Source organism: Telopea speciosissima, chromosome 6 (genome assembly GCF_018873765.1).
Source record: "Telopea speciosissima isolate NSW1024214 ecotype Mountain lineage chromosome 6, Tspe_v1, whole genome shotgun sequence".
Lineage (NCBI taxonomy): Eukaryota > Viridiplantae > Streptophyta > Magnoliopsida > Proteales > Proteaceae > Telopea > Telopea speciosissima.
Window position 1 is genome coordinate 48,055,255 of NC_057921.1, and position 288,358 is coordinate 48,343,612.

General features: G+C 39.7%; 9 protein-coding genes, 3 long non-coding RNA genes and 3 other non-coding genes across 17 annotated transcripts; 10 read left to right on the top strand and 5 right to left on the bottom strand.

The window, feature by feature from the left end:
• Positions 1–4,816: 4,816 nt before the first annotated feature.
• Positions 4,817–5,410, bottom strand: LOC122665858 (exonuclease 3'-5' domain-containing protein 2-like). Its single transcript, XM_043861991.1, has one exon. The coding sequence runs from the start codon at positions 5,408–5,410 to the stop codon at positions 4,817–4,819; it is 594 nt and encodes a 197-aa protein (XP_043717926.1).
• Positions 5,411–13,432: 8,022 nt separating this feature from the next.
• Positions 13,433–125,801, top strand: LOC122664482 (THO complex subunit 1-like). Its single transcript, XM_043860315.1, has 21 exons — positions 13,433–13,615; positions 21,968–22,051; positions 23,302–23,376; positions 25,552–25,645; positions 44,676–44,821; positions 44,991–45,062; positions 50,946–51,018; positions 51,115–51,180; positions 51,312–51,358; positions 58,770–58,841; positions 59,006–59,131; positions 59,247–59,312; positions 73,211–73,252; positions 74,839–74,955; positions 75,075–75,157; positions 89,126–89,192; positions 97,079–97,150; positions 97,296–97,346; positions 118,378–118,437; positions 118,530–118,682; positions 125,070–125,801. The coding sequence occupies exons 1-21, from the start codon at positions 13,514–13,516 to the stop codon at positions 125,325–125,327; spliced, it is 1,926 nt and encodes a 641-aa protein (XP_043716250.1). The 5' UTR covers positions 13,433–13,513; the 3' UTR covers positions 125,328–125,801.
• A 3,740-nt stretch (positions 125,802–129,541) lies between these two features.
• Positions 129,542–139,249, top strand: LOC122664483. Its single transcript, XR_006333340.1, has 2 exons — positions 129,542–129,644; positions 138,964–139,249. It is a non-coding gene; the product is annotated as an uncharacterized LOC122664483 (long non-coding RNA).
• Positions 131,709–132,730, top strand: LOC122664484. The gene is made up of 2 exons (XR_006333341.1): positions 131,709–131,866; positions 132,530–132,730. It is a non-coding gene; the product is annotated as an uncharacterized LOC122664484 (long non-coding RNA).
• A 220-nt stretch (positions 139,250–139,469) lies between the features above and the next one.
• LOC122665859 (probable LRR receptor-like serine/threonine-protein kinase At3g47570) lies at positions 139,470–142,357 on the top strand. Its single transcript, XM_043861992.1, has 2 exons — positions 139,470–141,186; positions 141,920–142,357. Exons 1-2 carry the CDS (start codon positions 139,470–139,472, stop codon positions 142,330–142,332), a joined length of 2,130 nt encoding a protein of 709 aa, XP_043717927.1. The 3' UTR covers positions 142,333–142,357.
• A 25,444-nt stretch (positions 142,358–167,801) lies between these two features.
• LOC122666334 (40S ribosomal protein S24-1) lies at positions 167,802–170,789 on the top strand. The gene is made up of 5 exons (XM_043862534.1): positions 167,802–167,991; positions 168,112–168,153; positions 168,283–168,453; positions 170,403–170,489; positions 170,615–170,789. The coding sequence occupies exons 1-5, from the start codon at positions 167,917–167,919 to the stop codon at positions 170,654–170,656; spliced, it is 417 nt and encodes a 138-aa protein (XP_043718469.1). The 5' UTR covers positions 167,802–167,916; the 3' UTR covers positions 170,657–170,789.
• Positions 170,790–187,184: 16,395 nt separating this feature from the next.
• On the bottom strand, positions 187,185–199,965 carry LOC122663733. 2 transcript variants are annotated; one of them, XR_006333215.1, is made up of 3 exons: positions 199,778–199,934; positions 187,531–187,640; positions 187,185–187,198 (listed from the first exon to the last, which is right to left on the bottom strand). It is a non-coding gene; the product is annotated as an uncharacterized LOC122663733 (long non-coding RNA). The 2 variants fall into 2 exon arrangements; XR_006333214.1 differs by lacking the exon at positions 187,185–187,198 and having other exon boundaries at positions 187,532–187,640; positions 199,778–199,965.
• A 354-nt stretch (positions 199,966–200,319) lies between these two features.
• Positions 200,320–207,936, bottom strand: LOC122663732 (pentatricopeptide repeat-containing protein At5g66520-like). The gene is made up of 2 exons (XM_043859370.1): positions 207,622–207,936; positions 200,320–202,236 (listed from the first exon to the last, which is right to left on the bottom strand). Exons 1-2 carry the CDS (start codon positions 207,860–207,862, stop codon positions 200,570–200,572), a joined length of 1,908 nt encoding a protein of 635 aa, XP_043715305.1. The 5' UTR covers positions 207,863–207,936; the 3' UTR covers positions 200,320–200,569.
• A 4,284-nt stretch (positions 207,937–212,220) lies between these two features.
• Positions 212,221–214,284, top strand: LOC122665860. The gene is made up of 3 exons (XM_043861994.1): positions 212,221–212,877; positions 213,255–213,427; positions 214,176–214,284. Exons 1-3 carry the CDS (start codon positions 212,221–212,223, stop codon positions 214,282–214,284), a joined length of 939 nt encoding a protein of 312 aa, XP_043717929.1.
• Positions 214,285–217,525: 3,241 nt separating this feature from the next.
• Positions 217,526–217,605, top strand: LOC122666405. The gene has a single exon (XR_006333595.1). It is a non-coding gene; the product is annotated as a small nucleolar RNA Z199 (small nucleolar RNA).
• Positions 217,606–217,951: 346 nt separating this feature from the next.
• LOC122666418 lies at positions 217,952–218,039 on the top strand. Its single transcript, XR_006333608.1, has one exon. It is a non-coding gene; the product is annotated as a small nucleolar RNA U54 (small nucleolar RNA).
• Positions 218,040–218,145: 106 nt separating this feature from the next.
• Positions 218,146–218,244, top strand: LOC122666420. The gene has a single exon (XR_006333609.1). It is a non-coding gene; the product is annotated as a small nucleolar RNA R64/Z200 family (small nucleolar RNA).
• Positions 218,245–221,038: 2,794 nt separating this feature from the next.
• On the bottom strand, positions 221,039–225,161 carry LOC122664009 (chaperone protein ClpB1). The gene is made up of 7 exons (XM_043859684.1): positions 225,018–225,161; positions 223,196–224,387; positions 222,831–223,012; positions 222,097–222,719; positions 221,732–222,011; positions 221,439–221,636; positions 221,039–221,342 (listed from the first exon to the last, which is right to left on the bottom strand). The coding sequence occupies exons 2-7, from the start codon at positions 224,346–224,348 to the stop codon at positions 221,046–221,048; spliced, it is 2,733 nt and encodes a 910-aa protein (XP_043715619.1). The 5' UTR covers positions 224,349–224,387; positions 225,018–225,161; the 3' UTR covers positions 221,039–221,045.
• A 6,588-nt stretch (positions 225,162–231,749) lies between these two features.
• LOC122665344 (rhodanese-like domain-containing protein 8, chloroplastic) lies at positions 231,750–270,145 on the top strand. 2 transcript variants are annotated; one of them, XM_043861465.1, is made up of 9 exons: positions 231,750–232,117; positions 238,320–238,373; positions 246,932–247,081; positions 247,418–247,515; positions 247,546–247,580; positions 258,544–258,635; positions 262,450–262,553; positions 264,197–264,472; positions 269,694–270,145. In XM_043861465.1, the coding sequence occupies exons 1-9, from the start codon at positions 231,782–231,784 to the stop codon at positions 269,839–269,841; spliced, it is 1,293 nt and encodes a 430-aa protein (XP_043717400.1). In that variant the 5' UTR covers positions 231,750–231,781; the 3' UTR covers positions 269,842–270,145. The 2 variants fall into 2 exon arrangements, with proteins under 2 accessions (XP_043717400.1, XP_043717399.1); XM_043861464.1 differs by having other exon boundaries at positions 231,751–232,117; positions 247,418–247,580.
• A 3,460-nt stretch (positions 270,146–273,605) lies between these two features.
• Positions 273,606–274,798, bottom strand: LOC122665065 (two-component response regulator ORR3-like). The gene is made up of 5 exons (XM_043861121.1): positions 274,399–274,798; positions 274,208–274,278; positions 274,024–274,101; positions 273,834–273,904; positions 273,606–273,736 (listed from the first exon to the last, which is right to left on the bottom strand). Exons 1-5 carry the CDS (start codon positions 274,502–274,504, stop codon positions 273,634–273,636), a joined length of 429 nt encoding a protein of 142 aa, XP_043717056.1. The 5' UTR covers positions 274,505–274,798; the 3' UTR covers positions 273,606–273,633.
• Between the last annotated feature and the right edge of the window lie 13,560 nt (positions 274,799–288,358).

Sequence of the window (288,358 nt, forward strand, 5' to 3'; positions counted from 1 at the left end):
TAATGCTTGTCGAACCGCCAAGGCTTCAGCTATGCAAGCGAAGTTTTTCCCAGTACCTTTAGCAAAACCGAACACAAACCTGCCATCACAATCACGCCCACACCTCCAATGCCTGACCAACCAGGATTTCCTAAGCTTGCCCCATCGTGGCGCTACTACCAATTTCTTGAAATAAATCCTCTTGAATATTAGACCAATCATGTATGGTAATAGGATGAAATTGGGACCATATAGCTTTGCGAGAAAGGGCAAGAAATGAACAAATGATTGGGAGTAAGGTTCAGGTCCCATGGAAAATCTGAGTTTCTGGATTTCTCCTACCACACGTTTCCTCTTTCCCTTTTCACAGTAGGAATTGATTTTAGTTAGGAAGTCCAAATCAGTATCTGATTCTGCTTCTTCTCTCATTCCTTCTTTCTATAAATATTTCTGCCTGGAAGGCTCACTTCATTACCATCGGTCTCCATCTTTGTTCCTAATTCAGTTATTAGTAGAGAATAGAAGAAAGGGTGGATATATATGGAGAATATAAGTACGCCAAAGAAATCAATCAGCAACCCTAAAACGCATGATCCAGTAGCAGCAGCAGCAGCTCCAAGAAGGGATGATGGTGATGATGAAGATGCCTTGATATTGAATCTCCCTCAGGTAATTATTTTTGATATATTTTGTAGACTTCCCATAAAATCTCTCTTACGATGCTTAACCGTATGCAAGCTCTGGTCTACCTTCCGTCATGATTCTTATTTCACCGACCTCCACCTGACTACATCATCATCGATTCATCATCAACCACCCTGTCTTGTTCTTAATAACCTTTCACTCTCACCCCAATACTGTAAGAACCTGAGTCCTAGCGTACTTTTGGTGACAATCGGAGAAGATGATTGTGATGACTGGAGGAAACCCACCAGTCACATTCCATTAATAATGGGTTTTGTCGATGATGATGACCTAAAATTGACAAAAACCTTGAGATTGTAGGTTCTTGCAATGGCTTTCTCTGTTTAGCGGCAGGGGCGGTGGGTTTGAGTAGTAGTCCCATCTACCTCTGTAATCCCATTACAAGAGAGAAGCTGATGAAATTGCCCAAATCAAATCTCATTTTGCCAACCAAAACCAAAACGAGCAGCAGTTTCGGTTTTGGTTTCGACAGCTTAAGCAATAAATATAAAGTGGTTCGATTTTTCCAAATATTTTCTGCAGAATTCAGAAAGGGTATTGTTAAATATTGTGAGATAATAACAGTGGGTGAAAATTCATGAAGAAAGATAGATTTCCCAAGATCAGCAAGACGCATGAATACAACAAATTCGATGTTTTTTGATGGAACCATCTATTGGCCCATTGATGATCGTAAAATTCTTGCTTTAGACATTAAGAGTGAGAAGTTTTGGACTATTAAATGTCCTTCTCCTAGAGATCAGTTTAATAGACATTCTTTAATTCTCATGGATGGATCTCTTGCTTTAGTTGATTATAGAAATTGCAAAAACTCAAGAGAGTTTATGCACATATGGTTACTTGAAGGTAACAAGAACATTGGGTTCTCATTTAATTTAACTACTTATGATGAGTGTGGAGAGTGGGGAGACCTTCATCCCAATTATAGTCAGGGAAGAAAAGAATTTGTAGTTTTGGCTAAATTTGATCATGATGCTGATACATTCCTGCTACATGTAAGGAACCATTATCCGGCGACGACTTCAGATTCCCTTGTTCTTTACTCTCCGGCGAAGAAGCAGTATTTACCTGTTCAAGGACCTTGGAAAAATAATTGGAAAACTGATAGGTTGGTGGGACATTGGATGGTGCCGACCCTCAAATCTGTCAAGGCTCTGGTAGATAGATAGTTAACTTGACTCTTCACAGAGGATCCTAAACTTCTGGCGTTTCTTTTCCATCGTGTTATATTGACATATATTTGAGTACTTTTATTTTGAGTCTTGTTTAGATTCTAGTATGTTATTGTCAGAGATTTTGATTATGTGGGATCTGAATTCTTCTTCTTCTTGCTTTATTAGGTTAATAATTTGTCTGTTCTTATATGTTCTTATTTGTGATTTGATTATGTGTGGGATTTGAATACTTCCTCCTTTTTTATCAGATTAACTTGTTTAATTCTTTTAGAGATCATGCTTCGAGATCTCACATTTTAGCTATTTGATCCTATTGTTGGGGTACGATGTTTTGTAGTTCGTCGCTTGGATTTGTGGGTTGATTCCGAAGGACTGTTAACAGACCATAGGCCGGCCTCAAGGGTTTTACTATATATTTGTAGTGATGGTTCTTTCTCCGTAATGAAATCTGAGAGAGATGTGAGGACAAGCGATTGTAACTCTATTCTCCATTGATACTGAAGTAGATCTACATCTCACCGTAGACATAGACAATTTTGCCGAACCACGTAAATCTTTATGTTCGATTGTTGTGATTATTGTTTGCGATTTCCATTCTTTTTTGCATCATTATAGGCTTTGTTTTCTAACCCTATGTGCAATACTATTTATTACTTATGTTCTACTTGGTTAATAGTTGGTTTATACTGACATGTTGTATTTGAGTACTTTTTTTTTTTTGGTAGAGCATTTGAGTACTTTTATTTTGAGTGTATGTGGGATTTGAATTCTTCTTCTACGTCCTTTATTAGGTTAGTAATTTGTTTATTCTTATATGTTCTTGGTAGTGATCGATTTGATTGTGTGTGGTATCTGAATTCGATCTTCTTCCTTTTTTTATCAGATTAACTTGTCTAATTCTTCTAGAGATCATGCTTGTAGATCTGACATTCTAGTTATTCGATCCTATTGTTGGGGTACTATGTCTTGTATTTTGTCGCTTGGATTTGTGGGTTGATTCCAAAGTGGTATTAAGAAAGCGTAGGCCTTAAAAGGATTTGCTATATATTTATAGCGAGGGTTCTTTCCTCGTAATGAAATCTGAGAGAGGTGTAAGGACGAGCGGTTATAACCCTATTCTCCATTGATAGTGAAACAGATCTTATCTCACACACACACACATATCAACCACAACAAACATTCAGGAATAAAACCCAAATTGATAAACAAATTCTAAATACAGTTTTAGATAACCACCTATCGTTGGCTCACATTCCCTTATCAATAAACAAATGTAGACCCAAAGAACCTCCAATCTAACTTAAACCCCATGAAAGAATAAACATCACAATCAAATAAAAATAACTGAATCCACCAAAATAAGAAGTGAACCAACATTATCTAAGGCCTGATCAGGTATGATTTTTTATTTAAATTTCAGGGGGTGATTTCTATTTTGGAAATTGTTTGGTTTGAATTTTGCACCTTATTTCAATGATAAAGAAATCAAGTAGAATTAAAATTCAGAAATAGCTAAGAAGCTATTTCAGAATTTCTATTTCATTTGATTTCTCTCGTGCTCTTTGCTGATCACATGGTTAATTTGATGGACAAAGTAGTAATTTCATGTTAAAAATAAACCACCACCATTCTTCTTCTCATAATAGTCTCACCACCACTACCACTACCACCACCACTCTTCCCAATGGAATATAGAGAATTTATTCTCATAAATTGAACTACCAAATGGTTTTTTTTATTCTTGAAATATTTTATATTGTTACAACTAAAATAATTTCAATTTTATTACCAGAATCTATTTGTTGACTATTCATGAAATTAATCCGAAATTGAAATAGAAATCATACCAAATGCCTAATCAGAGCAATGAAAGAAATATCTACAAAATACATGCAAAACCAATTTTACAGCCCTATTTTTAAGAGAGCTGCAACAGAAACTGCAAGGGGAGACCCTAGCTTTGCTTTGCAAGAACAAATGAACTGATTGAAAAATAAAACTAAAGCAGTACAAATAGAAGTTTCTTTCATGACCATCAGGTGACAATTAGTTGTTAAGTGGAGCCAGAATGCAGAGGTTTACTAGACAATAGCAGTCAACACACATATAGAGAAAGAGACTTACTTACCTGATCCAAATTCAACCACCAATATCCATTGATCCAAAACCAGTCTCAGAAATACATTTAACATTTTTATCAATCAGCAACAAGATCTATTTATCTCTAATGGACCACCCTTCATCATTTCATGCAATTCAGTGGTTAAGTTGATTCCCATTTAGATGTGCAATGATGAAGAACATCAAACCTACTGGATTACATACAAATTTTAAACATCTAATATTGCATACTTTTATAGTAATTTGGATTCAACAGTTTGAGAATCAAGTAACACTTTTGTCAAGATGAATTAAATTATCACCATACTTCAATTCCATGTACTCCCATCCAGAGTGATCTATGAGTGACTTATATTTCTGATAATCTGTTTCATGAAAGTTCATCACCCCCTCAACCCCAAAAAAAAGATTATTTCTGAATGAATGGTAGTCCCACAGACAGTCAGAGTTTTAAAACACGGAATCGGGGACGGAATTGATGATTGCTGATTCCCAAAGAACCCTAGAATCGGTCCTCAGATTCAAAAACAAAGAATTTTAGGGTTTTTGGGTCTGAATCATATCAGATCGGTGAGAATCGGGATGATTAACCGATCCGATTCCCGATTCTTGAAACCGTAAACACAATAGAGAGGGAGGTTCACTTTCTATGAATAAAAGAACATGGAAATATATTATACAGAGAGTTTTAATAAGTAGACCATTCTCACACACAGACATGAGAGAAGAAGAAAATAGAAACAACCCCAAAGAAATCAAAATAAATTTCAACCCAACACAAAATTACAGAGGGAAAGTCCCAAGTCCCTAAAAAGATGGTAATGAACCACAAAAATTCACAATCCCCCAAGCAACTTGTTCCCAATCTTATAAGAAGCATAAGCATCAATTGTTGCAAACTCAATCTCTTCCATTGTAAGGTTCTCTCCATTCCAATCACTCAAAAACACAGAAGCAGGTTTCTTCATAACCTGAAGAGGTATTACATGATAAGCCAAATCAACCAAACCATAACCCACAAGCCTTCTATCATCAAACACTGAAGAAGCCAAAAACCTTAAATCAACCATGTTTCTACATTGAAGTCCATAATCCCTCTCAAGCATAGCAACATTCTCTTTAATTCCAACACCCACAAATGAAACATCAGGGAGACGAAGGAAATTAAAGAGGAAATGAGGAATTGTACCTAAATTCAGAAGCCTTATGATTAGACAAAAAGATCCAGTTGCCAATTTCAAGATTGAAACTTTATTTGTTGATTCAACTGCTGTGCATTCGATATCTAGACCCACCACATACTTTGAACCAGTGCCTTTACCGACGAATGACCATAGATCTTCTATGCCGGTCTTTAAAGCGATTTCTGTGTCTATTACTCTGGGCTTGACCTTGATGCCCTGTACCTTCATTTCATAGTGGCCAGTCATCTCTGAGAACCAAAACTGTGGGTTGTGATTGAGATTGTGGAAGAGAAGCTCAAGAGAATGGAGAAGGAAGAGGAGGAGATGTTAAAGTAGAAGAAGAAGGAACGTTTAACGATTCAAAGTTGAAACTTCAAACATCATATTTCAAAGTCGTCGTGCGCAGGGACTTTCGTTGTCTTCTAGACTCTCCAAACGAAGACGAGTAACGTGATTAAGGAACGCACGTTTTTTGTTATAAGAAACCATGAAAAGTTAACTTGGAAGGGTTCAATGGAGTTCTTATATGGATGTTGGAATCCAAACAGATACTTTGACGCCTAGTTTTCTGCAGAAATTCCCTCGAGATGTTTGTTCATTTCGTGGTTTTTTACTTGCAAAAAACGAGAGAGAGGTTTTCTTATAGGTAAGGAAACTTTAAGAAGGATCTTTAGGTGGGACTGTATTGGGGGCTCACCGATGCTCTAGACCTTCCCTTTTGGTCCCCTCATGGACCCTCCCTTGTTATTGGTCCATGACTTGAACTAGTGGGGGCCATGAAAGGAGGGTGGAGGAATGGACTTGCTCAGTTGCTCCATTATCTTTTCTTGCATAAAAATGAGGTTAAAGGTCGGCTTGAAGGCCAGAAGGATTCGGCTCCTCTCCTTAAAGGGCATCGTCCAATGAGGCATCCAACGGTTGGGTTGGCTGCATACATCCCGATTTATGCCCAGTCATTCATCAGAATGTGTGCGATATAACCCAACCACTGGATGCGTTATTGGGCACTCATTGGGCGATGCCCTCCAAGAAGAGGAGCCCAATCTGAAGGTTAGGTGCAATTACCCTCCACTGTTGCATGATACTATTTCAACATCATTCGAATGCTTCAGTCAAAAGATTTTATGGCTGAAGAAAAATACCATCCATTAGAGGGCCAGACTATCAGATTGGGTGTCCAAGGGGGTTGCCCAAATAAGGGTGAGGGACAAGGGGGTGGGGTGAGGCACAAGAAGACCTCTTTGTGTAGAAGGGGGCCTCAAACTTGAGACCAAGACCCTCAGACCTAAAAGCCGCCTTGTCGGCGCAACCAACTACACAAGGTAGTTGTCGTCAATGATCTTCAATCTTATTTCCAAAACTTTAATTTTTCGGATAAAAAGAAATTCTAAAATCGTGTTATTAGGTAGACTGGTTTTCTCTGGAGATGAGTAGCATATTAGATTTCAACATAAAAGTTTGAACTACTAGATGGAGGACCCAACCAACATATGAAGACACCCAAAGGCAAACTGACCATACATTTGGAAAGACAAACGAGACTTTGATACCATATTGAAAGGTCCAACGCGAAAGCTTAAGCTATTTGATGGAAAAGATTGAGAGACCAACTAATAGATGAAAGGGTAAATTACATCTGAGGTACCCAATGTGTTAATCATCCATAGACATGATTATTCTTGGTATATCACAAGACTCCATGGACTTGATTGTAGAGATTCGAAGGCTTAGTATTAGAAAATTGGGGTAGAAGGGATTTCGTTCGAAGGCTCCTGAAGACCATAGTCATATTACGTTTACCTTTCTATCCCTAACGTTTATTTCCAATCTTGTCCTTGAGAGTAGTTCTACAAGGTTATTTGGTGTCTTGTGAAGTTTGGTTAAATAAGGCTCTCTGTAATGCAATGTTTTTGTTTCAAAAAAACTGGTTTTGAATCAAATAACTTTTTCTATTTTTGGATTTCTAGAGTAATTTTGTACCAATAAATGTTGTATTGTAAACTTGAAAAAAATTGGTTCTTTTTTAACAAAAAAACAAAAACATGTATGGAATGCATCTTCACATAAGTATATCTTCTGGTAGTGGTGCTGGTAGTACTGGTGGCTAAGGGTGTTAAATTCGAATCAGAGCCGAAAACCGAAATTGGAATTGGACCAAATAAGCCAAACCAAACTAAATCGAATAATATACGGTTAGTTTGAGTATCGGATCTTAGAACCGATTCGGATCTAGGTTTGATTCCAGATCCAACACAACAACCAAGATCGAACCAAATTTGGATACTAGTACATTATAGTATGTTACGATATTATAATATTAATATATTATCATTCATTTTAATACATTATAATATTAATCTATTATATTATATATTACTAATGTTAGTATCAGATTTTATAATACTATTATACGATACTATACTATAATATTATAGTATTTTGATATATTAGACTATATATTGTATATTATAATATATGGACCGAGTACAAGAATCAAACTCGAACCGTGTGAGAATAGAATAGAAGAATCAAATAAGAACCAACATTGAGCAGGTTCGGTTTGAGTATCGAATATCAGAACCGATAACCAAACCAAATAACTGATTTACACCCTTAGTGGTGGCAATGGTGGAGGTGATGGCGGTTGAAGTAGCATTAGAGGTGCTAGTGGTGGTTTCATGCACTGTTTTGTCCCAACTTTCTATTTATTATTATTATTTTTTTTCATTAGTTACAAGTTTTTCTGTTTCTCAAAAGGGCCTCAAATCGTCTTTTTTTTTTTTTCCATCCGGTTTGTTAAAAAAAAAAAAAAAGAGAAAAATAAATCGGGCAACACATACAAGATCTGTTCCATTTATGTTCCAAAAAATTACAACAACACCATTTTTTTTTTAACATTGCCATACAGACCCTAACAGACCATTGTGACAAGAATACTTCCCCATAATCCAATTATCATCACAAAAAAATGATTATGGGTGTTAGTATTATCCCTTTATCTATCCGAAGGCATTTGATGTTTCTTCCGAGGTTATTTATTTAGAACACATCACCCTCTTTTAATTACTCATTGTCATATTCCCAAAAGTTCTTTAAGTTAGGGATAGAAAATGATTCTCAAAAATAATTTGAAAGTTACGTATCATTGCATCATTATCAAATGGTGTCATTGCCATGCACATATTTCGAGTACACATGTGAAAATGACAATATTTACCCTCATTGAAAAAAAAATATATGTTCAATACTAAACGAGCAAAAAAGGAAATGCTTCAATAAAAAATCTATTCTTCTAATTGGTTCTACACCTTTACTTTATAGGAAATAAATGCCTATTCAACCTCACCCAAGATTCTAAGAAGATTTTAGTGTACCCTAGTAGACAAATTCCCAACGTATACAGGTCCATGGACACCCATGGACCTCCAACCAAGATATGTATTCTAACAGGGTCAATTAGGGGTTTGTCTAACAACATTTGAAAGAATCAATTTTGGGTGTTTTTGTGTTTTATAATAAATTTGGAACAAACCACTATGCAATGTCCAATCTATTTTTGTGTTATTTTTTAGAATTAATCGGGTGAAAAAAACTCATTTATTGGTCATTGGAGAAACATATTTGATGTTGTTTATTACCAACCCCATAAATCCGAAGTCTTGAGCTTGACTCCCGTCTACCACCACCACCACAAAACAAACAATATACTTCTATTAATATGCATTCCATACGTGTTTCTATTCTTTTTTAGGGATAGAAATATTTTTTTTTTCCCAATTTTATCATACAACATTGATAGAAATATTTTTTGTACAAAAGTATTTCACACAAGGATCCTTCTATATGTCACTATGAAGAGTGAAGCAGTTCACTTCACTGTTTTTTTTATCTACCATCTTAAATCTTTCCATGAATTGAGGTGGAGGGATAGAAGTTGTAAATTCAACTCTAATGTAATATTGTATGAAACTCTATGTCTCCCTCCCTCTCCTACTCCCCCCTGCCGCACCTCCTCTCATTGACAGACGGTGAGGCTGGTGGGTTTCTAGGCATGGACAAGGTTGCAGTTGAATTTGACACGTTGATGGATGTGGAGTTCAAGGGCATTAACGATAACCACGTAGGTTTGGATCTAAATGGCATGGTTTTTTGCTTAGTGGGTGATTTGGGTGCCATTGTGGTTGATATTAAGAGCGGAGATCTTGTGAATGCTTGGTTGGATTACGATGGCTCCGCTCGTCTGTTTAATAGTTCCATCTCTCACTCTAATCTCCACCCAGTCGATTCCCCTTTTAGCCTTCCATCTCGATTTGGATTGCTTTGTCAGCGATTTCATGTTCATGGGCTTCTTTGGTTCCAGTCAAGGGAGTACAAAGATCCATAGTGTCGAATGGTGGAGCTTCTTAGTCCACCCCTTCTTCTTTGTGAATCTTTTGTCGGTGGTGCCATGGAAGGAGGGATGTGGACTCGAACAATGCCTTATCGAGGCTTCCCTTAATAGTGGAGTCCGAAATTAACTTTGTATAGAGTCCTGAATGCTCCATGTACTGTAGTTCTATACGTATTGAAGGATCTCATTGCCTATTGCAACACTTTATAGCTGATTTTTTTGGGGGGTTTTACGGTCTCTGATGCTAGAGATATCCTTTTTTAGGAAAAAAATCTTTGGCTGTTCCCACTCCTGCAACCGCCCTGGGTCGTTGCTTACAAAGCTGGTTATGGCAGGACGAGGACTTGCTGGTCTTTTTTTGTTTTGAAGAGTTTGAAACTAAAGTAGAAGGCACATGATGTTGGGTTTGGGTATCAAATCACAAGGGTTGTACTATTTTCTCTTTTCTTGATTCAAAGTAGAAGTTGGATCTCACTCCGTGGACATAGGTGGTTTTACCGAACCACGTAAATCTCTTGCATCTTCTTTGTGTATGTGCTTGTTTTCTCTTTTATATTTTTGTTGATCATACACATATCGATTTTGTCCATTTCTCACATCACAAAGAGAAAGGTGAAAATCTTGTTTTTCCAACCCCAACACATAAGATAGAGGTGTGAATTTTGTAGGGGAATTTATGCTTTAGAAGAAGGAACATTTCTTATGGTTTGTGACGATGGGTTGTGGGTATTTGCAAGGGTGGAATTGCAGCAGTTCAGGGGCTCAACTGCCCCTTGAAATAGAAGAAACAATACCTCGATGGGAAGGGAGGGTGGGGCGAGGTAAATGTGAGCAAGGGAGGGCGAAGGGCGGTAAGCAAAGGGCAGGATTATATAGGGGGAAGGGCGGGCAAGATGCAGTGGATGGGGGGGACAACGGGAAATAATGGCAAAGTAGAAGAAGAAGAAGCGGTCAACAAAAGGTAGGGAATCTCCTCCTTCCTGATCCAACGACCCTAAAATGTTGATTCTTTTTTATGCGACGGCACCACTCCCCAGGAAGAACATTTGAACCATCTGTAGGTTGTATGGGCTGGGTGAAGGGAAGCATAAGAGAGAGAGGCGAGCAAGGTCATGCGCTCTATCCATGCCCCCTGCCTATGTACTACCCTCTGTCATGAGAGGCTGGCTTAGGTTTTCGTTTGGGTTTGAGCCGCACAGATTGAATCCAAGAGTGGGACCCACTTTTCTTGGATTCCATCTTTGTAGCTTAGGCCGTACGAGAATGGTTCTTGTATGAAAACTTGAGCTCCACTCCTGTCATGAGCCCTCGTTTCATGCTTGTGAAGGTGGAGTCACATACACACACACACACCACACACACACACACACTCTCTCTCTCTCTCTCTCTCTAGCTATCTATCTATCTATTCTCTTCGAATTATATTCTACCACCAAATCTAATTGACTATCTTCGCCAAACCACCACCCCACCAGCCATGGACTCCGGTGAAGAAAAGTTGACTTTGTTTCCTATCTATCAAATTGTCAGAGAGGATAGAGAGGGGATACCAAAGCCGGAGAGGGAGAGAGAGGGGAGGGGAATGGAAGGTAAGGTAGAGAGTTGGTATAATATTATTAGGTTGTGAAATTACTATATTAGCAATGCCATCTCTAACAACTTTCGGTTTAGCTGGAACAGGAGAAGCATTGGCAATCCATTTGGTTCTTTTGAAGACAATCCAATGAAACATGGATCAGATCCTCATCGAATCTGATTGCTTGGAAGTCATCAACCTCATAAAGAACCAATCTCTCCCCACCCCCTTTGATATGGAACCCATCATTTTTTATTTTTTTTGATGAAAAGCAAAACGTATATTAAAAAATTAGATAGAAAGGAAAGTGTGTACGTTATACAGAGAGGGGGGTATGGTGGTCCGATCTGTAGTACAAAAACAAGCTAAGGTTCGAAGGGGGTTAGACCATTGAGTTGTTTTACGTACAAAAGTTACAGTAGAAAAGTTTACAGTTTCTTCTGCTAGCTGAAAGAAAAGAGGAATTAAGTTCCTGGAACTATGCAAATGTCTTGAAGAAGCAAAAAGGTCTTGTAAGTTATGATTTGTAAACCAAATTTCATTGAGATGGAGTCCAATCTTCCAAGCATATTTCCACCCCTGCAAAATTGCGGTGAGCTTAGCCTCCATTTTGTCAGTTGAGCCTGAAAATCTTGCAGATGTTAAAACACTTTGGCCATCTATCAAAAAGCAATATGCCCAGCCCGTTAATCCTACAGAGGGTTCAAAAAGGCCTGCGCAGCATAAAACAAGGTATTGTAATTCCTGGTTAGATAAAGCAGAAATTGTCAAGTCCTGTGGGGTGCATATAGATGTAGTACATAAGGAAGAGTTAGTCCTCGGAGGATAGATTTTAAGCTCTGAAAGGCATTTATAAGTGTAATTAATAACAAGGTTGGGGTCAGCTCTTGCTAGACCAAGAAAAACTTTGTTCCTTACAAACCAAATAAAATAACAAGTTATTGCAGTAACAGAGAAGATCCAAGTAGCAGTTGGTCTATCCAGGGCTTTGGAATTGAGGAGAGAAGCACAAAGGTGTGCCAATGAGGAGTTGCTAAGATGCTCAGTTCTCAATCCGAGGGGTCCACAGGCCCAGATACACTTAGCCCATTCGCAAGATAGAAAAATATGCCAGTGGGATTCATCACAATCACCACAGAAAACATATGTAGGCTCGATCAACATCCATTTGGAGAGAGTGGCCTTGTCAGGTAAACCTACATTTAAAACAGGTCAAAAGAACATTTTAAATTTCGGATGGATTTTAATTTTCCAGAAAAATCACCACCATTTGGATAAGAGGGCCTTTGTTGTAAAAGAGATTGAAGGAAGTTTGCTACAAGCTTAGTTGAGAATTTCCCTGTCAGAGTTAAAGTGCATCTCCATTGGTCCTCAGCATCAGACAAGTGGACATTAGTTATAACATGATACAAGGGCTGAAAATCAAGTAAATGAGTATCTGATCTCCATTGCAGATTGGTGATTAGATCACTTACCATTTGTGCAGGGCTGCAAGCCATAATTTCAGGCAAGCAGTGGTCAGGGAGGTTGGGGATCCAAGGGTCAAACCAGTAATGAGTGGTCCTCCCATTTCCAATTTTCCGGTAGACCACATTCTATAAGGTGGGGAGCATGGTAATGATACTATTCCAGACCCAAGAACCTTTCTTTTTAAAAGTAGAAGGGTTAAAAATAGAGATTTTGGGGAAGTATTTTGCTTTCAAAACTCTAGCCTATAGAGAGAGGGGTTCATTAATAAGTCTCCAACCTAATTTAAGAATTAGGGCTTTGTTGTGGGTAATGGACTTGCAAATTCCCAATCCCCCATGATGGATTTGCGGAACCTATCATCTTGGACATTATGAAATATCCAAATGTTTGCAAAATGTGACTTAAGCCACATTCCTAGGGAGGCTATTGTATTTTTTTTTTATGAAATATGGAAATTTTTTTTGGAATCAATTTCAAAGAATCGAATATTCAGTGATCGAACGATTCACTCCACAGTTTGATAGATCTTTTGATGCTATAGTCCACAACCTAGCACGGGGGAGCCCTGTCTTTCAGTGTAACAACAGAATGGCCAAATTCCACTCCTTGGCTCCACAATCTCTGTGTAAGTGAAGCTTTGTGTCTCACTCCTCAAAAAACTTCTTTTTACCAAAAATAAAAAAAAGAAAAAGGAATTAATATATAAACAAACCCTTCACATGTTAATTAAAATACACGAACGTAGTGACCCCAACGGTCTGCTTTAGGCCTAGCTTTTACCGCCTCTTCCCGCTGACTAGCCCGGAACAGTGACGATTCGCCCTAGTTCGAGCTTAAGCATATTTTGGGCCAACAGAAAGCCGGCAAAAGAATCTCTTCGTCTGCTGTCTCTATCGCTCTCTCTCTCTCTCTCATGGCGGAAGCTCCTCACGGACTTCGAATTCTTCTTCACCAGCATCAGAAGGAGCGAACGCCCGTTCACATTTCTAGCCACGCTGAAAGAGACCGAGTTCTTGTAAGCAACTTTCCCCCCCCTTTGTGTCTGTGTACTCTTTCGAATCTAGAAAGCGCTCGAACAGTCAAGAAAAGGAAAAAAAAATGGAAATCTGGGTTATGGGTTTAATGGGTTATGTTGTTTCTTCTATTCGTATGGAGCCTCTGTTCCTCATTAGGTTGGAATATGATTGTAAATTCCAGTTTAATAATTACTGTATCAATCTGTGCTGATACCTTTTGGTTTTTGTCACTTAATTCCCTTTTAAGTTTTTTTGGTTTTTTGCTTCTATTTGGTTTGCTTAAGCTCTGTATAGTTGAAATTGGAGAGTTTAAAATGCAGGATGGTTTGTGGAGAATTGGACGGTATATTGGCTGGGGTTGCTTAGAAGTGGTATTTTGGATAATTTAGTATTTCTAGGGGTTCATTATTGTAACTGCTGGAATTCCAGGTCTTCTGTGCTGAGAATCATGTCTCGGGTTTAATTTATTTATTGAAATCTACGGTGTTAGATGCTGGTTCTACTAATGTAACCTCTTATGAGTCAAGAGTTTGTAGAAATTATGAATATTGCCCGCCATGGAAAGATAAGAACACCCTCACTAAAAATACTAAAATCAGGATTTACTACCATAAATAACGACTCACAGCTTAATAAAAAAGATCAAAGTTATTAAGAATATTAGCATTGGATTCACTAAAAATAATACAAATTTAACAAGTCTAGTTGAAGACAAGTACAAAAATGCAATACATCCATGTATCTCAATATTTCAGTCTTTTTGGCTGGACTCCCGTGGATCAATGGATCAATTCAATAAGATTAGTAGAATCCCTGTTGTCAGAAAGAATACGCTACATCATTTTGTTTTCTGAATTGAGGGCAGGAACTGAAATTTAATACATTCTACGGATATCATAGGGTGCCACCCTCCGGCTAAGTCCGTGTTCCCTATCTCCGGCTAAGTCCGTGTTTCTCCGCCGTGTGCGTGTTCTTTCCCTGCTGAAGAGATGGATGGCAATCCAAGGCAAAGACATCCTTGTAACAACACCCAATCCCATCACTCACCGGGACCCTCTCATCAACAGACCCACACAGTCCCACATCCAATGACTCTACTACATGGCCCTGCTTTCCCTCATCCCCTACCTCCTCAAGCCTCTACAGTGCTTACATCCCCACCACATCCCCCTGAAGACTCCGATGATGATGATCTAGAGTTGGAGGAAAGCCTGGAGGATCGTTTAAACCAGAATTGGGATCTCTGCCTCGTGGATCAAATCGTGGTTGGTAGACCATATCGAAAACAAGCGGTTCATGAAGCCTTACCAAAGGCCTGGAACCCACAACAGCCTGTGACTATTACACCCCTACACGGTGACCGCTTCTTGTTCCAGTTTCAGCACCCGATAGACATGGCCAATGTCATGCAAGGAGGCCCTTGGTCTGTGGGAGGAAACCTAATCGTTATGGAGAGGTGGCGTGTAGATGAGGAGTGGTCTTTCCAGAATGTGGACTATTGGGTGCAATTTCATGGCGTCCCCCAGGAATTACTCACTCAGGAGTTTGCTATCCAGTTGGTGCAAAAAGTGGGCATACCTAGTGAAGTTTCTATATTCCAGGGATTGCAGTTTGGGGTTAGAGTGCAGTTTCTGCGTTGCCGAATATCCATCAACATCCTCAGACCTCTCCGCGGTGTTATCAATATCAAGAGAAGGGCCGGTAAGAAGATCCCAGTCAGAGTGAAGTATGAGAGACTATCTCTATTCTGTTATTTTTGCGGGAAAGTGGATCATGAATCCAAGAGGTGCTTGGCGTTGTTTGATGCGGAAAAGGAACACTATTCGATGCATGGCTGTGGTAGTGCCTCCGCTTGCCCTGAATTTCCACGGTTCCACCACTGCGCTTTGACACGTTGTTGCGAGGCAGCACCCCGGACTTTCGGCAGTTGGAAAGATGTCCCACTCTGAAGCTAAACTTGGCGACAGGAGAGTCGAGTAATACACAGCATCATGGTCCAGATGCTCAAAATAGAGCAGCATGGAGTCAACAACAATCTACCGGTGCCGGAGAAGACCAGATTACTTCTACTTGGAGTACCCCCTCGCCGGCCAGAAGAGTTATTCCAGGCAACTCAATATACCATGCCATAATTCCCGCAAAGAATCCTCCTCTACCCACGCCTCTTAGCATACCCACGTTTACTTCCATATCTCAAAACCTAATCCCTATAATCTCTCAAACCCCTAACCACCCAGACCCACTGCAGCCAACCTTAAACCCGATAACCCAAAACCTACCCAACTTAGACCTAACCACGATGCTACGCAACTCGGAAATCTCTAATGCCTTGCTATCACTCCTCCCTCACTTATCGGGCATCTCCCTGGCTCCCACAACCTTAGCCGAAAGCTCTTTGGCCAACCCTGACACCCCAATGCCACGTATCTCAACCCCGGTTTCTGTAAACCACACATGCTTGACCCCAACAGCCCATTCTCCTTGACCAATACATACCCATACGATGATGGATACCTCAGAAATCCACGTCCCTACCACCTTACCCTCACCATACTATCAACCTCAAAGCCTGGAACACTGCTCGCCAAAGGAGAAACAGAAAAGACATCGGCTGGACCTGGAGGATGATGGACACATGACTATTGCTTTGACCACTCGTGATCCTAGTTTGGGACACACACCCGTGGATGCTGGGGACCAGCTCCACAGGGAGCAATGAAGATTCTGTCGTGGAACTGCCGGGGGCTAGGGAGGACCTCGACAGTTCGATTCTTGCATCACCTCTCTCGGATGGAGAAGTTTGAAATTATTTTTTGATGGAAACCAAATGCCAACAGGAGAAGATAGGATATTTAAGGAGGAGATTGGGCTTGGCGCCCTCATTTACTGTTAATGCTTGTGGAGCTTCTGGGGGTCTAGCGCTACTTTGGAGGACTGGAATTCAGGTTGAGGTGTTACTTGCAAACCAGCATGTGATAGATACTAAGGTGGAAATGGATAATGGTGTGGGCTTCTACATGACCTCGGTCCATGGACACCCGGTCTGGGAGAATCGACAGAAAGTGTGGGACCAACTCATTACACTGGGGGAAGGAAGACAGCGCGACTGGATTATGTATGGTGACTTCAATTCGTTTCTCTCGTGGCATGAAAAGGAAGGTGGAAATATGGTTGGGCTGCGGGACATCAACCCTTTCAGGCAAATGATGGAAGAGTGTGGGCTGATTGACCTTGGGACTCATGGGCTGACCTTCACTTGGAGCATTAAGCGACAAGGTTCTGCTAATATAAGAATTAAACTGGATAGGGCACTATCCAACTATTCTTGGAGGCAGTCCTTCCCTGATGCAGCAGTCTTTGACTCTTTGTGAGACCTATGTAGAGCTCTGACCATGCTCCTTTGATCATCAATACCAATGGTGGAACTTTCACTGGCCAGAGACCCTTCAGATTTGAATCCATGTGGTTTAGACACCCGGATTGTAAACAAATGGCTATGGAGGCCTGGTCGTCACCTAGTAGAGATGATGGAGCACCAATTCTTTTTCACAAAATGGAAAACTGCAAAAAGGTCTTTAAGAGATGGAATAAAAAGGTGTTCGGTCATGTGCAGACTAAAATAAAGAACCTGTTACAGGAGCGCTTGAAGATGCCCAGACTGGAGAGATCGGTGAAGCCAACCAACAAAGGGAGGAACAGTTATCTGTGCTTCTCAATGAGGAGTTTGAGAGAGAGGAAGAGATGTGGAGGCAGAAGTCCAGAGTGGATTGGTTACAAGGTGGAGATAGAAATACGAGGTTTTTTCACCTATCTACTATCCAAAGATGCAGCCAAAACCGCATCCTCAAGATTAGAAAGGAAGATGGCGAATGGTCTCATACGGAGGAGGATATTACACCACCATGCATAAGTATTATACGGATATTTATACTACTGAAGCTATTGATGCTGCCATGATACATTGTGTCTTGGAATCCATTCAACCACGGGTATCCGAAGAGATGAACACCATGCTTTGTGCCACCCCAATTGTGGAAGAAATGAAAAAAGCATTGTTTGCAATGGCTCCCCTGAAGGCTCCTGGGCCGGATGGCCTACAACCAGCCTTCTTTCAGAAATATTGGGATTTTACTCATGAAGAATTATTTTCCTTTGTTTATGAGTTCTTTAAGAGTGGTAACTTACCTGGGTCCTGTAACACCACTTATTTATGCCTTATTCCTAAATGTGCTAACCCTGAAACTGCAGATCAATATAGGCCGATTAGTCTATGTGCTGTTGCAGTGAAGGTAGCGACCAAAATTTTGGCGAGAAGGCTTCAAGGCGTATTGGAGGAAATTATCTTGCCACTCAGTCAACATTTGTTCCAGGGAGATCAATATCTGACGACATTTTTCTGGCCCATGAGTTATTCAACTACATTAGTAAGAAGAAGAAAGGGAAGCAGAAATTCCTAGCTTTGAAGCTGGACATGCGGAAGGCATACGACCGTGTAGAGTGGGACTTCTTAGAGAAGTTGCTGGCTAAACTCGGTTTCTCTAGTCGCTGGATCAAAATGGTGATGTCATGCCTCCGTTCAGTTACCTATAAACTGATCATTAATGGAGGGATCCGTGGTACTGTCACTCCTACCAGAGGGATTCGTCAAGGAGACCCCCTGTCACCGACCCTATTCATCCTATGTTCACAGGCAGAGACGGCCGGTCTCCTCAAGGGAATAAGGGTACGTAACAGAACCGACCAAATTACACATCTTTTATTTGCTGACGACTGCCTGCTGTTCTCTGAGTTGAAGTTAGAGGAGGTGTGCAACCTGAAACATTGTTTGGACATGTATTGCCAAGCTAGTGGCCAGGCAGTGAATTTAAAGAAGTCCACCCTCTCTTTTAGCTCTAATGTCCACATTAAATTCAGAAGGTGGTTTTCTCGGGTTCTCAAAGTATCTTATTCCAAAGGCCCAAGCAAATATTTGGGTCTCCCTACATCCTTTGGAATCTCGAAAGCAACAATTTTTCAAGATATTTTGGACAAAGCCGATAAGAGATTTAGTGGTTGGAAGCACCGTATGTTATCACATGCAGGGAAAGAAGTAATGCTGAAATTGGTGGCACTCTCCCTACCAAGCTATGCGTATTCGCACTTCAAGCTACCTGCTTCTCACCACTCTTACTTGCGGAAGGCGGCAGCAAGGTTCTTTTGGGGGGATGGATCAGACAAAAGGAGGATACACTGGATCTCTTGGCTGTGTCTGTGTCAGTCGAAAGACAATGGGGGATGGGGGATTGGGTATTAGGGACCCCTCCTTGTACAATAAGGCCCTCTTAGCTAAGGTGGCTTGGAAGCTTTGGAAGGAGCCAGATTCTAGTTGGGCTCAATTCATGAAGGCAATTTATTTTCCAAACTGCAGTTTTATGGAAGCACGGCTTGGATCTACTCCCTCTTGGGCTTGGAGGAGTATAATTGAGGGACGCAAAGCACTACATTCAGGGCTGGTATGGAGAGTTGGAATGGGTGATAAAATAAATATTTGGGGTGATAATTGGCTACCCGATTTACCAGGCTATAAACTCCAACACCCGCCGCTTCAAGAATGTCCATTCCAATGGGTGAGTGAGCTTATTGATGCAGATCATAGAAACTGGAACAGAGCTCTAATCAACCAATATATCCACCCTGCTGATCGAGTTGCCATCTACAAGATCCAGCTTGCCTTATTCCCGAAAGAAGATCATCAAGTTTGGGGGGTCACAAGGGATGGTTCCTTCACGGTCAAAAGTGCCTATCACTTATTATGCAATGCTTGGTTGGAGGAAGAGGGCCTTTCATCATTGGCCAAGGGACCACCTGCATGGAGGAGTGTCCCCAAATCTGTATGGAAGACTATTTGGCGATATTCCACCCTTCCTAAGATTAGGAGCTTTATGTGGTGTGCTTGCGCTGATGGCCTAGCTTCTGGTGCAGCCCTAAATCAATGACATATCTTAGTGCATAAGCAATGCCAGTGTTGTGGGGCGCCTTCAGAGACAACCACACACATCTTGCTTGAGTGCCCTTTCGTAAGGTGTGTTTGGTTCAGCAGCAGCCTATCCTATGTAGTTCCAAGGGCTGGAGAGGTCGTGCTCTCCAAATGGTTAGAAAACTGGTCGGTGTTTGCCACCAAAGGGAAGGCCGTGGCGAAGGAGGTATCCTCACGTTGCTCTTTCATATTATGGTTCCTTTGGCGTGCTTGCAACGACAAACTGTTCGCGAGGAAAGAATGGACACCAATGGAGGTGATCAATGCGGCTCGTAGGGCCTATGAGGAGTTCCTATCTTCAGAGACTATATCTTCAGGAACTGTACCCGCACAGGAAAGGCTTCAAACTCCAGCGCTTTGGCAGCCTCCCCCTGAAGGATATATGAAATTAAATTGTGATGCTTCTTATAGCCCGGACAGTACACGCAGTGGCATTGGCTTTCTCATATGAGACCATAATGGCCGGACCAGTTTTGCGGTGTCGAACCCCGTCCCCTTCTCAGACATTATGATTGGCGAGGCCCTATCAATTCGTGAAGGACTGTTGGAAGCTATCTCAGAAGGGGCGCTGCAATTGATGGTGGAGAGCGATAGCCAGGAAATCATATCTTGCTTGCAGAACAATAGTAGGGAATCGGCTTTGGTGGTGAGGTCAATTCTGGAGGATATTCGACATTTGTTCCTATATTGATGTCTGCAATTTCCAATACATTCCAAGGGCTGCTAATTCTTTGGCAGATACCCTTGCCAGGAGGGCCCAATCTTGTACGGAGAGGATTGTTTGGCCTATTTCCGATCCTTGCTTTAATGTTCCGGTTGGAACATCGAGTTTGCTGTAATCTGTTTCTTTCTCTTCAATAAAGTATTTCTCAACCAAAAAAAAAAAATTGAGTGCAAGCTTCGATAAAGCTGGCTAGATAGCATTATTGAACACTTGATGCATGTTTTAGTATGAGAGATTAGTAAAGAAAAAAGGGGAAAAAATGAAATGACTCAAAGCTGAGGTTTAAGTAGCTGGCTTAGGTATGGAAGGGTTACAATTAAAGTTTCGGAGATGGTTTGGAGAAGACTTGAAAGTTACAATTAGTTGCAAGTTTTGAAATTTAGCAAATGGGGATGTTCAAAGGTTGGAGGTAGGATTCGGGTTGGATGAAGTGATGCAGATACACTGCCTTGGAACGAACCAAACCCAGTTGGGTATCCAGATGGAGATGAACCGGGTCCAGTAGGATATTAGGAATTTATTTTATTTAGATAGATAATATTTTATTTGGTCAATTTTAGTAAGTGGGATACGTTTGCAAGTGTTAGAGTTAGTTTGGAATCGTAGGAGATTGTTTCCTTGTTAAAATTTGTTTCCAAGTTTGATAGGTTTCCCTTGTTAGTTGGATTTTCTTCTTTTAAATAGCTGGTATTAGGATGAAAATTCAGATTGAAAAGATGAATTGAGATTGTGTTTGTGAAGAGCCTACGTGGCTGGTTTGTGCGTTCCTTCCCCCTCCCCTCTTCTTATGCGTTCTTCTCTCCCCTGCAACTCTGATTTCTTCCACTTCTCCTACCGGCCCTCCACAATTTGGTTATATCGTTGAATTTGACATGTGGCCAATCCAAACCATGCCTTATCCATCCAATGTTCGGGATATTATATCATCCTCCCATGTGGCACAAATAGGTTGGCCCAATGGAAGCCTTCCTATTTGAGTTTGTGCAAAAAATCTGTTCTCTTGATTATAGTTTGAAAATTGGAGAATTTAATGGATATAGTGTATTATTGGCAAAACCTTCTGCGACTTTTGAGATTGTGTGTTTTGAAGTCTTCCCTGATGATCGAGGCGGTGTCTCTAGCTTAAGGAAAAGATGCATTGGAGACTGTGGAAGGTTCAAAAAGTTTCTGTAGAAGAGTGACAGAGATTTGGATTAAAAAGGCATGTTGCTTGGATTCTTAAGTTCCTTTACAAAACTTTTGAGTTTCTTGGATTAAAATGTCCAGCCCCAGGAGTTTCCATTATTACTCCTCTCTAAATGACCCTGGGTTCAATGGTGTTCTTTCTTGGGTGTGATGTGACTTGGGAGCTAGATGGAGGATTTAGTAGAATTCAACTTGGATTACCTGTCTTATCACTAACGAGTAAGCATTTTATATGGTTTCTTTTCTCTTCTACGCACACAACTGATGGAGAAATCTCATAAAGTGATAAGTGGCTTTTGATGGGAATGGTCGGCATTCTTGCTCATCTCTCACGTGTTTGTTGCGTTCTGTTGTTTCTTTTTTCCGTCTTTGTTTTGTTTTTATTTGATTGAATTTACTGACTCATATTTTGTTTGATCATCTCAGGAAATATTCCGAAGTGCTATATTGCAACCTGGACCACCTGCAAGTTTTGCTCTTCAAACAGTGCAAGATGCTATAAAACCCCAGGTCTTTACAGAGTTAATTGCCTCATTTTTTCATGGAATTAATATTTCCTTCTTTTGCTTTCTTCTGCATGGCTTACAGCCAACTGCTTGAGTCTTGATCGTCAATCAAGCCATTTACATTATGAAGTTACAATTTTAAATCTGTTTTACTATCTGATGTTTAGGCTTTGTGTGTGTGTGTATTTTTTTTTTTTTTTTTTGGGGGGGGGGGGAACTTAGTGCAGTAGGCTTTTGTTTTAACACTGGTGGTTGTATTGTGGGTTCGGGTTTGTAGGGTTTTCAGGGTCAGTTTTTGTTGGTTACTAGGTTTTTTTTAAAAAAAAAAAAATATTTTCTTTGTTTCTCTTCTGTTTCCAATATAGTTATTTCTGATTGTTAATGGGCAAAAAAGAAGAAAAGAAAAAGAAAGCAGAGAATAGCAACTGAATTTAGCAACATTGAGCAATAAGGCAGTTGAGTAGAACAGCACATGAACATTGAAGTAGTATTTATGTCAGATCATACTGCTTTTGTGGCACCTTACTGATTGAAGGCAGAAATACCTTCAAGTAGTATTTGTACCTTTGTGATGGTTATGATGGTGATATGCTGCATAACAATTAAATGTATTGTGGTAGTATCAAAAAATGGTTATAAGATTTGTTCAGCTACAAGCACATGGTTGATATGAGTAATATTTGTTTATTTATATTTTTCCCAAGACTTTATGGCACCTTTCTATGTTTTTATGCTATTGTAAATTAATCGACGGGAGCGGTTTTTGTGGACGATGGTCCACACATGGACTTGGGGGGACCTACTTCTGTCATTAGGGCCTGAAATTTTGTGGACAGGTGGACTCTAAGGTCCCTTGCTACATTGGATAGACAGGTAAAGGTCTGGACTAGCCATCTGTCAAATTTCAGCACCTGTACCTACCTATAAAAAAGAAAGAGCATCCTAGTGCACGAGGCTCCCGTTGCTGCAGGGTTTGGGAAGGGCAAATGTACTCAGCCTTAACCCCGCTTCGCGGAGAGGCTGTTTTCATGCACAGGTACCTATGTATCACCAACATTATTCAAATACTGAATGATCTATTTATTGGTCAAAGTAATGCCAAAGTCATGTTGTATGATCAAATAGTGGAGTCCCTTAATTGCTAATAATGCTTTGTTCCATGACTGGTACTGTTATTTCTATCCTAACATTCTAGTTGTTGAGTTTGTTAAATTTAGTTTGACCTGATATTTTGATTGGGAATTTTCTTGACAGAGGCAAACTATATTAGTCCAAGATGAGAATCAGCTATTGGAAAATGCACTCCGAACATTACTTCAAGAATTGGTGGTATGTTACTGCCAATGGAAATTCGGCAAAATAGTGTTCTCTTTCATATTTGTTTACCATAGTAGAAGCATGGTACTAAATCTCTTTTCGTTTCAGTGTTTCGGTCTGACCGAAATTTTGACATCGAAATATGGTATTTTTCTGTGGGTGTAAAATGCCAAAAATGACCGAGATTTCCGAAATTTCGGTGAGATTTCCGAAATTTCTGTGAAATTTCCGAAATATTCGAAATATTGCATTTTTTCATATTGGACTTGCGTTTTGTTTCGGACAGGTCAAGATACTCAAAATATTCGATATCTCGACCGAAATTTCGTGAGTTTTAGTACTGTGGGTAGAAGTTGTTACCATTGAAGAAGTGAAATTGAATAGTTTGTAGAATATCATATCTTTCCTTTTTCTCCTTTCAAATGGGAGAACCTCATCTAAATCCTTGTCTTTGTAGCTTTTTGGTGGGAGTGAAATTATCGTTCCATAAATAAGCTAGCCAGCTTACTTTTCTTTTCCATCATTTTAGCAGTAAACAGTTCCAGATTGTCACTGATCTATTTGAATGTATTGTTATTGGGATCTTTAGACAAGGCAACCTATCTTTAACTTGTGGTAGTTGTCAATGATTCTAATTATTGGTTGTAAATGATCATGCCATATCTCAATAGATCAGGTTTTGGTTCACTCTGTTTTTTTTAAAAGGTTATTTATTTGACCAGCAATAGAAAAATGATATACTGTTAAATGAAAGATGCAGAAAAGATACACAATACCAAAGAAATGACCTCTCAACAAAATATTGACCAGATCAATCAAGCAACCTGAAGTACCAAAAAAGGCAGCGGAAAGGAAGGGAAAAACCCCTCAAACACTTCCCCGCTCAAGCACCATTAACAACGTACAATTCCAGCAGTCCATAATGCAGTTCAATGTTTTGAATAGATCTGGAGGCAAAAAAACTGCTAACAATCCAGGATCGATGTGGAATTGCCATAACTGATGTAGGGCCAGAATAGAAGAATGGTTGGAGAAATTATATAACTCTGAAGAACAGAGAAGAGAATTGGTAGAATAATGTGCAGTAGCACAACAGCATAACACTTTAAAATCTCAAAATTCTATTACTCAAAACATGTCCAATTGTTGGGGGAGTGTGTTTATAACCTTTTTTTTTTTTGGGTTAATATGTTTAAAACCTTTAATACTCCTAAAATGTCCCATAAAAGGACTCCTGACTTAATAGACTCAAAAACAGAATTCTTAAAAGCTATTATGTATCCTAAGCTGACTAATCTGAATATTTAACTACTAATCTCATGTACTAACTTGACCCCCACTTTATGGGATTTATAGATAAGGTTTGTTCCAGTAAAATTTGAGAAAATAAAAGGCCTAGCCAAAGCTTGTTTTCAGCTCATTCTGAATCTGTCCGTCAAAGTTAGATCATCTTTTGCAGACCTGTTACACTGGCTAATCAGAGCAATCTACCAGAATTTTTTTTGCATATCAAATTTGTTTTGATTGATTTATTCAATTTTCTCTTATTATGGTCCTTATTTCTATACTTGTGATCCTGTCACAAGCTAATCTTCCACTGGAATTCCCTGGTTCGGGATTAGCACGGCATTATATTGGTCCATATGGACAGACTAATCATAGATCCCCAAAATGGCATTACACTAATATTCCAACTCCTACCTCGGCATTAATATTAGTTCAATTTAGATAGGCCAAAAAAAAAGGAGAAAAAAAATTGTCTCCTCCACCCCAACTTTATTATGAAGAAATTTTATGTGGGGTAAAAAGGATTTTGAAATCAACTTTGTTTTATTGAAAACTTTATGTGCAAAGTTGACTGGTTCATCCTGACCTTCCTGGATCATGTATCTCAAGGCGAACCATCTGGATTTAATGGTTATTCTGTTTCCTTATCCACCTTGGTCCAAAGGATGGACTGACCTGAAGTTTTAGTTTGCTCGTATTGCGTTGAAAAGCTGCAATCCTAAGTAGGCATGATGCATGAAGAACGTTTCTCCATTGACGTGGCTAGTGATGTATTTTCTTCTCTTATATTGAAAATGTCAAGCTATTCGTGTTGGTTCTCAATCTACTTAAATCCATTATTTTGGATGGTTTGATGTGCTTGTTTATTCTTTGACCTCTTATCATCCTCTCAATGTGCAGTCTTCTGCAGTTAACTCAGGGGAACTGATAATGCAGTATGGCCATTCTATTGATGACAAGGAAAGGATTCAGGGTCAAATACCACGCCTTCTAGGTCAGTACATGTCAGCTCATACCAAATGTAAAATTTCGTATGGCATAAAGATAGTCTTATTATCTGAATACCATAAATTGACAGGATTAGGATTTAGGAACTGTGACTAAAATGCATTGAGGCAATCAGTTATAAAAATACGAAAAAGGCCTCCTAGTTCAAAAAATAAATGAATCTGACAATTTCGACCATATTATTGAAGGCGTTTTGAATATTCGAAATTGGAAAGACAAGGAAAGAAAGGTATTGGATGGATGATGCTGTCCAGTTAGATTGATTTCCCTCAGTTTTATGTGAAACTGACAAAGTACATCCTATCCTTTATGTTCAATTCATGTCCTCTTGTGGTACTTGTAGCTCGATTGCTTGGAGTATGGGATGATTATGTTCTATGGGCACATGCAAATAGTAGGCCTGTTGTTTTTCTTGGTATCTTACTCTAAAGAGAGAAGAAGAGGATAAAAAATGAGAGGAGAGAGAAGAGGCTGCGTGAGTAATGCTCCTAAGAAGATGAAATTTACACCTTGTACCCCTTCCATATTTGTCAAGGTGTCACCTAGGCATCCAGGCAGTTCTTGAACATGGTAACCTAGGTGTGGCCCAGGCACCCACCTAGGCCAAGGCGGCTGGCCACCGCCTAGGTTCACCTTGGTGCCATGACAACTATGACCCTTTCGCTACATACTGACCATAATATCTTCTCATGATTGGCTTCAAAACTGCCTCCCAAGTTGGTTTTGGTCAAAGATTTGAACTAGCTAGTCACCTGTCCATGCAAATGGTGTACAAATAAGTCTACTTTTTCAGCTTGTCTGTGTAAAGTGGTGATCAACCTTAATGTGATTAGGACAATCGTTCTGATCCTGATTGTGAGCAATTCTGATGGCTGCCTTGTTGCTGTAGAGGCTCAGACATCTACACCATGGCATTCAGTCCCCCCCCCCCCCCCCCCAAAAAAAAAAAAAAAACTCAAAGTTTTCTCTAACACTATGAGTTATTGCCGGAAACTTTGTTTTGGCACTTTGCAACATGCTGTTTTTTACTCCTCCAAATGATGAGACAACCACCAGAAAATGTAAACAGTCTAGAGATTTGACCGTCTATTACTCACAAATCTGGTCTGTCTGCATTTGTGAATATATCAACTTTCCTCTCACTATATGATGAAAGAAACGACCTTTCCAAGAGTAGACGTACATATTTGGGAATCTTGTAGATGGTTTTCAAGTGGGAGGTTCTTCTAGCATGAATTAATGGGCTAGTAAGTCCTACTGTCCAACTGCATAATCTATGTCAGGATGAGAGTTAGAGAAAAATTAGCTTGCATACTAGCGTCTGGTATCCCCCTACCTCAAAGAAAGGTTCTTCTTCATTGAGCTTGTAATTTTAATTAATAAGAGTCTCAGCTGGTTTACATCCAGGCATTTGTTTTTACTTGAATAAGTCGATACCTGAGTTGAGAAGGTAATGATGCCTTCCTTTGATTTTGCAACATCAATCAAAGGAATATCCCAAGGTCCTAGGTCTTTGATTTTAAGCTTTGCAGCTTGGTCAAGGTTCGAAAACTCGGGTCTCGGAGGCATCTCGGCCCTTCCAAAAACCGAGACGAGTTGAGATCTCGCCGAGATCTCGGCGAGTTGATGCATTTTTATTTTCCGACTCGAAACCCCATCTCGGTGGGTTTTAGACCTATTTTGGGTCTGAAAGTTGGTATTCAGCCTATTTTAGGCCATTTAAACACAATGGCATTATCAGATTTTGCAAAAACAAAGTCCAAATAGGACTTTTACATCGGACCCTAAGTTGGTAGGCGACGACGTACTAAAATACCCTACTCTACACATTAATGACATAATTTAGTAATAGAAAGCTAGCAAAACATTCAATTAATAGTAAAACAACTTAATAAGCATTAGACATGTTAAAGTGATACATCAAATTGTTTAAGTTTAACAATGTTACAACTATCATCACATAAAATGAGATTGAATCACGTATTCATTCCCCACTTGTTCCACATAGTCTTCCCATGATATATTATTGTTGCACTGTTGCATATAGTGCTCCACAGCATTCATATAATAGTTGTTATCCACATATACCAAGGCCCCTATCCTAGGGTATAGCTGTTGCCATGTGGCGTGAGACGGTTGCCATGAAGTGTGAGATCCATTGCTTCTGCTACTATCATATTGAGGCATGTATGGAACTGGGAATATGGGCCCAGTACCGGACCCAGTGCTTTGATTGTCAAATTCATGTGTTGACTGGCCAAATTGACCATAGGCACTTAAAATGACATGAATCTACCAAGGATTCAACAATTTTTTTTGAAAAAAATAGATTTGGGGAAAAATAGCTTACCTTTAAAAATTCCTTCAAATACTTGATGAATCTTGCAAAAATGGAGTTGAATCTTCAGTTTGGCAGTTGAATCACCCTTGAAAGCTTGCAATCCATCAAAAAAATCAAGTAAAAGAGAGGTTTTGGGAGAAGAAGACTAGAAGAGAGGTATTTTGAGGTTTCTGGACAGAATTTGCCGAGATATGCGAGTTCTGTCGAGTTAGGTGGATAAAATAAAGGTAGGTGGGTTAAAAACATGGGTCAAAACCGAAACTGTATCTGAGATCCGATATCTCGCCGAGATCTCGACGAGATACTGTATTTTTTTTCTCTCAACCTCTATCTCGTCTCGGGATTTTGGAAAACTGAGAAACTCGGCGGGATCTCGCGAGTTCTCGAACTATGAGCTTGGTGCTTCTTAAGCGACCTTTTCTCTATTGTGTCATTCCTTGTCTTTACAATATCAGAAACTTACCCTATAAGTGTAGTGCTCGTGCCATCACAATGTTTGACAAATAGCATAGTTGAAAACTCGTATTTCGGTCAGAGCGACAGTAGCGAAGTTACGACTGAAACAGTGCTTTTTCTGCCAAAATGTTTCGGTTGGCCACTTTGGGGGTAGTTGATCATATTAAGCTCCTATACTTCAGGGAAGCCTTATTTTAGCCTATGTAAACATATGTAAACTTTTATATTGCAAGAAAAGTCACATAAAGTGTTGGTTTGGATTTTCACCCTTGGTTGGCAATATTCGCTGATTGAACCTTTTTTTTTTGGGTGAATAAGAAATTCATTACCAAGAAGGAAAAAAGAATTATAGTGCCCTCAGAGGGGAACAACAAAACTAAAAATAAGGAAGGCCCCAAGCCTCAGCTTTGCGGCTCAGGGAAAACAAGGGAGACAGAAGAGAGACCCCAGGAGTCAACCATAAGCCTATTCCTCGGGGTGTCAGGACAAAAAGAAGGAGGAGCTGACGATAACTTCGCCATAATATCAAAAGAAATGGAATCCCAAATCTTCCGGTAAGATCTAGAGTTGGAGGTCCATTTCCTAATATTACCCTCCATCCAAATGTGGTTCATGGTAGCACAAAAAGCAAGCTTCCCAACAATATCACATAAAGAGTGGCCAGAAAAAGTCATGTCGATCCAAATCCATTCCCTGGAGAACGGAAGAATTCTTGTAGGAGAAGGCCAACATTTAAGCAAGATTCCTTTCCAGATCGCTGTTGCAGTAGGGCACTCAAAGAAGAGGTGATCCGAGTCTTCCATGTTGTTCCAGCAGAGGCAACAAGAGGGGGAGACCGGGATGTGGCAATGCCGGAGAAAGGCTTGAGTTGGGAGACAATTGTTGAAGATCCTCCAAACAGTAAAACAGTGCCTAGGGATGTGGTGCTTGAACCAAAGCAGCTTTCTCCAAGAGGCTAGAGGACCCTTGTGCCGAATGATGTCCCAGGCAGATTTGGAGGAGAAGAGCGGAGGGTTGTTTGCCATCCAGTTGACACAGTCCTGGTTGTCAAAAGGCCTCCTGGAGATGGAGGGAAGGTCATTCCAGATGGAGGCAAGATCCTGAGAGGAAGTAGGAGGGGGGGCCCAGCTGGACTGATGAAGGATGTCAGCCACCAAAGAGAGCTTGTGCAGGCCCGAAGCATAAATGGTCCGAGGAGTAATCAGAAGGAGGAGAACTCCCTTCGGGTGCCAATGATCCAGCCAAAGATAGGAAGAGAGCCCATCCCCAATCTGAGATTTGATGACATGTCTGACTAGGTGACGGGAGTCTAAAAGTTTGCGCCAAATCCAAGAAGAATCAGCCGACAGGGAGGCTGTCCAAACGGAATCTTGCCGAAGGTACCCCGAGTATATCCAGTCCACCCAGATGCTCTTTTGCTTAGAAGCAATCTTCCAGATTAACTTGCAGATACCCGCCAAGTTCACTTCTTTGATTCTTCTGATGCCCAAGCCTCCTTCATTCTTCGGCGGACAGACTGCAGCCTAGGGAAGAGGGTGAGGAAATTTGGAAGTATCATTACCCTTCCAAAGGAAGGAAGCCAGTAAAGATTCCAAGGACTTTATAGTAGCTTGAGGCAACCCATAGATTCCAGACCAGTAGATATAAGAGGATTCCAGGACTGATCTGATAAGAACCAACCTCCCTGCATAAGAAAGAAGCTTGCCTTTCCATAACTGAAGCCTTTTGTGAATGAGATCAAGCATTGGGGTGCAGGCTGACTGAACCTTATTGTATACCTTGTGTAATATTGCCTATTCTACTAATTGTTTTAGTACTAGAAGAGAGAAAAGGCAAGTAAAACAAATAAACTATGCACCATGAATGAAGAAACATAATATTGATTAATTATTTATAAAGTATTACAAAATACGTGCATAGTACTAAATCTCGTCTTGGAAGGCCATTTCGGGCAGACCGAAATTTCCAAGATACCGAAATTTTTAGCTAAATTTCGCCGAAACATTGTATTTTTTCTGAGTTTTGCTTGGTCATTTTGGGTGCAAAATGCCAAAATGATTGAAATACTGACTTGAAATGTCCGAAATTTCGATGAAACAGTGCATTTTTTAGACTGATTTCCAAAACGAGAGGACCGAAATTTCCGAAATATTGCATTTTTTCATTTTGACCTACCTTCTCGTCTCGGATCCATCGAAATATCCGAGCTGAAATTTCGGTGAGATTTTGAACTATGAATACATGTAACATAGACACCTAAGTTCCAACAATACAATTCTCTCTGCTAATACGTGAGTACTTTTAAGTTGTGGACCTAAGGAGCCGTGGACCCTGTTATTCCCAGGCTTACACTGAGAAGGGGGGGAGGGGTTGAATCAGTGTATTTTAAAAACTTCTTCCCAGGCTGTACCTAACTGTCCACTTCACAGTCTATTGTTGGCACTGCCTCACAAGCACTCCCTACACTGTCAAGGGGAACTCACAAACAACACTGCACAACCCTCACAGGCTTACACACACAAGTAAATTGAATCAGGCAATACTAGCATAGACATAATATTCCCGACACTGACAATTTCACACACACTGGTTGGCACTATTCTCACTCTAGCACACACACCAATAATCATTGGGCTCCCAACCCTAGCATTGGCACACTCAATTGGCTGCCTTCGGCACAAATTTGATTAGCTAGGGCAATTCCAAGTTTACCAGTCACCTGCATACACAGTCGTGTGACACACCTTGCCTCTCAACCACAGGCCTAAACATCAACAACTACCCCTGCGGCAACAACTTGTCTTCAACTCTCTATATGAAATGATAATTCGGATACATGGAAGCTAATAACCGGATCAACACGCCCATTTCTTATCAATTAGAACTGTACAACCCGAGCTACTGCTACACTCTATCAAAACTCAACCAACTATGCTTAACCCAAGACATGACTTGATAACTCATGAAATAAGTAATCAGATTTCATCACAAGGAATACCATGCTGACTCGTCAACATGTAGTGCTGGCTGAAACTTTCCCCTTTCTCCTTCCTTTTTTTAAAAAAATTTATTTCTACTGCCACATCACTACTTTAATAAGAACATTTATAAATTGTTAATTCAGCCACCAAAAATTGATTCAAAGTGTCTGAACCACTGAATTAGTGAGTGAACCAGAAATTTGAACCAAAACTAAATCAATCCAATTCAATTGAGCCGCATCAAACCAGAATTAATTGGGTTCCTCAATGAACCAAGGATGACCCAATTTCAACCACTAAACCAACCTGCCAGTTGTCACTTTTACTGCTCTGACAAACCTCACTGTCACTGTCTGCACTCATATGTGCACTGTGTGAGTGTGTTGATGCTGACAGTATTGACAACAATGACAACACCATTGCCAGATCTCTAACAGACCCCTATTGGACCCTCTCATGTGGCAGTAGTAGTGTTAGGCCATACTCACGATCGGGGAAGTGTCCCTATCGTGAGGGAATCTTAGTGTTGGTTTTAGTTAGTAGTTGCCATTTCTAGGTAGTTTCCTATATGTTTTGTGCTTGCTTATTCAATTGTAATTCCTTTCACAGCTCCGAGTTCTTAGCCTCCACTTGAATCGTCTTTCCGGAGAGGTCCCTTCCACTCGTACACACTCGTCAATAAATGCGGTGATGGCGTTGTGGGTCTCAATAATTTCAACAACTATTACGACCCATCACTGAAAAAGCTAGAAAAGCTCTCCTCTACAGCCATGGCATCTTCATCGTAGAAGCCCAAAGGAGACATTGACGATGCTCACCTTCTCGCAAAGCTCTTCGATTTTGTAGCCTTCACCCATGTTATGCATCTTGCACTTACTACCGAGGACGTGTCATCGACTTTATGGCATTGTCAGAACCAGCACCAGCAACAACAACCACAACAGTTGCAAGCTGCTCCTGCTTTGGATATGTATGCTAAGGATTTCCTAAGACTTGCAGCTGCCTTCGGACAACCATAGCTTTTTATTTAACCTCGAGGAGCCTCAGCTGCCTTTGGCCCACCGTTGAAGCCTTGCAACCCATTTGTTCCTTCTCCTGCTCTGGCTCCGTCTCCCTCGTTGAATCCCCAAGAAAGCAAGCCTCAGAAAAGCTCGCTATCCAAAGCAGCAATCATTGGATTTCTGTCGGGGCAGGCAATAATTGGAGGGGTTAAAAAGAACCCCATTGACACAATTGAAGGCTTTGGATTACAGGGCTGGATGCGAGAGTTCTTGCACGAGTAACTGCAGTGTTGGGGAGCCATACGATCTCAGCAGTTCCCTGTACGATCCATGTGGGAGATCTTGCTCCTCCATGAATATGCCATGCCCTGTCTTCTTTCATCATTCAGGGTTTTGTATAGAAGGTCATCGGGAGGCTTTGTCACTGGTGGTGGTTTTGTAGGTCGCCGGTGAGTAGTAGGTCGTGGTGTGCTAGCAGTTCCTCACAGGATAGTCAAAGGGTAAATGCAGTGCAAGGTTGAGTTGAACGGTAAACGCAGGGAGGCTAATTCATTCAGGGGTTTTGTATAGAAGGTTAAAAAGGTAAGTTCACCCTAAATTGAAGGGTAAACTTGTCAATTAAAATTTTAGGCCCAAGTGACGTCACCACTTAACCGTGGACTGCTAACGGAGTGGGGCAGACTTTAATAAGTTTTTCAAAGTGGGGGGCACTCCCAGTAATTTTTTACATTGAGGGGGAGTGGGTTGTATTTAGGGTGTAGTACAGGGGTGGTCTGTGTAATTTACTTAAAAAAAACGTAAGTATGGATTTTTTTGTTTTGTTTTATCTTCAAATGATCTGAAATTGAAAATAAAACATGTCAATAAACGTGTTTTATTGCTCATATGCTAAGTTAGCTTGTGATGGCACTGCAAAAAGGAATTTAATTTTTGTGGCTCATAGCAACATGTTTTTGTGTTTGTATCTCATTATTTGTTGCTTATTTATGGTGTATTCATAGTTGTCACTGGGTCTAGGTGACCCAAGGTGTGGAGGGGGCCTGGACACAAGGTGATACCAACAAGGCACCTAGGTGCCTGCCTAGGAGACCGAGGCACCTGGACGCCAAGGCATCTTGACAATTATGGGTGTATTATGCTTAAAAACATTAACTTTGCATTTATCCATATTTATCTTAAGAGTATCCAACGTCTCTTAGCGTCTGTCCGATATGTCTCTTAAAATCACTTTTCGGAATACTGCCATATACCAATACTTGATGCCTTACTTATGAATTGCAATACGAGGATGTAAATCACCTTCTTTGGAACTAATGGATGGTAGGTTGGAATGATTACGTTCATCATTAAGACCACAAGTGGGAAAACTTGGATCTTAGGAAATTTGGTCACCCTTACTCATTTCAATTTCTTGTTCAAACATTTCACTCCTATCTCTGTGTTTATATCAGGTGTATATTTTAAGTTCCATCAACTTAGGTTTGTCAATGGAGCTTTTGGGGGGGGGGGGGGGCATATAAATGGGGAAAGAAAGAATTGGGGGAAATTGGATATGAGGGATTCTTTTCTTCAATATTTGGAAGAGCAGGCCTAGAAGGGATAGGAGTGAAAAAACCCAAACACTTATAGAAGGTGACCTCCATCAATACTGGCAACATGAACAAATTGATGCAGTTGCATGTGCATGGCTGGACCAGCATGACCCGATCTGAAAGCCCAGATCAAGACGAAGTAGGTCCAAACTAGGATTTGTTCTTGTAATTTTTATTTTATTTTATTTTGGGGATTGGATACATAGGAGATTTTGTAATATAGTCCTAGGTAGGACAAGTCCCACTAGGAGCCAAGGTACTAGGATCACTTAACAAGGCTGCTGGTTTGGGGCAGCTTAGGCTAATTAGGGCAGAATTAGGGTTAGGGTTAGGGTGTTGAGCTAGGGTTTTATTTGGTAATGATGGGCAGGTTTTTAGGAGTCTATTGGTGTAGGTTTGGATTGATTTGGATGAAGTTGGAAATCTAGGGTTTCAGGTTAGAGGCCTTATGAAAATGGACTGTTTGTGAGATATAGGGTTTAGGGGTGGATTTTGGGAAAGGGGTTTATAGGGTATTAATGGGCAGGTCTAGGGGGTTGTTTTGGTATAAAGAAGTTAGGGTTTGGGAAGGTTTTAAAATTCTGCAATTTAGGGCAGAATTGGATTTAGGGTTTTAATGGAGGTTAGGGTTTGATGGATGGAGGGGAGTTTGGACTAGGTCTAATGAAGGGGAATGGCTGGACAGATTAGAAGAAGAAGGTTTGAAATCAAATCTCAGATTGAAACTTACTGGATTTGCAGAGATCTTCAATGGTAGCAACTTTGAATATGAACAATGGGGTCTCCCGATCTACAAGATGCAAGGAGATAATTAGCAGCCCTCCCGATCTTCATAATGCAAGGAGTCGATTGGAGATCCACCAATCCCTTCACCTTGATATTACTCACAAGGCAACCTTGATATTACTCACAAGGCACACTCACGATGGAGCAAAGGCAGCAACAAAGGCAGCAAGCATAAGGCTGAGTTTTTATTAATCAAAATTCGTGTTCCATGCATGGCCCCCTTAGAACCTTATATAACAGACTCAAAATTAGACTTAGACACTAAAAATGAATGACCTAACCCAATCCTTAACCTATTAGCTAACTTAAACTGACTAGGAAACTGAAATAGACTCAAAATAGAGTCCTAATGACTTAAAAACAACTTAAACTACTTAAAATAAAAGAAGATTCCCTACTAGTCAATAGGATATAAGAACCTCTTAGCCAATATGATCACTTCACTTAAATTAGACCAATTGAACCAATTGGTTGCAACCAATTTAAACCGGTTCAATTAAAGACACAAAAATAAGACTAAGTATTGGGCTAATCCCGTATGCAACCTATATACCCCTAGTTTAGGCTCATTAAAGTGGCCTATTACATAGAAAACCCTTGGGATCAAAGGCCCAACATGTATGTAACCCAACCCTAGACTTATTTCCAATGAAACAAGCCCTATTTGATGATGAATCTGCATCATTTTGTTTCCGTGTGAGTTGTTTTCTATTTCTGTTTCAGTATGTAATTAAGAGTCTTTCTTTTATATATGTAAGTAATCCAACGAAATAGACAGATTCAGTATTGAAGTTTTCATTTTGAGTTGTTGCCCATGTGGCCTGTTTACCAGAGCCGATCAGTGACCCTGGTTTTCCTCTCCTTCTCCGACCTTTTCTTGGCTTAGGTCAGTCTCTTCTTCATCTTTCCTCGGTTTACTTCTTCCACTCTTCATACATTCTCTTCGGTTCTTCTTTTCTTCCTGTTCTGTTTTAACATTACTTGCAGCCCCAAGCGTTGACATCGACCTGTACTGATTCTCTTCAGATCAGTCTGAAATTTTAAGAGATCATCCCTGTGCTAAAACTGACTCATCCTGTACAGTTTAGAGTCAATATTTGATCCCTGCTGGGAGTTCTAATCAGAATTTCAATCTGGTTCTTTGTTCCGCCAGACCCAGTTTTGCAGATTATTACGAAATCATTTGGGTCTGCTATTGGTTACTATTAAGAGGGCTGAGGGTTATAAATCTTGTCTTAAACTTTCAGGCTGAACGCTCATTTGAGTGAGTTCTTCCAGCGGTGATTTTTTTGGGTTACCGCTCATGCTGTTCTGTTTTAACGTGAGGAAGAAGAAGACAAGTCTTCTTATTCACGATTAAGACCCTTTTCTTCTTATATTACTCAAAAACCCCTGATTCATGAACTTTAATTCTGTTTTCGTCAATTTAAATACCAGAAAACCCCTTCTTTCCAAATTATTTTTACAGTTGTGTCCATTTACTTTTTTACTTATAAGATCCTGAACTGTTCCACAAATAATGAAATTGCCACTCATTCTTCTATTTGAGAATTTCATCATTTTAGTGGGCCCATAGTGACCCAACAGCAGGGTTTTGGAATCCGGGGTTGCATTACAAATACTCTACAACGAAACACTTTAGGAAGGATACGTAAGGGCTTCTTTTGAGGGAACTGAAAAACAAATGGTGATTGGAAGTTAAGAACCCAATACGGCAGCATTAGCCTAAAATGCCTTTGGGACATTCATGCCAAGAATTTGGGGGGGGGGGGGGAGCGAAAACCTCAAGTAAATGGTTATTTTTCTGCTCAGCTACACCATTTTGTTTTGTAGTGCTCCATAGACATTGGATCGGTAATATCCCATTTTTTAAAAAAAGTGACCCCATATTAGGGGTGTAAATGAATAGCCGAAATCCGTTTCTGTATCCGTATCTGTTTAGCACTATCCGAATCATTCCGAAAGCTAAACGAATGCGGATATGGATAGGCTATAGCTATCCGAAAAGCTATATTTACATGTAAACGGATAAAATATCTGATCCGTATCCGTTTAGCACTATTTGAATCCGTCCGAAAGCTAATCGGATGCGGATACGGATATTGCACTATCCGAGCCGAATCCGATCCGTTTACATCCCTACCCCATGTGTGCACTTACATCACTTACGTTTGACCCAAAGACTTAAAAAAGGCACCAAATTGGCTACATGCTTGTTTATGGATTTTACTGCATCTTTGGCTTTCTAAAGATAGACCTATCCAGGGGCCCTTTACTAGAAGACGCACTCACAGGAATGGGTGATTGATAGTGTTTGGATGCTTCGCCCATTTGATAGTGTAAAGTAGGAACAATGGTAGAGACAGGATCAAAATATAGGTTAATTAAGCACCAGGTTCAAACATTTGAAGCAATGGGAGGTGGTCCCTGACTCCCTGGACATCAGAATGAACTATCAAGTGGTCCTTTATGAGAAGATGCACTCACAGGATTGGGAGATTGGTGGTGTTTGGTTAATTCACACATTTTATACTGTAAAGTAGGAAATTAGTAGAGACAGGAATTAGTATTTCTACATTGTTGGAGGGACATGACCCAAAAGTTGGTGCCAATGTTAGATGTGTATAGCCTTGTAATAAGGGTAGTTTTGGTACTAGTCTTATTACTAGTTACCTTATTATGTAATTCTGTATTTTTTACTTTTTTACCTTTTACCTCCCTAGGGAGTTAGTTGTAATACTTTCATTTATGACATTGAAGTAATATAGATGTGTGGAGATGTCTCTCCAACACAAGTAATTACAACCGAACCTACTCTCCTCTCTTCTCTCTTGCCTCTTGTCTCCTTCTTCCTTCTCCTACTTCTCCCTCTTCTCCTTCTCACCTCCTTAACCTAAAATCTAACTTGGTATCAGAGCCTTAGGGTTTGAGAGTCGAATCCAGCTTCTTGTCCTCATTCTTTCCTTCTCTTTGAAACCCTAGGACACAAAGGGTTTCAAGGAGAAGCTTCCTATGTAAAGGATCTGCTGAAAAGACTCTGAAATAGGTTCAAAATAACCTATTCTAGTGTTTACTACTCTATTCGAGCTTTGATGTAGCTCATTTGAAGATTTGAAGTTGTTCTAGCCAGTGCTAGAGTTACCGCCAGCTCCATATTGCAGTCCCTGTATCTCCTTCTCTTGATATGGGTTTGAAGGTTGGAGTAGCTGACTAGAATCGCCCAAGGGTATTGTTCAAGAGCCATGTGCATCCCCTTGCTGTTTGGAAGCTCAATCTGAGCACAACTCCATTTTCGTGGAATCTGTTTCTTCCCAGGTAAAAAACTGAGAATGTCTGATTTTCTTTATTGTTGCATTTGGACTGCAATATGCTGCCTCCCTTGTTGAGTAATGCCTGTGCACAACTTTTGTGAAGTTTTTTGAACTTGTCTAAGGTTGATAATATCCCTTGGAGTGTATTAGGGTGAGGTATTCTCAAGGCTGTTTCTGTTCTTCTCTTGTATTTGGTCTTTTTTTTTGGGTTGAGTGTGTGCTCCCCACTTGGATTGGTACTAGTATATGGTCAGTGCCATTTTCCTTTCAAGATGATTGGTACGAGTCTTCGAGCTTGGTACGGCTGATTCCCCCCTCAACAACATGATCCTCGGTTGGTTTATGAGAACACACACCTCAGATTTCTTTTGTGAAGCTTGATGGTACTAATTACAGGTTGGTCACACTCTGTGAAGCTTTCCCTCAGGAGCAAAGGGAAGCTTGGATACATCACAGGCACTATCACAGCCCCAGCACTCGGTTCCCCTACTTATGATAAATGGGAGACTGAAAATTCTACGGTCATGACATGGCTGATCTTCTCTATGAAGCCTGAGATTGGGAGAAGGTTTATTAGAAAAGAGACTGCTAAGGCAATCTGGGATAGTGTCGCTGAAACCTTTGATAGAGTGGGTGATTCTGCCAAGGTCTATCAGCTTCACCAAAAAATTCACGCCATGAGGCAGGGTGACAGAACGATTTCTGAGTACTACAGTGCTTTCCTTAGCCTTTTGGAGGAGTATGATCACTACAGGGATCTTCATTTGTCCAACCCAGAGGATGAAGCAAAGGTGTATCAGACTCTTGAAAAAGAGCGTGTCTTCTCTCTACTTGGTGGTCTAAACTCTAACTGTGAACTAGTCAGGCTCCAGCTTTTGGGCCGATCTCCTCTTCCATCTCTTAGTGAGGTCTGTAGTTATCTCCAGAGTGAGGAGACTCGGCGTCTTACTATGGCACCAACATCAGCATCATCTCTTGAGAGGTCCGCCCTTCATTCCAGCTCTGTCCGGGATACCCGTGGAGGTGATAGAGGCCAAGGGCCCAACCGTGAGGATGCCAGTACAGTGGAGACAGTTGGCGCTAGTGGGGTTGGAAGAGACAGATTTAAGTGTGATCATTGTGGGCGAACTGGACACACCAAGGATAGGTGTTGGTCTCTTCATGGTCTCCCTCCTGGTGTCCGAGGTCGTTGTGGTCGTAGAGGGGGAGCTCGTGCCCACTCTGTGCTGACTGAGGCAGATGCTACACAGGATGATTCCACCTTTATAGATACCGTGGTTCGCCGGGTCGTGTCTCAGCTGAGTACATCCTCTACACCTACAGTGGCCAGCTCATCATCATCATCAGCCCTACAGGTTTCCACCTCTGCCTTTACTGCAGCCCAGTCTTGGGTCATTGACTCTGGTGCCACTGATCACATGACTGGTACGTCCCATTATTATGATTCCTATACTATTTGTTTGGGAAGGGATAAGGTTAGGGTTGCTGATGGCTCCCTTTCCTCCATATCTGGTAAGGGTAACATTCCTGTGACATCATCTATTTCCCTCACTTCTGTTCTTCATGTCCCTAACCTAACACTGAATCTTTTATTTGTGAGTCATTTGACTAAGTCATTAAACTGTTGTGTCACCTTTTTTCCTTCTCACTGTCTTTTTCAGGATTTGGTGACAAAGAGGATTATTGGTAGTGGACGTGAGGAGCGAGGCCTTTACCTTTTTGACCCTTTTTTGCCCACAGCTCAGTCCTATGTGTGTGGACGTACTGATAGTAGTTCTGTGGATTCTATTATGTTATGGCATCGCCGTCTTGGCCATCCATCTTTTGTTGTAATGAGGAAACAATTGCCTCACTTATTTTCTTCTATTTCTTCGTCTCATGTTTTTCAATGTGAACCATGTATGTTTGCCAAACATTGTCGTTCTTCCTATCCATATCATGGTCATAGAACTGTTGCTCCTTTCCATATTGTGCATACTGATGTTTGGGGACCTTCCCCTACTACTTCTTTATTTGGCTTTCGTTATTTTGTGTCATTTGTTGATGATTTTTCTCGTGCTACATGGACTGTTCTTCTGAAACATAAAAGTGATGTTTGTGATGCATTTCAACATTTTTATCAGATGATCCTTACTCAGTTTGAGACTCGGATCAAAATTATTCGGTCTGATAAAGGGGGAGAATACATGTTTGGTGGCCTCCAAACCTTCTTTACTGATCATGGCATTATCCATCAGCTTGCGTGTATTGACACCCCCCAACAAAATGGGGTTGCTGAACAGAAAAATCGCCATCTATTGGAGGTCACCTGTAATCTCTTGTTTGGCATGCATGTCCCCAAGACCTTCTGTTCTGCGGCTCTTCTTTCGGCCTCCTTTCTCATCAATTGCATGCCTACTAAACTTCTTGACTACAAATCTCCCTTGGACATCCTCTCTCCCAGAGTATCTGCTTTCTCTCTTCCTCCTAAAGTCTTTGGTTGTGTTTGTTATGTGCATGTTAATAAATCACATCGCACTAAACTTGATCCCAAAGCTCTCAAGTGTCTCTTTCTTGGGTACTCTTCTACTACCAAAGGTTACAAGTGCTATCACCCCTCTTCTCGCAAGTGTTTCATCTCTAAAGAGGTGACCTTCCTTGAGTCTGTCCCTTTCTTTGCCCCCTCTCTGCATCCTCTTCAGGGGGAGAATTGTGGAAGTGAACAGGCTGCTGATCTCCTTCATTCCTCCCTACCTATCTCTCCCTTTATACTTGATATTGGAAAGCACAGGGCTGTGGATGTGGATGTGAATATGAATACAGATTTGGTTGTTGACAGTGGTACTGGTAAGGAGAAGGATTACCATATTACCTACAAGAGAGGTGAAGGCTTGCATAATGAAGGAAAGAAGACCTACCAAGAGTCCTCTTTGGATCTAGATCCACATCTTGAGATTCATTCTCCTCAATCAGGTGATATTCCTTCCTCTCCATCTGATTTAGACCTTCTCATTGCTGTTAGGAAAGGGAAAAGAGCCTGTACTAATCCTATAGCCCAGTTTGTTTCCTATGATGCTCTTTCTCCTACAGGTCTTGCCTTTGTTACTGCTCTCTCAACTGCTTCTATTCCCAGGAATGTTACTGATGCTATGTCTGACCCAAAGTGGAGACAAGCCATGTCCGAGGAGATGATGGCTCTTGAAAAGAATGGTACTTGGCAATTGGTGGATCTTCCTAGGGGACGTGTCCCAGTTGGATGCGGATGGGTCTACACAATCAAGTATAAGTCAGATGGGACTGTTGAGAGATACAAAGCAAGGTTAGTAGCCAAGGGGTATAGTCAAGTTTATGGGATTGACTATCAGGAGACATTTGCTCTTGTGGCTAAGCACAACTCTATAAGAGTCCTATTATCCTTGGTTGCCAATAAAGATTGGCCACTATATCAGTTAGATGTGAAGAATGCCTTCCTTCATGGGGACTTGGAAGAGGAAGTGTACATGCAAACTCCACCAGGCTTCAAAGTGCCTTCAGCTGAAGGAAAAGTGTGTCTCCTCAAGAAGGCTCCATATGGTCTCAAACAGTCACCAAAGGCATGGTTTCAGCGTTTTCGACAGGCTATTCTGAAGAATGGATATTCCCAGAGTCAAGCTGATCACACTCTCTTTACCAAGCGGGGAGATGGTACCATTACAGTCCTTATCGTGTATGTTGATGATATTGTAGTCACTGGAGATGATTTGGCTGAGATTAAAAAATTGAAAATCTACTTGGCTCAACAGTTTGAAATCAAAGATCTAGGTCCCTTGAAGTACTTCTTAGGCATCGAAGTATTAAGGACCAAGAGAGGAATCAACATATGTCAACGGAAATTTGTTCTTGATTTGTTGACAGAGACAGGGATGTTAGGTTGCAAACCAGTAAATTCTCCTATTGAACAGAATCACAAACTAGGAGAAGATTGTGGTCCTTCTCTTGTTGATGCGGGAAAATACCAAAGACTTGTGGGGAAACTTATCTATCTTTCTATGACACGCCCAGATATCTCTTACGCAGTGGGAGTTGTGAGCCAATTCATGCATGCCCCCAAGAGTGGCCACTTGGATGCTGTGTATCGCATTCTTAGATATTTGAAGTCTTCTCCAGGGAAAGGACTGTTGTATGCAAGACACAGTCACTTGAGAGTGGAAGGTTTCACTGATGCCGATTGGGCTAGATCCATTACAGACAGGAGATCTACCTCGGGTTATTGTACCTTTGTAGGAGGTAACTTAGTCACATGGAGAAGCAAAAAACAACATGTTGTAGCCAGATCTAGTGCAGAGGCAGAATTTAGAGCTATGGCTCATGGAGTGTGTGAACTCATTTGGTTGAAGAGACTAGTTCAAGAATTGGGATTTGACACTGAAGGGCCTATGAGACTCTACTGTGACAATAAGGCTGCCATCAGTATTGCTCACAATCCTGTCCAACATGACCGAACTAAGCACATTGAGGTTGATAGACACTTCATCAAGGAGAAGATAGACTCTGGTTGTATTTGTACTCCTTTTGTGAAGACTGGTGATCAGGTGGCAGACATCTTCATCAAGGCTCTTGCTTCTCCTCAGTTTAGTACTCTCCTAAGCAAGCTGGGAATGCATGATATATATTCTCCAGCTTGAGGGGAGTGTTAGATGTGTATAGCCTTGTAATAAGGGTAGTTTTGGTACTAGTCTTATTACTAGTTACCTTATTATGTAATTCTGTATTTTCTACTTTTTTACCTTTTACCTCCCTAGGGAGTTAGTTGTAATACTTTCATTTATGACATTGAAGTAATATAGATGTGTGGAGATGTCTCTCCAACACAAGTAATTACAACCGAAACTACTCTCCTCTCTTCTCTCTTGTCTCTTGTCTCCTTCTTCCTTCTCCTACTTCTCCTACTTCTCCCTCTTCTCCTTCTCACCTCCTTAACCTAAAATCTAACTGCCAACACATAAGCTGATCTCAAGGCATGGATGTACTCAAATTACAGGCTAATGAAGCACCAGGTTCGAACACACAGAGCCCATTCATGTAACAGACACTGCCAATATCTTTTCCAAGACTTGGGGTCCTGATGGGAGCTGAGAACTTGATTAACAGTTAGAAGGCCCGGAACAAGTGTCCCACATTGCTTCTGACATTTTACAAACACTTGGATGGGTCCTTGGGAATTTTCCAACACAACCACCTTACAGTACATACTACATGACCCCACACAGAACAAACACTCCATAGCACAATAATAGCCAACAACAGGCTCAACTAAGCATTCACAATTATTTTATATTGCCAGATTAGAAGCAGGTCTTAGTTTCATCCAACACCACATTCTTCTAGGAATTGATCCAGGTTCTTAACAACAATAGCATCAGTAAAGAGCAAAAGAGAATACTCCAAAGCAGTTGACAATGCCTCCCATCGTCGACCATACACATCAGAAGTTCAGAACAAGCAGGCACCGTGACACTCATCATTTTCATACAAAACCAGAAACCGGTGATAAGATTACAATAACAAACCAGCTAGCTGGACACTGCATGTGCTTTCTTGGAGTCCCAACAATCACTTTCAAATTGTGAAGGGAATTAAAATAATTCAGACTCAAGTGGCCTTGACTCCAGCTTAGAAAATGAGAGACTCAGGAGTCCATCACATATCTGGGTATTTGGTTCTGAATTCTGATGAAAAAATCCATAAAGAATGCCACACTATGCTGATAATCCATCAGTTCTAAGAAACTTCTGTAAGTTAGGATGTATTCAAATATGCCCTTCCTTTTGCTAAAACTGATTTTGTGGCTTCCTACCCCATGCGTGAAATCATGGGAACTTGAGAAACTGCTAATTCCTTCTTATACTCTCAAACCAGTGAGTGAAAAAAGGATCTTGGTGCTCTCACAGCAAGTTGTTTTGCTTGGTCCCTTAGTGAGAAGAGGAAATGAGTAAGAGAGATGGACTGATGGAGAGAGAAGAGGCAGAGTTAGTGGCTTGACACTCCCTCCTCCATTTCAATGCGTTTCATATTAAATGGTAAAAGACAGTAATGCCCCTAAGTGAAATATACATCTTATACCATATGGACCATAATTCTCTCCCCAATACATTGGCTTCAACCTGCCTGATTTCAATCAGGGTAGGGGATTTGGTGCAAACGCACCTGTAGAGTGTCTCTACAGACGCATGTTTGTATGATTACTGTATTGTTTATAGACAGTGAATGCTGTTGTAGTACTCAGGCTATTCACACTTTGAACAAGAAGATATGTTGCCTCAAAAAGTATATGTGTGCAAACAGCCAACTGTGCCCTTGGAGCACTTTGTATCTGCAGGCACATGGGTTAGCAGTTCTTTTGTGTTTATAGACAGTGAATACTACTGGCTCAGGCTATTCAAAAAGAATCAACTCATTAATGTCGTCTCAAGAAATCTACACTTTTCTTTGTTAATGTTTCTTTCTCCTATACCTTTTCTAAAGTTTCTGAGAGATTTTTCCTATGATCACATCTTTTGTATTTTGATGTTCTTGTGTTTCTTTTCTAGACATTGTTCTGTATCTTTGTGAGAGAGGTCATGTTGAGGGTGGTACGATATTCCAACTGCTGGAAGATTTGACTGAAATGTCTACTATGAGAGACTGCAAAGAAGTTTTTGCTTATATAGAGAGTAAGCAAGACATACTGGGGAAGGTGTGTAAACTTTTTTTGTTCTACTTTATACTGCAATTTGTATCTAGTCATCTTTTTTGTGGTTAAGATTATCAACACCCTGCACAGTTTGTATCTAGTCATCTTTGTTGTGGTTAAGATTATTATCTCCGTACTTGATTACGACTAGTTTTGCATTCATTATGTGCAGCAAGAGTTGTTTGGGCGAGGGAAGCTTGTGATGTTGAGGACATGCAATCAGCTTCTTCGTCGCCTCTCAAAGGTTGGGTTCATGTACCTAAAGTATATAATTTCTTAATGGGTTCTATGATTTGTTTCAACTTTGTAAGAAAGTTGGTCTCACTAGCTGTAAGAAAATCCTGATCTCAATAAGGAAAGAATTTTCTAATGAATTGATAGATCTGTAGTTGGGAACTTGACAAATTACTCTCTATTACCATTACTAACCAAGGACAAAATGATCTTTTAATAAAAGGAGTAAGACTCAAATATAGCGAAATACAATAGGAAGACTCTAAACCAGACTTGTGTGAATGAACTAAAACTTTCTAAGGGCTACACCTTTCAGACTAGGACTTAATAGGCTTACTGAAGACTACAGAATGACATGAACCACCCCGTAGAAGATCAGGATACAGAAATTTAATAGAGACAATGATGCAGATCACAGTGAAGAGAAAGAAGGTTTGCGATTCTACTACAATACCTGCAGATCTGGTTTTAAGATCACTTAGAAGATTTGATTTAAATATCATCTAGAAGATTACAAGAGGATTGAGTGAAGATCTTCTAGGAGAATACAAAATTTGCATGGAGAATATTTTGTTGGCAACTATGGGACATAGGCTCTTATTTAGCAGCTTCTTTTATTGTAAAATATAGCTACTAGTTAGCTTAGCAATTAAGTACTTCAGTTACTTTTTGTACTGTTACTAGTTACTTTTATTTTGGTTATTCTTTCTTAACTATGGAGATTTACTATTTTTGTTAGGATCCTCTTACCATAATAGAGATTTTTTAATTTTTTTTCGTTGAGATTAGAAATAAAAAGAGAGGGGCTGTACTCTAGCCAACGATTTTCGACAAAAGAAAAGATGGTGACTTTATGTTTTTTCCTTGTGTGATGCAAAATAGGCTGTGAGATACAGTTGCAAGGGAAGAGGCTTACATGGCCGGTGTGACGCTAATCGAGGCTTAAGTGCGATGCCTAAGTCATATCTTTTTTATTGCTTTCATATGTTAAAAAAAATTATGTTATTGATTTTGCCCCTATATCATTGATCTTGTTGCAGAGGCTGGGCCTTGGTGCAACGGTAAAGGTTGCTCCATTGTGACCAAGTGGTCACAGGTTCAAGTCTGGAAACAGCCGCATTGTAAAAGCAGGGGTAAGGCTGCGTACATTATGACCCTCCCCAAACCCTGCAGTGGCGGGAGCCTTGTGCACTGGGTACGCCCTTTGTTTTTTTTTGTTTAATCATTGATCTTGTTGCAATTGATCTCCCGCTGGTTCTTTTCCTGCTTCGAGATCAACTTTGAATCATTTGGTATTAGAGCCATGGATGGGCGGCAGATGAAGTCGACGGTTGCTGAGTTCCACTTCCGAATGAAGGCTGATCATGCGGATCTGATTCCTTGAATTATCGAAACTCGAGGACGGGTTTTTCCAAGCTGGGGATAACTGATGTAGATCATACTGAAAAGAAAGAAGGTTTGCGACTATGGTAAAACACATGTGGATCTAATTTTTATATCTCCTAGAAGATTTGATTTGAAGATCATTCAGATGATTGCAAGAAGATTGCGTGAAGATCTTCTAGAAGATTACAAAAAGATTGCATGGAGAATATTCTGCTGGATATTCCAGCAGCCTTTTGGCAACCATGGGGCTCATATGTAGTGGTTTCTTTTATTGTAAATCCAAGTTACTAGGAATCTTGGAAATTAAGTACTTTTGTTATTGTTTTTATAATTACTAGTTACTTTCTATTTTGGTGACTCTTTAATGCAATCTGAAAATCTAGATTATGAATTTCAAATTCAAGCAGGTCCAATAATCAAATCTGAGATAAAGGAAGCAATTGCGTTGTTTAGGAAAGAAATCAGATCGATGGAAGGGGAGGGAATAAGCGATGAGATCGATCTTCTTGGGACTTGGGAGGAAGAAGAGAGAAGAAGATAACAAAAAGGAAGAAATTAGGTATGGGATGCCAATCCCATATGCATTGCTCGAAAGCACCAAAACTCATATTCTTTAGTCAAAATCATCTTTAATTGATGGGAGTGTATTACATAAATAAAGACCTGTTAAAATTCTTAAAATTACTCAAGAAAGGATTACTAATCACAATCACACTCAATAAAATAAATAGTCTCAAAACAGAACTCTATCTAGCTATTAAGTATTCTAATTTAACTCAAACACCTACTAATCACATGTACTAGGGCTTGTAAATTAGGCCCATTACAAAGAAACTCAAGAAAATAAAAGGCCCAATCTATAATATAACTACTCCGAAGTCAATTTCAGCCCATTGGACTGCCATAAGCATCTAATGGGCCTCCCAAGCTTGTGCGTAGGGCTCCATACAGTATTAATGTCTAATTCAACTGCATCAATTCCCCCGATATTGAGAAAAACTCATCCTCGAGTTTTGTAAAAGGTCAGAAATTGAAGAGCCCGGAAGAATGTCTCATGCTCTGCATCAATATCATGAATTAAGTATGGAAGATGAAACGTTGATGGCGTATCCTTGTCTTAATATCTATGGGGAATAACAAGCTCAATATGTAAAAACATCCATCATTGCCGTAGCCTATTGTTGATTCACCCATATTAATCATCTTGTCCCCTTTTACCGTTACTTGTGGTACTACATCAGAGCAATCTTCCTCTTGTGTTGATCCTTTCGGCTCATCCTGTGGCTGTAATCATAGTTGTCAAGGCGGCAAGGCAACCCAAGGCGATGGAGGGGTGCTTAAGCGTTTAGACGACCAAGGCGTCCAAGTTTTTTTTTTTAAATTTCCTCTCTTTTCTAACATTATTTAGTATGTTACAATATATACCTTATATCAGCAAAATCAATATTAAGCTACATCAAGTCATAAAAAATCAAAATTAAGTCACATTGAGTCATAAAAAATCAATATTAAGCCGCATCAAGTCATAAAAAATCAACATAAAACTAGAAGACAACAGAACTGAAGAAGCAAGCTATTGGAAGTTTGAAACAATCAAAACATACAGATGGTTTATACTGTTGTTGGAATTGTTCATTGTCATGGTGTACTAGTCTCACATAATTTATACTGTTCTTAGAAAATATGACCTTATCTATAATTAATTAAATTGCTCTCAATTTAGAGAAATGTTCTTGTTCTCTAAGAAGTTTAACTGGTCAAATGATTTTATTTTTACATGAGACTTTTTGTATTAGGTATAACACAATACCAGCTTTCCAACAAATCCAATATTGCTTAAATCTGATTTATATTGAAAGAATTATGTTCTGGTCGAAGCTTATTTGGTGTGCGTGAATGCTGTCAAAATCCAGTTTTTGTTCTTGAATTGGGGGATTGACTTTTTACCCTTTTGGAATTTTATTTTTTAACTATTTTTATTGGATTCAAATAGAGGATATTTGCTTATTTATGAATAATATCTTAAGTAAACGATTCATTTACTTAAATGATATTTGGCATGAATAAGGGCCAAAACATTTGATACTATTAAGGCGACAGCTGCCTAGACACCCAAAATTCACTTGGACGCCTAGGCGGCGCCTTGACAACTATGGCTGCAATGTTAGTGCCGCTTCCTTTGGCTCCGAGCATACTTTATCAACAAATCCTTTCAAAACAAACGTGTGTCGTAGATGAGAAGGCTTTAAAGGGCGTACCCAGTGCATGAGGCTTCTGCCACTGCGGGGTATAGGGAAGGTCATAATGTACGGATTGTACGCAGCCTTACCCCCGCTTCGGAGAGAGGCTGTTTCCTGATTCAAACCCGCAATTACTAGATCGCAATGGAGTAACCTTACTGTTGCGTTGGTGTCTGCTCTCTCATTGCATTGTAGACGAGAGAAGGCTTTAGAATGCACAATTGCTATTGCGATCAACCACACCTTTTTGCTCTTCTAACCATTGCTGACCAACTTTAATGATGCATTTGGAAGATTCAAATATCTCACAATAAACACCTTCATAATATTGGGAAATTGAGAATTCGGCGAAGACATCATCTTTAGGTCAATAATAATCTCGTTGGTCTATGATAACATTTCCACCATAAACCACGAGATGTAATTGTCACTCTGCCTGTCATCTATGAGTAAAAGAACAGTTTTTTCTGTTGGGCAAACAAACCCTAGTCTTGAGCATAAAGGAATCCGTGGCCAGGATTGCATTGACACCAAATAATGCAATCTGAAAATCCTGATTAGCATTCCCAATAGTCAAATCTGTGATCAGATCTGAGATAATGGAAGCAATTGTGTTGTAAGGAAAGAAATCAGATTGATGGAAGGGGAGGGAAAAGAGATGAGATCGATCTTCTTGGGAGGAAGAAGAGAGAAGAGATCAGAATAAGAGAGAGTTAGCTATGGGATACCAATCCCATATGCACTGCTCAAAAGCATCAAAACTCTTAAAAAAATTATATTTTTTATGTAAATGATCTCTAATTGATGAGGGTGTATTACATATAAAGACCTTTTAAAATTCCTAAATTGACTCAGAAAAGGACTCCTAATCACACACACACGCGATAAAGTAAATAACTCAAAACAGAACTCTATCTAGCTAATAAGTATTCTAATTTAACTCAAACACTTAACTACTAATCCCGTGTACTAACTTTATCCCCACTTTATGGGTTTATAAATCAGGCCTATTTCAATGAAACCCAAGAAAATAAAAGGCCCAACCTATTTAATAATATTTTTTGGGGTGAATAACTTAAAATATAATTACTCAAAGGCCAAAGGTCAATTCAGCCTATTGGACTACCATAAGCACCTTATAGGCTTCCCAAGCTTGCACATTGGCCTACATATGGGATTAATGTCTAATTCAACTGCATCACTCTTCCTTAGCTATGGAGAGTTACTATTATTGTAAGAGACCCTCCTACCATAATAAAGGTTTCCTACTTTGTTTTTAATTGGGATTATAAATGAAAAGAGAGGGGCTGTACTCTATTTAAAGATTTTAGACAAAAGAAAGATGATGGCTTTATGTTGTTTTTCCTTGTGAGATGCAATATGGGCTGTGAGATGCAGTTGAAAGGTGTGAGAGGCTTTGCATGGTTGGTGACTTGGTGTGATGCTAATCGAGGCTTAGGTGGGATTCCTAAGTTATATCCTTTTATTTTCTTTTTTGTGTGTAAAAAAAAAAGAGGGAAAAAAAAAATCTGTTATTGATTTTTGTTCATCCCTGTATCATGGATCCTGTTGCAATTGACTGATTCTTTCCCTTGTTTGAGATCGACTTTGCATTAGACAACTATCGCAAGAATCCTCTTTTCTGCCCATCTATTGCTCTGTTTTTACTATGCTGTTCATCTGGTTCTGCCCATGCATTTCTGGCCTAGCTTTGCTGTCTCAGATGGCTCTATTGAATGTAAATAATCTCCAGCAAGCTTCAATCATAGTGAGAGTCTCTACATCATCTATGATGTTTGCCTTTTTATGATGCTATGACTGGCTAGAGTCTTAGAGATTCACAGGCTGGTACATGCAGTAGTTTTTTGATGCTTTTTTTTCTCGTTTCTTTTTTTTTTTTTTTTTTTCCTTTTTTGCAGATAAATAAATTGCAAGATATGTAGTTGTTTGACTTTATGAAAAAATCTGTTGATAGTTCGATGATATTTTAAGACTCATGCTGAAATATATAAATACTTTACTGTGTTGTCTAAAGCTCTTAATTATCTCTAGATTTTGAAAGGATTGGTTAAAGAATAGGAAGAAAAACTTAAAAAGCTACTAAGTTGTCCTAAATAAAATTTTCCTCATACAGTCAGAGTTTTTAGTTCTTATGTATGGTAGAAATATCTTCTTGTCCTCTTGATTTCCAATATTAATGAAAGTTTCTTTGCCCTGTTTCTTTTTGGTTTTCTGTCATTGAACTGATGACAATCCTCACTTTTTAGGCGAATGATGTGGTATTCTGTGGACGAATAATTATGTTTCTGGCTCATTTTTTCCCATTGTCAGAACGTTCGGGTAGTTGATTTGAACTTTCTCACTTATCTTCTTTTTTCTTTTTGCTCTTTTTTTTTTGTGTATCTTGTTGTTGTACCTTTTTTCTGATGCATGCAGCTGTGAATATAAAGGGAGTTTTTAACACTTCAAATGAGACAAAATATGAGAAGGATGCTCCTGATGGTACTCTAATCTAATGCAATTCTTAATTAACATAGTTTTCCTTTATATTATCTTTTTGCTTCTATTTGCAATTTTTGGATGGCTACTATGTTTCCTCTGTCTAATACGAAGCTCTTCTACTGGAATTTCAGGCATTTCTGTTGATTTCAACTTTTACAAGACGTTTTGGAGTTTACAGGTCAGTAATGCTATTCCTTTGCCTTCAATAAGGGGAATCTGTAGAAGAATTATCTGTTCCTCTGTGCTTCTGTTCATTTTTTCTTGATATGGAATTGTTTCTTTTCAGTTTATTATTTTTATTCGGCATCTAGTTAATATAGTTGAGCACCCCTATGGAGAGATTTCTTATTGGGCACTGTTATCTGCTATGTGGCAGTTTAGTCAGTGCTGAAATGTTGTGAACAGGTTGTTAACATCACCATTGACTCATGTGGTAAGTTTCAGTCCAAAAGCATTAAACTATATGGCATAATCAGTAGCTCAATTTGGGCAAGACTCGAGATTTTAATAGCGGGGGAAAAGATTCAATAAATGGTGGGCCAACTGATTGAGTTGGCATTTCAAGTTGATATATGGCCAATCCACATGGTCTTCTATATATGCAATGGTAAGAATTGCTACATCAGCCCTCCCCTATTTTGACATTTGGAGATACCAAGGGAACAACATTCACAGGATGGTCGGCCATATGTTTGAGATGGGCACTTAGGTTATAAATTTGACATGTCGGTAATTTAAGGGGTTGTTTATCATTCAAATGGTTTGATTGGCCATTCCAGCTTCCACATGGCAGAACCGTGCCATTCACCTGGAGAGTTTTTCCATTTTAAGTTTAACCTCTGACCTTTTCAAGTTCATATAAGCTAATCATAAAAAAAACTGAGATTTTTTGGTAGAAGTTGTGGCTCCCCATTTCACAAAATTTGTGGCTCCCTCTAAATATAAAAAATCAGTAAATGTTCCCATTACCTGTGTTCTGGAACATGAGGTTGAACTTGAATGAAAACAATTTCAAGGGTTGCTGATTGGGCATCTTTGAGAGGTAAGAGGAGAGATCCTTTTAATTTCGTTTGCAGTTGGGATAAAGCTTAGTTGAATTGAATTTCTGTAGCTACTTTTTTGATTCCAATGAAGTGAATTGAAACATTACTTGCTGCCTCGACTCTTACTAATAAAGTCCTTTCATACTGTCAGTCTGTCATATTGGTTAGGTGGCTATTCAGACTGATGTGACATCTTTAGGAGTCAAGAGAGTTATTTCTATCTGTAGGGCTATACCTAAAAAGCTAATGACTTAGCTTCCATTGATTTTCGTGGTTCTTATTTCTGAGAGAAAAATTTTAATGCTTCCTCTGTTTCTCTCCCCATCCCTATCTTTATTTTCACACTCCGGCCCAAGTAGTAAGGGCATGGTGTGACTGGATGCCAACCGACATCAAACCAACCGCCAGGATCGCAAGTACAGTACTCCCATTCACAATTATAACAATACAGAAATCAAAATGCAGCAAAAAAGAACAATAATAATAATAACAACAATAATAAGAGAGAGTCTAAGTGATAAGCATATTATATTGATTTAAAACTTGCATTTACACTGTACAATTCTTAAAAGTAAATATAAGTTCAAAAGTGTAAGAAGACACAATATGTTTATCTATAACAAAAGTATAATATAAACACAAAAGAAACATAGCCTAGTCTGTCAGGCCACTTCACAGAAATGCGCACGCATCACACACGCATGAAACATCATGTACTTCAAACTCCTGCCCCGCACGACCATCATTGGTGTGGAAGTCCAAAGCAGCATCAAATCCAACTCCTGGTTCCTCACAACCAGCCATAGTATCTGAAAAAGTAAATATTCGCGGGGATGAGCTCCACTGAGCTCAACGAGGGAAATCATACAAATAGATGCAAATAGTCCATGATGCATGTCTTAAGTCTAAGCATGCAACGAGCAACAGATCTAGGTCTCATGAGGTTAAATGCTACTGTAACAGGTATGATATTCTCAGTTCCTGGATTACACATCGAACCCTAAGAATACCACTCTGCTACGGTGGAGACCTGCCAGTATCGGAATTATGCATCGGTCCCTAGCAAACCCCCAATGTTAACCTTACTGTTTATCCCATTCCGGAAATACTCTTTGGACCTAAAACAGTGAATGACATTTCGAAATCATCCCTTTGGACCTTCCACACGTTATCCAACACCTTACCCTTGTTGGTAAAGGTTGTAACATTGGGTTTATGATAACCTAACCATATGCATCTTCTAACATGAATGTCATATGATTCAATAATAAGTCTTAAAGCAAATTAGTTCCATCATCATCTCTCAATCTCATTCCTAAATCATAAATAATATTCTGCATATGCATCATGGAATGCAACCTGACATCATGCATACATCAAATGCAATAAGAAAAACTATAAACATATATGAACATAATAACTCTATTATGATAGATGAACAAGTGCAACAAGCATAAATAGAAAAAAATAGTAATAAGCACTCTCAAATTAAGGTCAAATCCACTCGCCTTGAATTGGAGAACTAACCAAGCTAAAAGAAGATCCAACTCATAAATAATTCCCACAAACAGAAGACTTACAGCCTAATTAAATAGTATAAATCATGAATTAGATCATGGTATAAACCCAAGCCAAAGCCCCAAACATTTAGGACACAATCAAAGGCAGCAGGGAAGGTCCGGATGGAGGTCGTCCCCTGGGACCGGTTGACCAGTTGGATGGCAGTGCCTCCATCCGGTGGCTGTTACGATGTACGGATCTGGGGTTTATTCTCATAGATCCTTCCATGCACATCCCCCGAATCATGAATTGTTAAAAAGGGATGAAAGTTATACCAATTGGGTTGAATCAACCCTAATTACATGTAGATTTTAGGACTTTTAAGGTCAAAATTCCTATTCTTTAGGTTTGGCTGAATTGAGTTATGAACTCAGCAGAAATTCAAGAGAGAAGAAGAATTGGGCAGATTAGAAAGGGTTTAACAGCCTACCTGAGATGTTTAGTGGTAGAGACCAGCAGGAATCCCAGCTGGCCAGCTTTCCCCAGACTTTCTCTCACCACTCCCTCTTCTCCAGGTCTTCCCTTTCTTTTCTTTCTTTTCTCTAGTGTAGAATTCAGAAGTTTGTTTGAGTTAGAAATGAATTCTAAAGGTAAGTATTGCTTACATTGGTAAGGCTACTAAGGTCCGTTTGGTTTGGGCCAAAATAGAATTAGTTTGGTTAATGTAATTTTCTAAACTAGTTAAAAGACAATTAACCCCATAGAATTTATAGTTAAGTCCTGGGATTGATGTCCCACGACATAAATGAGAATCCGATCGTAATAGTACACGGGTAGTTCGATCCACACGGGGATGTGGGTCCCATAAGAGAATTTAGTTTTCAGCCAATACTACACAAGTAAAATAATAGTTTTATATAATATTTATTAACGGGTTCTTACCTATGCTCCTGCCTAAGAGATTGATAGGTTTTGCATGCACACCTCTCAAGTCTCAACATACCTCGCATGCAAAACTTATGTGCTTCCATTAAGGTTCCTCAGATTCGAGAATGGCCATTTGAGTTTGCTCTTCGATATCCTCCATCGGTGAATCGAGGGATTGGTCCGAATTTACAACCGATACAAATCACAACATGGAGGCATATATGGTTGTTGAAACTGAACCTTAAAAGTATACAAGTTTAGTAAGACCGAAATTTAGAGGTGGGTCTCACACTCCCCCATCCTTAAAAGAAAATTTCGTCCTCGGAATTGACATTCCTGATATGCAGAAAAGGTGAGGATATCTTTCCCGCATCGAGTCTTCTCGCTCCCCAGATGCCTCATTAGAGGAGTGATTACTCCTTCTAACCTTAACATATGAGATGGTACGGTTTCTCAGGTTATGCTCTCTCTTATCTAGGATCTCTTCAGGTACCTCTTCATATGTCAGGTCAACAACAAGTTTAGCAGGCTGTTGAGTTAGAAGATATGTTGAGTTTGGTATGTATTGTCTCAACATGGAGACATGGAAGACATCATGAACACCTGCTAGTGATGGAGGTAGTGCTAGCTTATAAGGCACTGCTCCAACTTTGGCTAAGATCTCAAAAGGGCCAATGTATCTTGGATTTAGTTTCCCTCTCTTACCAAAACGTACAACTCCTTTGGTTGGAGATACCTTGAAAAAAGCCTTCTCTCCAACATTGAACTCTATGTGCTGTCTTCTCTTATCAGCATAGCTTTTCTGTCGATTCTGGGCAACCTTGATCTTCTCTTTGATGAGTTTAACCTTCTTACAAGTGGTTTGGATCAATTCTGGGCCCAAGTTACGCCGCTCACCAACTTCATCCCAATACAATGGGGTGCGACAAATCCTTCCATAAAGTGCTTTGAAGGATGTCACGTCAGTAGTTGCGTGATAGGCTGTTATTGTAGGCAAATTCAATTAAAGAAAGATGATCTCCGCCCCCCCCCCCCCCCCCCACACCCCCCCCCCCCCCCCCCCCCCCCCCCCCCCCCCCCCCCCCCCCCCCCCCCCCCCCCCCCCCCCCCCCCCCCCCCCCCCCCCCTCTCAAAACCCAAGTCCGTAAAATCATCAACTACCCATACCTACCCTCTCTCCTAACAAATACCTACCCTTCCCCTCCCCCCCCACGGTTACAAGGGCTCATCTTCATCGCAATACTCAAAAAGATGACATCAACCCAATCAACCTACCCCACTAGCATCTACCATAATATGCCAAGGGGGGCTCAATGGCGCGTAAAATCCCCCCTCCACCCCATCTCAACCACCCTACGGATCCCCCCCCCCCCCCCCCCCCCCCCCACCCCCCCCCCCCCCCCCCCAAACCCCCCCCCCCCCCCCCCCCCCCCCCCCCCCCCCCCCCCCCCCCCCCCCCCCTTCACCACACGGCGTGCGGGGGGCCCCCCCCCCCCCCCCCCCCCCCCCCCCCCCCCCCCCCCCCCCCCCCCCCCCCCCCCCCCCCCCCCCCCCCCCCCCCCTCCCCCCCCCCCCCCCCCCCCCCCCCCCCCCCCCCCCCCCCCCCCCCCCCCCCCCCCAAATCTATTTTTTCCTTTTTTTTTTTTTTTTATTTTTTCTTATTCAAAAGATTAAGAAAAATAAAGAAAGACCGCCAGACGTGGGTCTAACAATATTTAATTTTACCATCTGATTCTAATTTATTTGAGAACAATAGGGAAAAAAACCAACAGGGAAATCGGCCTCAAATCAACTATATATATCATAAATCCACACTCAGTTTAGTTCCTTAAATAATGAAATTAGGCTGGATGATGAGCTTAGATGACCCTCCGCCTAGGAGCTGACCAGGCTTGAAGGGAGAGGATTCTTTCCCCCACCCCCCCACAGAAATACGAATTTATAAGGTTTTAATGACACTATTGCTACTTTACAGCGCATATCTCGCGCTTAGTTCCACGTTAAATGGACCTCACGAAAAGAATTCCCCCCTATACTCGGCCCGGATTACACATCGGACCCTAAGAATACTACTCTGCTACGGTGGAGACCTGCCAGTACCGGAATTATGCATCGGTCCCTAACAAACCCCTAATGTTAACCCTACTGTTTATCCCATTCCGGAAATACTCTTCAGATCTATGCCAATAAATGGCATTTCGGAATCATCCATTCATACCTACAACGGGTTATCCAACACCTCACCCCTGTTGGTAAGAGTCGTAGCATTGGGTTTATGATAACCTAATAATATGCAACTTTTAACACGAATTTCATATAATTCAATAATAAGTAGTAAAGCAAATCTGTTCCATCATCATCTCTTAATCACATCATTCATAAACCACAAATAATATTATGCATATGCATTATGGAATGCAACCTAACATCATGCATGCATCTAATGTAATAAGAAAAACTATAAACATACATAAACATAACTCTATTATGATGGACGAACAGGTGCAGCAAACATAAATTGAAAAAAAAACAGTAATAAACACTCTCAAATTAAGATCAAATCCACCCACCTTGAGTTGAAGAACTAACCAAGCCAAAAGAAGATCCAACTCACAAGTAATCCTCACCAACAGAAGAGTTACAGCCTAATTAAATAGTATAAATCATGAATTAGATCATGGGATAAACCCAAGCCAAAGCCCCAAACATTTATGACACAATCAGAGGTAGCAGGGAAGGACCGGATGGAGGTTGCCCCTGGGTCCGGTTGACCCGTTGGATGGCAGTGCCTCCATCCGGTGGCTGTTACAGTGTACGGATTTGGGGTTTATTCTCATGGATCCTTCCATACACAACCCCCAAATCATGAATTGTTAAGAAGGGATGAAAGGTATACCAGTTGGGTTGAATCAACCCAATTGCAGGTATATTTTAGGGCTTTTAAGGTCAAAATTTCTATTTTTTAGGTTTGGCTGAATTGAGTTATGAAATCAGCAGAAATTCAAGAGAGAAGAAGAATTTGACAGATTAGAAAGGGTTTAACAGCCTACCTGAGATGTTCAGTGGCAGAGACTAGCAACAATCCCAGCCAGCCAGCTTTCCCCAGACTTTCTCTCACCAGTTCCCTCTTCTCCAGGTCTTCTCTTTCTTTTCTTTCTTTTCTCTAGAGCAGAATTCAGAGGTTTGTTTGAGTTAGAAATGAATTCTAAAGCTAAGTATTGCTTATATAGGTAAGGCTACTAGGGTTCGTTTGGTTTGGGCCAAAATAGAATTAGTTTGGTTAATGTAATTCTCTAAAGTAATTAAAAGACAATTAACCCCATAAGGACTTATAGTTAAGTTCCAAGATTGATGTCCCGTGACATAAATAAGAACCTGGTCCTGATGGTATACGAGTTGCTCGATCCACACGGGAATGTGGGTCCCACGGGAGAAAATTTAGTTTTCAGCCATTACTTCACAAGTAAAACATTAGTTTTATATAGTATTTATTCGGGTTCTTACCTATGCTCCCGCCTAAGAGATTGATAGGTTTTGCATGCACACCTCCCAACATACCTCGCATGCAAAACTTATGTGCTGGCTTCCATTAGTTTCCTTAGATTCAATAATGGCCATTTGGGTTTGCTCTTCGATATCCTCCATCGGTGAATCGAGGGATTGGTCCGGGAGGCATACATGGTTGCTGAACCTGAACTTGAACCTGAAAGTATATAAGTTTAGTGAGACCGAATTTAGATGTGGATTTCACATTTATATTTGGGATATTTTTTGAGCATGTCTTTGTATGTTATCCTTATTCATCTGAAAAGCAAAAACAGCAATTTGCTATCAAACTGAATGTTTATTTGGTTTCCCATTTCACTGGCATTACCCACTATATATTTGTAATAGTCAGGTTATCTTTGCATGTGCTTATAATTTCAGTTATGTTTCATTGCCTACTAATTTTATGGTGCATATCTTCTTGTCCGCTGAAGTGGTGGGCCCAACAGTTAGGCAACGACAACTGTGGTTTATATCCCAGCAAAAGTTTTTAATTTTGGAAGTTGCTTTTATTTGGTGTAGTGTTTTTCCCCTCTTTCCCCATCTTATACTTTTTGCTTGATTTGTTTTCAGGAACATTTCTGCAATCCTGGACCCACAACACTTGCTCCAACCAAATGGCAGAAATTTGCATCAAATTTAATGGTATATCTTTTTCTTCTTAAAACATGTTCTGGGCATTTTATTTGGCCAATGTTCTACTGATGTATTTTGTAGAGATGAAAGAGCTGTTTACTGTTTGATCTATGCCATGGTCAAATTAAATGATTCCAAAATTAAATGATTCCATTGAACTGTCATATGCCTAGGTTGTTTTAGATACCTTTGAAGCTCAACCTTTGAGTGATGATGATGGAAATACAAACAATCTCGAGGAAGAAGCGGCAACTTTCAGCATAAAATATCTTACAAGCAGTAAACTGATGGGTTTAGAGGTAAATGGAGTTAAAAGATTCATTCAATTGGGGTCTTGTAGAAAATGCATCATCTCTTTGGGTTTATTGACATTGCAGTCACTTCTTTTTGCATTATTTTTTGTGCTATCGTCAGTTGAAAGATCCAAGTTTCCGACGCCATATTCTTGTCCAGTGCCTTATATTGTTCGATTATTTCAAGGTGATGATCCTAAACTGCTATTTCCCCCTTTTTTGTGGAAACAACTCCTACATTAGTTCTATCAACTTGCTGGTGGCTGTGAACTTGTTATATAGACTAATCTCTTGGTTATTGATGTTAGAGGTGTTTTCACATATATATCATATACGGGAGCATGTGTTGTTAAATGCCACTTTTGTTGTTTCTGTCCATTCCATTATGTTTATTGTCTCATTTCCAACTTTATTGTTAACTTAAATACTGATGACCCCAAGTTGACACTGTGAGAGAGAGAAAGGAAAGCTTCTATCTTATGTTGACCGTCATGAGCTGATAAGATTGTTGCAAATCAGAACTCAACTAATCACATTTGGGGTGAAGGAAGAAAGATGAAAGAAGAAGAAGAAAGAGAGGGAGAAGAAGTTGCCGCAAGAGAGAAGGAGAGAAGCCTGCGATAGGTAAATTAGAATACACTATCGCAGGCAGACTCTCAATATATGATTAACTTTAGACAAAACAGAAGGTAAGGTTGTTAGGGATATATGAAATTACCCCTAACCCCTTACTTATTACAACCTTGCAAACTAGGTACAGAACTAATGTAACATAACATAAAACCCCAAAAAACCCAAAATATAAGACTAAAATACTCCTAATTTTCAACGAAGATCTGTCCTTCAGTATTTTTACATTTATTGGCCTGGCATTTTTGGGCTTCCTCAGTCCACTATTTCAAGCTTGGAATCCCTTGTGTGCCTTTCTTTGGAAGGGCTTGTTCGCTACCATTTCACCTAAAAGCTCAAACTGTTAGGGAAGGGCAGCGTCAATGGGACCTCCATCTCCCTCTTGCTTGATCCCTGGCATCCCCTAGGAGTCCTATACCATCTCATAGCCTCATAGGTGCCTGTTCGGTTTACTCATCTGGTATCCCCAAATCCGCACCGCTCTCCACTATCATCTCCCATGGAACCTGGTCTCCCCTCCCCCTCCATCCCTCTCATTCAGACAAGGTTATTTGGCTCCCCTCCCCTAATGGACTTTTTATTTCCATCTCTGCTTGGAATTTTGTTAGGCCCCTAGCCCCCTCAGCTCCTTGGCACAAATTAGTTTGGTTCAAAGGCCATATTCCCTGCCACAGCTTCAGTGTTTGGAGAACCCTTAAACTATGCCTCCCCACCCAATCCTTCATCGCCACATCCCTGCCCCCCCCCCCCCCTCTCCCCCCTCCCTCTTGTATTCTTTGTTGGAATGGTAGAGAGGACGTCTACCACCTTTTCTTTTCCTGCCCCTTAGCCTCCTCTATTTGGAAGAAAGCCTTAGACTCCATTTGGCCCCATAGTAGGAGACCCCTACCCTTCACTCGGGAGTGGCTTTGGTTGGATATGACTTTTTGTGGCAGTTCAGTCTGTGACACCGCAGACAAGCTCATGTTTGGGGCTATTATTTCTCACATTTGGATGGAGTGGAATCTTAGAAGATGGACATCCAACTCCCGTTCCATTGACTTGATTAGGAAAGTCATCTTCTTTGATGTCAGCTCTAGGGTTCATATGCTCCCCCATGGTCCTCTTTCTAATTTCCCTAGGAATAGGTGTGTTGTTGTATCCTGGGGTTTAAATGTGTCTCTTTTCCAGTCCTCTGGCCTGCTTTCCTAGGGCTTGAGGCTTGCAGGAAAATTCTTCCGATGCACTTCTGAGGAGTCGAACATTTGACCTCCTTGCTTTGATACCAAGTTAGATTTCAAGGAGAGTAAGAGAAACGGAGAAGGTGAGGTTAGGAAGAAGAAGAAGAAGAATATGGTAGCAAGTTGTGTGTGGGTAATTGCTTACTCTCCACTATATTGATTCACTAAGCGTAAGGAGAAATTACATCCTTACCCCACATGCTTATATATGTTAGCTAAGGAGGATGAAAGGTGAAAAGAACATTACAACATAACACATTACATCATAATACCCAAAGTATCCTTATTACATGAGATTACATTAAACTCTAACAGGGCTGTGAGTCACCTAAGTTTTTCCACCCTGTCAGTTGGGCATTAGTATGTCTCCCCAAAGAGGAGGGGGGCCTTGGCTTGAGAAGAATCAAAGATGTCAAACATGCTGGTATTCTCAAGTTTATTTGGAAGCTAGCAGCAAAGCGGAAGAATATTTGAGTAGATTGGATTTTCTCTCGGCCTCTGCGGCTCTGCGCAACAACTCTATCTGGATTCAGGGCTGCTCCTTTGGTTTCTGATGCTTCTTAGCAGCAAAGCTCAGACCTTTTGCTTATGGGATCTCATTAGGGCTCATGACTGCATAAAAGGCTGGCACAATTTGGTCTAGTTCAAGAACCACATCCCCCGCCACAACTTCACTGTCTAGAGGGTGTTTACCCGCTGCCTCCATATGCAGTCCTTCCTTATTTGCCTCAAATTCCAGTCTCCCCTCTGTGCACTGTGCTGCCTCTGAAGATGTGGAGAACCTCTTCTTTGCCTGCTCGTTCTCCTCAGCTGTTTAGATTGGTATTTTAGCTAAGTAGTGGCCTAGGAGAAGATCAATTCTTCCTTTTGATAGAGAATGGATCTAGGTTGACACGTCCTTTGCCGGGAAATCCTGTCGTGATAAGGTGGGAAAACTAGCTTTTGGTGCTACTGTCTCTCATATCCGGCTTGAGTGTAACCTGCGTAGGTGGACCTCCAAAGCTAGTCCTTCCAGCAAATCTGGAACTCCATTATGTTTGAAGTCAAAGCTATGATTTCAGGGGGCCCAGGTCGTTGTCCTGATTCTCCTACAAATATGCTTATTGTAAATTCTTGGGGTCTCTCCCTTCTATCCTACAAACCTGCGCCTCCTCCCCCCCACTATGTAAAAAGGCAGGGTTTGTTTTGTTGTATATTCTCTCTTTTCTCTTCTTTGGTAATGAATTTATTATTCACCCCCCCCCAAAAAAAATGACCCCATGAGTTGGATAAGCTTTATCTAAGTAAACTACTAACAAAATAAAATAATACCTCCCCTATATTTCAAACGATTGGGCCCCACAAATTAATAGAAGCTAATCTACTTTGAATTAAAAAATTATCCTATAGTTTGGGCCTATGATATGATAATGCTGCCAATTAATAAATACAAATCCAAGACGTTGATTTTGCGATCAAACCACGTCAAGCACAGCTGATCTTGCCCCTGCTCTCTGATATGTTTCTAAGAGTCTGGTTTTGCTTTGCTTCTCTCTCTACTCTCTCTTATAATTTTTATTTGAGTTGATATAGCAGCAGTACCTGGACAGATTTGTGTCTGGATTCAGTTCTGGGTAAAATTTTGTTGTGGCAGGTAAATAATATATATGTATTGGTAAATGAGTGTACGCAACAGTTTTTGTACAATTTGTGTTAGATATATGGGCCAGAATACCGTGGGGGTATTCTGGAACTTTTTCCCTTTGTTATTTTATTTGTTTCTTGTATGTGGTTTAGTCCCACATTGCTCATGTAAATATTTTTACTGTTTCATTATACTTATAAATAAAGATGTGCTTGGGATGAATTAATCATCCAAGCCTTGTGTTCTTATTTAGATCCTCTCTACATGGTATCAGAGCAGGTTATGAATTAGAACCTTTTTTGCCATTCTCAATCCCCCCCTCTCTCTAATTCTCGATCTCCCTTCTCTTCTCTCCTCTTCTCTTCTCTTCTCTTCTCTTCTCTTCTCTTCTCTTCCCTTTGTTTTGCTTTTCTTTTTCCCATAAGGGCAGCACTGATGAGGTGATCTGCTGATCCAGTTGCTGCCCTCCTTTTTTTACCTCATCCCATGATATCCAGATCTGATCGATAGCGTGTTTTGCCTCTTTGCTGCGAAAATTGAAGGCTTAAGCCTTCATTGGACAGATTCCATCTCTACTATAAGGGATTTGTTCACTTTTTTTGGAGCTCAGGAACTGCAGCAGATTGGTATTCCAGCATCTACATCAAGTTGAAGACCCCTCAAGTTCGATTTTTTTCACAATCTCAACAATAGTCGATCTTGGGGTTCCACCTGTCAGTTGGTTCTGATTTTTTGAGGAGTGATTCTCCCCTATTCAAGGCATTTCGGACTGCAATTTCAGCCTCATCCACTCACTGTTTGGGCTTCTTCTCCTCTTATCGATTTCAGCACTTTCAGGGTTTTTTTCAAAACCCTGAAAAAATCGATCTCAAGGATCTATTTGTCTATTGTTGCTGATTTTTGGAAACATTTATTCCTTCATTACTAGAGGGCTCTCATCCTTTTTCCAGCCCTTAACTTGAAGGATTTTCTGGGTTTCTCTTCACTACAGCCCCATTCTGCGATTTGGGGTTCTCTCCTCTCTTCATGGGTGACTCTGTGGATTCGACCATTACCATTGTTGATGACGAAGGCTATAGCTTTGACCAACTAGTATGCTATTAATGGGTTCCCCGCATTGCCTTCTTTGCAAAGTGTTTAGCCACCCCAAACAAGCCTACTCTTCTTTTTTTTTTGGATGAATAAAAATTTAATTACGAAGAAAGGGGGAGGAGGAATATACAAGACCGAGGGCCAACAAAACCGAAGCTAGCCAGAGACTAGGAAGGGCTCAAAATGGTGGAGGGGAGGCCCCAGGAGACAACAATAAGCCTGTTCCTTGGGGTATCCCTAGCACTACTCGGGGGAAGGGAGTTAGCTTTAGGTGAAACATCAAAGAAGATGGCCTTCCAAATCTTGTCAAAAGAGCGGGAGTTGGACGTCCATCTTCTAAGGTTACGCTCCATCCAGATGTGAGATATGGTAGCGCAAAATGCAAACTTGCCAACCGTGTCAGAGATCGAGTTGCCACCAAAAGTCATGTGGATCCAAACCCATTCACGAGAAAGGGGAAGAGGCCTTCTACGAGCAGGCCAACAGTGGCGGAGAACCCGGTTCCAAATGGAGGCAGCAAAGGGACAAGTGAAGAAAAGATGGTCTGTGTCTTCTTATCCATTCCAACAGAGGCAACATCTAGGAGAGACTTGAATGTGTCGGTGGGTGAGGAAGGCTTGTGTTGGGAGACAATTTGCTAGGGCACGCCAAGCAGTGAAGCTCTGCCTTGGGATGTGACCTTTGAACCAGACCACTTTTTGCCAAGGACAAGGGGTCCCTCTATGTCTAACCATCTCCCAAGCGGAGTGGGAGCTGAATGTGCCTGTGGTGCAGGGGGAGCCATAAGATGGTGTCTCCTCTGCCTCTGTGTCCAGGAGGAATAGGGGGGAGGGAGCTTCAGAGATCCGCAAGGGGGGAGGGGAGAGGAGGGGGGCGACCAAGAGCCATTGGTGATGATGGAAGCCACTGGGGTAAATCTGTCCAAGCCGGACTCATAGATGGTACGGGGGCTGACTATGGAGGCAAGGACACCTGAAGGATGCCATTTATCGAGCAAAAGATAGGTCTGCGATCCATCGTCAATCCTGCAAGAGATAGCATCCCTGGCTAAGTTCCTCACTTGAAGAATTTTACGCCAAATCCAGGAAGAGTCCAGACTAGCGCTGACAGTCCAAATGGAGTCTCTACGGAGAGGCCCCGCATACACCCAAGAAGTCCAAATACTAGATTTGTTGGTGAGGAGCTTCCAAACCAGCTTGATAGAACCGGCTATGTTGACATCTTTGATCCTTCTGAGAGCAAGACCTCCTTCAGATTTGGGGAGGCAAATGGAGGACCAGCTCTTTGGATGGAGGAACCTGGCAGAGTCCACACCTTTCCAGAGGAAAGCACACATAATGGACTCGGCAGCCTTGATAGTAGCCTTGGGAAGACGAAAAATACCTCTCCAATAGATATAGCAAGACTGGAGAACCGATCTGATAAGCTCGAGGTGACCTGCATAGGATAATGGACTCGGCAGCCTTCTTAGTCTCTTCCTCCCTCGTTTGTCACTATTGCTGCTCAAGACTTTACCACTAAACTCCCTCCATAGTCGTTGTTGCCGCTGTCCAAGACTCGATCGGCCAAGCTCCTACTACTGTCCAAGACCCGATCGCACAAGCTCCGACTGTTACTTCTTCGCCCTCATCAGTGGTTGTTGGCACCCTATCGACCCCCCAGGTCACCTCTACCTTGGAAGTAACTACTGCTGCTGCCGTGTTGACCCCCATAGTCTTTGTTGCTTCGCCGACCAATCTGGTTGTAATTGCCTCTCGCGTCTTTTCCTCTGGTAGCTCTCTCTACCCAGCACCGAAGCTCCTCCCTGGTCTTCTGTGACCCAAGTTGTGGCCGGAAGAGAACTTGCTGTCGTCGTCATCGTATCTGGGAACAACCTGCCTTTGGATCCCCGCCTGGTCGTCCCCAACAATCAATTCTTGACACACATCCTCCCGAGATGGGCACGATCTCCAATTAAGTTTCTTTGTATTATCCGCTTGGTGCTCAGTATCCTTTGGTTCTTCCTCACCATTTTGAACTATCTCCTCAGTTGGCGCTATAGTGCTTATAATCCTCTGCTGCTACCGCTGGTCTAACGTAACTTCCAAAACATTGCTCCCAGAGACAAAGTTCTTCCCTCCTTGGTTCTTTTAGTCTGAACTCTGGCCCTTCTCCTTCTGAAAACCCTCCTCTCTCCATCCTTGCTACCCCTTTCTGCCATCATACCTCCTATCCTCATCTACCTGTGATGTCCTCCCGCAATCGTCTCCCTCTCCTGCTCCCTAACCCTCCTCTGACGTGTCAGAACCTTTTACTCCCTAACCCTTCCTTCACTCAACCCCCTCTCCTTAACCCAACTTCTCCCACGTGCCTCCCCTATACCCCATTCTAACCCCTTCCCCATAGTCCGACCATCCTTAACCTACCCTAACTCCCTCCTTTGTACCCAACCCACTTTATCCACTTTACCGGACCCATCTTTTAACTGGTCTGATTGTCTTAACCCTTGCTTCCTGACCCTATTGCTTTGAACCAGACCTCTCTACCAGGCCAATCTCTCCGCCCCATCCTCTCCACTCATTCCCCCCTCCCCCTGCTCCCCTTTCTTGTGAGGCACAGACCTCGGTGCACTTCTTGGCGGCCAGTGGATCAACCTTGCCCACCCCTGGGATGATCCCCTCCCTAGATGGATTGTCTATTTTCGTCGTATGTACCAAAGCCTCTCCCTCGGTTGGTGCGCTAACCTCTCTGTCTTGTCATGTCTCACAGAGTCTTATCCTTGGTGTATGCGTGGTGATTTCAATGTTGTCCGCTCTAGTCTTGAAAAACTGTGTGGTCGCCATCTTGACACTTCTTCAATCAATGCTTTTAATGATTGTCTGGAGGACATAGGCATAAATGACTTAAGATGGTCGGCCTCTCACCTGTCACAATCGCCGTGTAAGCAATGATTAGATCACTTGCAAGATTGATTGTGCTCTCATCAATGAATCATGTCTCTCTTCTTTTCCCAATTCCCATGCTAATTTTCTCCTCCCTGGGATCTCTGACCATAGCCCATGTCTCCTCCTCATCCTACCTTATATCTCTTTTTAGCCTAAACCTTTCAAATTCTTTGACATGTGGACAAAACATTCTCAATTCCTCTTCATCATCCAATATGCTTGGAGTAAGCCCATCCACTGGCATTCCCTTCCTCTCCTTTCTTTTGCGATCAAACTTCGAAATACCAAAGGAGCCTTTAAAGACTGGAACTCTTATACTTTTGGGAATATTACTTCCCAAGTTTCTTTGTGCCGTTTCATCCTCTTTCTTGTCTAGTCCCACCTCCAATTTGACATGCTCAATAACCTTTTGGTAGAAGAAGAGAAAAAGACTCTCCATTGAGCTATCTACTCTTTCTGCCTAAGAAGAGAGCTTTCTTTGCCAAAAATCGTGCATCAAATGGCTTGAGCTTGGTGATTCAAACACGGCTTACTTCCACTATTCCTTGAAAGCCCGCACCAACTCTAACTACATTCTCATGCTCCATGTAGGAGATGTCACTTCGTCCATGACATCAAGTCGGAAGCTGCCTCCTTCTCTACCCTTTTCTCCCCCTCCCTCCTGGTCTCAATAAATTTGTCCCCTCCTCCCACCTTGCGTTGCTTCAATCTATTCCCTCTGGGGACGAAATCCTCAAAGCCGTTCTCTTCCACAAGACCAACCATGCCCCTGGTCTTGACGGTTTTAGCAAGGGCTTCTTCTCTGCTAGTTGGGACATCATCGAGGAGGGTCTTGTCAAAGCTATCCGTAGCATCTTCTTTAACCCTAGCCACATTCTTACGGTCAACCACACTTTTCTTTGTCTCATCCTAAAAAAAGACGGGGCATCCTCCTTGTCTGAATTTAGACCAAGTTCGCTTTGCAACCTTCTCTACAAATTTATCGCCAAAATCTTGGCCATTTGTCTCCAGCTGGTGGTTCCTTCCATTGTTAGCCCCAACCAATCAGCTTTCATCTCGGGAAGAAGTATTTTGGTAACATCCTTCTTTGTTCCGAAATTGTTCGGGGTTTTGACCGTAAATTTTGATCCCCAGCTGCCCTCATGAAAATGGACATCCATAAAGCTTTTGATTCCCTTCATTGGGACTTTATTACTAATGTCTTGACCCATATGAGCTTCCCATCTCCTTTCATTCGCTAGATCCATGCTTATATCTCCTTCCCTGGATTCTTTGTCGTTGTTAATGGCTCCCCGACGGGGTTCTTCTCTTTGCATGTTGGTATCCCCAAGGCTGCCCCTTGTCTCCTTTCCTCTTCTCCCTTGCCCTTTGAGGTCCTCTCCAGAAGCATTCAGTCCAAAACCAATCAATTTCTTATCTCTCCCATCCCCAAATTCAAAGCCATTAAACTTTCCTACCTTGTTTTTGCTGATGATCTCATGATCTTCTCTAAGGCTTCCCGCTCTTCCATCTCGGCCATCATGACATCCCTGCACCAATGAATGCCTCTTGGGTCTCAAAATCAATCTCATGAAATCCCATATCTATCTTCGGGTGTTTCTGAAGATGATAGGGCTACCCTCCTCCACCTTATGGAGTTCTCCCTTGGCAACCTAGGTGTCCCTTTGATCCCTGCTAGACCGACTGGCCATCACTGCAACCCCCATGCTTGACCTAATTCACAAGAGGCTTCAACTATGGATAGGAAAACTCCTTTCCTATGTTGGGAGGGTCGAGCTTATTAGATCAATTTTCTAATCCTCCTAGATTCTAATATCTTTGGAATTCTCAAGTTGCTTTGGAAAATCTCTACTAAGCATGACTCCATCTGGGTCAATTGGGTCTATTCCTACCTCTTTAAATCTGAATCAATATGGACTGCTCCCATTCTTGCCGACAGTTCTTGAGTCAGGTGCAAAATCCTACGCCTACGTCCCCTAGCCCTGAGAGCTACTATCTCCAAGATTTCTGATGGGAATTCAACCTCCCTCTGGCTCGATCATTGGCATCTCTCCAAAGTTCTCCTCTCTACTGTAGGAGCCCGCACGGTTTACTCCTCTGGTATTCCAAAATATGCCAAGGTCTCCTCCATTATTTCCCATGGTGTTTGGTCCTCCTCTCTTCCCCCCCTCTTCCGAGTATCTCCCCGGTCTGGGCCTTCCTTCCCCCCCTCAAGCCTCTACTTTCGACAAGACCCTTTGGCGCTCCCCTCCCACAATGGCGTATTCAGTTCCAAATCTGCTTGGAACTTTGTTCGTCAAATTTGTAACCACAAGAGATATAAATCCACAAATTTGTAACCTGTTAAAGCAGCAATCAAGAATAAATAATCTCCTGAATAGAGAAGCCGATCAGAATAGATAGAAACAGAGATCGAGCAACCCTTAGGGTTTTGAGAAACTAATGTAGTCCTAGGTTTGAAAAGTCAAACTAGGAGCTAATCAACCAGGATCTGTTGTGAAACACCAATCAAATAGGCCAAAAATGAGGTTTTTGGTCAAACTAGGGTTAGGGTTTGATGGTAAGGTTATGATAGGTTAACGGTGGGAAGTCTATCAGTGAAGGTTACGTTATGTGTTGTTAGGTTTAAAAGTGTAAATTTTGTTTGACAGCAAATTAGGTTTAGGTTTTCTGGTTTTTAAAAAGAGAATGAAAGGGGAATCTAGGGTTTAGGATGTGAGTCTTGGCCTAGGGTTTGGATCGAGCTCTCCTTAGGGTGTGAGAGTGATTCGGTCCAATTATGGGCAGATTCTGATGGTGGAGTTGGTCTGTGCAAGTTTTAGGGTTTGTGGAGATTGATTCAAGTAGGGAGAAGTTAGGGTGTAGTGGAAGATAGGAGCTGGGCTGTGGATCGAGTGTTCCCTAGTGGTAGGGGAATGTGTGATCAAAATTTGGGGTTTCGTGGATGGGTGGTTAAGTCTGGTTTGTTTGTTTATGTTGTAAAACTGAAAATTAAAAAGGGGAATGTTAGGGTTGGGGTGTGAGAGGATTAGAAGAAGAATTGTTGGGGATGGGGATGATTCAAACTCACTGTGATGCAGATTATCACCAAATTGGGCTTCGTTTATTAGGAATAAGTCTAGGGTTGGGTTCTATAAATGTTGGGCCTTTGATCCCATGGGTTTTCTATGTAATATGCCACTTTTATGGGCATAAAATATGGGTAATTAGGTTGCATACGGGATTAGCTTTTTTAATTCCTTAGTTTTTATTTTTATGGAATTAGTGGTCTTGTGATCACTTAAGTGATCATGTGACTTGGTTAAGTAGTCATGTGACAACTTAAGTGGTCATGTGATGTAAGTTGGGCTGGATTAGGACTCTATAAGTCTAGCCATGTTTTGAGTCTATATCCTTTAGTATTTTAGTTTTCTAGTAAGTTTAAGTTACTTAGTAGGTTAAGGATTGGTTTAAGCCTTTCCTTTTTAGTGTAGGAGTCCATTTATGAGTCTTTTATATAAGTTTGTAAAGGGGGCCAAGTATTGAATATGAATTTGATTAATAAAACTCAGCTTAATGCTTGCTACCATTGTTGCTGCTGCTGCTCCTTGTGAGTGATTGTCTTGTGGATCTATCAAGGAAGAAGGATAGGTGGATTTCCTATGACTCCTTACGCTGTGACGGCTGGGAGGATCCTCTACAGCTGGAAGGTGGTTCTATCCTTCTATCACAGTGCCGATACTGCCTCCATTGAAGACCTGCTGCAACTTCAGGTTTCTTCTCAATCCCTCCAATCCCAACCCCTATCGATTCCTTTGATTTATTTTATTTTATTTTCTCACACCTGTCCTATATTAAGTCCTATATTAATTATCAGTTATCCATCATTAAAAATCATCTCAGACCCTCCCATTAAATTTTCCCATCGATCCATCACCATTTTGCTATTAAACCTGCAACTCCATATCATTGTTTGGGCAACACTCAAACCCCTTGTCTCCCAATCAGACCATCAGCCTGCTGCCATATATGGACCATCAGTTCCTCTCATTAGGACCCCCACTCGATCTAAGTTACAGCCCCATCCAACCACCCAAGTCCTAATTCCCCTTGACCGCCATTAATCCTAAAACCCTAGAGTTTTCAAAACTAATACTTCCAGCCTTCACCTAGGCCTCATACCTTGGTTGAGTATTGTTCCCTACCAGTACAGAACTCGATCTAAATCCCCTCCTTTAAATCCCACATTAAACCCTAGTTTCTCCTATTTTTCCTGTTTCCCAAGACCCGAAACCCTAAACCTAATTTCTGAAATTTCAAATCCTCGTTCAAACCTAACCAAACCTGGCTCATTAAACTCCCTAAAGCTTGCCTAGTTTAATCATATAAATTACATTCTCATTACCCTACCCTAATCCTAGGAATTGACCTAAAATCCTAATTCTGTCCATTCGAACCAGCAACCCCTTTTTTTTTTGATTTGTTGTTTGGCCTCTAGTAGGATCCTTCACCTATTTAGAGCTACATTACACTGTTGTTGCAGAATTTCCTTGGCAGCAGCTTGTTTGATTATAGATCTTGAATAAAAATCAAAACTTGAATTGAAATTGAAAGTAGGATTTCAAAAGAACAAAGAGAGTTTGAACGAACCACCTGGGCTTCACACCGTAAGGTGTCGATTGGATCAAACACCAATCCTACTAGCCTTGATCAAACACAAAACAAAAATCTTCAATGGAGAAGAAGGGCAACAAAAAGTTTTTCATTAATATCAAAATTCGTGTTCAATGCTTGCCCCCTTATAACCTTATATAAAAGACTCAAAAATAGACTCCTACACTAAAAAGGAAAGCTCTAACCCAATCATTAACCGATTAGGTAACTTAAATTGACTAGGAAACTGAAATAGACTCAAAACATAGTCCTAATCCAGCTCAACTAAACACTTAAAAGAAAACTACTAAAATCATTTAAATTGAACCATTGGTTGAACCGGTTCAATTTATTAACAAAAACACCAAAATAAAACTGTGGAACTAAAACAACTAATCCAGTATGTAATCCTATTACCCATACTTTAGGTCCATAACAGTGACCTATTACATAGAAAACCCTTGGGATCAAAGGCCCAACATGTATATAACCTAACCCTAGACTTATTCCTATTAAAACAAGCTTACTTTGGTGATGAATCTGCATTAGAAACCCTAGGTTCTCCTAGATCGATGTTTGGATTGCTCCTGCTGATTTGGTTGATGGAGATGTACCCTGGCAGCAATGATATTGATGTGGTAATCTTCAAGAAATCGATGAGAACAATCTATTGAAAGAAATCCCAGCAGCCTTATAGAATTCTTGAGATTGATTGGACTAAACTAGGGTTTGGAATCAATATCCGATGGAAGGGGATGGGGGAATGGAATGGGCATCTCACCTATCCTATCTAAGGATTTCAACATTGCATAAGCAACTTTTCTATTCATTCAAATTCGTTACGTTGTTGGCCTCCCTTACAAAATTATATAGAAGACTCAAAAATAGTCTGACACTAAAAAGGAAAGGCTTAACCCAATCCTTAACTAATAAGGTATCTTAAATTGACTAGGAAAGTGAAATAATAAAGAAAACAGACTCAAAATAGGACTCTAATTAAACTAATGAAGTAAATCTCGTTTTCCTACTTATTACCCATATTTTAGGCTTATTAAATTCGCCAATTACAAAGTAAACACATAGAATCAAAGTGCCAATGCATACATAACCAATCCCAAGTCTTATTTCCACTAAAATAAGCCCTAAGTGACTTATCTACATCAGAACTCCATCACAGGATAAGAGCCCGTATACAGAAACTGTCTACCCAGTCAACCTATAGCCAAATCATCTGCAACAGAGTTTGCAAACCTCATCCTCCATTTGAAAGAGAATCCCCTTGCCCAGTGAGAGCCCTAATCCTCTTTATAAGATGCAAATGTTACCAAGGACCCCCAACAAGGGACTGAAGCCACTGCATAACTGAGGAATCTCCTTCCACTATCATGTCTGTCCAGCCATTAGTCAAACCAATCTCCAAACCCTGAATGACTGCCTTCAATTCCACTGTGGCAGAATCCGCTATGCCAGTGGGAACAGAGAAGGTCAACATCCCCACATCGTCATGGTTCCTAATCACACCAAATTGCTGTCTCCTAATATCCAGCATTCTGTTTGGTTATCCCGGCCTCTTTCATCAATCATCTTCCAAAAGCTGCGAAAAGCTTTAGTGTGTATTATATCAAGGTATCTACATCAATGATCTTCTAAAAGCTGCAAGAAGATGTTTGTTTTTTTAATTAGAATCTGTTTAAAGGGAGTAGTTTCAAGTTCTCTGTGATGTTAATGTCTAAGTTTTGAACTGACCAAAACGAAACTCAAATTAGATTTGAGGCTCTGCTTGGTGGATGCATTATAGTTAGAATTTCTTTTCCATATTTTATGCACACTCGTCACTTCTTTGCTAAAAAAAACTCAATTTAGATGTTTATTGTTGGTTGATGGGTTGGTTTAATACTTCAGATGCATTCAATGCTTTAATTTCGATTAAGTAGATGATGGAATTGTTTTTATCTTACTTTAGGCCCCAGGGAAGAATGATAAGGATGGACCGTCTGAAAGCATGGTCAGTGTTTATTTTATTTCAAGTTTTATGGATTTTCATGTGATTTTATATCATACTCATGTATCACTTCTAAATGCCTGTGGAAAAAATCCAATTTGCTTGCTTTTTTTGTTTTTCAACTGTTGAGTATTCTACCATGTTTGATTATCTGTGTGTTTTGTATTCTATCAGAATCCAGTTAAGTATGTTCATAGAATCTTCTATTTAAGGGATTTTGTTTGTTGATAGTCTAACATTAAACACTAGTGGCTCTCCTACTGGACATCTTGTACTTCTCACTGCTGATTTATTTGCATACCTATTTATCTATTTGATAAATGTTGCAACTGATTTAGGAAATTTGGCAAATTATTCTTCACTTTTACAATTGCCTACACTGCTGATTTATTTGCATACTTTAGCAGTAATTGATTTAAAGCTGTTGCGTCAGAAATCCTTATGGAGCAAACTCTGCCTGCAAAACAAAGATTAGGAGAGGGGCACCGGGCGTTGCCGGTGGTCTCACTCCGATTCTTAAGTTAGATCTCTGAGCAATAGTCAGAAAATGAGAATTCCGATGGGTTGGACGTGTGTTACCTCCCCTATTTAAGGTGTTGGTGAGTGGTGATTGTGCCCGGAGTGGCAAGCGGCAATCTCGGAGTGGAGTGAGACCATAACTAATGGTAATACGGGATCGTTGATGATCCATTATCTCTCACACGTCGGAGGTGGCGTAACGTGGGCGGAAGTTTGGGACCATGCCGGTTCCCGATAAACGTGTGGCTGCTTACGCAAGCGATATGGGTTATCCCCTTTGGCTTTGCCATCGTCACGCTGGGTGACAGGTTACGCGCCATAGGTAGTGGCCTGGTCGTGCACGCCGAATCCCATCGAGCCCGCAATAAGATCTACGGTCCGCGACCCCTACAGCTTGTTCTCAACGATCTCGGTCCTATATCCCAACAAAAGCTATTGTGGTTTTAATGAGCTTCCATTTCTTAGATGCGTAACTTTCTGGAAGATAGACCTGGGTGATATATTCTTACCAGGTCCTCAGGTTTAAATTGAGGTTGAAATTTTGATCATATTTTGAAAATTTTTGTAAATTTTGTATGAATTTGTTTATTTCAATTAGTCACCAAAATATTTTTTGTTTATGTCCCTTGAAAAAGTAAGTGTTTTAGAAATTTGATGGGAACCTGTTGAAATTACAATAAATTCCTGGTAAGCAGTCAGCTCTTTTTACAGAGTATGCGACACATGCTTCCTGCACTTACCATGAAATTAATGGGTTAGTTGGATTTGCAGGAGCCTCTGTTGTTGGCTCTTCTGTTGGAGGGCTGTGCACCTGTGCCTTCTCTTAGTTTTATTGAAGATTTTTGTTGGTGCAATGCGTATATTCTTCTTTACTTATTGAACTTTTAGTAAACTCTTTCTTGTAGAAAGAAATAGAAACATAATATAAAAAACATCATAAGACATAGGAAATGAACTGTATGATCTGATTGATTTGCAGGTTTGTTGATGTTTAGTATTTGTGACATTGACTGATGTGTCTGTGATCTATCTGCATAGTGTAACTGTATCTCAATTATTTATGATTTCAGAAAGAGGAAATTAAGTCTTGTGAAGAACGGGTAAGGAAGCTTCTTCAGGTGATTCCACCTAAAGGAAAGGAGTTTCTTCACTGCATTGAGCATATACTTGAAAGGGAAAAGAATTGGGTGAGGATTCTTCATTTTCTCATATCTGTTACTTCCTCCTATTTCTAATTGTTACTTGTGACATGCATTATATGGGAAATCGGACAATGGTTGCTGAATTTATTGTTGGACTGTTGTAGGTTTGGTGGAAACGTGATGGTTGCCCCCCATTTGAAAAGCAACCAGTAGAAAAGAAAACAGGTCAAGATGGAGTAAAAAGACGGTAAGCCATTCTGTTGATTTGTTGCTATCTTGAGCAAGGTTCTAAAACTCGGGTTTTGACCAGCCAGAAACCGAGATATGGTCGAAACTGATTGAAACCTGTGATATTTTCCCAGCCTAGTCGAGCTGGTGGTTTCAAGGCCTAGAAATGCATTTTTTGATCTGATTTTTTGTATATAGCCTATTTTTGACATTCTAAACACAATGCATGAACTATTTTCACAAAAATAAAAACAAACACTCAAAACTTGTGGATTTCTGAAAATCATTTAAATACTTAAGATATTATTCGTAAATAAGCAAATACCCCCCTATTTGAATCCAATAAAAGTAGTTAAAAAATTAAATTCCAAAAGAATAAAAAGTCAACCCCCCCTGTTCAAGAACAAAAATTGGATTTTTGATGATAGGTGAAAGTTTCAACTTTCTAATGTTGGGGTTTTTCTCAAATCTATAAATTCCATAAATCTTAATATGGTAGAACATTGCTAAAAACCAAAAGTGCGGTAAAATATTCATTTGTTTTGATGTCAAAAAAATTATTTTCATCAGAGTCATTTTGACAGCATTTGCGCACACGAAATTAAGTTTGACTGAAACATAACTCCTTCAATATAAATCAAATTTAAGCAATCTTGGATTTGTTGGTGATCGCCCTAGTTTTGATAAGGGTCCTATTAAATGTGAGTATTGTAGGAAGCAACGCCACACCAAAGAATTCTGCCGAAAGCTCCATGGTCGACCTATTGGTAGTAAAGGTCGTGGTCGTGGGACTCGTTCTGTTCAGGCTTCAAACTGAATCCACCAAAGGTGCCCCTATTGGTGTCTTTCTCTCTCCGAAAGATTTGATGGTCTAGCTCTGCCGTCTCCTTATACCGAACAGCTCTTCTTCATCTGCATCTGTCTCACTTCAATCCTAGCCTCCTCTGATTCTCATGTTGCGCATAAAGGTATTTCCTTGGGTGGTCACAATGCCTCTCTCGCATCCAATCATTCAATCCTTGGATAGTTGACTCAGGGGCCACTGACCATATGACTGTTCCTCTCACTCCTTTTTTAAGTATTTTATTGGTTCTGGTAAAGGTAAAGTTAGGGTTGCAGATGGTTCTGTCTCAATTTTTAGGAAGGGTTTTGTCAAGTGCTCTCATTTACTCTCCGTATCCTCCGTTTTACACGTGCCCAATTTTGCTACTAATCTTCTTTCCATTAGTGGCCTTACTAGGGATTTGAATTGTAAAGTAACCTTCTTTCCGTCCCATTGTGTTTTTCGGGACTTGGTGACGGAGAAAACAATTGGTGGTGGTAAACTGGTCAACGGCTTATACTTGTTGGATTCTGCAGATTCCTCAACTTTTGTGATAACAATCTCCTTCGGGTTCTTCTGAAGTTGCACTGGCCAAGGTTTAAAGTATCAGTATCGGGTATCGTAGCGGTCGCTTGATTTTAAGCGACGAATCGGAGATACGTATCAAAAAATACAGATAGGTATAGAAATGGTAAAGATACACGTGGAATACACTTTTGGAACAAAAAACAATATAAATAAGCAATATATAGCAAATGTCATGCATAAACACTAAAATGGAGAATAATGTATAACCAAACAAGTGCCTTAAATTGAAATTGTTATAAAAGATGAGGATTATTTGTTGTAATTGTCTATAGCCATGATGAGTATTGGAAGATTCAAAGGATGATGTTCTAACTCCTTGATTCGTTTTTGAGTCCAAAAGTGAAAAACCAAGATTAAATGCAAGACTTTACTCTTGGTTGAGAGTTTTCCTTCATTTTTCCGCCAGATTAGGAGTTGTATAGAGTCTGTGAGTGAAAATGGATTTTTTATGGAATGTATCGATGGTATCAGTACGTATTAGTATGTATCGAGCCGTATCGGCCGATACGTATCGATATGTATCGATTACATATCGATACGTATTAAACCACCCGCAGAACCCTTTACTGGACGTATCGATGGTATCGATACGTATCGGCCAATACATTTCGAAACAATTCAAGACAATCCATTTAAAAAAAAAAAAAGAGAGATGTATCGGTATGTATCGTATCTGTATCGGACCGTATTGCTTCGTTTCGGTCGATACTTTAAACCATGACACTGGCTGATTTATATAGATGGCGTCATAGATTGGGTCATCCTCCACTAGGGACTTTGGCCAAAGTTTTTCTTGATCTATTTAAAAAATGTAACCTGAACCAATTTTTTGTGATGTATGCATTTTTGCAAAACAATCTCATTCGGTTTATCCCCTTGATAATATTAATTTGGAACCTTTTTATTTAATCCATTATGATGTGTGGGGCCCTGCCCGTTGTCACACCCCGGCCCGGTTCATAAGGGCCAAGTGTGCCAGGATGTCCCTGACATCCAACCAAGATCACAATGCAGTTCTCTATTTGCAGTTTCATTCACAATATATTGAATCAAAGTGCAGCGGAAGCAATTTAATATGATGTAAGACAATAATTAAAGGAAACTAGTGATAACAGTTTATATTATAATACGAATATTTATGTACAGCTGGTTACATTGTCGGTTCACAAAAGATGTAACTTTAGCTCAAAAGGTTATATACCATAGGTACTACAAAAGTGATATAATAAAAAGGAAAGAAAGAGCCTGATCAGTCGTCGCAGGAGCACGAAGCATCGTGCTCCACCAGTACATGAGTATCAGCTCTGTGATCAACAGGAGAATCCTGAATAGCAGGAGTCCCCATAGGAACACAAGCAGTAGCGATAGAAGCCTCATCTGTAAAAATAGAGTGATCACGAGGGGTGAGCTCTCAACTGAGCCCAATAAGGGAATGCATGCAAAACATATCGCAGCAATTATGATGAATGTCCTAAGTAGCATGTCCTAACATGGATACTAAGTCACATGGGGTATAAGTACTACTGTAGTAGATGCTAACCTCGAAGAGAACCCGCCAGAAAAGCATGACACAAGGCAGCTAACCCAACAGACCCCCAATGACCAACTGGAAAGCAAGACACCAGGTAGCTCCAGACGTCGGTCACCTGAGCGAAACCATTCTACCACGTTGAGGACCCGCCAGGAAAGCATATCACCAGGCAGCTAACCCAACAGACCCCCAAAGACCAACCCTACTGTTTGTTCCCACAGCAGAATACACACGCTAACATGGGACAATAAATGGCACCCCGGCATACCCTTCGGCTGTACCACGGGTTGTCCAACACCTTACCCCCTGTTGGTAAGGGGCGTAGTACTGGGTTATGATATATCAGCCTAGCCCAGTGCAATCTATGCATGAAGGAACATGTATGGATTGCTGAGTTGTAAGAATAAGCAGTACTTCTCTTTCATAAATTGAATAGTAACAATAATATCAATGCAAATGCAAATGGCAATGCCAATGCAGCCTAGATTCACATGCAAACTAATGCAAAGAAAAACAAGCTAACAAACTACATGACTAGAGTATTGTTTATGAAACATGACATGGCACACAGAATAAATAATAATTAAGTAATAAACACACATAAAATAAGTCAAAATTCCCTTACCTGGATCTGTAGATTAGGTCTAAACTATTACCCTCCGAATAACCCAGCAACACAGACAAGATCAGCAATGAACATGCTGAAACAGTCCCTAAACAGTAGAAAATCACCAAGGTTTGGGGATCAGAAAATAGCCAGAGGTTAGTCCAAGGGATCAGGGGCATTTTGGTCATATTTGGCTGAACCGGATTCACAGGGCATCTGAACCGGTTGTCCGGTTTAACTCTGGTTATGAATCCGGTCAAGGGGCAGAATTGGAGGTTTTACTTTAAATGGGCAGATCTTAACATGCACAGTCCTAATTTCTGGTTTCAGATCATAATTAAGGTGGGTCATCTCTCCAATTTGTTAAATTTTGAATTTAATCAATAAACTAGGGATTTTGGTTATTTACTCTCAAATTAATGGGCTAGGGTTCATAATTCTGATCTCTAGAACCAGATTTAGATGCAACTAGGTGGGCTGCCATGAAATTCAGGTGTGATAGGGTAAGAATTGACCCAAACCAGACTTATGTAGGCGAAATTTCAATGGTACAAGCTTAAATCAATAAGCTTTAATGGCAGCAACATTTAGGTTGCATTATGGGAAAATTAGGGAAGAAATAGGTAAGCAGAGATGGGGGCTGCAAGAATCGAGACTTACCTAGGTATGTAGCAGCAAGGATTGGAAGTGCAGCCTTCAATTTCAGCTCCAAATCTCTCAAATGAGGGTTTCCAGCTTCAAACCAAGACCAAATTCGATGCTTCCCAAGGCTGGTTTTCCTTTCATTTCTTCCCTTCTCTATTTTCTCTCCAAATTCTCTAAAGACTGAATTTTCGATTCTTCTTATGTTTAGGTAAGAATGGTGAAGTAGAATAGTAAAGGGGTTATATATACATAACACTTAAGCACTAAGGGGTAGGACAGTAATTTGAGTAATAAATATTTCTAAAACTGATTTCTAACTTGTTAGACTAATGAATAATGAAGTTGGTTTATATTTGTAGTCGTTAAGTTATTTGATGGCTGTTTGGTCTTTTAATGCAAAATCAGTTTTAAAACTAATTTCTAAAATTGTTTTTAACCAGAATTTTTGTACATTATATTAATCTAATTATAGGATGATGTCACATGACATCATGGGTAAACTGGGTACGGGTAATTGCTGGAAATTGGATTCTCCTCTGGGGAAGTGGGTCCTACAGGGGTTAAATTGACCAGAATACCCCTATAAGTCTAATTGGTCATACAATCGGCATATAAATACACAAATAAGTTCATACTTACAATGGGTTAGTTAAGGGAAAGGTTCCGCATCCCCTCCAGGTAGCAGATAGCAGATCTGACACAGGTAGCTTAGATGCGGGACTCCACTAGGGTTCTCTGACTTTAGAAGTGCAGGTTGAGAAGGAGACTTCCCGGAATCCTTCATAGGTGTATCAGTGGATTGGTCTATTACCTCGACCGATGCAGCCCATAACATCGAAGCAAGCATCGACACGAAACTGAAACCTGAAATCACACAAGTTCCAAAAATTTAAATTTATCGCGGATTTTACACGTTGTGTTTCTATTATTGGGTACCCCGATGGATTGTTACTTTTATTGATTGCCATACTCGGGTTACTTGGATTTATTTGTTACGCCAGAGGAGTGATGTTTTACAGTGTTTTCAACTCTTTCACAAAATGGTTTAGACTCAGTTTGATGCCAAGATCAAAATTCTTTGGTCTGATAATGGACGAGAATATGTTGATTGATTGTTTGAAAATTATTTGGGTGACAATGGCATCATTCACTAGACAAGTTATGTGGACACCCCAGCTCAGAATGGCGTGGCCGAATGCAAGAATCAGCATTTATTGGAGGTTGTCCATTCCCTGATGTTTTAGATGAACGTTCCTTCCCATAGTGGAGCGAAGCTGATCTCACGGCTGCCTATCTCATTAAACGGATGCCTTCTAGGGTCTTAAACTCTAACTTTCCCTTAGAGTTGCTTATTGGTTCTCTTACTTTTGTTGTACCACCGAAGGTCTTTGGTGGTGTATGCTTTGCTAGAAACCATCATCAACATGGGAAACTTGATCCTCATGGCAGCCTCTGCATTTTTCTTGGCTACTCGGCGACTAAAAAACGGTATACATGTTATCATCGGCCCTTTCGCTGCATATTTGTCTCTATGGATGTGGCATTCCATGAGACTAAAGCTTACTTTCCCCGTACCGCACCTCTTCAGGGGGAGTCCTTGTCATAGGAAGATGTGCTTATTGTTGCTCCTCCAATTGCAGCTCCGGAAGCTCCGAAAGAAACAATTATATGTCCGGAGGAAGAAGACATGGACTTGATTCCAAGTGAGCTGGAGGAAACTTTGGTCCAGGGGGAGCCCATGGCTACCATTTTGGATGTGTTTGTTCGCAACAGAAATAGAAAACAACTAGATGAAGCCACTACCACTACCACTACCACTACCACTATGGCACTCCAATCGTTACCTCCTGATCCGAGTTCTCTTCCACAGTCTCCTATTTGTAAGTCTTCTCCTATTTATGATCCTACACTTGATTTACTGATTGCTGTCCGTAAACCGGTTAGGACTTGCACTCCATACTCTACACCCTATTTTCAATGTTGTATCCTACGAGTCCCTTTCTGCTTATTTTCGTGCTTTTGATTCATAGGAGACAACATTGGAAATAAGATGAAGAGTACAAGTCCTAACCGGTTTATGGACATCAATAGTTAAGTCAAGACTCAAGTATGGGATTATAAGTAGGAGAAGACTTACCAGATAGCGACTGTGTAGGAGAACTCGATCATGAGGAGACGATTGAAGTGGCATAGTGGTAGTAGTGGTGGTTTCGTCTGGCTGTCTTCTACTTTTGTGGCGGACAAAAACCTTCAAAGGAACAGTGGGCTTTTCTTGGGTAGCCGTGGGCTCCCCTTGGACCAAAGTAATGGCTTCCTCCTCTGGAGCTAAAATTGTTTCTTCTGGAGCTGAAATTGGAGTCGCAACAATAAGCACATCTTTATCTTCTTGTGACAAGGACTCCCCCTGAAGAGGTGCGACACTTGGGAAGTATGCTTCAGTCTCATGGAAGACCACGTCCATAGAGACAAACATCTAGTGAGAGGGAGGATGATAAGAAAAATGCAACAGCTGCCACGTGGATCATGTTTACAATGTTGATGATGGTTCTGGGCAAAGCACACACAATCGAATACTTTCGGGGGTACAACAAAATTAAGGAAACCCGTAAGCAGCTCCAAGGTGTAGTGAGAGTTCAAGAAGTGAGATGGCATCCGATTAATGAGGTATGCAGCTGTGAGGATAGCTTCGTTCTAATAAGGGGCATGGACGTTCATTTTGAGAAAAGGTGTCCACACAACTGGTTTGGTGAATTATGCCATGCTGACCCAAATAATTTTCAAAAGATCTATCCACATATTCTCGCCCATTATTTGAACGAAGAATTTTGATCTTGGCATCAAACTGAGTCTGAACCATCTGGTGATAGAGTTGGAAATGACGGAAGACTTCATTCTTCTGGTGCAATAGGTTGATCCAAGTAACCTAACTGTGGCAATCAATAAACGTAACAAACCATCGGTATTCAGTAATAGAAACACAACGGGCAAGGCCCCACACATCAAAATGGATAAAATGAAAAGGTTCCAAATTAATATTATCAGAAGGATAAACCAAATGGGTTTGTTTTGCAAAAATGCATGCATCACCAAAAAAAAAAAAAAAAACAAGGTTTGGGTTACATTTTCTTAATAAATCAGGAAAAATCTTGGCTAAAGTCCCAAGAGGAGGATGACCCAGTTGATGATGCCATCTATATAAATCGGCTAGAGCAACTTCAGAAGAGGCAAGAGGAGCTTGTGTCATCAAGGCTGAGGAGTCTCTAGAATCCAGCAAGTATAAGCCATTGACCACTTTACCACTGCCAATCGTTTTCTCCGTTACCAAATCCCGTAAAACACAATGGGACGGAAAAAAGGTTACTTTACAATTTAAATCCCTAGTAAGGCTACTAATGGAAAGAAGATTAGTAGCAAAGTTGGGTACATGTAAAACAAAGGATAAAGAGAGTAAAGGAGAACATTTGACAGAACCCTTCCTGGAAATGGAGAGGGGTACCCTTATCTGAACCAGGAAAATACTCAAAAAAGGAGTGAGATGAACCAGTCATATGGTCGGTGGCCCCTGAGTCAATTATCTAAGGATTGGATGCAAGATAGACACTGTAACCATCGACAGAAATACCTTTGTGAGCAAAATGAGAATCAGAGGTGGCTGGCATGGAAGTAGCGACAGATGCGGATGGAGAAGAGCTGTTTGGTGTAAGGAGACGGCGGAGCTGGACCATCAAATCTTTGGGAGAGAGACGTTCCACTGGGTGCACCTTCAGGGGTTTTGGTTTGATATGCTTGTAGTCCCACGGGCACGGCCACGACCACGACCACGACCTTTAACATTTGTAGTTTGTCTATGGAGCTTCCAACAGAATTCTTTGGTGTTGCGTTCCTTCCCACAATACTCACTTTTAATAGGACCCTTGTCAGAACTAGGACGACCACTTGAATGCTAATTTCCCATATGGGAAGAAGTTATAGTCCCCGAGAAAAGTGTAGACCGATCTGAAACAGCAGGTTGTAACGTCACTATACGTCGGCTATCTTCTGATTGAACCATAGCATATGTCTGCTCTAGAGTGGAAAAGGATCATGACTCGGGACATGAGCCCGCATATTTTTAGCGGAGTCGACATACCCGTGTGGCACCCTGAACAACGCATGTCCAAGGCCAGCCAAGATCATTCAAGTGCTTATAATGATCCCCTCATATGATTTCATGACAGCTGACATAACAATACTGTTCAAGGTTCACTCGACCCTCTCGGGACTCTTCACTGTGCCCCCAACCTGTCTCTACATTGAGAATCGAGGCTCACTCGACCACCCCGGGATTCTTCACTGCTCACCCATCATCATGTCCCTCGTCGTGTAGCCCAAGCTAGCACTACACCAAGCCAACCGTCATGGCTATGTTCAAGGAGTAATTCAGCCCCACTCGAACGACACAGCACATACCGAAGGCTTGCCACACCTAGGATATACTCGCCCATGCAATGCCACCATTGTCGCCCATCTTTGGCTTATAGCTAGCACCACACAGACACACCTAAGCAAGGCCAACGCTAGGCCAAGGTAAGGACTGGCACACCCGCATGCTAGACACAGGATAGGCCACTCGCTCTTGCTCACATGCCACTGATGCATAGGGTATGCTAGTGAATCTGATCAAATTTAATATTAAGACCAGTCAAGAACACATGCACATGAAACTTCTTGATGTAGATTCATCAACAAACTAGGCTTCTTTACTTAGGAATAAGTCTAGGGTTGGGTTATATACATGTTGGGCCGTTGATCCCATGGGTTTTCTATGTAATAGGCCACTTTTATGGACCTAAAATATGGGTAATTAGGTTGCATACGGGATTCCTTCCTTAGTTTTATTTTTATGTAATTAGTGGTCATGTGACTATTTAAGCTGGGCTGGATTAGGACTCTGTAAGTCCAGCCATGTTTTGAGTCTAAGTTACCTAATAGGTTAAGGATTGGGTCAGGCCTTTCTTTTTTAGTTTAGGAGTCTATTTTTGAGTCTTTTATATAAGGTTATAAGGTGGACAAGTATTGAAGATGAGTTTTGATATTAATGAAAACCTTTTGCTGCTCTTCTTCTTCATTGAAGATTTTTGTCTTGTGTTTGATCAAGGTTGGTGGGATCTGATCCGATTGACACCTTGCGGTGGGAATCCCGGCTGGTTCGTTGGTGGGATTGGTGTTTGATCCAATCGACACCTTGCGGTGTGAAGCCCGGGTGGTTCTTTTGAAGATCTCCTTTAAGTTCTAATTAAAGATTCAATTTTATTCAAGTTTCTCAATCAAACAATCCGCTGCCAAGGGAATTGTGCAACAACAGTAAGTTTGATTCATCCCAAACCTAACCTTTCTTCTTCTAATCCTATACCACCAAACCCTAACATTCCCCTTTTTTGTTTCACTTTTTCTGGTACCTAAATTCTGCCCAGACCAAACCAGCCAGCAGAATCCCTCCTCACCATAAGGAAAACTCTATCCAAGTTGCTCCCTTATCTGACCATCATAAACCCTGAAAATCCATCTTTTCCTCTTTTCAAAAACCCGGAACCCTAACCCTAACCTTGCTGCCCATTCAAGTTTACACACTTCCATTGATAGACTTCTCTACCTCAATTTGACGTAACCCGTACATCAAACCCTAACCCTAATTTCATCAAAAACCCTCTTTTTGACCTAGCCGATTCACCTGTTCATAACAAATCCTGGTTGATTGGCTCCTAATTGGTCTCCTACCAATCTAGGACTACATTACTTGTCCTCTCACTTGTGGAACTTCAAGGTATTAGTGGGACAAGAGGCAGAGAAATCTTCTTAATAATCTAACTCTTGCCACATACTGCACAACTCAGAAAAATACTGGGATAATGTCATCTCTTTCTGTTTCGGCTCATGAATTTTTTTTTCTTTTGGAGTTCATAGACAAGAGCATCATTAGCCACTTGAGAGCATAGTTGTCATGGCGTCGCCATGGCGCCATGGCGTCCTGGCGCTGGGGAAAAGGGCATATCGAGATCCGCCATGGTATATGTATAAATATCGAGCGATATGGCTTCCATGGCGTCGCCATGGATGCCATACCACGATATATGGGTATGTCGACCGATATTTGAACATTTAATGTATAAAAGTCAGGTTTATATATATATTTGTTTTAAAAACGATTTAATAACTTAGATGCTTTTTCGTTAATGTGTATTGGAGGTGTAACTTGAAAAGTTACACCTGCAATACACATTATCATAAAACTTAAAAATATTAAACATAATAACTTATACGGTTATACCTAATGGGGGGAAATAGAAATCGCAAAAGGGAAAATCGAGAGGAGAGGGATCGTGACTCCGGCAACGGTAACTTCTTCGCTTCCTGCAACTCTCGAGTCTCGGCAGCCTTCGAACAAGTTCGAAGTTCGAACTTCTCCAGTTCTCCGGCAATCTCCAGGACTCCAACTCTCCAAGTAAGTAAATTTTTATTTTTTTTTTTTAATTTGGATCTTCTTCCTCCTCCCAGGCAGACCTCGTCTTCTTCTTCTTAACTTCTTCTTCTTCAGTTCGTCTCCTCCCAGCCTCCGGTAGTGATTACAGCCAGTAGTATCGTTTTTTTATTTATTTTTTCTCTTGCCTTGCTTCCTCCTCCCAGGCAGACCTCTTCTTCTTCTTCAGTTCTTCTCCTCCTAGCCTCCGGTGGTGATTACAGCCAGTAGTATCGTTTTTATTTTTATTTTTTCTCTTGCCTTGCACAGCCACATTTACACACACAGAGACAGGGAGAGAGTCGAGGGACAGCGGGGGGGGGGGGATTTATTTCAGTTAGTAGTCCTCGACTCCTCTCGGTTTTTATTTTCTTTTTTCTTTTTTCTTCTTTGCTTGTACAGTCACAGAGACAGGGACATAGTCAAGAGAGAGGGGGGAGGGATTTATTCCAGTCGGTGCTGTAACCATAGTCCTCTCGGTTTTTTTTTTCTTTTTTCTTTTTTCTTCTTCTTGCCTTGCAACTAGCTTGCTTACAGTCGCAGACCTTGGGACTTCTTGCCTTGCATTTTTTTTTTCTTCTTCTTGCCCTGCACAGTGCACACATACACACAGTGTCACACACAGAGACAGGGAGAGAGTCGAGAGACAGAAGGGGGGAGGGATTTATTACAGCCGAACTATCTCTGTTTATTGTTTTTTTTTTTCCTTTTTCTTGCCTTGCAGTTGCAGGGTTGCACAGTCACAGAGAAGGTGTTTGGTTTTGATTTTTTCTTCTTCTTACCTTGCACACAGGCACACAGGCACAGGTCCACAGCCACAGGCCCTCACATACACAGTTACACTTACACACACAGAGACAGGGAGAGAGTCGAGAGACAAGGGGGGGAGGGATTTAATAGTTATTACAGCCAGTAGTCCATCACTATTCACTGATTTCACTCACAGTCTCAGTCACAGACTCACAGTGTCACACACACAACAGCAGCAAGCACATCTTCAACTCCATAATCTCAGTCACAGACTCACAGTACACTTTCATGTTGATTTTTGATGTTATAGGACATATATTATAGCATACTAAATGACATTAAAAATAGAGAAAATAAAAAATAAAACATGGTCGACATGCTCGCCATGGCGGGCGACATGTTGATATATCGACGTGACACCCCTCCACTGACTTGGATCGCCGTGACGCCGTGACAACTATGCTTGAGAGTAGGTATCCTTTGCAGCCTTGCAGATCTTGGCGGCCGAACCAGGAAGAGATAACCCTGTGCAATATTTGGGAGCAGGAAACTAAGATAGGACATTACTTGATAATTGTCCGAATGCCATTTATTTTGAGTAGGACCAGCTTCTTCAGGCTTCGTAGCATCGCCAACGAGAAAACCAGAAAATCTACGGGACGCTATAGAAACAAAGCAGGAACGAGATCACATCAAATAATTGTTCCATCCAATTTAATGAAACAAACAGGGAACGTAGGAAAGCCGTGATCACTCGAAGTGTCTGGAGAAGTAACATCAATGGTCCTGCCCGACATGGTGACTGGTTAGAGATCAAAAAAATTCCAACAAAAGGCTTTTCGAAAAAGTCAAAAGGCAAATCAGGCAAAACAAACAGTTTCTCCGAAGAGAAACATAGATATCAAAAAAAGGAAAAAGAGATCTTGTCAAACAGATATGAAGTAAATCAAAAAGAACCCTCGGTGGAAGAAATTACCACTGAGGGCTGGAAGAAGAAAGAGCTGCGGAAGGGAGGTGCTAGAAGGTGGCAGAGGTGAGAGTCAGAGGCGAGAGAGGCGGAAACGAGAGAGGGAGGCGGTGGTGCTTGAAAGGGAAGGAGGCGACAGAAAAGAGGGGGAGAACTTCTAGGGTATGCTCATTAGGGTTTGGATCCCCATAAGGCCATAATGATCTTCTCTCCTATACCATGACGAAATAGAGAGAAGAATTAGAGAATAATGGCTTGTGATACTATGTCCACAGTCCACTTTATTTATAATAGATTAGGAACTTTCTAGAATAGGTACAAGTACAAGAATACCCCTAAGGGATAAAATAAGACAAAAATACCCTTGTACCCCAAATGACGACTCTTATTAATGATTGAACTAACCCCAGTCTACCTTTATTAAACTGGGTTTTTCTATCCCAAAGCATAGAAGAAGCAAGGACAGACACATAACTTGCTGAAATGATGGATAGAGGAAAATAGATGGATAAGTTGGTAATCCATCTGTCTTGGATGGGTCGTCCAATTGATCTACCCTCGAACCCCCACTTGCAAGTTCTTTGACACCTTGGGTCTGCCTACTGGAACTGGTAAATAGGCCACACAAACTTCCTACATCAGTCCCCTCCACTTAGAAAGAACTTGCCCTCAAGTTCATACACTTTAAAACTGTTGGGTTGAAGTAATCACTATCTCCCTTGTACTTAACACAAACGTACTACACACTCTCTTGAGCCTTGAATGCAACCAACAGGTTGCCCCTCCACTATTTATGCTTTGGAGTAATGTTTCCTTTTCAGAAGAACTATGATGATCTTCTTGCCATCCTTATCAAGTATATATGAGTTGTCTCTTCCACAATGCTCAGTATCATAATCCTATTGCCACAACCTTCATAGCAGGTGTCCCTAGTCCATATCAACTACATTGAAGAAGGCCTCAACTCTGAAAAGGTGTCACCAATAGAAAAGACAATCTTATATTGCTTTGTCACCTGATCAATGCAACCCTTCTTGAAGCAACCCCACATTATAGGGCTCCAGAAACTTCCTACTGGGCAGCTGTAGCTTCTCCACCACGGCCTTCACCATAATAGGTTCATTGTTTTAGAGTTGGTCCTGTAATTCATCGTCCAGTTATTCAATGATGTTCATGCCTCTAGTACATGGTTGTAGACACAAGTTAGACGGATGCCTAGATTTTCCAAACCTGTAGCATTTTTTATAGCTGGATAGGCACACAATTGTTATTCCTCTGTTGATTCCACTGCAATCAGTGGGCATTTTGTGGCCATGTGGCTGATTCTTGCTGTTTGTATTTTATTAAGCTTGCAGAATAGGATTTTTTGAGACTTAGATGATTATCCATTGGAAGACCTCCAGCTAATGTGTTATCCAATATCCTTGTTTAAGTTGTGATTTATCTTTCAAATTTGGAAGTGTCCTTTCACATAAAAATGTTTTACAAGTTCTTTTTTTTTTTTTTATAAGCATTATTGTATCTTTTTATTTGTATCCAATTAGATTTTCTTCTGAACTACATACTGTTTTTCTCTGTAGGAGGCCACGGTGGAGACTGGGAAATAAAGAACTCTCCCAGTTGTGGAAGTGGGCAGATCAGAATCCTGTATACTTGATATACTCCATACACTCTTCGGTTATTTATAGGCAGGATATTTAAATTGTATGTATATGTCTGTAAATGCTCCCACCCCCCCCCAAAAAAAAAAAAAAAAAGAGATAAAAAGTGTGAATACTTGAAGCAATATTTAGGATTGTGAAGTAGATAAATAACCATTATCTGGATTTTGTGCTTACGAGAATTATGACCATTCTATCAATGGTCAGATATTCATACTTAAATGTACAATGATAAGATTAGCACCACCATTTAGAAGTGACTTCTCCTTACCATCTAACCATGGTGATGACTGTCAACTTCTTTGCCTTACTATTGTTAAATTACAAAGCTGTGAAACATAAAAGTTCAGTAAATTCAAGTAATATTGGTGGTTTTTTTTTTTTTTTTTGTTTTTTTTTGGGGAGGCGGATTGGGGTGGGTATTTTGCTATCTTGGTTGAGAGTTGAGACTAATCACCCAAGGTTAGTTTCCTGGTGTAAATAATGAGACTGAAATAACAAAATAATACCTAATCTACCCTTACTCCCCCTCAAACTGGAGAATAGATGTTAATCATTCCCAACTTGTTACCAATATAATCCACTCTTGCACTCCCCAAAGACATTGTAAATACTTCTGCAAGTTGCTCTCCTGTACGAACATGACAAGGAGAAATCAGCCCTGGTTGTAGCTTCTCTCGAACAAAATAACAGTCAACCTCAAATGTGTTTTGTTCTTTCATGAAACACAGGATTTGAAGTAATATGGACAACGACTTGATTGTCACACCACAGTCGCATCGGAGAATCATCAACAAACCCAAGCTCAACCAATAACTGTTTCACCCACATTAACTCACAAGTAGCATGTGCCATAGCCATATACTCTGATTTTGCACTGGAATGAGTAACTATTGTTTGTTTCTTGCTCTTCCATGACACCAGGTTCCCTCCAACAAATATCCAACAAATATACAATAACTTGTAGTCAACCGCCTGTCACCTGGAGATCCTGCCCAATCAGTATTTGAAAAACCCCCTATCTGCCCATGGCCATGATCACTATAAAGGAGACCATGTCCAGAAGCCTTTTTAAGATAACGTAAGATACACACAACTGCCTCTCAGTGAAACATTCGATGAGTAGATAAAAAGTGACTCACCACACTAACAAGAAAGGCAATGTCAGGCCGAGTCACTGTTAGATAATTCAATTTCCCAACTAGCCTTCGATACTTCTCAGGATCACTTGAAACATCATCATCGTCAGTTGTAAGCTTTAAATTGGGATCCATGGGAGTATCTAGAGGTTTAGTACCCAACATCCTTTTCTTTGAAAGAAGATCAATACCATATTTTCGCTGTGACAATGAAATCCCTTTCTTTGACTGAGCTACTTCCACACCTTCAACTTTCCTAGATCCTTGGTCTGAAACTTTTGCTGCAAATGTACCTTCAAGTTCTCAATACCAGAAGCATCATCTCCTATAATAACTATATCATCTACATAAATAGCAAGGAATATTTTCCCTGCATCAGAATGGTGGAAAAACATTGAATGATTACTATCACACCGTGTCAACCCAAATTCTAACACAACTCTAGTGCAAGGGACTATTTCAGGCCATACAATGACTTCTTGAGCTTACACACCAGACTCCCCCTGAGCAACAAACCCAGGAGGTTGCTACATATAAACATCCTCATGAAGATTTCCATGCAAAAAGACATTCTTAACATCGAACTAATATAAAGGCCAATGATAAGTAGCAACAATGGAAATCAACATATGAACAGAAGTAAGCTTCACCACAAGAGAAAAAGTATCCAAGTAGTCCACACTATACTTGGGCATAGCCCTTTGCCACAAGACGGACCTTCAAACGAGCCAAGGATCCATCAGGGTTCACTTTCACCACATATACCCAACGACAACCAATAGCAAATTTACTTGAGGGTAAGGGAACAAGATCCCGTAATGTAGCTCTAAATAGGAGAAGGATCCTATTAGAGGCCAGACAACAGGATCTAAATACAGCTGCTGGTTTGGCTAAGCAGTTTGGGCTATTTAGGGCAAATTTAGGGTTTAGGCTAGGGTTAGGGATGAATGTGATACATGATAATGATCAGCAGGTCTAGGAAATTATTTTGATATATAAAAAAAAGGATTTGATTAGGTTCTATAATTCTGCAGATTTAGGGTTAGGGTTTTAGAAATTAGGAAAACTACCAAAACTAGGGTTTTGAGTGGGATCTAAGGGCTGGGGCTGAGGTCGAGTTTTCTAAGCAGGGAGGGGGATGTTCGACTATAATATGAAGGTTTTCTGATGGCTGAATAGGGTTTTACAGAATTTAGGGTGTTTAGATTTATGGGGGATGGGGGGATTTTAGGGTTTGAGTGATGGGAAGGAACAGCAGCTTGGATCGAGTATAGGGGGTGTTGAGGAGGAGCTGTGGTCAAAGAATGAGAGCATTCTGATGAGGGAACAGGTCTGGACAGAATTAAGACTAACTAGGGTTTATGGGAATTCAAATTAAAAATAAAGGGATCGAATGGGGAAGGAGAAGGAATGAAAAAAAACAGAATTAAACTTCAAACTCACCATAGGAATCCACCGGCAGCAGCTTGACAATGGAAGGAACCTCCTGATCGTCTCGATGCAAGGAGTCGCAGGAATCCACCCACTCTATCCACCTTGAAATCCACAAGGATACACTCACAAAGGAGCAAGAACAGCACCAGCAGCAATCGGTCAGCAGCAGAAACAATCTTTTTTTATTCAAATTCAATGTGGGGGAGCCCTTCACGATTTAATATATTTATAATATGGCTTTAAGCCAAGTCCTTATACAAATTAAAGTCTTCTCCTTCAAAAATCGTGGAAGGGAAGGAATTAAAACTAAAACTAATAACTTAAAACCCTGAAAAGACCTAATTACCCCTATTAACTCAAATTAAAAGAATCTAACTTAAAAACAACTAATTTAAAGAAGATTCTATACTAGCCAATAGGATATGAGGACCTATTAACCAATAGGAACACTTCACTTAAATTAGACCAATTGAACCAATTGGGTGCAACCAATTCTAAACCGGTTCAATCTAAAAAGAGGAAAATAAACTATGTATGGAAAATAATAATCCTAATCTATGGCTCCCTATTCAAGCCCTAAGTTCAGGGCTTCTTCTTCTTCTTCTTCTTCTTCCTACTTGGAGCTGCATCATCCCGAGTCTGATTTTCCTCCAACGCCAATAGTTTCTCATTCATAGCAGCCCTCCAACCAGGATTAGATAATGCCTCTGCAACAAACTTAGAAATAGGATGATTTTCAATGGTATGCAAACGTGAATGGAAGGTGGAAGGCAAACCAGAATAGGACACAAAGTTAGAAATGGGGTGTCGGGTACAACTCCGAACACCTTTACGATGAGCAATAGGAATATCAAGATCAGAAGAAGGTTCCAAGGAAGAAGTACCTATGCAGGATCAGCAGGTGAAGAAGTAGATGGAGTAGAGGCAGCTGAAATGGGTGGGGCCATACTTTCTATTGGTGACGTTGGAACACAATAGGAGGTGCCGATGATGAGGCAGCCTGAACAACATAAATGGGAAGATCATCATTCAACTTAGAAACAGTAGAAGAAGATGCATCATAAGGGGTGGATTCAAAGAAGGAAACATCAGCAGTAACAAAATATTTCTGTAATTCAAAGGAGTAACAGCAGTAACCCTTCTGGATGCGGGGATAACCAAGAAAAAGACACTTAAGAGCTTTAGGATCCAACTTTGAAACACTAGGACGATGATCACGAATGAAGCAAACACTACCAAACACCCGTGGTGGTAATTCAAACAAAGGCATAGAAGGAAATAAAAAGAAAACGGGATACCACCACGTAAAATAGAGGAAGGCATGCGGTTAATAAGTTAACACTCAGTCAAAACAGCATTTACCCAAAAAGGTTTAGCCATTTCCATCTCAAACAAAAAAGATTGAGTGATTTCCATTCAATGTCTATTCTTCCTCTCGGCCACGCCATATTGTTGAGGAGTGTCAGTATAAGAGGATTGATGAATAATACCGCGTTGAACCATAAATTCAATAATGGGGGCAGAAAAATACTCCTTAGCATTATCACTACGAAGAATACGCAAAGGAGTCTGAAATTGAGTATTAATTTCATTCACAAATGCACAAAAGATGAAAAATAATTCAGAACTTCTTTTTATTAAATAAAGCAAGGTAACCTTGGAATAGTCATAAACAAAGGTAACAAAATAACGAAAAGACAACTTGGAAATGACTGGACAAGGACCCCATACATCAGTATGAACTAAAGAAAAAGGTTGGTCAGACCGTTTATTAACTCTAGGGGGAGAACTCACACAGTGAAGTTTCCCAAACTGACAGGACTCACAATTTAAACTAGAAAGAAACCGAAAACGAGAATCTAAAAGTTTCAAACTCTCTAACGAATGTTGACCCAAGCGACAATGAATCTAGTAAGGTGACGCCACATTGGAACACGCCACAGATGAAGTGTCCTCGTGTATATATAGTCCCCCCCCCGCGCGATTCACGACCTCTACCAATCATCTTCTTCGTTGTAAGATCCTGAAATACACAAGAGTCCAACAGAAAAGTTACTGAACAATTGTAGGTTTTGATGAACCTATTAACAGACGAGATTAAAAGGAAAGTCAGGTAAATTCTGAACTGAGGATAAGGGCAAAGAAGATGTGACATTAACAGTGCCAGTACCAGTAACTTTAGCTAAGGAACCATCAGCTAACGTAACACTAGACGATGATTTGTGGGAGGAGAAGAATATACCTGAGACACCAGTCATATGATCCAATGCCCCTGAATCGATGATCCAGGGATGAGAAGTGGCAGTTGAAAGAAATGCAGTGACATTACCTGTTTGAACAAAAGTTGCAGTTGGAGGCTGGGATGACCAAGAAATCTGAAACTGGGTAAAACGAGCATACTCCTCATCAGACATCTTCATGGTCTTACCCTCAGACTGTGAAGATGTAGAAATAGCAGACTCAGTAGTAGCAGCGGAATTGGCAAACTGTTGTTGAGGTGGTTTGCCATGAAGTTTCTAACAAAAGCGTTGGATATGTCTTGGATGACCACAATGGTGACAAGTCTTCACTGAACTGGAATTATTAGAAGCGGTCTAAGTACCTGAAGTAGGTGGTTTACCATAACCAGTCCCACGACCACCACCACCACTATTGCCATTACCATCATTACCAGACCCACTATTGGGCCCATGGTTGGGTGGAAAAGAAGCCAAAGCTGATGTATCCACTGATGTAGAATTCTCACGAGAGGAACTCAGGAATATGTTTTTGATAGTGTGGCTACCTTGTCACCACCAAGAATTTGAGAATGGACTGAATCAAACTCCTTCCCGAGTCCTGTAGAGAATTCAGCTCCTTATACATTCTCTTGAAATCAGCAAAATATTGGGTCAAAGGGTGACCTTTTAGATTAGACCTATAGAACTCTTGAGACAGATCATATATGCGAGAAAGATTGTTTTGTCCGGAATTCAGAACGTTAAGATACTCCCACAACTCCTTGACAGTGTCAATGTGAGTCACCAAGTCAATAATTTGGTTCTCCATAAAATTCAGCATCTGTCCCAAGATTCTTGCATCAATAGTATCCCATAATGAGTCATCATCAGGTTTAGTTTTCAACAAATGATCCTGCTGATCACGTATTCACGTCCGGTCAGAACCAACTTAACAATTTTCTTCCATTGTTGAAAGTTGGTAATCCCCTCCAATTTCTTTTTAGTAATACAATTTGATGATGAAGATAAAACTGCAGTCACCATATTCTTTGAGTGCTCAGACATTATTCACAGCCGAAAGATGCAGTAAAGTTTTGCAATAGAAGGTAAAAAATCCTGGAGAAAGTCGATTCCCAAAAGCCCTGACCAATATCGATTTTGTCAGAAAACCCTGACAACAATCGATTTGAAAAAAAAAAAGGGGTTGATTCAAACAAAATTCTGCCTCTGTAGTAGCTTCCGAAATCTGCAGCAAGCTGCAAAAATTCCAGGAAACTCAAAAAGGGGATTGCGAAAACCAACAAAAATTCGATTCTCACCCTGGGAGAAATCGATCTCAAAACCCTGACAGGGTGCTGCCGATATTTCTTCTTCAAGCTCCAGCGCAATCTTCACTCCATCCATCACCCAAAAACATAAAAAGAGACAGTTTTTAATTTAAAACATGAACTAGTCTCTAAACAGTTCCAAAACACAGCATATGGTGCTGCACCCTTTCAATCGAAAGACAACAGAAGATGCAAAGCTTCAATATACCACGAAAACTTCAATCTCAATAGAAGTCTTGAGAAAAGAGAAGAAGATGATCAAGAAGAGCTGTAACAATGCCTATGGCTTTGATACCATGTAAATAATGAGAGAAAAGGAGAAGAAGAAGAAGAAGAAGAAGAGAGAGAGAGAGAGAGAGAGAGATAAAATTACAAAAGAATACCTAATTTACCGTTACTCTCGTCTCGGTATTAGTGCCAGGCACTAATACCGGGAGCACAATATCGACTAACACCTACAATACAGTTGACCCAGAAAGTGGCCACACTGTACTCTGAAAAGGAAGAAGGGAGAAGCAATGTTGCATGGAAATGGATGTTGTCAAGAAGGCAAGCAAACCGAGTGAGGATACAGAAGGTGAATGCTTAATGAGGCTATTAAACTGCTTGATGCCTCCATCTTGATCCGGTAAACTTGATATATTTTTTTTGGTCCCTTAAGTTTGATAGAGATTTGAGGTTTTTAAAATATAGTACAAGAGGATGCAGGCCTCCACCTTAAATAATTAGAGAGAGCGAATTGGGCATTTGATGTACCACTCAACGATTGAGTGTGTGAGGAGAAAGAAATGTTCATTCAGCTCTGGAGTGAGGAACCTGGAATGCCAGTAGAGAAAAAGGAGAAGGGAAAAGAGTGGAAATTGGGGGGGGGAGGGGGTTTAGTTTTAGCTATCAATTTTTCTTATTTAGAAGTTCTTGGCTTACATTTGGGTGGTTATTGGTTAAGTTTTGTTTTGTTTTGTTTTTTTTTTCTCTGGGTTGTTTTTTGCATTTGGCATGGGATGTGACACGGTTGGAATTGGCTTTTATTGTTGAGGAAATTTTTGTATTGGGCCTTTTGGTACATGGGAACCCTTCTTCCTCTCTTTTTTTTTTTATTGCTATCTGCTTGGGGAGGGGGATGCTTTGATAGTAACAATCAAGGGAAATTGGGAAAGATCTTTCTCTTATGTCAAAGGTTATACATAACCCTGTTGAAGTCTCGCTATGCAAGGTCAGTGTAGATGTGGACTGGAGTCACTCCTAAGCGGTATTTTTTGCACAAAGTGGCTGCCCTCAGACTTGAAGCTGCATCTTCAGGCTGGCAGTCCAAGCTTTTACGACCACACCAAGCGACGGCCCCTAAGATCTATCTCCTATGTGAGACAAATTTTCAAGCATGTGCACTTCTACCATTTCAGTGGTTGAAATCAGCTTGATTTCTGTTGTACTTTCATCTTGTTAACTGTGTTCCAGTTCTTTTGTACTTGAAACCAGTTTGGTTTCTGAGTATTTATGATGTTGAAGTTTAAATGCTTCATCTCTATAACATTTGTACAGCAAAATCATTATCTCTATGGACCAGTTATTGGAAATTAAAATTTTCTTTCTGCATCTTTCCTTTATGTATTTTCTGTAGGTTATTTGCTGTGGTTCTCTCTGATGAATTTTTCCTCTTCTATATATGAAGCTGCATCACATAATGACAGATTCTTCTACAATTATTAAATATTCTTTTACAGTGCTCATGCTTTGGTGTTTTTGCAAATCCAGAATGCTTTGACTGATCCGCAACGTGTTCGTACCCCTTCTGTAATGGAGTATTGGAAACCTATGGCCGAAGATGTAAGCAGCATGTAGCCCTTCATGAAGTTCAAAATGGCATATTAGCTTTAAAACCCTCCTCCGTTTTTATTAATTTTTTTCTTTTTTCTGTGGGTCTTATATTATCAGTTATCTCAATTGGGATTCTGTTGTCTTAAAATTGCAGATGGATATATCGGCTGGAATAGAAGCGGAGTATCACCATAAAAACAATCGGGTCAAAATCTTTTCTTTCTCAATTCTAACTTGGCTGAGTGCAGTTATCAATTAATGAAAATTTTGGTCCACTATAGTATAGTTGATATTGGTTCCTCAATGATATTGCATTTTGTGGCACACAATCATGGTGAAACTCATTGATCATTTAACGACTCCTAGATTTATTTGGCTGCAGATGGATCCATCCAGGTGCTCTTAACTATTTGTTGAGATAACTATGCCTAGTCATTGTCTAGTTGTTATAGATAGTGACACTTGGTCATAACTACCTTACTTTCCTTATCAGTTATATAAATAAAGGGGCCTCTGTCATTATTGGCAAGTCAAATCATTCTCTCTTTCTCTGATTCTCAACTTGGTATGAGAGCCCAAAAACCTAAAAACATGTTTTTTTTTTTTCTTCCTTTTCCACCGCCTGTAGGGTTCTTCTAAACTGCTCGTGGGGCTCCGGCCTCCCAGGTCTAACATGGTAGACTAACAAGTACCATGTCTCACTAACCCTAATCGGTACCACTCACCATTAACCACCAACCGACGTGCCTCTCGCTGTAATCGTGATCGTCTTCGATCACCTCTGCCTTTGCCATGACCTCCGCGACCTCCCTGTCGCCGTGCCTCTCCGCTGCAACCTCCCTGGTCATCGCACCTCCCTATCGTGACCTTCTGCTTCTACATGTCTCTCTTTTGGTCCGGTTGATCCTCTTGCATCCCTTGTGATTTCATTCTTTATTCAACGACCCAATGACAGAGGAAGTCAGTAGTGGTACTTCCATAGGAAGTAGTGATGGTTGTCTGGTGGTTTGTTCTGGTACCCCTGGCCATACTCTTTCCCTCCTGTCGGGTCCTATCAAGTTCAATGGACTGAATTACATCACCTGCTCTCATGCACGTCTTCTCACTCTCCATGGCAACAATTTTTCCGGTTACATTATAAGCACTAATCCAAACCTGCTAACCATGGTTTAAAGTATCGGTATCAGTTGGTACCAATATGATACATACCGATACGTCTCCTTTTTTTTGTTTTTTAAGTGGACTGTCTCAGGCTGATACGATACATTACGACTGATACATATCGATACGTCCGGTGGTTTAATACGTATCGATATGTATCGATACATATTGGCCTATACGGCTTGATACATTTCAATACATACCGATACCCTCGATACATTCCATAAAAAAGCCCTTTTCACTCACAGACTCGATACAGCTCCTATTCTAACGGAAAAATGAAGGAAAACTCTCAACCAAGTGTCTTAAATCTTGCATTTAATCTTGGTTTTTCACACTTTTGGACTAAAAAACAAATCAAGGAGTGCTACAACATAATCCTTTGCATCATCCAATACTTTTCATGGATATAGACGATTACAACATGTAAAAAACCTCATCTTTTATAACAATTTCATTTATGCACTTGATTGGTTATACATTATTCTCCATTTTAGTGTTTATGCATGATACTTGTTATATATTGCTTATTTATATTGTTTGTTTTTTTTGTTGTTCCAAAAGTGTATTTCCATGTGTATCTTGACCATTTCTATGCATATCCATAGTGTTCGATACGTATCTCCGATACGATGTGATACGATACGTTACGTTACAATATGTCTCTTAAAATCACCCGACCGATACGATACCCGATACCAATACTTTAAACGTTGCTGCTAACCCTGCAACTGCTGGATCTTGGTTAGCAAATGATGAACCCACTATCAATCTGAGCTTTGTTTTGCTCAACTCTGCGAAAGAACTATGGGAAGCAGTCCAATAGGCCTATGGTCAAATTGGCAATTATGCTCAGATTTATGAGATCCGACGTCAAGTCCATGAAACTATTCAGAAGGAGTTGTCTCTTACTGCATATTACTTTGCCCTTCACCCAATGGGAGCAACTGGACTTCTATCGTCCAGTTCCTATGGTCTGTACTGTCGATGCTGATACTTTTCAGAAAGAACACAAAATGGAGCGTGCATATGATTTTTTTACTTGGCTGAATCCCGAGAATGACCAAATCCGGATCCAAATTCTTGGTCATGATACCTTTCCTACTCTCCTTTAGGCCTCAAATATGGTTCAATTTGAGGATCATCGACGCTCTGTTATGATGCCGTCTCATGTTCCTGCTCACTCCACCCTGTTGGCTGCTCCCTCTGCTCCGCCCACTGCCAATCCACCTATACCTGGTTCCTCTATTCGTGAACCAGTCAAGTGTGACTACTGTGGTCGTCCTCGGCACACCAGAGAAACTTGTTGGAACTTGGAAGCTCCATGGGCTCCCTAAAGGTGGGCGTGATGGGGAAGCAAGGTATTGTCCATTCCCAGGCTCATCTTTCAGAGACTTCTGACAGTTCATCTATTTCTGCTCCCTTCTCTCCGGATCAAGTAGATGCTCTCTAGCATATGTTGACACAAATTGGCACTGCCCCTTCTTCCTCAGCTCCTTCATCTCACTGAGCCCAGTCAGGTACTTTTTCTGTTTCTTCTCGTCCTGGTCCTTTGTGGCTCCTTGATTCCGAGGTTACCAACCATATGTCTAGTACCTTGGACATCTTTCGTACCTACCTTCTTGGCTCTGTTAGGGAATAGGGACAAGGTCTGTGTTGCCGATGGGTCTGTCTTCTATTTCCAGTAAAGGTTCTGTTGCCTGTACCCCCACCTCCTCTTTATCCTCTGTTCTACATGTTCCAAATTTATGTGCTAATTTACTATCCATTTATGGTCTCATAGTAGAGTTAATTGTTCGGTTAACTTTTTTTCCACTCACTGTGTGTTTCAGGACTTGGTGACAGGGACGACGATTGGATATGGTCGGGTCCGTGATGGTCTGTACTACTTGGATCCGTAGGTCCTTGGCGTGTCGTCTCCAATGTCCGCTTATGTTTCCAGCTCGGATAGTGCCCTTACTGAGTTACCGTCATTTGGGTCATCCCTCCTCTTTTAAATAGGTTGTTTCCTCCTTTAATAAAACATTGTGGACTGGATCAGCTTGTTTGTGACATTTGTGAGAACACCAAACATACTCGTACTTCATATCCTGCTACCAATACTGAGAGTGATATTCTTTTTTCTATTATACATTCTGATTTATGGGGTCTTTGTTGGACTGTTGCTAGGAATGGTTCTAAATGGTTTATCACTTTTATTGATAATTGTACTTGTCGGATTTGGATGTATCTTCTTCATTCCTAATCCAACGCTTTTTCCTGTTTCCGTTCCTTTTATGCCATGCTCGGTACTCAATTTAGTGCCACATTCATGTCTTATTGATGGTTTTCAGCAGTACCTTGATGAACATTGAATTCTGTCCCAAACTTCCTGTGTTTGTACACGAAACAAAATGGCATTCCAAAGTGCAAAAACCATCACCTTCTTGAGGTTGCCCTGCCTTAATGTTTATTCATCATGTCCCAAAGGTCTATTGGGGTGATGCTGTTCTTACAGCTGCTTATCTTATTAATCGGGTTCCTACTTCCTATCGGTGTTCTCAATTTGAAGACACCCATAAGTTATCTTCCCGACCTTCTATTGTGTCTTCTCCACCTCCTAAGGTGTTTGGCTGCGTTTGCTTTGCCCATAATTCATCTCCGCCTTGCTCCAAGCTTGACCCCCGTGCTTTTCAATGCATCTTCCTTGTTCTTGTTTACTCAGCGTCAAGGTTTAAAGTATCGGTATCGGGTATCGTATCTGTCGGGTGATTTTAAGAGACGTATCGTATCGTATCGTTTCGGAGATACATATCGAACAATACAAATACGCATAGAAATGGTCAAGATACACATGGAAATACACTTTTGGAACAAAAAACAATATAAATAAACAATATATAATAAGTGTCATGCATAAAACCTAAAATGGTGAATAATGTCTAACCAAACAAGTGCATTAAATTAAAATTGTTATAAAAGATGAAGTTTCTCACATGTTGTAATCATCTATAGCCCTGAAGAGTATTAGATGATGCAAAGGATGATGTTGTAGCACTCCTTGATTCGTTTTTTAGTTTAGAAGTGTGAAAAACCAAGATTAAATGCAAGATTTTAGACTCTTGGTTGAGAGTTTTCCTTCATTTTTTCGTTAGATTAGGAATTGTATCGAGTCTGTGAGTGAAAATGGCTTTTTTATGGAATGTATCGATGGTATCGGTACGTATCGGTATGTATCGGTGCGTATCGGTGATGTATCGGTATGTATCAAGCCGTATCGGCCGATACGTATCGATGTGTATCGATACGTATTAAACCACCCACTGAACCCTTTACTGGACGTATCGATACGTATCGGTCGTATCGTATCATATTGGCCCGTATCGGTCAATACATTTCGATACACTTCGAGATAGTTCATTTAAAAAAAAAAAAAAATAGTCGTATTGGTATGTATCGTATCGGTATCAACCGATATCGATACGTATTGGTCCGTATCGTATCGTATCAATCGATACTTTAAACCATGCTCAGCGTCTCAAAAAGGGTAAAAATGTTATTACCCCCACCCACTGCTTGTACATGATCATGGATGTTACCTTTCATGAATCAGAGCCCTATTATATGGCGTCTCCTCTTCAGAAGGAGAGTTTTGAGGAATAGGTTCCGCTTATTCCTGTTAGCCCCCCATTAGTCATTGATACAGTTCGACTTGAAGGGGAGCAGCGTGATTCGTCTGATGGTACAGGGGTGAAACCAATAATTACTTTCTCTCGCCACAAGAAGCAACAACGGTATCTGACCCACCATATTCATCAGCGCAACCTGATCCCGGTTCAGCAGAATCTGATCCTGGTTCTTTACCTTTAACATCAGGTAAATCTTCCCACACTTGATGATTATCTTCCTATTGCACTTTGAAAGGGAATGCGATCTTGTACTCAGCATATTATCTCTCACTTTGTTTCTTATGAGTCATTATCTCCTCCCTATCGTGCTTTTGTTTCCTTGTTGTCTTCTATGTCTATTCCATAAGACTGGAAAGTAGCGATTATCAATCCCAAGTGGAAGGCTGCTATGATAAAGGAAATGCAAGCTTTAAAAAAGAGTGGAACTTGGGAGCTTCTCCCCAAACCAGCAGGGAAGAAGTTAGTGGGATGTAAAGGGCTTCTTACAGTAACATAGTTGTCAAGGTGACGCCTTGGTCGACTTGGATGCCTTGGGCACCTAGTTGGTTTCCCCTCGATTTGGACCAGTAACATCACTGTCTATAACAACTAGACAATGACTAGGCATAGTAAAGAGCAACTCCTAGATTTATTTGGCTGCAGATGGATCCATCCAGGTGCTCTTAACTGTTTGTTGAGATAACTATGCCTAGTCATTGTCTAGTTGTTATAGATAGTGACGCTCAGTCATAGCTACCTTACTTTCCTTATCAGTTATAAAAATAAAGAGACCTCTGTCATTATTGACAAGTCGAATCATTTTCTCATTCTCTTATTCTCAACTCTATTGCTATTAGCTGTGATACTAATTGTAGTTGTTGGATTATCGGGAGATGGAGCAGGAATTATTGTAGTAGTTTGGCCTTAAATTCCATTGGCCGGGGGGAGGGGGGATGAGAAGCATGATAGCATTAGTAAGAGGAGCAGGATGATTTCCTGTTTGATTTGACTTTGATCTCGAATTTCCCCTTGGGGAAGTGATTGAATGGTATAATCCCTTGAACTACTCCATTGATAGGCCGTTGTGGAAACTTTGAGTAATGGTGCGACTCTATGCTTGTAGTTAATTGTTGTGAATGTTATCAGGGGCCTTCACTTACTATCCTTGATCAACAAGTCATTTTTTTCCTATTTACCATTAGTTGGAACATGGAAAGAAAAGGTTTTAGTTCGATCATAATGCTTGGAGCGACAAATATTGATTTTTCAACTGAAACCATGCAATTAGATTGTAGATGGGACTTTATAACAAATAAAACTATACACAATTCTTGGATAATGTTGTAAGTTTTATATATATATATATATATAATTGAATCATAGTTGTCAAGGCCTGCAGTTGCCTAGTTTTTTTACTACTTGGCCCTTGTGTTGGTTGCCAAGGCCTTTTACTGGGTGTCACATTGGCCACATGTATCTCTATGAATTTTCCTAATTTCTATGTATACTAAATTACTACAGTATCACATAGGCCATATTATGACCTAGGGGTGTCATTTTGGGCTTTTTAAAAAGAACCCATGTATTTCTATCCCCCCAAAAAAACCCATGTATGGTTGTATGCTTTTATGGTGCACCTTATTGCAGATTATCATATCTTTTAAAAAAGTAAAACGAAGGGGTTAAAACTTAAAATTACAAAAGCAAGTATATTTAAGCCCTAAAATTGTCCTAATTGGCAACACAGGTGCTTGATCATTTGTTGTTTGTTTTGATGAATGGGGAATGCTCATTGATGGATGGGTGACTACTTGATGTCTCCTCCTGAGTTTTTCATTTAACTTACTATTTAGTAGACTAAATACTAGCATGTTCAGGTTATTAGTAAACAATAAGCACAATCATACCTTAAAGGTACTAAACTAAACCCTTCTTAATGCCCAACTTGGCCAATAAGGCCTCGCTTGGGCAATGACAACTATGGCAGATGGTGTGCGAGTGGCAGTGGATGAAGACCAATCAACGTCTTCCTATCATCTCCCAAGCTTAGTTGGGATTGAAAAGGCCCTGGTGATTGTGAGTGAACACAACCCTTTATTGGTATAAATGTACCAGAATAGGTCACTTGATATGGTGGATTGAGCTGCTCTATGTTATGGAGAACCCGACTTCTTCCAACTAAACCACTCTTCTGGTGCAAACATTGTCCTAACTTCAACCATCTCGGTTCAAAGCTCTTCAGGGCAATGTAGTCGGTGGCGAATGAGTCAAGCTGGGTTGGACCAAATGCTCGCCACATTTGCTCCGCAATAACTGGAGGGCATATCTTTAATTGTATACAAACGGGGTCATCTGTCTTAACCTCCCTACCATGTTTGTACTATTGAACTCATCTCCATGTCCTTAAGCATGAGGTCAATGCAGTGGACTACAAATGGCATCCAGAATAAGCAATACCTACTGTTGTTCATCAGCCTCTCTCATGGCTTCTTGAAGTTGTTGCCATTGTCTGTAAACACTAGCACCACATTTGCTATTCCCACCTCATTCACCACCTGCTCCAATAACTTATAGATGTACTTGCCATTCTTCTTGTCCTTGAATGGATCCATGGACTTTAGGAACACCGTCCTGCCATCACATTACACCATGAAATAGATGATGGGTTGTGTAGTGAGTCCAGTTCAACCATCACACATCACGGTGACACCGTAGTCTGCTCACATCACCTCGACTTGTCAATATAATCTGCATACTCGTCCCTCTATTGGTCCAAGTAGATCTTCATGAGCTCATAAGCTGTGGGCTCCTTCACTCCTGGGCCAGCTCTTCCTACGGCATCAAGCATGTTTTGGTAGTTGGGGCCCTCAGTGGCATTGGCTAGGATACTATGGTAGAAAAACCACGTGAACACAACATCACCAACTTTCACTCTGCAGTCCAACCACATCATTGTTGTCATGACGCCTAGGCGATCTAAGGCGTTGGCGGGGACTTGGAAGTGAGGCGAAGACAATAAGGCGATCAAGCTGTCCAAGGTGCCCGCCGACCCAACTAGGCATCACCTAGGCGACAGGCGACACCTTGACAACTATGGACCACATATGCTTCAAATTCTTCTCTTTGGCATCGTGTTTCCTAAAGATGTAAGAATTCACATTAATGATGTCAACAACATATTCATCTCTGTACCTTGTCCTGCCCCCTTTCCCTTGGCTCCACCTTTTTCTTCTTCCGCTAACCCCTCTTACCCCATCTCTTCTACCCCCTCTCACTGCCATTGTACTCCCTGGAACCCTCGATATCCTCTCGCCTTCCTCCTCTTCTCTCTAATCCTCCAGGAATACGACACAACACACCTTTGCCTCCCCTTTTGAGAACCCTTTTTAACCCCCTTCCTGACTCAACAAACCTTGTCCGACCTGCTCACCATTACCCTTGACCCCCCTTTCTCTTACCGACCCGACCCCCTCCACCTCTAATCCTATCCCAACCCCAAACTGGTTCGACCCCTCTCCTCTTAACCACCCCTATTCCCTTGGCCTTGTTGTCTTGAACCGCCAAATCCAACCCCTGAAGCCCATCCCACCCACCCCTCCCTGCCCCCTTGTGTGACCTAGACCATGAAATGTCCCCCCGCTCTCTCCCTCCTGGACAGCTTTTCACCCCTCCTCTGGGAGTTTTGAGACCCTGGTCCATCCACTGTGGGTTATTTATTTTCGTCGTAAGTATAAAAGCCTTCCCCCCCCCCCCATCGGTGCACTAACCCCCTTGTCTTGTCATGTCTTCCGGTTTTATCTAGAATGTCAGGGGTCTTAATTCCCTGTCGAAACATGCTGATATTAGAGCCCTCATCAAATCTTCCCACTGCTCCTTTTGCGGTCTCTTAGAAACTCGTCTCTCTTCCGCAAATGCCTCCTGCATCGCCTCCTCCATTGCCCCTTTTTGGTCTCTCCTCTCCAATTATGACCATTCCCCTAATGGTCATATCTGGTTTCTTTGGGACCCCTCCAAGATTTGCATAACTATCTCCTTCTCCTCCCCCCAGCTCCTCCATCTCTAACTATCTCTCCCTAGCTCCCCCTGCCCCTTTTTCTCTCTATTGTGTATGCTAATAACCGTGCCGATGTGGTCTGATCTTACTACCATCAAACCTACGGTAGTACGGTTGAGGCCCATCCTTGGTGTGTTTGCGGTGACTTTAATGTTGTCCGCTACAGTCAAGAAGAACTTGGTGGTCGCTCTCCTAACACTTCATTAGTCAATACCTTTAATGATTGCCTGGAAGAGATAGGCTTAAACGACTTAAGATGGTTGGGTTCCCCCCTCACTTGGCACAATCGCCGCTTAGGTAACGATAGGATTGCTTATAAGATTGACTGTGTCCTCATTAATGAAGCCTGGCACTCCTCCTTTCCCAATTCCCATGCTAACTTTTTCTTGTCTGGTATCTCTGATCGCAGCCCCTGTCTTCTCCGTATCCAACCTTATATCTCTTTTGGTCCAAAACCATTCAAATTCTTTGACATGTGGACAAAGCACTCCCAATATCTCTCCATTGAACTACTAGACAGAAAAGAGCTTTTGGACTCAACCCTCCCGGATGTCCTCTCCCCTTGTATCTCCCCTGCCGGCCTTCCGGCAGGCCTGACCCTCTCCTCTGGTACGTGAACTTGATTTTCCGGCAGCCTTTTCTTGGCTTGCCCTTCTTCCCTCTCCTGCATTATGGCCCTGTCTCCTTCTCTGCACTCCTCCATTTCCCCGCACCCACCTACTCCAGCTTTATGGAGCTCTCTTGTCGCTGGCAATTCATCCTCTCACTCTGATGGTCTACAGCTTCGCTTTGTTCCCCCTGTTTTCGTTGGCTCTGCGAAAGTAGCCATGTGTGCTCCTGATCTTCTGGAATCCGAGGCAAAATTGTGGGAAGATTGCCTCGTTGGTAACTTCCTTGGTCGTCGTCCCCCTTTTCATGTTGTCAAGCTCTCTCTCTCTCTAAACAGTGGCGTCCACAGGAATCTCTTGACACTTACCTACTGGACAATGGTTTTTTCATCTTCAAGTTCTCCTCTTCGCTTGACAAGATGCGTGCCCTCGAAGGTGGCCCTTGGCAAGTAGGGAAGATGCCGATTTTCTTGCGCCAATGAGACCGTCAGCTTCAGCTCCGGCGTGTTGACCTTTCCTCTATCCCTCTGTGGGTTACACTTCCAGGGTTACCTCTGTACTACTGGTTCACGGATGGCCTTAGCACTATTGGCTCTGTGTTGGGGAAGCCTCTTTTCTCTGATTTGAGGACCAGGCGCAAGGATCGACTTGCTTTTGCGCGCATCTGCGTTGAGGTCTCGGCGGCAGACCCCCTGCCCTCCTTTATCGTTGTCAACGAAGGGGATGATTTTTCCTTTGAGCAGGAGGTGCACTTCGACTGGAAGCCCCCTCAATGCCTGACTTGCAAGGTCTTCGGGCACGACTCCCACCTCTGCTCTCCTTTGGAAAAGCCCTGTGATGCTCCTGATCCCTCGGCGAAAGAATTACCCGCCGGCAATGGTGGCCCTGGCCCCACCCCTTGCGGTCGAACACCTGCTGTTGCCGCTGTTGCTCGATCTCCCGCCCGTGGTAGATCTCGGCTCTGTTTACCAGAATCAGCATTGGAAGAAGAAGACTTGGCCGGAAAGTACCATTGTCCAGTCGCTTTCGAAGGAGCAGCGTTGGTCTGATGCTCAGAACCGTTTCAGTCTGCTTTTCGCCAAAGACGCAGCGGGTACAGAGCCTCTCTCTTGCCCCGAGAAGCCCCAGTTTGCAGTATTACCTCGGAGCAGATCTCGTATGGCAGAGGGCTTCTCTTCTGATCTTTCCACTTCTGGCTTTGGAGCTGTTGCTCCTACCCCCAATGCTTCGAGCGCTCTCAAGTCCTCTACTGATCCTTTGATCTCTTCTGTCTGTGCTTTAGAGCCTTCGTCAACTTCAAAAGCTTGTGCCCTGGAGTCTTTGTCTCCTAGCGATGCTAACCCCCTTTTGGCTTCAGCGAACCTTTTGAACCCCCCCGTGTCGAGACTTCTTCTGGCCTTGACTTGGTGGGCCCCCCCACTCTTGTCCCTTGTCCAGCGGATCCCGGAACTGGCCTCTCCCCTTTGCTTCCCTCCGGGTCGGGTTTAGCCCCCTCTCACCCTTCCGAAATTTTACCCAGGTCTTCTCGTGGGTCGGGTCAAGCTCTTTCGCCCTTTACCCAAATTCTACCCAATTACTCCTTTCGGTCGGGCCCTCTCTCTCTTCTTGGACCTTTTCCAACCCAATCTGTTCCTCCGTCTTCTTCACCCAATAGGCCTGTAGCTGCCACCGCTGCTCCCTGTGTGTCTCCCCTACACCCTCCTCCTGCAGCTGCCACCCCCCTCCTTCGTAGCTCGTACCGGCGCCGTCACCATAGCGAAACCAGGTCTCCAGCTGTTCTGACCAGGCTCCTTGAGTCTTCGCTGCCTCTCCTACCCCTTGCTCAATGATCCGTGGCATCATTTGGAACACCAGAGGGCTCAACTCTCCCTCTAAGCAATCCGCTGTTTGCTCTCGTATTCGTTCCACTCATTCTTGTTTTTGTTGCCTTCTTGAAACTCATATCAAAGAGCCTAATCCGACCAAAATTATCAGCTCTATTGCCCCGGGTTGGTCGATTCTTTCAAACTACTCTCATCACACCAACGGCCATATTTGGATTTTATGGGACCCCTGCAGAATCTCCATCTCCCTCTCTTCTGCCTCCTCTCAGTTCATGCACGCCATGTTCTCTGATTGCCTGGGCCATTTTTCCTTTTTCCTGACTGTGGTTTATGCTCTTAACTGCCCTGCTGATAGGATTGTCCTCTGGGCTGATCTCAGGTCTATTGCTTCCCAGATTGGTGCTCAGCCTTGGGGGTTAGGAGGGGATTTCAACATTATCAGGTTCAGCCATGAAAAGCAGGGTGGGGACCATATGGACTTGGAGGCTATGAATTCCTTTAATGATTGCATTGATGATTTGGGGGCAGATGACCTCAGATGGACAGGCTTTCCTCTCACTTGGAGCAACAAGAGGGCTGGAAGCAATCGCATTGCCTGTAAGCTGGACAGAATGCTTGTCAATGAAGAGTGGCTGACAGCCTTCCCTTCCTCTCAGGCCTCTTTTGATAACCCAGACATCTCAGATCATTCCCCCATCTCCCTAGCCATTCAGCCTTTCACCTCTTTTGGCCCTAAACCCTTCAAGTACTTTGACATGTGGTCCTCTCACCCAAACTTCCTTTCTGTTGTGCAAGATGCCTGGAATAAGCCTGTTTTTGCCTTTTCTGCTCCTCTAATTGCTTTCTCTAGGAAACTCAAAAATGTTAAGGCTGCTCTTAAAGATTGGAACATCAAAGTTTTTGGCAACATTTCTCATCAAGTCCTGGAGTGTAAGGAAAGGCTTGCTGCCATACAGGCCAGTCTACAATCTGATCTTCTTAATGCTTCCTTGGCCATTGAAGAGAAAGAAGTCTCCTCTCAGCTCTCCTCCTTGCTGGCTAGGGAAGAAAGTTTTCTTAAGCAAAAATCTAGGATCACTTGGCTGGATTTGGGAGATTCAAACACGGCCTACTTCCATCGATCGGTGAAAGCTAGGCTTAACACAAACTCCATTATTCAGCTCGCCCAGCCGGATGGATCCTTAGTCAACTCTGTGAAAGATATTAAAGATTTGACAGTTCAGCACTTCCAGAGCATCTTTTCTAGTCCTCAGGAGAGTCTTGCCCCCATTCCGGACCAGTTGCTCAACAAGTTTATTGGCCAGGCCTCCCTTGATTCTTTGAGTTCTATTCCTAAAGAAGAGGAAATTGTGGAAGCTATTCACTCTCTCAAGGTCAATGGTGCTCCGGGCCCGGATGGCTTTAGCATGGGGTTTTTCTTAGCCGCTTGGAATATCATCAAATCTGATTTTGTAGCTGCCATCGAAAGCTTCTTCCTAAATCCTAGTCAAATTACTGGGATCAACAATACTTTTCTTTGCCTCATCCCCAAAAAGGAAGGTGCTATTGCCATGAATGATTTTAGGCCCATTGCCCTTTGCAATCTCCTCTACAAGTTCATAGCAAAGATTCTTGCTCGTAGGCTCAAAGGTGTTGTGGATGTCTTAGTCAGTGACAACCAAACAGCCTTCATCCCTGGCAAGAATATCTAGGACAACATTCTTTTATGCAATGATTTAATTCGAGGGTTTGATCGGAAAAATCACTCTCCCTCCTTCCTCTTGAAGATTGACATTCACAAGGCCTTTGACTCTCTTAGGTGGGAATTTATTACTCAGGTGATGACTAAGATGGGATTCCCTCTGCCTTTTGTAAATTGGGTTAACTCCTGCATTTCTTCCCCCAAGTTCTCGGTGCTGGTCAATGGTAGCCCAGCGAGTTATTTTGGTGCTTGTGTGGGGATTCGCCAAGGCTGCCCTCTATCTCTCTGCCTATTCACCTTGGCTTTGGAAGTCCTATCCAGAGAGATTCAGATTTGTACTGATCAGCAGATTATTTTGCCAATGCCCAAGTGTAAAGCCATTAAGCTCACTCATCTGGCCTTTGCAGACGATCTGATGATGTTCTCAAAGGCCACAGTCACCTCTCTTCAGTGCATTTTAAGTTGCCTTTAGCATTTCCATGAGCGCTCGGGTCTCCGCATCAACCCCTCAAAGTCTCTTATATTTTTGGCTGGAGTCTCAGAGGTTCTGAAAACAGCTCTTCTTGCCAGATCTGACTTCCTAGAGGGCAAGCTTCCAGTCAAGTACTTGGGTATTCCTCTGATCCCGGCCAGGCTTACTGCTCACCATTGCACTCCTATGCTTGATTTGATCAGGAAAAGGCTTCAACTTTGGAAAAGCAAACTTCTCTCCTATGTAGGCAGGTTAATCCTTATCAAATCAGTATTGGAGTCATCTTATATCTATTGGTCTGGGATTTATGGGCTACCTCAGGCCACCATCAAGTCCTTGGAAACTCTCATGGCCTCCTTTGTCTGGAAGGGCAATGATTCCTCTAGATTTCTCCATCCCCTAAGTTGGGCCGCTGTGTGTCTCCCTAAGACGGAAGGTGGGCTGGGCATCCGAAGAATTAAAGAGGTGAACACTGCGGGTATCATCAAGCTTATTTGGAAGATTGCTTCCAAGAAGAAAAGCATCTGGGTTGACTGGATTTATTCAGGTCCTCTTCGAAATGACTCTATCTGGACGGCTTCCCCTTCCTCTGATGCTTCTTGGGTCTGGCGCAAAATTCTTGCTAGCCGGCACCTTGTGCTTCGGGTCATTCGGTCCCAGGTTGGTGATGGTCTCTCCACTTACCTTTGGCTGGACAATTGGCACCCTTTTGGGGATTCTTCTCCATCAGGTCACTCCCCGCTCCATTTATGCAATGGGTCTTCACAGGCTATCTTTGGTTGCTGATATTCTTGATCAGGATGGCTGGGCTCCCCCACCCTCTGGCAACTCTCTTAGCCTTATTTGGAGTGAGCTCCCCTCTATTCCAAGAAGGCCTACCGCCCGAGGAGATTGTGTTCTTTGGATATCAAACAGATCTGGCCTTTTCTCTTCTAAGGAAGCTTGGAACTACATTCGTTTGAAAGGCCAGATGGTACCTTGGCGCAAGCTTTTTTGGTTCAAGCACCACATTCCTCGCCACTGTTTTACAGCTTGGAGGGTTTTCAACAACTGTCTCCCAACCCAGGCTTTTCTTCGAAGCCGCCAGATCCAAGTCTCTTCTGCTTGCTGCCTATGTTGGAACAATGCTGAAGACTTGACTCATCTTTTCTTTGAGTGCCCTACAGCTGCTGCTATTTGGAAAGGCAGCCTCCTCAAGTGCTGGCCGGTCCGTAGAAGAATTCTTCCTTTCTCTAGAGAGTGGTTTTGGGTTGATATGACCTTCGCTGGCTACTCTATTTGTGATGTGGTAGGGAGGCTGGCTTTTTGTGCCACTATCAACCATATTTGGATGGAGCGTAATATCAGGAAATGGACCTCCAATTCTCGTCCTTACCAAAAGATTTGGGATTCCATTTCCTTTGAGATTAAAGCAAAGTTATCGCTTGTCCCCCCCTCTAGTTGTTTAGACTCCCCAAGGAACAGGCTCATTGTTGACTCCTGGGGCCTGTCTAATGTTTCTCTTGTTTCTTCAGCCTCTCCTAGCTAAGGCTTTGGCTGTTTGTGTTTTTCTTGCCCCTAGGGGCCCTCTGTAATTCTTTTCTTCTCTTCGGTAATGATATTATTTATTCACCCAAAAAAAATATCTCTCCATTGTCCATGATGCTTGGAATAAGCCTGTCCACTATTACTCTCTTCCCCTCCTCTCCTTTGCGATCAAACTTTGCAATACCAAAGGAGCCCTTAAAGTTAGGAACTCTTCTACTTTTGGGAATATATCTTCCCAAGTTTCCCTTTGTCGTTTTAGCCTCTCTTGTCCAGTCCCACCTCCAATTTGACATGCTCAACCACCTTCTGGAAAAATAAGAGAAAGTGTTGGATTGTATGAGCCAGAATACCGTTGGGGGTATTCTGGACTTTTTACTGTTTTTATTTCATGTACAGCCATGTCGGCTATGTTAGGGACAATTCTGTCCTTGTACTTTTGATTCATTATTATAAATATATGGCTGGGGGTCTGCCTTAGACTATCCAAGCATTCAGCTCTAATTCTGATCCTGTTAACAAAAAGGCTCTCCACCGAGCTATCCAATCTCTCCTCCTAAGAAGAGAACTTCCTTCGCCAAAAATCGCGCATCAAATGGCTTGAGCTAGGTGACTCTAACTCAGCTTATTTCCACCGCTCCCTGAAAGCCCGCACCAACTCTAACTCTATCCCCATGCTCCTTGCTCGAGATGGCACTCCTCTCTTCTCCGTCCACGATATCAAAATGGAAGCTATCTCCTTTTTCTCTCCTCCCTATTCTCCCCTCCCTTCTCCTTCTCTCCCTCCCCTCTTCCCCCTAGTCTCCTCAACAAATTTGTCCCCTCCTCCCTCCTTGACTTGCTTCAATCTATTCCATCCAAGGAAGAAATTTTCAAAGCCATCCATTCCCTCAAGACCAATCGTGCCCCTGGTCCTGACGGCTTCAGTAAGGGTTTCTTCTCTGCTAGTTGGAATATTATCAAGGATAACCTTGTCAAAACTATTTGTAGCTTTTGCATCAACCCCAACCAGATCTCTAGGGCCAACCACACTTTTCTCTGACTAATCCCTAAAAAAGATGGGGCTGCCTCATTCGACTTTCGTCCAATCTCTTTGTGCAACCTTCTCTACATATTCATTGCCAAAAATTTTGCCAATCGTTTCCAGTTGCTGATCCCTTCCCTATTAAGCCCCAATCAGTTGGCTTTCATTTCAGGAAGAAGTATTTTAGACAATATCCTCCTTTGCTCCGAAATCTTCGAGGTTTTGACCATAAATCTCGATCCCTAGCTGCCCTCATGAAAATAGACATCCACAAAGCTTTTGATTCCCTTTGTTGGGACTTCATAACTGATGTCTTTACCAATATGGGGTGTCCGCCTCCCTTTGTTCGCTGGATCCATGCTTGTATCTCCTCCCCCCGTTTTTCCGTCCTCGTCAATGGATTTTCGGAGGGATTCTTCTTCTCTCAAGTTGGCATCCATCAAGGTTGCCCCCTATCTCCTTTTCTCTTCTCCCTTGCCCTTGAGGTCCTGTCCATAAGTATTCAGTCTAAAACTGATTAAAGTTCTTATATCCCCCATTCCCAAATTCAAAGCCATGAAGCTTTCCCAACTTGCTTTTGCCGACGATCTCATGATCTTCGCCAAGACATTCCCTTCCTCCATCTCGGCCATCATGTCCTCCCTGCACCATTTTGAATCCCTCTCGGATCTCAAAATTAATCTATTGAAATCCCATTTATTTCTTTCGGGTGTTTCCAAATCTGAAAAAGGTACTCTCCTCAGCCTAATGGGGTTCTCCTTTGGTACCTTCCCTGTCAAGTACCTTGGTCTCCCCCTGATCCCCGTTAGGCTGACTGGCCATCATTGCGTCCCCATGCTTGACCTAATTTGCAAGAGGCTCCAACTCTGGAAAGGAAAACTCCTTTCCTATGTTGGGAGGGTTGAGCTGAATAGATCAGTTCTCTAATCCTCCTACATTTATTGGTGTGGTATTTATGGGCTCCTAAAATCTTCTATTAAAGCCATGGAATTCCTATTTTGTGCCTTCCTCTGGAAAGGAAAAGAGTGCTCCAAATTTCTTCACCCCTTAGTTGAAAATCCATTTGTCTTTTGTGGGTGAATAAATATTTATTACCAAAGGAGAAACCCCCAGGGGAGAACAATGAAAGAATACAAGGGAAAGCACCTCTTATGAGGAAGGGGGGGAAGGGGGAGAGGGGAGACCCCAAGAAACAACGATGTGCCTGTTCCTTGGGGAGGGGGAACAAGAAGGGGAAAACTTAGAAACTTTGCTTAAAACTTCAGAGGAGATGGAATCCCAAATCGGACTGAATGATCTAGAGTTGGGGGTCCATTTCCTGAGGTTGCGCTCCAACCAAATGTGAGAGATTGCAGCGTTGAAGGCAAGTTTACCAATAACATCACATACAGATTTTCCTGCAAAGGTTGAGGCAACCCAATGCCACTCTCGAAGAAAGGGAAGAATTCTTCTACTTCTGGGCCAGCATTTGGCGAGGATACTAGACCAGATGGAAGAAGAGTAGTGGCATTCAAAAAACAGGTGGTTGATATCTTCAAGAGCATTCCAACAAAGGCAGCAAGAGACCGGAACTGAGATCTGCCGGTGGAGGAGAAAAGACTGCGTTGGGAGGCAGTTAAGTAAGGCTCTCCAAGAGCAAAAGCTATGGCGGGGAATACGGCCTTTAAACCAAACAAGTTTGTACCAGGGGACCTGCTGGCCTCTAGTTCTGCTGAGCTCCTAGGCTGAATTGGAGGAGAAGAGACCAGAATGAGAGGCAGCCCAAATCTTAGAGTCACCCGATCTGGAGGATCTGATAGGGAAAAAAGGGAGACCATTCCAAATAGCTTTGACTAGGTTGGAGGGAGCTGGAATCCAACCATCTTGAACCATAATATCAGCAACAAGAGAGTGTCTATGAAGGCCAATCCTGTGGATTTCTCTAGAGCTGAAAAAAGGAAGAAGAACTCCCCAAGGATGCCAGTAATTAAGCCAGAGTCTTGTAGAGGTTCCATCAACAATCTTAGAGATGATACTTCCATTGGCAGATTGCCTAAGGGAGAGGATCTTTTTCCAAACCCAAGAGGCATCTGGAGAAGAGTCGACAGTCTAAATCGAGTCATTTCTCAGGATTCCTGAATATAACCTATCCACCCAAATACTGTCCTTCTTTGCAGCAATCTTCCAGATCAACTTGATTATACCTGCTGAGTTGACCTCCTTGATTCTTCTCAAGCCAAGACCTCCCTCCTTAAGGGGAAGGCAAACTGAGGCCCAACTGATAGGGCGAAGGAAACGAGAAGAGTCTAATCCTTTCCAAAGAGAAAAACACATGAGAGATTCCAGCTCTTTGATAGTAGAGTTAGGAAGCCCAAAAAAACCGGACCAATAGATGTAAGCCGACTGAAGGACTGATCCAATCAGCTCAAGGCGCCCAACATAAGTGAGAAGTTTGCCTTTCCAAAGTTGAAGACTCTTGCAGATAATATCAAGGATAGGAGTGCAATGATGCGCATTCAGCCTTGCTGGAATTCTCAAGTTGCTTTGGAAAATTTCCACTAAGCATGACTCCATTTGGGTCTCTTGGGTTTATTCCTACCTCCTTAAATCTGAATCAATTTGGACTGCCCCCATTCCGGCTGACTCTTCTTGGGTCTGGCGCAAAATCCTCCACCTTCGTCCCCTTGCCCTCAGAGCTATCATCTCCAAGATTGCTGATGGGAACTCAACTAGAGGGCTCGATCACTGGCACCCCTTAGGAGTTCTCCTCTCAGTTGTAGGAGCCGCATGGTCTACTCTTTGGGTATCCCTAAATTTGCTAATGTGTCCTCCATTATCTCCCATGCCTCTTGCTCCTCCCCTCTCCCACCTATCCCGAGCCTCTCCCCGGTCTGGGCCTCCCTTCCCCCCATACCTCCTCCGACACGACCCTATGGCTTCCCTCCCCTAATGGCCTATTTACTTCTAGATCTGCTTGGAACTTTGTTAGACATAGTGGTCCCTTATCCCTTGGCGCAAACTAGTGTGGTTCAAAGGCCACATACGACGCCACAACATCACTGTCTAGAGAGTCTTTAACCAGTGTCTCCCCACCCAAGCTTTCCTCCTTTACCGCCACCTTTCTGTCCCGCCCCCCTTCTGTATCTTTTGTTGGAATGACATTGAGGACAACGACCACCTCTTTTTCTCTTGCCCTTTTGCCTGCTCAGTTTGGAAAAAAGCCTTGGCCTCATTTTGGCCCCGCTGCGGGAGTGGCTTTGGATGGATATGACATTCTCCGGTTGTACTATCTGTGACGTTGTTTGTAAGCTTGTGTTTGGTGCTGCTATATCTCATATTTGGATAGTGCGGAATCTTTGAAGATGGACTTCCAACTTCCATTCCCTTGACATGATTTGGAAAGCCATCTTTTTTTTATGTTAGCTCTAAGATTCACTTGCTACCTCATTGATCTATTGTTGACTCCCCAAGGAACAGGCATATACTTGTTACCTGGGGCTTACCTGATTCTCTTCTTCCTTCTGGCCCTTCCTAGGGCCTGCTTTTGTATAGCCCCTCCCCCTCTCTCTCTCTCCCATGTATTCCTCCCCTCTCCCCTGCCCTTCCTTTTGGTAATGAATTATTTATTCACCAAAAAAAAATAATATTTATCTTGTTGTAATCCCTGCACACTCTGTGACCACCAGTAGGGCAAGGTAATTTGCTTCTACTTCTTCCCAGTTTTGCCTTTTGCAGAGGTTGAACCAGTACCACTAGCCTCTTGCTGAGCTGGTCTAGAGGAACCAGATCCACTCCTCATCTCTTTGGCTCTTTCTTCTTCTCTCCAGGTGTGAGTTTCTGCTTTGCCATGGGACATTGTTGTTCCCTCCCCTCTGCATCTGTATTGTCATCATTATATTTCTCCCATACACGATGGTTTTTGTCCAGTACTGCCTTACTGAACTCATCTCTCATTTTTTTCTTGTACACCCTCCTATAGATATTACCTTTTATGTGTGCAGCCATAAACTTCTGCACTTTACTAGGGGCAGTATGGGCTTTGCTTCACATCCTTGAAGTCACCTGCAAATGCTCCTTCAATCTTGTGGCCCCATCACCACCTGCCATAGTGTTTTTTGTTTGTCCCTACTCAAGGGTGTGCCATGTTTGCATGTTGTATTCCACTGGCGAATAAATACAGAACAAATAGACAAACATTACTTCCATCTAAGGTTCAAGAATGTAGTTAGCTTTTTTTTTCACTCCAAACACCCAAACATGCATCAATTGACACTTCTAAATAACTAGGAAGCCATTTTTTATTTTCCCTGCTAATCCTATATTCCCTCACCCACACCCCCCCCCCCCCAAAAAAAAAAAAATTATTTTATAAAAATTACTGTGTTAACAATAACTAAGTATGATTTTCATGTTAATCCTATATATACATATTTTTTAAATTACCTAGTTAACAATAAGTATGGGACAACACATTAGTCGTCACATTCAGTTGAGAAACACAACAGCAATATTTTTCATAAAATATCATGACTTTTCAACCCAAAACAGAATGTTTATTCCTACTTTTCTGTAATTTCTGGAATTTAAAATTTCTTTTGAAATCAGGATAATTAAATATTAAGTTTCAGGCAGAAAATTCAAGCCACTTAAGTGAACTGGTATTCGACCTACGGTGTTTTACATATAAAATTGAGCCCCAACCAAGCTGTATTGACCCCTTTTTTCTTAATTTTGTTTCAAGAAAACCCCCAATTTCAGCAAAACGGCAAATTTATTTGAAATATCTGATTTCATGTACGTTGGATGTTAGTATCATGATTATGTTGTGCCAACCATTGAGTTCAGTCAATAAAATACAAAATATTTCTTGGTCATTTTCCCAAAATGATGTTGTTGTATACATGTTATTTATCCTAGCATTTCATTTTGGAACCTGTCGAACCAAATGTTTCCCCAAATTTCAACCATTTCGGTTAAGTTTGGTACCATGCCACCTAGGTGTCTAGGCTCCAACGCTTCTGGCCCGTGCCTTGGCACTTTAGCAACTATGATTTATACAAACTTTGTTTTGGTGTCTGCTGATTGCTTCATTCAATTTGAGTGGAATGTGAACATTTTAAACCATGCTAAGAGGTGGCATACGATGCACCATGTTTAGTTAATAGCAGACCTTAACTTGGTTCTCTTATGTTGTGTTTGATCATAAACATCCACAATGCCCATTCATGCCATTTAAAATGGATTATATTCTGTTGAGTTACAGGTCTACTGCTGGAAAGGCCTCCGATTTTCAGCTCGACAAGACTTGGAAGGATTCTCAAGAGTATGATTTATTTTGTGACTCAGACATTGGATGTTTAATACATGAATACATAATTTTCATAATTAATGAGGCTGACATGGGCATCAATGCAGTTTACTGAAAATGGTATCGAAGGGGTTGTGCCCCCGGAACTTCTACCATCAGAAGTCCGCTCCAAATATCATGCTAAGCCTAGTGAGAGGTCTAAACGTGCTAAGAAGGAAGAAGAAGCAAAAGGTGCTACTCAGCAAGTGGAAGAACACCAGGTATGTTCAGCAGGGCATGACACTCTTTAGGTTCTTCTGATTAAATCATCTTAGTTCTTGTGGAAGGACAAATTGCTGTGAACTTGGTAGACCCTCAATACTTATCTTGTGAAAGGCTATATTTCAAGGTTGTTAAAAGTATCTATGCAACCCTGGATTATCACCTCACTGGTTTCCAACCTGTGTACTCAATGACTTTGGTGAGGTCTGCTCTCAATCATGTTCCTTCTGAGCATGAAGATGTTTTATAATCATAATGACCAGCTCCGATACCTGTCTAATAATGCTGAAGTCGACCTCGAATCAGGGAAACCAGCGGCAGATCGATTGCAGCCAGGATCGATACAATGAAAAGAACAAATTAAAACTACAACGTTTTTTTTTATTTTTTTTTATTGCTACTTTTCTATTACATATGAAGAAGAACATAAAAAGGATCAGAAGAAGAAAGGGATATAGAAGAGAAGGGGGGGGGGGGGGTAGGGGAATGGGCCTCTCACCCACAGCTATTCCAGCTGTTGAAAAATGGAATTTCTCCCATAACCAATGGCAACAAGGCCTGAAAATTCTTTTCTCCAAAATCTGTTTCTTCATTACAATGGAAGCCTATTAATAGCTTAGGCAAGCTTACATTAGAAAATAGAAACTTCTAAAATAGAAACTTAGGAAAATAGAAACTACTAAACCCTAACTAAAATTGAAGGTAACTAAAATTAGAAACTACTAGGCTTTATAGTTCAGCCACATGCAAGAATAACTAAAATAGAAACTAATAGATTTAAGAATAACTAAAATAGAAACTAATAGATTTAGTAACTAGGTACTACTAAGAGAATAGTAACAAAATAAAATCAGATCTTCACACCAGCTGTCCATATCAGTCCCCAAATCACTGTTAACGTGAACAGTTACTCGGGTACTATTCATGTGAACAGTAAAAAAAATTTTCTTCTAATTTTCTGTTTTGGTCTCATATCTTCTCCATGCTTCTCTCTGGGCTGTCTCTGCCTTAGGTGATGCTCCATCGAACCAACAAAAACTTGCCACATAATCAAACCAGACTGCCTCTCATAGTAGTCGAATCCACAACCTTGCTGGGCTGGTTTTGGGGCTTGTTCCTGCAGGTACCTATGGACTTGTGATCTACATCAGCTCTCCCCATCTTGAAAAAAACTCGCTCTCGAGTTTGGTGGAGTTATCGAATTAGACTTGCATGATGAATCTTCAATTGGAAGTAGACTGCAACAACCGTCGATCTTGAGCCGCCTCTCTTTTGCTCTGATACCAAATAATGCAGAAGTCGACCTCGAACCAGGGAAACCAGAGGGAGATCGATTGCAGCCATGATCGATTAAATGAAAAGAAGAAATTAAAACTGCAACTCTTTTTTCTTTTAATTGCTACTTTTCTGTTACATATGAAGAAGAAAGGGATATAGAAGAGAAGAGGGGTAGGGGAATGGGCCTCTCACCCACAGCTATCCCAGCTGTTAAAACATGGAATTTCTCCCATAACCGATGGCAACAAGGCCTGAAAATTCTTTTCTCCAAAATCTGTTTCTTCATTACAATGGAAGCCTATTAATAGTTTAGGCAAGCTTACATTAGAACATAGAAACTTCTAAAATAAGAACTAATCTAAAATAGAAACTTAGAAAAATAGAAACTACTAAATCCTAACTAAAATTAGAAACTACTAGGCTTTATAGTTCACCCACGTGCAAGAATAACTAAAATAGAAATTAATAGATTTAGGCTCTATATGGTAACGCTTCTATTTTTTTTTCGTGTTTTTGGGTCCGGCACACTTTTTTGTGTTTCTGTACTTTTTGAGCGTTTCTGGGTCCTGAAATGCTGTATGGTAACCTTAAAAAAAAAAGTTTCTAAAACTTAGAAGAAACAGAAATCTGTATGGGTCACACTTAACACAATCGTTTTTGTTGTTTACCAAATTTTACATAATTATCACCTACACTATGGCTTTTATACTTACGATTTTTTAAGCAAAAAAAGCAAATTTTTTTTAGTAATGGTTCACACTTAACAGAATCTTCTTTTTTTGGTAAAAAAGAAACGAACCAAATCAATATAGTAATGAACTGGACATTTTCAAGTATATTCTTTGTACAAGCTGATATTTTCATCCGGTCAACAACAATAAAGAGATTATTTTTTCCATTCCATTCTCTGGTTATTGAATAAAAAAACCACAAAAACCATGATGATCAGAAAATAACAAAAAAGAGCTTATAATGTGAGTTCATTAGGGTAGAAAAATAAGGCAATAGGAAAAAAAATACAAAAAAGAACTCATGCAGCATTTTTTTTCCCACAAATTTCATTGCCATTGGCTTAACAAAGCATTAACATTTTAGGTACTACATTTACACAAGTCCGAAGAAGAGCAATCGGTTCAAACATGAGAACAGATCTCACAAATTTCAGTATCATTGGCTTAACAAGCATTCTAAGTTAATTCATAATTTAGATGAACAAGAAGCTTGATTGCTAATGGCTGACTGGTCATCATCTTGTCTGTCTCATTTCCTGCAATTGCAGTCCTGAATCTCCTCTCTAACTCTATCCTCATCTGTTGTCTGTCTAATATTGAAGTAGATAGAAGCCCTCTATTCTCTTCAAATCTATGCTCAGGGCTGTCTTCCTTTTTCTCTTTGGGCAGTGGTTGTTTCCAAAACAGTATTGCTAACATTCGCCGGATTTACTCCAGTACATCTTAGATGATTACAGGGGATTCAGGTCAGAAGCAGGCTTCATTATAGAAGAACAATGAGACTCAGAAAAATTAGGAGATCAAATCGTCAAATCTTCTCTTAAAACTGGAATTTCACACGAACACAAGATAGATTTGAATTCAGAAAGACTTGAACTCTGCTAAAGTAATCCATTAAAAAGAAGAAAGAAAAAAAAAAGAAAACATCAACTGCAGCTACACAGAGCAGAAGAAACCAAACCCAGATGTAGAAAACTACAAGAAGAAAGAAAGAAAGAGAAGCCCATCAAAATTCAATCCAATTACTGCAGAAAAAGAAAACCTTTAAGCAACTCGAAAAACCCAGAAAAAGAAAAATAAAATGATGTGAATGATCGAAGAATAAAAAAAAAATTAACTCACATGTCATCCATGAATTTGGCAGCGACCATGACACTGGTGATGGGCAATCGATGAACATTGAATGAATTGATGGGCAATGAGGGTTGCTTCTGTGAAAACCAATCCAGATAAACATAAGCGACAACGAAGCAAGACGGGGTGCAATTGGCGTACTTAGAGATCCTTTCCAGGTAGCTCTGTATTGAGATAGTGGGTTGGGTGAGGCCATGGAAGAAGAAACCAAACCCAGATGTAGAAAACTACAAGAAGAAAGAAGAAAGAGAAGCCCATCAAAATTCAATCCAATTACTGCAGAAAAAGAAAACCTTTAAGCAACTCGAAAAACCCAGAAAAACAAGAATAAAATGATGTGAATGATCGAAGAATAAAAAAAAAATTAACTCACATGTCATCCATGAATTTGGCAGCGACCATGACACTGGTGATGGGCAATCAATGAACATTGAATTAATTGATGGGCAATGAGGGTTGCTTCTATGAAAACCGATCCAGATAAACATAAGCGACAACGAAGCAAGACGGGCTGCAATTGGCGTACTTGGAGATCCTTTCCAGGTAGCTCTGTATTGAGATAGTGGGTTGGGTGAGGCCATGGAAGATGGAGATCTTCTGCTGCTCCAACTGCCGGTTCATGTCATTCGACTCGGCCACTCTCTGAAGCAAAGACGAGAGGAAGGTAATAACTTTGGGCATCTCATTAGGGTATTCGAGCTCAGCCATTGCTGTTATGATTGGGATTGTGAGTTGCAGAGATGCCAGTTTTTGAGAGCAGGTCAAGCTCGAACAAGATGAGAGTAGGTCGATCGTTGGGAGGGTTGCAGGTCGATCAAGTTGCAGCAGGTCGATTGGGAGGAGCAGCGGTCGAGCGTGAAGAAGATGAGAGTTGTGAGATTTTAGGATACATTTCAGGATTTCACCAAATGTTATGTTTTTTGGACAAACACCAGTATTGCCCTTCGTTAACTTAAGTGGGCACATGTTTCTCCGAAAATTTGAAGAAGTGCTTCTCTCAGGTGAGAAACACCAATTTGGTGTTTTGCAAATGTGTGCTAAAAGTGTGCCAAGTGCCCGGTTCGTTTCAAAAAAATAGAAAAACGAACCAGACTTGCCATACAGTTTTTAGCGTGTTTCTGTTCCAAAAAAGCAAAAAAACACCAAAAACACTAAAAAAGAACGTTACCATACAGACTTAGTAACTAGGTATTACTAAGAGAATAGTAACAAAATAAAATCAGATCTTCACACCAGCTGTCCATATCAGTCCCCAAATCACTGTTCACGTGAACAGTAACTCGGGTACTGTTTATGCGAACAGTAATTTTTTTTGTAATTTTCTGTTTTGGTCTTGTATCTTCTCCATGCTTCTGTCTGGGCTGTTGCTGCCTTAGGTGATGCTCCATCGAATCAACAAAAACTTGCCACATCATCAAACCCGGCTGCCTCTCACAGCAGTTGAATTCACAACCTTGCTGGGCTGGTTTTGGGGCTTGTTCCTTCGGGTACCTATGGACTTGTGAACTACATCACTTCTACAACACCAAAATTTGGGAAGGATACAAGTCAGGTACTGCAATGGCCGGAGCCTCGTGCACTGGGTACACCCTTTCTAATAGGGCGGGCCTTGGCACAACACAACAAGTCAGGTACCGCGTTTGTACTTTAAAAATGAATCTTGGACATGGGCATGGCTCTTGCTTTATGCTTCCAGTTAATGCAGCCAACAACTAGTGAGTATTACCAGGTGAGATAAAAGGGGAGAGTTGCCCTCTGTTGGATATTTACAGAGAAATGGAATATTCTCCTTTTATCCTTGGGGGTATTGTAGAAAATTTCTTCTCCAATTGCATTAGAGACACTCCTCGCTTGGGAAACTATCATCCTTGAACTTCTCCGAACCATACTAAGAAATATGAGGAAGTTTTTTTCCTCATTGTGTCTGTGTGGGGGGGGGGGGGGTTGGGGGGAGGAGAGGGAACATGTACCTGCACTCTGACAGCAGGTCGATATTAGAGTAGGAGAGCCAAAGTTGATTTTCCTTTCTATTCTCTTTGGGTATTTAAATGATTCCCTACACACCATTTTATTTTTTTGGTAAATAAGTATATTACCGAACCCCAAGAGGGGGCAGAGAAGAAAGAACCAAAGGACCAATGTACAAGAGGGAAAGGAAAAACAATGGGGGGGGGGGGGAGGAGAGAGAGAGAGAGAGAACAAAAGAAAAAAAAAGGGGGGGCGATCCTCTAGCCTACACAGAGGAGGAAGACCACAAAAGGGCAGTATTAAGGCCCCAAAAAGTCAAAATGTGTCTGTTCCTAAGGGTGTCCGAGAAGGGCCTTTGACGGATACATCTGATCTTGGAGGACACATCGAAGGAGATGGCTTTCCAAATCACATCGAAAGATCTAGAGTTGGAAGTCCATCTCCTGAGATTCCTCTCCGTCCAGATATGGTGAATAGCGGCGCTAAATACCAACTTCCCTATAGTGTCACAAGTGGAGTTCCCTCCAAAGGTTTTGAGCAGCCAAAGCCATTCATGGTCAAAACACCTGATCCTTCTGCTACACACACCATTTTATTAGAATGGCCAATCCTTTTTTTTTTTTTTGTGGGAAATAAAGCAAATTGTCTTGACCCGACCTTTCCAAGCAAAATCCAGAATGGTTACTCTGTGTGAACAGGAAGTGCAGAATATTGCCACCAGCAAAAAAAAAAAAAAAAAGTGGTTGGAACTCACTCAGGGAAACTCCCCCCCTCCCCCCCCCCCCCCCCAAACAATTTTTTTCTTTCTTTCTTTGTCTAGTTTTGTCTGTTAAGCTTCTCTATATCCCTGTGATTATTTCCTGTGACACCTCTATTAAAATTCTAACTCAATTAAAATATATAATTTCATTATATCTTTCTTCAAAATTAAAATAATGGAGAAAAAAGTGAGATTTGGTTTGTTCTCGTATATGGATGGCTAATGGATTTCTTTGATGAATGTCTACGAATACTGAGTCTCCAGGATTATGTTATTCTAGTTTAAGCTTCAAGTCCCAACCTGTTGATGAAGTGGCCTCACTCATTGATGTAGATGCAAGTCTTCTAGGATTTTCTTTTTCCCCTCGGACAGGTTTATGAGGAATGGCTAGCCCTTACTGAATGATGTCTAATATGATTCTTCCTTTTGGTTGAGCCCATTAAAAGACTCCTATATTAAGTTCTTCAAAGAATTAAGCATTCCTCGTGTTTACTTCTATTCTGTTGGTCTTCCAGAATACGACTCCTGCGGCAGAAAATGAAAATGGAGTAAATGCTGATCTGGAGGACTCAGTAGCACCAATTGAGACCGATGCCTCAGTCAATATCTCAGAGAGCGGAGCTCCAACACCTGATGAGAATCAGAAGCAGAGCCCTGATACAGAGATGGATAAGGAGGCAGGACAGTCAGAAATGGAAGGGGAAGTGGGAGTCGAGGCAGGGATGATAGATGGTGAGACAGATGCAGAGGGTGAACCAGATCCAGCAAGCTAAAAAATTGCAAGCTTTTCCCTTGAAGGGAGCTGAGAGAGACTCAGTTGCCAAAAGAATCAGGAATCCAATCCCGTAAGCTAAAAAAAGAAGTAATATTGTGTACAGCCCCTGTGCGCTCTCAGAGCAGTTATGGTGAATTGATAGCATTGAACAAGATCTGCTCCAGCATGCTAGCATTGGCGGAACATTCTTGTGCCTCAATGAACTTTCTCCATACTTCAATTGAGAGTATGTTTTATGTTCTGCCTAGGAGCAATGGTTCCTGCTGAGCACGGTATTTAGAGAATTTTAGGCAACGGATGAGGTTGATGATGGAGGGATTAAAAGTTTATAGTTTCAAGCAATTTGTGGAGTCTTTGTAAGAATTCTGTTGTGACTGGGTGCAAAGCTTTTCTGACAAGTACTACGTTTGGACTAAACATTTTTTATATGGTGAAACTAGGTGTTATTGTTGATTTAGAGAATGATTTTTACTATCTCGGAGGTATTTGCTCCCTAAATGCAATCTGCTTTGGGGAAAGAAATCAAGAGAGGAAGAAAAAGCATTGCTGTGTGGATCTAAGTAAAAAATGTTGTTTAGATTGCTCTACTTACTTTCATCAGTCCGCGTATATTAGTGTCTATTCCCACCATGTGACAGGAAGATTGGCCATTCCAACTGTTTCGTACATATGGGATACACTTCTTAGGGGTGTCAATTGGTTTAATTTTTCGTTTTTCGGTTTGGTTTTGGTTCGATTTAGAATACAATATGTACACATCGAAACCGAATTGAACTAAATTAATTTTTTTACCTCGAACCAAATTGAATTGGTTTGGTTTTGGTTTTGGTTTTGGTTTTCTGTATTTGGTTTCATTTGGTTTGTATATATTCTAGGTAATTTGGTTTCATTCCATTCATATACTTTCTTGGTAATTTGGTTTAACCTAATTCGATTCATTTCCTCAACTCGTACAAGACTTAAAAATGTTGCATATTGCCCTTGAAGAGTCAAGACACGAATGAGGAAACGAGTAGAAGAGCATAACTGCAGAAGAGAAGTGAGGAGAATCAATAGTCAAAGACACAGGTGGAACAGACGAAGTGAACTTAAATCTTAGAATTCATGTTTTAGTCGGTTTAGTTCGGTTCAAATGGAATCAAATAAAATTTTAATTTTGAAAACCAAGACGAATCAAATTATTTTGGTTTGATTCACAGCAGTTTTAAACAACCGGTTTCAATTACGGTTCTAAATTAACACCCTTAAATTACTTCTCATAACCTCTCCCTTAAAGTAGAGCTCTTTCTGCAACCACAAGTTCTTCCCTTCTTTAGTTTGGGTCTTGGCTGATCACTGTTTTTGGGTAAATTTATTTACCCTTTTAAGACTCATACACATCCATCCTTTCACTAAGGCTATGTTTGGTTGGAAGGGAAATTTTTGTAATCATTATCCTATGTGATTGTATAAAGTATTTAAATTTTATACCATATTTAGTAATGATACATTTTACATGTAATCTTTATTTTACTTTTTAAACCAAAGGGAAATAGATGCAAAGTAAAGTGAAATTTAATAACCAAATATAGTATGATTTGGAATTAGTGATATAGTCACAAGGGGTAATGATTACAAAAATTTCTTTTTTTAGTTTGAAAATTTTCATTTCCTTTTCCTTTATTTCCCCATGCAACCAAACGAAACCTAAGGATTGTGTCCCAGTCAGTTAGAGATTGGTCCTCAATGAGAGTGACAAAGCTACTTGCGTTAGTTTGGGGTGGAGGGGGGGGGGGTGACACTCTGGTTTGTATTGAAATTAGTTGATAACTGAATACTAATTTGCCAAAATCGAATTCTCAAACCATGATTATATTTCGCTCACTATAGCCACTCTACACCGACCAATGGTGTAACCCGTGCCTAGATTTGATGCATGTACATTATGGCCTCCCTTGGAGCGGTATAAAGACATACATGGCTCAATTTGAGGGACCCTGATCCTCTACTACCGAGCGTCATGCCCAAGTGGGGATAAGGCAGTCATTTACCGCCTTGTTGTGTCTTGGTAATAGAGTCTTATCGGGTAGCTCGGCAATAAAGGATTCAAATTGCAATTTGGGTCGTCTGACTCAAAGTTGGTGAATTTATCAAAATAACACCGAACCACCTTCGACTTTTGCCCTATACTTTTAGAGGTCGCCAATTATGTATTAGTTTTTTTAAAGGGCTTCTGCAGGTAAATACTAAATAGGTCCAGTGGGTTACTGGAGCCAAAACCTCATGAAAAATATGTGAGGCATTGGAGTGCCTTGCGAGCCAAGCACAGCCTGGCATGGCCAGCCGCTCACGCGGAGCCTGTACAGGCATGCCACCCAGCACACGCAGGGAGCCATGCCCCTTGCTGCTGCTGCTACTGGCCTGTGCCGCCATGTGCACTTGTGGCCTTGTGCCGCAGGCCATGTGCCCATTCAAGCTGCTGTTCCTAGGCCTTGTGGCCGTTGTGCCGCCCATGCGCGCACACATTGCTGCCCATTCGTGTGGCCATGAGACCCAGACGTTGCTGCCACTGTGTACACCTGTGTGTCCACTTTTGAAACCTCATGCTACCTCAAGAACTCCACTGCCATATCACTTTAATTTGCCACCTTGATGTCACATCATCCCTTAGTGGGCCCAGCTTATGCCACCATGCACCAACTCATAAAAATCATCATGTAGAACTTATCTAACATATACCAAGCGCATCAACGCGCACCTGAGCACGATGCCTGCCATAACATTGCCATGTAAAATGACGAAAATGCCCTTAGGCCATAAAAATACATCGAATACGTGTTGAATCACCTTGAAAGCATCCGAAACTCATCAGACGTATACTAAACACATCATCAACCATCAGAGCACATCATCTACCATACTAGGGCCAGTGCAAAATTACCAAGATGACCGCGGGCATCGAAACACAACACAAACACCAATGTACTGTTACCAACAATGACAACATATACGTACACCTCAAACACATTGAACACTGCCAAAGTCCAACAATATACGTACGTACATACGTAGATCACTTCAATAGTATTAATTCTTCATTGGAATGTTCAAATTCAACTCAAAGGAGGTCATGCATGTGCAATGTTTTCAACTGATCATCATCCATTTGCATTAATTATTGGACTATTTCGTAGTTCATCCTCTGCACTGTAAGACTAATAGAAGTGGGTGGGTCAGCAAGTAAGATATAGATATTCTCAGAGCCACAATTTGTTTCAATTCCTTCATGATAGTCTAATGGAACACAAAGTGAATTGGTTTTGATGTCACAGTTTTGCTATCAATTGACTCGATCAGTTGACTGTAAAAGTAATCTTGCAAGATTGACCGTTGTTGTCACGGTGTATATATATAGACTTTCCCATGAAGTGCTCAGAACGCGGGTTTGTCTTCTCATATTTTCGGATTTTCATCTTGTCAAGTGCGTGCAGCGCACTTTCTAGTGCATCGATCCGACAGTGGCCACCACACTTGAGAAAAATAAAAATGCTGGCCACCGGATGCACTTCATCACACTTGAGAAAATAAAAATTCCATATTTTCATGCCTAAATAAATTGCTACTGATGAGACTATAAATTTCAATTGATGAGATTATTAAGTTCAAAAACCCAACTCTACCAGAGTTCTGCTTCCTCCTCCTACTACTCCTACTACTTCTCCATAATCACCTTCAAATTTTAAGTCCATATGAGAGTTCTGCCTCCTCCTACTACTTCTACTTCTACGTCTACTTCTACTTCTACATCACCTCCAAAATTTCAGTCCATATATTATAACCCAGACAATACAAATTGATGGGTTCTACCTCGGTGGTTTTGTCCATTTTCACTATAATTAATGCCATTCTTCTTCTTCTTCTTCTTCTTCTCTGGTGTAGCAGCTGCTGCATGAGCTTGACAAATGAAACGGATCAACTAGCCTTGTTGGCCTTCAAGGCTCGCATTACCAATGATCCCTTTCATGTTGTGAGCTCCTGGAATAACTCCATCCCCTATTGCGAGTGGCCAGGCGTTATATGTGGTGGTCGTCGTCATCTAAACAGGGTCAGAGCCTTACGTTTACAATCCAGTTGGTGGGATCCGTGACTCCCGCGATAGGAAACCTCAGTTTCCTTGGAGAGATTTCGCTCTACAACAACAGCTTCCATGGTGAGATCCCTCGTGAAGTAAGCTTTCTGTTCAAGCTTCGTTTTTTATACCTATACAACAATTCATTTGGAGGGGAAATCCCACCCAACATATCACGTTGCTCCAACCTTATAGAACTCGATTTAAGTTACAACAATATTGTGGGGAAAATTCCAATAGAACTTGGCACCTTGTCGGAGCTTTAATACCTTGCATTCCATAAGAACAGATTGACGGGACAGATCCCACCTTCCATTGGGAATCTTTCATCCCTTTACACCATTTACGCAGCAGATAATGGTTTGAGTGGAAGTATCCCAGATTCCCTTGCCCAATTAACAAGATTAATGAATCTTGCCCTTCCTGAAAATAAGTTGTCTGGTACTATCCCTCCCACTATATATAACCTTTCCTCACTCAGTGTTTTTTATGTTGGAGATAATTATCAACTTCAAGGGAGTCTTCCACCGAATTTAGGCATCAGTCTTCCTAATCTACAGTGGTTTTCAGTTTCAGAAAATCAGTTTCATGGATCAATTCCAGTTTCTGTGTCCAATATGTATGAACTCGAATTATTTCAAACTAACGGAAACAGTTTTACTGGGAAAGTGACTATTCATTTTGGAGGCCTATCAAAACTCACCCGGCTTGTGTTGTTCTCGAATCATTTGGGAAGGGGGGGGGGCTGATGACCTGAATTTTGTCAACACATTGACCAACTGTAGTAGTTTAACACTTTTGGATCTTATTGATAATCGATTTGGTGGCGTGCTCCCCAACTCCATGGCAAACTTATCGACCCAACTGACAGAGCTCAGTCTGTCAAAAAATCAAATATATGGAGACATCCCAATGGGGATTGGGAACCTTGTAGGCTTACAAAGCCTAAACCTAATCGATAACTTACTAGAAGGAAGTATTCCGACTTCAGTTGGGAGACTTCAAATGCTACAAAGATTCTATTTAGATGGAAACAGATTCACAGGACCAATCCCTTCTTCTCTTGGAAACTTGACACTCTTGATTGATCTCGATTTAGGGGATAATCGCTTGCAAGGAAAAATACCTTCAAGTCTTGGAAATTGCAAATATTTGTCATGGTTGGTCCTTTCTGGTAATAGTCTCAATGGTATCATCCCTGGAAAGATATTTGAGCTTCCCACATTAATACAGCTAAACTTGAGTAGAAATTCTATCTTTGGTTCTCTACCTTTGGAAGTGAGTCGATTCACCAATCTTGAATTCCTAGATGTTTCCGAAAACATGTTGTCGGGAGAAATCCCTAGAATCCTTGGTGCTTGTACAAGCTTAGAGCACATTTATATGGAGGGTAACTTGTTTCAAGGATCTATTCCATCGTCTCTGAGTTCTCTAAGAGGTCTTCAAGATTTAGATCTTTCACACAACAACTTCTCTGGTTTTATCCCAAAGTATTTGGGTACATTTAAGTTTTTACGAAACTTAAATTTATCATCTAATCATTTTGAGGGTGAGGTACCAACAGACGGAGTCTTTAGAAATTTGAGTACAGTTTCAGTCATAGGAAGCAATAAGCTTTGTGGAGGCATAGCAGAACTTCATTTGCCAGCATGCCATACTCAAAAAGCAAAAGAAGATGGTAGGTCTCATGTTTTCAAGCTGATTGTCATCATATGTGGTTGTGGGGGCTCCCTATGTTTGATATTTATGACATTTTTTTTTCATTATGTACCGGAGAAGAAAAGAAAAGAAAGAAACTACTTTATCTTTGATGGAGGGTCGTCATTTTAAGATCTCTTATGCCCAACTCCTTAAAGCTACCGATGGATTTTCTTCTGCAAATTTGATTGGAGTGGGAAGTTTTGGTTCTGTGTACAAAGGAGTTCTCAATCATGGAGAAACTATTGTTGCAGTAAAGGTCCTCAACATAAGACAAAGAGGTGCTTCTAAGAGTTTCTTGGTTGAATGTGAATCCCTTAGAAACATCCGGCATCGTAATCTTATAAAGATCTTAACATCTTGCTCAAGTATAGATTTCGAAGGCAATGATTTTAAGGCTTTAGTATATGAGTTCATGCCCGGTGGGAATTTGGAGAGGTGGTTGCATCCACATGCAAATGGCATAGAAGATGAAAAAAGAAATTTAAATCTTGTTCAAAGATTGAATATTGCTATTGATGTGGCAACAGCATTGGATTATTTTCACCACCGTTGTCATACGCAGATTATTCATTATGATCTAAAGCCAAGCAATATTCTTCTCGATAGTGACTTAACTGCACATTTGGGTGATTTCGGGATATCAAAAATTCTTTCAAAAGCCACATGTAGATCTCAAAATCACACGAGCCCAATCAGATTAAAGGGATCTATTGGCTACATTGCGCCAGGTAGTGTACCTCTTTTATAGATATTTAACAATTTTTTCTACGTCTTTCAAAAGTTGTGACTGAGCTCACCTTAGTACGATGAATCTATTCTACTACAAACTTTAAGGTGTAATTACTATTTTCATATACATTTTGGGAAATATTTGGCCAATTCCTAAAGAAAAGTAAATATAATACCTCAAGTAATTGAAAAGTAATAATTATGCTTTTAATCTTAGTAATTATTTGAGTCTCTTTATTTCTACATCGAAGTTTTGACTGAATATTTCCTTACTGTAATCAAATCATACCTTGAATGCCATAAGTTACAAACTATGGTTTTCTAAAGAATCACGCATTTATTTTGTATAGGGTATTGGTAATTTTTGTATTACATATTAATGTGACCACATGTCACATTAAAGTCGTGCAATCAAATTACTTGGATATCATGACAACAAATAAGTTGTTGGATTTAGATCCACAACTATAGACGTTAGACAAGCCTATTTTCCTTGTATGAGTACTATAAAAATGAATTTGTAGATAACCTAACCTCTCTTGAGATGCATGCCATGTTATGTTATCCTTCCATATCAAGTTATTATTCTAGTTGAGACCAATAGACTTTGCTCATATTCTCATTAGTTATAAAAGTACTAACCTAAGATGCATAAATTACAGAGTATGGTGCAGGTGCTGATGTTTCAATGCATGGTGATGTCTACAGTTATGGGATTCTCTTGTTAGAGATGTTCACAGGGTAGCGGCCTACTCATGAAATGTTCAAAGATAACTTTAATCTTCACTACTGGGCTGAGATGGCTTTGCATGATGGAGTGATAGTTGTTGTCGACCCATCACTTCTCTCCATGGAAGAAGATGGAGAAGGAGAAGAACCAACTGTAACAAATATCACCGGAAGTCAGAGATGTAAGAAGGATAGAGTGCAAGAGTGTCTTAATTCAGTTATTAGAATTGGAGTTGCTTGCATAGTAGAATCACCGTGGGATCGAATGGATATAAACGATGTGGTCAAAGAGCTACATCTCATCAGAGACATTTATCTTGGAGTTGGCACTCACCGAGGAAGATGAACTAAAATAAGGGCTATGAACAGTGGTACGTCATCATTTCCTTCAAAAATTGAGTTTTATGTACTTGTTGATGAAGCTAAAACTTTTTTCTTCCATTCGAGTTAATTTTGCTTATAATCTTAATAATGTGACTACCAACTGCAATTAAATGAGACATTTGTGAAACATTGTGGTTTTATGTAGGTTTTCCTGTTGTTAGTAGTATATTCCTTAGCACTTCAACTAAGGCCTAGGTTAGAAATCAAAATGTTTCATTTTTTTTCGACTTGAAAACCTAGGTTTCGGCTAATTATCAATTGGGAAGAGAAAGCTTCCTTTTTTTTTTTCCTTTTGTGCTCCTTTGTCTATCTCTTTATTTCTTTTTGTTATTCTTGTAAGGCTCAAAATGGACGCAAAATCCTTCGGAAAGCTTATTTAATTAGATATTATCATTAAATGTCGTTTAAGTTTCAGTTTATTTTATTTATTTATTAATTTATTTATTTTTGATAGGCTAGGGTTACTTTCCATGGAAATTAAGAAGCTAGACAACTGAAAGTACAAAGATAGATTGAAGGCAACTAGTACATTGGCTACAACAACAAGAATCCAATAATGACCGTGATCGAGATCTTTTTTTCTCTCTTTTTGGATTTGAATGAGCATGTTTTTAAGTATGTTCATGAAGAAATAATTGGGTATCCTCAGGACATTATGTTTTCACATTATGTATGAGCAATTTGGTTAATAGATAGTCCACAATTTGATAACTACACTTTTTCAAAAAAGCTCTACATTGTTGACTAATGTTGACACCGTTAAGAAGAGTCTTCTCACCGTGTGGAATGGGAACGGGAATGCTTTAAATAAAAAATAGAATTAAAGGGAGGGAGGTGGAGTAAGCATTTCCCATTCCACAAGGTGAAGACTCTTCTTAAGGATGTCAAAATGGAACCGAAATCGAATATTGGAATCAGAATCGATCGTTTATGATCGAACCGAATCGCACCGTAGAAAAATGATCTGGTTTTGATTTTATAGGTTCTCTTTCTGGTTCGGTTTTGATTTTCACGGTCAAACCGCGGTTCTAAACCGAATAAGAAATCGGAAAAATAGAATAGAAGTCGATACCTCTTACTTTAATACTAACCCATGCATCAATTGGATTAATTAATAATATATAATTACTTTAAACATGAAACATAAAATAAGTAAAATGTCATGGGTTAACCATATATTATATTTGTTCAGTAAGAATTGAAAATTATGGATGATGTTAAAATGGATTAACAAAATCCTACTATTTAATAGAAGAAATAGTTTGTTCATCATGTGAGAGTGGAGGAGAAAAAAAAATGGAAAACAAATAATAGAAAAGAAAAAGGACGGGGGAAGATGGGAAGCTTTTTATTTTTTATCATATAGGCATAGGAAATATGATGAGTGAGGAAAACCAGGAGAGAATGGGGAAACACAGGAATATAAAGGCTTGAAAACCAAGGTTGTCGTCATTATTGTTTCCCAAAACGATACTACACAAATCGCATGTAAACCGATTGTGAGTTGGATAATGAAAACCGAATAGAAACCGATAAAATCGGACCGTATGCAAAACGATTCTGATTTTAGCTGATTTTTATTCGGTTCAGTTTTGATTTCACCTTATCAAAATGTAAACCGCACCGCAACCGAACCGAATAACTAGAACCGCACCGTTTGACACCCTTAATGTCTCTTCTTCCTTAAGACCATGGTTTGGGGAATTGGTATCTGATCGATTGATTTGTAACTGTATCGGTATTGATATCGGTGGGGTTCCTGACTGATCTATAGTGATGGATTGGTACGAAACAAGGGTAAAAATGTAATAAAAAAAAAAATCAGATTTTTTGAAGAATACAGAGATAAACTTGTCCGATCCAGATCAATGAGGACCGATATCGGATGGGTTTCGACCGAGACCGATATCAATACCGATTACTAAAATCCTACTCGATAATCTCATTTAAATGATGATGACCCTCTTCTTGATGACTTTTATTTGCATAAGAGGCTCAGAACCTCAATTTATTTCATACGGTGATGACTTCTCTGGGAGACTTTAATTTGCATACGATATTATGCTCAAAGCCTCAATTTGTTTCTTTCATGATAGACTAATGGAAGTGGGTCACCAATCTGTTGAAACAGATTAACTTATTAAAATTTGATTCTGAAATCTGGTGAAACCAAAAACATTCGGTGTCAAAAGTGAGAAACGATGCATTTGTGTATAGGGTATGATGAGTCCTAATTTGAATCAACCAATCAATGGATGACATGTGGAGGATCGGTCTATAGCCGATCCAACCTTCGACCAAAGTAAGCTGTGAGGAATGTAAAAGAGTGAACAACACGCATTACCGGTTCGCCGATCAAATGAACCCGAATCGAACGCCGAGTCAACTCAGATCAGGCTAGTCCACCGGATCGGATTCAGAACTCTAGAATGCCTAAGACGGTTAATTAACCTAACCACCAGCCTGGTAGGGTCAAGATCGTACTTTCTACATGACTTCTAACCCAACAGGTGTTAAGCTCAGAAAGTGACACCTAGGACTACATGGACCTGAAACTACCGTCCATGAATAGGTAATTCACACACCGATCCAATAATCCAAAGCTATAAATAGTCACACCTATCCCAGGTAAAAGGGGACTCTCTAGCTCATTTCAAGCTCTTGGAATTTGAGAGTTTATCTGCGGCAGAGGTCTAACTTAGGCCTCGAAATGTGCAAATCGGCTCAGGCCGGCACTCTGTTGTCTTGTGTTGTCTGCTTGTGCACTTCAACTCGACTCGACTAGATGGATGACAACTCGGATTTCACCTCAACAGGTGTCATTCACTAAATCAATACTTCCACCATTTTTCAAACCTTCAGGTTTACAAATTCAGTATTCAAGCCATGGCCATCTTTTGTTTAGCATTTTCATGGGAAGGTGGGAACTGGGAAAACCCCAAAATATTGTTGCATCTGAGTCACCCATTACATTAACAAAAGCTTCCCTCAGAAACTGTTCAAAACGTTTCTCTAATATGGGATGAGACAAAAGCACATGGAGATTTTGGAGTATTAAACAAAACTACAAATGCTTGTTGTCTGTTATGGAGATGATGAGTAGAACTATATAGTTCCGATTTTTAGCACTCCCAAGTCCCATCTTGTGGTGTTTTTGAAGTAGAGTGTTATGCATGATCTTCATCAATACCTGATACCATTAAGAGATTTCATAGGAATCATCCATCTATGATGTGTCTCATTGGTTTCTTCTTCTTCTTTTTTTTTTTTTTTTTTTTTTGGGTAGAGATTTCTTCTTCTTCGCCTTCACCTTTGTTGGCGATCTATATGGAGCACTGTCAAGCTTCTTCTCCAACGGTCCTATTTCAATCAATTTGGGTTTTTCTAGGTTGCATCCTTAAAGGGTAAATTAATCATTTAAACTTCTCAAGTTTTAATTGAATAATTTATAAAGGTAAAATGGACTTTTTCATTCAACCACTAACACTAAACTAATATCATCAAGTTTCATGCGGCTTCAAGTAACAGTTTCAAACTTTGGGAGTGTCAAGCAATCCGGCCATGGCAAAGGGGTGCACAAGTAATTTATCAAAAAATATATATATTACTAAAAATATATTGTTAGCTTAAAATTTGGGAAAGAAATTAAATGGAGCTTCCCTAGTTGCAGAAAATGCAATGATAGGATCATTGAATCAAAAGAAAGTTCCAAATCCAATTAATATGAGCAAGTGGTTCCATGGTAAGTCGTTAATGACTCAAACGAATTCAGCAATGTTGATTGGCTCGTCTTCTTCTGACATCTGTCTATCACTTTATTGACTTGGTAAGAATTGAAGAAGTTTACTGATGGTTAATTAGTGATAGGCTATTTCACAGTTCATCCTTTGCACTGTAAGTTTAATAGAAGTTGGTCACCAAGTATCATGATTGAATGTTACTGTCATGGCATTAGACACAAAAACGACTTGACTTTTATGTCACACTTTCAATATCAATTGACTGATCAACTTCATTGTTTTTACACCTTATTGAGAAATAGATTAAAATATATTTCAGTTAAGACTGATCTGTTAGTTAGTGATCAAAAAATGATTAGTGATCGATAACAGTCGAAATGTTCATTGACCAACGAACGGTCAGATGACGAACTAACAGTGACCGATAAACATTCAGTGATCGATGAACGGTTAGCAGGGTGGTTATAATCAATTCTCAAAGAAGTGGATAGTTGTGAAACTACCTGGCAACTACAAAAATCACCTGAACTGCCAAGAATACCTATAAAAGAGAAATTCAAAAACAAAAGAAGACACCCAAAAAATCAACACAAGAAGTAATTATTTTATCTTCTTTTTTTTTTTTTTTTTTTAAATCTTAGAAGTAATGTAATGTAGATATTTCTCCAGCAATATGTCTTTTGGCTTGATTAAAAAGACATCCATTATCATCAAGTTGTAAGCTTCAACAGTTCGTAGTTGACAAGTTGTGAAGTCTTCAACAAATTCGTTTGTGCGAAGTAAACAATTTGATCGTAGAGTAGTAGTGTAAATACCAAGTTGTAAGTCTCATTAATTCAGATTTGGCAAGTTGTAAAGACTTCAACAGATACGTTCTGCAAAGTAAGCAATTTGATTTCTTCTTTGTCTTCTTCTTCTTCTTGGCATTGCAATCTTTACATTTAAAAATCTTTGGAAAGACGTAGACATTTATAAGAACCCATTCTATCATGATTACAAGTCATATTCAATTCATTTTATGGCACGCCTGCGCATCTTTAACTCACGCTGTCGAATGCCTTAAAAAAAAAAAAATAGTGGAAACACATTGATTGTTGTCATCACAATTTTTCCATCAATTAACGCGGTTGCCTGTGAAAGTAGTCGTATGAAATACGGTGATGACTTTGGAAGAAACTCAGAGCCTCAATTGGTTTCCATCGTGGTAGACTACTAATGGAAGTGGATCATCAAGTAGCAGGATTGACCGTTGTTGACACGGTATAAGCTAGACACACAGTAATTAAATTGCTGGTTGACACGCAATGGCGAATTTCAAGTCATGCATTTGCATTAATTAAAAAAAATCTTTGTCTACAAGTCTTCCATATAATAGTGATGGAGAAGTGGCCGGTGGGTCACCAGGTAGCAGGATTAATGATTGTTGTTGTGACGGCATAATGGAAGTAGACGTCGTATTGCATAGCATACGGTGATCATGACCCTCTTCTTAATTAATTGAGGACTTTAATTTGCATAAGATGCTTAGAATCTCATCATCAATTTGTTTCTTCAATTCCATAGTATACTAATCCTAATCCTGAGGGTGGGTTCGTCTTCTCATATTTTCATGCCTAAATTATTGCAATTGATGAGACTATAAATTGAAATTGATGAGACTAATAAGTTCGATCATAAACCAAACTCTTCATCCAGAGTTCGATCTGCTTCCTCCTACCACTCCTACAACTTCTCCATCACCTCCAAATTCATGGGTTTTACTTTGGTGGTTGTGTCCAATTTCATTACTAATGTCATTCTTCTTCTTCTTCTTCTTCTTCTTCTTCTTTGGTGCAGCAGCTGCATGAGCTTGCTGGCAAATGGAACGGATCGGCTAGCCTTGCTGGCTTTCAAGGTTCACAAAACAAAAGATCCCTTTCATGTTGTGAGCTCCTGGAATGACTCCATCCCCTATTGCGAGTGGCCAGGCGTTATATGTGGCGATCGTCATCGTCGTCATACAAACAGGGTCAGTGCCTTACATTTACAGTCCAGTGGGTTGGTGGGATCCATGACTCCAGAGATAGGAAACCTCAGTTTCCTTCAAGAGATTTCGCTCTACAACAACAGCTTCCATGGTGAGATCCCTCGTGAAATAAGCTTTCTGTTCAGGCTTCGTCATTTGAAATTATTCAACAATTCGTTTGAAGGGGTAATCCCACCCAATATATCACGTTGCTCTAACCTTATAGAACTCCATTTAGCTTTCAACAATATTGTGGGGAAAATTCCAGTCGAACTTGGCACCTTGTCAAAGCTTCAATTCCTTTTTTTACATGACAACAGATTGACCGGACAGATCCCAACTTCCTTTGGGAATCTTTCATCCCTTGACACTATTTCCATATCATTCAATGATTTAAGTGGAAGTATCCCAGATTCCCTTGGCCAATTGACAAGATTAACGTTTCTCACACTTTGTGTAAATAACTTGTCTGGTACTATCCCTCCCACTTTATATAATCTTTCCTCACTCGGTGTTTTTGATGTTGGAGAAAATTATCAACTTCAAGGGAGTCTTCCACCTTATTTAGGCATCAGTCTTCCTAATCTAAGTTGGTTTTCAATTTCAAGAAACCAGTTTCATGGACCAATTCCAATTTCTGTATCCAATTTGTCGCAACTCGAACTATTTCAAACTAGCGATAACAGTCTTACTGGGAAAGTGACTATTCATTTTGGAGGCCTATCAAAACTCAATTGGCTGTCAATGTTCTCCAATCATTTGGGAAGTGGGGGAGGGGCTGATGACCTGAATTTTATCAACACATTGACCAACTGTAGTAGTTTAACACATTTGGTAGTTCAAGACAATCGGTTTGGTGGTGAGCTCCCCATCTCCATAGCAAACTTATTGACCCAACTGACAAAGCTCAGTCTGTCAAGCAATCAAATATCTGGAAACATCCCAATGGGGATCGGAAACCTTGTAAGCTTACAAGGCTTGGGCCTATCCGATAACTTACTAGAAGGAAGTATTCCGACTTCAATTGGGAGACTTCAAATGCTACAAATATTCTACTTAGATGGAAACAGATTCACGGGACCAATCCCTTCTTCTCTTGGAAACTTGACACGCTTGATTGAACTCGATTTAGGGGATAATCGCTTGCAAGGAAAAATACCTTCAAGTCTTGGAAAATGCAAATATTTGTCATGGTTGAGTCTTTCAGGTAATAGTCTCAATGGTATCATCCCCAGAGAGATATTTAAGCTTCCCACATTATTCCTACTAAACTTGAGTAGAAATTCTTTTCTTGGTTCTCTACTTGTGGAAGTGGGTCGTCTCACCAATCTTGAAATTCTAGATGTTTCTAAGAACAAATTATCAGGAGAAATCCCTAGCACCCTTGGTGCTTGTACAGGCCTAGAGCAACTTTTTATGGAGGGTAACTTGTTTCAAGGATCTATTCCATCGTCTCTGAGTTCTCTAAGAGGTCTTCAAGATTTAGATCTTTCACACAACAACTTCTCTGGCTTTATCCCTAAATATTTGGGTATATTTAAGTTTTTACAAAACTTAAATTTATCATCTAATCATTTGGAGGGTGAGGTACCAACAGATGGAGTCTTTAAAAATTTGAGTGCAGTTTCAGTCATTGGAAACAATAAGCTTTGCGGAGGCATACCAGAACTTTATTTGCCAGCATGCCATACTCAAAAATCAAAAGAATACGGTAGGTCTCATGTTTTCAAGCTGATTGTCATCATATGTGGTTGTGGGGGCTCTCTATGTTTGATATTTATGATATTTTTTTTCATTATGTACCGGAGAAGAAAAGAAAGGAAAGAAACCACTTTATCTTTGATAGAGGGTCGTCATTTTAAGATCTCTTATGCCCAACTCCTTAGAGCTACCGATGGATTTTCGTCTACAAATTTGATAGGAATGGGAAGTTTTGGTTCTGTGTACAAAGGAGTTCTCAATCATGGGGAAACTATTGTTGCAGTAAAGGTCCTCAACATCAGACAAAGAGGTGCTTCTAAGAGTTTCATGGTTGAATGTGAATCCCTGAGAAACATCCGGCATCGTAATCTTGTAAAAATCTTAACATCTTGCTCAAGTATAGATTTTGAAGGCAATGATTTTAAGGCTTTAGTATATGAGTTCATGTCCGGTGGGAATTTGGAGAGGTGGTTGCATCCACATGCAAATGGCATAGAAGATGAACAAAGACATTTAAACCTTGTTCAAAGATTGAATATTGCCTTCGATATGGCAACAGCATTGGATTATCTTCACCACCGTTGTCATATGCAGATTATTCATTGTGATCTAAAGCCAAGCAATATTCTTCTCGATGGTGACTTGACTGCATATTTTGGTGATTTTGGGATATCAAGAATTCTTTCAAAAGCCACAAGTAGATCTCAAAATCACACAAGCTCAATCGGAATAAAGGGATCTATTGGCTACATTGCGCCAGGTAATGTACCTCTTTTACTGAACTATTATAATTTTTTAAACTTCTTTCAAAAGTTGTGACTGAGCTCACCTTAGTACAATGAATCTAATATTTGTCTTGCCTATTCTACTGCAAACTTTAGGGCGTAATTAATGTTTTCATATACATTTTGGGAAAACTTTAGTCTCTTCGTAAAGAAAAGTAAATATAATATCTCAAGTAATTGAAAACTACTAATTATGCTTTTAATCTTAGTAATTATTTTAAGTCTCTTTATTTCAACATCAAAGTTTTAACGGCATATTTCCTTACTCTAATCAAATCATACCTTGAATGCCATGAGTTAAAAACTATGGTTTTCTAAATTAAGAATCATGCATTTATTTTGTATAGGGTATTGGTAGTTTTTGTAGTACATAAATTAATGTGACCACATGTCATATTAAAATCGTGCAATTATATTACTTGGATATCATTATAATAGATGATTTGTTGGATTCAGATCCATTACCATAGACGTTAGAGGGGCCTATTTTTCTTGTATGAGCACTATAAAAATGAATTTGAAGATACCCTAACCTCTCTTGAGATGCATGCCATGTTATGTTATTCTTCTAGTTAAAACCGATAAACTTTACTTCTATTCTTTCTAGTTATTCTTCTATGTCATGTTATTCTTCCGGTTGAGACCAATAGACTTTGCTCCTATTCTTAGTAGTTATAAAAGTATTAACCTAAGATGCATAAATTACAAAGTATGGTGCAGGTGCTGATGTTTCAACGCATGGTGATGTCTACAGTTATGGGATTCTCTTGTTAGAGATGTTCACAGGAAAGTGGCCTACTCATGAAATGTTCAAAGATAACTTTAATCTTCACTGCTGGGGTGAGATGGCTTTGCATGATGGAGTGATGGTTGTCGTCGACCCATCACTTCTCTCCATGGAAGAAGATGGAGAAGGGGAAGAAACAACTATAACAAACATCACTGGAAGTCAAAGATGCAAGAAGGATAGAGTGCAAGAGTGCCTTAATTCAATTATTAGAATTGGAGTTGCTTGCTCAGCAGAATCACCATGGGATCGAATGGACATAAACGATGTGGTCAAAGAGCTACATCTCATTAGAGACATTTATCTTGGAGTTGGCACTCACCGAGGAAGATGAACTATTATAAGGGCTATGAACAATGGTAAGTCATCATTTCCTTCAAAAATTGAGTTTTATGTACTTGTTGATGAAGCTAAGACTTTTTTCTTCCATTCGAGTTCATTATGCTTTTAATCCTAGTAATTTGAATACCAACTACAATTAAATAAGGATTTGTGAAACATTGTAGTTTTCTTTAGGTTTTTCTATTGTAAGTGGTATATTCCTTGGCTCTTTAACCAAGGCCTAGGTTAGAAATTAAAATGTTTCATTTATTTTTTCAACATGAAAACCTAGGTTTCGGCTAATTATCAATTGGGAAGAGAAGTCTTCCTTTTATTCCTTTTGTGCTCCTTTGTCTATCTCTTTATTTCTTTTTGTTATTCTTGTGAGGCTCTAAATGGATGCAAAATCCTTCCGAAAGCTTATTTAGATAAATGTCATTTAGGTTTCATCTTATTTTATTTATTTATTAATTTATTTATTTTTGGTAGGATAGGGTTACTTTCCTTGGAAATTGAGAAGCTTGACAATTGAAAGTACAAAGATAGATTGAAGGCAACTATTACATTGGCTACAACAAGAAGAATTCCAATAATGACCATGAGATATTCTCTCTCTGGTTGGATATGAATGAGCATGTTTTCAAGTATGTGCATGAAGAAATAATTGGGAGCCTTCAGGACAATATGTTTTGGCTGTAATAGTACTTGTGAAGGGAGTGTCTGTTGTAGATATAGTTTGTCAAGTGTACATTTGTTTTTGTTGTCCTATGAGGCAACTGTTATAATAGGAGTTTAATGTATGTGTCCTAGTGTTGTAGTAGTAGTACAATGCATTCTTGTTTATGCAATGGATGTACGTTATGTGCCCCGCTAACCACGGGATGCCCACTTGGGGTGGATGTATGTTATGTATCGTCTAGCACCGGGAATAGCTAGCTAAGGTTGAGGTTGATGTGTTCTCTATGTATTGTCTCACTACATGTACGTGCAGTGGAAGTCATACCTGTAATTTGTTTGCATTGATGAAAAAGATGTGTTTTTGCATTGATGAACAAGAATATGTTTTTGCATGATTTACAGAGTAATTCATGTACTTGCTATTCATGTATGTTTTTGCTGAGGTTGATGTGTTCTTATTGGGCTCTGCAACTCATTCCATTATTTTTCTTTACAGATCAATAGTGGAAGGTATCATAGTAGATGGAGTAACAGATATGATTGATCGTGATTTTATTTGCAAATTTATCTACTTTCTATTTCAGTAATTTATGTTGTTGATATGTAATAATTTAAATAGTCAACTTTAATTGATCACCAGACAATACAAACAATTTTAACAGTGTAGACTTTTGGTGAGATTTTATGTGCTTGTGGAGTATTTTATATTTAGGGAAAATGATGTATACAGTAGCGGAATGTAATGGAATTTTACATAAAACTCCCTAACATCCCCCTCCCCATCGGCCAACGTTGCCCCACTCCCTAACATCTCCCTCCCCTGTCCCAACCAAGGTTTTAAAACTCAGAATCAGGAACAGAGCCAGTTAGGGAGTATTTCGATCGATCCGAATCGGTCTGAATCAGTTCAGGATTCATACTTCATATAAAGAACCAAAGAGGAATGAAGATGCCAAGAAGAGGTTCTATTATGATGGCAATCAGACTCACATTGAACCCAACTACAGCACTATGACCATCGTGGTCATGCATGTTCTATTTTTTCTTCCTATTCACAAGCTCTATGCCTTGAAAATGTCTAAAAGAACTATTACAATTTGTTTCTATAGAGAATAGGCACACTGGAATTAGATTTTAGAAACAATTTTGGTGTCTTTTGGTTTAAAATTGCAATCATCCAAGTACCATTTTTGCCTGCTAACTCTCGTTTTGGTGAATGATACCTTTGTGATGGATGTTTGGAAGAAAATTTTGAAAATTTTGCAAATTTTTTTTTCCAACTTGTAAGAAGTATTTGAAAAATGGGACGAGGCAATTCATTGTCAACACAAGCATTTCAAAGGTTTCGGGATCTCTTAACATTGAACAGGGTGCAAGAACGATGAAGAAGAAGTTTCGGGATCTCTCACCTTTGGGAGGCTTCTTCTTGCCAGCCCGAACCCACCTTTAGCCTAGATAGGGCCGGGCCAGGCCTAGGTTGAGGCCTCAACCCTGGCGGGGCCAGCCTGACCCTATATTATATAATATATAATTAAAAAATAAATATAGAGTGGGCCTTGATGCAATGGCTAGGGTTCCTCCATTGTGAAAAGCAGTCACGAGTTCAAGTCTAGAAACAGCCTGTCTGCAAAAATCACCTTTTCTTTATAGCCTGGGCTTTGTTAAGTGGGTTGTGATTGAGCTTTGTTAGTTCCACAACTCAACAGACCAAGATAGTCAGGGCCAATCAGGGTTGAGCCGGGCTTGGGAAAACCCTGCTAGGGCCCGGCTGGGTTGAGGGTATACTTGGTGAAATCCATCCACTTTGTCTACGATCATTATTAAATCTTTTGGAAGATCAACTGTAGAACAGTCCCTCACTTTCTTGAGAAACTATTCTGTTTCTTTGATTTGGTTCTCATATCGTTAATATGGAATATTGAGATTTGTTACAAATAGTTTTCTACCATCTGTCACTATAAATTTGGGGCTTTCAGTAAAATATCTTTTGCTACTTGTTGGCTTAGCCGCAAAAGACTAACCACAAAATAATCTAGCATGAGGTTGTTTCTATCAACCATGAAGCTTCACGAATGGCTTGTCTATCAAATTCTTCTTCATGCCTCTATGATCATTGTCTTGATCTTCATTAGAAAATCGAAGAATTACTCAAACTGTTTGTTTTGAAAATTTACTTATACTAATGGATCCCCATTCTATTTCTTAAGTATTCCATTTCTATGATCTAATAATATAGTTAATTTTGGTATACCTTGGATAATTAAGTTTTATGTCCATGGTTTTACAAAGAGGCATATTCATTTTTCCATTAAAAAAAAAAAAAAAAAAAAAAAAAAAACATGTTCTTCTTATTTATTTATTTTTTTCTAAACTTGAATCTTCAAAACTTTCTATTAAAAGTCGAATAATTGCCAGAATAATGAATTTTTTTTCCATATGTTAGATAAAAGGTAAGGGGGTTGCTCTCCATTCAAAATTAGGCCCCATAAACCAATCCAAAACAAAGTTTCAATATCGATCCTAGGTAACAAAATGGGGTGTCTACAATCTCGAGGTGGACTTCTTCCTCCCCTAGCCGGCCTAGCGCAAGTTTCATATACTCAACATTGTTGACTAACGTTGTCACCGTGAAGAAGTCTACTTACCGTGTGGAATGGGAATGCTTTAAATAAAAATAGAATTCGGGGGATGGATGGAGAGTAAGCATTCCCATTCCACACGGTGAAGACTCTTCTTTCTTGAGACCCTGATTTGGGGAATCGGTATCAGATTGGTCGATTTATTTCTGTATTGGTATTGGTGGGGACCTATACCGATTTCTGACCGATCTATAGCAATGGATTGGTACGGAACAAGAGTAAAAATATAAAAGAAAAAATTCTGATTTTTTAAAGAATACAGAGGTAACATGTCCGATCCAGATCGATATGGTTCAATATTGAATCAGTTTCGACCTAGACCGATACTGATACCGATTACTAAAATCCTGGTTAGTAATCTCATTTTAAATGATGATGACCCTCTTCTTGATGACTTTTATTTGCATAAGAGGCTCAGAGCTTCAATTTGTCACAGTATAAGACACAAAGTGAATTAACTTAATTTTATGTCACAGTTTCGCTATCAATTGACTCAGTTGCCTGTGAAATTAGGGTATTTCATACAGTGATGACTTCTTTTGAAGACTTTAATTTGCATAAGTTATTATGCTCAGTGCCTCAATTTGTTTCCTTCATGATAGACTAATGAAAGTGGGTCACCAAGTAACAGGTTTCACCGTTGTTTTCACGGTGTAAGAGACAGAGCAAAGACTAGAGAGTAGAGACGCTAACCACTTCTTAATCTTAAGGATTTTCCCATCAAATACTGAAAACGCGGGTTGGGCCAGGCTTTTTAAAACCCTAACCCAATCTTAAGTCCCGTTAACTAGGCCCCCGTCAATGACTTAGGGCCTGAAAAATCCAACCCTAACCCGTGCTTAGGGTCGGGCTAGGCGTAATTACTATTTTCATCCTATTCCACTGCAAACTTTAAGGTGTAATTACTATTTCCATATACATTTTGTGATCTCTTTAGCCACTTCTTAAAGAAAAGTAATAATATAAAAATATTAAAAAAGTATTTATGCTTAGATGATTCTTTAGTCTGTTTATATCTACACCAAAGTTACCACTCTAATCAATGAAACCTTTTAAAATTTATAAGGCTTCATAAACAAAAATTATTGAGCATAACACACGTGTTTCTATTTCTTTCCCAGCCCAGAAACAGAAATTACTATTCGTTAACAAATGCGTTTTTTTTTTTCAGAAATTTGGCCTAGTAACAGAAATACAAAAAATCATTTCTAGAATAGAAACGTGGCTCAAAGACGTAAGTGTTAACATGTAGACCCGAAGTTTAATATCTCAAATAAATGAAAAGTAATAATATAAAAATACTAAAAGGGTATATATGCTTAGATGGTTTTTTTAGTCTGTTTATACCTACACCAAAGTTAACTATAATGAAATCATACCTTAAATGTCATAAGCTATAAACAATGATCTTCTGAAGAATTATGCATTTAGTCTTTGTAGGGGTTTGTAGTTTTTCCTGTACAGAGATTAATGTGGCCACATGTCATATTAAAATCATGAAATCCAATTACTTCAAATGATCTGTTGGATTTAGATCCACAACTATAGGCATTAATAGATCCTATGTTCCTCGTATGAGCACTATAGAAATGAATTTGAAGATACCCTAACCTCTATTGAGATGCATGTCATGTTATGTTTTCTTCCAGTTCAGACCAATAGACGTTGCTCATATATATTCTCGCTAGTTAGTCTTTTAGTTGAGACCAATAGACTTTGTTCCTATTCTCACTAGTTATAGAAGTACTAACCTAAGATGCATAAATTGCAGAGTATAGTGCAGTTGCTGATGTTTCAACACATGGTGATATCTACAGTTATGGGATTCGCTTGTTAGAGATGTTCACAGGGAAGCGGCCTACTCATGAAATATTCAAAGATAACTTTATTCTTCACTGTTGGGCTAAGATGGCTATGCATGATGGAGTGATGATTCTCATCGACCCATCACTTCTCCCCATGGAAGAATATGAAGAAGAGACAACAACAATTGTAACCAACATCACTGGAAGTCAAAGATGCATGACAGTTAGAGTCCAAGAGTGACTTAATTCAGTTATTAAAATTGGAGTTGCTTGTTCAGTTGAATCACCCTGGGATCAAATGGACATAAATAGTGTGGTCAAAGAGCTACATCTGATCAGGGACATTTATCTTAGAATTGGCACTCACCGAGGAAGATGAACTATATAATAAGGTCTATGAACAATTGTAAGTCATCAGTTCCTTCAAATATTGACTTTGTTGTATTTGTTGATGAAGCTGAAACTTTTTTGTTTTCTTATGTTCTAGTTAATTTAATCTTAGTAATTTAGACATGGTATGGTTTTTTTTCTTTTTCTTTTTTTTTAGGGAGGGGGGGTGGGGGTGGGGGTAGGGGTGTAGGGAGGGGAGGGGAGGAGTGGGTTTTTTTGCACATGGTATGGCCTTCAACAAAGTGGAACGGCTAAGTAAATTCAAGTAATCAACTGCTATGAAATGGGACATTAGCGAATCAATATAGTCTATTCTGGGATCTTGAGTTGTTAGTATTATATTCCTTGAGTCTTCAAATAAGGCCCAGGTCAGAAATCAAAATATTTCATATTGTTTTCAACATGAGGGCCCAAGTTTTAGCTAATTATCAATTTTGAAGAGTTATTGATTCTTGCTTTTTCTTTTTTTCCCTTGCCATTATTTTTTTCTTTCTTGTTCTTCTTTTAAAGCTCTAAATGGATAGAACTTTCTTGACGGAAAAAAAAAATGGATAAACCTTTGGAAAGTTCGTTTAGAAATAACCATTGCAGGCTATTTAGTGAATAAAAAGAATCAAAGGAAATTTTGATCAATGTGACTATTTTTTTTTTTGTTTTTTTAAGGCTAGGGTTATCTCCCATGGATAGTGTGAGAAGTTGGACAAATACAAAGACAGATTGACGGCAGCTAGTAAATTGGCTATAGCTACAAGAATTCCAACAATGACCAAGTGATATTTTTCCTCATTTGCTAGGGATATCAGGGAATAATTTAGAATATTACATGAGCATGCTTTTAAGTAGGTGCCATGAGAAACTAATTGGGAGGCTCAGGGCATTACGTTTTGGCTACAATAGTGCATGTGAAGGGAGTGAATGTGTGTTGTAGATATAGTCTGTTAAGTGTACAATCGTATGTACTATCCTAAGAGGCAACAGTTGTATTAGGATTTTAATATATAATGCATGTGTCCTAGTATATATTTTTGTTTTTGTAATGAAATTAATCTATACACAAAAAGAAGCCAACAATGCTAGTGTGCAGATTCCTACACACATACTTACATCCTACCCATGGATCTCTCACTCTCTTTCATCATTAAATGCTCCAACTGGACTATTCGATCACCCACCCCCTCTTTGTTGGAAAATTACACTCTGACATTGTAGCGATTCATTTCCCTAAAAATTAATATTCAACAATTTTTTTTACTACCATCTTGTTTGCAGGACATCCTCCCCCCCCCCCCCACACTTTGGGGCTATAATGCTCAAATGCTCTAGCCCATTACCAGTTGCACTAGTAGTTGTTCTCTCTTTCTCTCTCTCTCTCTCTCTTCATGTTTGATTACTATAGTATTTAGTTCATAGTGTATTTATATTTCTTTTATTGCAACTCTAATTTCTAGATTTTTTTTTAAAGGATGCGTCTATTATAAACAAAATTTATAACTGAACTTTTCTGCCCTTCATACAATGACTTGACAATATAAAAGAACAAATGATCTCTTAGAAAGAAAAAAAAAAAGTGACAATATAAAAGAAGACTAATAAGGGATAATAATGTTTGATAGCTTGTGGTAGCTTCAAGTGAAGGAAGTGTACATGAAGTTTGACATATGAATTCAAGATTTAGGTGTTACCCTTAGTCTGAAACTTACCCTTGATGCGTGGGGAGATCTCGGCTCAATGTAAGCACGTCCGGTTTTTTGGAATTTATTACCGAGGTCCGTTGAATTGTAGTAGCTCAAACAAAGTCACTCTGAAGGGCAAGTTCTACATAGCATCGGTATTTAGGGAATTTTAAAAAATTGTATGAGATTGGTAAGGGAGTGAGAGATGGTGAATTTGAAAGAGAGTGTGAAGGTCTACTTTACTATTTTCATATACATTTCGGGAGTCTAATATTTGTCTTGTCTATTTTACCTTTTTCACAAGTAAATAGGTCCAGTAGGCTACTGGAGCCAAAACCTCTTTAAAAGTTTGTTAGGCATTGGAGTACCTTGAGATCGAGCCAAGCACAGCCTGGCATGGCCAGCAGCGCATGCGAGGGCCTGTACAGGCATGCCACCCAACGCACGCGGCCATGCCCCTTGCTGCTCCTGCTACTGGCCTGTGCGGCAAGCCATGTGCACTTATGGCTTTGTGCCGCAGGCCATGTGCCATTCATGCTACTGTTCCTAGGTCATGTGGCCCTTGTGCCACCCGTGCACGCACACATGGCTGCATATCCGTGTGGCCATAAGACCCGGATGTTGCTGCTACTGTATACGTACACCTGTGTGTCCACTTTTGAAACCCCATGCCACCTTAAGAACTACACTGCCACATCACTTTAATTTGCCACCCTTGATGCCACATCATCCCTTGGTGGGCCCAGCTTATGCCACCATGCACAAACTCATAAAAATCATGTCGAACTTATCTAACATATACTAATCACATCAATGCACTCCCGAGCATGACGTCTGCCATACCATACCAATGCCATGTAAAATGACAGAAACGCCCTTAAGCCATAAAAACACATCAACACGTACGTGTTGAATGAATCACTCTGAAAGCATCTGAAATTCATCAGACGATATAGTAAACATATCAACAACCATCAGAGCACATCATCTACCATATTAGGGTAGGGCTAGTGAAAAATTTACCAAAATACCCTTGGATATCAAAACTCAGTAAAACATATGCAAAATCAGAGATTTAATTAAAGAATTTTTTAAGGAAAAAAATAAAAAAAAACAGCAATTAACCTTCCATGGATTAAGCAAAAGAGAGAGAGATAAATCTCTCCCTTATTTTTTTTGGGTGAATAGTAGTTCTATTCAAATAAACGACAAGAATTGTTTAAACAGCAAGGATTGTGGAAGTTGTTTGAAATATTTTGAAAAAATAAACAAAAGCCATGGAATGTGTGTCTACTACCCTTCTCTCTCTCTATTCTTCCCATAATTAAATCAGTTTTTATTTGTAAACCTTAAGTCCATGACAAACGGTTACCTGTAAAAGTTTTTATCATTTATAAATTGATTAATGATTTAATTGAATTGGTCTTTTTTTATTCCCTTAATTAAATCAAGGGTCTTAAATGAAGTAGTTTTAATCCAACGGTTAGAAGGATGCCTCCGTGGAAAATGCACCCCCTACAAGACCAACTAGTGTTCTTTCTATTTTCATTTTCAAATTTAAGGGATTTGGTTGGAAAGTAATGTAAAAATTTAATATTCTAAATCTAAAATGATTTGCAGTTGGTTACACAAACATATTAAGTGATGATACAAAAAATTTTCTTTTAGTTTTAATTGAAGGGAAAAACTTCCCACCACGTTACAGTATAATTTCACACTTGTAGGATTTTTTTATTATTTTCTCTTATATTGTAATTTCCGTTCTTATCTAATGGATCCAAGTAATTTTCACTTTTTATTATTTTCTCTCTTATATTGACTATATAACTGTCATGTGGATGATACCTTTTTCAGGACAACCATTGGTGTGGGTGTTGATTCCTCTCTACATTGGCTGCATGGGAAACCCTCTCCCTTAATTTATAATTTCACTCTTCTCTTTATTCCCCTTGCAATAAAACAGAGCCTTTCAGGTTGAAACTCAGTGATAAACACCATTTCTGTGTCTCCATGGCAAATGACAATCTGCATTTAGTAACTGATCGAGATATGTCTCTTTAGGTGCTCACAATTTGATAACTACTCCTTTTGGGCCTCATGTTCTGGCCCAGAAGAACAAATCAAATATCTATTTAAAGCATCTCCCTTCCACACGGCAAAGACTCTTCTTCTTTGGGACCATGGTTTGAGGAATTGGTATCAGATCAATATCGAATCTCGATCAATCCGTAGCAGTGGATCAGTACAGAACAAGAGTAAAAATGTAAAACAAAGTCTAAATTTTAAGAAAAATATAGGGATAAATCTGTCCGATCCAGACTGATATGGACCAATCTGCATCAATATCCGCTCAAACCGAGACTGATTACTAAAATCCAGCTGAGTAATCTCATTTTAAATGATGACTTTTATTTGCATAAGAGGCTCAGAGCCTAATGGAAGTGGGGCCACCAAATAAAAGGATTGATTGTTCATTATCACATAGTATAAGACAGAAAGTGAATTAACTTTTATGTCATAGTTTCACTATCTATTCACTCAGTTGCCTGGTAAAAGAAATCGTATTGCATACGGTGATGACCTTCTTATTGAGGACTTTAATTTGCATAAGATGTTCGCTCAGAAACTCAATTTGTTTCTTTCATAGTAGACTAATCCTAAGGGTGGGCCCTAGTCATGGGTTCGAGTCTAGAAACAACCTCTAGATCTCTGCCAAAGCAGTGGTAAGACTGCTTACAGTATGACCCTCCCCAAACCTGCAGTGGCAGGAACCATGTGCACTGGGTACACCCTTTATAGTAGACTAATTTGTTCTTATTCTTAAAGACTTTTCCATCAAATGCTCTAAACACGAGTTCGTCTTCTCGTATTTCATGCCTAAATTGCTATTGATGAGACTATAAATTACAATTGATGAGACTAAGTTCATAAACCAAACTCTTCCAGAGTTCTGCTTCCTCCTACGACTCCTACTACTACTCTATCACCTCCAAACTTTAAGTCCATATAAGAGTTCTGCCTCCTCCTACTATTTCAACTTCTACATCACCTCCAAATTTTCAGTCCATATAAATAGCCCAAGACAATACAAATTGATGGGTTTTACTTTGGTGGTTGTGTCCAGTTTCACTATTAAAGTCATTCTTCTTCTTCTTCTTCTTCTTCTCTGGTGCAGCAGCTGCATGAGCTTGCTGGCAAATGGAACGGATCGGCTAGCCTTGCTGGCCTTCAAGGTTCGCATAACAAATGATCCCTTTCATATTGTGAGCTCCTGGAATGACTCCATCCCCCATTGCCAGTGGCCAAGCGTTATATGTGGCGGTCACCGACATCCAAACAGGGTCAAAGCCTTGCTTTTACCATCCAGTGGGTTGGTGGGAACAGGGAGGGCACTTCCATTTATAAAAATTGCTATCGCGCCCACGACACCGTGGAGATCTCCACGGCCCCATGAGACAGCGGCCTACGGCGCCGTGGCCAAAAAAAAAAAAAGAAGAAGAAGAAACTAAAAAAAATAATAAAAAAAAGGGGTAAAGAATAACAAAAAAAAAAGGGAAGAAAGGAAAGGAAAGAAGAAAGAAAAAATAGAAAAAGAAAAGAAAAGAAAAGAAATATATATATATATATATACAAAAATAAATAAATAAATAAATAAAATAAAATAAGTCCGAGGAATACTCCTCATGCGAATGGATTATCTGATTACGATGAAAGCCACTTGCAACCCGAATCATGGGGCCCCGTGTACGGTTTGGCTGAGGTTTTAATTATTTCTGCACTTCTGAGCTGCTGATCCTTTCTAGAGTCATAGGTCTTCTTTACAGAGTCAATCCATTATTGAATTTTCCTTTTTGGGAGGATCGTGTCTCCAGAAAAGAACGTCTGTTCTACGGGTGTATGTGCAACATAATCCCCAATGAAGTTGTCAACACCTTATTGAATGATGCCTCATCACCCACCAAGCTACACATCCCCATTGGAGTTCTCAAAATCTGATCCTTGGTTAAGTGGTGCCCCATTATTCTTCAATCCCGATTTCTGTTCAAACAGGTGTCCCTTCACCTTCTGGAGCGGTGTTTCATCACCCTCAAAGTTATGCCTTCCTAGTGGATTTGTCAAAACCTAGTTCTCGGAAGAGTGATGCCTCATCACCCTCAGAGTTATACATCCTCAGTGAAAATTTCAAACAATCCCCAGTGAAATCTTTCAAAACTTAATCTTCGGGCCGAGTGGTGCCTTATCTTGATCTGTGGACCGAGTGGTACCTTATCTAGATCTTCGATCGAGTGGTGCCTTATCTTGATCTGTGGGCCGAGTGGTGCCTTATCTAGATCTTCGATCGAGCGGTGCCTTATCACCCTCAAATTTGATCTTTGGGCCGAGTGGTGCCTTATCTAGAACTTTGGTCGAGCGGTGCCTTATCACCCTCATATTTTTGGTCGAGCGGTGCCTTATGTTATACCCGCACCCCGGGAGTATAATTAATTATTAATTCTTCCCTGTGACGTGTAGTTATCACTGCCACGTATGCCGGTGAGTTGTTCTCACTGGTGGTCAAACCCAGCTATATTGACCATAGTACGAGGTTGCCTGTGGAAACTAGTCGGGACCACGGAGGTTGCACCTTGACGTGTCAGGGGTAAGTAGTTGACCAAATTTTGTTGTGTGCTTACTGCCCTCTCAAAGCCCTCGAAGTGTGGTCCAAAGGCCCTGACCTCTTATGGTGGGAACCACTTTCCTACTCGCATCGGAGGCAAGGTTACTGGCTGCCTCCGACCCTGCATCCAATGCTGCTAACAAGGACCCTTGTGGGTGAGACCCTGTGGCTAAGGTACTATTGGTGTCCTGCCATGTTTGACCCTACCCTTACCCCTTTTTATTAACTTGACCTTATGTGGGCCTTGGGGCCCAAGTTAGGATTTTTAGAGCTTGTGTAAGGGTGGATGGTTGTTTGACCCTATCCAAACAGACCCTAGCCTACACTTATGAGGCCTTATCCAAACAGGCCATTAAAAGTGATTTTCTATATGAGAGAGAGGGGTAAGACTATTCCTTAGTCTTTCTTTTTCTTTCTCTTTCCTAACCTAATCGTGAAAGGAGAGGAGAGCTTTGAAGAGAGGAGGCGGCAAGGAGGAGAAGGAGGAGAAGGAAGGGAAGAAGAAGAAGGAAACGGCTGCTGGGTTTGGAGCTTTAAAGAGGGTACATCGTGTGTACCTCAAACCAGGTAAGCCAAGTGCCCTTTTCCCCCATTTTTCTCTCTTCCCCCTTGCTCGTTTGAGCTTGGGTGGTTCGTTGGTTGCAGCCCCAAGATGGGGATTTCTTTTTGAAACCCAAAGGGTTAGCTCGCATCATGTGTAGTTTCCCCTTGTAGGATGCTTTCCTATTTTCATTACAATCCTATAAAGACCTCTATTTTGACCTCTTGCTGAATCTATTTGATTCTAAAGCTTCAACCACCAAAGAAAACCCCAAATCTGGATTTTTGAGCTTTTGATCCTTTAAACCCCCTTAAATCTTTGAATGTTGGGTGTTTCTAAGACCCAAATAGACTCCAAGACACCCCTCCCTTGTCCCTTGAGGCTTAGAGAACCAAATGGGACAACCCTGGGCTTTTAAAGACCTTGAAATCACACTTGGGTTGCATCGGAGGCAAGACTGCGTGAGTCCGATGTTTGCCTCCGATGTGTCCTGAGCCTGCAGGGAAGGTCGGAGGCAAGGTCGGAGGCAAGCCTGCTGAGTCCGACGTTGCCTGCGATGCAGTTTTTAAGGCTTATAACTTATGTAAATGGTGGGGTTTCTCTATGAGGCCTCCCCTACACTCTCTCACACTCTTATTCACTTCCATAGGTACCAACATATGTGCAATGGGGTGATTTTGAGCGGGAATCGTTGCGCTTATACAAACTCCATTTGAAGTAATTGGTGAGTGGGTTTGGGTGACTGTTTGAGCTTGTTTACTATTGCTTATTCATGCATTTATGAATTTTATTGTGACATTATCATTCAAGCATGATTGCATATTTGCATTTATTCTTATTCGATGATGATGATTTGGATGATATGGATTTGTGTTGGGTTACGGTGCCGGGAAGTACTGGCACCGGAACCCCCGAATTACGTGGAATTGTATATTGCATCTCATTCTTGTCTGTATGCGCCGTGTTGTGCTGGTACCCGGGTGTTAGATGGAATGGGACGTTGACACACCCGGATGTACCTCTCAACACGATAGGATTCATGTAGTATATCTGTGGTTAGGCTCAGTTCCCTATGCTACGACCCTTACCAACAGGGGTTTAGGTCGTGGAGAGTTAGAGAGGCCAGGCCAGGGGTAGTAATGGTTATCGGGGTCTGCCTCTGGGTGGTGATGACTACGACCGGCGCGGGCTCCATAGTAATAATTGAGGTTGCATTGTGGTGAGAATGGAAGGATCCACAATGTCTTCCCGAGTTATTGCAGTAGCATATACCCATTGACTTAGCATTGTGTGTTAGGTGGTAAATGAATTAATAATAGCATGCACCATGGACTATTTGTGATTGTGTGATTGTGCATCCCCTTTTCTCTCTCACTAGCTCGGTGGAGCTAACCCCCGTGTACACATTCTTTTTAGATTTTGATGCAGATGATTACTGTGGAGCCAGAGACCGTGACTGAGGATCATGGCGATGGTTGCCCATGATGATTGTGCCTACGGGCTGTATTGATACTTGGGACTTATTCCCTTCTTTTGTTTTTTTTTGGGGCCACGTGCCTTATATAAATATTTATTGTTATATTTGTTTTGGGATAGTTATGCTATGGTCATTCGGGATGTCCATCCAAACTATTTACGTATCACTTAGCCGTATGAACATGAGGTAACTACTGTAAACGCTTCCGCTTATTTTATGATCGTTGGAAATGTAATATACCTTTGTCTTTCGCACTCTGATATTATTGTATTATAATATTGGTTTATGACTGTGAGTTGGCCACTGCATCGAGATCCTGGCGGTGAGGTGGGATGACGCGTGTCACCCCAATCATACCCTGATATTGTATTTTATCCCTTGTCGGGATACGGGTGTGACACCTTATCACCCTCAAACTTGATCTTCTGGCCAAGTGGTGCCTTATCTAGATCTTTGGTCGAGCGGTGCCTTATCACCCTCATATTTTCAGTCGAGCGGTGCCTTATCACCCTCAAACTTGATCTTTGAGCCGAGTGGTGCCTTATCTTGATCTGTGGGCTGAGTGGTGCCTTATCTAGATCTTCGATCGAGCGGTGCCTTATCACCCTCAAATTTGATCTCCGGGCCAAGTGGTGCCTTATCTAGATCTTCGGGCAGAGTGGTGCCTTATCTTGATCTTTGGGCCGAGTGGTGCCTTATGTAGATCTTTGGTCGAGCGGTGCCTCATCACCCTCATATTTTTGATCGAGCGGTGCCTTATCACCCTCAAAATTTGATTGAGCAATGCTCACAAGATAGAGATTTGATTTTTTCGAGTTTTTCTTTTGAGGATTATCGAAAGATTTCATCGTGATTAACCGTCTGTTTTTAGCAACGCAGTCGCCTTTGAGCAAAGCGTCAGTAGTACATGCTCTTGGTGACAAAATTAGTCGGTCTTTTGTCTTTACCCATCGGCTGTTGGCACAGACCTCGGCTAAAGAGGGGCAAACTGTAGACACTGATTTTTGTCACCCCCTAATTGGCTATGATGACAACGGGACATGGACGATGGACGGCGCACTCTCCCTCTTTCTAGACCCAAGATATCTGACCCATAAGACCAAGAACTATGCTGTACACAAAAAGACCCATTTTTAGGCCCAAAAAATAAGAAAAATGACACTGCGCCCCCACGAAGCCGTGGACTCCTTCCCACGGTGTCGTAGATGCCTTCCCACTGCACCGTGGGGATGTGTACCGGATTTCCACGGTGCCATGAGGGGGTGTGACATCAGCTTGCTGACGTCACCCACGGCGCCGTGGAGGACTTATCTAGTCAGGAGAGAGAGGGGGTCCCTCCCTATAAATAGGAGGGTCCCCTCCAACATTTTTCAAGGAAATTTTGGGTAGAGAGACCCTCTCCAAGTGATTTCCACCCTCTTTGTCTCATTTTTCACCCCCTTTTCTCTCCTTTCTCTTATGAGAGTGTGAGTGAGTGAAATTTTCTTGGTCGTGGATAGATCCTACGATTATCCCTTCGAGCATAAAGCGCTCCTGCTCCTAGGCATTGTTATCCCATTAGTGCACGGATAACCATCAAAACCCCTTTATTTCAGACGTTATTTTGTCTGTTTCTCTCCAAATCATTTGAAAGAGCCGTTACTCTGCCCAGAAAGAATCGGCGTCCGTCCATTCATCTATCTCCCCTGAGCCAGGGGAATACAATCATACAAGTATAATTACTGCATTCTTGTTGATTCAATGTAGTCCTTTCGTATTTCATCGTTTTAGTCCGTATTTTTCATATATGTAATGCAGTTTATTATGCTTTAGTTCAATTCATAGCATCTGAATGTAGTTCATAATATCCCCCATCCTCGTAATAAAAGAGAGAGAACATTCGTCTTTATATAGCATCTAATACAGAGAGACCGGCTTCTGTCGGGCGAGGTGGGTGCCTAACACCTTCCCATACTTGTAACCTGACCCCTTGAACCTTTGGTCAGGCCATATGGAGTCACGTAGCCCGATTCCGCTCACAACGGATAGGGCTACACTTAATGGGTCCTAGGCCCTAACCCTAGGTGGCGACTTCACATTATATTAGCATATTTTAAAGCATGATCCCAACCCCCCCCCCCCCCCATTTATCCATATTATACATTGACAATATTATCCATATAGATATCCATACGCCACAAAACCATTGTCGCCATAAGGCTAAGGCTGGGGGAACCCTCGTCTTGAGGACCACGGTACTTACATAACACTTTTTTCTTTTATTTGAATTAATTATGCTTTTAATCTTATTAATTTGAATACCAATTGCAATTAAATGATATATTAGTGAATCATTGTAGTTTTTTTGGGGGGGTGTTGTTAGTATTATAATCTTTGGACTAAGACTTAGGCTAGAAATCAAAATGTTTCATTTTTTTTCAGCATGAAGACCTAGGTTTCACCTAATTATTAATGGGGAAGAAAAGTCTTCCTTATTCCTTTCTCTCGCTTGTCTTTATTTCTTTCTTATTCTTTTTTTGTTTTTTTTTTGTTTTTTTGTTTATTCTTCTTGTAGGGCTCTAAATGGACCGAAAATCCTTTGGAAAGCCTGTTTAGAGATAACCATTGGATGTCATTTGAGTTTTATCTTATTTTACTTCTTCTTTTCTTTACTATTTTTTTTTTTTTTTTTAAGGCTAGTGCTGCTTCCCGTGTGAATTTAAAACTTAGAAAATTGAAAGTACAAAAACGGATTGAAGGCAGCTAGTAAATTGGCTACAACAAGAAGAATCCCGATAATGACAATGGCAATTTTTTCCTCTCTTGTTGGAAATGAAGGAGTAATATAATCTAGAATAATATATTGACCATTATTTTTTTACCTGAATATTAATTTCTAGGACCTGGGCTGGTCCTTAGAATTTTATTAAAATAAGACTAAAAAATTGGAGCAGAATACAAGGGTGGGGAGGGGGGACATGCCTGCCTTACCCCAACCCGAAAACAATAAAAATCTCGCACTCAAAAGAAAGTCTCACTCTCAATACACAGCCAAAAAGGCAACTACTGCTTTCTCAAGACTGGATAACCAGACGCATCCTCCCACAAAATCCACCTAAGATCCAAAGGGATATTAGAATCAAAACCAAAAAGAGAGTTATTTGCTGATTCGCAAGCATAGTTTGCCAACCAGTCCACTGCCCTATTCCCTTTTCTGTAAGAAAAAGCAATAATTGGATGAATAGCCTCACTCAAGGCCAAAATTTCTTGGAACCAATACCAAGCTTTCCAAATTTTGCATTCTTTCTTGGAAATATAATGAACAACCAAGGACGAGTCTGAAATAATGAGCATATTTTTAAGTATGTGCCATGTGGAAATAATTAGTAGGGTCAGGGCATTATGATTTGACTGCAACAGTACTTGTGAAGGGAATGTCTGTTGTAAATATAGTTTGTCAAGTGTACGTTTGTTTTTATTGTCCGATGAGGGAACTGTTGCTATAGGAGTTTAATGTATATAATGCATGTGTCCTAATGTTGTAATAGTATTATACAATGCATACTTGTTTATGCAATGGATGTATGCTATGTGCCCCACTAGCCATGAGATGCCCACTTAAGGTGGATGTATGTTATATATCGTCTAACACCGGTAATAGTTGGCTAAGCCCGAGGTCGATGTGTTCTCTATGTATTGTCTCACTACATGTATATGTAATGGCAGTCAGTCATACCTGTAATTTGTTCACCTTGATGGAAAATATGTATTTGAATCAACAAGATGTGTTTTTGCATTGATGGAAAAGATGTGTTTTTGCATTGATGGATAAGAATATGTTTTTGCATGATTTACAGAGTAATGTATGTACTTGCTATATATGATATAAATATATATGCTATGTTCTATCTTATTATGCTCTACAGCTCATTCCCTTATTTTTCCTTACAGATCAGTAGTGGAAGGTAGAATAATAGATCGAGTAACAGATGATTGATCGTGACTTTATTGGCAAATTTATTTACTTTGTATTTCAGTAATTTATGTTTTAGAAATAGCTCAGATGTAATAATTTAAGTAGTTAAATTTCATCGTTCACACATGTTTATATTTTTCTTCCTTTTCTCAAGCTCTATGCCTTGAAAATGTCAAAGAACTGTTAGAATTCTTTCTATAGACAATACTCGCAATGGAATCAGAGTTTAGAAACAGTTGTGATGTCTTTTGATTTAAGATTGCAAATATCCAGGACTCTATTTTACCTGCTTACCCTCGTTTTGGTGAATGGCACCATTGTGATGGATATTTAGAAGAAAATTTTGAAAAATGTTTTGGTTTGTTATAAAAAGTGAATGTTTTACTTAGGTGATGAAGCTCTTTCACGACTACTTTTGGTGTCACTCTATATTTTGTACACTCAAGATCTTCCTTATTTTGACTAATTAAGCAGATTGAAAGGCAGAGATGCATTGGATATATGAGTTCTCTTATCTCCTTAACCATAGCATCTAATTAAATTAGACAAGAAAAAGTATTCCACCCATATTAGTAAAAAGTAAGGAATATGGTAAATAGATGCAATAGCTAGTGATATTCTTGCTTAGTTGCTAGTTAGTTTAATAATTATTCTTTCTTTCAAATCCTTCCTTGGTGTGAAATCAAATTTTTAGGCTGAATTTGCTGCACTCATGGAGAGGTTGTTGAGAGCGTAGGCTTAAATCCTCATGGCGCATAACAGAGCCACTTTCCTTATCTTGACTACGTATTGCATAAACGAAGTCAAGATCGATGCCTGAAAGCCTTTTAAGAAAACAGAAAAGCCAGTAGCAAAAATTCTATTTCTTGCAAGATCACCTTTGAGAATGAGGGAGGAGAAGAAAAACGTTTTGGGATATTGGACGAAAGTCCTCGCACATACACCGTAGCAATCTCTATTTACTTAATTTGAATGATAAACAACACTTTATTAAATATATCCAAAAAATCATCTTTACATTTTCGATGTGGGACTATTCCCAATGCCACTATGTTGAAAGACCTCCAAGAGTTTGCCCTCCACGATTGGATCTTTGTACAGCCGTTCCTTAGTAGGTTCACCTCGAAGATCTCTCATTGCTATATAGAGGCTTATGCTATTGCTGATTTTCTAGCTAGGGATGCTGCAAAGTCAGGTGTGTCTGATGCTATGGTGAATTTCCTGTCTTATATTATGGACAAACTTGCTTTGGACGCCATGTCTAGGCCGAGATTTTGGTTTCCTTAGGTGCGGACTCCTTTCCCTTCTGATGGCAATGCCGAAGGTGGGGTCAACTTGACTGTTTGGTGGGATTTTTTTATTCTCCAACTCTCTTCTTGTAATATTTTTTCTTTTTTCTTAATGGAATCTTTTAGCAAGAAAAAAAATCATGGTAGTTAATTTCTTCTAATTCGAACTTTTCTCTATGTAATGGACCCAGTTTCGTACACCTTTCTTCACTTCTCCACTTTATGGTAGAAGTTAAATCCATCCTCGACAGTCTCTAGGACAATTTGTATTTCACCTTACGTATTTGTTACAATAGATCACAAGGTCTAGCAAATATTTTAGTAGACAAACTGACCAAGTACGACGCTGGTCAAGAACATATGTGCTATGCATAGGGATGTAAACGGATAGGATTCGGCTCAGATAGTGCTATATCCGCATCCGCATCCAATTAGCTTTCGGACAGATTCGGATAATGCTAAACAGATACAAACACGGATCAGATATTTTATCCTTTCACATATAAATATAGCCTTTCGGATAGCTATTGCCTATCCGTATCCGCATCCATTTAGCTTTCGGACTGATTCGGATAGTGCTAAACGGATACGGAAATGGATTTCGGCTACTCATTTACACCCCTAACTGTGTAGATGATCCTATTTTGTAGCTATACTTTAATACTAAAATGTAGTTAGTTTGCTCCAAGGTTATTAAAATCTAGGCTCTGATACCAGATTCATAAACAACTAACAACTATTTTTGACAAGACAGGGCCGACTCTATACACCGATGATGTAAGAAAATATAAGAAATTATTCCAAACTCTGGACATAATATTTTATAGTACACAAGACACAGACTTACAACATGAGATGAAAATTGTGTAATGTCATACTCCAACTTGTACTTTATGTTGGGGATTGAGAGGGGTAAAGGTAGGGATGTAAATTGATTGATTTCGCTTGGATACAGATCAGATGTGATCGGATCCGGATATTCCATGGTCGAATACGGATACCTCTAAATGAATCCGAATTTTTGACCATCCATTTACATCTCTGCCTTGTGTAACCCGGACCTTCCTCCCCCTAGCGGATACAATTCACTCTCAATCCATATCTCTTAGATCATTATTCTCTTTTCCACATATTATAGAACATGTTGAATCTTCAAAAACCCTCAAGATCATTATTTATTTAATTTTTTATTATTAAGTATTCAGACTTTTTTCCAGACGGATTTTTATCGAAGTATTCTGATTTTTTTTCGGATATCTCTAAACGAATACGGATGTCCCTAAACAGATACGGATGCAGATCGGATTCGGATTTTCGATTACCCATTTACATCCCTAGGTAAAGGGAAAGACCTGGTTTTTTCTTGATATTGAGTATTGTATAGTATAAGTTGAATCCAATGGCAGTTAAGAATCTCCCATGATCCAAAGGTAGATACCCTACTTGCATGAGAGATTCCTAGTCAAACTCCTGAACATAGTTCTTTTTCTCTTACAATAGTGTATTTTGTTTTTTGTGCAATCCTTACAATAATGTTGGATGTGGATCAAATGTTCATCATACTATCCAAATTGTGGTAGTAAATTGTATCTCCAACCAACTAAATTGTCTAATCTAGAAGTTTAAATATTTGGACCAACTCCATATTTGTTAGTCATGAATGATCATTGTCTTGATCTTCATGGAAAAATTGAAGAATTGCTCAAAATCTTTATTTTGAAAAATTACTTTACTGATAAATCCCCATTCTATTTCTTGAATATTCCATTTTCTATGGTCTAATAATATATTTAATTTTGGTATACCTTGTATAAGGTTTATACTCTGGTATTAGATGCTGACATTTGTTTGACTGTATCATAATGATCTTCAATCCTTATTTTGATTCGACCAATAGAAGATATTTTTGGGAAGCAATGTTCTCAAAGAGGCATATTCTTCTTATTTTTCTTTTTTCAAAACTTGAATCATGGTCTCAACAATATAGAATTCACCAAGTTAGGCCAGCCTCTTTCATTTGCAACATTCACCTCAAACACACAATATATCAAATTCAACTCAAAGAAAGTCACACATGTGCAATGTTTTTCAACTGATATATATGTTCAATTTTTGAACGCTTGGGCACGGGTTCAAGTCCTGAAAACAGCCTCTCTAAGAACAAGGGTAAGGTTGTGTACATTTGACCCTCCCCAGACCCTGCAAATGCGGGAGCCTTGTACACTGAGTACGGCCTTTATATGTGTTCAATTTTCTATCTAATTACAGCATTCTCATTCGACATGATGAAGACTTCTCTAACTTGGGACTCTCTTCCACCATAACATTAATGATTTGTACCTTTCAAGCTTAAATTACTCGTCGAGACACAATGACCAATTACAAGTTGTTTCCACTGAATTCAGCATCAACGGCGTGAATTGAAGATGCCACAGAATGAATTGAATCAAGGAGTGGGTTCTACCAGTGCCTTGGTAATCCAAGGACTTTTCTTTAAAAATGCAAAGATTGCAATACCAAGAAGAAGGAGAAATCAAATTACTTGGTAATGAGTAATCTCATTCATACAATACATTGATGGGTTTTTCCTTGGTGACTTTGTCCATTTTCACTATTAATGTAATTCTTCTTCTTCATCTTCTCTAGTGCAATAGCTGCATGAGCTTGGCAACCTTCAAGGCTCGCATAACCAATGATCCCTTTCACGTTGTGAGCTCCTGGAATGCCTCGATCCCGTATTGCAAGTGGTTAGGCGTTATATGCGGTGGTCACCGCCATCCAAACAGGGTCAGAGCCTTGTGTTTATATTGTTCTCCAATGAAATCATTTGGGAAGTGGGGGGGACTGATGATTTGAATTTTGTCAACACAGTGACCAATTGTAGTAGTTTAACATATTTGGAGCTTCAAGGCAATCGGTTTGGTAGTGTGCTCCCCAACTCCATAGCAAACTTATCGACCCAATTGACAATGCTCACTCTGTCAAAAAAATCAAATATCTGGAAACATCCCAATGGGAATCAGGAACCTTGTAAGCTTACAAATCTTGGAGCTATCCGAAAACTTACTAGAAGGAAGTATTCCGACTTCAATTGGAAAACTCCAAATGCTTAATAGACTCAAATTAAATGGAAACAGATTCATAGGACCAATCCCTTTTTTTCTTGGAAACTTGACTCCTGATTGAGCTCTATTTAGGAGATAATCATTTGCAAGGAAAAAATACCTTCAAGTCTTGAAAATTGCAAATATTTGTCATGGTTGGGCCTTTCCGGTAATAGTTTCAATGGTCTCGTTCTCAAAGACATATTTGATCTTTTCACGTTAATAGAGCTAAACTTGAGTAGAAATTCTTTCCTTGGTTCTCTACCTTTGGAAGTGGGTCGACTCACCATTCTTGCATTCCTAGATGTCTCCCATAACATGTTGTTGGGAGAAATCCCTAACACCCTTAGTGCTTGTACGAGCCTAGAGCATCTTTTTATGGAGGGTAACTTTTTCAAAGTTCTATTCCATCATCTCTAAATTCTCTAAGAGGTCTTGAAGATTTAGATCTTTTACACAACAGCTTCTCTGATTTTAGCCCAAAATATTTGGGAACATTTAAGTTTAGATGATACTTAAAATGTATCATCTAATCATTTGGAGGGTGAGGTACTAACAGATGGAGTCTTTAGAAATTTGATTGCGATTTTAGTCATTGGAAACAATAAGCTTTGTGGTGGTATACCAAAACTTCATTTGCCAGCATGCCAAACTCAAAAGTCAAAACAAAGGGGCAAGCGTCATATAATCAAGCTGATAGTCATCATATGTGGCTGTGGGGGTTCTCTATGTTTAATATTTATTACAATTTTTTTCATTATCTATTGGAAAAGAAAAGAAAAGAAAGAATCCACTTTATCTTTAATAGAGGTCGTTATTTTAAGATCTCTTATGCCCAACTCCTTAAAACTATCAATGGATTTTCTTCTAAAAATTTAATTGGAGTGGCCGAAAAGTTTTGGTTCTGTGTACAAGGAGTACTGAATCATGGGGAAACTATTGTTGCAGTAAAGGACCTCAACATCCGACAAAGAGGTGCTTCCAAGAGTTTCATGGTTGAATGAGAATCCCTTAGAAACATTCGGCATCGTAATCTTGTAAAACTCCCTTGCTCAAGTATAGATTTTGAAGGCAAATGAGTTTAAGGCTTTAATATATGAGTTCATGCCCGGTGGAAATTTGGAGAGGTGGTTGCATCCACAAATTTCTCGATTATTCTTGTGGACAAATCTCAGTAAGTCATTTTCAGCATTAGACTCCACCAACAAGAGTATGAGAGCTTTTGAAGCAAGAAAATCTGCAAGAAAATTTTCTTCCTTATAACAAAGCATAAAAGCATTAATGTCCAAAAGAATTTTAATATCCAACAATGATACCATAGCCCCAGAAGGATCAAAACTCCAAGAATTACCGAAAAGGTTGACTCTTACATTCGACATCAACATGGCATGGGACAAAGCCAGGAACATAATATTTACACATCCCCATTCTCTTTTCACTCTTTATTGCTTCAAGTTATTCAAATTTAGCTGTAGGTTGAGAACCTGCTCATGAAATTGCAGAACATAAACCTGTGTTTCTACTTCAAGGTGGAGCGGGCAATAAGGGGGTAATGTCAGGGGATAAAGCCGGTGGAGAACTTGCATGCATATGTCTAGTGGCACAAACAGGGCGATGTGGGCGATTGGTAAGATTTGTAGGTTAGGGTTTAGATTAGCAGATTAGGTTTTTTTTTTTGGACATAGAAGGTAGCAGAGACAATTGATTGAGTTAGCATTTCATTAAGGGTAGTGAAATGGATACCGGTGGTGGTAGTGAGGTTAGTGATGTGGAATGCAGAGGCATGGGGCAAGTGGGGTTGCAGGAGGAAGAAGAAGAAGATAGTGTAAGAGTAAAATAAGTCTTTTCCAAACTATAACTAATAGCAGGCTAACACCGTAACCAAAAGGGGTTCGGATGTAATTGGGGAAGATACGGGAGAAGAAAGTGTAATTAGGTCATAGTACAGGAGAGGGACATGTAAATTTCTATATCCAAAATTGACATGTTGATTGTATGATAGAGCATTAGAGCGTAAAACTTTGACTCCATTTGGTTGCAAGTAAAAGGAAGGAAATGAAAGTGAAATTGATTTAAAAGGGAAAACAAAACTTTTATAATATGATTGTGTAACCTACTTAGAACTCTTACCATACTTGGTAATTTCACTTTTTATATATAATATTTTTTTCCTTTTCAATTTTAAGGTTTCAAGGTCGAGTGCAACTCAAGAAGGAGGTGAATTGGGTTGTAACCAAATTACATAAAATATAGCAAATAAAATACATACTAACATACCCAATATTAATCCTAACATCACACAATGGCAAAAGACAGAAAATAAATTAAAACAAATAAAGAGAGCACCAGAGAGGATGTTACCAGTCAATGGCTGTAAACTAAGTGCAAGAGAGAGAGATGTAGCACACACAACGATTTAGAGTGGTTCAGATCAAATGTCCTATGTCCACTACCTTGATCATAGACCAATGATTTCCCCACTAACTGATTCTTTTCTCAGACAAGAATCAAGTCTTTATGCAAAATCATATGCAAAATCAATAACTCTTTCAGATTGAGCACTGAGACCACCTTGGTTATGAATTTCCACCTAGGCCATACAAGCCAAGGATTTCCGTTCAAAACACAAAGGCTTTCATACAACAAAGATGTCTTCTTCTTTCAAGCCTCATACTATAAACACCTTTAAGCATACTTTTGATCAATACAAGATGAAATTTTACTCTACCACTTTACAACACTTGTTCTTCAACCCTTTCTCAAATTGTTGTAGGCAACCTAAAACTAGGAAAAATGATTTAATCCGTTGAAATGGCATTTCTGTAATTAAACTCTCAAAAATCAGAATGATTCTAACAAATGTATATCAATCGGTGATTCTGTTATGAGTATACTCCAAGATCATTTCCAACAAAAGTTACCAAGCAATGATTTTGCTCTGAAAAATCATGGAATCCAAAAAATAATAATTCCTCCCAGAATCATGGGAAGCGGAAGTGTTACCAATCTGCGCCTAAATGGCCGATTAGAGCTGTAAAATTTGTCATATAACCAATTTAGAGATTCCTTTATACTTCCAAATATTGGCGGCAGCCTAAATATAGGAAGGCCATACAGCAAGCGGGTCCTATATAGAACCTTTTGCCATTGAAAAATATTAATGGACATGGGCCTATTATGGGCTTATGGGCCCCCAAAAGTGTTTAAACTAAAAGCCCAATTGAGCAACCCATTAGGGTTTTACTTCTAGACGAAAGTTCTTATAGGGTTTCGAAAAATGCCTTGATTTCCTCCTCTGCTCTTTGTGGTTCACTGCCTTCATCTCGTCCTCGGAGGACCCGCGGCAGAAGTAGCGGAAGTAACCACTAGGGTTTTTTTCTTGCGCAAAAATGGCGGATTCCAAGGCAGTCACCATTCGAACCAGGAAATTCATGACGAATAGGCTTCTCGCAAGGAAACAGTTCGTAAGTTCTTCTTCTTCTCTTCGTTTTGCTATAGATCATATAATAGCAAATCCCTAGTTTTCTTTTCCACCATGCTACCTGGGTGGGAAAAAACTCTAATATTTGGCTTTCTTGATGTAGGTCATCGATGTTCTTCATCCTGGACGACCGAATGTTTCCAAGGTATCATTCCATATCTCTCTGTCACTATGGTATTTGTTTTTTCTATTTTCAGATGTGTTTCGCAACTGTGCTTATTAGGGATTCATATTTTGTTGATGTTGATTGCCTAATTTTTTTTTTTTTTATTAGGCGGAGCTCAAGGAGAAGCTCGGAAGGATGTACGAGGTGAAAGATCCGAACTCAATCTTCGTGTTCAAGTTTAGGACCCATTTTGGTGGTGGGAAGTCCACTGGTTTCGGTTTGATCTACGATTCTGTAGATAGCGCCAAGAAGTACGAGCCCAAGTACAGGCTTATCAGGGTAACTAACTCACTATGTTTTCACTTTATTAGTAGCTGAGGCTGTGAAATATTTAGGGTTTTTCATTCGTTACTTTTGAAGCCAGTTTAAATCTTGAAATCTAAATGATTGGATCTTTGTATGTACCAATGCCATCGGCCATGATTTGTTTCTTCCTTTGTTTTCCTTATTTTATGCTTATTGGTAGATTTTTTAGATTCGTTTTTTCATGATCAAAATGCCATATCTTCTCTCGGGTAAGTAAGTTTGTCTTGGATTTGCTGGGAGTGCCCTGGGGACTTCGTGTCTCAAGACTGCTTATGAGTCTCCATGGAAGGTTCTTCATAACTCGATGGATTTAAGTGAAGCGTGCAAAGTACTTGCGGTTAACTTATATCTACATCATAGTTGCCTAATTTGCATACCAATTCAGGGTTTAAGTTCAAGTTCTATATCCACACTTCTTGCTTATCTAGTTTCCATTGATTTAGTGATTGCAGGATACGAATATTTGGTCCCTCACAATTCTATATAACTTGGGGCGGGGGGAATTAAGCAAATTGGTCCATGGCAAAATCCAAACTCCATCATAGACCAAATCTATTGATTGAGCTTTCCATTTGGTTTTTAGGTGCATATTCATTTTCCTTGATGTGAGTCCTCTGTTGTGTACCTACTGTGGGAAGGCAGGAACAAAACATCCGTTGAAAGATTTTGTAATGAAAATTTATTTTTCGAATTATTAATAGGTGAAAGCAATAATATTATTATGATGGTCGGTCTGAACAAGTAGTCATGGGTTCGAGTCTGAAAACAGCCTCTCTGCGAAAGCAGGGGTAAGGCTGCGTACATTATGACCCTCCCCAGACCCCGCAATGGTGGGAGCCTTGTGCACTGGGTACGCCCTTTTGGTCTGAACACATTATAAGGTCTGAACACATTATAATTGATGGCATGAGGACTCTACCCTAGAGTTACCATTTTGTGTGGGACTTTGATTTATGATACATTTAGACTATATGACCTTGCTGTGTGCAGATAATAGTCTGACAAGGTTAAATTTAATTTAATTATTTTCCTTCAATACTATTTTCAACTGCCTAATTAGGGCATGCTTTTGCCCTCTATTGCCATTGATTGTTACAAAACATCTTTGTCCTCTCAAAGTGGCGCTTGATGTGCCTTCTCTTTGTTATTTTTCTTTGCTCTTTGATAGATTATAATGAAGATATCTTCTCTATATTTTTAATGAGAAACTCATTTGTGTTTCAATTCTCTCTCTCTCCCTCCCTACCCAGCCCCAGCCACCAGCCACCAAAAAATATGTTTACAAACAAATAGTGAGTAATGTGAGAATCAAGTAAAAGATTTGTGAATTTTCTATATAGTATTCATCTTTATGTATATGATAAGTAAAAGTTTCCGTTGCCAGCCCTATGAATTCTAGTCAAACACGGACTGCAGATTTGTTAAATCTTTAGTGAAGTGCAATTTTTATGTTCAATATTTGTCAGTACTCTTGGCATTTCTGTGTGGGTGTGTGTATTTGTTTTTTTATTAGTATAAGAACCGTGTGAAAGGTAGTGTATGGTTTCCTGGGTTATGTTTGGTCACTGGTAGAATGTCCTGGGTTACAAGACCTTTTGCCAGTACAGTGGTACAAATGGCTTGCCCTGCCTCCTCTGCTTGTGAGCTTAGTGAGTTAGTGTAGCAATCTGCTTGACAAGTGGAGTAACGATGTGTGGTTACGTACTTATGTATGCTTCTATCTACCAGTGATTGGATAAATTGTACCATCTGACTCTACTTCAACTTTATACATTAACACTGTTACATTTGGGTTTCTAGTTTCCTCTTTCCTGGATATTCAAAACTGTGAAGTTGCTTGTTAAAATTTTCAGTAGTTTATGTTGTTTTTCTCGTGTGTTAAAATTATCTTGGGCTCCAAGTAATGTAGTTGCATTTTGCAGAATGGACTTGATACCAAGGTGGAGAAGTCCAGAAAGCAAATGAAGGAAAGGAAAAACAGGTCCAAGAAGATCCGTGGAGTTAAGAAGGTGGGATGGGCAAGCCATCATATTTTCCTTTGTTCAATTTTCTCTTTATTTGCATCTATGCTGCATTTTTCACCATAGATATTTTCTCCTTGGTGATTGATTATTATTTTTTTTTAAATGCACAGACCAAGGCTGGAGATGCTGCAAAAGCTGGGAAGAAGAAATGAAAAGTAAATTTTGACGAGTTTTGTACTCATTTTTTTGGTAGTAGTCTTTACATCTTAAATATTATGTTGTTGCGTGTGGTCGAGGGATTTGAGCTACATTATTAAGAATCAAATTCTTATTTTATGTTTTGGAGTTTTGACTTTTAACTAAGCTATTTTGTTTTACATATAGAAAAAAAAATATCAGGAACACTTGGAGGGTGGGTGGGGGTTTGTGAATGCAAGAAAATGAAAAATTTGTCCTGGTTACATGGGAGTCAAGTGCCAACCTCTCTAGAAATACATGGAAAAGAGCAATACATGGAAAAGAGCAATCTGGAATTTTGGCTGCAAACGAGATGTCTCACAATTCCTATAACCACAAGTCTATATTGGGCAACTGGTTGAGCTTGACACCTTTTTTATAGAAACAATTCCTGCTCATGCCTTTAGAATTAGATTTCTGTAGACAGTTTTACGAGTCAGAAGAAACTTACAGAATCATAAATAGATAGATTTTGGCCAGAAACTTGATGACATTTTTGGTTTGTGGATTGGGACTGCCAGAAGGCTCAAATCAGGCAACATTGTTGTTATTGTGGAACTGTTGTTGATGTTGGTTCAGGCAGTTTTTGAGGTTGGAGCTATTCTTGGAGTGTAAGTACGACTATGACCCCATTAGCCCTTGACCATGAGACATGCTGTCTGTTGAATTTCTATTTATATTTGGGTAAAGCTGTTTGTAACCAAATCGTTTACAGCAGAGTTTGTAACCTCCTTTTCGGTACCTAGCAACTATTTATCAGTTGAGGATATATTAGTAATTTCAATCTCCTCACTCACCACTTCTCTTCGTTAGGTTGTTTTCAGAATTCAGACTCTACGCAACTACTGCACCATAACCGCCACTGTCTTCCACCTTCACATCCATCTCCACCTCCATCGGTAGCTTCAAGTCACGGATATCTGATGCCCCGCTGGGATATCTCATATTACAACCCTCTTCTTCGTTCACCTGGGTTGTATTTCTCTCAAGTCATTGAAACTTGGGATTGGGAATATGAACATTTCTGTTGGATTCTCTGAGATCAATGTCTAGGCTTTTATTGCTTGAAAAGCAGCTTTGTTTCCAACATTTCTTCTCCTTCTCTCTCTGGTTCCGCACCCTGCCTAGCCAAATCAGGGTTTGGTTGGTGATGCAATTACTGTACACTACTGTGATCATCCCTTTGAAACCTCTGAGCCGCTCATGCCATTGCAACTTATTCGGTTAATTCCCTGCAGCTCAAGTTTCCCCAACCCGAACGATGAAACTGTTCTAACAGTGCGCTAACTCCTGCTATCATCGTTGGAGAGTGAAACTACTCTAACAAAGTAGCGACGGGAAGAATTGGCGATTTTATTCGGATCATGACAGATTTCGGTGGAATAAAGGAGTAACCATGGATTTTCTTATTGGTAAACAGGGGCTTGGGATTTCTTCTTGGGGTTTTTCTCTATGAAATTGATCGTTGTGAACTTGATCTAGGCTTGCTCTGCGACAAACGTTGCCGCCATGATTTAACAATTTTTCAGTAGATTCCCTCGCAAACACCGCTGGTCTCTGTGTCTCGAAATATATAACTTCGATTTTATGTATGCCAAGATGCTTTCATATACTGGTATGTCCGTGAGAGAATGAAAGAGGGATCTTGCTGACCTCAAGTGGAAGCGGCGGCAAGGGAGGGAGGGAGGGAGGGAGGGTGGGTGGGGTGGGGGATGGGGTAGAGCCACGAGTTGCAGGGGAGGAGGGGTCGCAGAACCGTTGCGGAGGAGAGGGGAGAATAAGGAGGAGAGGATGGTTGAAATTACATTATTGACCCTTTTATTGTATTGTCACTTTCTTATATTAAGGGCAAAAAAGTACAGTTACAAAATCTGTTTGTAACCTGCTTGGATACAAACAGACGCACCCTTTATATTTAAGGGATAAGACCAGCACATTATTTTTATTTTGGGAAAGGGTCCCTCTAATGCCTGTGTGCAGTTTCGGCCATTGGAGGGGTGTTATGGAAACTGTCAGACAAGGGAGGGGTGTTTAGGGGGAAATTATCCTCTCCAATTCCCTATAGCTCGGCAGTGTGGCAGTGTTAATGTGGATGTTCGACATGTGGCAGCTTGGACATCCGACGGTTCGAACTCATTGATTATGTTAAGCTTAGACCGTTGGATGTCCGAATTGCCATGTGTTGGACATCCACACTAGCACTACTGCACTGCCGAGCTATAGGGAATTGAAGAGGATAATAATCCGTGCTTAAGACATTTTATAGGAGTGCTCCAGTAATTGGAGTCGAAGTGCAGTTTGGGTTTTTAGTGGATGTCATGGAAACCCGTCCAATAGGGGGGTATTATTGTATTAGGACATTTTTTTAGGGGTGCTCCAGTAATTGGCGTGAGTATCCCAACCCTTTTCGCACACCCCCACCTATTTTTCTGTAGCACTCCTCCTATTTAGGGGTTTCCGTAATTACCCCCCTCCAAATGCCTGCAACTCCTCACGTGCATGGGAGGGAGAGGTAAGGGTGTCAAAATGTAACCGAACCGAATACCAAATCCAAAACCAAGTCGAGGAAGCTTAACCAGACTTTATATTTCTCGCAGTGTACACCAGCCAAATCTTTGCCTTACTCACCATTGTTGAGGGAGAGATTCTTGTCACATGTCACCTGCAATAAATTTTTGTTGTTTAATTATGAATATATTTTTCTCTATTACAACATTCACCATTACTTTCTTTTGCCCATAACCAGATTAAAACTGTATCAAGACCTAAATTGGAACCGTATTCTATAACCGAATTGGAATCGAAACCGAATTGAAAATCGAATTGAACCGAGCAGGTTCGGATTTGGATCCAATTCTAGAACCGAGTCAGTTCTAGGTTCGGATTTGGATCACACTATCACTTCATGGAACCGAACCGAAACCGAGCTGAATAACCAAAACCGAACCTATTACCGAACCCGTTGACACCCTTAGGGAGAGGGAACCCTCTTTATTTTTACTTTGGAGAAATGCATGGAAGCAGGGGTCACGCCCAGACACATGGAGGTGGAAATGATCGGCGTGCCCCCATGAACGACAGAAATTGTCACGCCCCCATCCCAGACAAGGGATAAAATACATTATAAGGGGTGACTAGGACGACGCGTGTCATCCTACTAATCTGCCAGGATCACTGACACAGTGTCCCAAAGCACAGTCATAACCAATATTAAAATAATATAATATTAGAGTGCGAAAATGGGAATATTACATTCCAAAAGATCAATAGTTTTGCGGAAGTGTATAAAATCAAATAGTTACAAGATGATCAAAGCCTAGATGATAAATACTATAATTAATCCATTTTTCATTACCATCTAATAATGATCAACAAGGTATAACAGTAAATGTTTATACATGGGCCTACGCCCTAAAATAAACAAAAGGGGAACAAGTCCCTAGAATTCTCACGGCCCGTAGGCGCAATCGTCACAAGGACACCCGTTGCCATGTTCCTCTAACACAGCTTCCGGCTCCTCCTTACCTGCATCATAATCTAAAAATTGTGTACACGAGGGGGTTAGCTCTCCACTGAGCCAGTGAGGGGATGGGGATGCACAAACACACAATTCACATAGTCCAATGATGCATGCATATGTTAAGTAAATTTCTCACCTAACATCACAACTAAGTCAGAGGTATATGCTACTGTGACAACTCGGGAGACACTGTGGGTCACTTAACTTATCGCCACAATGAAACCTCAATTGTCACCTGGGAGCTACGCCGATTGAAGCCTCCAAGACCACTCGGTGGCGGACCACGATAACCAATACTACCATGACGGCCTCTCCCACCTCCACGAATCCGGTGTCTGATTACCCAACACCTAAACCCCTGTTGGTAAGGATCGTAGCATAAGGGTGTAAAATCCTAGCCACGACTACATGCAAGTCCTATCGTCCCGAGAGGTAATCCGGGCGCATCAACTTTTCATCCGGTTTAGTGCCGGTTACACAGACGGCACGGCGCATACAGTTCAACATGACATTCAACGTAATTTCTTCATAATTATATATATTATCCGGGGTTCCAGCACCGGCACCCACAGGCACCGAGACCCATCAAAGTAAAGCATCTCCAATTAACATCATAACATTCATATATAAAAGTATGCAATATGCGCAAGCATGCTTAATAATTTATAATGATGACATAATATACAATGCAATAATAATATCAAGCCCAACAACCAAACCCACTCACAATATGTGTTATGTCCCGATGTTATGAGTTGTCGCCGAAATCAAGTAACACGTCACAAGATGAAAACTTTAAACCTAAATAAAGAGTGAAAATAGAGTTAATTAAATAAATGGACGGATCCCCAAAAGGTCTCCCATAAATCATTTAAGTATAAGGTTTCAGAGGCAGGGTGGTTTTATGGGTGGTTTCATGCCCAATTCCTGCAACCACATGTAAATCCTAGCTAACCAGTGGCTTAGGAAGGTCTCTGCCAAGGGCGGTTGCAGGTGTGATTTCATGCCCAAATGCTGCAACCACAGGTAAATCCTAGGAAACCAGGGGCTCAGGACAGTCTCAGTCAAGGGCGGTTGCAGGAGTGATTTCTTAGGAAATGAAACCACACATAAATCCTAGCTTTTCAGAGGCCTTCTCAGGGAGGTAATCTCAGGGTGGTTTCTTGCAGGTCTGAAACCACATGTAAAACCACATACCTGCAGAATCGAAATTGAAAGGTTTCTCACCCGGGATTCCTTTCCCAAGGGGTTTAAAGGTAGGGAGGCTTCAAGAAAGCTTCCTCCTAAATCCATTAGGGTTCTAAGATCTCATTAGGTCCATGTAATCCCAAGGATTTAAGAGGAAAAACAAAGAGAACCTAATTTAGGACATAATAGGGTAGAAACCCTAAATTTCTCAAATGGAAAGGGATTGCTTTGGCTTAGAGCTTGTAATGGAGTGAAATTACTCCACCATAGTCTAGGTTTAGAGGTTTCATCGATTCCTTGGGTTCCAAGAGAACCCTAGGTCGAATCTCTCCCATTTCCCAAACTCCAAAACCCAAAATAGAAGAAAAGAGGTGGGATTGAATGGCTTACCTACCCCCAATATAGAAGGTTCCATGTTGAGGCTCCAAGAAATGATCTTCAAACCTCCAACCAAGATTCTCCATCCTTCTTCCTCCTTTTCTCCTTCCTTCTTTCTTCTTTCTTCTTTCTCCTTTCTCTCCTCTTTCTCTCCTCCACGATTTAGGTTAGATGGGAGAAGTAATGAAAATGAATGCTTCTCCCCCCCTTTGTCTTATTTATAGAAAATGGGCCTTGGGTCATTTAAGTTAAATGGGTCATGAGTTAAATGGGTGGATCCAAGATAAATGAATCATTAGGCCAAATGGGTACTTTAAGTTAAATGGGTTGATCCAAGATAAATGGGTCATTAGGCCAAATGGGTACTTTAAGTTAAATGGGTCAAGAGGGCTTAATGGGTTGACCCATGGTCTTATTTAGGATAAAGGAATGGGTTAACCCATCTTTGGGTCAAATAGAGTTAGATGGACCCTTAGGTTAAATTGTCACTTAAGCCCAATGGGCCTCTTAAGCTAATGGACATCCACTAGTTATATTTAGGAAAGAACCTAATTAAAAGATGAGCCCACATGATATGGGTATAATTGCTCTTCACGCGTTTTCCCAGGGTAAGTGGGACCCACAAATAGAATATTTTCAACTCAACTAAAATAGTCCGGGCGGTCCAAATCTTGACCCGCACTTCAAGGGCATCGAGGGAAAGGATAAATAAATAAAATTAAGGGCTATAACTTATTATTTCCTTGTCATGGTTTGTCCCCCATGACCCCGAATAGTTTCCTCCACAGGCAAACCCATATCATGGTCAATAATTTTATAGCTGGGTTTGACCACCAGTGAGAATAGCTCACCAGCATACGTGGCAGTGATAACTACACGTCACGGGAAAGAAATAATAATTAATTATACTCCTGGGGTGCGGGTATAACATCATCCCCACCTTACAAGAAATTTCGTCCCCGAAATTTGAGGCAGCTAGGGTCTCAAGTGATAAGGACTGTTGGATAACAACATCCAAGGTCACCCACATCTTGAACTAAGTCAAAGGTCGGGTCAAGATGAGGCAGTGCCTACATGGCACAGCAAGTCAGGTTCCACAATTCTCTTTTCCTTACATGGTCACATTACCACAGGGGTGTGGTTCACAATAACCCTAGGAAAACAAGGTTCCCACTACTAAGTTAAGTTTCAAGGAACAGAGTTCCCTAAATCTTCCAGATCAGGTGATACCATTCTAGCCTTCACTACTCTGGTCATTCTTGGGTTATAGGATTTAACATGTCCATGTCCCAACATAGGGTTCACATTCTGAAGGCTTTCATATCTGGTTGTCTCATTACCTAACCCAACTTTAGAATGATTTAGAATATTGATGGAATCTCCTATTGTTCACTCCTAGTACGGAGGGAATGCATTTGGTGATCCATTACCCCATTCATATCTGTCGTTGGAGAAGGTCTTGTTACATCCTTCAGTTTTAGCTTTCACAACCTTTAAACCTACAACACAGTTATCCCACAGGGAAGAGTCCACATCAGTCCTCTTTCGAGAACCAACAACCTTTACTAGCTTTTGTCCAAGTCAACTCTTCAAGCAGTCTCCATAATTTAACCTATCCGATCATTAAATTCATTATTCATTACCCTAAGGTTTGTTCAACCAAGGTCAGGGCTCCAGCTAGTTTCACAGCAAGGTCGAAGTAAGTCATACTTGTAGTACCAGAGAATCACTCTAGTCACACAAGTCCAAGGTTCTAAGGGATATCTATATATATTTATCACACCAATATGTAAGCATAGATTCAATAATTACATTCAAATCCCTATGGACATATCTGTCATCTAGGTCAATCCACAAGAACAAGAAGTTCTCAGGTACGGTTCACTAAGTCCTTTTTTTTTTTTTTGGAAAGTCAAATCACGGTGTAGGACTTTCTCTATGAGTCTAAACAAGGTTTGGATGGACCAAGTAAAGTTCAAATAGAGTCGTCACTAGCTCGAGGTGTTATGACTGACTTCCAAATACACGAGACCTTTATGGTTTACTCAAATAAACAACCTATTATTTTCCCTTCCTAGTACCTACCCATAGGTTTAGATTCTACGCACCCTATTTAGGGTCTCTACCCGCATAGATTTAGGTTTTCCTATCCATAAGGTTCGGGTCTTTAAATTCACAGGGCCTAAGGTCTTCATCCTCAAGGGTAACTCTTCTCCTTTTATGTAAGAGAGGAGTCACAGCGGTTACCAATGCCTGCTATCTCTTATTAGTTGGTCCGATCGGGTACAAGTCCTAACCTCTTTCAATTTCAAGGTATTAACTAGACTTAAGTGGTTTCCACAAATGGGTCACACAACAGGGGTGTCCGATCTAGGGTATAGGCACATAATCATTACAGATAAGTGTGGTCAAAGGTCTCCAAAATAAGCTCAAAATCCTAAAAGAATCAGGCGGACTCACGAGCGGTGTCAGTACTCTGGGTCCGTTCGTGCCCCTCCGCGAAAATAAGGAGAGTGGACTAACAAACGGATGTGGAATGCAAATCCGTCCGTTCATCCGATCTCAGAAGTCTCAATGGCTGAGAGGGTGTAAGTCAAACGGATCTATGAACGGACGCATGAGTGTGGATCCGTTCGTGATCAGCACAACTTTAAAATGATAATTTCAAGTGTTTTTTTTTTTTTTTTTTTTTTTTTTTTATGTGGGGCGGATTCACGACAAGTGGATCCGTTCGTTCGTCTGTTCGTAGAATTTTAACAAAACAGAGCCGCGAGTTTTAAAACTCACTTTTGGCTCCAAAGAAGGGACATAACTGCAGGGAGAAAAAGCTCTACAAGGACTTCCGTTCAAGCTTCCCTTGGGTGATTTTTTTTTTTTCTTGTAATCTCAAGCCTCAAGGTTCAACTCTCAGTTGTTCAAGATATGACTTTCTTCCCATTCCTACTTTCTCTTTTCTTGGATTTGGGATGAATCATTTCAAATTGTGATCATGTCTTGACTTTGCTTGTAATACCATGAATATGTACACCAAATCCATGCCAAACCGATTGAGACTAGGGTTTTTGGGTGTAAATCAAGTCCTATTTGATCGATGGCACTAAGTTGTTGGATCCTTATTTGATCATTACATCTTTTATAAATTTTAAAGTCTTTGCAAATATTTTAGAGATTGTTGCTAGGTTTATCATGCCTAGTTGAATTTTACTTGGATTATGTCCAGGTTTTGGTTGTGGTAAAATCCTCAATTCATAATATTTTGGGAAAACTCTCCAAGTTCAAATCTAATCTTTTTACACGCCATAAAATCTCATAGAAAATTATCACGTTGTCTTATCTTCAAGCATATTCTCTTGGATACATGATTGTTGATAAAATCCTTCGAATCTTTCCCCTTTTCCTCAAATAAATAATTCTTGTCTCTTGTTGGGGTATTTTCATCCAATAACTTGCTTGTTTGATATTGGTTGGGATGTAAAGTAGCCAAAAGTATATGTTGTTCACATTGATCTCATTATTCACATCCACGCATTAGGAATCTCATATGGATTTTACATGTGCATTGATCTTATTCATTTCTCTTCACTCCAAACATCTTCCTATGGTTATCATGTCTCATTTTCCCTTATATACTCTTATCACAATACAATTTTCACATCTTGTAGACATTTTCACTTCTATACTTTTATTTACCAAGCATAAAACTTAAATTATCGGGGTAAGATAGGTCACAAGAGGCGAGGGAAACAACATATGAAGGAAATAAAAGCCTAACATAGGTTGGTTCATCAAGACAGGGCAAGAAAACCCTTTCTGGCTTAGGCGGTTTTAGGTGTGGTTTCAGTAAGTTGCAACCACAGGTAAATCCGGGCTTTTACAGAACCAAATTTTATTCTCAGAAATTCGTGGATTCTCAGTCGGTTTCACAAAATTGAATCTGTAGGTGAAACTATATGGCCCGAAAATTAAAATTTTAAAACCCGCGACTTAGGGGTTTATTTTCCTCCTTCAAAACACAACTCTAAAGCTCCGGAGAAACCCCAACTGCGACCATACTTGCTCTCTCATCACTCCTTGGTGGATTTTTGTGCTCCAAATTACTCCTTAACAACATCCAATCGCATTCAGGTAAGATCTCTCTTTCTCCCATCAATTTCTCTCAAGGAGAAACCCCAAAATCGATTCAGGTTTTGGAAACTTGGGGGTTTTTCTTCCTTTTGCTCAGTAGACTGTTCACAACCTAATCTTAACCATTTTCTCATCATAAGCAACCTATACAAGGGTTTGCATACGATCTTGGCATCTAACTCAAGGATTTGGGTTGGATTTTGGAAAATCAAAACCTAATCAAATTTTCCTCTTCTCCTTTGCCATATTTGATTCGGTCTTACTAGATAGGGCTTAGTCTACACTATTTTGAGTTGCCACAAATCAACTTTACTTGTTTCTCAAGATTCAAACTTTCCATCACAAAATCTGAAAATTCTTTTTGAAGCCCAAGGCATGCTCCATGATCGAACAAGTCTACTTCTTGTTTGAACTTACTACTTTGTATAAAATATCATGTCCTAGGCATAATATGACCATGAATCTTCATTATTTATCATGTCATTCACATAATGGCCATGCCTTTCCTTTTTCCCTAACTTCTTAGATCACAATTGGATAAAATCAGAATTTTCTAGCCTAAGAATCATGCTGTAATTTAATTTGCTTTGAAAGGAAAATCGAGGACTAGGTTTTGAACTTCACAACCTTACATTGATCATCTACTTAGGCCTTAGCATTCAAGGTACTAATTTGCTATCAATCTTGGCTTTTGGCCGCAAGTTAAAATAATCAATGGCTCCAAGAACACAGCGTGCATGCGTTGAACAAGTTGCACCAACTGTCCTAGATCCACTATGGTTTCAAAAGATAGAGGACCAAGAGCTTTACCAAGACTACTTCGGCTTCAAAAATATAGTGGAAGGGCGGGATGTAGTGTTGGATGATCTCAAAGCTTACATGGTGGGGCAGAGATTCGTGGCATTGGGGTGGACCAACATTCTCAACCTTCCTGAACCATACTACCCAAAACTCATCCGATATTTTTGTACAAATCTGGACATCGAGAACCCGGGCACACAAAATTATCGGGTTATTTCATATGTAAAGGGGGTTCCTATAGCCTTCATTGCAGCACCGTTGCCGGTGTTATCAACGTGTCCATTGGAGGAGCACGGACCTATTGTTCACTTAGAAAGAATCCCTATACCTTAATCAAGTGGGAGGTATTGACATTCTGACGGCCATCAGGCGACTGAACCTACGAGTGGTGGATGGCTTCGATGAGGTCACGAAGCAACTCTCTGACCAAACTCGGAGCCTAGAGGTATCGAGAGAGGGGTAGATGACATCAACACCTTTCTTGGTCGCGGTGGTGGCGGTGGTGCAAATGACTAGCCCAGCTTTCTCTCAACAAATTGAAGTTATCTCGGATCAGTTCTTCTAGTTCTTGTCTTAGGATGAACGACTGGGAACTTTTAGAAATGGTAGACTTGTATATTTAATCTGAGCTGAACAGAATCAAATGTTTTGAGTTGGAACAAATGGGATCTTGCATTCTGAGTTGGGAAAGGCACAGTTATGCCGAAGCAGAGAATCTGGAACAATTATGGTATTTAGATTGGTATCTTTTGATTGAGCTGGATGGAGTCATATGTTTTTGTTGGAATAGATGAAATCATGAATATTGAAATAAGAAGGATATGGTTGCGTTCTGGGAAGATTTGGAACAACTTGACATTTCTAATTAATCTTATATATATCTTTATGTACTTGCTTAATTCTCTCTTGCTTAAATCATTGTTGATAATTATGTTTGGTTATAATTGATTCATTATTGTTTATGGATTTTAACATATAGTTGCCCATTTATGACCTACTTAAGATTCAACCAAGCAATTACATAGTTGTAGCTTAACAGTCTATGGTTCAAGTCCTAAGTGTCATGTTGTCTATTATCTTCTAAGTTCTTATTTCACCACAATCAGTCTTCTCGTATGTTTGCACACAATCATTTATGTTCTTGAAGATTTTTAGTTTAGAACCTAATTGTGGAGAGTAAATCAAGAGTCCGCGAGGCGTAGTCGAGCATCATTGCTCGATACCACTCTATCACGCCCCATCCGCATAAGAGGATAAAATACATTATAAGGGGTGACTAGGACGACGCGTGTCATCCTACTAATCTGCCAGGATCACTGACACAGTGTCCCAACGCACAGTCATAATCAATATTAAAATAATATAATATCAGAGTGCGAAAAGGAGAATATTACATTCCAAAAGATCAATAGTTTTGCGGAAGTGTATAAAATCAAATAGTTACAAGATGATCAAAGCCTAGATGATAAATACTATAATTAATCCATTTTCCATTACCATCTAATAATGATCAACAAGGTATAACAGTAAATGTTTATACATGGGCCTATGCCCTAAAATAAACAAAAGGGGAATAAGTCCCTAGAATTCTCACGACCCGTAGGCGCAATCGTCACAAGGATACCCGTTGCCATGTTCCTCTAAGACAGCTTCTGGCTCCTCCGTACCTGCATCATAATCTAAAAATTGTGTACACGAGGGGGTTAGCTCTCCACTGAGCCAGTGAGGGGATGGGGATGCACAAACACACAATTCACATAGTCCAATGATGCATGCATATGTTAAGTAAATTTTCCACCTAACATCACAACTAAGTCAGAGGTATATGCTACTGTGACAACTCGGGAGACACTGTGGGTCACTTAACTTATCGCCACAATGAAACCTCAATTGTCACCTGGGACCTACGCCGATCGAAGCCTCCAAGACCACTCAGTGGCAGACCCCTGATAATCAATACTACCATGACTGGCCTCTCCCACCTCCATAGAATCCGGTGTACTGATTACCCAACACCTAAACCCCTGTTGGTAAGGGTCGTAGCATAAGGGTGTAAAATCCTAGCCACAACTACATGCAAGTCCTATCGTCCCGAGAGGTAATCCGGGCGCATCAACTTTTCATCTGGTTTAGTGCCCGGTTACCAGCACGGCACGGCACATACAGTTTCAACATGACATTCAATATAATTTCTTCATAATTATATATATTATCCGGGGTTCCGACACCGGCACCGAGACCCATCAAAGTAAAGCATCTCCAATTAACATCATAACATTCATATATAAAAGTATGCAATATGCGCAAGCATGCTTAATAATTTATAAAGATGACATAATATACAATGCAATAATAATATCAAGCCCAAACAACCAAACCCACTCACAATATGTGTTATGTCCCAATGTTATGAGTTGTCGCCAAAATCAAGTAACACGTCACAAGATGAAAACTTTAAACTTAAATAAAGAGTGAAAATAGGGTTAATTAAGTAAATGGACGGATCCCCAAAAGGTCTCCCATAAATCATTTAAGTATAAGGTTTCAGAGGCAGGGTGGTTTTATGGGTGGTTTCATGCCCAATTCCTGCAACCACATGTAAATCCTAGCTAACCAGTGGCTTAGGAAGGTCTCTGTCAAAGGCGGTTGCAAGTGTGGTTTCATGCCCAAATGCTGCAACCACCGGTAAATCCTAGGAAACCAGGGGCTCAGGACAGTCTCAGTCAAGGGCGGTTGCAGGAGTGGTTTCTCAGGAAATGAAACCACACATAAATCCTATCTTTCCAGGGGCCTTCTCAGGGAGGTAATCTCAGGGTGGTTTCTTGAACCACATGTAAAACCACATGTAAAACCACATACCTGCAGAACCGAAATTGAAAGGTTTCTCACCCGGGATTCCTTTACCAAGGGGTTTAAAGGTAGGGAAGCTTCAAGAAAGCTTCCTCCTAGATCCATTAGGGTTCTAAGATCTCATTAGGTCCATGTAATCCCAAAGATTTAAGAGGAAAAACAAAGAGAACCTAATTTAGGACATAATAGGGTAGAAACCCTAAATTTCTCAAATGGAAAGGGATTGCTTTGGCTTAGAGCTTGTAATGGAGTGAAATAACTCCACCATAGTCTAGGTTTAGAGGTTCCATCGATTTCTTGGGTTCCAAGAGAACCCTAGGTCGAATCTCTCCCATTTCCCAAACTCCAAAATCCAAAATAGAAGAAAAGAGGTGGGATTGAATGGCTTACCTACCCCCAATATAGAAGGTTCCATGTTGAGGCTCCAAGAAGTGATCTTCAAACCTCCAACCAAGATTCTCCATCCTTCTTCCTCCTTTTCTCCTTCCTTTTTCCTTCTTTCTTCTTTCTCCTTTCTCTCCTCTTTCTCTCCTCCACGATTTAGGTTAGATGGGAGAAGTAATGAAAATGAATGCTTCTCCCCCCCTTTGTCTTATTTATAGAAAATGGGCCTTGGGTCATTTAAGTTAAATGGGTCATGAGTTAAATGGGTGGATCCAAGATAAATGGATCATTAGGCCAAATGGGTACTTTAAGTTAAATGGGTTGATCCAAGATAAATGGGTCATTAGGCCAAATGGGTACTTTAAGTTAAATGGGTCAAGAGGGCTTAATGGGTTGACCCATGGTCTTATTTAGGGTAAAGGAATGGGTTAACCCATCTTTGGGTCAAATAGAGTTAGATGGACCCTTAGGTTAAATTGCCACTTAAGCCCAATGGGCCTCTTAAGCTAATGGGCCTCCACTAGTTATAATTAGGAAAGAACCTAATTAAAAGATGAGCCCACATGATATGGGTATAATTGCTCTTCACGCGTTTTCCCAGGGTAAGTGGGACCCACAAATAGAATATTCCCAACTCAACTAAAATAGTCCGGGCGATCCAAATCTTGACCCGCACTTCGAGGGCATTGAGGAAAATGATAAATAAATAAAATTAAGGGCTAGAACTTATTATTTCCTTGTCATGGTTTGTCCCCTATGACCCCGAATAGTTTCTTCCACAGGCAAACCCGTATCATGGTCAATAATTTTGTAGCTGGGTTTGACCACCAGTGAGAACAGCTCACCAGCATACGTGGCAGTGATAACTACACGTCACAGGAAAGAAATAATAATTAATTATATTCCTGGGGTGCGGGAATAACAGAAATTCCACCCTCCAGTGTGCTAGCACAGATTCTCATTGGCTGTCGCGCATGGCGTGGCCCGTGCATCCCACACGGAGAACACTCCCCTGTTTTACTTTTATCTATTTTGAAAATGTGAGGTCCACATAGATGATATTTTTAAAGATCGTTAATGGATGGTAGCGTGCAGATTCCTTCCCATGCTAGCAACGTGGCAAATCCTCTCATATATAATATTGGAAAAATGTTCTTTCCATGGGGGTGGGCGAAATGACTGGCCCACCCCTTGAATGACCAAAATGGCCACCCAATCCCGCCCCATGTGTCTGGGCGCAACCTACACCCCTGTGCGCTCCCTGGCAGAGAACATCGCCCCTATAATATTTTAGGTTCTCCTTTTTCTTCTCTTTTTGATTTGGACAATGTTTTCCTCCACTCATCAAGGACGGTTCACCCACCATCTTAGGGTAAACAAAACACTACTAGGGTTTTAGTATATTCCAAAATACCCTCACGATACCTATTCCCGCCTCCTCTTATCTCTCGGTGAATGAGATCCCATTCACCCTTGGTGGAGAGAAACTCGGTCCGATTGATTTTGTTATATTAAAGTCATATTTTTGGAATTCCATTTTATATTCAGGATGAGTTTATATTAACTAACCGTGGGTGTTGAGTTGATTCTTTTATCACATACCTTTAAAGTTATAAGAACCTCTCCAAAACCATTTCCTTTCTTCGTTTTTTTTTTTTTTTCAGATTGAAAAAAAAAAAAAAAAAACATTTCCATTCTTTTGACACCCCCAAGAAGAGAATCTCTCAAATGGGCTACAAATGGCAGAAATCGCCCGTCTATTGCATATTACTGTATGCGGTTTATTCTATGGGCAAGAGATAGTTGCCTGGTCACGTGCCCTTACACTAGCGGTTAATGAGAGCACATGCATGGGCATTGTGGATGGGATATTTTATGTTACACAAGGCAGGGTGGTAATTTTGTGGGTTCCAATGTTTGGGTGCAAGCTTCATGCCTTTTTTTTCTATTTTATTATTATTCTTTTCCTCTTCGATTTCTGGTACATTGGACGAGCTTTAGAAAAATTATAAATAATAATTTTTTTCAGACTAGGGCAGACCTAAAATGACCTTAGGAGAAATGGTGAGGAAAGACATGCATAGCTTATGCCTCATATCAAGTATGACCTCGAATTGAACTGATTAGAGGGTAAGGATCAATGAAATTGACCCCGATTAGTTGGGATAAGGCTGAGTTGTAAATTTTCTAAACTAGGTCTACACTTGGAGAGAAGGGTTTGATGCTTGGCCCAGGCCTTCCTACTCAAGCCCAAGTGCAGGCTGAGCCCTAAGCCTACTTCACCAATGTTGGAACAAATAATACACCGAAAAGTTTTACCAATGCGCGTAAGCCTATCTGCATGTTTCTTATTCTATTAAGTTTTAGGGGGTTACTTTTGACAAGGTTGCCCATTGAGCCCCTATTTTTTTATGAACCAAGTTTTCCTTCAACTGTGGTCAATGGAGTATCCATTGATCGCAGAGTTCGATAGGTGTCCATAGGGGATCATGCAACAATGAGGGGGTAGTGTTGACCATTCGTTAATTGGGGAAAGGTATCTAGTACCCTAGGGCCTAGGATGGTGGATTTCCGCTCACCGCACTGTTAAGAAAAACTTTATCCTTTTCTAGAATGCAATCAATTTTGCAATTGAATAAATTTTTAAGAGGTGTAAAAGTTGAATGGAGTGCACCTGAAATCTCCCAAGAGCAGCTGCATTAGCAGAAAGGAGTATAGACAATTCAGTCATAGAAGCTGCTCTAAATGTTATTATTGAATGTAACCACCAAACAAGACTGGCCTTGACCCTGAAGTACTCCTCCCCCTTCAAACCCAATGGTGACCCTAAGCTACTCTCCAAGGGCAACCCTGTGACCAGAAATTCTATCCATAGATTGTACTCTGACCCTTTGCCCCAAGACAGAGATTCAATCTTCTAAACAGCTGTACATGGGCTTCATGTAGATAGTTGCCTTTGCAAGAGGAAAATTATTCCTTTTTTATTCCTCCCCTCTATTCTCTATTTCTTCTTTAGAAAAAGAATTAAGATCTATATATCAAAAAATTCATTATAGTCATTACATCCTCCCTTCAGTGTATATATCAGTTTAATCCGAAGAATGGTGATTTCAAAACTGTGTTGGGGCCAAACCTTTAGTATTGCTGCTCCAATTTGATCAATCTCTAAAATTCGGAGACCCGCACCAATTTACACAGTATTTGAATCAGGTTCAATGATTGATCGCAGTCCCAAATGTATCATCGTCTGTGAATAAAATTCAGCATGCTCCTGCACACCCAATATGAATTTCAGTTCATTAGGTACAAGGATAAGATGGAAAGAATCGCATGCTTTGTGACACAAGAGTGTGAGGCATTTAAGTTGACATTCACCTACACTTTCACCATCCCTAGTAATAGCTAACCATATTCAGTAACGTCTAATAAAAGTCTAAACCTCATGATATGATGTCAACTTGGGAGTCCACGTCTACAAACTCATACCAACTGATATTATTGAGGCTGTCTGGTTGTAAGAAAAATAAAAGGGAAGGGAAGTGAAATCAATTTATATAAAATCAATGATGTCCAAAACAAAAGACAAGAAAAAGAAAGCAGTACCTTCACAGCAACTATAACAACAGCCACACCATTCTGACGTGATTCGTAGAAGAGTTTTCTTGCATCATCAGAAGTAATGGATGGCACCACTTGCGGTAAGACTTGTGACACTACAAATGATCATAAACAAATTTAGTACACATATTCATGCATAGGCAGGACCAACACTGTGTAATGGCCCTTTTTAAAAAAACATGCAAATGTACACAGAATACATAATACACATATACAGGAATTTATTTTGTCAGACTTGTTTTTTTATTTTGAGCCCATGATATATATAACTGAAATTTGGTTGACAGTATGGCCTCCAAGAAACCTAAGATACTGACTTGCTTATAAGTCATGCCAATTCAAATGATACCCCACTTTTTTTTTTTTAAATACACCGATAACAGACATTGTATTGCTAATAGGGGAAAATGAACAGAACATTTAGTACAACAAAAGGTCAAACCCTATAAACCTTAATTGTGGCTAATTCATCCTCATTAATAATGAGAAACATTTATAGCCAGTAATTCAGGGAAGAAATCGACCTATCCAGTTGGTCACACTTCCAATGAAATATAGTTGTTCGATATTTTGAGTTCCTAGATAGGGTTCATCAACTCTGCAGTTTTGTTCAGCCATGTGATGAGCTGATGTGGCCAATCCAAACATTCTATAGATATAACATTAATGCAATTCAGTATCTCTCGAATCCAAAGAATAGACCCAAGAAGAAAGGATCAGCGAAAGGGTAGAATTTCCAACCACAATAAGTGAAGTTTTTGGGAAAGGACAGATATGGATATTAAAGATACAATGACAAAATAGGAATTAGGGCATAATTGGATTTATGACAAAAGGAAAAGGTAAAATTATAACTACAGAAATCAGACTAAACAAGGAAATTAAAGAAGCATAACTCAAAAGGAAGTCAAAGCAAGAGAATAAAGGGACCAATAAGAACCAAAAGTGGCTGAATAGGGGGGGAAAAAAAAGATCTCAACAGAACCTGATCACATGGGCTTGAGTCAGCTTGAAGGACCATAGTAACAAGCCCTATCAGCAGGTTGATGAGATCTGAGAATATGATCTAATACTCTAAGAACTGATAACAGAATTCAAGAAACAATGATAAGAGAATCTCAAATATCAAATTTGAGAAAGAACTAGATTGAGAGATATAACCAAGATGAAATAGAAGTTAAAACCACCGGGGAGGGGGGGGGGGGTGGGGGGGGCTGCTAGGTGCAAATAACATTAGAAAATCGACATGGAATTTGAAGAAAACTAAAGTAATTAAAAAAATGGATATATACAGGAGTCCACCTACTATGGATTTGGAATCCAACAAAACTGCTTGAGAATCCACAATACAGAAAGTTGCAGAAAACTGGAAACTTCAATATCAAAAATCATTGTGGGGGGTAGATAGGAACCAGATAAGGTCATGATTAAGGAATACTTCGAGTACACTCCGCACCTAGCTGTCACCACCCCTGATGATATTTTTATTGTCGGAGAATTTATTGAGTTTGTGAATCCACCTTAATACTTTGAAGAGAAAACTCCCTGGGATGAAGACTTTATTCCTAACATCCCTGCATCACCATAGTTATATTTGGGAATGGTCAAAACTACTACTCACATGTTTCCCCCTCATCACTACAAAACTCGAATTCAAGTTTTTTCAAGCCGGAGAGAATTGATGTAGATAAAACATAGAATTGTGCTTATTTTAGTGAAAACAAGCCTTGGGTTGGGTTATATCTGTGTTAGGCCTATGGTCCAATGGGTTTTCTTTGTAATGGGCCACTTAATGGGCCAAAATTAGGAGTAGGAGGTAGGAATACAGGATTTACTTTATTAGGTTAGTTTAAGTTGTTTTATTAAGTTAAAGAACTTTACCTAGTGTAGAGGGTTTCCTTTTAAGTGTCCTGTGGTTGTAAGTCCTCTATTATTTTTGGAAGTGTTCAGCCCCATTTGCAGAATCAGTTGGTGGAGTTGACAAGTTTCTCTTACACTGAGCTTCCTATCAGATACCTTGGGGTCCCTCTGATTTTGGGCAAGTTGAAGGCAATTGATTGTTCTCCCCTTATAGATTTAGTGAGAAAGCGGCTTGAAGGGTGGGAGTCCAGGTTCTTGTCTTATGCAGGAAGGCTCCAGCTTATTACTTCTGTATTGCAAGCTAGTTATATATATTGGTCAGGTTTATTCGGGTTCCCGAGTTGTGTCATCTCGAAGTTAGAGTCTATGTTCTCCAACTTTCTTTGGTCTAGACCTAGCTTGGAGAGGAGGATTCATTATGTTTCTTGAGACTTTATTTGCAGGTCAAGGGAGGAGGGTGGTTTGGGAGTGAAGCGGATTAAAGATATGAATTGGGCTGGTATTTTGAAGCATATCTGGTGGGTGGCCTCCCAGAAGGAATCCTTATGGGTGAGTCATAGATATTTGATAGGTGATTCCATTTAGACTGTGAAGCCCCCCCCCCCCTCCCCAGGATTGTTCTTTGAGTGTGGAGGAAGATCCTTAAATACCGGGACCGTGTGAGACCATTCATTCACCATATTATTCGTAATGGCCTTGCCACTAGAATTTTGTTGGTCCTTGGCATCGTAACAGGATTCTGATTCTTACCTATGTTAATTATATACGTTATGATGTTGGTTCAGACAGGCTTGCAATGGTTCAATCCATTCTTAGAGCAGGTGGTTGGAACTGTAGCCCTGCTACTTCAATGGACCTCATTCAGGTATGGGATCAACTGAGCATATTGGGAGACTTAGTGAATCGATCTCGGACTCCATTATATGGAAAGGCAACCCTAATAGCCTATTTTCCACTAAATCAGCCTAGGAAATGTTGAGAAGCCCTCACCCAAAGCTACCTTGGACATCATGTGTTTGGTTCCATTCTTGTATCTCTCGATAATCTTTCACCATTTGGAGGTGTATGGTTGACACCCTTCCAAATAGAGACAACTCCAGAGATGATCTGTTCAGGTAGCTCCTTTTTGTTGTTTCTGTTGGGTGGGACTGGAAACTAGAGACCATCTATTCTTTGATTGCCCATTTACCTCCCAAATATGGTGAGTGATCCTTAGGTTATGCTCCCCTTTGAGAGGTCTTGGGAGGAGTGTGGAATTGGAGGCTCAGTGAATAGAGAGCTCCCCTGCGAGAGGCCCTGGGAGGAGTGTGGAATTGGAGGCTCAGTGAATAGAGAGATATTCCAAGGGAGATCTTATAGGTTGCATTGCCAAGCTAGCATTTTTTGTTGTACTCTAGACCACATTTTAAAGGAAAGGACTCTCTCTCAGATGTTTTATCTTTAACAGACTAATTAAATGCTATTTTCCAACCAACAATTTTTATGAATGGAGAATCGGTTGTTGCCTTTTTGATGAAAAAAATAAATAAATAAACAACTAAAACATATCCCACTAATGGGCTTTAAAGTCCCATGTCAGGCTGGACTTGAAGAAGCCCAGCTTCCTTTAAGTTATTGGCCACTAAGGCCTGTTTGGTTTTCTTCTTTCTTCGGGAGTAAGTTAAAAACTCCCCTGCATCAGCATCATAGCCTTACAAACTATTTATAGAATCTGCGTAGTCTCTCAATTTAACAAACTAAAAAGTGAAAAACCAAATGACAAAAGGAAAAACTAAACCGAAACTGATGCCAAGAGCTTTGAAGCTTTCCTAAAAAAAACTATGACTCAGACTTTTACATTAAGACTTGACTTCAACTTATACGACTACTAAATTTTGTACACCTAATTCCTACATTTATTTTAAGCCTATTAAAGTGGTCCATTACAAAGAAAACCCTTTGGACCAAAGACCCAATACATGTGTAACCCACTTAAAGCTTATTTGCACTAAAATCACTCAAATAAGCCCAACTCTATGATTCTCCTACATCAAACACTCTTTGAAGTGTCCATGTGTCTAGTTCCATGACCAATCTCAAAAATATAGCCCACCATCTAGTAAGTTTCTTCCTTTTCATATCAAATCAATGAAGTCCTAATGAAGCAATTCTAACCGTTAGATAAGGGACTGTGTGTTAGCCATCTGTCAAACATTTTGTTAAGTTATGTTTGTAATACCACAGGGGTATTATCGTCAGTCCCTGCGGTAGCGAGCTGTTTAGTTTGTTTCATTGAGTTATATTCTGTTTCTAGTTGTTATAGCCAAGTAAGGCTTAGCTTAGTTAGTTCTCATTTGTTCTCTACTACTGCAAGGACAGAGGAGTCTTAGTCCTTGCAAGATTGTACTTGGTTAAACTATATATACAATTGGAGGGACTGCCGAAGCTATGTGTGGATTCATGGATTGTCTCTTTTGGCAGTCCTCTCCCTTCACAATGGCAGCTTCTGGTTTCATTGCACATTTCAAAGCCAAAACTCAATCACATGACCACCTATGTTGAAGTTGAACCATTTCCATAGCCATAAGAATATTGACCAAAATTGAACCGTTGATTGTGCCTCCATGGTATAATGCTTTTGGGCTGCAATTTATAAAAGTGATGTATGTGTATATGTGTGTGTGTGTGTGTGTGTGTGAGAGAGAGAGAGAGAGATTACCTAATTTTTCAGTATGGTGTTCATCATCAACCAGCAAAACCTTGTAACTGTCTCCACTACCTGCACCTCTCTTGTCCCTCAGCTGTCGAATATAACCACCTGTAACAAAAACAGATTATATTTCTAAAATACAAATCTAATCATTCTTACAAATGCCATCATGCAACTCACAGTTGCTATCTTGCATTTTAATAAAAATCTCCCTTTTTTGTCTTTTATTCTTATTTTTATTTTTTATTTGTACAACTTAAATATTCCACTTAAATTTATGGATGACAAGTTGACAACCACAGCGTATTTCTCAATATTTTGAAATTCTTCATCATTCAATGTACCAATTAAAACAGATTTTCTCATAATATGTGCATGTGCACATGCATGCTTTCTGCTCACATGCACATCAGTCCATGTCAAGACCCCGTTGCTCTTTAGTTAAACTTGAGTTGTCCTCATAGTAACAGTTCCTACAGCAAAAAATACCTGAAAACATGATTCAAAACTTAATGGGAGCAGTAATGCTTTCCCATTTGTCCTACATGCCATGAGAATTCTAAAGTTATCTACATATATCAACAAATCAATGCACGGGAAGTACACTCTCCAAAGACATGATTAAGGAAAGGATTATAGTGGAGAGCAATTAACAAAACCTTTCAGAGAAAAGTTTAGCATTCACTGCTACTGGGAAGCTAATGTTGAGACCTAGGGCAACCAATTTCAGCTTCCGCAAGAAGCTCAGTAATTGTGTCCAGATATACCATCAAATCAATCATAGAGAGGCATCAATCCTGCGGACATAAATTGGCATCAAATTGACAAAGGGGAATGGCAATTAACAGGCCCTCTAGAAGAGCATGTCATCCACAGTTATGACAGATAGCAGCCAAATTTCAGTTTCAGCACCAACCTCACCTCAAAAACATTAAAGCCCTTTGGAGAGGTAATTATATAGATTCTTAGAATTCCCTCAAATTTCAGCTTCCGCTTCAGCTAAAATCCATTTTATATTCAAAGAGGACAAACTATCCTGCACTGAAAACATGCAACATGACTGACATACAAGTAAGATTCCCTCTTTGCATGTTTGTATTTTCCTCTTCCTTCTATAGAAATTTGACTTTCCTTTTTATAATATAATATACCAACTACTAATCAAAATGACAAAACAGTGCATGACCTCCATCAATTCTTTCTAAAAAGTTCCCCTTGATACTACTATTTTTAGTGCACTGAGAAAAGTTATTTTTAGGCTAGACTTAATTAAAAGGCCTACAAATAAAGGGAAACAGTGAAAACTTTCAGAATCTCATTTTTTCTAAAATAAATTAATTGAATATCTCGTTTGGTCTAGAACTTCATTAATTAAAAGGGAAAACCTCAATTGAGCGGCCTGTTTTCATAAGCTTGTTGTTGGATTATATGGGCCAAAATACCGCGGGGGGTTTTATTCTTGTTTCTATTATGTGGGTTTTAGTCCCACTGCTTACTTGTAATTCTGTCCTCTATTTTCAATAATATAAATAAAGAACTTGGGGTGATCATTAATCGTCCAAGCATTCACTCCTAATTCTAATCTCTCAACATGGCATCAGAGCAGGTTTGAACTAGGGAATTTCATTCCATTCTCGATTTCCCCCCTCCTCCCTTTCAATCTCGATCTCTTCTTCCCACCCACCCTCATCTGTTTTGATCTCTTCTCTCCATCATTCTCCCACTAGGGCAGCACTGATGAGGTGATCGACAGATCCAGTTGCTGCCCCCCTTTTACCTCATCCTATGATACAGTTTTTTGATCGATATGGAAGAGCTCTTGCTGCCTGCGATATTTGCTTCTTCAGTTTTTTTTTTGGATTGCTTCCACACCTTGCCAAGGGACCAATCTACCTCATTGAAGACTCAAGAACTGCAGCAGTATTTATTTCTTTGGCTCAATTCCTATCTCCAACAAGATTGAAGACCTAGATCGATTTCTTTTCATCAAATCAAGGTTTTCTCCAAAACCCTGAAAAATATCGATCTAGGAGTTCAGGTTTCCATTGGGGCTGGTTTTTGAAGGAGTACTTCAGTCCTATTAGAAGCATACTCGATCCAAGTTTCAGCTCTATCTGGTGTTTCTTTGTCAGCAATCAGCCCTCCATCGATTTCAGCAAAATCAGGATTTTTTTTCAAAACCCTGAAAAAGGCGATCTCAAAGATTTCTCTGTCAGATGCTGCTGGTTTTTGAGACATCTCTCCCTATATTAAAAGAGGGTTCTCCACCAAATTTCAGCCCTTACCTTGAAGGGATTCTTGGGTTTCTCATCACTCCAACTTCTCTGTCATCATGGATGACTCAGCTAATTCTACTGCAACTTCTGTTGGTGATGGCCAAGGCAAATCAGAATTTCATACCTTTCCTACTAATCCAATCAAATTGGATGGTTTTAATTACTTGCTTTGGTCTCGGTCTGCTTCCTTTGCCATTGCTGGTCGTGGCCTTACTGGTCACATTAATGGCACCACTGTTATGCCAACTGAGACTGGTCATGCTCAAGAAAGATGGCTTTCCAACAATGGTGTTCTCATGTCCTACCTGATTGGTTCTATGACTTCAGATCTGCAACATAATTTTCTTCTCCTTCATATAGCCTCTCAGATTTGGGCTGCTTGCAAGGAAACTTACAGGCAGCTTGGCAATGATGCCCAAGTATATGAACTCAGGCAGAAGGTCCTCCACACTACTCAGGGAGAATTTTCGGTCTCCAAATACTATGCTACTCTACGCAGTCTGTGGCAACAATTGGACCACTTCTCTGATTTCCACCCTACTACAGTTGCTGACATTGCTTCATATAAGAAGCAAGTGGACAAGATCAGAGTGTATGATTTTTTGGCTGGTTTAAATGTGGAGTATGACCAAATTCGTGTTCAAGTATTGGGCCATAAGCCTTTTCCCACACTTGAACAATCCTATGCCTTGGTGTCCTCTGAGGAAAACCATAGGGCTGGTATGTTGCACCCACCTATTACTAACAGATCAGCCCTCAAGGCTGCTGCCCCGGCTACTCTTGCACCTGTTGGCACTGCTTCTCTTGGTGATTCAACTACAGTGACCCTACCACACCAAAGAGAAGTGCTGGAAACTTCATGGGAAACCAGCTGACTTCAAAGCAAACAGGACTGTCAAAACAAATGCAAAGCCAAAGAACAAGGCTCATCACACTGAGACTGTTACTATAGCCCCTGCTACTGACATAGTGACATTGGTCTATCCCAGGATGATCTACAGGCATTCCTACGTGTGCTAAGGACTTCCGCTACTACTGCCTCTACTACATCTGCTGATACTGCCAACTCCGCTGCTCCTTCAGGTTCACACTTTGCCCGGTCAGGTATTCCATTTGGTGGACACTGTGCTTCTGTAGCTTCCCATCCTTGGATCATAGATTCTAGAACTACAGATCACATGACCGGTTCCTCTAGTGTTCCATCATTATTCTCCCACTTCTGGGAAAGACAAGGTCAAAGTAGCTGATGGTTCCCTTTCCTCCATATCTGGGAAAGGGATCATCAATTGTACTTCTTCTCTTCCTTTGTCCTCTGTTTTACATATTCCTAATTTTACTACTAACCTTCTTTCTATTAGTAGTATTACTCGTGATCTTAATTGCAAAGTAACTTTGTTTCCTTCCCATTGTGTTTTTCAGGATCTGAACTCTGGGAAGATGATTTGATTGGGTAAATTACATGGTGGATTGTACCTGCTTGAAGATGGTCGTCCCTCTCCACCACCATTACCTTCTCCGCTACCACAGAACTCCTTGGTCTTTTCTGCACTTTACCAATGGCACTCTAGATTAGGTCACCCTCCATTAGGAATTTTAGCACATGTATTTCCTAGTTTGGTCACCCCATGTACTAAGGATAACTTTTTTTGTGAGGCTTATATTCCGGCCAAACAAACACGATCTACTTATTCTTTATCAAATAAAAGGAGTTCTTCTTGTTTTCAATTGGTGCATTCTGATGTTTGGGGTCCTAGTCGTAAAACATCTCTTTCTGGTCACTGATGGTTTGTTTCTTTTATTGACTATCAGTCTAGGCACACATGGGTGTATCTTTTACACACAAAAAATCAGGTTTTTGAGTGTTTTCGGCATTTTCATAAAATGGTCCAAACTCAGTTCCAGGCTACTCTCAAAATATTGAGAAGTGATAATGGAACCGAGTATAAAGAATTTCAATTTCAAAACTATCTAGCTGACCATGGTATTGTTCATCAGACCAGTTGTGTTGATACCCCTGCCCAGAATGGTGTGGCAGAAAGGAAAAACCGCCACTTGTTAGAGGTGGCCAGGGCTTTGATGTTTGCTAGACATGTCCCATCTCAGTATTGGGGCGACGCTGTCCTCACTGCTGCCTCTCTCATCAATAGGCTACCTTCCTAGGTTCTTGACTCCCATAGTCCAGCTGAAGTTTTACTGGGGAATTCCTCCTTTGTTGTTACTCCCAAGGTATTTGGTTGTGTGTGTTATGCTAGAGATACAAAATCTCAGGCAAACTTGAACCTAGGGGGTTACGTTGTATTTTCTTGGGTTATTCTCCAACCCAGAAGGGTTACAAGTGCTAGCACCCCCCTTCCTGCTGTACTTTGGTCAGTATGGATGTTATTTTTCATGAGACCGTGTCCTATTATTCTTCACCACCTCTTCAGGGGGAGAGTTCTAGTGAAGATGTGCTGTCTTTTGAGGTTCCTCCTTTTCTAACCCCTACGGCTGTTGTCCAGCCACCTACAGCTACTGTCCAGCCACCTACCGCTGTTGTCCAGCCTCCTTTGACAGTTGCCCAATCTCCCTTGGCTGCTGCCCAGCCTCCTCTGGTTGTTCCCTCCGCATCCGAAGGGAGTCCTTTACAGGGGAGACCATGGGAAAGAGTATTGCTGATGTTCCTATTCAGGGGGAGCTGACTCCTGTCCAAAGAACTATTGGTGAGTTTCAGAAAAAGATTGACAACTCCAATATGATCACCTTTAAAAAGGGAAGCACCAAAAGAGGGCAGTTTCAATCCACTGTAGCACCGATACCCATCCAGTTGCCGGCTTAAGATCTAGATTCTTCCTCTCCTGGTAAGCCCTCTTCCTCCGACCTACCTATTGCTCATCGCAAAGGTACAAGGACTTGCACTCTGCATCCCATATCTCGTTTTGTTTCTTATAGTTCTCTTTCTCCTTCTTTTCGTGCATTTGTATCTTCTCTTTCTTCTGTTTCCATTCCTAAAAATTGGCAAGAAGCATCTACAAATGGAAAGTGGAAGGCAGTAATGTTGGAAGAAATGAGAACACTACACAAAAATAATACGTGGGATCTTGTGGCTCTTCCTCTAGGGAAAAAACCAGTTGGATGTAAATGGGTATTTGTGGTCAAACAGAAGGCAGATGGGACAGTGGATCATTATAAGGCACGACTGGTTGCAAAGGGGTTCACTCAAACTTATGGAGTTGACTATCAGGAGGCCTTTGCACCAGTAGCGAAACTCAACACTATAAGGGTGTTATTATCTTGTGCTGCAAATCTTGGGTGGAATCTTCAGCAGTTGGATGTAAAGAATGCCTTCCTCCATGGGGAGCTTGAGGAAGAGGTATACATGGATGTTCCACCAGGTTTCTCTGATGACAGGACCAGGGACAAGGTCTGTAAATTAAAATGTGCTCTTTATGGTTTGAAACAGTCACCTAGAGCCTGGTTTGGCAGGTTTTACAAGGCTATGATTTCAGTAGGATATACGCAAAGCAATGCTGATCACACTTTGTTCATCAGACGAGTTGGTGACAAAGTAACTATTCTCATAGTCTATGTGGATGATATTGTGGTCACTGGTAATGATGGTGATGCTATCAAGAAATTGAAGCACTTCCTTGGCCGTGAGTTTGAAGTAAAGGATCTGGGGACTCTAAAGTATTTTTTAGGGATAGAAGTTGCTCGATCTTCAAAGGGCATCTTTCTTTCTCAAAGGAAATATATCCTAGATCTATTGTCTGAGACTGGGTTGTTAGGTTGTCATTCTTCAAATACTCCTATGGAAGCTTCTCCAAGACTTAGGGAGAAAGAGGGTGAACCTGTCGACAAAGGCCGTTATCAGCGATTAGTGGGCAAACTAATCTATCTCTCTCACACACGACCTGACATAGCCATTGCTGTAAGTTTGGTGAGCCAGTTTATGCATGATTCTTATTCCTCTCATATGGAGGCAGTCCTTCGTATTTTACGATATTTGAAGTCTGCTCTAGGAAAAAGAATTCTTCTCTCTACCAATGGTCATCTGAAGGTTGAAGCTTATACTGATGCCGATAAGGCTGGCTCTACTGACAGAAAATCAATTTCTTGCTATTGTTTTTTTGTGGGTGAAAACCTTATCACGTGGCGTAGCAAGAAGCAGAATGTTGTGGCAAGGTCCAATGCTGAAGCAGAGTTCCGTGCAATGGCACAAGGAATCTTCGAACTTTTGTGGCTTAGAGGATTGTTGCAGGATATTGGTGTTACTGTCCATCTTCCCATGATGCTTTATTGTGATAATAAAGCAGCCATTAGCATTTGCTCATAACCCTGTCCAGTATGATCATACTAAGCATGTTGAGGTTGACCGACATTGCATCAAGGAGAAGCTCGAAGCCGGACTCATCTGTGTTCCCTTTGTGAAGTCTACTAATCAGTTAGCCGATGTGTTCACCAAGGAGCTAAGTGGCAAAGTGTTTCTTCCTATCCTAGTCAAGTTGGGCATGCACAACATATATGCTCCAACTTGAGGGGGAGTGTTGGATTATATGGGCTAGAATACCGTGGGGGTATTCTGGACTTTTTTACTATTTTATTCTTGTTTCTATTATGTGGGTTTTAGTCCCACATTGCTTATTTGTAATTCTGTCCTCTATTTTCAATAATATAAATAAAGAGCTTGGGGTGATCATTAATCATCCAAGCATTCACTCCTAATTCTAATCTCTCAACACTTGTCAAACCAGCCCATCCTCATTGTGCTACATGGAATGATGATGTGATAATTCTAACCATTGGATTAATAGTACATGGTCTGGATTAGCCATGAGTCAAATTTCAGAGCTTAATTCAGTCAAATACCTTCTTATGTATCAGCATGCATCCCCATGTATGTACATGCAGGCCTACGACACTCCAACCACTACCGTACACTCTCCCATAGTCCTGAATTTTCAAACCTCTATTTTGCAATATGACAAACTCTTTTAGACTGAAATTTTAAATGTGAACAGGGGACCTTGGGTCTACCCGTCTAAAAAATTTGGGCCCATTCAATCTGCCAAGGGGCAGATATTTGGGCCACCTTGATAAGCTTATCAAGATGAGCCTTTCTGAAAAGTTTTACCCTGATTTAAAAAAATTAATTCTATCACAATTTATTGATTGGTAGTTTTGAATATTTCTATATTTACCAAAAATTTTCATTTTGGGACCCAAACTAAATGAAATTTACAACTAACGAATAAAACAACTCCAGCCCAATTTCTGTTTTAATAGGGAGAAAATTAAGAAAAAAGAAAAGTAACAGATTACTATTTACCTATTTAGATTATTCACTCATTCACCAACAAACACGGAAAAATAAGCACAGCTCAATATAAAGAAAAAAGGACTCTCGGGGTTTCTGATTCAAGAAACAAACCTTCTCAGCTTTGCCGAACAGAATCAAATTGGGAGTGATCTAGAGCTCTGTGTACTCCAATAGACAATGCCTCCTTTCAATGAAAAAAAAACTTGCTCACATGAAAGTAAAACCACTGGTCGTCCATGTGACAAATTTCAAGTATGTAATTCAAGGATAGAGACCTCGAATAGAGCTGATTGGAGGCAAGGATCCATGTAGCCGACCCCATTTAGTTGGGATAACACTGAGTTGTTGTAATTCAAGGATAGAGAAGACAAGAATAAGGGACTTAGATAAGAAAATGAGATCTACATCCAGCAGAAGCCACCTCCATGGGAAAAAAGGGACTACAAACAAAATAAAAATAAAACTTGGTTTTCAGAGGAGACGGAGAAGAAGATTTTGGGATCATGAAAGTGGAGTTCGTGGTTGTGAACTTACAATTAATTCTTAGATGGGAGAAGCTCCTATTGGTTCAGATAGCCAAATAGGCTTCTATCTCTCTATTTTCTATTTGTTTTTCTTTTGTTTCTCCTTTGTGTGTTTAAAAGAAGGCCTGTTAGCATAATACTTTTCAGGATTAATACTGTTGAATTGAGCCCATATGGACTTGTGATCTCTAAGCCTTGTTTGTACATAACCAAATAACAGAAAAACTTTCTGTCTAAGAACTTCAAAGATGCTCCTCTGCATGTGTAATCAATGAATCTGCAAGACATGGATAGAGATCTTTAATCCTGATAACAAGGATCAAGGTGCTGACCAACAGCTGATTGCTTGCAACTGAACTGCAACCCTATGATTCCCAAGCTAGGGGCATTGTTCAATGGATATAAAATCATCATCTAACCCAAAAGACTTCAACTGTTTGTCCATTCCAAGCAATAAAAAGATGAGTTCCTTGATTAGAAAATGAGACCTATCTCCCACAACAAATTCCCGAATAACACCATCAACTTCAATCAAGCTACATCCAGGCACCTTCCTCACTTTCTTCTCTTCCATCCCCTTCCTCACCTTTGCCACATCTTCCCACTGATTAGCTGAGGCATACATGTTAGATAAAAGAACATGGACCCCACCATGGTCAAGACTCCGTCTAGACAAGCTCTCAACGATTTCTTTTCCCAATTCAACATCACCATGCATTCTACAAGCATTGAGTAATGCACCTAAGACATATGAGTCAGGCTCCATGGGCATATCTCTCACCACTCTATCTGCTTCTTCCAGCAATCCTGCTCGCCCCAATAGATCTACCAGGCATCCATAGTGCTCCACCCCTGGATCAATCCCATAAGTTGTACTCATGCTTTTGAAAAATCTCATCCCTTCTTCCACCAACCCCATTCTACTGCATGCACTTAATAAACATATAAACGTAACTTCATTAGGCTTAATTCCTTCCTTCTGCATCTTACCAAATAACATAATAGCACTTGCACTCTGGCCATGGTTCGCAAGGCCTGAAATCATTGATGTAAAAGCAAAGACATCTCTCTCAGGCATCTCATTGAAGACCTGAAGAGCAGTATCTATGCACCCACACTTTGCAAACATGTCAATAAGAGAAGTACCCAGAATTGTATCCAATTCCATTGCATTTCTATTCACGTAAGTATGAATCCATCTTCCTTGATCCAAAGCCCCAAGAAAAGCACAGGCCAAGAGTGCACCAACAATCCCAGCATGGTTAGGTTGGAAGCCGGAAAGTTGCATCTCATTAAAAAGTTCAAGAGCCTCTATAAACATACCAACTTGAGCATAACCAGAGATCAAAGCACTCCAAGAAACAGCATTCCTTTCAGGCATCTCAATAAACAATCTCCGTGCAACTTCAAGTTCTCCAGATTTTGCATAGCCATTAATCATTGTGGTCCATGAAATCACATCAAGATTTAAACTCATGTCAAACAATTTACGAGCCAAAGCAACACAATTACAAGTAGCATACAAATGGATCAAACCATTTTGGACAAAATCATAGGATTCCCAACCAAGTTTGATGATTTGTGCATGTAACTGAAGACCAAATAAAACATCAGAGAGGTCAACAGAAGCCTTGAGAAGGAATGAGAAGGTGTAATTGTTAGGTAAGATGCCATTTTCTAACATTTGCTTATACAGAGATATAGCTTTAATAGGTTCTTGCTTCTCCGTAAAAGCTCTTACCATGGTGTTCCAAACAAAGGTAGTGGGATAGGGGAGATGGCGAAAGAGGAGATAGGCATGACTAAGATCGCCATGTTTGGAGATTGCACAGCAGGCTATGAGCTTTCCTGCTGCAAAAGGATCGAAAAGGGTTCCAGAGACAATTAGATGGGACTGAATTTGCTTGATATTTCTCATGGTTAGACATTGTTCCAAGAGGGAGAGTGTTCTCTTGCTTGATTTCAAATATATATTGTCACTCAGCACAACCTTGTAACTATCTCCACTAAAAACACCTCTCTTGTCACTCAGCTGTCCCATATCTCCTGTAAAATTCAAATGAAATACTTTATCTTTCTAAATTGAACAGAATCTTGCAAGATAAACCACCAGTTTTGTTTCTTTCTTTTCTTTTCTTTTCCTAATTTTTAAGAGTTATACTTTTATGTCAATTTCAATTTATTAAAGATTTAAAAAAAGTTTAAACACACAGAAATTAATTTACATCATTGAAACAGTCAGTTTTCTCAAATATTTTTGAAGTGCCACTGCAAGCAACTCTTCTATTTGATATGAATAAGACAATTAAATAACTCTTGTTCCACATAGATGACTTGAAGACATGACAACATTCTAGAAAACTTAAGAGGATATGTGGCTTTACAAAATGGGTAAAGCTGTTTGTAACCAAGTCGGTTACAAAAGATTTTGTAACCTCTTTTTTCTAACACTGCCTCTATCTTTTGTGCAAATTGGAATAAGGACAAGATGAGTAATTTCACTTTTGAGCTCAATTGATTCATGCAGCTTGACTTGGAGAAACGGCTCAACTTGAGCCAAAGCCACAAAAATCTCATCGACTTCTCCTACCCTTGGATTCTGTAACAATAGAAATGGTGTTCTTTCTCTGCTGCTCCAACTTCCTTCCTTCCCTCCCTCCGCCCTCTCTTTCTCTCTCCCTCACTTCCCCAGTATCTCTCTCACTCTCTGAACACAAATAATGAGACAAAGTTGCAAGGACTCTATAGCTTTGTATGCAGGGTTGTGGCATCCTGCTCATCACAACTCAAGAGCAAACAAGAGACAACTCTGAGTTCCCTTCCATTAGAAAACCGTCAGATCAATGACATTGCCATATTCACTCCTCATATTTGGATAAATTTCCTGAGGACAGAGCACAAAACGATTGAGAATGGAAGGTAAGTGCGATCAGGGAAGCATGAAAGGTCAATGGCCGGCCCGCGAAGACGATGTTGGAACTGGGTTCCCATCGATATACTCACAGGGAAGTTAAAGTTTAGAGAAACACAGTAATCCAAGATACTGCAACCATAAATTCTTCTTATGGAAGCAGTCATTTACTACAGCCAGAATTTTGTCTCTGAAAGATGGATGGAATGGATAGGGGCATAGACGCTCTCATTGCCCTCCATGGTCTGCAATCCTTGTTAGAACAAAATCTTTGCCATGGATGGACTGTCTAAATCGCCTCTGAAGTTTTTCTTTTATACGTCAAAGTAAAACGCACCAGATTCATGGATTCTTCTCAGAGGAAGATCCATCATTGTCCAAGAACTTGCCCTTCTCAGTTGCTTGGACGAAGGTGTGAATTGAAATTTTCAGTGCAACATCCAATTCATGCAATGCTTTTATTTGTCAATTTTTTTCCCATTTTGTACTGTACCTAGTCACCATGGGAAGAATGAGACAAAGTCTAGATGCTTAAACCGTCTATTGATTGTAATCCTGTACGAGGATCAAATCGGAAAGGGGAAGAGATCTGTCTAGAGTCTAGACATATGTGTAGAAGTTTGCGCGATTAATTTTCAAGTTGCAGAAACGATGAGTTCATCCGCATCAACAAGAAGAATCGCATTGGTATGCGGTATATACAGAATTGAGTGAGAAATGACGAGGAACTGAGCAAGAGGGGATGCTGCGGCCTGTGGGGAGTAGGGACTGGGGAGACAAAAAGAGATAGGGTTGGGGAGGAGTAGTCTCCACCAAGGCCAATCTCTGATTTTAATATTTACATTTTGTCGGACTATTTAATGGGAACATGAAGCCAGATTGACAAGGAAGACGAACTACGGAATGTTTTAGCACAATGAGATGCCGGTGGGTGGGGTGGAGGTTGAAAATTTGAAACGAAATGGAGGGTTATTTTGGAAATAAAATTTTCCATTTTGGACTTCAGAACAAGTCGGCTCAAGCTTGACTGGGGAGAAACACTTAAAGTGAATTTACCACATTTATCCCTCCATACATATGAGTATAAGTAATGCTAAAGAGCAACTAAAGTAAGGTTACAAATTCTGTTTGTAACCTTCTTGGTTACAAACAGACGCACCTGTACAAAATAGCCAAATATATAAGTTAAAGAAAGAGAAAAAGGAACACAAAGAGGAAATGAAAAACAAAAGACACAAATCAACCATGTCCTCCATTGCCAAACCTAAAGCTTCAACCACGATGTAACCCAAATAGAATCTTCAATTTGCATTAGACAAGTGGCCCAAGAAAAAGGGTTCATCATTCATAGAAAGCCAAAAAAATTAATTTATTTGGTAGGGCAAGAACAAATCACATGTTCAATTCATGACTAAGTTCTTATTTATGTATTTTCTATAACTTCCAGTAATTTTTGTTTTATTAAGAATTTTAACCTTCATTTTCTAATTATAAGCACACACTTGCAAAAACAGATACAGACGTAACAGACCTATCTATTTGTCATCATGTTCTTTCAGTAGAAGGAAAAGGTTTCATGAAAATCAAAATTCCATATGGTAAAGCCAAGAGATTCTGCAAGGAAAATCATGAAGTTATAATAGGTTATAATAAACCTCTGATATCATTTTTATTTGTCGAAAAACAAGCCATATGGCAATTGATATTCCTTTTCTTTTTATGATAGAGGACTTATCCAAAAGAAGGGGGGGTATGCAAACATTAGAATACATAAACTCTGTCTCGATGATGAAAGATTGGGTCTAATAAACCCTAAACCTACTGAATAGTGGGCCCAAATTAACTTCCAATGTTATCATTGAACTCCCAAGAGCAAATAACTACAGATGTTAAAGTAAACCAGAAATTCTAGAACTGATTATACTTCACCCAAGCTGAGACAGAAATCACAGGACTTGTTGGAGACTCATTATAGCACCAAATTGTGCATGATATAGTAAACTTCCAAGAAATGATGCCACCAAGTTGAAACTCAAAAGAATAAGTATATCCTCATCAACAGAGCACTAATTTAAGAAAGCCTGACTAAACCGGAAAACCACACATCCAAGCAGATAAAAGAACTAGCAGCATAAGTTAATAATAGAACAATCAATGGAGAGCCATAGGATTCTCAATTCCTCAAAACCCAAAATGAAATAAACTTAAATACAATGCTCCCCCATTCCTGGCCCAAGTTCCTTTAAAAAAAAATCCCATGAACAACAGATTTTATTAAGAGAAAAGGAATAGGAAGTTAGGAGGAAATAGGGCACTAAAAATCCCTATACAACCAAAAGAAAAAGGGAGGGGGGGGGGACTGAGGAAAGGACTCAGATAACCAACCAGGTTGATGAAAAATCTTGCTAGTTCAAAGCTTGAACGAACAACCCGAGCTTCACACCACAAGGTGTCAATTGGATCAAACACCAATCCCACCAGCCTTGATCAAACACAAGACAAAAATCTTCAATGGAGAAGAAGAGCAACAAAAAGCTTTTCATAATATCAAAATTCGTGTTCAATACTTGCCCCACTCCCCTCCCTTACAACCTTATATAAAAGGCTCAAAAATAGACTCCTACACTGAAAAAGGAAAGGCCTAACCCAATCCTTAACCTATTAGGTAACCTAAGTTGACTAGGAAACTTAAATACTGAAGGAAATAGACTCAAAACATGGCTGGACTTATAGAGTCCTAATCCAGCCTAACTTATTAATCACATAACCACTTAAGTTGTCACATGAACACTTAACCAAGTCACATGATCACTAAAGTGATCACATGACCACTAATTACATAAAATTAAAACTAAGGAATCCCGTATGCAACCTAATTACCCATATTTTAGGCCCATAAAAGTGGCCTATTACATTAAAAAAAAACCATGGGATCAAAAGCCCAACATGTATATAACCCAACCTCAGACTTATTCCTAGTGAAACAAGCCTATTTCGGTGATGAATCTGCATCACCTAGAGCCACTAGGACTAAAAGTAGCAGTCTAGAACAGTACTAATCAATCAGGAAATTGTAGATCTGAGAACAGAATTTCAGAGAACGATATGACAGAAACTAATGTATGAAATTCGAGCTAAAACAAGACAATACTTTATTGGTATTGTAAGACCACAAACAAAAAGATAGGTGAAAACGCATGCATAAGAAACTGAATAGATCTGACCTGTATGGAATAGGATAGGTAGAACAGAAAAATAGAATATATGCAAGGAATTCATCAGAGCCTTACTTGGAATCCACCAAGCTCACCTGAGAACCCACAGCCATTTTCTGAAAAACCTGAACTGTATTACTTCTAAAATTGATGGAGAGGCAATAGGCCCTTGCATGCATTTATAGTGTTTGCTAACCTAAGAAAGCATAGGGACTGTTTACAAATGACCTCATCCAAAAGAAAATAATAATAATAATAATCAAAGGGCTGAAACACACCCAATGACCAGCCTGAAGTAACCCATCCCACTAAGATTACCACTAGGAACTAGGATAGTCTGGAATTCTAACATCTTACCTAATCCAGGTAAGATAATATTAAGAAAAAAACGTAACATAAAAATAAAAACTAAGACCCCACCCATAATCCTACTCAACTAATCTCATAATCCTAGCTCTACCTATTTTAGGCCCATTACAATAAAAACCCTTGGACTAAAGGCCAACACATATGCAACCCAACTCAAGGCTTATTTCTACTAAAATAAGCTCATCTTTGTGATTTATCTGCATCCATTTCTGATGGTTTACCATTGCTTCACATTTCCAATCCCCCCCCCCCCTTCTTCTTCTTCTTCTTCTTCTGCTTCTTCTTCAATCTTTTCCGATGTTCCATACCCATAGGGACTGCAACATGCACCAAATCCAGTGTTTAAACATTAATTTGAATCAAGTAACACACTATACCCAATCATGTATTATCACGAATCACCTCTTGTGCAAAACCAAAAGTCTTAAAAGGTTCATATATGAGGAGAAAATGAAAAGTTGTATCCATCTCAATTCATCAGCAACTCAGTTTCTATTCCCATGATAACCATCGATATATATATATATATATGAATGCAAGGCAAAAACAAAATATATGACATAATAACAGGGTAAAGAATGAAAGGCAGCATTCGTACGTAAATGTATTTGAGCAAGGACACCAATGACCCATGAGAAGGGGGGGGGATTCCAGAAGAGAAAAAGAAAATAGCATTTCAAAACTGAAAATGAGAGAGGAAAACACCCAAAATGGTTAACATGGTACCGATTAACTCTCTTGAAGATAAAAGAAGTAGAAAAGAGAGGAAAAGAAAGAAAATAAATAAAAAGAGAAACCCAATTCTGCCATAATGACAGAATTCTAATGTTTCAGTTACCACTTTCAGTCTAAAAATCAAAGAAACCATAATGACAGAATTCTCCAACCAATATACAAGAACGAGAAACACGGCTCTATTCAATTCAAGAAGCTCACCTTCCTCAGTTTGCGGAGTAGGATCAAACTGAGAATGATCAAATGTCGGGCGCTCCAAGAGATCCGCACCCCCTTTCGACCATCCAAACCTCGCTTTCGTAGACATTGAAGCCATTCCATTGCCAATGGCTTTGTTCCAAGAAAGAGATATCAAACTTATGAGATTCGAAGATGGAGAAGAAGAGAATTTGGAAAGATAAAACGCAGTTGGTCTGCTACTAATTGCAGCAGCCATCTCCATGCGAGAGTGAGAGAACACGCTCACAGATCAAAGTGAAATGAGATTATTCTGTCCAGAGGAAAGGAGAGGAGAGAAGAATGGTTTGTTCAAAGCTTCAGAAGCGGTTCGGACTGGGACAGAGTCACTGATAGCTTGTTCTGTAGTTTCGCGGTGAAACACATCTTCATTTCTGTTGCAGTTATGTAGTCGGCTTTTCTTTAGTTTTGAGTTGGGGTTTGTCCTCTTAAACCCTGTTTGTGCTTTGGACAGTTTTTTCCCATAAAAAATAGGCCCAAAAAATATGATTTTTTTAATTTTTTTGGAAAGGGTTTTGTCACTTTTGTGCACGATCGTGCGCATCCACAAAGCCATTGGATGGGGATGAGTGTATACGGTGCACCATGTATGACCTTGCATATAATCTTTTGCCTTTTTTATGAAAAGAAGAAGGGGAAGTGGTTCATGCACGGTTGAACATCCGGATCCAACAGTTCTTTAAATAGCAGGGATTTGGTCATTTCGACACCCTATTGTACGCTTCCATCCCAAACCTTGCAGTAATGGGAGTCTCGTGCACTGGGTACGTATTTTTTTATTATTTTCATTCCATGTCTTCTTTTTTTTTGGCGGGGGTAAAGACCATCCCATATCTTGTGCGGGAATATACACAGTGCACGACCGTGCATAAAACCTTTGGCCAAAGAAGATTGAAGCACTAACTACATATGGAAAGGATATATGTCCTCACATTTTCACTACTTCAAAGTTTCATTGATTGTTTTTTGCATGTTTTGCTAAGATAAAAGCAAGTCCCACAACATCATTGTCACATGGTTTAAAATGGGGGCGATGTTTTCTGTGTCGCAGCAGAGGCTACACCCAGGCACATGGGGTGGGTGCAATGACCACCCTGCCCCCCTGAGTGGCAAGCCCATGTGCTTGGGCGCAGCCTGCGCTACGGCACAGAGAACATTATCCCAAAATTAAAACGCTCAAAGTTATTACAATCCGTGTAAATATCAAACAGAATTCACAGATCATTGGAAGACTCAATACAGGTAAGGCATGAGTTTTGAGAGAATCAATAGGGAAGAAAGGCTTGGAGTCACAACTTAAAGTATTGGAAGCACAAGGACTTAAATAAAGATCATTAATCTAGGAAGTGATCATTTTCAAAATACTAATAGGAATTGGCTTTTCCCCTTTAAATAGAATTTGATTGCAATGCAACTAGATAGAGTAGAGAGATAGCTTGCACATAGAAAAACCATTGCAACTCAAAGAGTGAAAGGCCCACAATTAAAAATAGAGATACATAAAGCCTCATAATGGAATCTCTTTTAAGGAGCTCATTAATCCTTAATCCAAGGACCCTTGCAACCCAAATCCTTTTTCAGAAATCGCAAGAGCAAAATAGTCTCATATTTACAAAAGATATAAATCATCATTAATTCACCCAATCTACCAACTTAGATTTGTAAGGTATCCTGTCAAGTATAATCCTCCACAAGAAAATTTTGAATTTTGGCTGAAGATTTAACTTCCACATGAACCTCCACCATTTAGTAATAGGCAAATTAATCCAAGATACATAAGACATACCTAAAGATCATTTGTTAAATGAGTTCACCATCTTACTAGAAAGGTGTCCCGAAGTGAACAAGATCAGCTATCATGCGTGAGGTTAGACGGCAATGATATTTTTAAAATGGCAGATACACAATATGAAGGTAGAAGATTGGTCTGAGGTTTATTGGTTTTTAACCAGTTGAAGGAGATTATAATAGACATACATTTCCTCTCCTATGGACACCAGAGTTACTCTAGTGGTTTGCGCCTATCCTGTCGTTGGCAGGCCCTAGGATTGTTGTCTCGGTTTTGAAATGCCCCCTCCCCAACTACACAAGTAGTGCATGCTACCACTATGCTCCTCCCCCCAACCCACCCACCCACCCACCCATCTAGGGTCCGTATTACTCCCCTTATTAGACGAGGTCAAAATTACCCCCCCCCAATAATGATGTCTATCACACTATTGTGATGATGACTTGCGATGAAGGGGTTCTCTTTTGCCGTGGGTGAAGAGAAACTTTGTTGTTTTTTATTATTAAAGTGATTGAGGCGATAGAAGAGATAGAGAAAATAGGCTGCCAGCAGATAAAATTCCAGCCAAGGTAGATCTCAACGACCACATGAATCAAAACAAACAATTGAATTGGGGTCAAGGAATACCTAGAACTCACTGATGGTGAGCGCCTCCAAAGGAATGCAACATGCAGTGATGATCCTTGTTAAGTGTTCCTTTTCTAATAGCCACAACCAAAAGCTTGTGCTAAGTAGAAGAGACTCTCTCTTTCTCCCCAATCTTGTAAAAGAACACATCTCTCTCCACAAATAATTCTTGTAGATGTAGAGACTATCTTTTCTTTTTCCAATGCTTGAATGTAAAGAGATATTATCTGCAAAAATTCACTACATGAATGTAATGAGACATTCTCTACCACACCCAGTTACTTGAAAGTTGAATAGATATTCACTACTACTTCCACTTTCTTGAAAGTTGAAGAGGCATTCTCTACCACGTACTTGTAGGTATATGGGAAAATATACTCTGGGGTGCCCCTTCTTTCTGATGAAGAATGAGAGGGACAAAGGGTTCCTTTTTTTTTTTTTTTTTGGGAGGGGGGGTGGTGGGAGTCGTCACCTAGATAAAGGCATAGGACTCATAAAGGTCTTCCCCTTTTAGGGAAAAAGAATTGACTCTAATAGATTAGGCAAAAGTCCGTCTAAATCTCTAGGTAGGTTTAAGGTTACGGGTTGGAAAGGTATTGTTGGGCACCTAGTCTACCCGCTTGGGGGCCGGTCTCTTTCTATTTAGATCATTCCTAATCTTAGTAGCATATATAGTGAAAGAAATAAATCTAACATACTCTAGGTATATAAGAATGCATGTTAATTATTGTCAGCATGATACAAGTTATCATTATATATTGCATGAAAGGGGGGATATATACATAGGGGAGACCAAATTTGAACATAACTTTCAAGCTGCCTACATACCCTTACTAGGGATCAAGTCATAACGTTGTAGTTCCTACGGCCAATCTTTCTAGTTCCCTTGCATCAGTCAAGAGCACAAATTAGCATTGTCCATCCACACCTCTATCTTCTTGAATCCTCATTGCCACGATTTGGTACAAACCCTACATGACAATTCTAGTCTTTGATGCGGACCAACACGCTTCTTGATACACTAAAACTTAAAAAAGACATAGTAGAACTTGGAATAAAATAGAAAAACAACAAAACATCCACTAAAATGAGATGACACAAATAATGACTGGATAATCTCCAGATGGCACAGCTTGGTTGTCAGATAGGGACATGAAAATATTGGCCTGCATCAAATGAGTTGGAATTTTGAGTATAAAATTTGAACGGGAAATCAAGATTGTGCCTTCTGCATCAAATGAGTCGGAATTTTAACATCATCTTGGCACATGACATAAAACTAAATAGAGTATCAAGAGAGCCTTTTTTTAATAGGATCATTTTTTGGCATTTTACCCTAACAGTAATAAGGGCAAGAGATCATTGCTTCGTTGTATAGCCCCTGTACCAGCTTGGGGGCCAATGAGGGCATGCACATGGTTATCAAAATGGATGGGATTTTTTATTTCAGAAGGAGTTTTGCAATAATTCCGCGCGTTATGTGTCCAGTCGCAAGAGCCATGCGATCAAGCTTTCCCCGAACACTGCTTGGTCGTGACCCTTATGACCAGACACATGGGTGGCAAAATGACCACCCCGTCCCCTATATTGGATGTTTGGGCGTGCGCTCCCATTGTCCCGTGCTAGCACATGGGGCCACGCAATCAAGTAACAAAAAAAAAATTTGAAATAAGTTACTATGCTTTAAACCCATCCTGGCCCAAAATCTGAAGTAGTGCCCAAGAAAGACTTTTATTTCCGGGCCAGCCCAACTATTCCTTGCCTCTTTGTACTGAGACCAGTCCAGCTCGGTCAATTGCTTCTCCTACATGAAAGGCGCAATGGTCAACCTTACTAGATCGAAAGTTAGTTATATTTTCCTATCTTTAGACAGTTTTAGGAAAGGATTGCCTCTTACAATTTAGAAAAGAGTTTGATGATAATAACCTCTTCAACTGTACGTTCTCAATTCTCCTTTTCCACCTTATAAATCACCTTTCTCCTCTTCTGCTTTCTTTCTCATTAGAAGGTTTTGAGCTCAAGAAATCATTCACTTTACAAGGTAAAACTCGCTCTCTCGCTCGATCTCTCTAGTGTTCTTGATTCTGTGTTAAGAAAAGTTTGAAATTCTAAGCATTTTGATCTGAATTTCCTGTAGGCATTCTCAAATGATGCTATTAAGAAGCTCCTCCACTCCTATATTGTCTTCGACACTTACAGGGAAACCAGGAAGCTTATTAAGAACATCTTCAGGTGAAAATCATCTAAAAGTATCATTTCTTGCTGATCCATCTCCAGTCATGTTGCAATCAAGGCACATTCTTCGTGTAAGCTCAGATGGTGATTTAAATCTCTCAATATTACATGAAGAAAAGGAGATCGAGATCGATTCCGATTCCGATTCACCGGTTGAGTTGCGTGAAGTTGAATCTCCGGTTAAATTTCTTGAATCGCTTGATACAAAACTCAGACAGATTCCATCGTTCTCTGTTTATGAAAGGGATTGGATGGAAGATGAAAAAAAGGCAAAAAACATGGAAGAAATGGATAGAAAGAAGGAAGAAGAAGAAGAATTTAGTTTCAGTTGCCCTCTTATGATTGGTGGTTCTGCAAACCAAAATGAACACAACGAAGGGTTTGATTTCAAAGAGAAAGCGCCTACATCTTTGAATATGGCTATAGGGTTAGGTCTTGGTATGGATCGAGCTATGGTGAAGAGAAGATCGGTTGATTATGAGCAATTGCAGCAACATTATGAGAGGATTATTGAAGACAATCCAGGCAATCCCCTCATGTTGAGAAATTATGCTAGATATCTATACAAGGTGATAGTCCTTTTGAACAACTCTTTTTTAATTTATCATTTTGTGTTATGTGTCTAACGGGCTCGATCTAGTCTATGGGGAGCGCTAGATTGGGCAGCCTAGTATGGGATAAGTTAAAGAGCTTGATTTAACGTGTTTCATTAGTTCTGAAGCTTTTGATATATTGATCAAGTACCTAACTTTGTCATCAAAGTTAGACACCACGCACGTTATGGGTTCAAATCACGAAAAGAACTATCTAAGAGAGAGCTACCTGAAATAGACAGCTGAAGCTTTTCGGAAATATACCTTTTTTTTTTCTTGGTATTTATGTCATTTTGATATTTCAATTTGCAGAGCATAATTTGAATTTTATTTTTCTTATAAAATTATTGCAGGTAAAGGAAGACTATAGGAAAGCAGAGGAATTTTACTGTAGAGCAATCTTAGCAGAACCAAATGAGGGTGAAGTGTTGTCTGAGTATGCTAAATTGAGATGGGAAATCTATAGAGATAAAGAAAGAGCAGCCAACTACTTTGCACGTTCGGTTCAAGCTTCCCCTCAAAACTGGTAACTAATCCATTACTTGGTACTAAGAAAATAATAAATTCCATAAAAAAAAAAATCTTGTTTGGACTAGGTGTGCAACTTTGGCCAGCTTTAGGCACAAATTTAAACTATATCAGGCAAGGAAACTAGGGCTAACCCAGCTGAGCCAGAGTTGCACTCCTAGTTTGGAACCAGTTCTTGACCCTTGTTGTCTCAAAAGCTCATACTGTGGTTGGAAAAAGCTTCCTTTCGGCTCTCTCTAGCCATTGACTCATATGTGGATATATAGATACATTTTATTTCCTTTTTCGAAAAAAATGTTTACATGCAAGAGAAAAGTATCTGGTCGTGTACCCCCTGCAACAAAGCAGGGGCCAATGAGAGTGTGTAGTGGCATTAACATGGATACTTTGACATGATCACATTATAGGTGAGATTAGAGCTGTGTTTGGTATGAATTATTGGAATACATTCTAGGTCAATTTTGCATTCTTGGACGATAAAAATAGTTGTTTTTATCGTCTGAGAATGTGAAATCGACCTAAAATGCGTTACAAGGATACATACCAAACACAACCTAGGGTTGAAGCAACCTTGACACAACTTGAAATCTATACCACTCGAAGACAGCTTAACATGATCCAATGCTTCCCCTATGCATTAAGATCTCTCTCTCTCTCTCTTTTTCTATATTGAAATTTTTTGTGTTCAAAAAATATAAATAGAAATTGAGTGATGAAATGGCGACTAACTAGTTCATTTCTTGCAGTCATGTACGGGCAGCGTATGCTTCTTTCTTATGGGACACAGAGGAGTCAGAAGATGAACATGATAATACCCAACAACATCAACAATTTGGCTTTGCGGAAGCCAAATAATTTTGGGGAAAAAATTGCTACATTATCGGTGTGCAGTTTCCCTCTCATATGTATTTTCTATTATTTTCTTCAGCTGTTCTGAAAATGTGGGCTCCACATGGATGATAATCATGATATCTTTTTTAAAACACCAATTGGTGTAGCGCATAGATTACCCCTATGCTGGTAGTGTGGGAAATCTCTCCCAATAATTTTATACTTCTTTTTCTTTTTGGTAGTTAAGACTCCATTTGATGAGAATTAGATGATTTTCAATTAAAATGGAGCCCAAAAGAAAGTGAGAGTAGATTACTTGTTAGTAGGAGAGTTTTCCGGCAGAATGTTTCTGATATCAATCTCCATGAGAAAATCCAACAATATTAATAAATTGAGCTTTTTTTTCTTCCCCTTTTGTTCCTCGAGGATCTCGACTGATTAATAATACATTCATCTAAATTTTGGTACTAAACTTTTGCTCCAATATTTTATGTATGGAGAAAAGTTTCCTGCTGGGATGCAGGGCCCACGCTCAAACACATTGAGGGGCATAAATGATTGCCCCGCCCTCATGAATGCTAAAATTTTCGCCCCCAATGTGCTAGATCGCACATGGCCCCTGAGCTCCCATGTAGAGAACGGTTCCCCTTTATATATATGAGAGAGAGAGAGAGAGAGAGAATATTATTACACATTCTGTTTTGGAGTTATTTTCTACAGTAAATTACTCTGACCTCCCCTGACCTTTCTAACAATTCAGCGAACCTCCCCTGTGTTTCTGACAACTATTCAAATCTCCCCTACTTTTCAAAATTGGTTTCACTTAGCCCCCAGTCCGTTAGTATTTTAAGGGTAGTTAATGGCTAAATTTTTTAAAAAATAAAATAAAATAAGGAAACCTGACCATAGACCTATTTTCCCTTTAGAAAGTTACCCTATTGCCCTTAATAAATAGCTAACTCAATCTCAATCCCATCGTCATCTTCTACCTCCCAAAACCTCTCAACTCAACCCTAACTAGCAAATAGAAAAGGATTTATCTAAAAAATTTATTCTTGAATCACACAAAGTTTGTAAATGTAACTTGCCTTAGAAATCAATCTCCCAAACGTTTTAGAATGGATCAGATTCACAAGAGGGGGGTGTTACTCACCGACTTGAATCCTAAGTGGCCTTGAAATCAAATAGATAAAGATCAAAACATATTCGAGCTAGGCCAATTCAGAGAAGAGTTTTGGGAATCCTTATTAATTAGAATCCTCAATTCCAATCCAATTTTTTGAACTATGATTTATTTTGTGCCAAGAGGCTGAAATGTCGAAGTGATATTAATGGTGGCTCTCTGCTCTGTCTCGTGCAAGTTCTTGCCATTTCTTTTGGGATTGTGCTCTAGCAATGTATATTATTGGTTTACACAAAAGATATCGAGTTCTGGTGCAAGTGTTTCTATTTACCCAAGTTCAACTGAAGCATTAACAAGAGGTAAACAACAAGCTTTCATTGGTTAGGGTTTAAACAAATCCCAGAGGTAAACAACAGGCTTGCTCAATTTTCACGATTTGAATCTGTTTATCACTCTGAGCCCTAACCTGAACACAGATTTCAAGCCACCGTTGTTGGATAAGAGGAGAGAGGGGGTTGCGCCTGCATGGATGGGTAGGGTTTTTATTGGTTAGGGTTTAGATTGCAGGGTTGTAGAGGGGTGAGGACGGGTGAGGTTGTAGGAAAAAGAAAGAAGAAAAATAAGGGGAGAGTGGGGGTTGCGGCCTGCATGGATGGGGTTACAGAGGGGTGGGGGTAGGTGGGTTTGTAGGAGGAGGAAGAAGAAGAAGAAGAAGAAAGGGAAAGGGTTGAAGTTGGTCCTTTATAAGTGAGGGCATTTCGATCACCACAGGTTTTTTACTAACACCATTAACGGATTGGGGTTAAGTGAAACCAAGTTTGAAAAGTAGGGGAGGTTTGATTAATTGTCAGAAACACAAGGAAGGTTTGCTGAATTGTCTGAAAGGTCAAGGGAAGTCATAGTAATTTACTCTAATTTTTATTGGGCATTTGTATTACACTGGATTCTAACATGTTGACTAAGATAAACGTTATGTAAGTTAATATGAGACTTGAGCTAAATGAAATGTTGGAGGATATTTGAATTAATTAAGTGGTTTAATACGGGTTAACCTATGACTAAGACACTTATCTCAACCCAACTGGGTAGCAATGGAACTATACAATAGAAGGATTATGTCAGGAAAAGTTTTGAGGAAAAGAACACTATCTGATAGTGTGGCCCACGTGATTCCTGCGTCTAAACATAGAAACGTGTGAAAGTACCATACTTCCCCATGGAATGGCAAAAATCCCTCTCAAAACAATGCTTGCATACACGCTCCCATTGACCAATGTGTGCATAAGGCTCTAGAGGCCTAGGAAGCGATCTCTTGCCCTAAAATTTTAATATGATCATGCGTTGCACAGGGTTGGGATTTTAATTCAACCATTGGATGGATGAATGTTACTTGATGAACCACATGCTCAAAGTTGGTGGGAGAGCACGTTCTCTATTTCGAGTTCAAAACCCCAATTGAGATTAGAAGATGGAGGGAGCTAGAATGCCTCCAACGATTTGGGAAAAGAAAGAGAACCGCAAAATCATATATAGAAAGCAAGAGAGGGAAGTAACAAAAATATCACATTGTGCTTAATCACTTGTCAAGCCCAATAGAAGAAATAAACATTGACCCCATCTCCACCACCATCATAACCGGCCTTGATCCCATTCATAATAAATACAACATCTCGTGCCTCCACCATAGTAATTGGATTGTTAAGGCTGGCCAATGGTTGCATGGACCACATATTGTAAGCTCTATACAAACTATGAGATTTGAATCTTTTAAGGTGGTAACAAACCTTACATGGGACAATGGTAGATTCCAATCCAACGGATTTGAGTCATGTATGGACTGTGGAACGTGGACCACGCTACGGCTCAACTATCATAATTACCTTTACGCCCCGTGAATTGATCCCCATCAAACTATCCTAAACGCTAGGGTTTTCAGAGTTTCTAGGGTTTCGGCTTGGTACGTGTCTATAAAAAAGCTTTCAAGTTCTTGAAACCTAATCGTCTATCTCTTAGATCTCTTTCTCTCTATCATTCTCTTTCTAGTTTTGAGAAGTAATTTTTTTTTTCTTTCTTCTTGGTTTTTAATGGGTTTTTCGTTTATTTTTCATCAGTTGTCGTCTTTGTCGATGGTCATAGAAGAAGCATCAGATGATGAGAGAAAAAACTGCAACAATATGATAGATTAATTTCATGATTCTTTTGTATTTAAGTCTCTGATGATATTCTTCTTCTGCAACTTATCATTTCTTTTTTAATCTTTTTTCTCCATTCTTTTCCTTTTGGTTACCAATGTTTTCCCTGAAAATCAATGAATCTGTGGGTGGATATGATGAGTAATCTTTTGGTCCGTGTTTCTGAATTAACCGTGACCGACAAATCTTTACCAAACTCTGATCTCCCGCGGATTTTTAAACTTCACCATTTTTTGTTCCTTCGTTCTTAATATTCGAAAAACCAAATTTCTCAGTTTTGATTTTGATTTGTTGAAACAAACCCTAAATTTTTTTGTAGTTTTATAGTGATATTAAAACGCTGATTTGCGTATGATTTGCATTGTACTCTCATGGTGGCTCGATGATTACAGCCCTGTTTGGGCAATATACGCTATTCTGATTTTTAATTTAAAGAGGCTGAAACACTTCCGAGAATGAGAGCTACTGTCTACTGATTTGAGTTCTCTTTTTTTTTTTTTGGGGGGGGTTGGGGTGGTTGTTTTGGTTTGTTATTATGTTCATTCAAATTGTTTCATTATTCTTTTAATTCTCTTGCGGTGATGAATTATGAAAATTTTCACATGTCAGACTTCAGAGATTTTTTTTCTAAGAAATCTATGAGAAGTCAATTCATTCTTCTGAGCAGAGATTATTTATCCTTAAATTTCAGATCCAAACTCAAAATAAGGATTTGATGATTAGATGTTTTCTCTTTTAAAAAACTCGATTTGAATTTTTCTTGACTCTCAATAGGAATAAATCTCGTTCACCAAGCAAAAATTGGAATCCCTGTGAAGTGATCATGATTTCCACTGTTCTGACAAGGCTAGTTTACTCCCAGAAATCCTTGAATGTCTCTTTTGTTTTCCTATTTGGATCGAAATCGCTATCGCTATAACCCTGTCTTGAAAAGATTTCATCATCAAGCACCTAAGTGAAAATGGAGACTTACTTCACAAATGATTGAAATCTGTATGATTAAAGATGACATTGTTCACAAATTTTCCAATGGACCAATATCCATTAAAATCGTGCAGTCTGGAACTGAAGGAGCATTTTTGAACTTGAAAACTTGGAAACAATGGATTTGAAATTCCCTTGAGAAACCAGCCATCAAGAGATCGCTGGAGGACATAGAAACACGGCATAATCTATAGTCTCTTCCTGGACAAAAGAAGTTAATTTACATCCACAACATTTCAACTATTTTGCCACAAGAAAAGCTTACTAGTCCTGGAAAATCCCAAAAGGTGTTAACAGAGATCTCCATGAGTATCACACATTGCTCAGTTATTTGCATAGTTCTATCAAAGAATAGAGATCCAATAGGCACATCAAAGAAAGAACAAAAAGGGAATTGAAAGTTCAAAATGCTTAAATTTGCTACTTGGGGTAATAGGCCTATTTTTCTGAGGATTGTTAGCCTTTTCATATTACATTGGAAAGGAAGAGAGTTTGGTGCAACCAGTGAAGAGATGATGTTGATAATATTTCCTTTGCTATGGAATTATTAAGAAGGTTAATTTTCACCATCTGAGAAAGAGTGACCAAGAAAGAGTAACAAACCAGTGGGAGTATAGGAGTACTCTATTAGCAAAAGCGCGTTTCTGTTTTTTTACCGTTTTAAACACATTTGAAACATACGGAAAAAACGGCAAACAACAAGCATTTGCATGGAGAGAATTTGCAGGTAGGTCAAGGTGGGTGAGTTTGGAAAGATACAGACTTCCAATTCGCCCAGATATGGTCTCACTGAATCCATTGGAAAAGCTAAGCTGAAGACCAGCCTTCGACAGGTTAAGCTTTGTTGCAAACTTATCCCCAAACCAATTACTCTGGGCTTGATGATGAGCAGATACTGTTGTAGTTAAACTGTTGGGGAATGTTGTTATGGTTTTCCAAGAACGAAGAGCAGAAGCTGGGCTATGGAGGCTGGCTTCCCATTTGAGAAATCAGGTTAACCCAAGAAGCTTCTAATTATGGTTTCAAGAATAGGGAATCGGATCAGACTGACCAATCTCATTCTAGCCGTTTCACACATAAAAACCTATAAGAATTGCGATTCTGGATTCGATTCATTATTTTAAAACCTTGCTTCTAACACTGCCAAGAAAAACACAGTAGAAGCCATAGCAGCTGGTGTTGTGAATGCAGTCATTTTTTCCTTGAATTGCCCAAAGCATGGGAACTAATAAATGGAGTAGTTTATGTAGACAAGTTTTGTATCCTGATAGATACTCAAAGTCCCTTCAAATAGAAAGAAATTTCTATCGGATGGAGGGACTATTTGGCCATTCTCATTTCTCACCCAACGATAGATATTTTAAGAAGAATTACTTTCTTTGCAGTTGAGGGAATTTAACCTGCTTTTTAAAATAATGAAGCACAAACATTTGACCAGCAGACTGAATCCCAATTGTGTTTTTCTGACCTCTTTGTCTTTTTCAAGCTCATATAAAATCAAATCATTTCTATCAGAGCAACGATGAGCTTCCTTGATGATCAGTACTTCCTGGGCTGGTATTATTTCTTCTTCCTTTGATTTCTCTTTTTTCGCACTTCTCATCTTCTTATGTTTTCATTGCTTGTTTTTCTCTACTTTGCTTCATAGTTATCAAAGCATCGCCCTTGCGTCCAGGCTCCTTGGTCCCCTTGGGCGCCTAGACAGGCGCCTTGCTGGTGCCACCTTGATTATTTGTCCTCTAAAACGTCATGATCGGCTTCCCACCTTGATAACTATGCTTTGCTAAGATCTATGTAGCCGACCTGTTTTCATTGCTTGCTTCTCTTACTTTGCTTTGCCAGGATCCATGTAGCCGACCTCATTTAGATGGGATAAAACTTAGTTTGTTATTGGTGGTGGTGGTGAGTGATACTTGAACAGTACCTACTTTTTATTGGGTCCCAATGATTCTTGAGCTGCTGCAACTTATATAGCTATTTTTGCAACCTCCTTAGATCAGAAAGGAACCCAGCCATCTCTGTATCATATCTCCTCTCCCTACGTACTGTGATGAACAAATCACATGCTAAAAAACACATTAGACAGAAAAGGTTTCTGGAGTAATTTCCACAACAATGAATGAGACACTAATTTTGTTCCCAAATGAGACAGAAACCTCCATTTAGAAGCTTTCCTGCTGGAATACCATTAATTATCGGTCTTTTATGATCCAACAGGATCTCTGCCTCTTATGCTAGAGGCCTTGGAGGAAGACATTGATGAGAAGGCATCTAGAAGCAGAAAGCTCAACACATTGTAGCCCAGTAAATTTCAGTATCAACCATCAGTAGCACTCAAAACTACAAAATATACCAACCATAAAAGTTCAGCAGTACATTTTGAACAAGACTCTTATGACCATTTAAAGCATGATCACACACACCCTTTTATCTCAAGTGGGGGAAAAGGGTTAACTCAGTAAGAGGTCAATTTTCCCAGCAACTTTTCATTCCTCCATCTCCTCATCATCTTCAATTTCCTCTATCTTCAGCTTCTTCACTGCCTGGCCACCATCACTCTTTGGCACATTTGGTATTTCGATCAATATATCTAACTTTTGACCAGTTGCTGCATTAACAATTCCACCATTCTTCTCCACCCTGTAAATGAGCTCCTTCCTCCCAGGACCAGCATCAATATAGACAGTAGAGTTCTCATCTATCTCCTCCCGTATAAGCATCCTCGATAACTCGGTCACCACTCTCTTTTCAAGCCATCTTCTGATGGGCCTTGCACCATATACCTGAAACCATGGAAAGCAGAATGTATGAGTTTCCAATCTTTTAAAAAACAAATTATATTATGTACAGCACAGTTCCCTCTTCAGAAAAATACTCACTGGGTCATAGCTTTCTGCAAGCACTATGTCCAGAGCAGCATCTGAGACTGCTAACGCAATACCCCTCTCAGCTAGTCGGCTTGCAACATCTTTCATTTGTAGTCTTGCAACTTTCCTCAATTGCTCATGTGACAGAGGATCAAAAACAACAATTTCATCCAGTCGATTGAGGAGCTCTGGCCTGAAATGCCTCTTCACCTGCCAAGCATAATACCAAGAAACAAGCATGAGAACATGTTTCAACAACACCACAAGGCATACAAAATGGTAGGTATATTTTATCCAACTCTTACCTCTTGCATCACCAGCTCCCTTGCAGCTTCCATTGAACACTTGCCCATGAGGCCGCTTAGGAGATGCTCCGCTCCAAGGTTCGATGTCATGATGATCACTGTATTAGTGAAGTCCACAGTGCGTCCTTGGCCATCAGTCAATCTACCATCATCAAGAACCTGAAGGAGTGTATTGAAAACAGAAATATGTGCCTTCTCCACTTCATCAAATAGCACGACACTGTAAGGCCGCCTCCTCACTGCTTCAGTGAGCTGCCCACCTTCTTCATGACCAACATATCTGATCATCATAGATCAACAAGTGAGCAATAAAGATAGAAAATACAGGCATCAAACTAATTAGTAAATAGAAATTAGTCACTTACCCTGGTGGAGCACCAATTAGTCGAGCAACCGAGTGCTGCTCCATGTACTCGGACATATCAATCCTTATCAAGAGGTTCTCATCATCAAATAGCTGTTCAGCTAAAGCCTTCGCCAACTCGGTCTTACCCACACCAGTTGGACCAAGGAAGAGGAACGACCCAGTTGGCTGTTGAGGCCTGCCTAAACCAGCCCTGGACCTCAACACTGCCTCTGAAACAGCATTAACTGCTTGGTCTTGACCCACAACTCTCTTATGCAGTCTCTCAGCAAGACCCATCAATCTCTCCTTGTCATTCTGGCCTAGCCTTGTAACTGGAATACCAGTCCATCGGCTCACAACTTCTGCAATCTGCTCAGGTCCAACAGTTTCAGTAAGCATTAGGTTGTCTTCAGAAGTTCCTTCAAGCTTTGCTATGGCAGCTTCTAGCTCCTGGAGTGCTCCATATTTTATGTCTGCAACCCTAGCCAGATCCATTCTTCTCTCAGCCTCTTGTACACTAAACAGGAGTTCTTCTCGCTTCTGTTTCAGCCTCCGGATTTCATCAATCCTTTTTTTCTCCTTCATGTACTTCATCATTAATGGTTGCAATTTGTCTCTCAAATCATCCAATTCTTTACGGACCTGAAAGAAGGAAAGACAAGTTATTATGAGAATGAGCAATTGGATGATTAATAGGTTACCTAAACTTAATCTTGATATCAACCAGGTATTTTAAGTGATATAGATACTCACTTCAACAAGACGAGCTTTACTTGCTTTGTCCTTCTCTTTCTCAAGAGCATGCAATTCAACTTCTAGCTGGATTCTCCTCCTCTCCAAGTTATCAATCTCTTCTGGTTGACTATCAAGTTGAACTCTCACATTTGCACAAGCTTCATCAACCAGATCAATTGCCTTATCCGGAAGATGGCGCCCTACACAACCAAGCATTACTGATCAGCAACCACAATTTCAAATACATTTGTCTAATGCTCTCATCCACAATTTCAAAACAAAGTTTGATCAATCAATACCAATTGGCCTATAGCCTAAATACCCAATTCATTAAAATGAAGAATTAATCCAAAGAAGGAAGGAAAAGAAATTCATAAGTTTACCTGTAATGTAACGACTGGAGAGTTGGGCAGCTACCACAAGAGCTCTGTCTTGTATCCGAACACCATGGTGACCTTCATACTTCTCCTTTAGCCCTCGAAGAATACTTATCGTGTCTGGAACACTGGGCTCGGCTACATAAACTTGCTGAAACCTTCTCTCGAATGCAGCATCCTTCTCCACATACTTCCTGTACTCCTCAAGGGTTGTAGCACCAATGCATCTTAGCTGACCTCGAGCAAGCATTGGTTTAAACAAATTTGCCGCATCCATTGAACCTTCCGTTCGGCCAGCTCCGAGGACAAGGTGAATCTCATCAATGAAAAGAATCACTTTACCTTCAGATTCCTCAACTTCCTTCAATACAGATTTCACCCTTTCCTCAAATTCTCCCCTATATTTTGCTCCGGCAACCAGAGCACCCATATCCAATGCAATCAACCTCACATCAGCGAGATTGCTAGGGATATCTCCTCTCACAATTCTCTGAGCAAGGCCTTCAACCACAGCAGTTTTACCAACTCCGGGCTCTCCAATCAGAACCGGATTATTTTTAGTTCTTCTTGAGAGAATTCGAACTACCCTTCGAATCTCTTCATCCCTTCCAATGACAGGGTCAAGTTTCCCAGCCTGTTCGACAAGATCTCGGCCGTAGGTCTTTAAAGCTTGGAAATTGGTATCGCCTGATGCACTCTCTACTTTCGCTCCTTCCTTCCCCCTAAGCTTCTCAACCTCAGATTTCACTCTTGCTGTACTAACTCCAGCCTCTTTGAGAAGATCTCCAATTTGAGAATCCTCAAGAATGCCAAGGATTAGCTGGTCGACTGCGAGATGGGTATCACCACGAGACTTCATTGATGATTGGGCTCTTCTAATCGCCTTAATTAGAGAAGTGCTTGCAGGGACATCATCAGGAGGTGGGTGCTGGGAAGGGATTTTCTTCATTGCTTGCTTTAGAACACGCTCAAATGAATTTGCAGCCTCATCACCATCACCTGCATTGGAGATTGCTTGTCGGAGTATTCCACCTTGGTCCCCAATCAATGCCATGGCCATGTGAACTGGGGTAATCTGCGGATGGCCAGCTTCCATAGCCTGTTCATGTGCCCCGGCAATAGCCTCATTTGTTTTGTGGGTGAACTTCTCTGGATTCATGATATGATTTGAGGACTTACGAATTATAAACTAAAAAACCTGCAGAAATCGAGGCCAGAATGACAAAAACAGAGGTCAGTATGACATATCAAGAGAAATGACAGGGAAGTGAAAATCGAAGAATAAACAATAAAAATGAAGATGAAAAGGGGGAAAAAAAAAAAAAAAAGCAAGATCATAGTAGCTACCCAAGTCAAGAAAAAGAGTCAAAGACCCCAATGGGCTTTAAAGGGAAGAACACTGACCCTGAAATCGGAAAATAGAAACGGAAAGAAGAAATGGGTTCCTGCAACTAAAACTACCTTGGCGGAAAAGGACCATAGAAACCAAACCGTTAAACGAGTTCTAGTTATGATAAACAAGCTATTATGATCATTCGAACACCCAGATCACGTAACAGAGTAAGAAACCACAACGGACTTTGCAAAGGGAATGGTTTTTCTTGAAACAAAACAAGGAAATAGATTCCTCCTAACAAAATTGCTTCAACTGTACATCACTAAAACAGAAGCAAAACACCAAAAGTCACACAATTTCAATTCGGGAAGAGAACTAGTATCTTTCGTACAGACCCAAAACAGAAAACAGATCAAATGGGTTGCCAATATTGAAGCTAATTCGATGACAAATCAATAAAACAAAAGCAAGTGAACAACAAAATTTTCATACCTCTGTGACGAAGAAACAAATATGAAAGTTTACAACTCTTCTGCAACTTCGCTTGCTATAGAAACAAATTCTCAGACGCTCTTCTTCAAAGATTAAGGTTTTGCTTCTGCTTTCGTTACTATAAAATAAGAACTTTCTGATCGTTCAGAGACGAAAAGCGGAGTAAAGGTGAGTCTCTATTTGATAGGGAAGAGAGACATCTGGAAGAAAGGAGGTGGATCGAGTGGGCCCTGGAAACTGCTAGAGAATTCCAGGATTTTCATCGACACCTACAGTTATCTGTAACTATGCATGCGATCATGACCGTAAGATACATTTCGCTTTATTGATTAATGCCACGTGTGATAACATATAGATTCGTGACCGTTACTATTAATTTCATTTTTGAGGGGGAGGGGTAAAAGGCGTAAAACTATTAATTTCAACTTCAGCTATATTTCGGGTTCTATTGTTTGGGAGAACATTACCATCACCCTACAGTCTATATTGTCCTACCTTAAACTTTATTTGTGACTCTTCCCAAAAAAAAAAGAATTTTAGCCTCTCTCTTTCTCCAATCTCATTGGCCCCTGCGCTGGCACAAGGGGACTACATAGTCTAATAGCAAATCACATCATTTTCTTGTTAGATTTAACTCGACGGCACAATGGAATTGGATCGGGTCGCATACTTTTCGTTCAGATCCAAGAGAGAAAGGAACAATTTCAAAAGAAAACATTCATGGTTACCTTAGAGTCACAAATGTAACTCGTCCTATAAATAATATGTCTTCTAACTTGTGCAAGCTTAGTGATTGAAAAACTTTGTTCAACACTTTAAAGTTTGATCAATCCTTGCAAATTGTAGAAGAACACAAATCACCAAAGCGTCTTGGGTTTCAAAAGCCCAAGTGTCACTCACTCACACACCACAAGAGAAAGGGGAGAGAGAGAAAAACGTGGAGAGGGGGAGGAGCTTAAAAAATCATGGAGAGGGTCCTCCCTCTCCTTTTTTACAATTTTGGAGATCCTTGGATCTCAAGTAAGCCCTTCCATCTTGGTCTTGGCTCAACCTTCTATTTTGGTGTTTTGTGAATCTTCTAATTTTGCAACTCCAATTTACTATTAAAGTTGAAGACATATAACCTCAAAAGGGATCGAATCTTTCTAATTTATGGCTCATGAGATATTTTCATAATATCTCTTGCCATAATATAAAAAGATATTTAACCATAATCATATTATTCTTCCATATCATGTCATGTGTCCAGTAAACTCTTTTATCACACACAATCCCTTCCACTTTCCTAAGTTTTCATAATGAATTATAGGGTATGTACTTTAATGTTACTAATCTCCAATTCATCATGTACGTTGATCGAGAGAATATGTGATCGTAATCAGACAGCTGTAAAACTTCGAAATCAAAATTCAATATATTATATATAAGTTTTATATTGAAATAAATTTATAAAACATTTCGAATAAATACTGGATCCATATTTTTGTCCGACCAATCATCAAGTTTCTCTCTCCTAGATATTCCCGATAAACAGGTAGTGGATTCCATGTTGAAAATCCTCTTTGCTTATAATGCAAGATCACAAATCCAGTGTACCGGTTTATACTCCTAACGAACATCAACCATTGGCTTACCAAAATCCGTAATGCCACACTGCAACAAATGGAATCTCTCAGGTCAAGGGGTCATCGAGTGGCGGGTAAGTATATCACACACACACAACCAGTAGCAATACATTAGATATACGTACCAGATTCTCGTCTATGCACGTTCTCAACGTGTATTTACATCCATGCACCGAAATCACCATTTCTCGTGACATGCGATATGGAAACCATATAAACAGGGTGTCCAGTCTCGTTCCCAATTCATACCAGTTTTAGGTAAAGACCTATGGAATATTCTTGTAAGTCCAAATAAAATAATAAAATACAAAAATTAAATTCAATAATTTAATAATTTGGGTTTGATGGACACACAATTCCAACACTATTAGATTTATTTCTTACTCATCATCTCTTCTCGCCTCGTTCACTGCAACCCTGCCCCTCTCTTGTTGCCAGTGCAACCTCATTTCCGCCACCCCCTCGCACGCTCTATTCCTACCTTGCTTTCTCCCCCTCCTCATCCTTACTTCCTCTCTGCAAACCCCCACTCTATTGATGTCTTGAAAACGTGAACCCTCGCTCTCTCTTTGTTTTTCCTATCTCATTGGCTCTTGTGCTGGCACAAAGGGGCTGCATAGCCTGGTAGCAAACCACTTCATCTTCTTGAATTAGATCTATTCCCTACTCATTGTCTCTTCTCACCCCTTTCTCTGCAACCCCGCCCTACCCTTGTTCCCAGTGCAATCTCATCTCTGCCACCCCCCACACATGCTCCATTCCCTCCCTACCCTCTCCCCCGCCTCATCCTTGCTTCCTCTCTCCAAACACCTGCTCTCTCGATGTCTTGAAAACGTGAACCACCCTACCATGAATCAAACTGTTTATGACAAAAATGTAAAGAATGTGGTCTCCACTTTCCTCTAATTATCCTTATTAACAGTTTTGTAGAAATGGATTATCTGTGTCGTCAAAAATGAAATATTCCCCCCCCCCCCCCCCCCCCCCCCCCCCCCCCCCCCCATGAAACATAATATAGGAAATCTCTATTATAATAACACTAATGAAATATTACATGTATATACTACAATGAACGTAATGAATCAAGATGGAATATGAACTAAATATAGATTAGACAACATCCTAATAGAATTAACTAAGTAATAGAATGTGAGCAGTGTATGTTGGAGCAATGAGTTATATCTCTATCAGGCCCTTGCAAGATCGGTGGAGAAGGGCCAACGGTCAATTTCTTTTGGATAGTCTGAAAAACGTAGCCGAGATAAGCCCTTAGTTAAAATGACGGCGACCTAATCCACAGTAGAAACATAGCATACAACCAGCTACTTTGAGGTTGTTAGTAGCAGCGGAAGCGAAACAATACCAATTCTATTATAAAAGTTTAATTGAAACAGATCTCGATGAATACATAATATAAATCAATACTAGGTTGAAGATTACCTAGAACGCACTACTGGTACGTTCATCCAAAGAATTGCAGCACGTGCAGTCGATCGTTGTCTAGAAATTCCCTTTAAGCCCAAATCTCCTTTGTTCTATGCTCTTGAGGAAGAAGAAGAAGACTCTCTTTCTCTTGCTCTCAAGTTTTAATACAAAAAACAAAATAATGTTGTGTAACTAAATTTTGGGTTAAGGATTCTCTTTTATAGAAAAATCCTAATTTGAAGATTTTAAATAGACTAACGAGATCAAACCTTGTGGTGTGATCCTAAAGGGTAACCATTAAGTTGTCCTTAATTGTACAAAAGGACAATCCTACCAATAATGTAACCTGAAAACCCCTACACTTTACGCCGCACTACCAATATCCACATCACAAGTATGGAATAAAATAACCTGTCAAAAACTAAACACATTGTAAATTCAAATCGCGAGTGCCAGGACCAATGACTAATCAAAATATTTGAAACACCTTTCAAATAATAATATTAAATTTAATATTATCGAGGTCTCAGAATCTGACAAATCACATACTTGGATGTTCACCATTTCGGAGTGTGTAAACCTTATTGAGGATCACCCTCATTCACACATATGCCCCACACAACAAGCTTCCAATGTGTAGTTAGTCTTGTTGGTAGACATCAACCATTGGATCACCACGCTTGCATGAAGCATAAATGCAACAGTAAGTATCCACAATAATATTTATGTGTTAATCTCTATTAAGAAAATATACATGGGGGGTAGGTGTAGACACTGAATTTTGCCACCCTAGAACACCCTTTTTCGGGGCATTGTTGTTTGATGAAACATGATTTGATTTAATTCGTGAGGTATTGTTCATTCTTCATCGATAATGACAATCAGATTCCCATAAAAATTGTCGATATTCTAAGAAAAAAATACAAAAAATGGTGAATCTTAGAATTTGCTGGCATATCCCGCGATTCATCGTTAAAAATGACACAAATTTGCAAGCTAATTGGGGTTTTTGCCAACGAATTTGGGGTTTCACTGCCAAAATCCATTGATTTTTGTCAGCAAATTCCTTATCCTCTTCGCTTATAAATAGTTGGCCAATAAAATGAAAAAGAAACAAACAGAAAAAATAGGAAATTCCTGAGAAGAATCCATAGAAAAAGAGATTCTGAGGAAATCCAAATAACTTTTAAGGGTCAGAATTCTATCGGGACCGTTGCAGAAGCACTGGAGTTCTATTGGACTTAGTTGGTGAGGCACTTTTGGGTTAGATAAGTAAGTTTTTCCCTCCTCCCCTTTTTCAATTATTTAAATAGCTTACTTTGAGTTTATTAGTGAAACCTTGCATAGTTCACATACTTTTTCTATCTTTTCCCAAAACACCCCTTTTGCACCGTTGTAATGGCAAAATTTATGTGAGTAGTCTTAAAAATCTCTTTTTATGCTGCCAATTTTTTTGCCAGATTTTATGGACCAATCTGAGCCCTCGAAATAGAATCTTTTTCAATGGGAGTTCGATCAACACCCAGTTAGTTGCATTGGACACCTCATGACCTAAATATGTGGGTTTTGACTTTCAGAACGCGAAATCCCCGACAAAATTCCATTGGCCAATTTGGACCCTTGAAGCAAAATCTTTCTGTAAGAGTCCGATTGATGCCCAATTAGTTGCACTAGACTCCATTTGCCAAGAATAGATATTCAAAGACCATAAATCATCTAAGCATCCACAAGGTAATCTTGAACTACATTCAACCTAATCCCTAGTAAGGGTACATAGGCAGTTTGGGCAACTATATATGCCTAGGTTTGGTTTCCCGTTGGCAGTTTGAACAGCTATATATGCCCAAGTTTGATTCACAGTACTTATTTTTTTCCCATTGATATGTTACTTTCTGTAATTTTCAATCTAACAGCCTACCTTTATATTAGATTTATTACTTTAATACACATGATAATAAGTCTGAATAGTCCAAATAGAAAGGGATTGTCCTTCAACTAGGTTAGGTTGGGTTGGGTGTGTAAATACTTCTCAACACGTAACTTTGAACCTACCCAGAGATCTAGGAAGACACCTACTTTATTCAAATTTTTTTTTTGGGTAGAAAGAAGGCTATTCATTCATGCGCGCCCAACACCAAGCAAAGGAAATCAAGATACATAAAACAGATAGAGAGCATGATAAACACATGGTATGAATATACGGTATCCAAAACCAAGGAGCGGAAATTGACTCGGTCTGACATGCCATTGACTGGGTCATCCAGACTAGGGGATGGGTCACAGCCACTTCCCTGGATAAAAAGCTGTAGGCACAGCTAAAACTGAGCGCATGCACATGTGTGCCAATAGAGGGGGGCCCATACGTGCCGAACAGTCCAATGCCAAGTTGCCCACGCGTGCCGACACGCTACCACAACCTACTTTAAAACATGTCGGATCGACAAAGGTATGCTGGATCGACGAGTGGAACTTCAACCGACGACAAGAAGGTCACCAGCCTACTTTCGAACAGATGTGCAAGGAACTGCTGGATCAGAGAGTGGAGCTTCTTCCGACGATAGGAGAGGGATGGTGAAGGAGTCGACGATAGTCTCAGTGCCACTAGCACCAAGGTCAGCCTCACCTGCAAACACACAAACAAAGAAAAATGAAAAACCTCCCTTGTTTGGGAGCCCCTTCGCACGATGGCTAAAAATCATAACCAACCACAAAGCTGAGCCTGGATAGGGCAGAACGAGGAGCTTCAGGGGAGGGGGAGGGGGGGGAGGGGAGGGGAAGGAGTATGGCAGAAAGTTTTGGCGGTGACATCCATGGTGGGAGTAGGGTGGAAGGGGGGCGGACGCAGAGGACGGAGTAACAAAGCGGCCATGGAGGATGGTGGAGCAAGGCGGAAGGGGTACGGGCACAGAGGGCGGCGGGGCAAGGCGGAATGGAGGTGGGCATAAAGGGCAGTGGAATAGGGCAGAAGGGGGGCAGGCACAAAGGGCGGTGAAGCAAGGTGGGAGGCGGGGCGACGATGATCCATGAAAGGGGGGTGCTTTTCTAGGCAGGTTCGTCGTCATGTCATCGGCGTCGTCAACATCGCCACTAGAGGTGGTTCCAAGAATCATGGCGGAAGGAGCAGAGAAAGAGAGGAAAAGTATGTATTACACGCACTAAGATGGAGATATTACACGCACAACGGCGAAGAAAACTAACTCATCTTCATTTTGGGAGAAACCCTGGGAGAAACCCTAAAGCAAAAGCCTCCACTTTATTCATTGTGAGTCAATTCTCTTTCGCAAAAGACCCTTATCTAAGTAGGGATTTTTATCCGCTCTAATACTAGAGGTGCTGCTGTGTGCATCGTCCGGTGCAGCAGTGGCCATGTGTGCACAATGGGGCCCGCTGTGCACACATGTCCGTTGCTGCGCCGCATGATGGCACAACAGCGCTACAGTGCACAAAAATCCATCGAAGTAGAGGCTTCCAAAAAATAAAAACCTTGAATGGTGACCCCAAGTTGGGTATCGCCTGATGCACTCTCGGACTGGGGTCACCATTCAGTTCGGACTCTAGCCCCCATATTTACCTCTTCAATTCGGATTGTTGGTCGGATTATGGGGGTGAAGAACTTCAATTCCCTTGGCCCACAATCCGACCCTAACAACAGGTATTTATTTGGAAAGAATGGTACAGAAAAGCACTGTGGAGTGTGGATAAACGATAAGGGGGATGAGAGGGTCTGTATATTCATCTTGTTCGGGAACTTCTCCCAACTTGGGTTCAACGGCTCTCATTCTGAGAAGAAGCAGAGCCTTTGCTCAGTTCCAACGTGGGAGTAAAGGTTTCGACCCCAAAATCTCTCCCCTTTCTCTGGGTTTCAGATGCTTTTTCACCATTCAATTGAAGAAGGACGAGAAACAAGAATGCCGATGTGGGTCTGCGTTTTCTTCAAATTCCAATGGAGTAGAAGCTTCAGATGATGACTTCATAGTCGTAAACTTCTACCATTTTGTGTTCATTGCAGACCCAGAAGAGGAAGTGGCCAAGCACCTCTCCTTCTTGCAGGTTCCATTCCATTTCTCCGTTTTTCTTCAATGTTAACGACTTATCTTACCCAGCAGTTTTGGAGAACTTTTTAATTAGCATATTTGAAGTGAGCACTGTTTGTTTAAGAAGGATGAAACGATAGCTCCGGTTTTTTTTTTTCTTTCTTCCTGCTATTATTCTTAATTCTGTGAGCTTACCCAGGCATTGACCTAATGAGTCATACTATGAAATTATGGGAGAGAGTTATTGAAACTCACCTGAGACAAGAGACTACTATTATGGAAAGCTGATTCAGAAAATCTGCAGTTTATATTGGTGAACCAAACTGTTTAATAAGATTATGAGCACAAGAAAAATGCTAGATGAATGGAGGACAAGTATTGTGGTTTCGATTTCTAAAAATAAAGGTGATATTCAGAGCTGCAATAACTATAGAGGCATAAAATTAATGAGTCATACTATGAAATTATGTGAGAGAGAGTTATTGAAACTTCTTGAGACAAGAAACTACTATTACGGAAAACCGATTTGGTTTTAAGTTAGGAAGTTTTACAACAGAAGCTATACACTTACTTAGGAGACTCATGGAATGATTTAGAGATTGTAAGAAGGATCTCCATATGGTCTTTATTGACCGAGAAAAATCTTATGACAGTCCCTAGAGAGTTAATCTGGCAAGTACTAGAGACGAGTAGTGTTTCAAGTAAATATGTGGACATAATTAATAATTGGTATAATTGTGTGGTGACTAGTATAAGAACTGTTGGAGGGGGGATCAAGGTAGTGAATTTCCAATTTCAATTGGGTTACATCAAGGATCAATTTTAATCCCTTGTTTGCGCTTATCATGGATGATTTAACCATTTACATTCAAGATGAGGTTCCTTGATGTATATTTTTTTGCTGATGATATAGTTTTGGTGGATGAGACAAAAGTAGGGATTAATGTCAAGTTGGAGCTATAGAGATCAACCTTGGAATAAAAAAGTTTTAAGGTAAGTAGGATGAAGACGGAGTATATGATGTGTAACTTTAGTTACACTAAGATGGGTAATGAGGTGATGAAAATTGATGAGAGGGAGATTTTGCAAAGTGATTATTTTAGGTATCTGGGATCAATCATAAATAAAGAAGGTGATATAAAGGATGGTGTTTTACAATGAATTAAAATAGGATGGCTGAAGTGAAGAGGTGTGTTCGAAGTGTTGTGTGATCGACATATTTCTTTAAAACTTATAGGAAATTTTATAGGATAGTTATTCGATCGGCTATGATGTATGGTATGGAACGTTGGGCAATTAAGAAGCATCATACAGATAAACTTGGTGTAGCTGAGATGAGGATGTTGAGATGGATGTGTGACAAAACTAGGAAGGATAAAGTAATGAATGGTCATATTAGAGCTGATTTGGGAATAATTCCGCTACATGATAAGCTACGAGAAAGTGGTTTGAGTTCGCATGGCCATATTCAATGGATGCCTTTGGATGCTCTAGTACGGAGGAGTGACTTGATTAAGATTGAAGGAGCTAAAAGAGCCAAGGCAGACCTAAAATGACTCTTGGAGAAGTGGTGAGGAAATACATGTATAACTTAGGCCTTGTATCAAGTATGACCTCGAACAGAGCTGATTGGAGGGTAAGGATCCATGTAGCCGACCCCATTTAGTTGGGATGAGGCTGAGTTGTTATTGTTGTAGTCAATTATGACCACAACTATAGCTAGCTATTGGATGGAGGAGTTTTAGGCTTATTTTGAGTCTGTTTTTAGCATTTTATATATGGTTTTAAGGAGCTTCAGCCCTGGACACAAATTTGATTAATGGAGATTGGCTTTTGCCTTTATGTTTTGTGAGAGTTGGAGCTCTTTTGCTGTGGTGATTTAGTAGAAACCCAGTGGTGATTCCAGGAGGCTTGGTGGTGATTCCAAGCTGGGGTTTGGTGGGATGCCAACCCTAAGAATCAGGTGGTGATTCTGATTCCATGTCCTTCCTTTCTTCTTATCTTCTTCTTCTTCTCTATCTTCCATCACTTACAACTGGTCAAATCTTACCACTTTATTCCTGCGCCTTCTTTAAACTTGCCTAATTCATGTTGCATAATTAGTTAGTGACCTCATGACCTGTTAGCTATTTCCTGCTGTTGATCTTCAGTTTCAATTATGTTCATCCCTATTAAATCCAGATTTCAGAAACTGTTCGATAAATCCTATATTTTCTATCAAATTCTAGTTGTCTACTTCAACTTGGATTTCTCTTAGTCTCTTGTTTTAAAATTGATCTCTGAATTCTGATTTCAGTTCTCTGTTATGCTATTGGTTCTGAATCTTGTGATGGTTTCAAAATCTAAACTTTCCTGTTAATACTAAAAATCCTATTGCAACTAGGATTAAATATTCAGGTTTTTTTAATATGTTTTGGCTTTTCTATCCCTACTTTCTAAATGATCACTGGTTTGGACCCCCATTCTGTCCTGCGATTCTGCAGAACTTGAACTATCCTACTCCCAAGTGCCAATAGGATTATGTCATATCTGTGGATCTGTCCACCAGATTCAGACCAAACTTGACAGGGTTACTTATCCAGTTAAAAACAGCGTTTGACCTAAATTTGAGCATAATCAGACAACTCCTCTTTCAGTTATTCAAATTTCTCCTAATTTGGTTTGTCCTTTCCTATGATGCTGTTAATAGCTGATCTCCCACTGAATTCTCTAGTTTGGGGTCAGCACTGCACTACATAGTTACCTTCTCTCCTAAATTTGCCTCATGTGGGAGGTGGGTGAGGAATTTTTGCAATCTCCGTTGCTTCTGCATTGTGCTTTTACTGTTTGTGATAAAGGCACTACTTCACATAGTTTTGCATCAATAGTCAAATTGTTTTGCCTGAATTGGTTATTCCCGAAGAATTGGTTATCCTGTTAGGGTCCAAGATCAGAAAGTGGCAAATTTCTTGAGAACGCTGTTTTAATTTCCACTTTCAGGATCCTATGGGAGGAAAGTAATGTGTGCTTCATTCGTGGTGCTGACAGGGTGCTTTAGAGCCATGAGAGGATGTCATTAAAGCAGCTCATAAGGTGTCTAAGGCTATATTATTTTGTGTCCTACAACTTTATTTTGAGTGATTGCAAAGTTGTTGGTGTTTCTTGTTGGATTGGTAGACAACCCAAGAGGGGGTGAATTGGGTATGGCGGTATAAAGTTGACCAACTTACTATCCTAATCAAAAGATGAATGCAATGTTGCAAGGCAACGCAAGACATAATTGAGAGAAGGGGGGATATAGACAATGAGTATACAATGAGAGTTAGAGTGGTTTGGCATCTTACCTGCATTAACTACCAAGCAACACCACTATGATCAATTTCCAAATGGCATTGATCAAGCATTCACAATTGTTTTCCTGGGCTCACAATTAACCTAAATGTTTCTCCGGTCTCACACTCAAACCTAACTGTATCTCCAGGCTCACAATTAAACCCAAGTAGTTTTCCGGGCTACAGTCACAACCCAATCTCTTACTACAACTCTCTTTATAGGGACTTTGAGTGTTTCCACTCAATTACAACAAACAACTCAATAGCCGGATTTACAATTGAAAACACTAAATCTCAAAAGATAAAATGTACAAATTGAAAGCTCAAGACTATGATTCTCATTAACACTTTAAACCAAAACTAAAATATATGCAAAATGTATGCAAGAGTCTTGGTTGAAACCAGGGTTTTAAGTATCGGTAAGTGCCGTATCATATCAGCCAATATGTATTGGTATCGATATGATACTTATTTTTCAAAAAAATAAAATTTGTATTGACCGATACAGGTTGAGACAGTCTGATACAGGATCGATGCGGTCCGATATGGTCCGATACAGGTAAGATACACTTGATACACCTCCTTTAAACCTGCAAAACATAAACTGTGAGTGAGATATGAAACCAGGAGCAACCGAAGGCCATGGAAACTTGATTTTCTCTTATATCTGAGTTGGGGAAATCATCTAACATAAAAAACAACCCTAATCTTCACCATTTCAACAATTTTGGGGATTTACAATTTTACACTGCACAAATCACGGATGGAAACATATTTTGGACGAAAGAGAGTGATGAAGGGTTGAAAGAAAACCTTCCAGACAAGATCCCAAGACAAACCCCACTCGAATAGAAAACCCCAAAATTGACAGAAAACTCAAACCTCTCAGATTAACACCAAACTCTAGGAACAATTGTTAATAGGAAAGATAAGAACCCTTCAAAAGATGGGAATGATCCGATGAGCGGTTTGAGAGTAATTTAGGAAACTGTGATCTCTCGGGCGGAGATCCTAGAAACAGTGAAACTGAAATTAAATCCAATCCAACCAACGGATTGGCCTGGAACTTGGATCAGACCTCAATCTTAGTAGTTTAATCAAAGTCCTATAGTATTGTAGAAAAAGATGGTTTAAGTATAACTAATTTGAAAAACGCCAAATCTAAAATAGTGAAAACTGAGAAAAAAGAGATTTTTAAGTATCTCACAAACCAGAAATCAAAAGGGTCCCAAACTGTGGTCTAGTAGGGTCTAGGGTGAGGCTATATTGTCCTAAAGTCGCAGGTGAAACAGGGCAGGGGATAGGGTTTTATAGGATGAAAATGTTGGCTCAAAGGGACTAGAAAACAGGGGATGACATTGAACCAATAGAATTGAAATTAAACTTAGAAATATAATCACTTGATAATGGAAGATTAACAGTAGACGACAGACCAATAACCCTCTGAATTTTAGCAATCAAAACAGCCACAGCAGTAGGATATTGATCACACAAGAGACACCAACTCCAACCTAGCGGTAAACAGAGCATGGGAAAGAAAACTTGAAGTGGTTGACCTATCTCACGCCAGGGAATCCCTCCCAATCGATCACTGTCAGATCCTTATGGCACAAAGCTCTCAAATTCTCAATTAATCAAATTGTTGATGGCTTTAGCAGCCATACAATGTTTATATAGACTGAAATATAAACTCCTATTATAACTAGGAAAACTGAAAGCAAATGCCTACTATGAATAGGAGTACTGAAAAGCTATTACAACTTTGCTGAAGTAAAAAAAATAAACTAATAGCTAACTATTCCTACTTGAACTAGGGATGAAAATAACATACTACTAAGCCTAATCCCGTATGCCTACCTTGTACCCACATTTTAGTTCCCATTAAAGTGGCTCATTATAAAGAAAACACATGGAATCAAAGGCCCAATGCATACATAGCCCGACCCAAGACTCATTTTCACTAAAATAAGTCCTTTAGGTGACTTATCTGCATCAAAAAGGCAAAGTTGTAGATCTCTTTTTTTTTTTGGGTGCTCAAATCGTTTTTTTTTTGATATGCACATGGTAGATTAGGTAAAAATGACTCAAATCCTTGCATCAAGCTGATATATATTTACATATTGCATAATAAGGTGTTTTATTCTTCAAACTGTATTTTATATATATCATAAGCACATCCATGCATTTCTTGATCATTTCCATGCGTATATCTTTAGCGTATCTCTCCGATATGAATACACGATACGTCTCTTAAAATCACCTATCTGATATAGCTGATATCGAGATTTAAATCTTTGGTTGAAACTCCCCTAAACATCTCTTAAATAGAGAAGGAATGACCAAAAGATGTGGCCAAAAAGTCTCAAACGGCTCTATCTTTGACAGAGCTGGTCGACTGCCTTGATGGCCTGTCGACCCTTGGAAATAGCCGTTGAAAAATACCGTTTTATAGCCATTGGGGTCATTGCAGGTCATTGCCAGTTTTGAATGTGTTGGTAATGTAATTACAATGTAACCTTCACCTGTGTATTTGTGATTCCTGGCTCTTTTACCGCTTTTGTCTTTTAAATCCTCCTTCACTCTGATTCTTAAAAAAATGGTGTCTTCTGGATGTCGGTTCTTCAACGGACAGTTGAACCAGATGAGATAGTGTCCTGGTCGGACAGTGGATAGAGTAGTTGAGTTTCTCTAATGTGATGCAACAATTATTTCCTATGTGTGTACCAGACTACCTGCCTTGTATATAATTATCTATAGTATGCGCATACATGTGCATGTGTCTATGTATGCCAAATCATTTATTTTAATGAATAGGCAGTATAAATACTGTTTTTTCTTATTTTTGAGTATCTTGTAATAAATTTATATTTTCTTCTTCCTTACCTTTATGGAATGTAATTTTACCAGGGTCTTGACATTCATGGTCGAGTATATATAAATGAGAAAGGGATTAATGCACAGGTATGGTTTCTTCCCTTGTAAATCAGTGATTGCTTTTTCTGGTATTTTCTTTGTTTTGTAGATGCAGGACACCTAGGGGCTAGCCTAAATAGGGCTTAAATCCATTAAATCATACAAATAATGGTTGCACTATGTTTGGGAGGTTTTGGGAGTGGGTTTAAGTACAAAAGATTTGCAATAAAGTTAATTGGGTCCTTTGATCATCTCAAGAGAGGTAGTGTTTTGGCCAGTTATAAAGTGGGAGCCTCCTCCTAATGGTTTGGGGAAACTGAACATTGATGGGATGCTCATTGGGTAATCCCGGCCCTCCTGGAATTGGTGGCATGATTAGAAGACGGGACATATGAGCGTATGGGTGTTTCTCAGGTCCATTAAGGGAAGGAGATTCCACTAAAGCAGAATTAATTGTTCTTAGAACCAGGATGGAGCTTCTAGCAAGAATGAGCTTTTTTTAGAGCCATTATAGAGGGTGATTCAGCCAATGTAATTCGTTGGATTGAAGAGTGTTTGGACGAGTGCCTGGCGGTAGTCTTACACATTAGAGCAATCTGGTTCTTAGCCTCTCATATGCAAGTCCAAATCCAAGGGACCCAAGGACTGTCAATGAGGTGGCTGATTATTTGGCGAAACAAGGGGTTTTCGCCCAAGATTGTGCTTTGGGGAGGAAATTCTTGTGTAATCAGAAAATTTTTCATGTTTCTAGGTCTTTGAATCCTTTGTGGATTTTGATTGCTGGTATCTTCTCTATGTTGTTAACGATATCTCTCTTCTTTTCTCTCCTTTAAATGAAATTGTAAGCCCTCACCCCCACCCCCCATGAAAAAAAAAGAAAAAAAAAAGAGAATTATAACAAAGTTCAATTGCACAGTAGATATTTATTAATGTGGATGGGGTAAATCAATAAATATAATATAGGAATAAGAGGAGAAGAGGAATAGAGCTTACCTCCATCACATGAATAGGTGTTTAGGAATCAAATCTTCAAGGAAAGAGTGATTTTCCATGCAAAAGCAAATCTCTTTGATTATTTATTCAATAATAATCATACATTCCAGTGTATGGTGGTGTATATAGATTTTTGGGCTCATATAAACTTCACTTTGTTCATGTAGGACTCTTCCAAAATCCTTTTCTAGTTTTCCAAAGGAATGTCATAGCTATATGTAAGGTATACCATTGTGAACAGACTCATGAAGCATTTCCTGCGTGTCCTCGTCATCTCCTTCATCGCATTTGAGGAGGTAATCAGGGACCTCAAGGTCAGGAATTGTATCAGATCCCTCATACTCACCCATTGCACCATCAACATTATTAGCTTCAGACTATTGTCCTTATTTAGCATGTCCTCCTCAGCACTGTACTCATGGCTCTCATCCTCAAGGACTCATCATCAAGGTTCAAGAACTCGGTTTCGGTACAGGTTTTGCCCTGGCCAAAAACCAAGTTGGTCCGAGATCTCGGCGAGTTGGGGTAAATTTTTTTTTTTTGTTTTTTTTAACTCGATGGCTGGTTTCAGTGGGTTTTAGACCTATTTTGGGGCTGAAACTTGGTACTCAGCCTATTTTAGGCCACTTAAACACAATGGCTTCATCAGATTTTGCAAAAACAAAGTCCAAATAGGTGTTTCACTTCAGATCCTATGTTGGTAAGCGACGACGTACTAATAGGCCATATTCTACACATAATTTAGTAATTGAATGCAATCAAATCATACAATTAATATAGAACAACTTAAATAAATATTATAAATGTAAAAGTATATAATTACATCAATCTTAACATATTACATCTATCATCCCATGCCATATTACTGAATCAAGCATTCAACTCCATATCATGCCACAAGTTTTCCCATGTCATAGTGCTGTTGTAGTGTTGCACATAGGTTGCCACACAACTCATGTAAGTGTTGTCATCAACATATTCCAAGTTCCCTATCCTAGGGTATAGAAGAGGCGGTAGTGCTGAGGCGTGAGATCCACTGCTACTGTCACTAGGTTGTTGAAATACCATCTGCATATATCAGCCAAAGTTATGTAACATATATTAAATTGAAAGCATTTCACCAAGATTTGAATAATTTTTTAAAAAAAAAAAAAAAGATTTGAGGAAAAAATGGTTTACCTTTCAAAAGTTCTTCAAACTTGAGATGAAGAATCACAAATCTTGCACTTTTGTAGCTGAATGATGTCTCCGGCAGGTTCTACGTCGAAATCCAGGTGAAAAATGAAGAAGAAGCAGCTTACAAGCAAGGTTCTGCAGCGCTCAGTCAAGTTAGAGGTGAGATCTTGCCTCTCGGTCGAGATATGGCCTTTTTATTAAGTGGTTTGGGTCGAAATCTCGGTCGAACCAAGATCTAGACTCGACCGAGATTTCGACCAAGTTGGGGTATTTCTGGGTTTCGACCTCCATCTCGTCTCGCCAAATAAAAAAAGCGAGTTTTACCGAGATCTCGACGAGTTCTTGTACCATGCTAATGGTCATCATCATTATCATGATAGTCCTCATTGGCATTATCCTCATCAATAGCCTCTCTGTCAACTATGGATTTGATGGTGTGCTGGGCCAAGGCCAATAAGGCACAACCATCTCCACAAGCTCAGGATGAGCATAAAGATGAATGCCAATGTTTCTGGCATGGGAAGCGGAGATGGCAGTCAAATCACCTAGCATTCCTGATGCTGAATTTCAATCCCAAAGGGTTCAGATGTTGCATGGATACATTTCAAATTTGAGGAAAAAATGGTTTACCTTTCAAATGTTCTTCAAACTTGAGATGAAGAATCACAAATCTTGCATTTTTATAGCTGAATGATGTCTCCGACAGGTTCTACGTCAAATTCCAGGTGAAAAATGAAGAAGCAGTAGCTCACAAGCAAGGTTCTCCAGCTCTCGGTCAAGTTAGAGGCGAGATCTCGCCTCTCGGTCGAGATATGGCATTTTTATAAAGTGGTTTGGGTTGAAATCTCGGTCGAACCAAGATCTCGACTCAACCGAGATTTCGACCGAGTTGGGGTATTTCTGGGTTTCGACCTCCATCTCGTCTCGCCAAATAAAAAAAGCGAGTTTACCTTTGAGGAAAAAATGGTTTACCTTTCAGAAGTTCTTCAAACTTGAGATGAAGAATCACAAATCTTGCACTTTTGTTGCTTTTCTGGCATGGGAAGTAGAGATGGCAGTCAAATCACCCAGCATTCCTGATGCTGAATTTCAATCCCAAAGGGTTCAGATGTTGCATGGATACATTTCAATGACAGAACTAATGTTATACTGAAACAAATCATAGTTCTATCAAATTTATCCAAGCAGGACAGAAGATCAGAATCCACATTGGGGGAAGCTCTCACTGTTCCCTCATGTAATCCCCTATGTTGAATTTCAACTGTACAACCAGCACAGCGGTCATAATTTCACTTAGCAGTCCGTAACAAGTATGGTGTGAAGGTCAAATGAAATGTTGGTGACATTTTGTTGAAATGGGTTTTGTGTGTCTCCACATACATGCGCCTTACATGGCCTGTATTTGATTTAAAAAGTAGAAGCACAAGATTCCTTAGAAAAAAATAAATCAGATGGTTGAAGGTTGTTGAATTTATGATCAGATGTTTGAAAACAGATGGTTCATGGCTGGTCTGAATTTACACTATGATGTTTTAGCATCTTTGTAATTTTTCATAGCTTGGACCATGTACTTCACGCTTTAGCCGAAAGAAATGGGATCCCGATATAAAGTTACATCCAAGAGACAACTTAGTAATCTATTTCCCCGTGCAGTACCTCTACAATTTCTTTACCCCTTCACAGTACTCCAATTCTAAACTCATACAAGACAAATTATCCAGATAGGTTTTTAACTGGAATAGGGGACATATTAAGTGTTGACAATTGGGGGGACAATGGAACATTATTGTTGACCATAGCATCCCACCCAACAGAAAACTCCCCTTTTAATCATGCTTTCTACATATTCAACTTTTAACTGAGTATTCAATCACATTGTGGCTGCATACATTAATTTTTATCTAAAAAATGAGGAAAGTATCAGATGTTATTTATGTGGGAGCCACCTAATATATAGTTGATCTCAGATTTCCCCTGAGAGCCGCATCATATGTTTTATTTTTTTAAGTTCTACACAGCTATTTTTTTAATGTCAAATAGGGGTTTTAAGTTTCAAAAATTTTCAGGTGGAAACCTAGATGATGGTCGATGATCAAATCCCACCTGGTAAAATATATATAATTTAGGTAAAGAAGCACAAACGCCATAGCATGCTTTCAAACACATTTAACTTGCATATCTTCAACTTAGATATGACAAAGTAAAGAGGCACAAATGCCATAGCATGCTTTCAAACACATTTAACTTGCATATATTCAACTTAGATATTACAAACTTGTGAACAAGCAAGAATAAGAAATGACATAAAAAAAGGAGATGATGGTCGATCTCATTACTCTTAGTGTTTTGCAGACGAGCTAAACAAAGAAGAATAAAGCTGGTCATTGCAAAAGTTGCCTCTGATCCTTGTGTCTAACAGTACTAGGAGTTCCTAAATGCTCCCTGAAACCCTAGCTGTGTGTGAGAAAGAACAAAGTGAGCCACATGACATATAGGACCTTCTCTGATTAACTCCATGAAGGTCTGTGCATAAATGAGGAGTACTTTAAAATATTATTGATGCAGTTAAGGGTGTCCAATCAGGGCCAATTGGGCCTTAGAATACTTAATTTTCGCCCATGGTTGGGTTCTATGGGCATTGGACTTATTATTTGGGTTTATTATGTAATGAGCCTCTATTATAAGTCCATAAAGTGGGGGTAAAGTTAGTATACGGGATTAGTAGTTAAATTAAGTGTTTAGGTTAGGTTAGGATACTTAATAGCTTTTAAGAATTCTGTTTTGAGTTCATTTATTTTATTGAGTGTGTGAGAGTGATTAGGAGTCTTTTATGAGTCAATTTAAGAATTTTAGAAGGCTTTAATATATGTAGTACACCACCATCAATTGGAGATGTTTTGAGTAAAGAATACGAGTATTTTTAAGAGTTTTGGGGTTGTTGAGCTTGGCATACATGATTGGTATCCCACACCTTTTCTCTTCTTCTCCATTGATTACAAGGTCTTGCTTTATATCAATTTTGAGTTCTGATGTTTTATTCCTAGCATAAAATCCTATCTTTTTTTTTTCTTGGTTTCTTGAATTCCTACAACTAAGAAATTAAGAAAGGGGCTGTAGAAATCGTCCAAGCATTCTCTCTCTTCAAGATTCGTCCAATGATGTGTATGTGGCATGGATTGCGGTTAGGCTTCCTTGAGAATTTCAACCCCTAACTTGTAGGAATGGAAATAGGATTTATGTAAAATCCGTAATAAATTTAAACTTTTTGGAACTTGTATGATCTCAGGTTTCAGCTCTATGTCTATGATTGCTTCGATGCTATGGGCTGCATCAGTCGAGGGCACAGATGAAATACTCGACACACCTATGGAGGATTCCAAGGATCCTTCCCAACTTACCCTTCTAGAGTCAGAGGACCCCAATGAAACCCCGCACCGGAGTTACCTGTGTCGGATTTGCTGCTTGGAGGCTATGCAAAAGTTTTCCCTCAATTAGAATTATTGTAAGTATGATTTAAATAAATTTATATAATGTTTTGTACGACCAAATAGGGTTAGAAGGGTATTTTAGTAAAATTGCCTCTGTGGGACCCACATCCCCAGTGGAAAATCTTGTTCCAGACAATTACCCGTGTACGGATTACCCCCTTGATGTCGTCTGACGTCATTCTATGGTTAAATTAGTGTAATAGGTACGAAGTTTCTGTTAAAATCAAATTAGAAATCAGATTTAAATCAAATTAGAAATCAGATTTAAATCTAATTTCGTCCAAATGACCATTTTGCCCCTTAGTGCTTAAGTTATATATATCAACCCATTCTAAAATAAACATTATTCACAACTCTAAGCCTTTGAAATCAGAAATGAATTTCTCTCTTGGAGAACAAGAAAGAAGAAAAGAGAAGAAGGGAGAAGAGAGGCCTGTTCTTGAAGGTTTGGATCCCATACTTGGAATTAAGCTTTGGAACCACCATTAGAGGCTGAGCTGCATAGTGAAGGTTGTTTCCATCTTGTTTTCACTTCTGAATTCAGGTAAGCCATGAACCTTTGCTGTCCTCTTCCTCATCTTCTCTTATCTCTGTCCCTAATTGACCTCTCTAAAGAAATTTGCCATTAAACCTTAGCAGGGTGGATTAAATTACCTGAACCTATCTCTGACCTCTCAATTTGAACTTATCTATGGTTCAGACCTGATATTTAGTTGTGAATTTCATGTTGTTCTTCAAATCACAGCTGAATCTCTTATTCTATTGAGCCCTAAAATACTAATTTAGGTTAATTAGCTAAAACCCCCAATTTAATTATGGTTTTAAAAATTAAACTATGAAATTAGGTTGACCCACTTTAAATATACTTCAAAACCTGCAATTAAGGCCATGCATGTTAAGATCTGGTCATTTCAAGCAAAAACCCCAAATTCGGACACTGAGCCGGATGCTGTTGCAGGCCCAGGGGCGGTTGACCAGCTCCCTGGAAGTCTGCATCCGGCTCCCCATTTTGGTGCCCTTATGACCTAGACTCTATAGGATTTAATTCTGGGCCATGTCTGGGCCTAATGGATGTTTTTGCATGCTGTATAGGTATGTTTCTACTGTTATTGTTTGTTTTGCTTGGTCTTGGAGAGTTAATTGCAATAGGCTAAGCTACATTTTAGGTAAGGGGATTTTGACTTTAATTTCGGCGTATTTGTGATATTTAATTTTGTTTTGTTATGGTTGCCATGTCATGCATCATACTAATAACACTGATCATGTATTTTTGTTAGCTTTAACTTCTTTGCATTAGATGTGCATGATATTAGGTTGTATTTCCATATTGCATTTTGCATTTATTACTTGATTCTTGAAATTTATTATGATGTTGATGTTGTTGGACATAATTGTTGTATTATCTATTATGATTCATATGTCATCATGATAGTATGCATTAGGTTAGGATTGGCATGAACCCAGTGCTACGACCCTTACCAACAGGGGTTGAGGTGTTGGATAACCCGTGGTAGGTCCGAGGGGTTAATTCCGGAATGCCATTCACTGTCCCATATTAGGGTGTGTACTCAGCTATGGGATCAAACAGTAGGGTTAGTCATTGGGGGTCTGCTAGCGTCCGATGAGTTCATGCCGGAACTGGCGGGGTTCCACAGTAGTAGAGTGGTATTCTTGGGAAGACCGATGAGTTCATTCCGTGACTGGGAATATCATACCTACTACAGTAGCACTTATACCTCATGAGACTTAGTATTGCTGTTAGGTGCATTCTTAGATCTAGGTCATGCATCATGGACTATTTGCACTTGCTTGTGTATTTCCCTTACTGGGCTCGGTGGAGCTCACCCCCGTGGATCCTTTTTTTTTTTTCCAGATGATCTTGTTGCTACTTCTGTGGGAGTCTCCTCTATGCAGGACTCTCCTTCAGCCCTTGGAGTTGATGCTCCTCTGACGGTGGTGCACGATGCTTCGTGCTCGTGCGATGACTGCACGTTCTCCTGAGATACTGCTAGATTCAGGCTTCTTCCCCTCCTTTACTTATACACTTTTGTATAGTTTATGTACATAAGACCTTTTGTTTAATTCTTTTGTTTATGGAAGAATCACTGTAACTCTGGTCTTTTGAATATATATATATATATATATATATATATATATATATATATATATATATATCACTGTTCAGTTTAGTCTCCCTTTATTGCTGCTTTATTTATGTATTTAATTGCTTCCGTTGTTTTTAATTCTGTATTTGTGGATATGATTGCGAATAGAGTACAGCACTTGCGATCCTAGTGGGTTGGTTGGATGTGAGACACATCCAGTCATACTTGGCCCTTAGAAACCGGGCCAGGGTGTGACAATTTAAGATCTCTTATTCTTGGCAAGCTCTCCAACACGGTAATATTTGCTTTTAAATGCTAAAATAATAGCTAATTTCCCCCTAAAAAATAGGAAAATATATCTCTTTAACAATCTCTAGCTGTCCCTCAAAAATAGGAAAGTGATTCTTGTAGCAATCTGTTGAGGGGAAGGAATCCTTTTTACGACTTGGGCTAGAACTCGACCTCACAGGGACAAAGGAAGTTGCTGATGTGGCAACGCTGAACGGGCCTGCATCATAAGCACATCCATACATTTCTTGACCATTTCCATGCGTATCTTGCATCTCTCTGATACGATATGATACAATACGTCTCTTAAAATCACCCCTCTGATATGATACCAATACTGAAATCCTTATTATTAACCATGAAAATCTTCCCCTTTTGTTAAAACTGGTGATTTGTCGTTTTATTCAACCTTCTTTTGATTTTTATTTTCTAACGTTTGCGGGATACTGATACTTAAATCCTTGTTATTAACCATGAAACCCTTTTATTATAACTGTTGATTTGTCGCTTTATTCAACCTTCTTTTGATGTTTTTTTTCCCTTCTAACTTTTGCAGTACAGTGGCCCATCTCAAGATGCTTTGGTGTATTTAAAATGGTTGAAAGAAGACCAGAGATTTTCTTATTTTTTGGCTCAGATATCTCCTGCTATATCTGGGCATGCCTTTCCACGACTGAAACTGCGGTATAAACCTTCACTGGTGCAGGCAAGCTGTGTATTTTTTTCTAGTTTTTTATTTCTATGGATCTTATTGTTGTTTTACATTTTAAAAATTCTGGATTTTACTTAACTTTTTTATTTTTTTATTTCCCTACTACCATTATATTGCAAGTATGCCCACTTATTTGCTTGAGATTTCTTGTTCTACAGAACAGAACATGTTTTCCCATATAATACTATGTTACCATGTTCTGTCAAGTATCACTTTCCTTTCACCATCATATCTTAGACAGCTTTATGTCCTTATTCTGTCTTACACAGATATGTTGTTCTGGATTCTGAAGAGATTATAATAACCATTTCTTTTTTTCTGTTCACCCAGTTGGAAGGCGGCATCTCACATCTTCCTTTGCTTGACCCTTCAATGCGAGCAACTCCACTTACACCATCAGAATGGAGGCAAAGATTGGAAACTGTAAATAATTTTGACAGAACATCAAGCCCAAAGCTTAGTAGGAAGTTTATTCTTTTGGATGTGAGAAATGGTAATTTATATATCTTTTAGTTCATCCATTCCCATTCAAGGGCAGCTTTTGTTGTATTTTAGTTCCAAAAATTGTTTCAGTTTCCATGGTAACTTTTAAAATAAATTAGCTAATCTAAATTCTATCATTCCCCCCCTCATTCTCTCTCTCTCATTCTCATGTTGCTGTTCTTTAAATATTGCTATGTACTGCTAAATGAAACATACTGCTGTAACTGTTGTTAAAGGTTTGGGTGTCAAACTTGTTTGAAAGGTCTTATTTGAATTCTTAGGCAAAAACCAAGCCTATGAACCTATGGGACAACCCAGTTTGGAATTGTTTACACTGGGACTCAAAAGTAATTGCCTTTAGAAAATGGACTATAGACAGAAGGTTTGCGTGGAGATTTGAATCATAAATGACATTTGAGAGGTAAGAGGTTCGTTTAAAGAATTAGGTAAAGTCCTCCAATATCTGAAAAAAATGTTCTTTTTATATTGAAATTTTTTTTGCATTGATCATCTGAGTCAATGAACCTGAATCTATAAACCAAGAGGAAGAAGGGTAAGCATCACATGACATGCTGGCATTAACACCTTAAAAGCATGGAAGCACCGTATACCCAAAACATTTTATTTAGCTTTATAGGTAAGAGAAGATTCTATGTGAGCTGTGAGGATCCATTTTTGTCAGGTGAATCATCTGTAGGTAGAATTCCTATGGTGTAATATCTCAATGGGCAGTGGTCTATGATTATCTTTTGATCAAACACTTATATGGCATGTTCTTCTTTCAACAATAGTTCAAGAAAATTTTGCTTAGTAGGTTGAGCAATGCTCTGACTCTTTCCCTTCATATTCTTGAGTGAAGGGCAAGAGGCAATTTTTTGGACTAGGGTAGGCTTGGGCTGGGCGTAGCATAGGGTATAAGGGCCTTCTGCCAGGCCCTGCCTGGTCAGATAGTCAGGATCAAGCTCACTGATTGTATGGACCTCGCTGTGGTCTGGTCCTTTTAAGGTTTTCTTGATTAGTGCATTGTTTTCTGTGGTACTGGATTTGTTCCCAGATTCTATAATGTAATTCAAGCTTAACTGAGTTGGTTAGACCATCTGTTACACAGTTTGATATGGGTTCAACCCCCTACTCAAAACAGAAGTGGTTTTTTTCTATACACCAAAAACTTGGTTGATACATTAAAATCAGATAAATGATGTGTAATAAAATATATAATATAATAGCATATTTAGATTTTGTCATACTCATCCTCATTAAAAAAATAAGTATTACAATTTACATAACACATATATAATCGATAATAATGGAATTTTGAATCCAGCTTACTGGGACCATGCCTGGATGTGGTTATAGATAATATGCTATTATATATATGAATTTTCATTTAGCACAGTGATCTACGACTGCAAGGAATTATCCAACGAATCACAAGCCTTAATACTGACATCCCTTTGATATCTAGAGAATGCTGAGTACCATTAAGTTGATTTCATTACGAGGCAGAGATCCTTGACTTTGTTGGGTGGGAGGTGTCATTGGCCTTGATAAATGGAGGAAAGGGAACTTAGCTTTTTGATGCTAAATACTGTTAGAAATGAAGAAAAGGAGGAAAAGAAGGAACTGTAACAGAACAAGTAAAAGGAAGAAGAGGAAGAGGTGACAGGAAATTGCATGGGGTCCCCGTAGGTTCACCTACCTTCCTTATTATTCAGTGAAACCAAAATGTTTATTTTGCCCCTTTACATGGTTACATATTACCCTTATGCTCCATAATATATGAGACTAATAACCGTACAGTCATACACTATGATACTCCTCCTCATGCTAAAGCATACTGTTAGAATAAGTAGTTCTATCCGATAGGGGTAGTTTTGTCCTCTTTTATGTTTGTTCTCCCTTAGCCTATTCTTATTTGGGTATTCTTAATATGAATAGGCAAGGGTAGCTTTCCTAATTCTAGTATGATTATTGTAACTCTTTGATTATAAATAAAGGAGCTTGGTGATCTATATTGATCACTCAAGCATTCAGTTCTAAGGCTGTTTACATGGTATCAGAGCCAACTCTGATCTAGAAGAGCAGCTTTCTCGTTTTTTTTAGGTTTTTTGTTCTCCATCTTTCTCGGTTTCTGGTTTTCTTCTTCTCTACCACTCTCGGTCTCTCTCTCTCATTCAGGGCAGCAACTATGAGGTGATCTAATGAAGATTTAGCTGCTGCCCTCAATGTCACCTCATTGAAGATCAAATATCCTTGGTGTGATCAGAATCTGCCGCAGGTTTCCTCCAACCTTGGGGATCGAGCTGCTACTTCAACTCAAGCTCGATTTCTGCCATTATTGGTCTACACCCTTCCCTGATTGAAGACTGCAGATATGAATCACCATAAATTCAGATTCAACTTTGCGATTTCTCTCATTCAAGTTTTTTTCCTAAATTTTCATAAATTTAGGGCTTTTTATTGGCTTATCAGAAGGAGCTAATTTTTGGAGGACATCTTCCCTACCACTAGAGGGAAACTTGACCTCAGTTTCAGCCTATTCTGACGGCTGAAAATTCTGCAATCTCAAAACCCAGGATTCTACTCGATTCTAACATCTGTCCTGCTAGGGTTTTTTATTTATTCATCAGAAGCAAGTTACTAAAACTCGGGTCTCGGTACCAACTCGACTCTTGGAAAAACCGAGACGAGTCGAGATCTCGCCGAGATCTTGCCGAGTTGGTACATTTTTTTTTTCCAACTCGAAGCCTCAACTTTGGGTCAACCCGAGATCTTGACCCAAGATCTCGCCGAGATATGTCGAGTTTTGTCCAATTAGGTAAGGTATTTAAGTGGAAGGTGGGTTAAAATAATGGGTCGAAACCGAGATCCAACCGAGATCCGAGATCTCGCCGAGATATTAAACTTTTGAGACTCGTAGGCAGTCTCGTCTTGGCTTTTCCAAAAAACGAGAAACTCGGCAAGATCAGAAGTTGATTTTTTGAGGACTTATTCCATACTACCTGCAGAGAATTCGATCGAAGTTTGAGCCTATTATGATGGTTCAATTTGTGGGAATTTCAAAACCCGTGTCTTCTACACTTTTGACATCATGTCTGATCTTACTTCAGCTGACTCAGATGGATTTGCTCATCCAGAGTACCTTCCTTTTGGTTCTCCCACTAAACTAGATGGGACTAATTGGTGTGGTCAAGGTCTACTTACCTTACTATTGCTGGCCGTGGCTATACAGGACACCTTACAGGCAGCCTTCCCAAACCTGTTGAAGAAGGACTTGCCCTGACTCGGTGGTTATCTAATGACTCTATGGTAATGTCATATTTTATACATTCTATGCATTCTTCCATTGCACCTGGTTATCTTCTCCTTGACACTGCTACCTAGATATAGAAGGCCGCAAAGGATACCTATTCTGAGGTTGGGAATGATGCTCAGGTATATGAGTTAAGGAAAAAAATTCATGACAAAACAGAATGAGTTGACTATCTCTCAATACTATGCTGATATTCACAAGTGCTGGCAAGAACTTGATCATTACTCTGATTATCAGCCCACTACTGCCAATGACATTGCTGCGTACAGGAAGCATTTCGATAAAATTAGGGTTTATGATTTTTTGGTTGGCCTTAATGTTGAATACGATCCAATTAGGGTTCAGATTCTCAGCAAGGATCCCTTCCCTATACTGGAACAGTCCTATGCATTGATTCATATTGAAGATCGACGACGTGCAGCTATGCTTAATACTGCACCTCCGGATCAACCAGCTCTACACATTGGGACTGGTTCTACTCCTCCTATTGCTGGAAATTCTAAGTCTGAAAAGGCAGCAGTCAAATGTGATCATTGCGGTAAGTTGTGGCACACTAAGGCCACATGTTAGAAGATACATGGAAAACCAGCCGACTTTGAAGCTAAGCGTGCTGCTCAGAAATCAAAAAACAAAGCTAATCATACTGAGGCTGTCACTACTACTCCTCCTACTGACACTGGACTATCCAAGGATGAACTTCAGGCTTTCCGTCGTATGTTACAGGCTTCCGCTACTTCTACTACATCGACTCCTGCCAGTTCTTCCAACCCTCCAGGTTCAAGTTTGGCCCACTCAGGTATTTCTTTTGCTGGTCATTGTGCATCAGTAGTCCTCCCTGGATCATAGACTTCGGTGTCACTGATCATATGACTGGATCCTCCAGCCTGTTTCATCGTTATTCTCCTACTTCTGGTAAAGATAAAGTCCGAGTGGCTGATGGTTCTCTCTCTTCTGTCTCTGGGAAAGGATCTATCAGTTGCTCTCCTTCTCTAAATTTATCATCTGTTTTACATATCCTTAAATTTACCACTAATCTTCTATCCATCAGTAGTCTTACCCGTGATTTAAATTGCAAAGCAACTTTTTTCCCTTCACAGTGTGTTTTTCAGGATCTGGCAACGGGGACGATTGGATGTGGTAAGATGCATGGTGGATTGTACCTGCATGATAATGGGAGTCCTACTTCACCACCACCACTTCCTTCTCCTCTTCATCAAAGCTCATTAGTATCTTCTGAACTTCAACAATGGCATAAAAGACTAGGTCATCCCCCTTTTGGCACATTGTCTTTTTTATTTCCAACATTAGTTAAAGAGTGTAATAAGGACGAATTTTTATGTGAGGCCTGTGTTTTGGCCAAACACCATCGTTCCACTTATTCTATTTCTAATAAAAAAAGTTCTTCTCCTTTTAATCTTGTTCATTCTAATGTTTGGGGACCTAGCCGAAAACCTTCCCTCAAAGGCCATCGTTGATTTGTTTCTTTTATTGATTGTTATTCTAGGAGTACATGGGTTTATTTGATGCATAACAAAAGTGATGTTTTCTCCTATTTTCAAATTTTTCATAAGATGGTTCAAACCCAATATAATGCCACTCTCAAGATATTGCGGAGTGACAATGGCAAAGAATATATGGATGGTCAGTTCCAACACTATCTTGCTGCTCATGGAATCCTCCATCAGACCAGTTGTGTCAATACCCCAGCCCAAAATGGTGTGGCTGAAAGGAAAAACTGCTACCTCCTTGAGGTGTCTTGGGCTATTATGTTTGCCCATTCTATTCCTTCCCAATATTGGGGAGATGCTATCCTTACTGCAGCCTATCTCATTAATAGGCTACCTACCCAAGTCCTTGACTCACAAATCCCTACTACTTTATTACAAGGATATTCCTCCTTTGTCATTCCACCTAAAGTTTTTGGTTGTGTCTGTTATGCTAGAGATACCAGATCCCCAGGAAAACTTGAACCCCGTGGCGTCCGTTGTATTTTCTTGGGATATTCTCCATCCCAAAAGGGTTATAAATGTTACCACCCCCTCATCCGTCGTACCTTGGTCAGTATGGATGTTATCTTTCATGAAGCTTTCTTCTATTATCCATCTACAGCTCTTTAGGGGGAGACTTTCAAGGAAGATGTGTTGGTTGAGCTTCTGTACAGAACCAGCCGAATACGTCTCCTGTACAGAACCAACCGAATATTGGCCCCACCCCTCTTGAGCCTTCTGCTCCTCCCTTCCCTCCTACTGAAGACAGAGAGGATTTTCCCCAGGGGGAGAACTTAGATGATGCTAAAAATCCCCTTCAGGGGGAGTTTACTCCAGTCCAACAAACCATTAGGGAATTTTAGGAGAAAATTAATGATTCTAATCTCAAAACCTACCACAGGGGACATTCCAAAAACAAGCAGCTACCATCCACTGTAGCACCAGTACCAATCCAGTCGCCGGCCCTGGAACCAAATCGTTCTCCAGGTAACATCTCTTCTCCTTCTTCTCCTGACTTGCCTATTTCTCATTGCAAAGGTATTCGGGCTTGTACTCAACATCCTATTTCTCATGTAGTGTCTTATGATTCCCTTTCTCCATCCTTCTGTACGTTTGTCTCTTCTCTTTCCTCTGTTCGTATTCCCCAAAATTGGCAGGAAGCTTTTATTGATGGAAAGTAAAAGGCATCAATGATGGAAGAGATGAAAGCCTTACAAAAGAATGATACATGAGAGCTTGTGGTTTTTCCTCCAGGAAAGAAACCAGTTGGATGTAAGTGGGTGTTTGTGGTGAAACAGAAGGTAGATGACACTGTGGATCGATACAAAGCACGATTGATGACAAAGGGATTTACTCAGAATTATGGGATCGATTATCAGGAGACCTTTGCACCAGTTGCAAAGTTGAACACTGTCAGAGTAATACTATCTTGTGCAGTAAATATGGGATGGAAATTGCAGCAGTTAGATGTGAAGAATGCCTTCCTCCATGGAGAGCTTGAGGAGGAAGTGTATATGGATATTCCACCGGGTTTTTCATGTGATAAAACCAATGGCAAAGTGTGTAAATTAAAGCATGCTTTATACGGGCTGAAGCAGTCACCCCATGCATGGTTTGGACGGTTTCACAAGGCTATGGTTTCTGTGGGTTATAAGTAGAGTAATGCTAATCATACCATGTTTATAAAAAGGAATGGTGAAAAAATAACCTTTCTCATAGTTTATGTGGATGACATTGTGGTCACCGGGAATGATAATAATGGGATCAGCAAATTAAAGACTTTCCTTTGCCAAGAATTTGAAATAAATGATCTGGGAAACCTAAAGTACTTTCTAGGGATAGAAGTTGCTTGATCTTCTAAGGGCATCGTTCTTTCTCAAAGGAAGTACATCCTAGATTTGCTGACCGAGACTGGAATGCTAGGGTGTCATCCTTCTGATACACCTATGGAAGCTACTACACGGCTTAAAGAAAAGGAGGGTGAACCTGTTGACAAAGGTCCTTATCAGAGATTGGTCGGCAAGCTTATTTATCTATCTCATACACGACCAGATATAGCCATCGCTGTGAGTATGGTAAGTCAGTTCATCCATGATCCTCATTCTTCTCACATGGATGCTGTTCTTCGTATTCTTCATTACTTGAAGTCAGCCCCGGGAAAAGGAATTCTTCTGTCTCCGAATGGCCATCTTCATATCGAAGCATATACTGATGCTGATTGGGCTGGATCCTCTGATAAGAAGTCCATCTCTGGCTATTGCTCTTTTGTTGGTGGAAACCTTGTTACATGGCGTAGCAAAAAGCAGAACGTAGTCGCAAGGTCTAGTGCCGAGGTAGAATTTCATGCTATGGCACAGAGTATTTGTGAATTGCTATGGCTCAAAGGCTTATTGCAAGATTTTGGTGTTCCTGTCCGTCTTCCCATGATGTTGTATTGTGACAACAAGGCTGCCATTAGAATTGCTCACAATGCTGTTCAGCATGATTGTACAATGCATGTGGAGGTCGATAGGCACTTTATCAAAGAGAAGTTGGAAGAAGGGTTGATCTGTGTTCCTTTTGTGCAGTCTGTTGACCAACTAGCTGATGTGTTCACTAAGGGATTAAGTGGGAAAGTTTTTCATCCTATTCTTGTCAAGTTGGGCATGTTTGATATTTATGCTCCAACTTGAGGGGGAATGTTAGAATAAGTAGTTCTACCCGATAGGGATAGTTTTGTCCTCTTTTATGTTTGTTCTCCCTTAGCCTATTCTTATTTGGGTATTCCTAATATGAATAGGCAAGGGTAGCTTTCCTAATTCTAGTGTGATTGTTGTAACTCTTTGATTATAAATAAAGGAGTTTGGTGATCCATATTGATCACTCAAGCATTCAGTTCTAAGGCTGTTTACACATACGTATCATACCAGCTTGCTCAAACAAATATGAAACTGAGAAGTGAGAGCTGTTGAGACCCTTTGCTTAGACATCAGCTAACTGATCTCCCATCTTGTCAAAGGGTGTATGAATGCATCCACAGTTCAGTTTCTCCTTAATGAAGTGACAGTCAACCTCAATATGTTCCATTTGATCATGTAATATTGCATTATGCGCTATACTAGTTGCAGTACAGTTTAATCAGGTCCTTGATCTTAACCGCTAACCACTCAAGAGTCTTTTAGCCAGTAGCCACAACAACTTGCAAGAAAGACACAAGTGGTTGCCCTGGGGAACAATTTCTCTCTTAACTGCGCAGGAATATGAAAAAAACACGTGCATCCAAACACTCATGCCTATAGGTGCTGCTCCAGTAAGAAGTTCGTGAGGTGCCGCTGCAGCTTCTTCCCCATCGAGAGAGAGAGAGATGCCCTTGCTTGCGAACTTCTTTAGTAGGGCGGTAACTTTGGAGATCCCATTCCTCACGTTTACCGTTGTCCCCAGACTTCACTCTTTCAACCATAGTTGTCACGGAGTCATGGCGATCCAAGTCGGTGGAGGGGTGTCACGTCGATATATCGACATGTTGCCCGCCAATGCGAGCATGTCGACCATGTTTTATTTTTTATTTTCTCTATTTTTAATGTTTTAATAGATGTATACTCAAGCCATGTTTTATTTTTTCTCTATTGTTTCTCAAGTTTTAAGAAGAAAATTCAGAAATCGAAGAAGAAATCGAAGAGGGAAAGAAGAAATCGAAAGAAATCAAGGAGGGAAAGAAGAAATCGAAAGAAATCGAAGAGGGAAGAAGAAATTGAAGACAGGAAGAAGAAATCGAAGAGGGAAAGAGAGACAGGAAGAAGAAATCAAAGAGGGACGCCATGGCGTAGGTCGCCATGCAACCTTCTCCAGCGCCAGGACGCCATGACAACTATGCTTTCAACACTTGTATACTTTATAGTAGTCAGGTGTGTCCCTGTCCCTGTCTCCAACAAGTGTGTGATCCACCGATTCACTGAGTGACTCTTTCTTACCACCGCAGTCCCTATCTCTTAATGCCCTATCAGACTTCCAATCCATCCCCTGTTTGCCGATTGAAGAAAGCCTTAAATGGTCTCAAACAAGCGAGAAAAAAAAAGCCCTTTAACAATAGGGATTATGGCTCTGAAATCTGCCTCAGCACTTGAACTTGCAAACAATAGGGATCATGGCTCAACTAGCATTTTATTTCGATTTCTGTTGAAACTAAAATATTTCAGTGAACTTTGCGGGACATTTCGCAAACCACCGAAATTTAGATTTATGGGGAAGAGAGAAATAAGTACTGACCTACAACTCACCTAGAGTTACTGCAAGCAGCAACCGGCACTCGAAACTCAAGGGAGACAACCATAAGAGAAGCAAGAAAAATAGCAATTCCAATTACAAGTTTAACAACTTAAGTCAAGTAATTCCCAATTGAAGGATTATGAGAGATTCTAAGATAGACATTAATTTATTTTCAACTTCCAACTATTACATTCCTTCAACAACTTGTTGTCTAGTTGTTAGACTGGTCATAACTTTCCTGGAGCAACTTGAACCATTACCTCAGTTCTGTTGGAAAGATAACTGAACAACTTTTCAGGTGATGCCAAAGTCATTCTAACAAGTTTTACTGTTTGATGATAGCTCTCAATGAAAAAGTGAAAGAAATAACCCATCGAAAGGTAAATCTGCACATGCAAATTCTATGAGCACAACCTTCCAAGTTGAATATGAGCATTTTGAACTGCTCCTGCCTATTATGGTTAAGAGAAACTTAGAAGGGCTCTACGAGGCTATATTAACTTCATTAGTCATTGCACTTAGGGTAATCAAGTGCAGTCATCGTTTCACTTGGACATGGTCTCCATCAGTTACTTGAGTGCAGAAGTGGAGATTGATCAAGTAGTGATATTCTCTTGTTCTGACCGAAGATTGATATGGCTTTTAATCTTCTATAAGTCGATACTTCTTATTCATGTTGAAATTGTTTCTGATTGGTTGGACAGAATAATTCCACATACGTTTCTGCATCCACACTACTGTAAAGATATGGTATTCATGGCAGTATCTTTATCGATTGACTTGATGAGGCATGTAATCACTTTTGCATTAATTGTCATTCCATTGCTTTTCCCCTTATTGATGTCACACTGTCACTTAGCTCCTGAGTATTCATCATGCAAGCCCTGAGATTTTTTGGCTTAGACATGTACACAGAAGCGAAACTTTGGGAGAGGGTAGTTCTTTCCACAAAAAATAAAAAATAGTCAAAATGGATTACTCCGAAAAGATATACAACAGCAACAACAACAGCTCAGCCTTACTCCAACTAAATGGGGTAATTCAAATGCTAATAAAACATTCAAGAAAGGATCCATGCAAAGGAGGATTGGCTGAATATTAAAAAGACAACTACTGAAAACCGTCCCGATTGGATGTAAGAATAACATTGCAGACATGGATATGGGCATAGAAGAAAAGTATAAAGGAGTATATATAACAAGGATAGTTCCTTTGTCAAAAATATGCTATGTAGGACCCCCTTGTCCATGTCCCTGTTGGATCAATCTTTGCTATTCTACGTAAGCTTATAAAGTCTTTAGTGCTGGTGCCATGTCAGGAATCCCAGCCAATATCTGTCATTTACATGGACACTCATGTTTACTCTTCGCTGCTAGAAAGAAACACTCCTAGGTGTTCTCCCCCCTCCGATGGTCATAACGTGTACACACACAGTTGCCGACTAGAAATCTGCTAGGTATTTTCATGTTCCCTTCTTGTTTAGCTGCAAAGTTAGGATGCATTTTTGAGTAATTTATTAGTGGAATTCTTTTGGTTTGTCGGTAAGATTGAAATGAACCTACAAACCTGTGAAGTGAATCAGGATAGGGTGAAATGTCTAAGCATTTCTTTGAACATGAAAATGATTTATATATAAAGTGGAAAATGGGACTAGAAGAGAAAATCAAGGCCACATTATCCCCCTCCCCCCACCCAAAAAAAAAAAAAAAAGGAAAAAAGAAAACTTAAGAAGTGTTTGTTGAGACAGCATATAATGCCTAAATTATTATATAGTTTTTTCAACAGTGACTCTCCAATACTTCTCATGTTTTTTTGTTCTTTAAATGTGAAGGTGGAATAGTTTCAATTTACAATGAACCCTTCTGATCAGCCCTTGCTTATTATTTTTGGCTGTAGTTTTTGAAAGATTTTAACTTGCTTTTAAACAGGGTATGAATGGGATATTGGTCATTTTCAAGGGGCTCAACGACCTGATGTGGACAGCTTTAGGAGCACTTCATTTGGGCGATCTAAGTCAGAGGTACGTCTAGTGAAAAGAATATTTCCAGACCTTATTCATAGCATGATGTGAGGGAAGTACCTTGCCAGTGACTGTACCATTCAGATTTTCCTAGCCATCTAATGAATAGCTTGTTCTAGGCAGTTAGAAAAGACTAATTCTATTGAAAAAAGGACAGTTTAGGACTAGGTTCTTTACTGGCTCCAAATTGACATTTGGATTGAATTTTTTAAATTTCAGTTAGACCCAATCTCGTGTCATTTCCTATCATTTATAAAACATTGCATATTTCTGTAAAGTAACGAATTATCATATTAGAGCTGAGTTGGGAGTTGCCCCGATACATGATAAGCTGTGAGAAAGTCGTTTGATGTGGCATGGCCATGTTCAAAGGAGGCCTTGGGATGCCCCAGTACGGAGGAGTGATCTGATCCAGATTGAAGGAACCAAAAGAAGGTAGGGTCAGGCCAAAAATGACCCTAGGAGAAGTAGAGAGGAAAGGCATGCATAGCTTAGGTCTTGTATCAAGTATGACCTCAAATAGAGTTGAGTGGAGGGCAAGGATCCATGTAGCCGACCCCACTCAGGTGTGATACTGCTGAGTTGTTGTTGATGTTGCTGTGCTCCTTTCTTTGTACTTGAGTATTTATTTTCTTTGGCTTTGCTCTGACCCTTGTAGATGACCCCATTTAGTTGGGATAAGGCTTAGTTGTTGTTGTTGTATAATTCTGTAAAGCTTTTTGCAATATTATGATAGAAATGACGCATTTTCTTGTGTTACTAAGATTATAACTGAAATTTCGGACTGATAGAAGTGACATATTATCTTGTGCCATTTTTATCATAATATAGAAATGATAGAGGGTGTCACCCACTAAATTTTGCTGCTGCTGTGAATTCAGTGGTCTGCTTGGTGGATTCTAAGTGAGGGCTAAGGTGGATTCTTAAGTGGAAGAGTGGATTCTCTTCACGGATTTTTGGTGGATTCATGCCCTATTATCTTTCTATCACTTTAACTCAGTATAACCGGTCAGTTTTTAATAGTTCTTCACTCCCTATGGCACCTCTATTTTCACTCAATTTTCTAATTTTGTTCTTCCTCAAATATTTCTTTGAGTGCTGATCTGTATTAGCTCAAATTTCATACATCAGTTTCTATTATATTGCCCACTGAAATCCTGATCTTAGATCTGACATTTTCCGATCGATTTGGTACTGTTTTATGCCTGCTACTTACATTTCTAGTAGTTCTAGAACTCTGTTAGATCTTCCTATTCTGTTATCAGATTTGGCTCAAATTCTGCAGGCTGTTTTTGTTAGTAGACTAGACCATTCGACTGAAGTTTGGCTCTGTTCTGAGCATTCTGTTCTAAGTTATTAAATTTCTCCATATTCTGGTTTGTTCCCCTGTTCTATAACCCTATTAAGAACTAGTCTTTTGCTGGATTTTCTGATTCGGGATTAGTAATCATTAAGGAAATAGAATTGAAACTAGACTCCAAAATCCGTGCTCCTAACTACTACCCATACTATAGGCCCATTAGAAGCCTATTACCTCAAAAACCCACTGTACTATAACCAAGGTTTAAAGTATCGGTATCGGTCAGGCGATTTTAAGAGACATCATATCGTATCGGAGATATGTATCGATCAGTGCAGAAACGCATGAAAATGATAAAAATACACATGGAAATACATTTTTGGACACAAAAAACAATATAAACAAGCAATATATGTTATATATCATGCATATACACTAAGAATTGTGAATAATCTATAACCAGACAAGTGCGGCACTTCTAAATTGTTATAAAAGATAAGATTTCTTACATGCAGAGTCACTCTATTGCCATGAAGAATGTCAGGGTGGATCAAACTCATGTCTGTAAGAGTCTTCAAGAATAAGAGCAACTAGGATGATGTTGTGTACTGACCGAACATAAGCACACTACTGGCCCTTAAGGAAGCCATTTTTGGTTTTGGGTGAAAAATGGTGGATTTGAGTTCAAATCTTTGCAAATGTATACAAAGCATGCATCTAATAGTTAGTTGAACCTATTCTCCTTGAATCATAGCAAAAAAAAAAAAGAAAAAAGAACTAAAATGCAAGATTTGAAGCAAAAGATCAAGTTTTTTGAAAAAAACCTACCTTTTCCCTTTCAAGTGTTGAGTATGTCTTGTATTCCAAGGATTCGAGTGCGATATGGATCCGACCCAACCCGACATATTTTGTGGCGTGACCCGAAGGGAGAAAAAGTTGAGATTTAGTTCGTGACGCGGAAGGTTGGACCGACAGGCCCAACCCGTAACAAGCAAACAAATCTCTTTGGGGGGGGGTGTTTTTGGTTCGTGTTTGGTGTAAAATATGAAAAAAGGCATGTGTATCGATATGTATCGACCGATACATATCGATACGTACCGATACATTTAAAAAAATAATAAAAAATTGAAAACAGTACGTATCGGCTGTATCGATACATATCAACCGTATCATATCGTATCGTATCGACATGTATCGGTCGATACATATCGATACAGCCGATACATTGTTTTTTTTTTTAAATAGATACGTATCGGTATGTATCGTATCGACACCGACTCAAACCGAGACGTATTGGCCGATACGGTACGATACGCACCAATACTTTAAACCTTGACTATAACCCCAATGTGTACAACCCATTCCAATAATAATTTAGGCCAAAACAGTTCATCTTGTATGATTTGCCTGCATCACTGCTTCACTAAAGCTTGTGCCTTTTATGCAACTTTGTAGTTTGGGCACTATTCATTCACCTTTGCTCTGGTTGAGTAAATGGAGCCTGCCCCTTGATTTTTCACAGTGGGTATATGTTATAGAATTGAGATTTTCTTATGCTCAACAATGGTCTAGTACTGGTTTATTACTTGTGACTTTGTGCAGTTGTATGGTTTTATTGACATACTGCATTCTTTGTGATTTATGTGTATGTTGCATTATTTCTTACTGGTGGTATTTTTAATTAAATTAAAAAATAGATAATATATATGTTTCAGAATTGTGCCTCACTTCCATCAGATTCTGTGCCTTTCCTTGTGCTTTGGTGCCTACGGCAATAGGACTTGACACCATGTCTTCAGCTCTCACCTTGATGACTCTGCTTTGAACACAAGGTTGTCTGCATTCTAAAACAGCATTTGAGTCCTTTAGAGATGCATGAGTGTTTTGATAGTTTTGTGCTGGTCTCTCAATCATCTATGTTAGTGACGATGGTTGGCTATAGTGGGACAACCCACAAGGTGAGGTGAATACAGGTCTAGTTTCCTTCATTTTAATATCAACTTGGGATTCAGGATCCCCTAGATTCATTATGAACCTTTCTTCTGTAGCAAAGTTCAACTGGTTTTCTAAAAGAACTAAAATTTCATTGTTTGTTAGGGAGTTACAAGGGCTAAGTGAATAATTTCTGGGCAAATTAGATGGGTGAAAATTTTCACCATGGTCTACCAGTTCTTTTCTTGGAGGTATTCAACTCTCAAGACTCCATTTGTTTCCGGGAAAAAAATTTCACAAAAGAAATTCTAGGTAAAATCTGTAGAGGAAAAAATTATTTGACTTGAAAATTTTCCTTATATATGGTTTTTTTACCTGGAGACAAGCTGAGAGTAAGAAAAAGTATAATTTTCTCTCCACAAATAAGGGTCATATTTCTCAATATATTGCAAGAAATAAGAAATCAAATTTAAATTGAAGGAGGTTTATTTAGTGGACTTATGACAATGCATATAATGATCATTGATGTTTTCTATTGTTATTTTTGTTGAGTTATTCATTTTACATATTTTTTCCATCCAGCTCACTGCAGTGGATCCTCTAGCCAGTGTCGATAAAGAAAGTACAGATATTTTGATGTATTGTACAGGAGGCATCCGTTGTGATGTATATTCTACAATCCTAAGGTAAATATATAATTTATTGTGGTCATAGTAAAATGCTGTCTGGCTTGATTGTCTGGTGCTCCTAAAAAAAATCAGGTTGCTTTCCGAATGACTTGGTCTGATGACGCGTGTCTGCTTTTTCTGTTAGCAGCTAGAGTAAAAAACTCAATAAACGTGATACGTAATTGAGCTGATAAATTCTTGAACATGTAAAAGCATTCTATTAAATCCAAAAGGTATGCATATATAAAGCACCAATCATCATAGTTCAAGATTTCGGTTTTGAGCCAAACCACCAAAATTTCGGTAGAAACATGGAAGGTTTCGGCTGCAAGTTTTGGTGGAGGATTTTGAGGCCCAAATTGTCAAATTAGGCCCCAAAATGTCTAGGAAACCCTATTTTAGGTCCTTTAAACATATAGGAACCCTTAGATTAAAAAAGAAAAAAAAACACCCAAAATGGTAGTTTGACTTCGGACCCTAGTTTGGTAGTACATGATGTACACTACTGTAATTGTATACATTCTCAGATATGGCCTATTCCACACAAAATTTAGTACTAGTACACATTCAATTTAATTTAAACAACTTAAATATGCATTAAGAATGAATAGACATAAAATTATAAATTTTTCATAATTATCAAATGTTATACATAATACATGGTTCAATACAAAGGTCAAAGATATGTGAGTCAAGATTCAAGAGTACAAGCAAGTCAACCCTATGCTCATTCTAGAGTAACACATAAAAAATTGAAGGTCAACCACCAAGTATGTTCCCTGTTTTTTTGTAAAAATATACCTGCAACATTGAATCTTGTACAAATCTTCCAACAACGCAGGAAATCATCGCTTCCAATGCGTTCTTCTACTGCTTAACAACTTCTTCCACACTTGTACAGGAGTGATACTGGCCTAAAATCACAAATATCACAGCTTTCCCAATGTTTCCTGTTGAAACTAGCGGCACTAGTGAAATTGGTCAAAATTTCGGCCCATTTCATTTGAAATAATAGTATTTATTATAAAGCTAAAGTATTGTTTCGGTCCAAATTTTCTGAAACGATACATATTGTCGAGATTTCACCAAAATAATACATATCACCAAAATTTCAGTATTTTCGGCAAAATACCAAAATTTCGACCGAAATATTGTATTCCTTTAGTATCACACTATATTTCGTTTCGACAAATGTTGAAACCGAAATATTTCATGAAATCGTGAACCATGCCAAATGTAAGCCTATCAAACTATTCTCTCTCAAAAATAGACTGTCGTCCTGACCTTTTCTTTATCTTTTTCAATTTTTTTACTGTGCTCAGGAGTGTGAAGAGTGGCAATGCTTTTTGTGGACCATATTAAATGATCTCCTATCCCCATAATTTTTTATTTTTTCCCTTTGATAAATAAAATCTTTTATTGAGGGAAATTTTCCAGAATAGCTAAGGGTGGATTTCCTGTAAAATATTTGAGTCGGCAAGAAGCATCTGAATTAGGAAGTCACTTGGCATTTGGCAATGCAGACAAATGCAGCACTATATGCCAGTGTTCACAGCGGACAGAACAGTTATCCTATGGTATCATAGGTTGTATCAAATTGATCTAAAAACACATGGTCAAGTGTTCTGATTCCTAATAGAATTTCTAATTTTTTATGGCAGGCAAAAGGGCTTCCAAAACTTGTACACTTTGAAGGGTGGTGTCTCTCATTATCTCAAGACTGAAGGTCCTGTTGAATGGGTTGGGAATTTGTTTGTTTTTGATTCTCGTCTTTCTCTCCCACCGTCGGCCTACAAGCCTGGAGCTGTGGCTAAAGCAGGCCGCTCTCAACTGGTCTCTTTGGATAGTTCCTTCCTAAGATGCTACATCTGTGGGTTGCGACTTTGTGAACCGAGGCACCGAAATTGTGCAAATATAGATTGCAATCTGCTTTTTCTGTAAGTAATCTTCTATTGGATATTTATTTCTCAACCCTGTAGTAAATCTCCTAGTTATACAAATTTTATGCTTCAAAGGACCAAAACATGTTGGATAGTTTTTGAACTGACCAAGTATCCATATTCAGAAAGGACACTCATTAATTGCTTAGCTATGTCAATGATCAAATTGGATACTCATTAACTGCTTGGCTATATCAGTGATCGAATAGAAATGAAGTAGGAGTACATTGTTTGATATTTGGCAAAGCATAGGACACCTGAAGAAACCCTCTCACCCTTACCATTGAATAAACATGGTCCACATTAGCATCAGGCAGCCAAAAACCATTGTTTTGATGATCATTTGTATTGTTTTGGACAATTAAAACAAATTAACTTGTTGCTACTGAAGCCAGATGTATTCAATTTTCATTATCTCTTGGATATGGGATCTCGGAGGGTACTGATGTAGGACCTAGGGTTCTACAGTTTAGTAGCGTCCAAGGAGTGGGTTAAAATCCCAACTAATTTGGTGAGAGTATGAGAGGAATTTTGTCTCTTGGTTGTTGACAGTGTAAACAGCAAAGGGAAACTAAGGTTTAGGGTGAAACTACGGCGACGATTTTGATGGTTGATGAAGAGTGAAGATGTGGTCTGATAGGAGGCTAGGACAATGCTTTGGAGACCGTTTAATGTAGATCAATGGTGGAAAAAAAAAAAAAAACTGTTTCAAGGCTTAAAATCTATTTTAACAAACCTAGAAAGTAGCAAGTAGAAGAAAAGAGGAGGAGGAGAAATAACTAACCATACAAATCCTCCTTCAAAGAAGCATGCTTTCTTTGACCACCTGGTATCTTTGCTCATTGTCCCATTATCCTGCTTGTCCAGCCTTGCATCTCCTTCAGCCCTAAACAATTCAAATATTTTGACATGTGGTCCTCTCACCCGGATTTTTTCTCCGTTGATAAGCCAATCCATGCGTACTCAACTCCCTCATTGCCTTTGCCAAAAAAACTTCAGAATGTTAAAAGTGCCCTTAAAGTTTGGAACTCCTCTTTTGGGAACATCTCCTTGTTGGTTTCGGATTGTTGAGATAAGGTTTCTAATATTTAGTTAAGGCTCCAATCTAACATCCACATTGCCCCCTGGCAGAAGAAGAAAAAGTGGTCTCTTTGGATATGCTCTCTTTGGTTTCTCTAGAGGAGAGTTTCATAAGGAAAAAGTCAAGAATCTAATGGTTGGAGCTTGGCGATTCAAACTCAGAAACTCTGCTTACTTTCATAGGTCTATGAAAGCCAGAACAAATATCAACTCCATCCCCATGCTTTAGGCTAGAGATGGTTCCTCCCTCCACCGATTTGAAGATATTAAAGCAAAAGCAATTGACTATTTTAAGTCGATTTTCAGGCCATCTTCCATGGCATCCACTGGGCCTCTCCTTGAAATTCTGCTCAACAAGTTCATTCCTGTCACCTCATGAGCACCCGTCAGGCTATCCCCGCTGAGGAAGAAAAATTAGCAGTTGTCCATTCTCATAAGGCTAACAGAGCCCCCGACCCTGATGGCTTTAGTATGGGATTCTTCTCCTCCTCCTGGGACATTATAAAAGAAGACCTCATCAAGGCCCTCACAAGTTTCTTCTTCACCCCAGTCAGTTCAAGGGGATTAACTACACCTTCTTTTGCCTTTTCCCTAAGAAGGAAAGGTGCATCTGCTATGCCCGATTTCAGGTCCATTTTCCTATTCAATTTCTGTTACAAGTTCATTGCCATGGTCCTCGCCAACAGGCTTAAGTTGGTGGTTGACTCTCGTCAGTGACAATCAATCAGATTTCATCATTGGTATGAGTATCTCGGATAATATCCTCCTTTGCAATGAACTTGTTGGAGGCTTTAACAGAAAATCTCACCCCCCCTACCGCCTTAATGAAGATTAACATCCACAAAGCCTTTGACTCCTTGAGGTGGGACTTCATTTCTAAAGTCTTGCTTAAGATGCCCTTCTGCCTAGTGTTTGCCAATTGGATCCATCATTGCATCTCCTTTTTGTGCTTCTCAGTGCTTGTCAACGGTAGTCTGGCTGGTCACTTTGCCTCTACTTTGGGTATTTGCCAAGTCTGTCCTCTCTCACCATACATTTTTATCTTTGCACTTGAAGCCCTTTCCAGAAGCATCCAGTGTTGTATGAATCAGCAGCTTATCTCTCCCATTCTAAAGTGCAAGGCTCTTATTGCCTTTGCAGACGATCACATCATCTTCTCCAAAGCAAATATTGTCACTCCTGAGACCATTATGTCTTGTTTACAGCAGTTTGAGAGGTTGTCGGGCCTTCAAATCAACCCCTCCAAATCTCTCTGTTCTTGGCTGGGATTTTTTTATGTTGACAAGGTTAGTCTGATTGCAATGATTGGGTTCACCATCAGCCATCTTCCGGTCAAGTACTTGGGCTTGCCTTTGATTCCAGGCAGGTTGACAGCTCATCATTGCACTCCTATGTTGAAGCCTTATTCTTAAGAAGCTTCAGCTTTGGAAGGACAAGTTTATCTCGTATGCCGGTTGCTTGGAATTGATCAGATCAGTCCTTCAGTCATCTTACATCTATTGGTAAGGTATTTTTGGGTTGCCTGAGTCCACCATTGAAGAGTTGGAGTCGCTTATGTTTGCTTCCTTTGGAAAGGATCTGAATCCTCCGGATTCCTTCCTACTAGCTGGGCCGCTATCTATCTTCCCAAGGATGAGGGAGGTCTTGGCTTGAGAAGAATCAAAGAGGTAAATTCAGCTGGTTTTCTTAAGCTGATCTTGAAGCTTGTGGCTAAGAAGAAAAGTTTTTGGGCTGATTGGGTCTTCTCTGGTCTTCTTCACAATGATTCTATCTGGATTGCTCCTCCTATCACTGATGCTTCCCGGGTCTGGCGCATGATTCTAAAGCTTAAGCCTATTGCTCTCATTGCCATTTCCTGCCAAATTGATGACGATGCCTCCACCTCCTGTTGGCACCCTATGGGTGTTCTTCTATATTTGGTTGGTGCTAGAGCCATTTATAGTTCGGGCCTCCCCAAGCAATCCATGGTGGCAGACATCATTAGTAATGACGACTAGCTCTCCCCCCCTCCCCCCTGTTATCTGTTGTCTGGAATGCCTTGCCTTCCATTGCCAGAAGGCCTTGTGGTAGGGGAGATAATGTAGTTTGGTCTGCATCACCTTCGGCCCTTTCAGCTCCAAAGCAGCTTGGGACTTCAGCAGATCTCGTGGTCCCTTGTCCCCTTAGCACAAATTAGTTTGGTTTAAGAGCCATATCCCTCGTACAACTTACTGTTTGGCGGGCATCTCCTACTGCCTCCCAACACAGTCTTTTCTCATTCATCGTCATATTCTTTTCTCTCCTTCCTGTTGTCTATGTTGGAATGTCTTTGGAAGATGTGGACCATCTAATATTTGGAAATGACTCATGATAAAATGTTGGCCAAGAGACAGGATTCTTCCATTCGTGAGGGAATGGATATGGGTGGATATGTCCTTTTCTGGCAAGTCAACCTGTGAAGTGGTGGGTAAGTTTGCCTTTGGTGCCACTATTAACCATACATGGATGGAGCATAATTTCAGGAAATGGTCCTCTAGTTCCAAACCCTTTCAGCAGATTTGGGATGCCATCTCTTTTGATGTCAAAAGAAACTTATCTATGGTCTCCTCTCGTTTTTTTGATTCATCAAGGAACAAACATATTGTTGTGTCTTGGGGGTCTGCTTCTCTCCCTCCTCTCCCGGAGGATTGGGCTTTACTTTGTTTCGTATTGTTTTGTCTTTCTTTCCCTTTCTAGGGGCTCCTTGTATATCCCTCCCCTTTTGGTAATGAATTTTTTATTCACCAAAAAAAAAAAAAAGTGGTGTATTATAATGAAAACCTCTTGGACGAAAGACCCAATATGTATAGAAGGCAATTCAAGGCTTATTTTCATCAAAATAAGTCCATTTCTGTGATTTATCTACATCAGGCAGTCTTGTAGCTTTGTTATGTCGTAGGGAGTTCTGTTTGGGCTGAGATTTGACAAGTAAGTAGGGGACCTCGGAGTTTACCTGTCCACAAAATTTGACCCATCCAAGCTGCTACGTGCACATATTTGGGCCGTATTGGAAGCCCTTCTTAGGTGGGCCTTCCAGGAAATCAGATTCCTATAAAATCACTAAATATTTGTTTTTGAAAGTTCTTATTTATCCAAAAAGTACAGTTCTATTGCAGCCCTATGAAACTTTTCATATGGTTTCTGTTGGGATCTAATGGGCATTTGTGCACAAACACAATAACAATTATGAACAATCTCCAATTAGAGCGGAAAAATCCGTCATTTTCCATGTTCCACGAAGTTATTCGCCATTCTCTGTTATCCGATATCCACTTCCAAGTGGCAAACAGTATGCACCTATGAAATCTTTGAGCTTTGAATCCATTTTTGCAGGTATTGTAAGTATTGGTAGTTCCATCCAATATTCTGTTACCTAGAATCTAACAAGTAATAATTAGCTTAGGGAGTCGGGTACATTTAGAACGTGGCATCAGCTTTTAGATTCACATATCTACATCTATTCTGTTGTTCTTGGCATTCACATCTGCATTCCAATTTGGTATCTTAGGACTTCACATTTAATTTTGGCTACAATGGTTGACAGTTGAGGCTGTGGTTTGAATCAATGACGGTGACACCAAATACATCAACATCACTGACTAAATACTTTTAGACAGTTTTTTTTTTTTTTTTCTTCATGAAATTAGCTGCAATTACTGGCTAGGCAAGCTGTGAGATTATCAAGTCATAGTTGTTTCTCTTTATCCACGTAATTTGTTTTCTTTTAGGTCATAATTGTCAATTCGTCGCCTTAGCATCCAGGCACATTTTTATGGGTTGCCTAGGCGCCTTGTTGGTGTCACCTTATTTTTATGACCCACTCAACTGCCTTGGTTCGCCTAGACGCCGTGACAACTATGTTTTAGGTTACTTTCCAAATGCATCATCTGTCGTATTTGGGTAAGACCCAATTACTGTGACCTGGTAACATGTTCAGCATGCACAATTAATTGATTGTTACCAATGGCCCATGTCCCACAGTAGGAAGTCATAGGCAGCAAAAGAGTTCTTCCAAATGTTTCATGTAGACATGAGTTGCTGTATTTATTCTGTCAAGCCCTGGTGAGTTATTTCTTGTTGTTAATACACATTATTTCTTTCCATGCTATATCTGTTTCAGATGTTGTGCGAACTGTGTGAAAGAGCTACAAGGATGTTGTTCTATGGATTGTGCATCTGCTCCTCGTCTTAGACCCCTTTTACTTGGTCATCAGAGATACCAAAAGTGGCATATTTATCGTGATCTGCAGTTGCAGGAAAGCCACTAGCTTATTCTCTCCTGATTATGGGTGAGTATCCTTCTGAAATTTGTAATCTATGTTTCTCATCTTCTGGGATGAATAGAAAATTGGTCTGCCTCATGGGTTGGAAGAATGAATGTTGGGTACTGGTAACAAATCCATATCTCCCTTTCAGAAAATCAGGACAAAAAGAAGCATTTAACCACTCAATCATGCTCCTTTCTTGCTTGAGTAGATGAAACTTTTGTTTGTTTGCTCATCACTTCACATTTTTAACTGGTTCTTACCAGATCAAGCATGCATCTTCCTCTCTTGAGGTTGGATATGATTATCTGTATTCCTGTGGTGTATTACTGTGACATGCAGCAAGGGTGCCAGGACAAAATTTTGTCAGGTCTACTCCTTGCTGGTTGTTGCTATTTATAATCAAGTAGAAGCATTAATCTTAAGCTGTCTGAGATCAAAATAGTCTTGAGAAACAGCTCATATTTACTTTGAATAAATTGAAATCAGTGAAGATATAACCTGAAAAACAGAACATTTCTGAAGTGCCGATCGGTAATGGAAGTAATATTTGGAGATCATGCATCAGCTTCAGTACTTGGTTGAACATGGTAACTAATTAATTTGGAAATCCCAGAAAGGATCTCTATAATTAGCTGATGAGCTTCTTATACTTGTGTGTGCTTTATTATTATCTTCTAATGAAAGAGGATGGAATACAGATGTAGCAGTTTTTTATGAACTGAAAAATCGAGTCACTTAGAATTGAATCACTTGAGTATACTCAATAACTCGAAATTAGACCGATTAAATACACCAACCAAAATCGAACTTATTATATGCCTAATGGGGTTTGGTTTAGTGTATGGGCGTTATTAGATTGGATCAGCCTAGTATGAGATAGGCTAAAGGGCTTGATTTAATGCATTTCATCGATTTTAGAGCTTTTGGCGTGTCGATAAAGTATCTGGTGCTGAGAATTAGTCCATGTGGGCACAACAAAAGCATGTTGAGAGCCATTTCAACCCATGGGTCTATATATAATTACATAAAACTTTCATCTAAGTTAATAGCCTGTTTATGGCCCATTTTTAGCCCAATTATGCAATTAACCCATTTAAAAGTTCGATTATAACCCGATTGGTCCAATTACCTTTAGCCCAATTATGAGCCAATAACTGATTGATCGGATAGAAACGTGTATTAATCCATCCAAGTGAGCCTAACCTTTCTGACTTGAAATGAACTAAACCTAAAAACTAAATCAAACCTATACCAAACCCTAGACCTTGGTAAGCCATCTAAATGAGCCTAACTTTGACTTAAAACATCAACCAAACCCTAGACCTTAGTGAACCAAAACAAAACAGACCTATTAGGATAGCTGTGAGTAGAGGGTTCAAGTGGGTTGAACCTTAGTTGTAGAATTGATAATTTTCAGGTCCAACTTGCTCAGCATCCCAGATAAAAGGTGTCAATAACTTGGATCGGACTTGAAACCAAACCATTAAGAAAGTTTTAGTTTTGGTCGGTTTCGATTTCAGTCTAGTTTGATCCAATTTCTTTTTCAATCTGGTCCAATTTCAGTTTTACATATATAAATAAGAAAATAACTGGGAAAATTCTGTTTTTTGTGTGTTCTTGATTTCTTATCAGATGGTCCGGTCTCGATTTTGGTTGGTGTATTTGATCAGTCTGATTTGGTTTCGATACCATAAATTCCCAAACCAAAACTATACTGATAAATGTGCAGTCCAAACTGAATCAGTCGGTTTTGATCGATTCGACCATTTCGGGCTGAACTTTTGACACCCCATGAAATACGTATAAAATAGTTGCACATTTCAACATGGATACTCGCTGCGTTTAATTTTTACAAATAACCACCAATTTATTGATTTAAAAAAAAAAAAAGGGAAAAAGATCTCTACTTGGTGGTGTTTCCTACGTCCTCTCACAAGGTACCGTGAGATGATGCCTTTATCCCCTAGGTAGATACCCATACGTGCTCACCCATTGGCCCGGACACTTGTGTAGAGACTATCAGACCAAGTTGAGATCCCTTGCCCAGAAAAAAAATAAAAAATATCTCAAGAATATTAAAAGCACTTGGGCCTCCCCTGAATCGTTTAGCTTTGGTAAAGGCCTTCCCTGAAACTTGAAAGCACCCTTTTTTATCCTTTTCCCTATAGCAGTCTGTTTCCATGCATTCCACCACCACCTTATTAGGGTGCATTAATGCCTCTCTTGCCATCCTAAATCACGGTTGGCCTGATCTGTCCCATCATTAAAATAAATTATTTATAAAAATTTATTACTTTGATATCCTACATCTATTAAGAAAATAATTGACTTTTATTCTTTTTAATTTATAAATAATTTATTTGTTATTATAAAGAGAATCAAAACTATCACCTACAGACAACAAACAACTCTTAATTAGTTTTTAGTCTGTATTAATAAGTGCTCAGGTAAATTTTAAAATATTCATTTTATTCTCAGAGGAGGATTAGTAATCCTCTTAAACTATTTAAAAATAAAAATTTTCAATTACATTTGAATTGTTTATCTTAAAATTCGTTTATGGTATTAGAGCCGAGATCCGTTTGAGAATCAAAAAAATCTAGATTTGATTCTTCTTCTTTCGGGATTGAAGTGAATACTATCAAAATGTTTGCAATCGAAGTTTGCGATAAATTTCTCGATTCCTTCTCTTACTACTTTAATTCTTACAAAATTATATATCAAAAATTATTTGACTTGGAAAACATAAATTGTGCCACTTATTAATAGCCAACATTTTTGAGATATTCATATGAAACCATGCCTAAACATGAACCAACAATTGAAATAAAGAATAAAATTAAGATTAAAATGAAGTTCAGACATGGATAACCACTGATTAATTGTTGCTTAGTTGGTTTTTTGCCACAATCTCCATGAAACTCATTAACATGAATTTAACATTTGCTAGAGATGTTTAGAAGAAAGAGTATAACTAGATAATTAATCTCATAGAATAATTTTAAGCCCGCATCCCGGGTAATAAATAAATGGTTATCTTCAATTTTTAATGGACATGTTATATACCCCCACCTTGATAGTTCAAGAAACATTCTCATTCTCATTCTCATCTTCTTGTGTAAGCTAAGCTGTCAAGGAAAGAGTGTTCAAGTATCGTCGACATTATCCATTCATATCCAATGTGTGACTATTTTGATCCAAAACCAAATACCCCGTTCCCCTCCCCTCACAATTGGGATCCAATGTGTTGATGGAAGGGTTTACTAATCCACCGACATGGGAGCATCCCAAGGTCGGTATCACAATCTGCCGATGATTCCGACACAAACAATACGATTTGGCCAATCCAATTCCGATTCTAAAAAACCCTTCTTTACAAAAAATAATTAAATTATTTTTAAGAAAGAAAAAAAAATTATAAATCATACAAGGAGAGTGCATAGAAAACCCTAAATGGTTAGAAATACTTTTTTCAAGAAATATTTCTTTTTAGACCCAGTTCCTCTGCTTCCCTGGTGAAGAAAATCATCCCTTTAGTACCAATGAATTGCAGACATAGATATAGAGCAAGAACAAACTAAAACATATCAACAAGACACCTCAAGAATGCAACTGTACAGAACCAAAAAAAAAAAACACTTCCTTATATTTCTTTTCTTCATATGAAAATTACCAAAAAAAAACTATTTTTCCTTCTTTGTATAACAGAGCTGAATCAGAGAAGTCCATCTACAAAATACCCAAAAAAAAATAGGGGTCTTCAATGCTCTTCAGCTTCAAATGTCTCCAATATCAGTTTACACTATTCATCCGCACTATGTGGTTATGCAATCGCGACACATCAGATTGCCTGAGGGGTTTCAGCAAGAACTCCTCTGCTCCTTCTTCCAAGCATCTGCTCATAAACAAAAATAAATCATTCCCACCCTATTCATCTGTTGTCTTTTTTATTTATTTCACAAGAACAACTCAGTTTTACTAGCCTTCTTTACCTGTTGATTCTGGTTGGAACATTCTCAGAAGACATAATAACAACTGGGATTTCCCTCAAAGTTGAAGATTCCTGCAATAAACCCAGAAACCCACCATTAATAATCTAGAAAAGAACACAATCAAAGAAGCACTAAACCCATCGTTTAAAAATGGATTAGAAGAAAAAAAAAACTTATTTTTTTTTGTTACCTTTACTATTTTGAGAAGATCATATCCTGTCATCTCTGGCATGCAATAATCAGTGATTATCATGTTCACCTTCGGCTCCTGCAAAACCCATCTCATTAGACTAACATTCCCCTTCAAAATCAGCTACAAGATCACTCTTTCAAAACCCAAAAATAAAAATGAAGCTAAAATCCTTAGAACTGACCTGACAATGTGAACTATTTTTCCCCAAACCCAGCAATTCCAATGCTCTTTTGGCACTGTCAGCAGTCGTCACTGCACCCATAACAAAAATTATAAAAAAAATACAGAGCATCAGATGAGCTCTCATTGCCTTTCTTTCTTTCTTCATTACAGAAACCCAGAGAGAGAGAGAGAGAGGGACCCATTACTCACCTCTGAAGGAAGAGCTTCTAAGCAATCTCTCAACCAACTTCCTATCAACAATACTATCATCCACAGCAAGTACATGAAGTTTCTCTCCAGATGTTGAACCAGACATTTTTTCCTACTTTCAAGCGAATATGAAGAATACCCAGAAAGAGAAAAACCCACAAGACTTCAACTTTGAATCCTTCAGGCCTTCAAAAGAGAAGAAGAGGAAAAACACAGGTTGCCTTCACGCATCCAGTGCTGCTTTAATAGGGACAAGCTTGAAATCCTTGATTCACTGTTCCTCTCTGTAGAATCTGTACTGTTTTTGGAAAACCTTGGAATCGAATCTAAACAGTATAGGAGCTCGAGAACCGATGATCAAATTTTTTGATCTGATTTGGCTTACAGATCTTTCGGGCGTAACGAATATCTCCGGCAGCAGAAGTGGACAGATAGAGACAGAGAAACTTGATAGAGTTTTGGTGTTTTTGAATTTTGATTTTCTGAGTTTAGAGCGAGAGAGACAGAAAGAGTAGATCAGAAGATGACAATATGACATGTAATAATAAGGGAAGAGGGAGAAGAGAAAAGTCAACGACTGAGTGACAGAAAAGGTCACAGCCATTAATTTAGAAGATCTTCTGCAGATAGTACCGAGAACATATCTTCTTCGTTTCCCAGAAATATCGATTCTCTCGCGATATCTGATGATTCACAGAATATATCCCCTCTTTGTTTTTCTATTTTACTCTTGGGTTTTCCAAATGGATTGTCCATATGGGAATCTTCTAGGTAAAGATTTAAATGGATAATCAAAAATTCGAATTCGATTCGCATTTGTATTCGTTTGGATGTATTCAAAAAATTATGTGGTACATTTTCTATTCGTTTCATTTTCACAAGTCCATCTAATAAGGGAGGGTGGATCCCACCCAAGCAACGGGTAGGATGGTCATTTCTGCCCTCTATCAGAGGGACTTGGGGAAATGGAGTGGGCAGGGAAATGGAGCATATAATGATTTGGATGTATTCATATTTGGCGTAGAATGTTATATCTAAATTTGAATAATTCAGAAAAATATCTATCTAATTTGATTTTTTTTTTTTTATTTTGATAAAATATCCGATCCGATTAGATATCAATAAATATAATCGACGAATTCTAGAGAATAAGGAAATGAGCTAAGACAACTCATCAGGGATGTAAACGAAAAGTCGAAAATTAGAATTTGATTCGTATCTGTATCCAATCAGAAAATATTCAAATCTGATCATATCAGCCAAAGGAGGAAGGTTTGGGTTACACAAATCAAGAATGTAAACGGAAAGTCGAAAATATGAATTCGATTCACATCTGTATCTACTTAGGGAGTGTCCGGATACGATCACATCCGATCCGCATTCGATTTGTTTACATCTTTAACATGCCATGACTTGGGCTTAAAGAATGTCCAGATTGTATTGCTTCCAACTGATACCGAGTTCAATACGAATCGGGATAATTAGGATGTATCGGTTGGATTGATCCACTTTTTGTGAGTCGTTATAGTGTATTAGTCACAAAATGATACCGTTTTGTGAGCATTTTAATTATGACCATGTTTTCTCTATCCAATGGTTGTAATAATCGCATCATCTTCCCACTTGGCGCAAATAGTTGCACTATGGGGGAGTTTTGCCTACATCTATTTTTAGAAAAAATATTCACTTTGGTTAATATTACAATAAAACAATTCTTCCGATAATAATATTTAGAGAATTAATTTATATGATTGGTGTAGGTTCTAAATTTGCAAGTTTGGGAATAAAGACAAATTACGGCTAAAATTTGGGTACATATATAACAATTGGGAAGCCGTTTTCTGTATGGGAGTGTGGCTTACGCCAGCTTTCCCATTTGTCTATCTCTCTCCTCCCTCATAACCCACACTCTCGGACAGAGTTCTTTTTCTCATAATAATTAATTAACTTATATCATTAGATACTATTATTTTTTTTTTTATATAAAATATATTAATTATATAGGAAATTGCCTTTAATCAGTGTGTAGAAAACCTAGGGATGAAAATGAGTGGTGTCAATCAGTCGGTTTTGGTCGGTTTTAGTTTGATTTTATCAGTTTCAATGTGAAAACGAGTTGGTCCAAAACATGATACAATAAGGGTGCACCGGTTTCAGTGTACCACATAAATATATTAATCAGTGTGTAAAAAATGTGCATTTTTATATGAATTTAGCATAGTTATTTGTTTCTTGTCAGGTTATTTTGGTTTCGATTTAGTTTTTCAGTTTAGTTTGGTGTCTTATCAGTTTTGATGTCACAAAACTCAAACCCGAAACATAATCCAATAAGCTCATATCGGTTTCAATTCTATAATCTGACCTGAGGTACCCGGCAAAAACCGGGTCAGGTAAGCGGTGATCTCTTGCCCAAATGTTAAACCCGAGCGATAAATTGAACGGAGTAGATTGGTAAGATGGAGGAGATGGAACGTGTAGGGGTTTGTCAGTAAATCCAGTATCTGTAAAAAGAAATATCATTTGTTAATTTTTTTTACTATTTAAAAGACTTTTCAAAAAAGCGCGAGAAATTAAAAATCTCGGGGGGATTTTGTAGCGTCGTATCACGGTCAATATGACGTTTCATGATGTGACGGCGTCAACTCATTGCCGTCGTTTTCCGTCTGCTTTGTTTCCTCTCCCCAATGCTCGACTCGGGCCCTTGTGCTTGTAGAACCAATGGATGTAATTTCAGCCGTCCGATTAAAAACCTGATCTTACAACCTGTCTTCATCTCGAGATCTGTCCACGTCAGATCACAAAGGAAGATCTGATATCCTCATTCCACAAGGTCAAATGATAAAACAAAGAATAAAAAATAAAAAACAATATGGTTTGACCAATTTTTAGAGAAATAATTTTTTTTTTTCTATTACGGGAAATGGTGTGGGTTCATGTATGTTCATCCCCCTTGCCTTTTTTGGTCTTCTTTGTAGGGAACAGAAATTTGGGTAGTAAAATAGGATTGTGATACGTGGAAAGGTTACATCCAATAATATTTTGCCAGGTGGTGAAAAATTATAATTTTTAATTTAATTCAACAAATCATTTGTCGAATAATTTATTGTACATGTGGGTAATTTAGTATGGCCTATGAGATGAAATGGATATTCCATGTCAACCTTTTGGTATAGTAAGATTATGTGAAATGTCAACCCTCCACGTAGTATAAAACCAGTTGACAATGTAGGTTACATTTTTTTTAAAAGGGTAAATAGTCTCTATGAGAGTGTAACTTCTGCGCCAGACACATGATGAGTGAAATTACTACCACACCCCTCATGAAATGCATAAATCTTATCTTTGTTGATGCTTTCTCATGTGTTCTCATTCGCCCCTATACTAGCGCAGAAGCTACGCTCTCAGACAGTGACCTCTTCCTCTGTTTTTTTAATCTCCACATTATAGTCAACTTAGTAGAACATTAATTGATACACAACCATAGTTATTAAACATGGAAGAAGCATATGACTTTGTAAATTTCACTATAAATAATCAAAGAGTAGAAATTGAATCAACTTTTTTTTTTTTAAACAAAATATTTGGTCTAACATGTAACAAACTATTCTTTGAAATATCTATTGGTGGATCTCATATCTTCATTTGTCTTCCCTCTCCTCTTATGAGTATAGGAATGCACTTAGTCTTAAGTTTTTCATATAAGACTTGGACACCATTGACATACCATCTATGTTTTGTCCAGTGAAAGTTTTTGTTGTCGACTTTGAGGCCTCTAACAAGGATGGATGATTGAGCTACTTTTGTTGTATATCAGAACAAGTTTGTTTTCGTGGGATTTGATTAAGGTGTGGTAGGAGATTAGGTCGAGGCAAATGCAGATATGCAGAGAGCTTCTTCAAGTGATTGAGGCATGTCGACAAATAGGCATTAGCTCAGTAGAGGCTTGGATGGATTCCAAATGTTTGCTTAAATACTTATTAGAGGAGAAGGATGTGGTGTGGCCTTGGGAGTTCTTTAAGTTCTTTTTGAATATTTATTTGGGTTGTACTAACTTTAACAATTTTTGGAGAAGCACCTTTGTAGTGGTGGAGGCAGCTAGACGTAGTAGAGCACTAGCCTAAGTCCTATGGGTCACGTGTTTGATTCCACCCAATCCACTTGGTTAGTAACCCAAATATTCCCCCTATCCCATCCCCGCATCCCCATTTAACTATTCCAAGAGGAACTTAGGGTTACCTATTATACAACCTTATAAGGAAATTAACAATTGATCAAGCTAGTGAGGATAGATTGGTTAGAAATTCCAGAACAACACTTACACAAGATACACAGAGGAATAATATAATCTACCCGCAACAAGATTCAAAACCCTAACTCATAGTTGCGGTCGTCTTCCAAAAAATGAATAACATACCATCCATTTCGCTCTAGTCCCTAGGGTTATTGGTGGGAGGTTGATGGGTGTATATACCATTGCTCTCTAGGACCGTTGGTTAAGCCTAGGCCCGTTTAGGCGGGACTGGACTTATTCAATTTTCGGGCCATGCCTATTCTGAATTCGCAAATCTCTAGTCAATAGGTTTCGTGGCTTAGATGATTGCAATCAAATATGTTTTAAACAAGAGAGCAATGTTATTCCATGTTTAATCTTTTCATATAGAGATTATGGGCATGTGGTGGTCTTGTGTGGCCAAAATTTTTAGTGACAAGTTGGATTTCAACATTGTCTTCTATTTATCTGTTAAGTTTGAGTTTTATCTGATTCTGACACATGTCAAAATAATACATCAAAAATATATAAAATTCATCAATTTTTGAATAATTCTTTATATTATTGAAAATACATCTGTGAAAAGTGCAGCATTGAGTACGATATTCGATTGAACGAGTCCTCAAAATTTGAGGTAAAATACCAACAAATAATGTTTTTTTTCCAATTTTGGGTTTGGATTAACCCACTTAATTGGCATGCATAATAGATGTGATGAAAATTGGATTGGGAATGTCTAGCCTATCTATATTGGTGACATGGCTTTTTCCCCCTTAAAAAACTATCAATTCACTTAATCATAACAAGCTGGTTATTGGATAGATTTGGGACATTAATAATCTACTTAAACAAATTATTAACAAATTAGATGATTTATTTCAACCATACTGTCCTCCATTTATGACCGTCTCTATTTGATTTGTTCTCAATAGTTTCTATTAATGTATTCATTTTGAATTTATTTGTTATACCTTGTGAATTTTCTTTTTTTTACTTATATTCAGAGGATGATGATGTAGACGATATGTCCACCAAATTTAGATCCCAAATTATTATGGGCATATTTTATCTGAACACTGACCAAAACTTATCCATATTACCCAACATTGTTTATGACCTAAACTTCTATTTTTAGGTAGAAATTTATGATCTAAACTCATAATTAAATCTTAAATCAAGTTGGGTTATAACTTAATAAGACCCAACTAGAACCTAACATGCTGACAGCCATATCCACAAATCCACATTCAGGTAACAGCTCTCAAGATTCACTAGAGTTGTCAAGATTCAGCTAATTGGTTCTTTTGACACATGGAGGAAAACTTAGAAAGTTGTTTTCGTTGTTCCCTAGGGGTTGCACTAAGGCATAAAGTTATGGGGACCAATGGCCGGTGGGTTTAATTAAGCAAAGAAAATTCAATTTTTTTTTTCTTAATGAATAGAAAAATAGCTATCATCATATGGGGATGAGCTGATTAGCATTTGGGATATATTAATTCTTAAGCACCAATCGTAATCTTACTTATGGAGTCTTCTAATACTAATTATAGGGTCTAGGTTAAGGACCATTCTTAGGCTACATTAATGGAAAGAAATGAGATGCCAGCTTTGATTCATGATCATACTTTAGAAATCTAGGTTAGTGTGTATTGTAATGTGGGGTTAGTTTCTTAATTATTTGTAATATTATTCCTTTCATGCATGTCTCTAATTAAAGTTGATAAACATGGGGAGATCTATCAATAATTCTGAGAGGGTATTTTATTTAAGTTAGGTTGGTTGTAAAATTGTAACAATTATATGAGAGATAGACTTATCTTGACCAAAAGAATACCAAACAAATATATTACAATGTTGTGGTGCTTTACAAATACGTCCAGCGCAACAATCAATTGGTGCAATTCGGGTAATGCGAATCAGTCTCCAAGATGAAACAGCTTCAGTAAGTCTTTCTAGTAGTTGTTGCACTTGCTTACTGGGCCACGTCAGAACACACTGAGTTTCAACAAACCATGAACTTTAATGGTAAACCACTGACACCAGGAAAATTGTAACTGACGTCGGAAAATCCCTATCTGACATTGGCCAAAAGAAATCCAGAACCAAGTTTGGTCCAAAGCAAAAATAATCTTCACACATACCAAAGGCCTCGCCTCAACCTGACTCAACTCGCCCGGGATCAGTCAGGGCCGATACCGATCCAGATCAGTCAAAATTGGTCTGTATCGGTCTAAAGTGATAAAAACCCCCATTAAAGTTGGATTGGTTCTTGTATCATTTTTTTTTTGGGTAGAAGGTTCTTGTATCGTTTAGTATCGATCAAAATAATATTAAAAAAATTGAAAAAAAAAGAGGAAAATTTCCAAAGAATGCTAAGAACTTGTCTTAAATGGGAAAAATCTACAGCCATTGTAACCTGATTCATGTATATAAATGGGAGAAAAAAATCCAAAAACAAAGATAGGAAAAACCTTGAACTCAGTTGGGAAGAAAAGGTGGTTGAAGACACCTCTTGATCTCTAAAATGAGCCAATCTCTCCCAAAGATCTTCCCTTAGATGGAATCCTCACTCAAAAATGATAGGAACCCCCCATTTTCTCACAGATATTATCCTACCACATCGCCAAATAGAGCTTGACAAGAGTGCATAGACAAAGAACATGGAAAATCTAGGTTTTGAAACCCCTTTTGAGCCAGTCACTCATATCGGATCGGATCGGGCAATCCAATCAGATTTCCCAATCCATGGAGCAAACCGCTTAAACCAAGCATGATCAGCCATATCTCAGGATTGGTCACGACCAATACCACTCCGAGATTACGAACTTTGCCCTTGTAGTTCCCATAATACTAAATGAACTAACACATCCCTCTCTTTCACAAGCAATGTGAGACTAAATATTTCCCACTCTTCTTGCTTTACAAAAAGTAATGGATTCAATTCAATTATTCAAACCTTGTTGGAGACAAATAACCAAAAACCTTTTGAAAAAGCATAGAGTTATTAGAAACGAATATGTAATCATGGTTTTAAGTATCGGTATTGTATCGCTCATATCGGGCAATACGTACCAGTTTTGCTAGTCACTGTTACCGATACTATATCGGTAGCACAGTAAAAACAAGGGGTAAAATGGTCAGAAAACTCAATTTTTAAGGAAATTCAAGGGTAATTTTGTGCAATACAACCGATCCAGGCTGATACCATATCGGTATCTTATCAGTTTTGCATGTTGCCGATACCCATTCCGATACCGTGCACTTAAACCATGTCTGTAAAAAATACACCAATTTCTACTCATGTTACAAAATGCCAATTAAACAAAGGATAAATTACACGTCACCCCCTGATTTTCAAACGAAACTCAGATCACCCCCTGGTTTAGACCCCAATATGACAAATTAGTCCCTACCATTAGTTTTATGCTGTTAAGTGATGATGTCAGTCAGTTAAATAAATTTAAATTCCTAAACTACCCTTGACCAATGTTGAAGATGAAGGAAGGGTAGTATTGTAAATTCAATTCTAATATTTTAGTACAAGGGTAAAATAGTTCTTTCACACCAATAACTAACAGAAGACTAACACCGTTACTGTAGAGAGGGTGATTTGAGTTTTTTCAAAAACCAAGGGGTCTGAGTTTCGTTTGAAAACCAGGGGGTGACATGTAATTTACCCTTAAACAAAATAGAGTAATTGAGCACATTAGTATGATAATACACCTTGTTGTAGATGTATTTTGGACTTAAATCTATACTAGGTCAGATAAGCTACACTACAAAATACAGATGAAGTCAAATTTCTTGAACCTTTCCTTATTGATGTGTTGGACTAACTTATCATCTACATTCTACCATCTGACCCTATTAATATGCCTTTCAATAATATGGACATTCTAGCATTATCCCTATCTCCGAGTCATGAATATTTAAGAGTTTGCCTTTAAAATTCTTATTGGAAGCTGGTTCACTTCCTATGTCCACTTAGGTCAGCCCTAAGTATGCAACAAAGGTAACACACCCTCCAAAACCCCCCCCCTCCCCCCTCCCCCTTTGTAAAGTACGGCTAATTAGGAATTTTTTTTTCGGGTGAAAGAGAAATATAAAAAAAGAAACAATACAACAAACCAGAAGATTAGACAAGGGAAAGATCTCAAACAAAAAGAAAAACAAATCAAGCATCAAAAGGATTTTCACATGTCAACCATTTCTTTATATTTGAGTACAATCTTTGTGCACTCTTCTTGATTGTTTGAGATTCGGGGAATAACTCAGAATTGCTTGGTGATATTGAATGGAATTTGTTGGAATGTAAGTGAAGGAATGTCAATTATGAATGCAGTCTTATCAAAGAGGCTGTTTCCAAACTCGAATCCATGACCTCTTGGTCACAATGGTGCTACCTTAACCGTTGCACCAAGGAGACTTCCTCCTTAAATTACATGCTATGCTCTCCCACTTGAATGAAAGTCCTCAATTAGTGGGCATTTGTTGAGCGGTCAAATTATTTTTTGGGGGAAAACAACTACTTGTAAACTGTTCTCTCCCCGGTTTCAAAAATTAAAACCGTATTGGATGTCATGCTCCAGGCTGCTGATTAATAATAATAGTGTATGAGCCTCCGTGCTTTGAGCTAAATACTTTCCCTTTGGAAACTTGGTTGATGAACATGTCTCTAATAAGCGTGGTTCGTGGTCTAGGAATAGCATTGTTGAGTGTTATTCCTTTGCAAATTGGAACCCTCAAAATGGATTATGTTCGTGTTAAGAATAGAGGTGGTATAAATTCTACACTCAATTGGGTTTCTGATCTTATTTGTGAATCTTAACCGCTGTAAGGTTCTTGATAATATTTCTCGATGGATCAATGCTCTTCGACTGCATGATCTGTTGGTCATTTGCTTTCGCCCCTGATGATTAGTCCACCTGTGATATTAAACTCACCTACGCTTGCCAATTGAATTGCCGAGGGTTGTGCTGTGTCTATGCTTGCTGGAGTTTATCAGGACATTTGTGAGGGTGATTGGGCCTTTACCATAATCGGCTCTTTTTTTTTTGGCTGGGGGGGGGGGGGGGGCAATGAATTTTGGTGGTGCAACAGAGAGGATGGAAGCTGCAACATAGTCTATGTTTTATTTCATAGACTAGTAAAAAAAATTGGAGTAGCAGGACAGTGCAGAGAATGCAAAATGGTCCATGATCCAGCCTCTCTTCAATGCACTAACCAATTAATCCACAATACAAACAAAACCCAGACTAGAGGTCACTCAGAGACTACTGACTCGAGCCCCCCATAAAGAAAATTTAACAGTGGAGCTGAGCTGAGCAGATGGAAGGGAGATTAGATACAAAGGACCAAAGTTGAAGCCAACAATGATGTTGGGGCATCTAAGAACCAACAGCACAAGAATTCACTCACCTCGACAGTAGAAGCAGTTGTAATCCGAATGGCTGCGACCAAAATGCCAAAATCCCTCACTCCATCACCATCTCCCTTCTCTGTTCTTCTATATCTTGTTTCCCAATCCCCCCCCCCCCCCTTCTGTATTCTCTTTTCCTCTCCCTCCACCTTTTCCTCCCATACTCTTCTCTCCTATTCCCTTCTTTTCTGCTTCTCACTGTCTTTCTAATTCAAACAAAGCAACGGATATGGTAAGTTTGCAGCATGGTTTGAGAAAACGGCATAGGAGTTACAGTGGAATCGCTCTGATTGGTTACTCTCCCCTGGCCAATCACCCTCTACTCTCCCCTGGCCAATCACCCTCTTCTGGAGAAATTGCCAGAAAAAAAAACCCATCTTGCAGTGTTCATGAAGCCTCAGTGAAAGGTTGCAAATTTTCTTTGTGAAGAAGAATCGGGCAATTAAATCGCCTGGTTTATATAGTGAGGCCATGAATCGGGATCAAGACCAGCAATTCCAATTCGAATCAGTCGATTCCAGTGATCCAATTCTGATTCCTTGAACCATGGTCAAACTACAAAACAAGTTTAAAATATGAATTAGAGTACTCTCTTCCACTTCGAATTCTCCCTCTTCGCTATTTTTTTTTCTCACCCTTATTTTTTTCCTGAAGCCATCACAGAAGAAAGACTAAGAAGAATTTGAGAAGACTACATCCCTCCCCCCGACATATATTTTCCCTAGCATTTTCTGTGATTTTCCTGCATCAACACTTCCATCTCTACCCCCCTCCCCTCTCTTCCCAAGGGTTGCCAATTTGTTGAGACAACAATAATCTGCAATGATTCATGGATCTGAAGCGGCAAAGAGCACATTTAAATCGAAGTCAAATTCTTCTGATTGAAAGCAGCATATATAAGGTCAGCTATCGCAAATCGGGTGCTTAGAACTATGCAATTATACATCAGGAAGAAAAAATATATTTTACAACCCTTCCCATTACAAGATTTTATGGCAAAAGGATAAGAAAAATGTAAAAATGCTACCAGTGAAGATAAGCTTAATTTAAATTGCCGCAAGAACAGAGGACATAAGCTAGATTATAATTGACCACACAGTTTTCTCTTGCTTAGAAGCAGGCAAAATTGGTTATAGACTGATGCAGATCGATAGAAGGGCCTGTGGGTGATGGGCATAAGAGACAGAAAAAACCCTGCCACTCACAGGTAAGAGAGAGAGAGAGAGAGACAGAGGCACCAACCTCACTTCAACCTCTAACAACTAATTCTATCCATTCATTCTTTAAATCAAATGGGTTGTTTAAGCCTTACATGTATTTATATAAACTGAAAATCAGAAACATACAGACTCAATCTCCTTCAATCGACCAGCCTACATGAAGGAGTTCTAAGTTGACTCGAACTCTTGAAATAAAGACCAAATAGAATAGTTATTCTCTTCCCCTGCGCAGGTTAAGAGAGGAGTCCTAAAACAACTTAACAATAAAGTAATAAAATACTTAAACTGAAAAGGAAACTCTTCCAGACGCAGATGCTTTGGAAAGAGTCCTAAATTAAATCAAAATTAATCTTAACTCCTCCAAACTAAATCCCACAAATTGATTGGCAGTTATCTAATAAGAAGATAACATCCTAACTAATAGCTCATGGGCCCCACTACCTAATTAAAATATTGATTTTGTTTACTCCCCACTTTTGGGCCTTCTAATTCAGCCCATTACAAATAAAAACATTTAATATAAAAGTACTATCAAAATAGGCCTTAGTATTGCACCGGAACTACATTATAGACCTTATTATTATGGCTTTATTTCTTGAATAAAGTTGCTCTTATGCTAACTGCTGCACGTTTCAAGAGGAGTGATTCTGAGACCAGGTGGGGCCATTCTATATAGACATGGAATGAAAAGAGGCTAAAGAGCCCACTTAAATGGGTTCGGCAAGATGGATCATCACTGTCCTCCAAACATCTCTCTATTGGGTTCTAATTTTCTATCCCTAAGAAACCAGTTCTTAAACTTTAAACAAAGTTCTAATACATTCTACTGAAAGCAACTGTTTCAGCCTTTTTAAACAGACTTCCACCCCTAAAGTCTCTCTCTCTCTCTCTCTCATTGTACAATGATCTCTTTCCTTATGTAAGGCTGGATCACGAAGGACCTAGCCCCAGGCAGGATCTTCTTGAATAAAGCTTAATGCTGATTTGATCTTCAAAATACTAGGCAACAATTGAAGAACTTGTAGCAGATCAAAAAACAAAATTTATTGAGATAGAAACAACGAAGAAAATAGAAAATAGAGAAGAAGGATAGAATTGTATCGAGTATCCCACTCTCCCGAGTCTCTCACCCACGGCATCTCACAATATTTTGGCCTCTCACCATACTCTCACAGAGCAAAGCACAAGGCTATGTTTTTTTTTCTTCTCAATCTCATTAATCAAATTCGTGTACAATGCTGGCCTCCCTTACAAATTTATATAGAAGACTCAACACTAAAGAGGAAAGGCCTAACACAATCCCTAACTAATAAGGTAATATAAACTGACTAGGAAACTAAAATAGTGAAAGAAACAGACTCAAAACAGAACTCTGACTAAACTAATGAAATAAATACCATTTTCCTACTTTCTACCCATATTTTAGGCTTATTAAATTGGCCAATTACAAAGTAAACCCATGGGATCAAAAGCCCAACACCTACATAACCCAATCCAAAGCTTATTTTCAATAAAATAAGCCCTTTAGGTGACTTATCTGCATCATTTCCTGTTTCCCTTTGTAAGTACAGGTCCACAATGATCAATCATAGAACATCAGCAATCCTTGCAGTGAGAAGCCCAACTCTCTCTCTCTCTCTTGCAAAATCCATAGGTTTTTTATTCGATTTTCTAATGGTAAAAAGGCAAAATAAAGCTGGGGAGCCTAGTGCACTGGGTACGCCCTTTTTTTTTTAAATGCAACATAAAACTGGGGATAGAAAAATGAAGATGATGCAAAGGCCAAACTGGAGAAGCGCTATTCATCAGTTTGTAAGTCCAAGCCAAGGAGAACCACTTCTAAATTTGGCCACCAGTTCCAGTAAGGATAGATTGGGAATTTTAGAAAAGTTTGGGGATAATATTGTGATTAAAATTAAGTTGAAGTGGGGTCTTTAGAGTCTGTCAACAGGTTCTTAGATAAGAGCCAAGTTTCAGTCATTGAGTTGGAATATGAGTCCATATAAAAGATTACATAGGTTGACGATAAAATAGGTTGAGTCCACGAGCGCTTTTTATTTCAGTTTAAGGCCATCAGAAGGAAACCATTATCTGTGTTGGTTTTTCAGTCGCCATAAATATGTTATCACCATCCCAATCGAATCAGTTTGTAAATAAAAGTTCTAAATTTTTATGATTTTTGGTTGGTTCAATTGATTTCAATCTCCTTCCTCTTGGTCTGACTCAGTTTCAGCTTCTAATCACAGGTGTGATCTTTCCCTATCCACCTCTCCTATACTTTTTCTTCCTTCTTATTTCTCCTCCTTTCTACTCCAAGCAGATACCCTGTTGTTTCTCCCCAGTTTCAGCTTTCTAGCTGAGGTCATATCTTCAGTAATAGCTCATGGTTTGTCCTAAGACTTAGTAGCACAGTTCATGGTGACAAGGGGTGCCTAAGTGCTTAGGCGACAAGACGCACGCCCATGCATTGCTTAGGTGACCAAGGCACCCAAGTGTTATTTTTCATTTCCCCTCTTTTTTGACATTATTTAGCATGCTACAATATATATCTTATATCATAAAAAATTAACATAGAACTAGAAGACAGCAGAACTGAGGAAGCAAGCTATTGAAAGTTTGAAACAATCAAAACATACATTTGGTTTGTACTTTTCTTCGAAATGATCATTGTTCTGGTATACCTAGTCTCACATTTGGTTTATACTGTTCTTGGAAAATAATGCTCTTATCTACAAGTGATTAAACTTGGTGGAGGGCCAGTAAGGAGAAGAGGGGAACATGGTAGAACCCAGAGTTGTAGGGGGAAGAGAGAAGAAATCACATAAGAAGAGGGAGGGAGGGGAGAAGAGTGTACACACACATAGGCACACAGCCCCTAGGCTATTCAAACCATAAACTCAATTCATTCTTCAAATCTGTCTCCAACGATGGGGAATTACATCATATATAAAGAGAAATAAAAGACTCCTAAAAATAAAGACTAACTCAATAACTATGATACTAATTCAAATATGGAAACTAAGAACAATTGGGAAACCAAATATCCTAAGT

Coding starts and splice junctions, on each gene's coding strand:
- LOC122665860 (XM_043861994.1), top strand. CDS start 212,221: ATGATGCTATTAAGAAGCTCCTCCACTCCTATATTGTCTTCGACACTT. Junction 212,878..213,254: donor ATGCTAGATATCTATACAAG/GTGATAGTCCTT, acceptor AAATTATTGCAG/GTAAAGGAAGACTATAGGAA. Junction 213,428..214,175: donor CAAGCTTCCCCTCAAAACTG/GTAACTAATCCA, acceptor CATTTCTTGCAG/TCATGTACGGGCAGCGTATG.
- LOC122666334 (XM_043862534.1), top strand. CDS start 167,917: ATGGCGGATTCCAAGGCAGTCACCATTCGAACCAGGAAATTCATGACG. Junction 168,154..168,282: donor GACGACCGAATGTTTCCAAG/GTATCATTCCAT, acceptor TTTTTTTATTAG/GCGGAGCTCAAGGAGAAGCT. Junction 170,490..170,614: donor AGATCCGTGGAGTTAAGAAG/GTGGGATGGGCA, acceptor TTAAATGCACAG/ACCAAGGCTGGAGATGCTGC.
- LOC122664482 (XM_043860315.1), top strand. CDS start 13,514: ATGGCGGAAGCTCCTCACGGACTTCGAATTCTTCTTCACCAGCATCAG. Junction 22,052..23,301: donor AAGATGCTATAAAACCCCAG/GTCTTTACAGAG, acceptor TTTTCTTGACAG/AGGCAAACTATATTAGTCCA. Junction 97,347..118,377: donor ATCACCATAAAAACAATCGG/GTCAAAATCTTT, acceptor GTTGAGTTACAG/GTCTACTGCTGGAAAGGCCT.
- LOC122665065 (XM_043861121.1), bottom strand. CDS start 274,504: ATGTCTGGTTCAACATCTGGAGAGAAACTTCATGTACTTGCTGTGGAT. Junction 274,279..274,398: donor TAGAAGCTCTTCCTTCAGAG/GTGAGTAATGGG, acceptor TTATGGGTGCAG/TGACGACTGCTGACAGTGCC. Junction 273,737..273,833: donor GTTCCAACCAGAATCAACAG/GTAAAGAAGGCT, acceptor GTTTATGAGCAG/ATGCTTGGAAGAAGGAGCAG.
- LOC122665344 (XM_043861464.1), top strand. CDS start 231,782: ATGAGAGGGTCTGTATATTCATCTTGTTCGGGAACTTCTCCCAACTTG. Junction 238,374..246,931: donor AGAAAGGGATTAATGCACAG/GTATGGTTTCTT, acceptor TAACTTTTGCAG/TACAGTGGCCCATCTCAAGA. Junction 264,473..269,693: donor GATTGCAATCTGCTTTTTCT/GTAAGTAATCTT, acceptor TATCTGTTTCAG/ATGTTGTGCGAACTGTGTGA.
- LOC122665859 (XM_043861992.1), top strand. CDS start 139,470: ATGTTCTCCAATCATTTGGGAAGTGGGGGAGGGGCTGATGACCTGAAT. Junction 141,187..141,919: donor TATTGGCTACATTGCGCCAG/GTAATGTACCTC, acceptor CATAAATTACAA/AGTATGGTGCAGGTGCTGAT.
- LOC122664009 (XM_043859684.1), bottom strand. CDS start 224,348: ATGAATCCAGAGAAGTTCACCCACAAAACAAATGAGGCTATTGCCGGG. Junction 222,012..222,096: donor CTAATTGGTGCTCCACCAGG/GTAAGTGACTAA, acceptor TATGATGATCAG/ATATGTTGGTCATGAAGAAG. Junction 221,343..221,438: donor TTGCAGAAAGCTATGACCCA/GTGAGTATTTTT, acceptor CCATGGTTTCAG/GTATATGGTGCAAGGCCCAT.
- LOC122665858 (XM_043861991.1), bottom strand. CDS start 5,410: ATGACTGGCCACTATGAAATGAAGGTACAGGGCATCAAGGTCAAGCCC.
- LOC122663732 (XM_043859370.1), bottom strand. CDS start 207,862: ATGGAGATGGCTGCTGCAATTAGTAGCAGACCAACTGCGTTTTATCTT. Junction 202,237..207,621: donor TACTCCGCAAACTGAGGAAG/GTGAGCTTCTTG, acceptor TGAATTTTACAG/GAGATATGGGACAGCTGAGT.